The sequence below is a fragment of the Haemorhous mexicanus genome, chromosome 10, assembly GCF_027477595.1.
Source record: "Haemorhous mexicanus isolate bHaeMex1 chromosome 10, bHaeMex1.pri, whole genome shotgun sequence".
Classification (NCBI taxonomy): domain Eukaryota; kingdom Metazoa; phylum Chordata; class Aves; order Passeriformes; family Fringillidae; genus Haemorhous; species Haemorhous mexicanus.
This window is the reverse complement of record NC_082350.1, coordinates 12,339,271-12,627,628: the sequence shown is the minus strand read 5'-3', so window position 1 is coordinate 12,627,628 and position 288,358 is coordinate 12,339,271. Positions and strand designations below refer to the sequence as shown.

Genomic DNA, 288,358 nt, shown 5'->3' with positions numbered 1-288,358 from the left:
AATATGGACAATTCAGTTGATAAGAATCATTTTAGTGATTGTATATTAAAAATTAACTATATTTAAGTTCTAATAAAAAGTTGCTGTAATTTAAATACCTACATACTCAGTGGTACAGTCCCATGAGGATCCTGCACACAGTACTACACACAGTGCAGCTCTGTGAGACAGGAAAATTATTTAACACAATGCTGATTTGGATTTGGCTACACAAACAGGACTATTTAGGTTCTGGATACATAGCTATCACTGAAAACAAAGCATGTTTATCAAACACCAGGACAGTATTTTTAGCCACCAGAGAGGGAAAAAGAAAGTGAAAATAACTTTTTCCTCCTTTTCTGCACAAATTGTATCACATCCTAACAATAAGATCCAGACTAGTCAAAAAGGTAAGCAGCCCCATAAATTCTCTATATGTCTAAGCTTTTTATTTTATTTCATCTAATAGGATAGGGTGCTATTTATGCTTCCTAATTTGGAAGGAGCAGCATGGCAGTATTAACAAGGTCCAACTTTAATCCAAGCATGTTAACAGACATATGTTTATAACATACTCAGTGGATAAAGAGACAGGATCCTCCTGTTAGGATTCAGATTATACTTTCCTGAAGCAGCATCTGCCATCATCATCCTCATCCACAGAAGAGTGTAAGGAAACTGGATTCCCTGTGAAACTCACTCACATAAAATCCCTCTCCTTCCCTGCACCACTCCCTTCCAACTCACCCTACATATGTTTGTATCAGCCAACAGAAAAAATAGCTTAGTTAGTTTGTCTCATGGGTGTGGGGGGTATTGTGCATGCTCCTATCAGCTCTTTGCATACATAGCAAAGTGTAAATACAACATGGTTACCCAGGCTAATCAGCTGCAGGGAGTTATTGACATAGCCAGTCATGGACAGGGCTTGGAGAGATGTATTCCACCAAGTTCTTCAAAATTAGAGTGAAAAAACAGCCACACAGTAAAGGGGAATAATTCTCTTTTTGGATGTACTTATCTCTTTGCAACTTCTGAGAAAATACTTCAGCCCTTTTCAGATCAACTGCAATTTTTCCCAGGTCAGAAAAGAGGCCAAGCAAAATTCAGAAGAAACTAAAGTTCTGAAAGCTAAATTACCTCCACTCTCAAAGAAAATCATGCAAAATTATGCCTTTAAATTCAGAGAGCAGCAAATATAGAGCTCTAGGTAACCTTAAACACCAGCAGGTATTTATTTGTACTTGAGAAGTTCTACACCCTTCTGGAATAAAAGAACTTCCATGCTGGGTCAAGCTGACATGCTAATTTTGCCTCCAATTATCCTGTACATTGCAGCGAATGGATAAATACCCCGTGCTGTAACGGCCATGTCAGGCACTCCAGAGGAGCAGAGCTATTCCAGATGGTGCAGAGCACTATTCCATGATACCTGTAGTGGGGTGTGCTACCAACAGATCCTCAAATGGCCTTCAGTACTTCCCATGTCAAGCCTACCTCAGCTGCAGTTACAGTGTGCTGCTATTTGAGGAACACACCAAACCAAGGTACCACTTAAATAAATCTGTTCTGCAGGTACAGAACTACCACAGCAAAGCAACTAGATATTGTTCAGTTGTGTTAAGGTTTGTGCCACCAGTTAGAGTAAATTAGTAGACAGACAAAACTAACCATGCTTTAACAGAAGAGCAGTGACAAGAGAGCTGTATTTTTTATGCATTATTTCAAAATTTTCCAGTTTATACAAGTGCTGGCCCCTTTGTCACTTTTTTCCATCACATGAACAAAACTAATACATTTTTAAAATGTGGTTTATAGGAAATTTGTAGCCAAGAGAGAAAACAATTCACAAAGTAAAAATTTTCTAGATTCCCAAAACATTATCTTTTAATAGAATGAAAATTTGTAAATTACGTACACTTCTAAAAAATGTCTGCTTAATCCCATAACCATTAAACAACTAGACCCCCCAGAACAAGAGAGGTCTAAATTATAGATACATGAATACATGTATTTTAAAGTGAAAAAATATAAAAGGTCAGTGTGCTATAGAGCAAGAAAGAACCCTAAATCTTAAGAAACTAACTGAAGTTAAGGTCTCATTTTTGATGAAAAGGTCAATTTTGATTGACTTCTCCAAAATGGTTTCATTTACTTTTGGAAAAGCATCTTTTAAAAAAAATATTTTTCCTACAGCTGCTCTTAGTGTGTCCTCTCCCCTTGCACAATTTCTGAAAGCATTTTCAAGAGAAAAGTGAGTAATTTTACATTGGCCTCCAGAGAGTAAAAGGGGTTGTGCTAGTTTTCACTAGCATGGAGCAAGGAGGAGATGTTCTCTAAGTAACTGGAAAAGCTGCTGAGTAGGATGATTATCTTTTTATACTGCATAATGTTCTGGGCATGGGCCAGCTTTTCCAGAGACAGATATCCATCTGCTTAACTGGAGTGCACTAAAACTCCCTGCTCCCCTCTCATCAATTTCCTCACTCTCACACCTCCATTCTGACCAGAGAGTATCACAAAATCAGGTCAAGAAGTAATTGCTTCAAGTGCTTCTTGGTGGTTTGGAAGAGACCTATACTTTTTCCAAGCAGCAACAAATCAGCCAGGTAATAGTATGCCAATAACTAAAAGCAAGCATAATAGAAAATTTCAGAATTAAAAGTGGTTGAGTGCATTTTAAAAGCACAGGAAACACTCCCTTCCCTTCTGAGCTGCTCAGGGAAGCATGTACCATGCCCTTTTTGAAAGCCTCAGAAAAGGAATCTAGCAGTAAACTGAACCCTCTCCAGAAGCCTCCTCCTCTCCCAGAATTAAGCAGAATCAACAGAAGCACAGAGATTCTTTCTGTGCAAAAGCCTCTGTACATCATTTCTTCATTTAGGGCTTGGTCACTTCTTTGTTCCTCATTCTTGTTCATACAGCTGCAGGACCTTAGGAAAGTGCAGACTGACTTAACCAAGATACTTTGGAGCTGGTTCTCAGTGCCAGCAGAGGTACCAGGGGACGTAGGTGTGAGCACAGAGTCATTGCCCAGTCACACCCTGAGCTTTTGCTGAGCCCTGCACTGCTGCCCATCTCCTCCAGACGTGCCAGTGCAAATTGCAGGTGTCCCTTGTGCAGCAGGGCAGTGGCACTCAGGCTAGGTATTAATACATCTCCCATTCATGCTCAAAATAACCTCCCTGAAGGTCCTGAGATTGATAGAAAAAAGTGTTTTCCTGTATTGCTTCTTTCTTTTTCCAGCTGATCATTCTTCTCTCCAGCTATTCCTTCTCCAATTATAAAGTCAGCACTCTTGTACAGCTCTACACTCTTACCAAGCACTTAGGGCATCCTGACCTTTTCCATATCTGCTCTGAGATGCAGATCTTAAACAACATCAATCCAAAAGATGTTATTGCAGCTGTGCCACTTCTTAAGAACCACTCCTTGAACCTCAGTTTCTAAATGAAATTTTATTGAAGTGATCAGCTTTAGCTGTCAAAGTTTCTGATCTTCTATCCTACATAAACAGATCATGGTAGCATGATTTTCAGAAGAAATGGAGATGAATTATCATGGAATATTTTTCTGAGATCTTTTCAAACAGACATTGTATTGTCCTTGGAAATAATGGATGGGACCCACTTGACCAGCTTTGCAAACTGGGATATTTCAGGTACAGGACATACAGGAGGCTGCTGCACATGAGCACTCAAATGGCTCCTAGTAATTTCCAGAAAAAGCAGATCTGTGGTTCTGGGAAGTATTACCATTTCCCAGACACAAATAACACATGAGCTTTCCATTAGGAATTATGTGGAAAAAAAAAAAAATGAAGCCACTTATGTCAATTATTACACATGAAAAGAAAACCTCAGACCACTGGTTAGAAAGTGGGATCAACAGGCTGTCTTGTACAAGATAGAAAAAAAAATACATTATATAACTTGTGAATAATCTGAATTGAAGTCATTGCATCTGCAAGCAAAAAACCAAACTTTTTCTTCACATTACAAATAAATAAATAAATAAAGCAGCTCAGTAAATTTTCCTTAAGTCAATCCTGAAATTCTATTGTTTAAAAATCTCTGTGCTCCCAAGGCATTCTGAAAACCCTTGTACATCCTCAAGGGAAAAAATATCTAACACAAATGTGGTTTAGGGACATGCCTCGGTTCCAATTGTTGGTACAGATGATCCTATAATAACCACCAAAGTTTTATCTTATAGATTTCTTTTTTTATTGACACATTTCCCAGAATATTCAAGTTGCTTTTCCTGATTTGGAGAAATCAGAGTACAAGGCCACATATGTTTTTCTTTTTCCTCTGACACATCTAGGTGTAGGAGAACTCCTGTGGACAGTGACCTTATTATAAATAACTGTGCAGTGATGATAACAGATATCATCTGTTACTAAGATTTGGTAAAATTCACTGAGCACGAATCTTCCAAGGTGGCTGCAGGAGATGCCTGCTGAATACAGGGTTCTTTGTACACTTAAACAGATGTTCATCCTGCTTATTCATTTTAATCTGCTAAAAGTATCTTAGCTAGAAACATCTTAAGAACAATTTCATCAGCTTAACTGTACAGTAAGGAATAGAACCTGGGACATGATTAGAGCACAAAGAATTATAAAAGGCTTGAATATGTGCCACATATAAGTTGGCATAAAGCCGACCCAAAAAATAACCATTTTTCTTTTCAGAAGGATGCATCTTGATAGCATTGCAACATGTAAGTTAATGGCTCTTATAAATCTTCAGTAAGAACATAAAAAACATAATGAAACTTAATGAGACTTAACTATGATGTAAACCTTAATTCATCTAAGTCCAACCAGTGATTTTCAGGGATTTTTATGGCAGTATTTTTAAAGCTGTTTTCTAATGAACAAGAGATTTTTTCTCACAGTGTCTCTTTAGGTTGCCTTATAAAATAAGTTGCCCAGCAGTGAAACACCCCTTGTAGTCTAGAATTCCATATATCCCAAATGGAAGCAGACGGCTGCTTTGATTTACCTTCTTATATTCAGCTATTTTGCCCCCATTTAATGCAGAAACTATTAAGAAGATTAAGTAAATAGATGCAATTTGCTATGTGCCAATCAATATTACAGAGTCAGTGTGTTTTTTGTGTTCATAAACAGAAAACAGCACAAGTTAATTACAAAACCACATATCACAAATGGCTACAAATTTACTTTATCTCCATTCTTCTTTATTTCACAATGGCTTTAGTAACCTTCACCATAAACCCTGATGAGGGGCACTAAATGACTGAAATGTTCCTGGGAGCTGATTACATGCAGTTTGCTTATGGCTTATCAAGTCTTATCTACTGATAAGGTCTTCCCCATCTCCCTTCTTCAGAGTACCAGCAGTGGGATTCAGGAAATATTCCACTGGCTTTATCAAAGACATAAATGAACTGAATCCTCACTGCTATAATTCTCTGTGGTCTAAGGAAACAACAGCTCTTTGCCGGTTTATCCACCCTGATACTGTGTTCACAAAGCAGACACTGTAGATTCCACTGATGCATTCTTATTTGGGTTTAAACATGACAGGACATATTTGTTTCAAGGTCTTTTTTAAAAATATTTGTTATGGTTTAAAATAAGTAGTTTTGAACTGGACTTTTCCACAGAGGTATCATCACCAAATAAAACAAACAACCTCCAAACAAAACAAAACAAAAGCCCAACAAAGACATGCCTGCCTCTCCAAGACCCTCCCCCCAAAATAATACTAAAATTAAACCAAGCCAAAAAAGCACTTGAGTCTTTAAGCTAAACAATTCAACTCTATGCAGCACAAAGACACAGAAATTAAATAGCTGGCAAGAAAGATTGATCCTCCCAGCTGTACAGTTTTCCATGGAAAAGCTGTCATATATCAACAGCTTTTTCCCACAAAGGCAGAGGGAACAGAAGGGGTACAACAGGTGTCCTTTATAGCTGTAAATTTCTTGCACAGCTGATGGAACTGACTCTCCACTGCATCAGTATTTGAGCAGGAATTCAAAGTCGATCAGGTCAGAATGAAAACTGGCAAGCCCTTATTAATTGTTCTTTGTTTTGGGGATTTCTTACATGAATTCAGTGAGAAATGGAAGCAAACCAAGGGTTTCTCATTTCTGTATCACAGTACACTAGGAAAGAGCCTTAAGCTAAGGGTGGGAAAAGATTCTTTACAATGAAATCTGGCCATGCCCAGCTCCAAAACACAGTTACAGAACTAACTTGCAAAAATGTATGGATGTCTCAGGTATGACATGTGCCTTTCCAGATCCTCTATCTAAATCACTTTTGGAAATAGCAATATACAGAAATAAAATACTTTTTTTCATATATTTATTTGTAAATAAGATTTCTATGTATAAATTTATTGAGAATTTTTAAAAGAGTTTCTATTAATCACAATGCCTCTCAACACATGAAAACCCAATTTAAATCATCTGGCTTCATTTTGCCCCTGCTAACATAAATCTTAAGCAGATGCTTATTCATATATGATTTAAGTAATGGTACTAACAACCACAGGAGACCTGGCTCTGCTCATACTATAGGCCAAAGATTTCCTGCATTATATTGGCTACTCCCATTACTTGGAGATAAACATTTTAAAGCCTGTGTGATTAGAGGTTCAAGGCCTCTTTTGAAAACTATAATCCCATGGATGCTATATTTTCCTGAATTAGTTGTATAAACACTGAAAACTGACAAACCAAACCGAACCAGAGAATGAATGATTTTGTTAGTGCTTGCATAGTGATTATCCAGTGTCTTGTAGCCAGATAATTAAGTCCTTTTTTGCTACATGTTATCTATTGCTCCTTCATCTCATTTGTCCTGAAATATAAATATTTTGTGTATTCTAATGTAATAAGCCTAATACAGATAGCAAAGCAGTTTAGGATTATAGGTACTTAATACTTAATCATTCCTTATTAGTTCATTCTTCATTACAGTTCTAATTTTAGAGGCATAACCAAATTAAAAGAAAAATAATACAAAAATAAGTACATTTTTAATCTGCACCATACCTTTAAAACTACAAACCTTTTCTTTGATATTTTCATATAGCTAATTTTTTACCAAGACAAGTCACTGGAACAGCATGGCAATGCCAGGAGAGAGCAGATGGATCACTATTAGTGTGAAACCCTTGGATATCACAATAACACTTACAGAAAATAGGTGGGTATTGAAAGGAACTGTGCTTACAAGCTGGCCAAGCACAAAACAAAGCCACTCAGCCACACCAACTCCAGTGAGATGGGTGACTTTGAAGGCTTTTAACAATATTTTCCAGTAGTCTTCAGTCACAAATGCTCAGGCACTGAACTAACCTTGAACCATCATTTCATTAATATGATCTTCCTCTCATCTTTCAATACAGACTGTCCAAATACCACAATCAGAACAATTCCTCTCAGGATGAAGGGAGTCTTACTACATTTTCCTGTGAAATAGAGCAATATTCCTGTTCTGCTGCTTACTGCAGGGCACTCCCTGGCAGGGATAATAGATCTGTCCTGAAAGCACCAAACCCAGCAAGTCAGAATGGCAGTAAGGGAACCAACAAACTGGTGTTAGCTCTCCTGGGGAAGATATTCCAGTACTGCTTGTTCTAATAGGAGGAAAGGAGAGATAAAATCATCAGTTCTATGAGCTTTAATTAAATCTATTTTAGATTCATTTTTTAGACCTTAAAGAATGAGTCCTTAAGTTATTCTTGGTAGGGCAGTGGCTACAGTCTGGAAAGCAATACAGTCAAGTCCTTGCCTTACAAGCAGAGAAAGACGTCTAGCAGAGAGAAAATTTATCTTCAATTGCCAACTGCTATGAATGTTTACTGTAATTACAAAGATGATTTCCGACCATCTCTTTCAACAGCCACAGAAGATTCCTAAGTTTCTGTGGTTCCCCATGATAATACAGTCATGCTTCCTTTCACCACTGCCTCCAGAGGCAGCTCAAGCCAGGCTTTTGTGGGTAGGAACTCAGAAAAATGCAGATACAGTAAGTCAAGATGACAGGAAGATGAAGGGGTGAGAAGAACATAGGATTGAGGGAAATTTAAAAAAAAAAAAAAAAAAAAAAAGGAAGTCGAAGCTGAAATTTTTAAAACATGCACCAAGGAAAGCATAGTAGAAGTGATTTTTTTTTTTACAGTTATATTGTTTGAATGCTTATGACTTACAGGCCTTCAACAGTGCAGGAGCTCATAAGGCACAAGATTTTCAAGACTTGGATGGGATAAAAATCTTTCCAGGATTCTCATAATAATATGAAGAATTTAAGTTATTGCATCATATGCTACTATAGACTTAAGGTGATTTAAAGTCTGTATATTTTTTTAACTGTTTATTGCAGTGTTCATTACCATCTCGGCTAAAAATTCTGCTACTAAGCATTCATGGAACCAGTCTGCATTAAGCAAAATCTGATGAATAAAAATAATATTATTAATGTTTAGCAATCCTTCCTTTTTCAGCAATTAATTTACAAGCACCTGCTTGCTTTGGTATCTAATTAAATTTCCCAAAATACCTTTCCTACTGATGTAATTTAGATGTTTCCTAGAACATTCAAAAGCTGCTGGAATTGTTTAAGTGAACATGCTATTCAACAATGAATGACACATGAGTCAGGGAAAGCACTCTGCTTACTTGACACAGATTCCAACATTACTAACTTATTTTAGTGACAATGAATAGCTTATATGATTTGTAGCATGTAAAAATTACACAAATGTATGATTTTCTGAGCACATTGCAATAAGCAGCGTATTCTTGTAGTACATAAGGGAAAGCTTTATCTGAGGTCCCTGTACCTACCAGCAGATTTACTGAAATTCTTTTGCATTTATTTGTCCTGGTTTCTGTGGCCACAAGTGTAATATTGATATACTCCCACACAAGCATACTCATTGAGAAACCTGGCTTTGTAAGTGCGTTTACATTATTAAGATGGGCACCTACTGCTTTTTTTCTCACTCCACTCCCACCCATTCCACATCATCCCCACTGGTTAAAGCTGAACTACTTCAATCCTGCCTACCCAACACATATCATTAGGGACAGCAGCCACACAACCCTCAAGCAGGTCTTGACACATCCTTTAATGTCTTGCAAACTCCTAAACCACAACTCTGTGGGACAGGGACAGATATTCACCACGTTTTCCTCAGACCTAGCTGAGGCTTTTTGACACCATGGCAATCTTTGACCACAAACTGCATCAATCAGCAGCACAGTTCTCTTGACTCCTCAGTCAAAGCTGGGGATTCCAAGCCTGCAATTAATATGCTTCCAAAAGCAAAAAATGGCACATTTTACACTCCCTCATCTGTTTCCCACCTCATCAACAGCAGTAATGTAGGGCTTATCTTCTGCCTGCTTCTTTTTATTTCCCTTTCCTCAATCCCTTGTAGAATAACAGAAATTAAAATCTAGAGTTTCACTTGCTCATGAGATTCTTTATTCTTTTATTTGTCTTGTCAGATTTACTGCATCTACACAATTCCCCTAGTAGATTAAGAAGCCTCAGAGGCTATTGCTCAGATTAAGCACTAGTTCTTACTGTAATCTTCTTATTCTCAATGTTTCCATCTTCTGCTCTATCCACATGATTAAACAATAAGTATATTATATCTTTCAGTACATCTGTCAGTTCAGGTCCCATCACTCAGCCTATTTCTGACATAGTCCATTGCAATCAGACTTGCTATCTGTCCTTCATAGACAGTGCATTTAGTCCAATTTTCAAGCATTCTAGAAAATTGTCTTATTCAGCTATGCCTAGGTTATTTCATATGCTGCCATTTTCTGCAATCTTTCAGTACAAAAGGTCTTTAATGAGGCACCAGGCAGGCCCATTACTTAAATTATAAGTGATACTATGTGGGTCTAAACAAAATATCCTAACTTAAAAAAAAAAAATGTATCAATCTTCTTCTGAAGTATAATGTGCTCATTAATTTTAACACAATTTGCTGCCTTGGGAAATAGGCACGATCCCACTCACAAGCTTTCAATAACTTCCATAAAAAGGCTGGACTGATCAAACTTTATTACAAATTCTACTGAAACAAAGTTCAGCACCTTAGATAATCAAGAAAACATAATACTCTAAATGTGATGCATTTCTGTTTTCCCCCTTTCTGTCTGGATTCTCAGCAGATCAGACAGTTAAATACAGACTAAAGAAAAGAGACATACTGAGGAAACATTTTATTATCAAATGTCTCAGTAGGCTAGGAAGAATATTTGTGTTTCTCTTGGAACATATTTATCTAACAATAAAGATTTCTTTCCTTTTACTAGCTATTAGTTGAGAGTATTTTATATTGTTGGGGTTGATTAAAATATTAAAACAAACATGAGATATTAAGATGGGCCACAATCTTAAAACTTGAAGCAACTTAAGTAACATTCTTCTGGTCAAAATGTACCAAGTTCAGTCTCAGTCCTCCAGAATGTGGAGAGTTCTTTTGGCCTAGTGAGTGGGAATAGGTTGCCAATAAATAAAAGCCTGACCTTTTGATGAGGGCACCCAAATATCTCTGTTACAGCAAATAAAGCTCCAGTAAGAAGTATTTGCCTACTGGCTCTGGAAAGGCTGCACCATTCCACTGCTGCCGGTGACTGAGTACAGCCAGGAGCTGGGCAGCACTTCCCCAGAGAGGGAATGGAAGGGAGCAGGACGGTGGGAGAAAAACCCAAAACAGGACAAAACCCACAAAACCAGACCTTAATGCTTGGGTTTGATCTGTTGGACACTATTGTGAAGCACTTAGGTAAATCAGCTGAATATTACCCAAGGCAGAAACAGAACTTCCGTTATCAAGCGTGATGCCAGGACAGTCTATAAACATTCCTGTGCAGAACAGAGCCAGAGCAATGAACCCTAACCAGAAAATACTAGAGCTACTACCAGAGTTCCTGTTTTGGGAAGAGGGGAAGGAAGGTATTATTTACATGTGAAACATTTGGAGGTGAGTAGGAGGGGATGTAGCATCTGTGCTTTTGCTTCATGGTTATTAATACTTATGAAGTAGAATCCTAGGTCATGTTCAGAGCTCCTAAACAAATTGTAACAATGAAGCTTCACCTCTTGTCAACTCTACAGGGACTAAAAGATCTAAAAAACAATCTCATTAGAAAAGCCAAGAAAATAAGCCTTAAGCAGCTGTTCATTATCTCACAGAAAACATTAACATTCCAGATTTCCTTGACACAATATACAAAAATAAATAGACAAACAAAAAAATTTAAAACACTCTTCTGCAGCACACTAGCCAAACAATACAAGTATTCATGTCAGTCATTCCTTTTATTTTGCATATCAATTTTTTGAGTCTCACATTTCTTCCTGTGTCAGATAAGGTATGAAGAAACATCCTTTATTTTCATCTAAACCTATAATTTAAACCAAAGGCCTGAATGTGCTTTTCCTTTCCAAGTCCTCTTCCTGCTTACTTTTCTAGAAGCAGGGTAGAAGCCTCTGCCTGGCTTTTTATCCCAGGCATTTTGAAGCAGTATAAAAATGCAATAAAATTCTGGAATTAATCAAGATAAAAAATGTCTGGAATACTGGAATAGCATTAACTCTGCACATATTCTTTTCTGAGTCTTGCAGTTTGTGGTACATTCATCTTCCATGCAGCATCTCTTAAACCTACTGGAGCAAAAGCTGGGCTTCACTTTCGAAGAAAAACCCAGACTAAAGACTGCAGCCAAACACCAACAGTTGGGAAGAACTAACAGTAGGAGCCCTGGGAAACCAGTACCTGTGGAGACTAGACCAAAGCAGGGCTGAATATCTTTAGTTAGAATGGATTGTGAAAAGTGAGGAAATTCTACTGTGACAAATAAAAGCAAGGACAGTGTTTTGGGAAAGGACATAATGCAAAAATAAAGAGAGGCACAGCCACTTCTTCAGTATTCCCAAACCACGAATCCCACACAGAAGTCTACAAGCCTACTGTGGGACTGTGTCTCCCAGTTGCTCCAGACACAGGGCTCCTCACAGCACACAGTCCCCCTGTTCCCAGGGTCCCTCATCCCATCCCATCCTGTCCCTGGCAGCCCCTGATTGCTGCTCTCAGCCCTGCTCCTGCCACCCCCAGCACAGCCTGTGCACACAGACCTCTCAAGGCTTGTGGAACTGGGGATGGATAGGCCAGGGGAATTGTCACCAGGAAGCACCCTGACAGGACAGCTCTTGGCAGTGAACCATCCTGTCCCAAAGGCACAGAGCCTTTCTAGAAATCTGCTGAACAAAGTCATTGGTCTGATTTGCTCCAGCATTTGAGCTACAGAGAAGGCAAAAGGACACCCAGCTACAAAAGAGCATTGACCTAAGATATGTAGGAGTGCTAACCTTCTATATTACCTCCAAATATTACTTCTGTGGGAAGGGAGTCATTCCAAGGAATTACAAACAGCTTTTACAGAACCCTGAAAGGTTCAGGGTCGCTTTCTTGCGGTTACTCACAGTCCAGAGATTTTATCTAATTCTAGTGCATTGGCTTCCAGCATTTGTAAGATTAAAGCACAGTCATTTGGCTTCTCACTGAGGAAATATGTTGTTAGGCTAAGACCTCATGTTAGAGATCATGTCATGTATGCAAATGATGGTGCATAATAATTAATATGCAAATTAGAACACAACATCAGATTAATCCCAATGCCTAAAATCTCCAGCTCTCATGACCTACAGGCTTAAATTGTGCATGTACAACTGCTTGTTCATCAGTGTGACCTTGGCTTGCTTCATGATTCAATACAAATCAGCCATATACACGTAATTTTTCCTTGTAACTAGATGCTATCTAGGTTAAAATTGAAATATTTATTGTAAAGACTTGAGCTTCCAAATACCTTTCAATGACTGCTCAAACATCTTCTGGTTCACATGCTTATTCCAGCTACTTCAGGCTGGTGTTCAGAGCACCAGCTTTCCTCTTTAACCCCTCATTAAATGGAATGAGCTGCCAATTCCATAAGCCCATTTATTTAGGTTTTGATTGATTTTCTAAGAGTTACAGAGCAAAAAAACTCCACTGAGGTCTGGTCCGCTGACTGGGAACAGCAAGTATACAAAAACCTTTGGCAACCAATTATAAATCAAAAACTGTCTGAAAATCTTCACCACACTGCACTGGATACTCTTATACAGCTACTGGATAACTGAGTTATGACAGTCTGCATTAATTAAACAACTTCAAACTTGTGAACTTTTATAGTTAATTCCAGAAACTGCCTTCTACACTGATGGATCCTTTGAAAAAAGGGACACAGAGATAAAGTCATTCTCACCAAAAGCAATCAGTTACACTTTCCTCCAAACTATATCAAACTATCATCTTCATAATTTTAGGGTTAGGAATAATTAACTTTGTTTTGACCAGATTGACAAAATCTAAATTCTTATATGATAACTGAATACTGCAGAGCACAAATAGTCAAAATTATTTGGATTTACCATACATGTTTTCAGCAGCTACATAAGGCTTGATTGTGTGTGATTGAAAGATTCTAATTTAATCATGGATTTATTAGTCCTTTCATAGATGTTGATTTAAGTATGAAACAGTCACCATGCCATTTCTTTTAGTAAGGAGCTTTCTGTGTTCTAGGGTGCCATATATTGCTGACATGTCTGCAAGTAAGGCAACTAACATTTATACCCTCTTCAGATCTGTCTTAAATGAACAGCCAGTCATGGAGTAATACTTTACATTCCTTAGATTAAACACCTTAAGAAAATTATCATCAGAGGTTTGAAAGACAACATCGCATTCAGAAATTTGTAAATATAAGCCTAGGAAAAAACATAAGCCTGACATTTTTCATCTCTGAAGAATTATTGGCTTGTTTGAGCTCTGAAATTCAGTTTTTTGCTGTATTTTAGACACAAACATCTGCTGTAGCTAGATATTGGTCACTGGTCATAGTTCGCCCCAACAGGGGCATCACTGGAAAAATTGTAATGGCAAACTAGATATTATTCATTCACAACCTATGATAATTTAGGAACGAGTTTGATTAAAAATATTGATACTTAACTTTTCACACTTATACATGCTTCTTAGCAACTTCTGACAACACATTCACAGTTACAGACAGATACTCTGAAATCTGAGGTAACTACTGAAAACCAGAAATTGGGAGAAAGCTAACTCAATATAAAAGTATTATCTTCCCATTCCTATGTTAGCTCAGAGTAAAGGTCTGAAGAGAAAATACATTCAAGTAAGTATTCCTCCAGAAAGTAACATTCAATTTAGGTTTTCTCCCTGAATATTTTACATTCCAGAATGAAATATGTTATAGGGGTCTGAAAGGGGGGTGGTGGCACAACAGAGACAGACAGGCAAGACTGACACAGGCATAATTATAATGAAGCCAAGGGGCCCATCCTTTCCAATACCACAGAGAATAATCAATAGCCAACACAAGTTACCTTCAAGCATTCTAACAATCCTATTTGTTTGGATGTTTTGCTTGAGGGACTTGGTAAAATTCAATAAGAGAGGATCTGGGCTAAATCCTTCCCTAACATTAATTTATAGAGCTGGATTTTATCTGAATGGATGCAGAATGCATTAGAAAGCTCTAGACCCAGATGATTGCATCATAACCCTCTTGCCATAGGGCTGGCTGTCAGATAAGAGACAATTACAGGCTCCTAGTCTAAAAACTGGAGAGTCCAAGTCAACTATTAGACACCCCCAGAACTTTAGAGGCTGTTTGAGAACTATTTTGATTGTATCCTTCTCAATGCCGTTTTCCTTTTTTCAAGAACTATCACATCACACTGTCCAATTTCTGCTCCCTCCCTAGATTTCTCCCTACTTAAAAGGGTAAAGCTCTTGACCTCAGCTACAGCAGAACTCCTCTCCTTGCAATAAAACTCCCTGATCTCTGAATATGCCAATACAAGCAGATAAACATGTCAAAACAGCCACAATCTTACCCACAAAAAGGATGGACAAAAGCCTGCTGGATGGGTGTACACCACAATAATCATCCAGATTTGTCTAGGAACAATACAGGATTGACTTCCTGTAACCTATGGTTTCAGCAGGGGCTTATTAAACATGTTTATCCCACACCAGTGAATATTTGAAACTGATGCAAGTTGCTGCAGCCCCAACAAAAGAACAGATGGCTGTGAAAGCTGTGTTCATACACCAGAGATCTCATATGTATGCAAATTTGCATTGCAGTATATACTGAGTCTGTTCCCTCCCTCTTTTCCTCCACCTTCTCACTTCAGTGTACAATTAAAATATCAAAAAGTCCTGCTTTGTTCCTCTTGCCAGCAGCAGGAATGAGCACCCAACATGTGACCCTTCCAGTCACCACATCCCTAACATCCTCTCCAAAAATGAAATCTAGACCCTAAGCTAGAATCCAAATATGCCTCAAGAGTTTTCCTTTTGTTGTGCCCCAGCAGGTATTTTTAATTGGGCTTTTAATGCAAAAATAAAGAGAAAGAAAATTCAAAAGAGGAATCCAAAAAGTAAAAAATTCTGGCTGTATTTATTAAACTAGAAAAGTAAGTTTAGTTGTTGAATTAACACACAGACATATTTGAATTATTTCTTTTTTTTTTACTCTTTAAACCCTTGAGACTTCACTTGCATTAACTGTTAAAGTGAAAATAATGTAAGTTCACCTTTAGTTCAGTTCATGTTACAGAAGAAAGTGAGTAAGGAATGTATTTCTTGTGCACCATTACAACCCAGGGAACGCTGCCTTAGTTACTATTGTGTTCCACACAGAGATGGCTTCACAGCATTGACTGAGATGGTTTAAGCTCCCACACAAACATAACCACAACTTGAAGCACAAGCAAATATTGACCTCATCTGCAGCCCAATGGCTGTTCTGGTGATTACTCATGCATTCTGGCAAGGCTTCCAACCACCAATAAAGGCAACAGAAACTTTTACAAGCATGACATAAGTCAAATATTCATCACATTAGCAACACTAAATATGTTATCATACTTCAGAAATGTTAAAAGATTCAAAAAAAAATGTGATGCAGAGCCTTAACTTGTTTGGGCTTTCCAAATAATAAAGAAAAATGTTGTTCTTATTTCTGTGAGAGAGGGAGGAGAACAGAGAAGACAGAGGAGGCATTTCTGTTATTCTTGGCTCTGGGTCAGACGGGTCTGGTTTATTCTGCTGAGTGAATAGAAGAGTGGAAAACTACTTAAAGCTGAACAAAATAACATTAACATAGATTTGACTACTTTTTATCTGGTTCTCTGGCAAAAAAATAAAAAGGCACACATTCACATGCCACTATTTTGGTCTCAGGGAAAATATGATGAAAAACAATTGTTTGCATGAAACTGCGCAGCCATTTCCTTTTGAAATGAGCCTGGTTGAAAAGAAGTAGCAACTAAAAGGTTAAATTCTTCATTAAAATAAGAAAAGAATGCTAAGATCAGTACAGCCAAAAGCAGATGCTTAAAACTAGACTGCTGAATCCATACTCAGCCACATAAATTAGATCCTGGGGATTTATGTGATTAGCCATATGAAGAAACATCTCAGAGTCACAAGCAAAAGAAACAATGATATATCAAATAATATTCACATACATTTGTCCGTAATGATTTGAAATGAAGTATTTATGTTTAGTGTAATATATTATTTAGTGTAATATATATTACTACACAAAATGGCAAAATCTGAAATTAAAATGTACTGGAAGACTTTGCCCTCTGTTAGCCATATGTATAAGTCATCACCTTTTCAAACAAATTTAATTAAGTTCTTAAAACCTCTGGTGAAAATACATTGATCTAATAAAGGTGTATCATGACAAAGACATTATTTCAGACAAAAATCATATACATGATGGCCACAGATAAAGTAAACAAGGGCTAAAGAATTTGAAAGCAAGCAGAGGAAATATTTAGGTTTCTAAATTTCCCTCCAGAACAAAACGTTTGGTTTTCTGCTTAACTAGAGTTCACATCAGAGAAGTAAAAGGGGGTGGGCTCAGTGCTCTCTCACTCCCATCATAGAACAGAAAATGCAAATAAAGATTTGTAGCTTTGCATCTTCAGACAAGCAGATGATGTATTCAATCACTGCTTATCCAGAAAGTCAGAATGAAGAGCTACCATTAAAAGCTTCTAAGAAACAGCTCCTTTTAATGGCTTCCAAGTGCTCTGCCACAATGTAATTAGTCTCAGTGCAGTATAATCAAACACACTGATGACTTGGTGACCCAGTCATATTGACAGGGCCCAGGTAATGAGGGTAAATACCAATGTAATCTTGTTAAGCAATATGGTTTTTAACTTCAATCCCACCCATATTGTGGGGATTTAAAGAGATTGGAATAAACTTGTTGAAGCCAGCACTTGGAATGAGAAATGTAGACATAAGGTTTTTTCACCTCTTTCATACCAAAACTCTATTTGCTCTCTCTTGTCTCATTTTAATTGACATCATTGCAGTGCTTTACAGGAAGACACAGCATCATGGCTGCCTATGTTACCTGTGCCTTTCTTGTAGGTGACAATTCCCATTGATTTCCTTCAAATTCCCCACAGCTACTCTCAAGGAGGAGTGCTTTTTATCAGCCCTCATCAGGACAGCCCTTACAAGCCTCTAAACAAAGCAAAGACTCAAAAACCCGTTGCTGTTCTTAGGCACACACCAGAGCATTGCCTGGAGCAGCCCAAGCCAGGGTGATTATTCAGGAGAGGAACAGCAGAGACTCAACCTCATAACACGGACTTAGCCCTACTCCCAAACAGTGTGTTTAGAACAGTAAAACTCAAAGGGAGATCATCTGAAATGGAAAGCAAAACTTCCAAACTTCACCAGTCAAAAGCAATCAGATTTGTTATTTTATCTTAAGCATTCTCAACACTCATGTTGAGCTATTTACTGAAAACAACTGAAAAAACTGCTGCTGAGGAGGCCAAGTATGCCAAGCAAGAAACACCTACAAGTGTAGTTCTAAGGACTCCTCTTCCAGGGGCAGTGCCAATTTGAGTAGTGCCTTTCTGCCTTCTCATTATCCCCTTAACTGTGCCGTGCACTAAAGAAATGAACCTGCACATGTTCACTGTGCTGCCACATGAACAAGGCACCATCAAGGGCCATGATGACGACTCGGTGCCATTAGCACAGAGAAGAGATGCTTAAATCTGCAGTGGCACTGATGGAAAGTCAGGTGAGTCTATGGCATAACTGCCATCAAGTCAAAGTACAATTCCATGGGAATATTTAAGGCACTTCCACTCAGACTAGAATGTGATAGAAGAAAGTGAAGAAACTTCTGAAAGCTCTGTAAAGTAAGATTTGGTTCTTCTGGTTTGATTTTGGGGGGGAAGGGGAATTGCATTTTTGAAGGTTAGTTGATGGAGAGGAGCAGAGTGTTTAGCATTAAACCATCTGAAAAAATGTGAAAAAGCACCAAGCTCTGGGATACCTCCCTTCAGAAGTTTTGGAGAAAATAGGGCTTCAGGACTTCTCTCCTTTAGCAGCAGCAGTGGCTCAGGTCTTTCCTCTCCCCCTTCCACTAGCCTTGAGCTCCTGCCCACCCACCCCCTTGCTGCTGCCTTCCAGTTGTGCCAAATTAACCATTTCTAGAGCTGATCTGTGAAGCAGAACAGTGAATTAATTGCTTGGTGTTTTAAAGAAGACAGCAGAGATTCTGACTTGCATGAATCTGATTACAATGTGCTACATCGGGGAACAAAAGTGGTAGGAAGCAGGAAGAACAAGCACAGGAACTGCTCAAGAGAAAAAGAACTGCCAAGAAAAGGTTCCTCAATATCACTGCCTCTGAGACCATGATTTAACCTAATTAAGTTAATTAACTGGAAAATTTGAGAGAAAGAGTAGTTGGCATTTGAGAAAGGGAAGACAAAACCATAGAACAGAGAAGGCTGTTAGCAGGAATGTGGATAACAGATCACTGGCATCTGCAGAACAGAGAATGGCACTGTAAACAGTGAGATCTGAAAATTATTCAGGGACTGATTGACAAGAAAATATGTTCACCCAACAGAATTAGAAATTAAATATGCAGAAAGCCATGTCTTCTAACTTGTGGTTTCAAGTCACTTCAAATCTGCTGAGCTCTAGAGCGCACAGTCCAAACCTGAGCTTTAAATTCACACATCAACCTCTGCACCAGTCATGTGAAATTTGAGTATCAAAATAAATCTAGTATATAGATGTACAATTTTAACTGTTATAAGGGTGATGATCTTAGGGAAGGATAGAGTTCTTTCGAATAATTTCCTCAATGCACAAGTTTTCAGTCATGATATCCCAAATGGCATAAAGACTGAAAAAAAATTGTTATCAATCTCATTTTTTGAAACACAAGTAATACAAGTTTTAGGACAAATAAGTAATTCTTAAAATCAGGATAATCTCAGAAAAAGACTTTGAAACTTTATCACCCCAATTACAGCAGAATAACAATTCAATCATCTCCACACCCATAGGCAATTGCAATGCTATAATCACAAACCTAGAATCAAAACACATCCAATTAGTCAGAAAGTTCCTCAGAGACAGCACATAACACAAAAATAAAGCAGGATTAATGCCTTAGGAGCAATGGCAAGCAGTATCAAAAATATCTACCCAATGATGACCTGTTCCCCTAGGTTTCATTGCTTGTCACTAGATAAGGCAAGATATTTTAGTAAGCTTTTTCTCACCTCTCTCTCCACCAATGGAGTGGTTTTATATTTTAGGAAAAAATAAGTTGGATCATAAGACCTTATAGAGAAAGGCAAAATGGCAAATATAGACATCACCAAGTCCAGTTACAAAGATTAGGAAAGATGCATCATCCTGAAGCAGGAAAAGGGAACTAGTATGTTTGGGCATGAGCCCAGCTTTGCCTATAAATAGACCCAAATCCACTACCTTGGGAATGCCAGAAGATGAAAACGTTGAGATCTGTAGATACCTAGGCATTATAGGATGGTGTGTTGCTCCCACCAACCTCAGCAGAGTTATACACACCTGCACTCTGATAGCTGCAATGCAGACAAAACACATTAAATACTGAACATGCCATTCCTTCAGAATCATTTATGAATATCTTAAGAGAGCAAACTTGGACTCAATATAAAGCAGCCAAAATTAACAGGCCCATTCAAGAGATTTTCACAACTTAAAATAGCAGCATTTTTCTTGGATTATTATAAATATTGCAGGAAAGGGTCTATTGTCACTACTGTTTAACAGTGTTTAGAGCTTCCCTTTGGTCTGAGTTGAGCACATAGAATCTGACTCCTGGCAAAACAAAAAAAATCCTTGATTTACTCTTATTTCCTTTCAGCCATAGTTTTAAGTCACAACAAATATAGAGACAGGAAAAAAAGGTGGCCAAGTAAAATATGGCCTCAAATATCACTCCATTTAATTTCTCTTTTCTCTACACAAGCAGTGCTCAGAGGTAGAGTCAAACTGCCTCTGGCTGGGGACAGAAGATGAAAATTGCTCCTCTACTGGGCTTCCAAAACAGCAAGACATATTCTAAGGGCCATTCCAGTTTGAGCTGTATAAAGCTGGGATTCACACTCACTGAAGATCATTAAAAACACTTTTGATTGCTTTTATAATGTATGGTGACAAGCCTAACTCCATTAACCTACTGAGGCTTAAAATTATTATTGTGCTCACTGTCCTCACCACTAAAGGATAATAAAGATGTCACAGCATATTATTTAAAGAAAGTTACCATTAAATAGACAAAGAAAGAAGTAATTGATACAGGTACAAGGTTTCAAATGTACTCTGCCTACACTTATGAAAGCTTTCAAGGAAAGCTTGTATTTTAAAGCAGAAAACATCACAGATTTGTGCTACACATTTACAAAGATTAAATAAGTGCGGCCTTAAGCTTTTCTACAGAGAAACATCAGCCACCTGGGGCAGAGCCTGAACACCAGGCAAGCAGAACAGAGAAGATGCTTGAAGAAAAAGAAAAAAAAACCCAAAACATGTAAGGAGTGGATGGGAACAAATTTGCCAGCAGTGGGGAGGGAAACCCCACTGTCACCCAGCTCCTCCCTACGGCAAAGGCAAGGCAGGACTCTGAGCCCCTCAGATCCCCACACCATTCTTACAGGTGAGCATTAACTCCAGTTATACAGCAGGATTTGTGTTGCTGTTGTTATACAGCAGCTCCTGTTATACAACTGCTTCATTTTGGTAATTCCCTCTTTTATACTAACACTGAAATCCTTTCGGCATTATTTTCTAATTTCAGCATTGTGCCCGGCTGTCCACTCACACGAAGGAAAACTAAAACAGCTCCAGTACAGCGTTTTCCTTTCTCTCTACTACTTATGACCTTAATAGACATCTAAAGACTCAGAAAAACATGCAGCACTCAAATCAGATTACAAACAACATATGCACCAGCAAGTACTTCATTTCTACAGAGCTGTTGTTTTGTTGTTCGCTTTTTAGAGCTTTTTTCATTATTTTTCTTCTGCAGAGAGCGTGCACAGTAAAAAGGAAAGCCTGAGAGAAATTAGAGCTAGAAACCATTGACAGGTCTTCCTAAGCCTGTAAGTTTTCAAACCCAAGACATCCAATTAAAAAATAAAAGACAAAATCACCTGTCTTCATAGAAAAAGAAATTAAAACCAAAACCAAATAAAAGGGGGGGGGGGGGGGGGAAGGAACCAACCAAAGCCCAAATAAACCAAACAAAAATCAAAATTACAGTGTTCTTCACGTATTTCTAGATCCCCCAAGAGACAAGAGGGGCCCACCTCACTGCCTACCGCAACACAAAAAAAAACCACTTGTGGACAGGGTGGAAAATAGGCGAACATATCTCCCTAATAAAAATAAATAAGCAGCATATTTAAACAGGGAGGGCAGTAGGACTGTTAAACTAGCAATAGTTTCGAGCAGTTTAATAAGCAGCATTTTAAATAGCATCTAGACATGCCATATCTGTATGAGCAATTTTAGCTGAGTGAGTCACTTCTATATGCTTGGATGGGATGAACTTGAATTTGGCCATGCCAATTAAAGCTCAGCAGTCTAAGCTACTGAACTAAAAATGTACTTTGAAATCTTGCCTTCTAAATATTCTTCATTTCCAGGAGGTGGGGGAAGTATGAGCGCCAAATGCAGTCTTTGGAAATCAGCTGAGTCATGAACTAGAATAAGAAAAAGGCTATCTCCAAAAGAATACAGCTACTTGTAAAACTCAATTCAACCAAAAGCCAGGAGAAATTAAGAAAATAATGCAGAAAAAAAAAATCCATTCTTTTATCATTCATTTGCATAGAAAGCAGCAAGGCTACAGATAACTTACTAAGAATAAAAAGAAATTTAAATAAATGTGGAACTTAATTGTGTTATGATGTCCAAGTAAAACTTAGTATCTCTAGTTATTAAATCTAAATAATAAGCATGGAATTCTGATGGACTTTAAACAGAAAGGTCAAACAAATGCCTCCAACAGCAAATCCATGCCAATAATAGAAACCACAGAATTGTATAAAGATATTGCAAAACTGGAGTAATTTGACCAGATCTAGACAGAAAAGCCAAACTTCTGCCCTTTTTCTTTTTTTTTCTTTTTAATGGCTAATCTTCTGCTGAAGCTAGATATAAACAGGAACCAGAAGATTTGCTTTAAAGTGAATCACTGTATTATTGCTGAACCATTTCTCTAAATTTTGCCATACATACATTTGTAACAAACACAAAAGCAAAAGAAAGGAACACTTATACAAATCATGCCATGTGTCCATCATGAATCCTATGATTTCAAGACCAGAGTAGAAGAATAAACATTTTCTTTACAGAAGGAACAGGAGCCAGTGCCTGGTGGCCCAGCACAGCTGCAGTGCAGCACAGAACAGCTGGTTTCACAAGCCACAGCCCTGGCCTGTCACACGTGTTCAGCTGAAATTAGAAACAGCAGAGTTCAGGGGTTAAGGGAGAAGTTTACATGACACACCAACCACCCAGAGCATCACTGGAATTTGCTGGTGAACTCTCACTCAGGGGAAGAATTTGTCAGGGAGGTTTTCAGCAGAGGAACAGTGAATGGGAGCTCTCAACCCCTCAATTTTTAACACACTGTCCTGGCAGTAAGCAGGCTGGAGAACAAGAGACAATGTTTAATCAAGCAGAAGTTTCACAGTACATTTCTATGGTTTCTGGTTTTAATTTGATCAGTGCAGCCCACACTAACATACTCTAAATTGAAATGCAGTGTTGTGTGCTAACCACCATGAGAGCAGTGAGACATCCACTATTTCCTTCCTCTACATTTCATGTTCAAGCTGCTCTCAAACTGCTCATCCCACATGGAAAAACAATTTCTACTCTTGATTTCTTTTCCGAATCCTCTACCACTTTCTGCAGTCAGGGGCTTTATACTTCCCTCTCAGCAGGCAGGAGACTACAAAAAAAAATCTCTAATCTCATATGGAACACAGGTTATGTTTTTAGTTTAAAGTCACTATTATAATGCAATGGAGCTTCACCAGTTTCCACTGCCGAAACTTCAGTACCATTTAGCAGAGCTTTTCTACACATAAGGAGTCTCAACATTGTCACAGCACATGTCACAGCTGAGACAGCCATGATATGCTGTGTCACCACACAATCTCACAAAGCTTCAACCCATACACAGCAACACCTTACCACTTCAGAAGGCTTCAGGTATCTGCCCATGCAGAATAACATCATATCACTCCAGAAGGCTGCAAGCATCTGCCCTTCTGGTTCTTTGGCCCAACCTTTTATACCCTCCTGTTGATGCATTGCACCTGTGTGCCCCTCATTGTTGATGCTTTGCACCTGTGGGCCCTCTGCTCCCTTTGGTGATTGGTCAGTGCTCCATGGCTCATTGCTGTCAATGCTGCTCACCTGCTGCTCACAGCTGTAACCAATTGGGTTGGTTACAGCTCCCACAGCCCCACTCCCATTTACCACAACATCTCTACTACACAAGATCTGCTAATTATTTATTGTTGTAATAATTATTATTAGAATAATTTATTCTTGGAAAGACATTGCAGTCTCTTATTTAGTGTTTTATCTATCTGCTCTACCAAAAGGCAATTGCAGGAAGTTAAGAATTTACTCACTTCAGAGGCTTTACCAGCAATACTAACACTGCAGCCTTTGAGGAGCTCATGCCAAAACAATTCCTCCAGTCTAGACCCTCTTGGTCACCTGGGGGAGAACAAGCACCTCCCCACTGCTGGGAACTTCCAGCACTGTCCTGCTGCAAAGTGTCACTGCCAACATCACAGACCAGTGCTTATTCCTGAGAACACCCTCACTGCCAGTACTCTCTCATGCCACTTGTCACAGCAGTGAAGAGAATACTCATCATTGATGGATTCCCTTTCCTCACAATGGATACGCTATCTGACCTTCTAATGCTGTCATTTCAAGGATAGAATAAAGGGAATTGAGAGGCATTGTTTAAAAATCAGCCCTATAATGTGGATCTTACTGAAAGTTATTGGAACATCATTCATGCAGTCACATCATCCTCAGAAAAAGAGCCCTGCATTCCAGCCTTCCTCATTCATTGTCATAAATGGGTAATTGGCATCATTAACATTCTTCCCAGCTGGAAAGAATGCCCTTCTACATTGCAGCTAAAATAATAGGTTGTTCAGAGATACCTGTTCTTCCACAGACATTCAATGGCAACTTCAATTTTCTATTTATTCCTTTTATGTACTAGTATTTCATTTCATAAGGTATTCCTTGTATTCTTAAGGAAGGCAAAATATATCATTCAAAGAACAAATCCTGAAGCAACTATAAACCAACAATGACTATTTTGGCATTTCAGCTTTACTATATCATATCCATTCCTATGCCTGGGAAAAACAGAACTATAACTGCTAAAAGAATCTCACTGTGTGAAACCAAAACCACAAATCCCTTTTATACAGAGAGCATACAGTGGAAATTAACACCAAGCGACAGAAACTTAGTTTTTTGTTATGGAAGTTTATGCAAGCTGTGATATGTATGTCTATTTATATGAAAAGCCAGTTCTCTTTACATAATTAGAACAGCTCTTGAGGCAGGAAGAATATAATAGGCAGTAATGACTTCGGAGGGAGAAAGCCTCTCTGGAGTCAGCACTACATCACAGCCAAAGCACGTTGCATAAGGAGAGTTCTCAAAACAAGAGACAAAAGCAATCTGGGGGAGGAGCAGCATTTAGCTGCAGACATTTTTCCTACTCCTTGGCTGTGAACATGAATGGCTGGAAAACTGACAAGTTTTCACAGGCATGACTGAGCCCAGTCTTGACAAAGAATTAACTGGGACATAAGGCTTTGGCTGCCCAAAATTACTAGCATGGACAAAAATTAAAACTAAAATTACCTTCACTATCTGTATCAGTGTAAGAAAAGAATGTCCAAAATGTCCAAAAGCAATTGGGAATGGCACTGTTTATTGCTTGGCAGGAATCCATCATTACTATGGGCTAATGAGAACTGAAAAGAAGAAAATTAACCTGAGTGTTGTTTCCAACCTGGACAATAAAAAGTAGTAAATTCTTTTTTGCCCAAATTGAAAAATAATTTTGTTTACACCTATGATTGCCATAGATTATGGCTTCATTTTTGTTAGCTAATTTGATCACACTTTGGGCATTTCATACTTCATCTGCACTTTTATTTCCAACTCTTGCAAGTGCCCTTCTGGAGTGCACAGAGACTCTACAAATCTTCACTGGGCTGCTGATTCAATCAGCAGGAAGGGTCCATGGTAAAGCTAAACCAAGTTTCCCTGTTAATGACACTGCCCCACAGCAATATTGATGTGAGCTCTACCTTCAAGACAGTGAAGGCCAGCATCACCAGAGTCCCCATGGCAGTTTGGCAGCTCCCACCCACAGCCCCTGCAGGCAAGCACTCAGAGCAGGGTGGCAGAGCTAACTGAGCACTACCTGCATGTCCCATCTAGAACAGTGCAGTCAGAGCTGTGCCTTCACACTGAATGACTTCATATAGCTATGGGTTACAGACTAAACTGAACTTTTCCATTTGCTCATGACAGAAAAAAAAAAGCTCTGCAGTACTTTGTACTTCTTAGAAATGAGACTGAGCTGACAGGCTTACTGGCACTCATGACACTTGAAACCATGCTGACTGGACAAAAAAACCTGATGAGCAAGTTCCATGGCAGAGTCTGGCAAGCAGCTTCCAAACATGGTTATCTCTTCACAATCAAACAGGAAAACTGCACTGTAGGCACACTTTAAAAACACTAGCAGGAAGAAAAATAAAAAATCATGAATGAAGTTCTCAATTTCTCTTAAAAAAAACTCTAAAAAATCTGTGTCCATTTATATAATTTGGATTACAAAATTATCCCTTACCATCCCTATTCCAGCCAATATAAGTGAGTTAATTATACACCTTAAAAATAACTTCAGCCCACTCAACATTAACTGACACAAAACCAAAAGCTTAAAATAATTGCTGCTGTCTTATCTCAAGGTTTCAATCTTACAAAAAATTAAGTGGATGAATAATTCTGCATCCAAGATTATCCCCATTGACTTCAATATATGTAGAGTCAGCTTTAATATCAAATTCCACCTATTTGTAAATTCCATACATCTGAGAAGATTCTACAAACACTGAGTAACAAACATTGGTTTAGAGGAATATGAACTGCACAAAAAACAGACACAGGAAAAAAATACTATCTAAATGTGCAGTTCTAAAAGTTAAAATGTCTACACAGAACCATAGTCCTGGAACCAGTATGAGGAAAGCATGGTTAGGAAATGGGGAATCATAATTCATTGAAAATCACCTACTAGTAAAACTGCAGAATTATGAGCAACTTCTTGGTTACATTCGGACCAATGATGAAAGATGGGAAAGGTTGTGGAAACCTGCAAGTTTAAAACCAAATTGCAGATAAAAACAGGGTTGAATAACAGGGAAATCATGGTGGAGAGCAAACACGTAAAACCTGACAGTAATACTGATTAGCTTTCATCAAATATTAGTATTCTTTTTCTGAAGGCTGCTCATAAGATATATAACTTCTTTTCCCTGTTTGTTGGCTTCATACTCTCCACTATACATATGCTGCTGTGCATCAAAAACAACTCACAAAACATTCAAAAAGAAGATTCAGTACCACTTTGATCTTAGCATCTTTGACAGCAGCAGGTTTTTGTAAAGCTGTTTAAAAGTTTTAGGTTTATAGAAACAGAAGTGTTACTACCAGAGCTGCTGTCCTATGAGATCATGGCAGTCATGGCAGGCAGTGGCAAGGCCACTGGAAATGCTTGTTGTTGTATAAAAAGTACAGCAAATCACAATGATGTCCCAGTACCCCGTGTGGCTACGGTTTGGAGAGGTGATCAGAAGAGTGTTCAAGATGACAGGAATGTTTCAGCCGTTGCTGGTCCCTGCTTGCACAGCATCAAGGCCTCTTCCATTTACCAGGCTCCCTGCAAGTGAGGAGCCTGGGCGTGCAGGAAAAGCTGGGAGGGGCACAGCCAGGACAGCTGACCACAGGGATGTTCCATACCATTCTGCATCATGCTCAGCATATGAAAGAAGAGGGTGAAATTTGGCAGTACAGTCCTAGGATTCCCAAACAACCATTACCTATGGTGAAGCTCAGCTTCACTGAAAATGGCTAAATATCTGCCTTTCCACAGGAGGCAGAGAATGAATTCCTTATTTTACTTGGCTTGTGCATTCAGCTTTTACTTTACCTAATGAACTGCTTTTTTCCAACCCCTGGAGTGTTCTCATGTGTATAACACAGTTCAGACAGTTCTACAGTCATTGTAGAGCTTCTAGCTCAGGTATCCAATCAGGGAAATCAGAGGTGGATAATGCCAGTGAACTGCTATCACATAGCTCACTTCTGTTCTCACTGCCAATGTAGGGCATCTTTTTTGATGTAGATGACAGTATCCCTTCCCATCCCATTTATACTCATTCCCCTCAGGAGTCCCTTGTGCAACAGTCTAATCTCACTGAGCTAAACTGAAATGTAGACTATCCTCCCTTCCTAGGGAATAAGAACAAGGTACAATTTCCCTTTCATTTGGTGCTGTACTCAGACCTCAAGTTGTAACACACAAAATTCAGCAGGATACCTTTGAAAGTACTGAAAGAGCCAGGTGAGCACTGGAGAGAGCTTTGGCTCCAGTCTTGCTTCTCAAGAAGGGCAGCTGAACCAGCACAGAAGTTAAATACCACTGGCATGTAAATCACTATAGCCTTAAACAAGCATAGAAATGACACTCAGGACTGTTTCTGAGCTAGTGCTTCCTGAAGTCTCCCTGAAGTACTTGAAACTTGTTCAGTGTTTTGCTCCAGCAGAAGCAAAAATGAAAAATATCCATCAAAGCAAAAAAATAATTTCTTTGCACTACTGAAAAATCAGTTATTAGAAACACAAAATAAATTAGCTGTAGTATATAGACACTCAATCATTTTAGTTCCTTGTATAACAAGGCTGTTAGTCTTAACATTTTAAGCTGCCAAAATTTCCATCCACCTCCACAGGCTCTTAACCTGAACCCAAGTCTGTAAGATCCTATTAGCTCTGCAGCTTCTACATGTCCCTTTTCTTTATTCTAACCACAAGAAAAATGAAACCATGAAAAATTTTCAGAGACCTTTTCCAGAGGCAATTAAGCATTTCTTAGGACATTTTGGCAAGCTAGCAAATCCATCAGCCTCTATTCACAGGTGAGTCTTTGCATCTGAGTAACTGGTAAATGCTCTTCACTTCTGAGCCAGCATATCCAGACTGACACCCTGTGTTCCCTTGCTCTGAGAACAGCTGGGTTCATGACAGGGAGGTCAGGGCATGGGGTAAATCCTAATAAATAATAGAGGATAGTTAAATCTCACTGCTTCAACATTATTCTTTTCATTTCAGCTCAACACTCTGAATCCAAGAGGGAATCCCAATCTTGGATAATAGCTAATGTTAGGATATTTTTGTTTAAGCTTTTTGATTCATAAGAGAAATTTCACTTCCTTCTCCCTCCCTATTAAGAAAACTGAGTTTACATAGATCCAAATGTTTAACCAATAAGTTACCACCTTTCCCAATATTTTCAACAGTATTTTTTACCCAATCAGAGCCAAGGCAAATATCCGGACATACAATCCATTCTCCAATACAACAAAAGGCCAAAATGACATTTCACAAACAGCAAGATTTTTAAGTAGGCATCCATCAAAAATGCATTTCTCCTCAGTACCTTGGCTTTGAAAAAACTGCATTTTCCAATTTCCTACATGCTGCTTAATGTATGCAGTGTCAGTCACACCACATTGTGTCATTTTATATAGCAGGTCAGCAGGAGCCACCACGTTCAGAGGTACCTGATATTTTGCCAAATCATTTGGCACATCTCACATTCTCATCAGTTTGAATTACTTGTAGATCATTTCAAAAGAGGGACATAATTATTGGCAATCATTCAGAAAATGGCAGACAGTCTGAGTGCTTCGCTGGAGTGTTCCTCTATCTAGAAACTGCAAAATAGACAGATTTCCCTGAAACAATGTAACTGAAAGTCAGATTAATACCTGTGCAATTCTTGCTTACGTTTACTGTTTTGGGGAAATGTTTTACAATTCTTCCTTACAGTGAATAGTGCTTCACTCTACAGCTTCCCTAAAGGCAGCTCATAACCAGTGTTATTAGGAATACTAAATTCTGACCCTGAGGCAGAGATTAAATAATACTGGATTGAAGTATTAATTCACTACCATACACTTTCTAAACTAAGCATGTGTCTTTCATTCTTTAAAACATTTCATTTTTACAGGAAAGCCACACCAACTAGGATAATTAAAGCATTCTTTGCACCAAACTCGAGGTGATAAACCCCCTTGTTATTATTATGCACATCTGGTTTTGTGTCACTTAGCACATTGCATGTAGGAGCACAAGAGGTAAACAGTGCCACATTGGTAGTTAAATTCTGCTTACACAAACAGGAGCATTCTTGAAAAGGCCACAGGTAGTGAGAGGAAAACAAATCCCAGATTATATGTATCATAACAGTGAGATATTTTTCCACAGATGGCTGCAAAACAGAGCTTCTTTCTGTGTAGAAGAACCTTGCTGTTGGAAACTACAGGAAACAATACAAGCTCTTCACCCAGTTGTAAAAGAGGCTCCCATAAATAGAGAAAAGACTGAAGAGCAGCAAATAAATCAAAGGCTAAAGATCTGTAGTGAGTTTGCACTGATGCAAACATGGGCCAAGAAGACTGACCAGCAACACAAGTCTGATGGATCTGACAGATGATGTGTTTGGGGATGTGCCAAGAGCCTGCAGCCTCACCCAAGGGCAGTCAGTGAGATCCTAGACTGAAATGTCAACACACTAGAGCCCATTTATGAAATACAAACCCCCAAGAAGAGAGGACTTGACATTTCCATAGGTTCTTTAGCATCCCCACTTTCTCAAGTATAGCTTTCTAATTTAAAAGCTTTGATTTTAGTAAACAGTAAGTTAAAACGGGCATAAAAGTTGATTTATATAGCTAGCAAACCAAATGTACAGAATATACCCCAAATCAAAGCCAAATCCAAGGCTCCCTGAATTGAATTATTAGAGTATCTGCAACCTACCAGCAGATAAAAAGAAAAATTTGTGGTGTTTGATCATGACAACAAAAGCTGGTCATTGAGTGCATGTTTGTAGAGATAACAAGGAAGATGGAGACTGTAAAACTCATTCCACCTTGAAAAAGGCGTGGCAAGCATCTCCTCACAGCCAGAGAATGAGAGCAGCTCAAAACTAAACAAGCAGCTTTCACTGTGATCTGCCAAATAGTGACAATTATTTCAAGTGAGAATATTTTATCTTGTGCGGGGGATAAAATAATTTTTAAGCATTGCAAGGCAGCTAAAGGTTACTTAAAACTATAACTAATTTTCACCTACAGTTTCACTAAACACAGGGATTCCAACATAAGGAGTTTGAAAGCAAGCCTGAAAGCTCTGTGACCTCAGGGACGCCTGAGAAGGGGTTTTGCTGTCATATACAGCCATCACCTGTTAAAGATGAAGGAGTCATCCACAAAGTGGAAGGAAAAGGGAAGAGGAGATCTGAGGGTCGGGAGAGAAAAGGAACAGTTGTGTCTAGCAGAGGTGACACTGTATAATACAAACCTTACATGAAACTGGTTTAATTTTTATAGTTAAATGAAATCTACTGTCCAAAGAATTTAATTTTGCAAATTCTCAGTACAAAAGGCTTGCTTTAGATGTGGTGAAAGTGAGGAGAAATTTTGTTTTTATATTCTATTCTATATTGAACAATAGCACTTGCCTAAAAATGGGCTTGGACTCATATTACTTGTAATTGCCTTTTCCTTTCAATCACCTTCTTTTCCCCAGTGAAGTTCCCTCTAAGTGAATGGTCTCTTTTCTCCACTGTCTATAAAAGCAGCTGTGCAGCAAATCTAAATAAGGGTAGATACAGGAATACACCACCAACATTTCTTTACTAATTTCTCCTGTTCTATAGGCACTTCACCTAGGCTACTATCATAATATTAGTAATTTGAAGCCTATCCCAAAAAACCCAGTACAATAAGTTTTCTGATCAGAGATGACACAAAACAGAAGTTTCATCACCGAAGAACATGTGTGCTTTCAAATTTTGCTTCCAGAAATGAATTCATTCTTTTAAAAATCAAGTGATTGTTTTCAGACAAGAAAAATACTTCCTTTTCTCCCAAAAAGTAACTTTTTTCTCCTTTCCTAGCATTTAAAGAACAGTAGCAAAATATTTGGACATAAGTAGTCAGCACGAGATACAACCACATACGGTGCTCGTGTCCAGATGTTCATTTGTTCACAAGATTGAGCATTAAAAGTTCCACAGAGCAGCAACGTGAAAAGCAGAAGTACACAGTGAGAAAGATAAATCCTTTCAGAGCCCATCTAGTACCTACAAATTACATTGGATAGATAAGGAAATATCACTACATGTTCTTCTAATTCCCCCAAAATTACTGCAATTTCTGGTTTCATTTAAAAGAAGGTACATATTTCTCTTTATCAAAAAGGAATTTCATTACAGACATAAGTTAAAAAGCCAGGGTAGGACAGGGCATACAGTCTTCCAAAAGACTGTAGGTATTTACTTCAGGTAAACAAACAGCTATTTACTTCATTTCAAATTGATGTCTTCTTTCAACATTATGGTTCAGCTTTAAAAGCCTTTGAATCTGACTTCGACTTATATCTTTCATTATTTATAACAACTCCCACAAACAAATTCATCTGTTTCCTTGTTTTCTACCCAGATTTAGAAAAGTTTTGGAACACAGAGCTCCAGTCAGTTATGAGCAGTGTCAGAGCCCATAAGAACACAGCCAAGGTCTGCTCTGGAACAACAGGGCACTTTAGAAGGGGCCTTTGGCCCAAGGAGCTTAAACTTTTGAACTAACACTAAAAGGTCTTGTGCATACCTTGAGCCAGGGTTAACTGCACTGCAAACATAAGTGTCAGGCTTCACAAGTGTAGGATTTTAACAGATAATTATGGAAAAATAAAGGATCAAGCTGAAAATAAGATCACTTAATTATACAGCTGGGTATTATATAAGTACAGTACAGGCTGATGGCACCTGAAGGTACTAATTATCATTACTATTTCAAGAAATATCTTCCAAGCAGATGTAAGCCATCACTTGTTCATGCATTTTGTCAGTTACAGGCATCTCAGGGGAATTTTTTTTTTTATTTATTTTGAAATAACAAAAAAAGTTTAATTTAGTGATCATTTTTGTTCTATCCTAGTACTTATTTCACTAGGAAAACTTTTTGTGCTTGAAATTGAAAGCATATTTTAGCACTTTTCAGAACTAAGCAAGAACATATAATCCATAGGCAATCCTATGAGACAGGGTCCCACAGACACAGGCAGCATCCCTGCAGTTCATTGAAAGGGGCTCAGTAAGAATCTCTAGGGAATCTCCAACAATAAAGCTCTTCTCAAATAATGGCCACAGCGAGGACTTGGCAGCACTGTGGATAAAGAAGCCCAGACAAAAAGGTTGTTTCCAAGGTGCTGTGAACAGATCCCATGTTCTGTCAAATGAGCTGCTTGCACAGGACTGATATCAGGGTTCTGAACAGGATGCTGTGCTGGGGAGCTAATAAGACAACACTGCAATGCCCCCTGCATGGGGAGAGGCAGATGGACTCAGCATGTTTTCATGCTTGGTCAGCTGTTATTAATCTATGACCAAGAGAGCAGGTGGCTGTCAGAAATTGCAAGAATTTTTCAAAAATCATTCAGCTCTGCAAAGCCTGAATATGCTTTTTAAAAAAGAGAAATAAGGAAAACAAAAAAAGAGGAAGAGATTGGAACCAAGTGTTTTTCAGTAATTGCTAAGTTTAGACAATGGTGCATAGTGAATGTAGCATGGCAATTTTTCCCCCCTAAAACTTAGCCTACAAAAGGGCTTACTCAGCAAAAACAAACATTTCCAAATATTTCCTTTGTTTCAAAAACCTTAAACAACATAGCCTCTTGATAGTAGGCTCCTTTGAAGGATTACTGTGGTAAACTGTAACCCAAACCCCAATTGCAATGTTCCCTGAAAGAACATATAAAAAAATCTCATGTAGAGACAACACACAGAGGTCAAGTTTTTGTCTCTTAAAGAGTACCTGATACACAGTAAGCAGGACAACTTTTTACTGGGATAGTATAGGAGACAACTTATCCAGAGGGGATTCTATGGACTCGTGTATTTAAAAGTCACCAGGTTTTACCTTCATAAAAAAGCAAAATTGTAAAACATTTTTCCCCTTTTCATAAGTTAATGCATCTGGTTACACTTTTACTTTGCTCAGCCTCAACAATAAAAATAATTTTGAATGAGCAGAGAAAGTCAGTTTCAATGTTTCATGAGCAAAACAGTCTCCGAAACCCTCATATCAATACTGACTACAGTATCCCCATTCAATATAAGCATTTACATTTAAAAAAAACCCTTCACATTATGTATAGAGTACATAATGAAAAGTTTAGAAAAGGCAGTTTCATTCAAGCACAATGAAAAACAGATGTTTCCTCAAAAACTTCTAATACTCCCACTCTTCTATTTAACTTGGATCCCATGAACCAAACACAACACTGCAATACTGACATTTTAAATAATTCTGTAATTATTTTTCTATAATCCACACCATTAATATTTCATGGAGTACTGTTTCTCACTTCCACTGTGTTTGGGGGCTTGGATGGTTCAATTAAAAGAACAAATAAAAAAGGAGCTAAATCTATCTTGTGCTTCAATCTAGGCAATGTCATTGGACATGACGACTCCATTTCCCATCTCTAGGAAGATAATGCAAAATTATCTACTGCAATATCCACATATTTAAGCAAAATTATCCTTTCATTGTAGAACCTTTGGACTAACACAACTCCTAGCAAGGAAGTGGCTGTTTTTAGCTCAAATGAGTTCTTCACCCTTGTGACCAAGCTGACTGCTGAAAAAATGGGAACTGAGAAGGCAGGCAGAGAATAGAACTGACTAAGCCTGTACCACAATTGTAAAATAACTCCTGGATATGTATCTTCAGTGTCATTGCCCCCAAGACAGAATGTGTTAGAAAATGGACTCTAGATTTGCTGGCTAAGTACTGGCTAAAAATCCTTTTCAGAACAGCAGCAAATGCATATTGTCTGCTAATAAACACACACCAGCAGTGCTGTTTGAAAGTAAAGAGATGCACTATTTCATTTACAATTCAGTTACAATCTGATTATTATTTCCTTCCTAAAACCAAAGGCACTTTTCTTTGAAGAAGGAAGGGTTTAAAAAAACAAACAGAAGAACAACCCTGCTATGTTTAATTGCAATGATTGTTTCTGCCAGCAGGGTCATTCATTAACTGCAGCACTGTGATAATTGCCTCTCTTTATTGCAAAGGTTGCCCAAGACTTGATATTCTGTTACAGCATTGTTGAATAGTAGAAATTGAACACAGGTTCAGGAAAACAACGTGGTCATTTATACACCACAAATACAAATTGCTGTTTCTTCCCTACTTGCAATAACTGATTATCTCAGTAGGCATTTTCTATATGGAGACTAGAGGCTTTAATTTTACACATAATCATTAAAATCTAATTGGTGTGATCCTTCCTTAGAGCAGACAAGGTATCTAATGCAGTAGTAATTACTGCTTAAAACTTACATTATCCCAGGCTATTTTAAATGCAAAGGAAGGAGTACTGTTATGACAGTCACAATCTTAAAAGACAAAGTTACAAAATATGACCATTGGAGAGGAGCAGAATTTCCCTGAAATATATACTGAATAGGCAGTGCTGAGGCACTGGACATGGTTCTTTCTGCAATGCACAGGTCTTGAGAATATTAACTATCAATATTAACACGTGAGGCAGTCATGTAACAATGGTATAGTGCTGCCTGCAAGCAAACACCCCTGACAGACCCTATCCAACACCATCCATGACACAGTCAATCTGTAAATAAGTGCAAGCTGCCTGCCTTCCTTCCCAAACAAGCCAGTTTGGAATACTGCTTGCCAAAATATTTGAGAAGTCATGCTGATGTATCGAGGCAGATGTTTCAAAAAATATGAGTTTTTTCAACTGTTCAACTAAAGAAATTCAGTTACACTTTCCAAAAACATACATGTCTTTGGATTTGCAGAATTTAACATAAAAAAGCCTACTTAAATATTAAAAGTATTTAAGTTTTTACATTACTATCTAGAGTGGTGAAGAGTTTATATAAATTCTTCACATAAATGTCTTTAGCAGATGTGAGCCAGAAGACAACCACCATCAACAGAACACATCAGAAATAGTTTGAAGGAATATACATAAATTGGAGAATAATGCCCCTTTACTGAAAGGCACCATTCTCAGACAGATCACTTTTGCTGGGAATAGCTTAAGTGAGACTCCAGGTGGATGCAAGGATCTGAAATTGCAAGATATGAGTTTCGTATTTCCAAGCATTTAATTATAAAGAAAAATGAAGAGTCTTTCTATAAAAACAGAGGTTGGGAATTTATTTTTCTCTAGCTTTCATCTCTCATTGCTGCTGTAGGCCTAGATTAGTATTTGCAGCAATCAAAATCTGTATGCAAAAATATCACACTATTTCTCTTTGCAAATTACTTTGGGTGCCTTGTTCTCTGAACAGTGTCATTTTTAGCATGCTTTTAACACATACTTTTCCTCCTAAAGCTGTTAAAAGGCCTCAGCTCTGTTAATGCAGGCATCCCTTTATCTGACACCAAGGATTTTTACCAGGTCACTGGTTTAATGCCTTTAAGCCCTTTATAAATTAATCATCAGTGCGGCCAAATGATTTTGTCAACCTCCTAACAGTATCTGCAGTTCTGAAACACTGGCTTCCAGGGGAAGATCTGCAATGAAAACCCCTTAGCAATTTTTTAAAACCTCCTTCTGTCCACAAGAGCTAAGGACTGCAAGGAGCACACTGCCATCATTCCAATGCCACATCCTGCCCTTGTGGATGGCAAGGTTTGTCAAAGGTGGGAGAGGATGGAATTACACCAGGGCAACCAAGGCATTTTATTTCTTAGGAATTAAACACCCACTCCTGTCTGGCCCCCCGGACCAAATCCAGGAAACCATTTCAGCTGGAGATAGTCCTTGCTGATCATAATTGGCCATGTCCATTTTTAACATTAGGCATTGTTGCAATGCTTGGATCAAGCTACAGCACTGGTTCCTGGATGAAAATAGAGAAGCACAGTACAGAAATCTTGTACCCATGTAAATGCACTTATAACTCAACATTATACATCTTTGAAATTCTGTTACCTTATGACAACTCCTTTTTTTTTGTTGTTTTTTTTGAAGGGGTGTTAAATAGACCATCTCCCAAAAATCACATTCCTTCCTAAAAAAATTAGAACTCTTAATCCTGTACAAAAGCCATTCACGTGGGCCTAAAATCAATGATAAAACAGTGCTTAAATGAAGAAAATTTATATTACTGATGGTTCTCGTGACCTGTGAAGAACTTCTGGAGAGAAGGACAATTCCAATTACTAAACCATTCAGCACTCTAATAGGATCTGCTTTCCTCCTTAGAGTATTATAGGATTTTGGGAGTCAGCCTTAAACGATGTCTGCAAGATGTATCTGTGTGGGAGACGTAGAGAATGTTCTGATCTGAAAGCACATCTGTTTGGGTCAGGAATCACCAGAGAGAGCGGCAGATTTCCAGTCCCTGGCAGTGCTGCCTCTCCCAAGGAGGACAGAGCGTGGGCAGGGCAGCTGAGTGACCTTGACTCACCGAGCAGGTCACAGCACAGCAACACCACGCTCCAGGGAAGCTGTGATGTTATCAAAGCAAGACCACTGGAGAAATATTGCCAGAGGCACTGCTACTACAATAAGAATTTGTGAGAAGGAGGAAATGAAAGAAACAGAAGTTGTTTGGAATAAGGATCATGACCAGGGATGAGTAACAAGCAGTCGAAAGAGAAAGAACTATGTGATTTGTGTATAAATCTACTTCATAAAAATAGCAACCTGCTCTGTATTTTCACAACATTCTTGAATGTCAGGCATGATGCATCAAGGAGCTGTGCACAGATAAAAATGTGTCCTGTGTCTTACAGTTGTGCTGAATAAATAATGAATTTACAGCAACTAGAAATCACCAGAGGTAGAACTGTTTGTAAAAGAAATTTTGACCAGGGACCCTGTATTTATTTCTCAAGATGAAATGTAATGTCTGAAGTTATAGACAAGTATCCAAAGCAATTTTTATGATACACATTCTTTTCTCCATGCTCCCTCACTCATTGCTAGTTTTCTACTAGTTTGAAAAGGTGGTAGAGTTACAGCATGAACTCTCATTTAAAACACCTGAGCATATTTAAAATTGCCACTGCCCATTCCTGTACCAACACAACTCCAAATTAAACAGGAAACTAAAGGCATTCAAAATCAGCATCAGCAAGTAAATAAGTTTCTATTCTGGACACTTATGCTGAAACCTCAAAATAGGACAGGAGAAAAGGAGAGAGGAAGAGGTAGGGTCAAGTCTCATTGCTTTGACTTGCTTTAAGAGTAGTTGTCATCCTCATTCTTTGCTGGAAACACGAACCCCACGGTACTTAGCAGCAGGCTAAACAGAAAATGTTTGGTTCACAGCATTGTGACTTCAGCATTAAAATTGCTTGCTGGCAATTTCTAGCAATTTGTAGCTGTTGCTGCCAGCAAGTGCTAACAATCACCAGGAGCCAGATTCCAGCTAACCCTGTCAGCACTTCGGTTTTTGGCAAACATTTCACAGATAATGTTTTGACGCCTCTGTGCGCACTTGCAGTCCAGTAAGATTAGAGATCACAGGTTGAAGTACACTGCACTATTGTGCTCTTTACAACAATTACCCTCTGTTAATCTTTGCAATGAAGTTAACCAGCACTGGCTCCTTAATAGAAGTTTCAAGAGTGACATGCACTCTGTCTAACCTCGTAGGTGAATTTCACCCACCTCCATGACAGCTTCCACCAAACACCCACACACAGGGGTTGAACTAGATGACCTTTGAGCTCCCTTCCAACTCAAATTGTATTATGATATGCAGGAACATGGGAAAATTTTAATACACCACCTTAAGATTCAGAAAACTTCCACATCAAAAATGCAATGGCACAAGTGAAACCTTTGCATTGCCAGGGCACCTTGCATTTGTATGCCTGTACTTAGCTGAAAGTTCAAAATGCCATGAACCTCAGCAGCCATCCAGTGAGGCATCTGCAGGTATACACAGTAGAACTCCAAATCAAATAAAAATGGAGATATATCCTAAAAAAGGCTCATCCTAAATTTAGCATCTTACTCTCCCTCCTTACCTCTAATCTTGATCTCTCAGCTTCTTGTGGCCTTCCATGTCAGATACACGTTACCTATTGCAGATCTTTCTCATATTTCTTGCCTGACTTCACCTTAAAGGAAAGGCTTTAATATATCAAACTCCAGCCCCATAAGTGCTCCCACTGGAACACATTTTGTCCAAGAATATGCCCCATTGTGACAGCAACTGGAAATTTCAGACCAGAAAATGAAACAGATTTTCAAGAAAGTAAAATAATGTGTAATTAACCTTTATAACAGCTTTTCAAGGTATGTGGCAGGCTTCCAACACTCACCATGTCTCAAATCAAAAACTGAAGATTAAAGATCAGCAATCATTTTAGCTAGTGGGCATGATACTAGAGCTATCTGTGAAATATTCACACATATTATCTAAGGTCAGGCAGTAGGATTCCTCTTAAACATACAGACAAGAATATCAGCCTGTAATAACAAAGAAAGCTTTGATTATGGCAGCATGGCTTTATAGATTTCCACAAGAGAAGACTACCATGTGTGTTTTGGCTGCTCAGACCTCTATGATCATTTTCAATAAAAGGACAGAGTTTTGTTGCTTCATCGATATTCTTTGGCCAATTTCTGTCCACAACTGCTTTAGGAAAAAGCAAAAATCTAAGACTAGAGTCTAGATAGATTACTAACAAGACACTCACAGGATATGAAGTATGAAAGGCATCTTGTTTGCAAACCAGCAACCAGAGTCAGAATAGAAGGACAATAAGGCAGATGGAGTTAATACAAAGCAATAAAATTCGTTGTCTCTTTAGTGATCCCAGGAGTATCATTCAGGTAGAAAATAATTATCTCTCATTTTACCTAGTTATACTCAATAGTAGTCCTAACATTTTAGGCCATGCAGTTACATCCAAATAAAATGTCCTAAAGATTTACCTGGTACAAATAGTAATTTCATATAACCTCATTCAACATATTATATGTTCTGATATTAAAAAAAAACAGACAGACAAGGTTGCAAATAAAACTCACACTAGAAACATTACAGGGAATAAAACAGCTACATATACTGACATATTGACACAATATCAGAACAAACTACTGCTGTCACTTGAAACTAATAACAAAAGTCATCTTGCCTTTGGCATCACTCCAAAAGGTTCATTTGTATTGTGAGAGTATGCAAAACACTGAATCTTATTAAAGCATTGAAGGGTTAATCTTAAATTAAAGCATTGAAGAGTTAATCTTAAATTATCTACATAATCTAAAATGATGCCTGAAGAGTGTATTACTCTCCAGAGTACTGTTGTTCCACAGCTGCTTAGGCAGCCGAGCTGTGCACTGATGATGAAGCATTTATGAGCTTACACTGAAGCACCACTTCACTGTATACTTGTGGATCACTTTCACTGTGTGCTTTTGGGATGATTTTTTTTTTTTTTTTTTTTTTAGAAAGGTCTTAGACAAAAAAAATGAAAAATTGGAAGGTTTTTGGTTGAAAAGAACAGCCCACCCAGCGAGGTACTTGGGTGGTTTGTGCCTCTCCCCAGCACTCCCATGGCTGGGCCTCGGGCCAGCGCGGAGGGGTTTGGATGTCAGCACTGCTGTCACCTACGGTGTCTGTGTGCACACTTAGAAACAAACCCAAAGCACAACCAGACAGCTCCAGAGGAGAGCAGGATAAAGCCACTCCAGCAGCACTCCCAGAGGAGTCAGCTTGTCGCCCTCCTTGGCCCTGGCTGTCACAGGGTGACAAGGAGGCCCTGGAGCAGGAGACATGCCCTCCATCAAAGCTGCCAGCACCTGTCCCCCTGTGGCTGTGCTGCCAGATCGGGCTCTGCTCACCCTCACCAATGTCACAGGCACCACGGAGTACACAGACTCCACAGCAACAGCTCCGCACACAGCCCCTCAGGGGAGGGCAGAGCATGGCCCCTCCTGGGGCACAGGCTCTCCCCATCAGACCAGTGTGAAAGGGCTGCCAAGCGCCAGCAGGACTCTCATGGTCATCCTCCTTCATCCTCCTCTCCCCTCCTACCTTCTCCCAGCCATGCCACCCCCGGACTGCTGCGTTTGTGTCACTGTGCTCTCCTGTGATGCCCTCACCACGCTGTCCCTGTGTGCCCAGAACCGGGCCCTGCTGGGCCAAGGGAAACACAAACACGGCACCACCACAGCCCAGGGCCTGGCCCAGCGCGCCAGGTGGCACAGCAGGATTCCCAGGAGGAACACACAACAAAAAAAACAAAACAAACCCAGAAACACAAATTGGAAGAGGAGAAGGATGTGAAAAGCAAGGCTTTAACAGCCAGAATGGTCAGTAAGTGCTGACCATCCAGCACAGTGCAAGTGATGGTATAGAGAAAACCAGAGGTTCCCTTTAGGGACAGGCCAAGCTCTGTAAACAGCCACCTTGCCTTAAAAAAACCTGCTCCTACAGGGGACTGACAACCAAATGGATGCACGAACCAAAAGCTTTTACACAAACATATGCTTAACCAAGAATTTACTGCAATATTCATTTCTCCCACTCAGCCAGTGAGTTATCAAATTCTGAGAAGTCAAAATTAGTACTGGAAAACTCATCAGCTATCTCTAGAATCTCACTTTCTTTCTTTTTTTAATTGGAATGATGTCAAGGAGCATCCCTTGCTGGTCCAGAGCTATACCAGGGCAACACAGACATGGAGCTGGCACACAATGCCTGGCTCCACAACACATCTATACTAAGAGGTGTGACAGAGGAAAAAGCAAGGCCAAAGGGGCTAATTGATTTGGACAAATAAATAATTCTGAGAAAATCACGATGTTTCTTCAAAGTTTGTTTATGTTGATGAAAATATGCTGAATTGTTGACTCTTCTTTTCAAGCAAGACAGCTGCTGACTCAACTCTTACTGCAAATTTTAAGTGATGTGTCTTCAGGCTATTTTGCCAAACTAGAAACTAGTGAAGTCATTGCACAAATAGCTTGTGAGATTAAGCTGTTGCAGGTTATAAAGAGGGTCAATCATCAAAGCATTTAAATACAGATTTACTCTGTCATACTTCAAGTTAGTTTGATATGCAGGAGGGCCATTTCCTTATTCCCTCCTTCACTTCTGTGTTACCTGAAATAAACCAGAAATGGTACCTGATACAAAACAAACTGAAGTCTGAAAAAAAAATGCAGTATTGTGTTCTCCAATAACACATCTCATGGGATTCCTGTAAGCTTTATTAGGCATAGTTTTGAAGAGGAAACTGTGAAATAGGAAACTGTGAAATATTCTGTAAGATCAATAGGCAAGGCAAAACAGTTATCTCTTTTTTCACGTTAATAATAAAAATATTTCAGTTAAATTGTCATTCCAAATTTGTTTCTTTTTCTTTTAAAATTTCTATACTCATATGGTACTATGGTTTGATCTCAGTCTCAGACAGTAGTACACAATCCCAGCAATAGCAAGGAAGAAAATATTTTTACATGGGCTAATTTTTCTTTATATTTCATAATTTAACTTATAAGTAGTTCCACACCCAATGTGTCCATCAGTTGAACAATCAACATACAGGCAGCACAGTAACCAGCTGAGATCAGATCTCAGGAAGGAGAATTAGACAGGAAAAGCAAAAGGGAACATTGCCTTTTGGAGTTACTGATCCATGTTCTTCTGCACAGCCCATAAAATATGCTCGCTGGTAGACCTTTTAAACTGGTGGAATGAGATCAATCTTCTTTAATGTAAAACAGGACTGCATTTATTGTGTATTTTAAATAGTAATTAACTTTGAGATCATTTGAAGAAATAAGCTAAATTTCATTAAAGATGATAGTATCTTTAACCAAGAGGCCCCAGAAATGATGGGCTGACGTGGGCAGTAAGTATGCACACCAGAGATAACAACCACCCTTGCAGGAGGCAAATTGATTTTCTGCTTCTGTGAAGCCTAACAAATGCTACCAAATGCTTTGTTCCCAAATCACTCTCAAACCAACTACCATGTTTATCAGATTTACTCATTCCCTTAAAAAAAACAAAAAACTTCAAATATATCTTTTTAAGTTCGCTATTTATCTTTCAGATCTAGTATCATCTTAGACCTCTAAAAGCACAGAAGCTGGTAACTGTGCTAGGAAGTTTCCCTTCATCCCCATCATAATAGAAGCAGTTTCTAAAGATATTGTCAAGCATAATGAGATTATTAGAAATTACTGACTTGCTTTCAGCCTTCATACAATTCACTCGCTCCTAATTTATTATTTGCACAACCTTACACATAGAATAATGGCAGACAGATCCAGTACAGGATTGACAAAAGATCATTGCTTTCCTATTTGCTGAGCTAGCTTTTTGTTTAGAACTATCCCACTAATATATAGCTGAAGCATGCTGGCATAAGTTCCTGCTTGTGTTTTCATGTGCTGTGTGGGTACTTGCTATATTTAAAGCAGATTACCGTCCATAGGAAAAATAATTCATTTGGATCCAGTGGAAATGCACTGAGGTGTACAGCACACTTGTCAGAGAGATTAATGTAGACCTCAGTAATAAGATTCACCTCAGCTCTAGGGTTAAGCTCTATCTCAGCCTCCCTGCAGACAGACCAAGAAAGCCAGAGCAGCAGAACACACCCACAGCGCTTCCCCACAGCGAGGCCAGCAAATGCCAAAAGCCACACACAGCCCCAAGAAAACCAGTCAGTGCCTTGGGTGACCCCAGCAGCTGTTACTGCCAGGGTTTAGGCAACATCTCTGAGTTGCTATCAGGACTGTTCAGCCAGGTAATACCCAGAAGGAGCCAGCGTCCAACATTCTTTCCTATCTTGGGCTGAACCTCAGATGAATGGCAGTGGGGCCCAGGCAGACACCAGCTGGGAGCTGGGGAGGCCCAGACCAACCTGCTTCCAGTGCTTTCTGCCAGTTGGTCATAGCTCCAGGGATTCCACCCCAAAACGTGAAATGTGCACACATACAAATCATCTCCCATGATAGCAAAGGAAAAAAAACCATTCTTGGTCTTACCTGCAGCTCCATGTTCCAATTTATCTGATGTACTGTTCTTAAACTAAAAAAAAGAAGTAGAGGTAGGAGATGCCTAAATGGACTCCTTCCAGGCAGCCACCTAAAAGACCTCCTCAGTTGAGCAGGCACAACTTAAACCTTCTTGATGACAACAAAAAAACCCAACTAACAGGAATCAGCTACACAGCTGCCACAGTCACAAAGGTGTTAACCCCTCCTCCAGCACAGCTGATTCTGCAAGCACAAATTACCAGCATCTTCGTCTCCCATCAAAACCTGCAGCCCTCAAATAGTTACTGTATTTGAAACAGTTTTTATTTCCCAGGTGTGAATTCAGTTTCCTACAGCATAATTGCATCACTTGGGGTAACTCTGAAATGCCCCAAGATGTCTGATTAGGCAGTCCCAAAAGCCACTCTTGGATCAAAAGCCAGTTTCTAGCCAGATGTGCTATAAGTGAATAAGCTAAATGGGGTTATAGCAAATTAAACACAAATATATTTTGTAGGTGTTCCATACCTCCTAAAGACGTTTGATTCCTGTGAGCACCCAGGAACTGCTGTGCTTTAACAGCAACTGGAGATGAGAACAGAGAATGAACTTTCTTTAGTTCATTACTCCCTGTGACAAGAACAGGTTTTGCTAATGTAAAGTTAAAAAATAGGGAAGCTGCAAATTTCCCCTAATAGAAGCTAATAAAATGAAATAGTCTTTAAAAAGCATCAGTGGATCTCCTGTTGCTTGGAGAATTTAAAACTGCTCCAGCCAAAACAGCAAAGCTGGTACATAGCAATTTTCTTCAGACAGAAAACTAGTCTAGATGAGGAAGAGAATCTCTTTGGTTACAGTGAATTGATATTTATTCCACTTGGGTTAAAACAATGCAATTGTACTGAAGCAGTAACAAGTGTTTCATTTTGCAAGACTCAAAAGGCACAGTAAAAGACAGAGATGTTCAGGTCATGTGTTGGTTATGTGTGTTGTCATGTTCTGTCACCTGCAGAACACAAACTGCTGCAGGCCAGACTGTCCTCAGTTACACCTCTGCACATCCTACTGAAAGCTAATAGGTTTGGACAAGTTTATTCAAAGTTGTCTCTTAAGAGAGAAATAAATGGGGGCCAAAAAAACTTTAGTGATGGCCTCATTTAGCCTGTGGTGCTCCTGCAAACAGCAGAGGAGTTGGAAAGTATCCACCCTGGCTTTCAGATTTAGGTGAGGATTATAGAGCCAACAGGGATCGTAGAAAATCTTTTATGCATAAGGAGAGGACAGCTGACAACATTTCACAACAAAAGAAAAAGTCTCCTTGAGTCATTGACAGACCTAGAATAACCAGGTTTGATTTTGGCTTGAAAGATTTTTTTTTTTTCAAGAGACATATCTCTAGAAGGCAAAAGTTTACTCTTACCCTATCAACCCCAGTCCACAATGGCACACCACACTCTCTTTCTAGGAACTACATTTACTGAGATAATGAATATTTAAAAACTGGCAATTTTTCTTTCCACAGAAGTAATAACTACAGGTATCTACATTAAAAGTTCTACAAATAAATTAACTAACCTTAATAATGATGCTACCAAATCTATAATAAAGCAATAAGGATAAGACATGACTTGCATGGAGAAACAGCTCAAAATGAACAATGAAAAGAATGTAATGAATATTATTATGTCATCTATCATCAAGTAAGCCATGGCATTCCTGAGGGATTACTGTTACTAGGGAGGAACATGACTCTTAGATTAAGGTCAATCAATATAGAGCTAATCAGAAAACCATTGGCTCCTATTGATCTCATGCAGCAGAGCTGAGGTTAAGAACACCCCAGAGTTTGATCTATTGGCACTTGAAGATGAACTGAGTAACATTAACATTTCCATAAGAATAAATTCTTTATAGCAAACCAGTAGTAAACTGACCTCTGCACCACAGTATAGTATCTATGCCATTGTCCTTCCAGAAAAAGAACAAACTTTCTACAGCTTTTTGCCTTCATAATTTCTTTTTGCCTTCATATTTGACGTTAAGAGTGAGCCCTCTCATCTAACCAAGGACTTTTACTGCAACTGGCAAATCAACAAAGACTGTGAACGCCAAGGGGGGTGGTGATGACCAGCTGGAGACAGTAATCTCTGGGATCTGTAAGAAGGATACAAACCACAGTCTCACCCTAACATTTTTGCTTATTGCTCTGAGAGAAAGGGGCTACAGAGCCAGTTTTTCAATCCTGTCCTGGCTTGTGGAGCAGCATTTACTCCACTTTCTGTTTGGAAACATGCCCAGAAACAGTGTATGTGAACTGCCTCAGGAGATGAGCAGGTCTTTGGCAAAGTACCTCTAAAGAAAGCCAGGATCTCTGTTCTGTCTCTTACATGTGGAGCTGACAGTACCTCTTACAGTCAGCACATTCAGAGCTTTCCATGATAAGACCTATTTTTAGTTGTTTATAACTTTGCCAGTGTTGACCATTCTGAGGAATTTCCTGCACTGCTGGGTGCTTGCCGCAAGCTGAAAGATTTTGGAAAGCATCAGCTTAAACAAATGAGCCAATTTCAAGAAAGATGCAAGTGAATAATGATCTACAATTCAAAACAAAAAAAGAAAAAACAATTTCATTTTTTGATACCTTCAAGCTAGAGAGTAAGAAATTGAAATGTGGCAGAAGGAAAATATCACTGCAGTATCATGGTGTGAAAATCCTCCCAAATTTGTTTAAAATATAAGCTTCCAAAATTCCAGTTCCCACATGAACAGTTGAGACTTTTGGTACAGCCTGGCAGTAAAATGCTTTGAATATGCAATTTCTGGCCTGAATTAAAGAAAGGTTTTTTTCTGCAATTGCACAATTGCCACAGTTAATTTAACACCACACTTGAGAAACAAGAAAAGAGAAACTCCTGCTATGTTTTTGTCATTTTGGCTTTGAAGACAAGAGTGAGATGTATAATTCAGCAGAAGAAAAGCTGGGACAATTTGAAAAGACAAGTTAGAAAGATGCGACTGTGGCAGGGAGAGAAAAAAAAACAGTAAGAATGACTGAAGAAAATAAAAAGAATACAATTTAGAATAGAAGGCACGAAAACAAGTGGGAAATGGTGTAGAGATAGGATAGGTACAAACACAGTAGCAGGAGAGGGCAGGGAAGTGCTGCCACAGTCCCTGTGGACACCCCAGGCAGTTGTCTCAGAACAGGTGACATCCCACACAGATGCTAACACAGGCAAACTTTTGGACCTCTGTTACTTATGGGAGCATCTGTGATGCTTCACATCCTTTCTCCTCTGGCACAGCTGTCAGGATTTGGGTCCAGTCTGGTTTGTCTAAAATTGTTCACTGTGCTGTCTCACCTGAAATCTGCTGAAAAGAAGAGATCAATAGTTCATCAGCATCTCCTTTTACCTAACTCACAGTCATAAAAAGGTGGAGTATTTTGTGGGGTTTTTAAGGATTATAAAAGCAAGCAATGCCTTGGCAGGTACTTAGTCCCAGTAAGGGCATTAAATTGCATAATAGCACTCTTCTGTTCTCTTTTTCTCAGCAGGGTACAGTTTCTCCCTTCTCATGCCAATGAAACCCTTTGTTGGGGAATATGGCCATGATCTGCTAGACTTGAGCACAGCTTTTAGTTATTAAATAAAACAACAATACAGTCTCTAGTTTGCAGGTTTCAGAAATTTGAAGTGGTTGACCCAGGCACACACCACCTCGGAAGGGCTGTTTTCCTCTCCTGTTTTCTGCTAAAAATGTGTGGGACTGAAGGCTCTCCAACAATATTCTGAAAACCTTGATCTTCTAATCAGAAATTAGAGGCATTCAATGAAGGAGATAATTTATTACCTCATGAGTTTTATGTGGAGTGATTATTTTGTATAGGATGATGGAGGAACAGAAGGGTAAAACTTACCAGCTGCAGCTATCAAGGCAATGCAGACTTCACTAGAACCATAATAAAATTAAGGAGATGTCTCTGATCAAAGAAAGTTTTGCTCTTGCTTTTGAACTCATTCTGAGGAAAGGCTCAGTCAGCACTTTGCTACTATAAAACTGAAGCCCTCAACCTTTGAAGTTATTAAAGATTTTAGAACATTCTTTACAATGAAAAAGCAAAGTTTAGCTAAATCTCTAAGTACATTATATTTGAAGTAAGCATTTCTTCTAAAATCTTAGCTAAGTGTTTCACTTGCTGTTCTGAAGCATTTTTGTGATGTTACTTCACACAGCTAAGAAATAACTGCATCACATTTTAGCTTTTAGTGGTTTAGTCAACATTGTTCAATTTAAATAGAGAAGAACATTTTGGAAGGTACAAATTTACTCCCTCCAGCTGCCTGCAGAATTAGATAATAGACATGATTATTTTATTTCAGAGACACCCAGTTCTACCCTACCCCTAAGGAAAGGATGTCTGGGATATTAGGTAGGTCATTCCTGCAACAAAGTCTAGAGATAACTGCAGTGCAGGCACAAACTGCGATGCTGCCAGCCACAGCTAAAGACAAATATTGTGTTTGTTCTTGTGCCCTAGATAGGAAAGTGGTGCATTAGAAGAGCTGTATCCTCCAGCCTGTGCTGAATAAGTGACAGTGGAGATCACCATGCTTTAATTACAAGTCCATCTCCATAGTCAGATTGGCCCTCCTCAGTTTTCTCATGGATAATGGATACAGAAAGGCAAAGGACAGATGTATTTCTACTGTTTGATTATGGATGGAAATCAGATACATGTCAGATTAAATTACAGATTTGGTGTTTAGATTCTGTGTCAGTAAAACCTTTCCATTTTCACAGGCAAAATGCTCTCAGACTATGGGTTACTTTGCACCACTTTGCCATTCCTCAAGCAGAAAATCCCACAGAGGTTACTGGTACCTTCATGAGGCTCTGGCAACCTCCACAGCTATCTGTGGGCACTCTGAACTGTTTCCTTTGATGTTAATAAAGACTTGGATGTTTGTATTTCCCCACGCCCTGTAATATTTTAGCCAGTTCTTAACCCAAGCCATTTTTCTGTTCACCACAGAGCTTCCAGCCACTACTCGATGGCTATTCAGCTGCTTAGAAATAAATGATCAAATTTTCAGCAGTATCATTCAAGATTAATTTAAGATTCTGCATGGGAGAAACAGAAGGTTTATGTGAGGCTTTAAACCTGTTTTTAATGAACATGGCCAGATAGTTTTTTCTACTAGTTTTTTCTAGTTTATTCAACAATAAAATATCGTACACACAGTCAGTGTAAGACCAGAATTGATTGAGTTTTGCAGCCAGTCACTGCTTATTTAGTTGCACATTTACTGAATGTGATCTTCTTTCATTTTCCTTTCCCCAAAGGAAAGAAAAAAGATAAAAGAGAAATGAACATAAATTAGTTCCATTCCTTACCTCTGAGCATAAAAGACAGGTTTTCTTTAGCAGTGGTGATTTGTCCTCCCTTTCCCAGGCACCCTGCTGTGCTTAGACACAGGTTTTGCTGAGGAATGCTACCAGGTAACATCAGGACCCTGTACAGAACCTGACCTTTTAACCAGCCTTTCAAGCAGACAAGCTGCCACTTTTTGGGCAGCTGGGGGTTGCAGTGCTTCCCTAGTGCTGGCTCCTTTTCAGATTATATATTTGGGATAGCAGCAAGAGGGCCTCTGCTTTTTTGATCAGCTTTTTCAGTGAACTGCTGTACTCAGACATCTCAGAATAATATAATGAGTGTATAACTTCACACCTTCACCATAGGCCTGACATTTTATTAGTGCATCAAGTTTGTGAGCTACAATGCATTAATTATGCTAAATTACTAAATAGACACAGCTAAACCCAGATACTGGAAAATGAGGCTTCTGCTGTAAAGCAGTTTCTCTTGAGAATAAAGTCATTTCACAAAGTTTAAATACATACCTTTGCTTACTAATAATAGTGTTCTTGATATAGAGAATATTTTAAATCTACAGAGTCTTTCATGTTCCCTGAGTTGTTAATTTGACTAGCAAATTCCACACACTGCCTGGAAGCAAAGATCTTTTTGTTGCATAAGTCCACAATGAAATATAAAGACAATAGACAATTAGACTGCATCTCAAATTATGGGTTTAAGACAGCATCCAAAAGCCTTACAATATGCCAAAAAATGCCTATGAAAAGGAACCTGCATTTTTCTTGGGTATTTGACAGCTTTTGTTCCTTATTCCACAGTTTTAAACATAAAATTGCTTTTACATTGACTCTCTATTTAACTTGGAATTTTATAGCCAGGAGCCTTTTGGGACTATCTGATAACACGCAGAGTTCCCACAAATGGTAGCATTGAATTACACCCTCTGACTTCACAGATTCCAAATTTTCAGCTCTTGGCTAACGAAGCATTTATGAAAACCTTCAAATACCACCCCAAAAATATTATCATTTTTGCTTGCTTCTTAACTTAGAATTTCATGATTTAGACTTTTCCCAGGACATTTTCCAAGACAAGTTAAAATTTGAATTTACATAATTTCTAAGTTGCACTTTTTAGATATATTTCCATTACCATCAGCATCATGAGTCAAAACTATTGTAAGGAAAAATAATTTATCCTGCTTCAAGTAGCAAGTTTTCAATTTTCTCATGGCACTAGCATCCTGTTAATATTTTCTGCAGTCTTTTTCCAAGACCATTTAAAATATTTTTTCTTTTCCTTAAAGCATAATTCATTTTGAATAATAATTATATTTAACAAAATAGAAGAAATAATTTCTGCTTGGCATGATTTATAAGTCATATTACTTTATATTCATATATTCCAGAATGATTGCTGACCACTCATAACTGAGACAGGGTCCTGGTCTGACTGAAATTTGCATATTGCAGTTACTGATAATCTAAAAATATTCTAGTATGAGAAGTTGCATTCCTTGGTAGCATCTGCAATGGCACCTCAGTGATTTTAAGGCCTAGATATCCTTTTTATAATTAAATTGGCATTTATGTAGGAGCCCAGTTGTGAATGTACCCCCAGCATTCAATGCACAGACCTGCTGCCCATTGGATCACACAGGAAAGCATTTGCATGATTTGGGAAAGCCCAGTGTGTTCTTCAGCTGGTCTTTAGGGAGCTAAATATACCCAAAATCTGGCTTTGAGACATAACTGACAGTGAGACTTGGTTTATAAATGTCTTTGATTCTTGCTCTGACTCAGAAATATTCACCTCCTCCTTGACATGGTAGAGAGAAGCAATCCAGCAGCACACTCATGGTTCTCTGGGGGATAGGAGAGACAGCTTAAATCACTGAAAGGACTTTCATTGACTTCAACAGGTTTTGCATCTGCCCACAAATGACAAAAATCTCTTTTGGTTATTTTCAACAATGCCACTTTTCATCTCTTTAATTATTCCTCACAAAATCCCTTAAAAGGTTTTATTTTCTATATAACACATAGCTAAATTATACTGATAAAGCATAACGTGACACCATTGTTTCCCAGAAAAAAATGGTCATGGCTTTGTTTTATTTTCTAGATCTTTAATGTTTAATTCTTCTGCTTCTTTGAACAGAGAAACCTGTGTATATGGTGGTTTCCAGCAAAGATCAAAGAAGAGCTTATTTTCATGGCTTATCGATAAGAAAATCTTTCATTTTCCCAACTAATGTTTTTATTCATGGGTTGGAAACTGAGATAAACTCTCACAGAAGAAAAAAAAGGCATTTACTCTCCTGTGAAGGCTGCACAGTTAGAGGGAAAGCAGTTCCTGCCAGACTGGTAAACCTCTGACTGAATGGAGAGCAGAAAGCAAGGACAGTGTTAGTGCTGCTTCTTTTGCAGCACTGCCCAATCAGCACAGGGAATTCATGCACCAAGTAAAGGGGGAAACAAGGACTAAGTGTGACTTTCTGGCTTGAGACAGCCAAAAAGGTCCTGCTTTTTTTGCAAATGGCATTGCTGCTGTTCTTCTGTTTGTTCTCCCGAAAGATGAGGAGAAGAATATTTAACTTATGCAATATGTGAGGATAAAAACACAGAAAGCATTGATATCATAAGCTGCTGAGCAGTTCTCTCAGATAATATGCCATTAGGCCAGGAGCTGACAAGAATTCTAACCTTAAATCTTCAAAGAATTCTGCCATGAATAGCAGAACACTAGAGACAATCAGGTATGTTTGCTTAGGGTATAGGAACAATGTGTGGTATAATATAAGAATATATATTACCATGTTCTAAACCTGAATTCAGTAAAAAATTCAGAGCATAATTAATTACTAGCCAAGGTTATGTCTCCAACCATAAGTAAGTTTGACTGGCAGGACTGCTCTGATTAAACCAATGTCCATCCTAAAATTGAAGGAGCTGTGAGAAATAAGGAACACACAGAATCCCAGGGAGAATGAAGCATATTCATCTTGTCTGTACTTGCAGAACCACCAGCCTTGAGTAAGAAAATACGTATGACTACAGTTTTCTAATAAAAGCCTGCTTTATATGAGAATGAGATTCATTATATTGATAAGGATTTTAAAGTATTCATTTTGGTTACTGGGGAAAAGTCAGAAGCAGAATTGTTTAGTAGTAATTTTATAGCATAAGAGGAAAGTATTGGGATCCTTGACTGGCAACACTGTCAAGTGAGCAAACACTGTTCAATGAAAGTGTGTGCTCTACCCCAAACCTCTCAGTGGAACACAGGGGCTGTGCTCACAACTGCACTGCAACTCACAGCTCATCACCCAGACAGCACAGAGCCTCCTGCTGCAAGGACACAAACTTCCAAGAATGTCGTTTTGGCTTCAAATCCACTTCCATCCTGGATAAAAAGCCTGAACTGAAAGTACATTTCCTGGGCCTACAGGAGGTGAAAAAGCTGTGTTGAGGTCTCCTGGCCTGCAGCCCTGTGCCATTCCACTACAAGGTTTAGAAGTTTTCCAATGAGGAGCATTAATTCCAAGTTCTCCAAGTGACCATGATGAAGTTAGGGAAAAATGAAATAGGGAAAAATGAAATATAGAAATATATATATTTGAACCCACCACAGAGCTTTTTATTGGAAGAAGATGGTTTGACTGCAGTAGAATCCTGTGCTTAAAATGTAGAAAAGGATTGTGGGTTTTCTCCCCTCTGGGATTTTGTTTTGTTTATTTTACAGGGCTTACATCTCAAAAAGGTGACTTATGTTCCAAAGCCATGTGTAAGTAATTTATATAATTTGGTATAATTTAGGAAAAACACCAGATCACTGAAACTCTGACCCAGTAAGTGTGCTTGAATGCCACTATGAATTGTTGGCTTTTCCTAAAACTAAGCTGAGCACTTGAGCAGACAATGGCATGAAGAAGTAACTTGCATGAAATCCACTCATCCATTCAGCAGCCCCACAGCGTGACCCCTATGCATCCCCTGTGTGCCCCCTGCTGCATCAGCACATCAGAGGCAGACAAGGGCAGGACACTTCAGGACAACCCTTTGAGGCTGCACTGCTGATTTTTCTTTCATGGAAGTGTCCAAGTGTGAAAGAGAAGTCAGGAAATGAGAAAAGGAACAGCTACAGAAAACTGGTGCAGTGACCCAGCGGGTAAACTCACAGATTAAATTATTAGGTAAGAGATAGACAAAAGTTTCCAGTATGTAATATTTTAACTAAAAGTCTAGAAAAACACCAGAAAAGTTTTGCTGACAACCATTTTCATACAACGCTTTCCTACATTTCTTATTCTATCCTAATGTGTCAATGTAACAATATTGCCTATCTTGTCAAGACTTACATGGAAAGGCACAAAAAAGGAAAAGCTGAAGAGACAACAGTGAAAGAGTAAACATAAGTAAGAGAAATGTGACTTGACAGGAATGTTTCAGGCTTTTTCTCCTTTCTCCTAAATATAACTGCATTTTCCTAGGGTACAGTAGTGTTTAGATTTTGATCCACATCATAGTGTTTATCAGTGTTTATCATACAGGAGTCAGTGTCATTCAGCCTTCATTCTGATTACATTAGTCATTACAGCAAGTCCGTGTTACAGACTTTTCACCCTTCACTTCAGGTTTCTGGTTATTTCTATCAAATCTGGCAGCCTCTCACCACCAGCCAATTCTGATGAACATAAGGGAATTTAGCAATTAGGAGGAGCTGAAGGCAGGAAGAGCTGAACTTCCCCTGCCCTGCAGAGGCCTCTCACATCACTGTAGCCAAACATAAAGTCTAACAACTTGCTGTGTCTTGTTTTCCAAGATCTTACTTTACAAAGTCTACTTTGTTTGCCCAGACTACTTCTTCCTCCGAATGGATGTAACCTGGCCTCTCCTCTATTCTGCAAGGGAGTCACTACAGTAGGACATTCACACTTTTACATGAAATAGGAAAAAAAAACCCAGAAGCCCCAGTACTGCAGCTAGGCTACACAGCAAAATTATATCAGGGAAGAAAATGTGACTATAGCAACTAGAGCAGGGCCAGTTCTGCCAAGTGTGAGGTTTATACAAGTCCATTAGGAGTGAGGAAAATACACCTCTAGAAATTACTGTCTGCCATAAGCATCAGTATTTCACAGTGGTCTAAAGATTTGTGTTGGTATCTATCGTTTAAAAACACATGGACACACAAAGCAAGCCAACTTCCAGCCAGATGCAGCAGTACAATTTTCAGAGGTAAACCATGACCTTATGGAAACACTCCTCCCAACTCCACTTCTTGTGCTCAGAAAGAGCAACTTTTAAACCAAAGTGCACTGGGCATCTTTGCTTCTCCAGCCATTCCTAAATGTCTTTTTTTTGCCCCTCTCAATAGAAACACTATTTTTGTGTTTCTGCTTAAAAACACTTTAAACTTAGTTCTGTAATTTCCAATATTACTTGAGCGGAAAACAACAGGGGCTTCTAAAATGATGTCAAAATTTCATTACAATGATTTTTACATAAAAATATGTCAGAAGTTATTGTCATTTCAGCTTCCAATTTGTCCACTGTTCACAGCATTGTTTACAGTCCTTGTCATACATGGTGCTGGAACTGTTCTCTCACAGTCACTGTCATCGTTCCAAAGCCTTTGGACCTGAACCTGGATCCATCCAGACACATTTTCCAAGTTAGCCAAAGCAGCAATTCTGAAATTCAGGCTGCCTTACACATTTATGGAACATTACTCTGTCCAGATTACTCTGGCTGCAAAAGAAAAATAATACCTGTTCAGCATAAATGAACTGGTACAATGTTAACTTGTCAATAATTTAAAAACTTATCAGAACATGCCCAGGTTTTACACAGAGTCAGCATTTTTGCCGTGTGCCCATAGCAATTTTTTCAGTGCTAAGAGGGAGTGCTGAATTGGGATTTATTATATCATTAAAACACAGCCCAACTCTGCAAGCTGAGTATCTGGACAGAGGTACAGTCTCCTGAGTGGGAAGGCCTTAAAATCCATTGACAAATTTAGGAATTATCATAAAGGGAATGTATAATGGAGACACTGGAATGGAACAGATTGAAGTTTAGCACTGTATCTGTCAAGGTTTAATATGACAAGATTATAAAAGGCCCAAAATCTCCAATGTATCAAGTGCTCCAAGTTCCATGCTAGGCACTGCAGGGAATTGCAGCAGGCACTGAATCCAAGTTGCAACAGAGGGACATTCACAGCTGCACCTTGGTCAGGCACTGTCCTCAGATGCACAAACATCCACATTTCCCTGCACAGCTGGGGCTGTGTACCTCACCTGCTCACATCCCCAGGCTCACACCCCCAGGCAGGCACCAGCACATTCTGCCTTCCTTCTGCGCATCAAAACCACCTCTGAATCCATGGGAATCCACTGAAGTTACCCACATTTAACACCTCCAGCCTAAAGCCTGCTGCTCCCTTTTAAGATTCAACAAGACTTGGCAGCATTGCCAAGAGGCATCGACCTCTCTGAGCAGCTTTAAATTTAGAGCCTCTAAACTTCATTACATGTGGTACCCTGGAAGGCTCAGCCGAATGAAGAGTGTGCAATAATAGCTCAGCACAATAATTACACCAGTTCCAGATCTGTTGGTTTGAAGCTCATCTATAACCTTCAATTTGGGCTTCACACTCACAGTGTCCATTGTAGAATTGTCATTTTAGTTCTGGTTTGCATAGATTTTTGTTTAACAGTCTCAGTTTCAGATACCACTTGTGCTACATCACTTCTTTGTGACAAACCTCTCCCAAGACCTCAGTTCTTGACAATGCACAGCAGATTAAAATAATTGTTATTAATCTTTTACCATACTGGTTCTTTTCCAGTACAGCTTTGTCATTTCATCTGTTTCTCAGCACTGGTGTGTTTTTCTGAGTTCAAAATCAACCTAAACTGATTATTTTTAAAATTATGTAAATTTTATTGTAGAAATTTCTATTTTGCAGTATTCTAGTAAAGGGTGTAATGATCAAAGTACTGTAGTTCCTAGAGCGTGCTCTTCTCACATAAAGTTCTTTTTTTCCTATTCCAACTAAAAGAGGAACTTTTGTTACTTTGAAAAGCCCCCATTTCTGATACAAGATATATACTTAATATTTTAATGCAACACCTTTTTAGCTGTTAGAGTTGTTAGTCTAGCATTTCAGTATGATCTGCCCTACTGATTTTACGCTCTAAGTACTTCAGTCATTTTCTTAAAAATTTTTTAAAAATCCAGATATATGAGAAATTATTAATCATTTATGGTTTATAATACCTTTCATGAAGAAAAATTAATAGTTTTGTGGATCATACAGTTAGTTGCTTGCAAAGTAATGTTGGGACCATTTAATGATAGCAACCTCTGACAGAAAGTAAATAGTTATTTATCCAGCTGAAGCTGGGAATTCGATAATTTAATGTCAGTTTAGTACCCTAAATCCACACTGGGGCATTGGCTGATACTGGAGTGGAGAATGCCCTGCACATAACCCTTGGGAAGCTCTCCCCTTTAGGCATCCACAATGGAGCCTGTGCAGTCTCTGCTCCGTGACAGGTTTGTGCTGCTCTTTGGGGCTGGCTGTCATGGTGATGATGGCTCTGCCACGGTGATGCTGAAAAACAAACTCAGAATCTCAAATGTCATTTTTGTTCCAAAAGCCACAAGCATGGATGAGGGCCTTGGCTGTCACAATGCTGGAATGGGTTTCAGCTGCAGCCTAAATGATTTTGTGATGCCAGTGGCACCTCTATACATTTAAGGCAGGACAGAGGCATTTCCTCTGTTGGGGACCCATATGCTTAGAATGTCATGCATGATTTTGGTGCACAAAATGACACCTTTTTTCATATGAGTTATTAACTGCTATTGACATTATCTTCTACAGTGTCTGGTCAGCTTCTACAAGCCTCAAGACAGGGCATATATCCATCTTCAGATCCAAATAGGACAAGACAGCCACTCAGAGGGAATTTCTGTAGCGTGCCAGCGAGCGAGTGACATGAACACATCCAGTGGGGGTTTCATAGCAAGCAGGAGGGACCTGCAATTTTCCAAGGTGCAGTTTCTGACCTAAGCCCTGTCAGATCTGCCACCTGCCTTGCTGAGAGGCTCCCTCCCCAAAAACCCTGAGGCAGCTGAAAACAGCCAATGCCCCAAGGCCAGCCCTGCTCTGTGAAAATAAGAAGCTACTTCAGCACCCCTACCTTGCCTCTGCCTTACTGATTTGAAATAGCCCATTGTCTGACCAAAGGATGTGCTGTGAGGGATTTGGGTATTGTGCTTTAAAAGTGCTGAAGGACAGCTCTGCCACAGGGACAGGTCATTAGTGTTAATTATTGACTCTGCACAGTTACTCGGTGAGATATTGGGTGATTGCTACTCTACTTGTTTTCTTTCTACACTGGTTGTAGTGTTTATTCATCAGGTTTCTGTGCTTTAATTTTGCTGATTGACATGCCCAGAGAACGGAGTTCTGGTCCTTTTATAAATTCAGAAGAAAAACTAACACAAAGTACATTTGCTCTGGTGTTAACCTACATTCAAAAAAAGTGAACTACTCAGCTGATGTGCAGTTTTAATTGTGCTTTTCCTCATGCAGGGTAAAATCTTATCCTCGGTGTAAAATCTGACCCTCAGTGGAAGAAGCCATTCTGGGGACAGGGACAAGTGCCACCCACATGTTTTCAGACCCCCCTACCACAGCAGCTCAGCAGCCAGCCGCTCTGGGCACAGAGCACACGCTGCTGGCTTTAGGAATCACAAACCTATTCTCTATCAGAGATAACATTAAGCTCCCAGCTGACCATCCATGGTCAGGAGTGTCCTGTGTCCTACCCCAGCCCCACCCAGCCCCTCCTAGTGTTTTCCCAGCAATGGACAAAAACCTAGAGTGTAACTGCCAAGTGAACTGTTCATGGAGCTGATTCAGAAATCCTGGAGCTTGGTTTTCCTCACGAGCTTTCAGTTCAGCTGCATGGAGTGGCTGCCCAAACAACTGCAGGCTTGCCAGTGCCTGAGCGAGGACAATGGCAGGACTGCAGAGCTGAGGGTGCCACAGGGGAGAGTTGAACCTGCAAGCTCAGCTGCTTTCTGGAAACTTTCTTCTGTGCTTGGTTGGCTTTTCACAGCTACAAAGGCAGGGAAGGAGCGCAAGGTTCTTCTCCCAGTAGCATATGTGCAGATCAAAGAGGATTCTTTTCCTTACACTTATTTCCTGAACCAGTATTTTAAATCTTTTCTAAAACATAAACCTGAATTTAATATCAGTAGTATCAGAAGTATTTGGACAGGAATTAAGATCTTCCTCTCTAAAATCTCATCTCTATCCTACTCATCAATAAATACTGCAGCTAGGTTCTGTTTTTCTGTCCCATCTAGTCTAGGCTAACAGCACGTGAATATTTAGTTATTCTAGATTCATATCAGTATAATTGAAAGCACAATTTTTCTCTCTCTTAACTAACAAAGCAGAGACAAAAAACCCCAACCTAAACAAATGCTCTCTCCCAGAAAAACAAAATAAAAAAAAACTCCACAGCTTCAACCTAACGCCATTTACAAAGAACAAGACAAAGCAAAACCTGAAAACTGCAAAACCTAAACTCTCACCTCCCATAACATTGGCAAAGGTTGTGCCCCAAAGGTTTTGCCCCACCCTCTTACTGCTATCAACTTTCTTCTGCAACCTCTTAAAAATATTTTCCACATTGGTTGTGCATTGTATAAAATCAAATGAAAAAGTAACACACATATTTTAAGCCATCTAATAAGCTTTGATTGTAAAACTTAAGTTGCTCAATAAACTTTCCTGTGCAGTAAAGTCTGCCAACTTCATAGCATTACAAAGCCCTGAGATCCTGAATGTTTTAACAAGAAAGTAAAAAGTGAAGAAGTTGTTAGTATTTTAGATAACTTGGAAAGGTTTCTGAAAGTTAGATACAGTGCCCAAGGCCACTCCACTTGAAATCTTAATCATCAGTGTCTCCAACACTTTGGATATGAAGGCTTTATTAAAGCAGAGATAATAGATATTTTTAAGAGTCTCTAGCCTTTAAAAGTGGTAGGTGCACACATAATGTGCTATCCCCTGAAGAATTATTGGCACAGATTTGATATGACCTACAAAATTAAGCCATGGCTTCACTACTTCAGACTTGAACTCATGAAACCTCTGAATTCATACATTATTACTCTGTTCTACAGATACAGGACTGAACTTCAAATCAATATATAATCCAATTACTAACCTTGTGAGCAACAGAGAGATCTTTCTCAATATTCTTTCCCCGTACTGTAAATGCATACATGGGCTGACAGGCTTTTCAATGTTTCATTGTTTATAATTTGTTTCATGATTGAAAAAGGAATGCAGTTTTGACAGTTCTCAAACCAGAAATCTCTCTGATTAGAAAACATTCACCAACCAAAAATGAGTAACATCTAAACAAAACCTCCTCAAAAATCTGAAATGGGGCATCCACAGCACCACCATTGAAAATAAAGCTCTGTGTGCATCCTGGAAAGACACATTGCATCAGTTAGAGCCGAGATGGTGAGCACTGCACAGGAGCTCTTGGTGGGGAATGATCTTCTGATTCTCTTTGGTTTGCACAGCATCGAGATTGCCAGGCTGGATTCACCATCCTGGCTTTCACTGCTGTGCTGTGGATCTCACTTGGGAATTAAGGGCACTTTTTCCTCATTTCTCTTGACTTATGCAATCTCCACGGCAGGGATAGCTGACAGTGTGGCTCTGGGCAAAAGCCTCCTGCAGAGGCTCTGCTGGAAGTGCCTTCAGCACAGCTGATACCAAGGTCATCCTCAAAGCCTCTCAAGAGCAGCTGCACAAGTTCCCACCTTTCTGCTCATGCTTCAGCTCTAAGATTGATTACATTACCAGATGCACATAATATCTGATTTTACCGAATGAGGTGCAACATTTGTTGCCAAATTGTTTAATTGCTCGGGAAGCAGAAGCTCCAGACATAAATGTATCTCCAGCAGAACCATTAACATACAGCCCCACTTTAAAGTTTGCACAGACACTGTATCTTGGTACCCTGACCTATATAATATTTTGGGCACTTTAGTGAGTTGAAACTGTGACCTTTGTATATTCTCTTTCATACTGATAAACTAAAAACTTAAAACAACTCATTACTTCAATTGCTTGCAAGTTTTAGGCAGTTGGCAGTAAATTTCCTTTTATATAAATAAATGTTATCTCATTACCAACAATCTCCATTAGGATCTAGCAGACCATGAAATAGACTTTGCAAGATCAAGCAGTGTGCTAAGGCCCAGAAAACCATTACTTTAGCTCCTAGCTCCAGAAATTATGAGGGAAATGAAGCACTATATTACAGAGTGAAGCACACACACTAAACAAGCCTTTTTAGTCAAGGCATTAGGAAAAGAAGCACAGATTACTCATTACTGTGAAAAGTACAGTTGGGTTATTTGGCACCTGCCTCTTAGCCTAATTTCCTACTGTTATTAACTTCTTACTGAATGTGCTTTTTGCAGAGGAGAGGCTGTAACACTTCTAATACAGGATCATGAAGAACTCATTTTAGACACTAGGGGAGGCAAATCTATTCTAACATACCACTAAAAACTACTAGCCTGTTCAGAGAAAAAAATATTTACAGATCTATGGGGGGGGGAGGGAATCAATGTACCACAACAAAAGGCAAAAATATTGCTCTGAATGCTAAGTAAAATATCTGAGCTTCCCTACTGTTTGAATAGAAATAATGTCCAGTTTATAAAACACAATGAGCGTTAATCTCCCCAGGAGGCTGAAAGGATATATTTTAAGTCAGTTCACTAAAATAACAGAGGATGACATTTGGTTCCCTAGATGCCATGAGACACCTAAAGCTCAGGCAAAATGCAAACTGTCAACCAGATACAGCACTGAGCCATCCTATCCACACAGGGTGGGAGAACAGTGATTTTCATTTTGTAATGGAGCTGTGGCTTCAACCTTAACTGCACCTCTCAAGGTTTCTTGTCAAGTTGGGTTTCTAGAAAAGAGAGACCCAAATTAGTAAATTCTAAGAGGGAAGATTAGCAGAATCAAAACTAAAGATAAAATAGTGCCCATCAGCACTCTTTGAGAATCTGCAGCCTTCCCTCCAAACCCCAGCACTGCTGTTGTCCTGTGGTGAGATGGAAAATGGGGGAAACCAACTTTAGGATACAACACAGTCCACAGCAAACATGTTTAATTCACTTAGGACCTTAAGAAACAACTTTTTGTTCTTAGCTAAAAAATATCTTTTTCAGTCCATTAATATTTAAAAAAAAAAAGGAAAACTAATGTGGCAGGTTGACCGCTGGCCAAACATCAGTGCATTCATGAGAATCACCAACTCACTCATCTAAGATAAGATGCTGTGATACACAATATGAATGCTTTTGAAATTCTGTATTTAGCACTCCTTCCAGCCTTACTCTTCCTGAATCCATATTTGAAATTTTCAGAATCAATTTTAAGTTGCCATTTAATTTAATATGGTCTTACATGGGCGACAATTGAAACGAAAGTTTTGTGACACAGAAATCAAGCCATCACAATAATATTATAGTAATCATAATGGCAATATAGTAGCTTCTACAAATGTATTCCAATACAGGTCTACAGAAGTTTAAAATGTCCATAATTAATAAATTAAATACACTTTTGTGAGAATTTACAGTGCAGTTATCCAGAAATTCCAGCTTTTACTTTTCAAAATATTAACAGTGATCAAAATTCTTTTCAGAATCTGCAGTTATTCTGTGCAATTGGTTTTGTTACAGCTATATCATTATTATAAAATCAGAACAAAAAGAAAAAATGTATTTGTTTGCCATGATAGTGACACTTACAGTAATAGCAATTCTACAGGTTAAAAGTCGAGGTAGTATGAACACTGTATTCTTAAAAAAAATAAAGGAGGGAGACATTTGCAACCAATTTCTCTGTATTCTCTCCTTTGAATGTCTCCAGAATTACAGTCTCCTGTGTATTATATTGTTTCTCGCAGTCACACTCTCATCAGTTGAAAAGCTTCTAAAGTGAGAGATCCTGAGAGCTTAAGACTAAGACTGTAATTCCCTTGGGCGATTATGGGTTTTTCAGCTTTAGCTGATAAACAGTAGGGGCCAGAAGAACCAAGCCACACTTTTACTGAGGGTCCCTCATGCTCCATTCCTGCAGCTCCTCAGCCGTGTTACACCCTCAGACCTGGCAGCAAAGGAACCCCAGGGCAGCCACTGCTTTTCACTCCTCCCTTGGTCCAGCTTCCAGCTTTGGGGCCATTTGCCACCATTTTTACCATCATGAGGCCAGTAGGAAATGTGAATCATGTGTGGGTCTCAGTGGAAGATCACATCCTCCACCACTGATTACTGGCATATTTCAGGGGGTTTGAAATAAGTGCTGAACTGTGCAGCCCGTGGGACCTCATGCTGGAAAACAGGACAGTCCTTTGGGGTTGCTGAGGTAGTGGGTAATTGTTCATTTCTGGGGAGGGAATTGCAACTGCTACAAACTCAAATCCAGTTGAGAAAAATACTGCAGGCACTAATTTATCTGTCTGTTTTTGAGAGATATAAACTCATTCACTGCAGGGAACTCCAAAGAAACTCAAAATCATGCTGCTGCCCTGAAGGGGATTTAATCCTTCAATGAGTTCAAACACAGCTGAACTGTTCTGTCTGGGTTCCTGTGTAGCACCCATCACCCAAACACCCAAGTGCCTGACCCAGTCTCTCAGGAGTTAATTTCCATTCATCCCCTGCCACACCAAGACAGCCTTGGGGAGCTCTTTCCCACAGAGCTTTTCTGAACCTGTCAGAAAATATTTCTCATTTCCCTCAGTATAATTAGTTCAATAAACCACTCATCATCTGAGCTCATTCATCAACCCTCCTAACAGGGCAATATCAGCCCCAAAATCCAAGAGAATTAAACTAAGCATAAATTGTTGAAATAAACACATTTTCCCTTGTATCAGCCACCTCTGTGAGTCTCCCCTCCACGGTTCCAGCTGGATTAATTTAGCATTGCCTGTGGCCAGGCCTGGGTTAACGTTTTACAGCAACCCAGACCGTGGTGGGGTTTGGGACTGGGACTAAACCAGGCTGATAATGCACCAGTGTTCCAGCTGCTGCTGAGCACTGCTGGCATCCTGGCAAGGCCTTCTGCAGTCCCCACTGTGCCCCAGGAACAGGGGAGGGCAGGAGGCCGGGAGGGGACAAGTGGGGACACCCCACAGCCCCAGCACCACTGTGGCCCAGCAAGGAGCTGGGGTTGTCCTGCCGAGGCAGCTGCTGCTCCAGGACTGCCTGGTGGCACGTGCTGGGGGACTCCTGTTGTGTCACTGAGGTTTTAACCCCACCTATTAAAATGTCTTTGTGTCAGCCCAGGAGTTTTCTTGCTTTTGCTCTCCCTGTTGTCTCCACCAGCCAGAGCCTATTCCTATGACAAGACTTCACTGCTCAGCTGCCAAAGCCCCTGGACATTTAGCACAGATGTTTCTGCATTCACCTTCCTTCCTCCCTCAGAAATGATTATCACAATTTATAGAATAAGAGTCATAGGAGCAGAGGAATCCAACTGCTGCTAAATTTCCTCCTCAGAACAATTTGTCTTTGTTCTTTTAAAAATATTTTTGGAAATGCTTCCGTCCCCCCAAAGCAATACAGCTTCAGTGCCATGTCATGCAATGACCTACATATGCACAGAGGACACTTGGCAAATAATAAACTCAACAGAAAAGCCACTCTTCCAAAACACTGAAAAAGGTTGGGGATATGCAGGCTAGCACATTTTATGCAGGCATTTTCAAACCAACAGAGAAAATAGATGTTCTCACTGAGTCTCCTCTTTTTTAAACAGTCAGGTTGAAAGATGGACAGCTCCAGATGGCACTTGGGTGAAAACATGCAGCTTCACTGACAATGTTTGCCAAAAATGTTTAAGAAAACCACAAACAAATAAAGACAAAGTTTTACAGCAGCATTGTAAGAAATGGTTTCTTAGCACTTGGAAATTTAACAGAAACAAGGGGAGATTGTATGGAGCTACTTTTTTTTGAGAACAGATTTTTCTCAGTTTCCTTGGGGAAAAAAAAAAAAATCTGTGTTTACCTGCTAAAAGGCAGAGTTTCCCTGTGGAACAGGCCAGTGGAAACCCCAGTGACCATATATGAATGCTTGGAAAAAATGACAGCTCTGCACATCTCTCATCAAGGATTAGTGTGTTGAATCTGAAATACATTTTGGTTTACTGTAACCACACTTAAAGGTTATGAGCCATATGTAATGGAACTGTGACATTTCAGGAAATATTCATCTTCCAAGTTCAAAACACTGAAGAAGCTTTTTCAATTTTAGCCAGCTCTCCTATGCACACACTACCAGAACAATCCCTTTTAACTTTTACCTTTTCAATTGCATTTGGGAAATATTAAATGACATTCACGTCCCACATTCATGTGTATCTCTTATGTCAGAGAATCCGTGGCATTAAATTTGATATCCATACAGCAGCATTTTGGCTTTGTCTATTCCTTTAGCAGAATTTCCTGAATATTATTGTTTCATTTTTTAATTTATTTCTTTTTTTAGTTGATATTGAATAATTCATATTTCTAGAAGTAGTTTTTAAATTACTGTCTGAAAGAGCCTCTCCATTATGTATGGAAGGACCAGAGTATAAGAATTTAGTTAAGGGGTGGTATTGAGATGCACCCTCAATGAAGCCAATATTTTTAAAAATTAATGTTGTTGTGCCAAGCTAAAACAAGCTTTATTTTCACTAAGGTTAAAGTTTTACAATAACTACTCAAAAGACAGTTTCAAAAAATTGAATCAATAAAATGATGTCTCCTTTGTAAACCAAGGAAGAACTGTGCTATACCACCTACTAAGGAGACCTCCTCCCCCTCTGCAAGTTTATTTCATAGATACAGGAGCTCTTTGCTGAGAAGGTGCTACAAATATAAAAAGGATTATGCATTCTACTTTAAATCAGTCTACTCAATTTGCTGCCCCCCTTCAGTCAAATATTACTCCAACTGTAAGAAGTTGGAGATCAATCTTTCTTTAAATGGTTCTTTGACTATAGACTTAAGTTAGCAGAGAAGTCAATCTAAATGGTACTACCAGCTTCTGGATATTCAACAGCTGAAAATGTAACATACAGACTCTACTATTTACAGAAGATAATCTTCTCTCTATTATTAAAGCCTTGTATCTGCATGGTTAGCTTGATGTAGTCATAATAATAGTGTCCTAAATATTTTGCTTCTTTTTCATTTTCTATTCTGATCATTAAACCCAAAACCTAATGGACAGCAGTCGCAGTGCATGTTAAGGTTACATAAAAACTAGAGGCAATCAATTTTCTCTGGTGTCTAACACAGCCTTCCAGAAAGGATGAATATGCTAATGGTCCTCAAATGCATTTTAAACAAACACAAATGTAAACTGCATTCTGTGCAACTTCATTTAAACCTCAAGTGTCTGTTTAAGTGCTTTGCTGAATCCATTGTGGTACAGGGAAGATCACAGTGTTCAAATCTTTATCTTTCAAAACCAGTTCTAATAGCAGAGAACTCCTCTGAACCTTTCAAGCTGACAGGAAAGCACTGGAGTAAATGGAATTGGAAGCACAAATGTTTATCTTTTTCCCAACACAGAACAAGGAAAAGTTCCTGCTGGAGCTCTTGAGTTACCTTTTTTCACAGAGGTTTGCATTGTGAAAGTCTACAATACAGGAAAATATCAACTTTTTATGGCACAGCACATAAATGCATTTATTTCACAGCGTTGTACATCTGGATTTAAATGCTGAAGAAAAACTAAAAAGAAAACTGTGTACACATAACCTGGCAGAAAGGTGAGGAAGGAGCATAACATTTTCTGAAAATCAGAATCGTAGTCCAGATTTTTCATGTGCTTTACATTTCAGGATTAACCAATTCTTTGCACCCCTCAGCCTCTCTATTGTAGCAGGTAAGTTGAAGTGCCAGAAACCACAAGCTATTTTCAAGCCCTGTTCTCAGAGGACTCCTGGACTGCTCTGAGCCCACACACCTGTATTTTCTTTCTGTGAAACCCAGAATGTGCAAAGGAAACCAGATGGGAGATTATTATCCCTATCCTACCAGGCTTGGAAACACTTCCTGCTTCATTCTTCAAAAATAAAGAAGTACATAAATGTTGTAGCACAAACCTTGAACATTCAGTCCTCTGTGAGAGATTTTCACAGCTGAGCCACACTTTAAAGCCCCGAATGTGGCACTTCACTCACCCCAAAGGATTGCTTAGCACCCTTCCACAGCTTCAGCAACGCCCAAGAGTTCCCTTGGGGAAAGACTTGGCCTAGAACAGTCTGCTTAAAATCTCCAAGTTGTACAACAACTGCAGTGGCTTCTTTGGCCTTCCCTGCTGGGAGCTCACCCTTTCCTTGCTGAGTAGTGTGTGCTGAGAGATTCCCTCGCTGCCCACAGCCAGGGTGCCTGTGGCCAGGACAACACAGCAGAGTTCACCCAGGGAACCTCAGCAGCAGCTTCCAGAGCTCACCAGGTTTGTTTGCTGTCACCTCCTCCCACACCATTTGCTGATCCATCCATGGCCACATCAATACTCAGCTTGAGCAGATTCTTTTTTATCTTTTTTCCTTTTTCATTTCTCCAGGCACTGTTTTGTTCCACCAAAAACCAAGGTGGTATCAAAGTCTTTTTTTTTTACAGAAATCTTACTGCTGTGCATGGGTTAACTGCAATGATAAGATTGTCTATCACACAGAACTGTACAGAGTAGCATAGAGACATTATGCCCAGCAAACACAAGTGAGAGGTTTACCACAGCCTTTTGTACAATTTAACAAGCAGTTAATGCACATGTTCTTGTATTCTAACTTTTTTCACTAGGAAAACAAGCTGGCAGTTAAGAGGCTGTGGTCTAGAATTTACTCTATCAAAGCAGTTAAATATTACTGGATTTTAGCATATTCAGCAAGAAGGGTAAATGCTACCTGATTCCATTCAGCTTTGAAATGTGATCTGCAAGTATTGAAACATTCCCAAACACACCCGGAAAGATACCTGCAGATGTAAACCAGGATGAATATAAGGGGGATCTGTGAACATTTTGACCCCAAAACTGTACTCAACATATAAAAGAAATAAATTTTAGAAACACTGCTTGGCTTTGTAGCTCCTGAATGCATGAAATGCTTTTCTTAAGAGACCAAATTACTTCAAAGCACTTCTGACACCTCAGACATCTATCCAAATTACAAAAGGCATTGGTGAGCTGTTGTTCTTGCTTTGCCCTGTGGCTTGCTACAGACATCAAGGGCTACTTAGCTGTCTGTAAGCAGGACAACTAGCAAGAATCTAGAGGCCTCCTAGAGAAGAATAGCCTCCAATCAATATACCATTAAATAACAGATATTTGAATTACAAACATATGCTCTGCATACTCTTGAGTGGTTTGCCTTTAGGGGAGTCTGACCATACCTTTCAGCCACTGTGAATTACCTCCCCAATAGACATTGGTGGAGAAAAGGTTCCCTGCAAACTGGGCTCTGTCCAGCTACAGGAATTGCAGCTCAAGACACGTGGCTATCCCACAGTCAAACACCGCTTTCTTTTGATCTGGTACCTGTCAAGGTGCACTGACAAGCTGCCCCAAAGCTTCCTTTGGCAAGCCACTACTTCTCATCAGCCTGAATTAGGAAATCATTTCCCCCAAGGCCTTTGCAGGTGGGAGGGCTGTGCAGGTGAAGCCCCTGGCCCTTCCTGCAGGATGCTGCCCCAAGAGCCACCACCAGCACCCACCAACGCTTGGCCTGAGGCTCCTTTGTCACCAGGAAGGAAGAGCAGAAGTCAAATTTACTCTGGCTCTTGAATGCAAAGCAGAAAACAGCTACCAAAATTAAATAAACAGAACAAAAAATCAACATCTACGTGGAACACAGGATGATCATGGGCTGCTGAGCAGATTTCCTTCTGCAGGCGTGACAGCTGCCTGGACTGAGGGGCTATTTCAGCAAACATCCTCCCTTCATTGTTTCTGCTTGGGAAGAAAACACTCTTATCCTGGTTAATGGTCTTCTAATTATATTTCTTTTCTTTTTGCTCAGTATCAAGCACAAATAAATCTTAAAAACAGACCCTGACCCCCCAATACCTGCTTTTCCTGCAATTCATATGCTGATAACCATTGTATACCACATGCAAATTACCACGTGTAGCTCATGGGAACAAAAGCTCATCTCTCTGGATGACTTTCCAATGTGTGGGTTATTTAAACATGGTTCACTCTGCCTGTGATGCACATGAAGTGAGAGCTTAACTTCAAACCCATTGCTTCACCAGCTCCTTTCAGCTCACACCAACACACCTCAGACTCATGGATGGGTGTTTGGGTACAATGCATGTGGCTCATCTATTGGTACCCAAACACCCATAAATAATACACAAATGCAGCACATGGCTTATTTGTTTGAAGAATACAGAAGTTCTGGTAATCTACCACTGAAGAGCTGTGCTACAGGCCAGAAACATACACACTCCATGTGTAACTGCAATTGTGTCCTTACTACACATCAGTGTTAGTGGGCAGCCAACATTCAGTCTACAGCATAAACTGCTAGCCCACATACAGAAAAGAGCACACAGAAATCATAACATAAAAGTTTTGGTTACACTTCACAAAAATGTTTGTAATTACTGCTTATTTATGGAAATAAATCACAGTAAAATTTAAAAATTCTATTTAAAAAGCACTAAAAAATGCTAAAAAGTGACTTTTGCAAGATTTTAACATCCTAAAGGCAGCACAATTAGATTCATCTCACAAAACGTAATCAGTTAAACTCCAGGGAAGTATCGAATACTGGGGAAAAAAAAAAACATCTGTAAGAATATATCTTCTTTTCAAAATACTTTTGCCTCAAGGGAGATGGGTTACAGTTTCTCATGTCTCAAAAATCCAGGCATCAAAGGAAACAGTCTGCCTCAATTCTACTTCTAGGGAATTACAGGAGATGTGGTCCTTTGGGAGCATTTCACAATTCCTACGATGGCCTCAGCTGAGGAATTCTGGACATCTAAAAGCCAGAGCTGCAATCCTTCTCTTACAGTACTAACAAAACATCTGCAAGTCTCAAAGAGCAGTATTCCAAATCAAAATACCTTTGCAACTACCACAACAATCAGAACCCACAGATCCCTTTCTATAAAGCACCAAAATGTAAATACAACAGTGCCATGTAAACTCAGTTATTACATTGCAAATCAAAAATTTAAACTTGAAAATAAGAACAGGAAGATCCTTAGTTTGCTCCAAATAGCTGGTTACAGATCAGTTTTTAGGTCCTTAAGACACCAGATCTGATGAACAAAGTCGCTTAGATAAAGTCAAGGCATGGAAATTGGGCTATCAGACTTTCCACAAGTAAAGGATTAAAGCATCACTTTAGGCACTTGTGAGCCTAAAATCCAATCTGAATTCTGCAATAGCAGCTTATGCTGAATACATCCATATATGTACATTTATATGTACAGATAAAATTTGAATATGACATTAGCAAAAACATAGATAAATATTTCACAAACTTAACTGTAAGGAAGCTCAGTCAAAATGCAGGGTCCTCCTTCTGCCTAGTGAAGAAAACATTCAGCTCTCAGAGTCTGGGTTTACATTAACCCTGTTCAGGAGGAGTAAAGCACATCAATATGATTTCCTATAATTTGATTTTTTTATTTGATCAGACAAAATACAAATGCACTACATTTTGAAAATCCCATTCCTTTAAAATTATTCAGGGTATCTATTTGGGAATGTGTTGTTAAACCAAGGGCACATTAAATGGATGCACCAAGCCTCCATTAATACCAAAAGACAGAATTTGTAACAAAAGTCAAACTTATACATAAGCATCATGTTTAGAATAGGAAGATGTGTATTACATTGTTTGACTAATACTCCCCCCACCCAAAAAAGCTCTTCCTCTCTGAACAGCAGCTGTTTATGAAACAGCCTGTTTTGCTTTGAAGTGTATTCTTCTTTCACTGTGCTGTTCTCAGAATTGGAGAACTCAAATATAAAATCCAGCCTTAGATAGTTTTCCTGTAAAAGTCAGACCTTTCCTGCTGACCTGAACAGGCAATGTCACTTACTAATGCCCTTAGGATTTGCCTTGGTTTCCAGCCACACAAAACAGGTACTTTCTCTTACCTGCAGCAGCACAGGCAGACTCACCTGCTGCCGAAACAGCCCCTGCCCTGTCCCTCTGCAGAGACACCCCACAGCCACAGGGCCCTTCTGCATCCAGCCAAAGCTCCTCGGGGCAGGGACAGAAGGAGCCAGGCCACCAAAGGCTCTGCCTGCAAGGACAGTGACACCAAGAGTCCTGACAGACCCTTCATACTTGGGATCAAACTAGAAAGGAGGATGGGAAAACAAAGTTCCTATCTGTCACTTCTGATGATGGTTCATTCTGGAACACTACCAAAACTAGTTCCATGTGTATTTTAAAGCATCCTAGACTAAAACAATCCTGAAAGTCTTACTGATCTGAAAATGAATAGCTGAGATGAGGTTCTTAAAGTATTCTTTATTAATACCATTAGAAGTTGCAGAAACAACTTTCTTGTAATATAAAGGCACAGGGAGACAGTTTTGATAAAGTATTCCAAACAAACAGTAACTTACAGTACAAAAGGACAATTTTAATGCACATACAAACCCCAAACATTTCATTCAAAAATATTTCACCATGTTCATCAATAATAATGGGCAATGACTAAAAATATAAATTGTTATTGTACAATAAATATCTGACAGGTGCAAATGGAACAAGATTTATTGCTCTCCACAATGTTTTCCCTGTAGTGTTTTTGTTGTAGTAGGGGGTTTTGGGGTTTATTTTCCTTTCACTTCCAAATTCCTTTTACAAGTGGCTTTAGTAACTTGTTTCTGGAGGGACTAAACCCCAAACAAAATCTAAGAGAACATTCTGACAGTCACAGAACTGACTCAAGTAGTAACCAAAACTGGCAGTGTTTGTTTCTTTCACAACTTTAACAATCACAGTCCACTCTCTCTTTGGGAAATGTAGATGTTTAAAAATCAACTGTAGTGGTAAGTCAAGGCTTTTATGGCAGGGTGGTAGTGATGCCTTGAGAGGCTACCTAGAACAGAGGCCAGACAGTGTTAAAGGAATAAAGCAGGCATTTATTACAAGGCCTTCAAAGGATACACCCTGGGCAGTACAAGTGGCTCCACCCAACATGGACAGCAGACCAAGAGTTTTCACACTTTTATAAGTTTTGATCTATTTCCATGTTGGGGTTAATTGTCCCATTACAACTTCAGGTTATGCAGTCCCCTGGTCCCAGATTGCTCTCCTCAGCCCCCTGCTGTTTATACTTTTTGGGCCCAAAGCTGCAATGGTGCCCTTGGTTCTCAGGCTGGAAAAGGATTGTTTTGTCTGACTAAACTGTGAAGAGAACTTGCTAACACTTTATATGAAGTTCAGAGTTATACACTAATGCAGTACAGAATCTGGAAAATGTGAAAGCTAAAACTTAAGGCATCAGTAGTACCTAGTCTGAGGGTTAGTCTATTTTCTTCAAATACTAGGATTTTATGAAGAAAAGTAACGTGATTGTTCTCCTACAGCTTGTGCCAGAACAAGCACATAAAACTGTTCAAATGAGGGGAGAAATTAAAATTAAAAGCAGCACTGGGCATTCTAGCTTCAAAAAACTAGACAAGGGACTGGGAACAAATTAAGACTACAAAGGCAACGATGACATAAGTGTGAGAATTTCCAATTCCAAAATATCCTTAATCATAAAATCTTTTAAAGTTGGAAAAGACCTTTAAGATCAACAAGTCCAACCAGCAACCCAGCACCACCACCATGTTCACCATTAAACCACGTCCTCAAAATACAGTGACCAAAGAAATCAAAGAGCACTCTGCATCTCTGTGTGGCTTCACTCTAGCTTTGAGAAAGGAGGGCAAGAGAGTGAGTTTGCCATTTTCCTCACCTGCAGAACAATTTCCATCAGGCTCCAGGCAGTACAGGAGGCAGAGCAGCTCTGCTCTTGGAAGTAGCACACGTTACCTTGCTCAGAATTAAGTTTAGCTTGTACAAAATAGTGTTTTATACAGGCATTTAAGAAATATTAGTGTCCTTCATTACTGTTACCAGAAGTAATATGCACACATTTCCTAAGAGCATCTTTGCATGAACAAGATTTCAGGAAAATTAAGCATAGTAGTTGTAAAAAAAACTGAGGAACAAGCTTTCAAGTGAGTTCTTGAAGAAGTAACTGAGGCTTTTATAAAAACTGTGATTTATGAGAACAACTCCATATTTACACAAACCTCAACAAGTCAATTTCAACTGTACTGGGAACAGTCAAACTTAGTTTGACAAAAGGTACCTAGAGTGAGTACAGCTTACTGGTAAACCAAAAGATGAAGATTCAGAAAATTCCAATCAACACACTTAGGAAGGATGTAAAACAAACTGCTAACATGCTTGACATTCTTCAAATCAGGGTTTTCTCTAGCCTAAGTACACAGTTTTGGAAGTTCTTCAGAAAGTAACCAAGGACCATCAAAATCTGAATTTTGAAAATTATTAGTTTCACTGCAGTATAGCATTCTTTGTGTAGTGTATGTTCAAAAAACTAGCAAACAAAACCATTTTCTTTGGCTTATACCTAAACTACACCAGATTACTGATTTTTTACTTTTAGTCAATCTTCTATCCCCAATTTAAATTAACACAGATCTTTTTATTGTAATGTCTTTCCAATTTTCAAATTATCTCTGTTAAAAGTAAGAGTTTGCTCATCCCATGATTTCCTGTTAAACAGCCATGTGTATATACTGGCATGAAGGGTAAGTTTTGTACAATAGTTACATTAAGAGAGATTTCCAACGGCAGAACCACAGAAGACATTAAATGAATGTTAGTTCAAGTGAGATTTCAGCTTATGATGATCTTAAAAAACAAACCACAATGTCTAAGCAGAGTAAAATACAGTGTAAAACCCCCTAAAATCAGACAGTAAACTCAGGAATTCTGCACTCACAGTAGGAATGTTCTGCACAGCATTAACATGAAAGCCTGTTCAGTTTGAAACAATGCAGACAGCTAGGTTTACCTGGATGTAAATGCCACTTCAAGGTGTTTAAATAAACACAAAAATGAGACAAGGATGTCAGGAAAAAGGCCTTTAAAACAGGCCACCAGTCTAACTTGACTTTCCAAGTAAGAACATCAGTTTCACAAAACTGTGACACTAATGCAGTTTTAGGTAAAGTACCCTTTGACACACAAGCTGTCAATTTAGCTATCACAGTCTTTTGTGACCTACTCCCTTTTAAACAGTTAGGGAGGACAGTCAATAGTAGCTCAAGTTTTAATTCAGTAAGTACCTTGTTTGTTTGCAAAGGAACATTATAACACCATAAAATTCTATTTTTACAGTATTTAGAAAACTGATAAACTAGGGTTTTTTATTCTCTCTTTTGAACAGAGGAGTCCAAAACTTCTGTTTTCTGTGTGTCTTTGCAATAGTGTTTTAGCCAGCGTTGCCCAAGAACTTTGCTGAGGACTACCTGACGTTGTTACTGAGCTGTGCAAGGTACTCCCGCAGCTCCTTGGCGGCCTGGAATCGGCCGTACCTCTTCTTTGGGTTGGCACACTCATCCAGCAGGGCCTCCAGGCGCCCCTCTTTGGCAATCTCAGCTGGGGGGTGGTGCAGGAGCCCCCCCGAGGTGCCCCGCCACGTGGCATGTCTGGACAAAAGGTTCTGACAAATGGCATAGTAGTTGTGGTCCACAGTGACACGAGCACAAAGGATCTCCTTGGAGAAGGACAGACAAGCTTCTTTATCACAGTCGTCAAACTTGCTCTCGTACCACACGTCCCAGTTCTCAGGTTTATCTGTGCAATGCAAGGAGACAGCAAAACCAGTGAGGGAGGGGAGCAAAGAGCACGTATGTGTCTGAATACAATCAGAAGCTCCATGCACAGCAAACTGGTAATATTTAAACCAAAAACCAGTTTTGTTTAGATAAACTCAGAAATGCTGGAGCCTAAGACTGCGTCTGACAGTCTGATACATCCTTCTGCTGAAATGGTCCTGGCAAAACAAAAAATAAGGGAAAGAAAGAAAGAGGACAAAATAGATAGCAAAGAGAGGGCAGGAAAAAAAGCAGCACAATAAACACATGAAATCTACATTCACACATACCCAGAGGAAAAAACGCAGCATGAGTAAGTACAAGAGAACCATCCAGAGCCAAAGCTCAGAGAAAAACAAACAAGCAACATGATTTATTTTAGCAACATAGATCTGGGTTCTCCAGTTGCCCTGGAAACTACTGCTAGCAAGTGGTCTACCAAAGACTAAAACAACATTGCAAAGTAATTGCTATAAACTTTTGAAACTTTATCTTCCATCTTACTTTCAACAAAGCAGTAACCAGAAAGAATATAAAAAAGCAGATACACTACTTATAATCTCTGAGAAAAGTAAAATTGAACAAGGCAAATGGCGTTTATGTGCATGTACAAACCCTTCTCCTCCTCACAGCTTTAACTTAAAACCTGATTTACCTAAAATACCTCATGCAGTAATAATACTGAAAAGGTTACTAAGTGCGAGCTCTCCTGAGTTCTTACTACTTTTTGTTAGAAAACTTTCATCTTAAGTTTCCAGACTACTGCCAGCTCTGAGAAGATGTCCTAATCATGGAGTCCCAGAGTTTTGCAGATGTCTCTTAGCAGTATGAGGTACAAAGAAAAATTAATCTGTGCTTGGCAGTCTCTGAGCTGACTATTGGTCTGCTCATTCACAGCACACTGAGAGACAGATTAGGAAAAGAAAGAGTACTAAAGGATGACAGCTAAAACTATAAAAACATGTTGTAAGATCTGCAGAATGAACAGCAAAGTCAATGTGGAAAAAAAAGCCAGCCAAGGAGAATGGGAAAAAAGGGCTTCAGCAACCTCAAATATGACATCCCACACAGAGTACAATTAGGTGTTACTGTACAGTGCAACTGGACAGAAGGTACATACTGAAATATCTGAACAGGCATACTGATCACTCTGGACAGAGACTGTCTCATGGAACCTTCCCAAAGATCCACGAAAACAGCAGTAAATGTCAACCACAGCAAGTTTATAAAAGACTAAGAATTTTTTCATGTCCTCTTTTGTTGTCTGTGGTTTTGATTGATAGATCATAAATCACACCAAAAGCCTGGTTGGGACAACAGATGTGACACTTGCAGCATTCAGGTTCTGCAAGGAGCTACTTGCTCCTATTCCACGTACACATCAACATTTTCAGAGCTCATCTGGACATCCTTCTGCCTGAGCAATTCAGACAGGCTTCAAAAATGAAAGCCCTCCATAATATTATTACAAGAGGGAGGGAAAGGAACAGAAAGAAAGGAAAGGGTTCTACAGTAAATGTACTGGATATTCAATATATTAAAAGGTTTCCTTGGTAGGCTCACACAGTTTCAATCTAAGCTACTTGAGAGCACATAATAAATCTAATAAAAAAACCAACCAAACAACCCCAAAACACACTTCCTTGCAGGAAAGTGTGTGGATAGAAAAACCTAGTCTAAAAGTTAATTCCACAGCACAACATATGAAGCCTATTTGCAAAGCCCAAAATAATCCATTTACCCAAAGCAAACTGGAATCACTTGGCCTGTTGCCATGAAGTTCTGCAGAATCCAGAGTTTCATGTTCAATGTCTCCAGCCCTTAGGTCTGTAAGTTTTCCTTATAAGCTCAAAAAGAATATAAACCTATGTGACGCCACTTTGTCAAACACCTCTCCTGCTGCCACTGCTTTGAGCTTTAACAGGTGACAGAAAGGAAGTTAATTTGAAAAGAGCACTTGAATTACCCATTCCTTCGGTTCCATTATTACAGAAAACCAACAGGAAGCAAAGTCAGGCAATGGGCCTGAGGCAGAGCAGGCACTAATGCTGCTTGTCATTCACAGAGAGTTCCAAGACTTCCACTGTTACATAGGTGCTTGGAAAAGACAAAAAAATCCTCTCTCTCTTAGCTAAGGTGGACAAGACAGCCAGACTGCTTATCTATCTGTCCATTCACCTGTCCAAACACACTCAGCACCAACACCCTCTCTTCCCACCCCCATCTCTTCCTTTATGCACGTTTACAGCACTTAGAAGTGTCCAGGTATGCTCAACAGCTCATGAAATTGACAAATTGGTCCAGCTAATTAGTAGTCTAATAGCAGAGGAAAGCTAATTCATTTGTTAATTAGCAGTCTAGCTGTAAAGCAAACAAAATATGTATTTAGCAACCACTCATACTTTAAATATTGCAGAGAAATGAGTGAGACACACGGGGTGAGGGGAGTGAAAGAAGACACTTACTCTGTCTGATCAACCTTTTGTCTGCCACCAGAACATTTTCTGCATCTACAATGATAACTTTCCCATCTCTTGGTCCCACTGCAAAGTTGTCAAAGCTGACATCAAGGAGGTAGAGTGCAAATTCAAAGTCATTATTTGTCAGCTGCTCAGCTATTTCCATTAATTGCCAGGCCAGATCCACTCGTTTCTCCCACGGTGCATTGAAGTAACTCCACAGCTCTTCTCCCACGTAGTTGACAGCCACCATCCTTCCACATGCTCCCAAGTACTTTGCAAATGGCCAACCCTCATCAGATGGAAAGCTCTGTATATTAAAAAAAATTAAATTTTTAATTAATACAAAACAGCTTAGATTTTAAAAGGCTTTTCAATAAAACTTAGAAGAGAAAGCTGCAAATATGCATCAACACAATAATCCATATGTTTCTAAGTTTTGAAGGGAAAAGAAAAACAATACAAAATAAATTTCTGTGACCAAGAGGCCTTGCTGGACTAATGCAGGGAAAACCTGGATGGCCTGAAACAATAAATAGCCCATATCTAGCTTTCCATCTATACACACACACACTCACATATTTACACACAAAATTTCACCAACTATCTTTTTCTCTTGGTGTTTTATTACACATCTGTTGTAGTAATGTAAGTATATTTCCCATCACAATATTTTTGCATTTGATCTTTTAATTAAAACTGGTTCTTTAAATAACCTAAAGAAAACAAACTCTACAAAGTGGCACCTCCTTCTCTCCACCATCACCCCTTCCATTTTCCCAGTTGATGGGATTCCTTTGAGGTTTCTTAATTTTCTAGTATACCTTAACAGTTTATCTCTTGATTAACTGCTACATATACACTGTGTGTTTATTACACACAGCCACATAACACTTTTATCAACAGTAAAATCTGTCTCCAACAGTACCTTTCTAGGAAGTTAACATAAGAGACTGAATAGAAATGACATACTACAAGAAATTACAAAAAAAGCCACAACGCACCAGCATGGTTTTCCTAATTCAGTTGTGCTGAACATGCCCTAGGACTTCAGTGTGAACACAAGCTCTTAAAAGGTACCCTCCAAACTCCAGAGGAATGCTGGATAGGAATGCAACAGGAAAAAACCACAAAAGCACTGATTTAAGAAACCCCAAATTTAGAGAAGTTAGCACTCTAAGAATATGATGTACACCACTTTTAACTGTTAGGAGATACCACCAGGTGCCCGTGCTCCTTCCTCCTGCTCTGCCTTGCTATGGTGTCAGCAGACACCAGCCCTGATCCATTCTGCAGTAATGACACAGCAAAGGTTTTACCACAGCTGGGGGGACCAGCATGGTGAGTTTCAGGATGAATAAAAGCCTTGTACCTTCTGAAACCTACAATGGCAGAAAACATTTACTGTCACCTGGGGAAAGAGACTGGAAGGAAACACACCATGTAGAACAGGTCTGGACTACAAGACCATGCAGAGAAGAGGTGCCTAACATAACCAACTTTGTCTCTGTAGTACACCTGAAGAAGCTAAAATCTAGCTAATATGCATAATTGACAATGTTTGCTATTTTTATGGCAAAAGCCATGAAGCTGCTCTCTAAGGTGGCAAACCTTAGAAGACAATTTCTGGGTAAGTAACCATGTTTACCCCTACAGAGAACCCCCTTTCTTGGCTGGGCAAAAGGACACCAGAGCCATATTGATACAAGAATAGGTTCAAAGTTTTTGACATGTCTGCATGTCTGAACTTCAACTCTATTTTTATCACATAATCTACTCACATAATCTAATCACATAATCTACTCATAGCAAAACAGATTGTGATCAATCCTGAGAACAATAGGAACTAATTTGACAGGTTTGAGAGCAGTATGGTATGTTCAAGCTGTAACTCAGCAGAACTAAATCTCTCTCTTTAACCAAATCTACCATGCAATAGGGAATAAATTATCCAGCCTCCAGGCTCATTTGCCTGCAGGATTCAGGGCAATTAACAAAGGTAGAAGTATAGCCAAATAGCCAGCAGTTCAGGCCAATTGTCACATTCCACAGTTCAGAGAGTTTTGGGATATTTTTTTCACTTGTTTTGTGGTTAACAAAATAACCTTTCAAAAACTGAAGTGTGTGGTAATTCAGTCTTCCTTACTTATTCTGAGCTGACTATATAATAGAAACACGGCTGTGGCATCAGTAAATGTCACCAAAGAGGTATTTCATGTGCATTTATCGTGACTGTATTCAGTCCTGGACCAAAACAAAACAAGAAGCAAATAGCTGATGCCCACCAAATGAAATTATTTATTTAACCTACATCATACAAACTTCAATTTAAATTGGGGAAAAATTACCTCATTGCATTTCCAGAAAAATACTAATTTCACCAACTGTGCACGACATTTTCATATTGCTGCATTTTATCAGCACTCAATTCAATGATGCTTAAATATTTTTTTTTAAAAATTACTTTGAACCATCCCGCACCTTTTATTTTCCACAGTTGTTCTTTCTATGTTCCAATCCTGCCCTGCTTATGACTTTACCTCCCTTTTCAAACACAAATGCAACCACAAACAGTTGAACCTGGCAAGGAATGTGCTACCACTGGAAGCAAAGGTGTCCCTCCCTCCCAACCTACCAAGCATACTCATTTCCATCCCCTGCACATCACTAGGAAAGCAAGGCTCGTACTTGCTGGGCTGGTGCTCCCTTGGATCAGAGCCTGATCCATACCACATCACCTCCTCGTGCCAGGATGCACTGCTGAGAGGAAAAGAGAAGGCCTCCCCAGCAGGGTGCAGAAGAGGGAAGGAGCTAAGAGGATGTTTCCTTTCCAGCAGCAGCAGGGATTTATGTAATGGATTAAACTGATTTTCAAAGTACAGCGTTTTTCACTGATCTTCCAAACACATCTATTATGCTTCCTGCACTGTGTACGCTGAATTTCATTGCAGACAAGAAATTCTAGGAGCAGTCAGGTTTATTCAGAAGTGCACACCTTCGTGTTACCAGCAGAATATCTCCATGCCATGCTGTAACAGATATATTTATAAGGCTGAGCAATAAAAACATCTTTTGACAACAGGAGTGTGGGGAATCCTGCCAAGGTCTGCACATGTACAAACAACATCTCTGCTTTGGCTCCCTTCCAACTGGCATGTAACAGCCACATCTACACTTCATTACCCAAGTCAGCAGCGGAAGAAGGGGATAAAAATATGTACAAGTGCCTCATTCAGTAGTTTTTATATTCACTTGGTGAATTTGACAAGAATATTAATTGAAGTGCAGATCTCTTGTCTTTGCAAGCAGCAGTTTGTAACTTTTTGTACTATTCTATTTTGAAAGCTGTTATCTAAGAGGAAACTGCAGCTAACTTGACAAGGACTTTTGGTTCATGTATTAAAATTTTGAAAGCCAGCAAGAAATAAAAACAAATTTATATGATTAATGAACATGTATTCCATGAACAAGTTGCATTTAGAAGCAAAAAGCTTCTTATATCACTGTCAAAAATCTGATTTCTGGGGAATAATATATAACTTTATGTTTTATTTTAGTGGTCTGCATATTTAATTAGATAATTTGCTACTTGAATATACTATTTTCAGACTTTAAAACCTGCATTTGACAACCAAATTAAAAACTAAGCTCTTGTTCAAATCCAGAAACACGTTTGACAAAAGAATCTGATTCTGATGCACCCCCTCACATTTTATCTGTGAACATCAACACAAATGCCAGAGAAACCATAGACAATTAAACTTTACGTGTTTTAAAATAAAGTAATGCATACGAAAATCTAAAAACAGGTGGCTTTAGTAAAATTCCCCTCATTAACACTGTTATCTTTCTGTATTCAGAGAAATATGTGTATCTTCTAACAGAAAGATGGAAAACAGCAAAGATGCCAAAAACTTCTGCTACCTCCATTGCCAGTGACACAGCCCCAAAACATATTTTGCTTGCTCTAATTAGTGTAGCTCCAAGATATCTCTGTAATGAAGGCTTAGAAACCTAAATAATCTGCCAAAGGGACAATGGATATGCTGTTCCTGAAAGAATAATACTGCATTTATACCTTTAAAATATACACAGTAGTCTCAGAGTAAATATTAAGAATTAACAGAGTGAATTTATCACTTCACTGAAGCACAAAACACACTATCAGTGCATTTGTCTTCCTCACTTCCATCTGTCTAAACCTGAGATTATACACAAACGTGCCAGTGCTTTTTGTTCAGAGCTGTGAATTAGATCAGGCAGTGAAGACTCACCAGCTTGCAGCTGATAAGGCCTATTGTATTCTGCAGTAACACAAATCCCCCTTGAATTAAACACTTAAAAGAATATTAGCTTATCATAATGAAGCATATAATTCATCCTCATAATCAAGACCAAAAAGCCAAACCAGTTTAAGTAACAACTGACATTTCTGTTGTTAAAAAACATGCTTTTCATTTTCAAAACTATTCCAGAAGATGCTCTATTTGTCACCTCCAGTGTTTGCACACAGTGAGTTCCAGCTCAGAAAAAACACCTCCAACAAAACCTGCCCAAACAAAGAGCTGCATCTTTTATGTGATAAAAATTTTCAAAAACACACAGAGTGAGAGCTTGTCTCCAAGAGACACTGAGGAACTTCATGGCAAAATGACACCTTCACTGAATCATCCTGCTGAACTGCAGGCACCAACAGGCAGGGCAAGGAGAATTCAAATAACATGCTCTTCCTCAAAAGGAAAATGAGTTCTCTCTCAGAGAACTGCTGATTCCACAGTGTAAACAAAAGTAGCACTTGCACTAATCACCAAGGCAAATGAGCAAAGCTCTGGAACCATGAGGAGCTAGAGAGGAGATTTACCATGATGTTTTTTGGATCAAAGGAGTTACAAAGCACAGCCTAAACACAGATGCCTCCTTTTGTCAGGAACTGATGTGCATTCTGGAAGATACGTATTCAGATGTTTATTTGAATGCTAGTGAGTACAATGGAAACCATGTAATTCCAACTACATGCCACTGCATTTGATATTTACCTAGAACTCCCACAGGAGATACACACATATAGCCTACACACACAGCGTGAACATTCAGTGCTCCAGATACTGGTGTTCCCATTGAAACCATGTTTTTTTAATTTATTTGACTCTTGGTCAAGTTTGACTACATTTCAACCAGTTACTATAAACAATTCATGCCAACGAGAGGCTCACACCAGGCTTGACACACTACAGGACAAAAAATACACAAAATTCTAAATACTCAGTTGTTAAGATGAACACTTCAGCTATAAAAGTTGTATTTCAAAACATCAGCAGAGACATGCCTCTTTTCCAAATAAATTAATGAACAATGATTAAACTCGAGAGCCATAATAAAGCAAATTTAATATCATTATTGGTTGTCACCTGTTCAAATTCATAGATGTTTTTTTCAGATAAAATTTGCAACCCATGCAAATAATCACTGTGTATTTACTTCTCATCAGTAATGAGCCTGGAATATGTCACTATCAAGGAGTCCTAGCAGAGATGGCCTAATTTTTAAAGTAACTTTGCAAAATTGGAGTCTAAAACAAAGCTTCATTTAATTCAGAGAAGTAAAACACAACCCCCCTTATACATCTGACATACCAGAACAACATTGCAAGGTTTCTAATGTGGGGTAACAAATTTTTTCTGCTACTGAAAACTGCAAGAGTGAGAATTTCTCAAGAGAATTTCTATTTAAGTCTATATAGTGACTTCCCAGCAGCCTTTAAATTCAGACAGCCATTCATCATAATATACACCCCACAACAGCTTCAAGAATTTCTAGAAAATTTTAAAATATCCCTTATAATTCACCCTACATGTTTTCTACTCTAGGGAACTTTCACTATAAAAGAAGGATGAAATAGTTTTGATAACTTAGGGAACATAATTAAATATGACAGTTAACATGACAAGTACAAGCCAGTTCTGGTCTACTATGTACAGTCATATGTCACTGCAAAAAAATGACTCTTCAGTTTTCAATAGAACCACATTAGAGGAATATTCTTGTAACATGAGGCCACTCAATTTTAATTCAACAAAGAACCAATTTTTCGTTCCTTTTAGAAAGGTTCACAATGGAAATTCAGTCTATTAAAATCCTACTATCTGTATGAGCCAGGACTTAAATAACACAAGTCCAGCCAAGGACATGTCAGGTAGTGCAGATACCACCTTATATCCACTGCTTGGTTTATGGCATCAGAATCATGAAACAGAAACACCAAATTCTGTAATGAAGACATTTTAAAGGGTACCAAGTATTAAAACTGACTTGCCATTCTACATTCTATCAATTTATTTAGAAAAGAACTACAGAAAATAACTTATTAGAAGAGTGTGTATGGAAAAATATAGAAAAGAGCAATTTGCCCATTTACTTATGTATGGATCAGCAAAAAGATTCTGTGGAACATTTGGCTAAATTGCTACTTTGAGTGAATCCTGTGCAAGAAATTGTTTCAAATTGATCAGTTAAAGTTTTCATATATGTTTACCAGATGTCAACTATTGCTCTTCCCGTAACAAAACCAAACAGAAAGCCCAACAATGACACATAGAGAAACCAGAAGAATTTTAGGTTATGTGGCAACAGACTGTTCATGGAGAGTAATTATACCAGGAATAGAGATACAGCTGTTGGGTTTGTTTTGTTTTGCTTTTTCCCCACACGGAATAAGAATGATCAGAAGTTGTGAGAAAAATAAAGTCATTAAGCTTAAGCATTTAGAAAGCTAAAACCATATCTGAGGGAGGGGCAATGATTTGCAGTCTATTAAAAATGCAGAAATGCCACTATTTCACACACAGAGATTGCCATTTCTCTTAGAGAAATAAAAGTCCTTGTGACTTGTAATTTACATACAAGACACAAATGTTCACCATCATTCTTTGAAGAATATTCATTTAAAGAGGTTGTTAAAAGCTACAGCTTGAGACAAAGCTGCATTAATGCACTCTGGATTTAATTGACAGATACCTTCTACAGTTTGAAAAAAACTTCATTATGTGCAAGCATTTTATTTTAATTGCACAGTATATGTGCAAATTCCAAGTTTTCTTTGTGTGCCCGTCTAATATCTTCCACAGTAGCTGGTGGGGCTGTGTTTTGGATTTGTGCTGGAAGTGGCATTGGTAACTCAGGGATGTTTCAGTCACTGCTGAGCAGTGATTACACAGAGCCAAGGCCTTTTCTGCTCCACACCCCAGCAGCCAGGGGAATGGGGGAGCACAAGAAGCTGGGAGGGGACACAGCCAGGACAGCTGACCCCAGCTGATCCAAGGGACATTCCATTCCATATGGCATCATGACCAGCACGTGAGGCTGGGGGAAGGAGAAGAAAGGAGGGGGACACACATCCAGAGTGACAGCATTTGTCTTCTCAAGTCACCATTCCATGTGATGGAACCCTGCACTGGCTGAGCACCTGCCTGCCCATGAGGATTGCTGAATGAATCCCTTGTTTGGCTTTGTTCTCCTTATTAAACTGTCTTGGTCTCAACCCACAAGTTCTCACTTCTACTCTCCCCCATCCCAGTGTGAGGGGAGGGAGCTCAATGGGGGCTGAGTTCCCAGCTGGGGTTAAACCACAACACTGAAAACAAAGTAAAGGCAACTGACATTTCCATATGGTATCTGGTAATACTGTAAACCAACAGCACAGCCAGCACAAAGGCAAGACTGAGAGCTGCAAGACCAGCTCTAGATTCCCTTTTGCCAAAAGAATTAATAAATCCTGTATTTCAGTTTTGCCAGTACAGATGTAAACTGTCTTTTCAGGTAGGCATAAGATCTTAGGAAAAATACAACCACCTTACTGAAAAACAACTTCCTTATCAAGAAACTATTTCTTATTTCAGCAGTCAAGTCCCACTGTACTTCCCCCAACTCCAAGAACAGGATTTGGGGCATGTTGTTTTTTCGTGTTTAAGCAGAGAATGTAACACCTCGCCACTGGCAGACTGTGTCAGACACGGCGTGGCTGCACACCAGGAATCACAGCACAGCCACAGGGGCACCACAGCAGCAGCTCAGGAACTGTCATCCAAAGTGCCAGGACACTGCCACAGCACCTCTAAAGACGAAATCTGGAGGCTGACAGGGATCAGTGCAGGAGCTCTATGAAAAATGAGGTATCACACCTGTCAGTTCTATTAACAGTAAGTTTATGTTCTAACTTGCTAGTGAAGATAAAAATTAACCAAGTTACTTGATAAAGTTGAATAATATCCACTATTTAAAATGTTGAAAATATTTCAAAACCTTTCTCCACTACATCTACTTTACAAGGCAAACTAGATGCTGGTGGCTTATAGAAAGTCACAGGACAAGGATACATCTGCTTACATCCAGAATGGTTCTCTGAACAGTCACACTGCACTCAGTCTCTAATACAAGTTATTTTTTCAATTTTTCTGTTTCTTCCTAAGGCAATTTCAGCTGACCTGTCTTTGCAAGTGTTTGATGCACACCATCATCACATTCAGTTAGAAATAGGATGCCATGCATAGATCCTATCCTCCAGGTGATTCCCATTTTAAACACTCTATCATTGAATGAGTTGAAACAGCAGCAAGTTTTGTTGTTTTGTCCAAATAAGCTGTTCATGCCTGTATGAAACACTGGTTTAGATGTAGCATTTTGATTACAAATCTGACCTTATTTAACTAAAAAGTATTCATCTCTATCACAGAAAACAACTATTAGGAGGGGAGATGAAAAAAACCCCAAACCTCTCAGGAATTAAATCTTTAGCAGAGAAGTTCTTTGGTTCAAATGTGAATTCAGATGAAAATTGTGAGAGGATTTAATTAGTGAGGAGTCTAGCAAGATTCTACAGAAGAAAAATGAGTATTTTAATATCAAAAAAAATATTTTAAGTGTACTTGAACAATACTGCAGCTGTCATTCCATTTGCTTAACAAAGTCAAATGGCAAAAGGGGCTGAATTCTTTCCTGAGTACACCTACACAATAAATAAGTGCAAACAAAGAAGGTTAACAAGAAAGTTATGAAAAAATACAAATAGCGACTTAGGATTACAACATGTAATCTGTACTAAACTGTGCAGTGTTATACTTTTGATAAAAACCCCAGAACAATAACATCGTGCTATGGGTTAAAGCCCCACCTGAAAAATTGCCACAGCAGCAGCTGTAAGTCACTTGTGATGGTGCAGTTCACGAGCAACACTAGGAATAATCCATACTCCTCACAGGCTTCAAGCTAAAATCCCAGTCTCTGATGAAAAGCCTCACAATCCACAAATTGCTGGCTCTTGTAGACAACTACAGTGAATTTTCTATTATAAATGAAAGACCACGCTTTGAATTCCTACTAAATTGCCTATTTACATTTGTCTGTAACACAATTAAGCAACACAGAACTTGCATGCAGTGTACACCAAGAGTTTAGACATCATCTCCACTGTTATGAATAACAGTGCTCAGTCACTGTAGTGTTCCATGAAAGGCTCGAGGCAAAAACAAGCAGTGTTTTCCCTTGTGCCCTCTTGGTGACAGACAGCATGAGTTAAATGCATCAATTTATTGATTGCTTTACTTTAAATTAAAATCTGACTCTTCATACAACATCATGAAGGTTTCTTTTCTTGGAAGCAGCTCATTTTTAAAACAAGCCAACAAGTTTCATTCCAACAGCACTACTTGCCCTCATCAATACTGCAGAAACTACACCATAAAATGTTTTACAAATGTTCTGTACAAACACAAACCTTCTCAGTAGTCAATTATCAATTCTAGAAAGTAACCGCCTCTCAGAGTGTCTGGCATGTTGCTGTTGCAAGAGCTGCAGAACACAGAATTACCCATCCCATAAATGTTTCTCAGATGGAGACTAAACCTGGAGTACTATGGAATGGGAAGAGATCATACAGATTCACGTACTTTGCATATTTCATTCCTAATTGAGGGAAGGTCTTCAAACCTCGAGTACCCAGCACCAAAGTCAATTAACATTCTTCTGGAGAAACCATTAGGAGTGTTTAGGCACACAGAGCTGGCCTGAACCTCCCCAGAAATATTGTCCAAAATATGCCAAAAGATCAAAATTTACAAGACTCCATGAAACACTTTTGATCTGTTAAAAGGCAACAGACTTGCTTTACTTCTCTCTGAACAGCTAAAGGCTGCCTCACTTCCCACAAATTTGACCTGCTCTGCTCTCAGCTGCACCCTTGTTAAGATAAATGTTGAAAAGAGTGCCCAAGTCCACCCAAGATTTTCTTCTCTTCAACAGATTTGCTCGACAGTCTCAGGACACATCTACAGTTCATCAAGAAGCTGAGAGGAAGCAAGGCTCCTGTTCAACCCACTGCCCACCATCCATGATCCAGCCCATTACAGTACATGCCACAAGTGTGCCATGCCCTTTGCCTGTAAAGGATTATGAAGCAACACAGCTGTTCTATGGCCATTGAGGTCTACACTCAGCATATTGGAACCAAAAAGTAAGTTGTATGAAATGCAGCCAAAACAAATCACTTCTCAAAGAATTTCTAAACATGCTCAGCAGAGCAAAGAAGTTTTGATTTTCTTATTTAAGTGGAGTTTCCTCACTCGCTGTGCTCAGGAGGAACTTCACAGCAAAATGGGAGACTTACTGTACCCTCAAATCTACTGAGAAGCAAACTGGAAACACACTTAGAAAACAAAACTAAAGAGCTGTACATGGAGAGACTGAAGGGCAGAAGGCGTGCTACTGAAAACATATTTGTAATTAAGTTCATAAACTGATTTTCTAGAAATTAGTCAGCAGGCAAACTTTCTGGAGGGTAAAGCCTGCAGCACTGCTTTTTGAGCATCTCTTGGCCTCTCACTAGAGAAACAGCAGATGTTAATAGTAATCATGAGGTAATGTTGTCAAAACATATTTGCAAATATTATTTTAATCATACATTGGATAAAGGCAAGGACAGTTCAGTAGTAAGACAAAACAGTTCTGATTCCAAATGTACATGCTAAAGGCACACTTGGGAGTTCCCTTGATAGTGTTAAAAACCAAAATGCAAAGCTCCTCATCTAAACAGATATGGAATAGAAACAACAGAGTGGTGCCACAGAATAGAAGTTTCCTAAGCATTTTTCACCTAAAAATTTATTTAACATATTAAAGCACAAATTTCAGGTGTGTGCACTTAACCAGCCCCCCTAATTAAAGACTACAGAACGTGTAATCGCTGAAAAAAGAACAGTGCCCATTTATCTGTCGGTCTATTTTCAGGCTACAAATACCTATCTCTAATTTCTACCAGCACTAACTATATTTAGTGCACATTAAGAACATGACATAGCACATGAGTCAGTTTCTGACAAGGAAAGCACAACAGCATCGCAGCACAGTCTCTACGCACTCCCTCCTAAACTAGACCCTAAGAAATGAATCACGGGCACGCACTGCTGCCCGGGAATGTGTGAATTGCGGAACACGCTGACACCGAACTGTGCCAAAGGCACAAGGCAGCAGAGAGCATCAGCCTCCAGCACTGACCCGGACGCTCCTGGGGGACCGCGGCTGCCGCTCGGTACGCGGCGGCACAGCGGGATGGGGATGGAGTTAAAACCCTGAGGAGGACGGCAAATCGGGAAAACAGGCACTCTTGGAGGGAGAAAGGAAGGAGGCAGGGACCGCGGACCCTCTGCTCAGCTCGCCCTGCCGGCACCTCCGCAGGAGAGTCAGTCACAGCACAGAGCCAGAGGCAGCCCCCGCGTTCCGGCGGGGTTTGGGGCCGGCTGCCCGGGAGCCCTCGGTCCCGCTCGCAGACACGGGGAGGCAGGAAGGGCCATCGCGGCGAGGGTCCCGCCAGGACGGGCAACGCCGGGAGCACCGGCGGGGTCCCGCCCGGGCACTGCCGGCCGCGCTTACCTGCAGCACCAGCGGCTCGGGGTTGAAGGCGAGGGTGATGAGCAGCTGCATGCGCTCCGAGTCCTTCAGGTTGCGCAGCAGGAAGCTGCCCGAGTCCTTGGTCTCGGCGTAGCGGCGCACCAGGCGGTCGAGCAGGCGCTGCGAGGGGCAGTGCACCAGGTCGGACCAGCCCTCCACGGCGCCGGGGGTGAGCAGCCGCACGTCGCCGTTCAGGCTGGCGAACTCGGTGGCGGGCAGCGCCTGCAGCAGGTCGCAGCGGCCCCTGCCGGTGGCGCGGCGGCAGATCTTGGTGTCGATGTCGGCGAGCTCCTGCGCCGAGCCCAGGCGCTTCAGCACGACGCGGCGGGAGCCCTCGCGGGGCTCCCCGTACCGCGCGAAGTACACGTTCTTCACGTTGAAGAAGTCCAGCAGGCGCAGGCGGCCCCAGCTCTCCAGCCGCAGCTGCCCGTTGAGGAACTTGCGGCACCAGCTGGTGCCCCAGCAGGCCGGGCACTTATTGAGCTGCAGAAAGCGCCGCTCCGACAGCTCGTTGCGCTGCAGCGAGGCCAGCAGCGAGTGCGTGTTCAGCACCAGCGCCGCCGCCAGGCTGCCCAGCACCGCCAGCTTCACGTAGCGGTACAGCCGCCCCAACTTCAGCGACACCAGCCGCAGCATCGTCCCGGGCCGCGCCGGGCCCCCCGCCCTCCGCCGAGCTCGCTGCCCGCCCCGGCCGCGCCGCGGCTCCGGCTCCAATAAACTCCCCGCCTCGCCGCCCGCCCGATAAAAGGCGGCCAAGTTACTGAGGGGCCGGCGGGGAGGGGGAGGGCAGGGGAGGGGGGGCGGTGCCTGCAGCGCGCGGGCCCGGGCGGACCCGCCCCCGGGGTGGGGCTCGGGCTCCGCCGCCGCCGCCGCTCCCGCCGCCGCCGAGCCCCCCCCGCCCCGGGGGGCTCCTCCCCCGCCCGCCGCTGGACACGCCCCCGGGGGCGGGGCCTAGCGCTAGCGCCGCCGGCCGCCAGCGGTTGGCTGCGCGTGACGCGCTGCGGTCGCGTGCGGCCACGCCCTCTCCCCGCCCCATCTCGGGGGCGGGTCCGCCACGCGCGTGGGGGGCGGGGCGCGGCGCCCTTCCCGCCCCTCAGCCCCCGGCCCCGCCGGACTCTCGAGCCGCCGAGGAAAGGGGCGCGGGGCTGGCGCTAGCTGCCGCCATGTTGTCTGTGCTGTTTCTGTGTCCGTGTCTGTCCGCCGTGTCCGCCCCCGGCCCGTCCGGGGCAGCAGCGCTCTCCCGGTGTCCGCGGAAAGCGCCCTGCCCGAAGCCGGCCCGGGACGGCCGCGCTGCCCAGCAGTGTCCACCCTCCGCCGTGTCCCTGCCCGCCCCTCGCGCCCGCCGCAGCCGCGCAGCGGGCGCGCGCCGCCCGCCCTCAGGGGTCCCGCCGCGTCCCCGCTTGGCTCGGCGGTGCCGCGGGGCGGGATCTCTCCTCCCCAGAGCTCGCAAGGGGCAGTTCGTGCGTCTCGTTTGATCGCTGGAACGCTACACCTGATCCTCAAGTGTGTTCAGCCCATCCCCACTCCGGAGGGAAGAACCAGTGCTGAGGTGCAGTCCCCGTGTGAGGAATGTTCTGTGTGTGAGGCTGCCTCCACAGCGTCCCTGCGAGTGCTGTCACCGGCACTGCCTCGGGCTAAGAGCCGTTCTGTAACAACAGAGTAACAAAGATAAAGAGTGAAAGTCTTAATCTCGTCTGAAACTCCGCTCTCACAAGTTAAAAGACAACCTTCATACTGTGAAAAGTAGCTCACTTTATTACCTGTTCAGTCCCAAAAGTGTTGCAGACTGCATAATTTCCAGTTATTTTGTATGCACTATATAAAACTTTGGGTGCAAGTATCTAGAATATTGGACACACATTTGTCTTCTCATATTGGCATGTACTGATATCTCTATGTCCTGTGTTTTGACACTTCTATGTCTAATCTAAAGTATTTCTCTTACTGAGATTTTGTCACTGACTAAATCTGTTTCAATATTCCTTGTTAAATGCTTCTGGTAGGGTCAAAACATTCCATCAGCAAATTCTGGTCTACAAACCAGTGGGTTTCTGACAAATTGAGTATATAGATAAATATATATAATTTCCCTTAATTCAAGTCTTCATTAGGGGATGCACTGCTTGATGCCATATTTCAAACAATCACAATTGATCCTGAAAGATGAACTGATTTTTTTTCTGCATGGAAACTCCAAACTCTAGCTAAACATGTTTGGTCTTTACATGTTGATAGTGGTTTTTTTCATCTAACAATATCTAGTCTGTATGTTATTAAATCACTAACAAATCCAAATATAAACAAATATACTGAATTAATGTTTGTTTTCTGCATTGCCTATTTCTTAAGCTTTCTCATTTATAGGGAAACAGCTTGATCCTTCTGAACACAAACAGAATATTTTAGTCTTTACTAGATAAAAACATTTTAAAGTACAAAGAATCATTTAAATAGTTAAATACGCTCTTTCAAAACAATGTCGTGTTCTTAAAGCATTTGACATTGTAAATTCATAAAGAAAAAAGTCTGCTTTTTCTAAGCAGATCAGAAAACTTGTTCTGTAGCTATTTCTGGTTTTACTGGCACTCACTGGAGACCGTGGGGATTGTTTGTGAGGGATAAGGGAAGGTGGAGCCTGCCTTTCAATGTGTCTTTAACTTGGTTTCACAGATTTACAAATTTTGGGTAATGAAAGAAAGGAGAATGAAGAGAAAATGCAACCATTTGGAAGACTAAAATGTGTAGAAAGAAAAGATTGAGGCAGAGTTGGAAAGAAAAAGCAAAGGAGGAGGACCAGCTGAGTAAAAAATGGGTAATTCTGAAAGAATGACAGGTATATCTTGTAGTGTTAAAAAGCCTGATTTGTGAATGATCCATTTCAAAGAGCAGGGGAATGCAAAATAAACTAGATAATGCATTATAATGCATGCATTTCCTGTCTTTCTAGAGTTGCCACCTTCTGACTAGCCTTCAAAATCAACCACAGTAGTTTTCCTGTGAAGACTTCATTATATATGACTGTAAATTATCAAAGCTTGCAGTGACTGGGATGCAAACACAGGCCAGCAGTGGAGTGCCAGTGCTCGAGGTTCTCTGAGGTGCAGCAGGTTCTCACAGAGGGCTGGCCCGCAGCACAGCAACAGGCTCTCAGTTTGCTGTGTGGTAGGAAGGGCCATTCCAACAATTACCTAATATTGCTGCCTCCATCCGGGGATTTTTTACACGTCCCATAACAGTGGTGAGTTGGAGTTATGCATAGACCTTTTATACAAGTGGACAAAATATATTCCCACTGTTTTCAGAGACATCAAGAGGCCTCGTGGTGATCACAGACTCCACAGCTGCAGAAACCTCCTACACAACGTTAAATTATCCAGTATATTGATTTGAAAGAAGACTTGAATAGCTCCAGGCCTCCATAATGAGAAAGCAAACAACCTCTCAGAATTTAAACAGTTTAGAAAGAAAAGATAATCCAGCAGCTCTATTGAAAGTTCTGATAACAGACTCTCTCTCACTAGAGCACTTCAGTCTGAGCTCTTGTTTCAAACTATGGAATAAGCAGCTGTTTGAAATGGCAGCTATCTCAAAATCCTTGCAGATACTGCAAAAGAGTTTGGAGTATCTCTTTTTCATAATTGTCTAGACACTCATTCCCACACTCCATCACCAAATCCACCTTGCCACTTTCAAAATAGGGATCTTTAGCCAGGCAGGTCTGAAAGACGTGCTAGAAGAACAGTTCCAAGTTCTGCACCTGTATAACCCAGACTTTACATGTTTATGTTCACACACATCACACTGACACATAGTTCAGAAGCCTGTGTCCCAGCAAGGGCTGCAGTGGGCATGCCTGAGATTTCTGAATATTTTCCCTTTTTATGTTTGGGGGACAGCCACAGGTTGGGACAAACATTCAATATCCTCAGACATCTTTCAGATTTGATCCCTGAGCAGAAAGCAGAACATAGCTGAAGGAATCTGGATATATGGCTGGGCTGTGTAAAGGATCCATCCAACCAACCATCCATCCACACTCAGAAGGACACTGTTTGCACTTCTCTGAGGATGTGTAGCACAATTTCTGTTCTGCACTCTACCTTGGCAGTTTGAAAATCTCATCTGTTATGTCGTGCAACTTACTGATGGCAAAATGAAATTAGTATTGTGCTTCTGGAAAAATAACACCTAAAAGGTGGATTAGGTTAGTCTGTTAATCTTACTAGTGGGAGGGAGTGTCTTTCTTTAACCAAAAAAGTTGCAGTAAATTGGGGTTTTAATTTTTCATGTACAATACTAATTCTTGCTTAGAGTGAAAGCAAAAATGAAAAAAAAAGCAAGATGAAAATTTTGTAAATAATCATTAAATTTTTAATTGCATTGAATTTTATGCACATAACATACTGTATTTGGTGCAGTGTTACAGAAATACTAGTTCTGTAGAATTTTTGCTTTTAGTAATCTGGCATTTTTCCTCAATTTCTACTTCCTTTTAATTGCTGCCTCTTACAGCCTTTGAGCAGCTGAACAATATTACAGATTATTTAGCTGAATAAACATCCTAGCAAACATGCTTTATCATCATGAATTGGACAGTGCCTGGTTACTGCACTGAAATTGAATATCAAAAGCTGCAAAAGTATTTTCAAGTTCTCCTTTCTCTTTCCTCACATCTTCAAGAACAGATCAAGGATGGTCTTTGTCCTTTAAAGTCAACATCTATTTTTATCCTGATTTCATGCAGTATGTTCCTTATATTGGTGTAAGAACAGGGTGACAGTGCTTATGTCGTTGGGTGAAGTCTAATTATTTTGTTTCTGATGGAAATTTTGAAATTCTCAATAAAATAATTTGTTTTCATTTTTGAACTTTACACAGTAATGTGATCATAAACACATAGTATCTTTACTTTCAATGGAGAATTCTGCTGCTTTTATGTGCAATTCTTTTTGTTCAATTAGCTCTACATGTATTATGTAGCATCTGACATCTGTTCATTTAGAAGTAGCATTGCTTAACATGGATTTTCAGGTTTGTCAGCTGGGAAGGTTTAGGTTGGATTATTTCTTTCTTCCTGTATACCACTCTATGATCAGACTGTTTTATACTATACTAATCAGAATTTTCATGGCATGGAAACTGTGGGCCTGTGAACTTTCTTCTTTTTCTATTATTTTGTCTAAGTATGAACCTGGTAAAACTGCACCAAAAGTAATATATCATTGTTTAGATATTGGCTTGGACTTCTATGGAGGCATCCTGTGTCTGAAGTAACTGATTCAATTAATAATTTACTTCATCAAGTTCCTTCAGTGGGGACTGTCCATCAATAATAAAGTTATTTTATTGTAAACATCTAAAAATCCATAATACAGGAAACCACATAAATGCCACATGCAGCAACTTTGCATTTTTGTTTACTAAAGGCACTGTTATTATAAATGAGTTTGAAAATGTCTATGGGAATGCATTGCTATGGTAACTGGGATCCACAACAGCAGCTGCTTGCTCTTCATTGCTGTTGCATATATACATTAAAGCTGACAATGCCTCTTCATTCAATTTTAACATGTGTAGCCTGAAAAAGAGATATCAGCATTTCAAAAGCTACACGTCTGATGTCAAATGCAGCCAATCTGTGACTTAGGTTTATTTCAGTTTTTTGTTTCAGTCTTGGAGTTGTTGAAAAATACATAGAACTTTAGCTTTAACATGGTTTTGTGCCATGAGAAGTTACTCATCCATACTGTTTTGTCAAATTCAAAACATTAGAAGATTTTCCAGTAATTCAGTTTCAGAAAATGCCTTTGCTATCCTTATTTATTGACTGTTGTAGCAATTATAGTCAATAGTTATGAAGAAGTTTTTGTCCCTTGCCAGCCTTTCTGGGAGGAATCTATAACTGGAGCTTCTGTTCCATTTTTTAATGTCCCATACTCTAAGAACTAAAATCCAGTTGGCCTCCAGCTCTGTGCTCTATTTGGTTTTACATTTCAGAGATGTCTTTAGATCTAAGCTATGTCATTGTGCTGTGCCATTGAGACAATTCCTAAACAGAGTGTCTTTAGGTCCAGTGGGCAGGGGAAATAGGAAATGTGTTCCTCATGTCAGTAAGAGTAAAATAATCACATCTATCTTCTTAAAAATCTTGTCAGAGAATGTTATCCTTTCCTTAAAGATGAGGAAAATGTAACACAGAGATGACAAGTCAGATTGAAATCTCTAGTATTACTTGTAGAAGTAGAGTATTATGTGGCACAGGAAAGGGTTGAAAGAATTAAAACCTGAACTTACTGTTTGTTGTGCCGGTCCTGTTAAAAAAAACAAACCATAAACTAGGACTGGAAAAGATTCAGAGAAGAACTGAAGGTTGACCAAAAATACAACTTCCTTCCTAGAAGCCATGAAGTAAACTAGGACTATTGGGTTTGAGAAAAAGATATCACAGAAGGGTATGACAAAGTACAAGATGGAGAGTGTGATGGAAAGGCTGGGTATGTCTCAGAACTTCTTCAGCTTTTCTACCACCAGAACTACAAGAACCAATTAACCCTGCCCCCCCCCCCCCCAAATTAAGCTTGTAGGATCCTGTTTCAGAGCAATGAGTGACACACTGGGTGACAGAGCTGTGGAACTCCAGGCATTGCAGATGGCCAGAGTTTCTGTTGGTTCCAAGGAAGAAGGGAGAGTTCACAAAAGAGAAGCACACTGCTGCTAACCAAGTACATGGAAACTGACTTTGGAAGTCCCTGAGCTGAAAAGGATTGCTCAGGTGCAAAAAGTCTGCAGAAGTATTGGGCAACAGTACATGTACACCCTATTCCTGCTGCTTCCTAGACATCCATTTCCTGGATATGCTTCATGACAGGCTACTGGTCTACAGGGACATTTGCTTTGGCCAGTAGCTTGTCCCTAAGGGTCCATACCCTGCAAGCAGTATTGCCTTTCAAAGTATAAAAAACCCATAAGATATTTAGTTTTACTATATTTGGTTTTCACACATTAAACAAATGCAAATATTTGAGCATTGTCAGCAGATCAACTGTTTGACAGTAGGTCCATTATTATTCTGTTTATAAAACATTGCATCTTCAAATGCTTCAACTTCTGTGTAAACTGAAAGCCTAAAATACTTGCTTTCATGTCCATTTATTGATACATTTTTTTCAAACCTAATTGAAAGTTTGCTGCCACTGGGATGAATCTTCTAAAGGATGTAGAAGTTCTCCTAACTGCATTTTGATAACTTCCAGGAGTACGGAACATAATGTGAAATCACAGAGCTCATTAAAATTAAGTCATACTGGAAGAAACAAAGAAACAGTTGGTGACTCTGAAAGTACTTACCACAGTCATGAAACACAGAACTTGACTTAGAAATAGCTGCCACAAAGGATGCTACTTTTTTAATAGAGGTTTTTTTCTATTCCTTTATCACTATCACTTAAGGTACATTCATACCACCCCTACAGCGCACACACACCACATAAAGCCAATACAGAAATTGTTGAGAAAAATAAGTATTTCAATATGCTATACTTGCCAAACAATCTTAAAGCTTCACCTAGAAGATAAATAAATTACCTAAAGTAAAAGAGAAATTAACTCACTTTTACTGTGGTACTAAGTATGTGCTAGAACAAGTTATGACAGCTAATGAGAATAATGAGTAATGAGAAATGTAAAGCTAAATTTAAACTATGATAATAAGAATTAAGTTTCTTTAAGGAGGGTTAAATACAAAGAATGAAAACAGAACATACTACATGGTGATAAACACATTTAAAAATTAAGATGTGATGTAGAAAAGATAGAACACAGGAGTTGGTAGATAAATTCAGGCTTTAGCATAGGGCTGCCAATATAACAGTGTCTTTAAGCTGAGCTTCTGAAAACACTGCAAACTATTGATAAGAATCATAATCAAGGGACTGTACCATTTTAAGAATATTTGCCTAGGAAAGGAAGATCTGAAATTAGCTTCTAATTAGAAAATGTTGCAGTCAAGATCAAATTTCCAAAGTAAAGGTTTAAACTGTGAAAGTGTTACCAAGATCCACCAATGGCTTACATGTCCTTCCTTAACTAAGGCTACTTTTTTTTCCTGTGAGGACTCTTCCCAAGTTGTTTTCTCCTGTGTAGGTCATACCTGCAGTCACAGACATCTCAGCTGTCAATACTGCTTCAGTGCTCTGGAGGTACCAGTGCTCATTCCTTACAGGTTCAAGTGTCACTGATAAATGAACCACTCATTTTAAACACAATTGTATCTGCTAAGTGAGAGCATCAAGGAAGTATGCGTTAAAGCAACAAACAGCAGAGAGTTTTTGAAAAGGCATGGAAGACTGAGTCACTGAAAACAGCACTGCTAAAGGGAATTAAGGTATTTCTGCCTTGATGCTAAAGTGTTGGATAAAGTTCTGATTTCTATGGAATGGAGTCAATCCACAGAAGGTGAAATGAGGCTTTTACATCTTACAGTAGTGGATAAAACCAAACTAGTTCTGTCACTCTTATATGATAGAGATCACATAGAAAAGCAACCTGGAAAATAATAAATCACACCAGGAGAGACAGATCTTAAAAAATTGTAAGGGCTATGCTTTCAAAGTCTGACCACATAAGAAATTAGCGCATGTCTTCCCTAAAAATACAATTCAAAAAGAATTTAATTTTTTTTTCTTAACTGATAAAAATGTTATTTAGTGCAAAATCGGCACTATTACTATATAGGAGCTATGAAAAGTTCCACATTGTCTCATGAGATGAATTAGTTTAGTCTAGGAAAAAAATTTTTCCAAAGTGTTTGTCTAATAAAAGAGAAATTTATCTGCAGCAAGGAAATAATTATCTAGAACAATTTTACCTTGGCTTATTCAGGCAGATTTTCCCTTCTTCTTAGTCAAGCACCCACTGAGGATTCTTAAAAATTCAATAAAACCAAGGTGTATTAGAAGCAGAATGTTCTTTTAATGTTGCAAGCTGGTTTACAAGTTTGGAAAATAAATTTTTGCTGAGTGGTGGAATCCACTGTGTCAGTCAGCAGCTACTGCAGCCAGTGCCTGTTGGGTCAGAGCTGACACCAGCTCTCGCCATGGAGGCACAGTTCATTTCCATCTACCTGCAAAGTCCCACAGGCTCATAACAAGTTGATAACAAGCCTAGAAAGGTTGAAGTTTCATGGAATCAGCTGAAATCAACCCACACTGGGCACACATTCATCAGGGAAATGGACTACACAATCTTCTGACTTCCTTTGCATTCTAAATTAATCTGTGATTCTGTGATTTTTCCAATTCACACTTGCAGAATAAACTGTTGGTCAGTTAAGCAATGGATTTAGTTTAATCAAGAGGTAGCTTTCTTAAATTTAACTGTATGCAGTATGTGAGGCATACTGTCTGTGTCCTTTCTGGTCTAGGAAATATGGAGCTCATGAAAACCCATCTTTATATGTTACAATAGTAGATATACTAGATATACTGGAAGGAGAAAAATGAATCTGATATAAGTAGTCATCTGCTTAACACTCTGCTGAGGCTTTGCTGAGAAATAAATAACAAATTGCTGTCAAGTTGTGTAACTTGAGAGCCAGTTCTAGCTAGTTTTGGCTTCAGCCAACAGTTTCACATATGGAAAAACATATACTGCTTACCCAGCTTTGCAGACGGACATGGTAACAAGGCCTACATGTTTGCAGACCTTGTGACAAGGATGACTAGAATAAAGAGATCCTGGTTACTCATGCCTCAGGCTTTCCTGAAAGGGGGTTACATCCACACGAGTGGGTTTAGGTAGATCACAACCACAGCAAATCCAGCTCAAAGGTTGGTACCTGCTGGCTACCCTGTGTTACATCACAAGGTATCTTCACACTGAAATGGTTTATCCAGGGAAGTTGCAGGTGAATTACAAAGCAGCCTGATTTTGTGTCTGAAGTTTGACTCAAAGGATCACAAGGTGAAATTACACAATTTCCAGCATGTACTCATGAAAATGAATGGAGCTGTACTTTGTAATTTGCAGTCCAAAGAAACTTACTTTTAGGGATCTGAGGTCATAGGATTGAGCAGGAGTATTAAAGAGTGCCATTTTATTAAAATGGCATGTCTTTCAAGTTCAAAAATACACATTTCAGAGCAAGTTCTGCAGCAGTCCTTATCTACTACTGATACATGTCATACAAGGGAGAGAAGAAAAAATGAAACAGCCTCACCAAGGAAAAACATCAAGAGTTGCATCCTCTGATCTGTAAATTCCTACAGAGACAAGGTCAGTTAAATCACATACTTTCTGTACTTTACTCCAGCTGACAATCTGCTGGTTATAATGCAAGAACACAAGGGCTCAAATAGATTTTTCTGCCATGGTGTGCCATCTGGCACAGGGCAGCCTCACAAATGCTGCTTCCCTGCTCTGCTTCTGCAATCCAGTGATGGCATAATTGTAAACCCTGTCAGTTTTCAGCAGCAAAGTCAGCTTAATGCAATCTATCTGTGGGTATCAAAGTCACTCATGCCAGATGCAAATGTTTCATTGCCCAAACTTAAAGACTTAATTCTATTTCCATGCAGAAAAAAATCTCCAGCCCTGGAAGTACATTTGAAAGTACAGTAGGATAAACAAAAAGTAGGGGATTAAATCTGGGACTGGTTGGTGTATTGGTGCTTAACAGAATAATGCACTAGGCAGCAGAGGAGTTATTTCACTGCTATGGTGCCAAATTGTTATCTTGTTTTCCTCTGATATGAGAGAGATGTGGATCTGCTTTTAATAAGTGAAGCAGTAACACAATGAACCATCATGCAGTGGCTGCTTAAGTGTTCCCAAGCAGCATTGTCAGTGCCTCTCACTGCTGAGGCAAGGATGTGTGTCCTTGTGACTTGGGTTTCAGAGCATGCAGAACGATGCTGGGATGTGTGGCAGTGCTGGGATGCTGCACAGATGGTGACTGGCATAAAATTACTCTTTCATTTGTGACTCAGCTCGGAATCCAACCTTGTGTCTCCAGCAGGGACAGGACAGAAAACCAACACACTGCAATAGCTTTTTCTCTTTCAATTAAATTTTTTAAGTATCTTTCCAAATGCTGCTGTTGAAGATGAAAATCTTTCTTCCTAGACATTAATGGTACAAGGAAAAAAACATTACAGAGTTTATAGTAAAAGCATCATGTATGAAGACATGCTAAACATCGACGTCTGCTGTTCTGAAAAACACCTTTTAATACATGGATTCCATGCTAGTTTTCCCCCACACTTATTTATGTATGGCTTACATGACTGGTGTTGATTTCATCTTCCTCAGTATATTATTCAGTATTCAAGTGAACAGAAGGTTGCTCCTTCAACCCATTTATGATACAATATTGTTCAGTGGAGTTAATATAAGTCTCACACAGGTACACAAAGAAATTGGGCACGCTTACATTTGAAAACCATAATTTTGTACTCCTGCAGGCAAGGTTCCAGCTTTCTGTGATTCTGCAGTTTTAGAAATGCCATTCTTCCAGGCAAACCTTTGTACACTGTGGAAGTAACTTAAAAATTGAGGTTTCTGAATTACACTCCATAGTTAAGTGCTTAGAGAGAAAAAACATCTTAGATTACTGCAAATGGGACTGAAGCGGAGTTGGAGGGAAAGTCCTCTGTACAGATATTGGCAGCATTTCTTCAAAATAAGGGTTAGGCATGGTGACATCAAAAGATGAAGCCCCTCTATAGCTGGATATGTTACTTTAGAAAAATGTTGAATTGCTTGGCAATTTCTTTACACTTCTGAACACTTGGCCTGTAACTACCCAGGAAACCCAAAATCATTTGCAAAGAGAAATAAATTATATCCTACAAGTCATAAATGATAACTACCCTATAGAAAAAAAAAGTGGAAACATCAGGAAAGTCATTCACATGTCTCAGCTCTCTCATATCTGGACTTTGGAAGAAGATTACTTCATTAGTTCTACATTTATTATTAGAAATTTTCACTCTGAGTTTGTCTTACCAAAAGCATCAATTTCTGAAAGAGAAGTGCCATAGCTCCCAAATAATCATGCTGCGTTCAAAGTAAAAACAAAACCATTTAGTTATTGGGAAGTGGCTTCTTAACACCTGTGTGCTTCTGAGACAGTTTTTCTCCTGGTTTGCAGGATCTGTATTTTGAGTGATGCTGCCTGCTTCCAGTTCCATCTCAACACTAGTCTCAGTGTTGAGGGCTCACAGTTTTTCCTTGACTCTGCATATTAGCTGAATTTGCCTGTCCTTGCTGTATGAGTTTTCTTACAAGATGATGTGACTGTCCCACAGGAAATTGTTTCTGCCTCTTCATGAAAGAGAGATAGGACCAATTCCCACTTTCTTTGTAGATGTACTTCCATGAGCTGTAACATTTGTCCAATGTCTCAAGAAAAGCAAGGTGGAAAAATATGTGGTGATTTCTTATGAAGGATAGTTCAATTCCAAAAGCCCTTTCATAATTTCCTTCAAGATTTCATAATCACTGTCTGGTTTTTCTTGTTTGTTGTTTGGTTGGGGTTTTGTAAGAAAATCCATCATGTGAAAAGGAGTAGGAGGAAAAGATCCTATTTATAAAGCCCCAAGTTTTTACTGTTATTTAAGAAATATCTTTTCCCCCACTAACTCACGCTGTATTGACTCCTATTTGCTTTGCAATAGAAGCTCAAAAAGCAACTTTTGCTTACCGATAGGAATGCTGGAAACAAAATCCATTATTTACAGTACTTTTGAAAATATCACCTCACTTACCAGAAGATGTTTGGACTATTTAAAATCATTTTACTGCTTCCTTAGGACAAAGAACATATTCTATATAACAACAGTATGTGGTTTTAAAAAAAAAGGCGGCCTAAAGTGCCTAAATTCAGATGTAAAAATATCAAATGGGAATTATTTTTATAATGAATTCAGATAGAATGACAGAACACAAGTAACAAGTAGTGATTGTTTGTTTTCGTGGCAATATCACCTCTGTGAACTGCAAAAAAAAATGTGTCTGGTTTAGATTTAGATTGCACAGAAAGAAAAAGCCAAGCTGAAAACAACAGTAATTTGTGGCCGAGCAGATGGCAAATCAAGCTAAATCTGGATAGTTTTAGATAGCAAAAGTTCTGTTTAAAATACATTGCTTACCTGGCTAGCTGTTCTTATGCTCCTTTGCCATCCACTGCAAACGAGTGATAAATTTGATGATTGCCACAGGGGGTTCTTGCAATATCAAAAATTGTCCTATTTTCCTTTACAAAATTATAATTTTAATATAAATTCTAAAATTGTTAAGGAAGGACATAAAAACTTGCCAATTACCATTTGGTATCCAAATATTCCTCTGTTTGTTTACCATGACTGCAATTCAATTTAAAAATTACATCTTAACCTACCTTTTAAAATGCTGGATATCTGTTGAAATATTACATGAAAACTTATATGATACACTTTATTTTTAAAAAGCAATATAGTAAGAGGTTTGTCTCAGCATATAATATTTCATTTTGAGGATATGCCGAATGATGGTTTAGTAACTTTAAATAATATATTAAAATATTTTTGCTAACTTTTTTTCCTGAGAAGTCTAGCTCTTTTGAGAGAGGGTAATTATTAAATTCCATGGAATTGTTTTCTATGGAGAATTCAGAAGGCAATTTTGAAATCTGAACTTTCATTGGGAAAATGCAATCCATTGTATTATCAGAATACCAACAAACTGGTTTTTCTACTATTGTAACACATGAAAAATGTTTTATTGTCATAAAACATTATTACAGCCACATTGTTAGTAATAATATTATATTTTTTAATTCATAATTCCTAGATAGAGGAACAACTCCCATAGCCAGATAATGGTATTTTCAGTTTTGCTTTTTTTAAAGCCTCTAAAATTAAATCAGTATGCGAGATGTAAATGGAACTCAAGGAATTGCTTTCATTCAAAGGCAGTAAGTGACCATTTGCTCACCCATGTTGAAATGGATCTTTCAACAAAAGGCCATATTCAAAACCAGAGAACAGATAAACATAATAGCCTGTGTTTTGCTGGCAGAGTCTTCCAGAGTGACAAAGAGAACCTTTAAGCTTGCACAGGAATGTGGCAAGCTTGTTTTATGATGTAATATACCCCATTTAAAACCCCAGAAGTACCCTGGGTTTTGTTTTGTTTTTTCCTTGGGGAATATTGTGAAATATAGGAAGAACTACATTTAAAGGCTGTTTCTCTATACATTTAGAAGGCGGGAAGAAAATCCAAGCAGTTAGAGGAATGCTCAGTCTTTATGACTGTTCTGCCTTCGTATCCAGTAAAAGGTAGCTGATCAGTAAGTTCCAATTTCTCCTCTTTTCCAAGACCAGTTCAGCTGATTCCTCTTTGGAGTGCCAGAATATGTGGATGCTCAAAAGCTCTGGGGTTTGCTGCAACCAAAACAAATTTTAAAACAACTGCTGTGAGACATTAATCTAATAATCCCTTAGTTATGGCTCTTTCCATTTTAGAGAATTTCGTTTCTGGAGGGTGAGGCCTTACCCTGCAGTCCTCTGCACACCTGCAGGGCTGTGTTCAGCAGGCAGAGCATTGCCAGGTTTGGACTGTCAGCCATGGTGGAGAGAACAATAATGCAAGAGTTGAAGCTGTGCTCCAGAGAAGCCATGTCAAGCACCAACAGATGTAAATCTAAGTCCAAACCCCTTTTTCCTTTTTTTCTTGCTAGAGCTGCTCTTCCTGACCTGCAGTGGAGGCAGGAGACTGGCAAGGGAAAGGACAAGGGGGATAAAGTGCACTGTTAACAGCAGGAAAGCCACAAGTGCTGGCTCAGCTTAAATAACTTCCTACCACTTTCTGTCTGGGATACTTAGCTGATTTATCCTAAAACTGTTTTCTTGTACTCCCAAGGATGTTGAGCAGATATGCTGTTTCCTCCTAAACAGTGTCTAACCTGTGAGAGACAAGAGCATCCACAGCAGTCTCAGTGTCCTGGCAGTGCATTGTTTAATCAGCTGAGCATTTATTAGGGAGCACTTATCAGAAAACAGCTGTGATTTGAAGACTCACAAATCTGGCTTGGTCTAAGCCTTTAGTACCTTGGGATGGTGAGCCAGCCCCAGCAGTTCCTCTCCCTACCAGGGCCAGAGAACTGCTGCAAGCTTTAATGTGGGGCATGGATGGAAAGAACAGCCTCAAACAGGGAATAAATACCTGTTTTCCCTCTGACAGCAACAAACACAGCCTTGGGTTTGTTTGTTGCTCATGTCAGATAATGTTCTTTTACTAGAAGGGCATAGAAAATAATATCTTTCTTTCAAATACCAGAACACAGTTTGTCTGTAAATCATACAAGAATTCACTAGATATCCAAGCAGACTATGTGAATAATCTAAAATACATTGCGTATGCATGTTAGAAGACAGGAAAAAATTCCTCATATGGCTCAGAAATAGAACAGATTACACAGAACACAATTCATAAATCTTTTTCTAGCAAAGCAGAAAATCTCACAAAAATTAATGATCCCCAAGAATTTTTAGTATTTCAGTCTCCTGTGTCTTCCATAAGACTGGAGGAAGATGCTCATGTAAAGCCTAAGAAAGTGAAACTTAAGCAAGAAAAGCAGCAGTTCTAATGTTATTCCATGTCCAAACTGACAGAGGAAGGGAAATGCTGGAGTCACCATAAGATGCTTTGAGTACAATGGAGTTTATGTATGACTTTTGAATTTCATCTCTACATTGTAAATATTTTTTGTGTATACAACTCTAAATTCTAACAGTACTAAATGCAGTACTTTTTTGCTTTCTCTCTTATACCTGCAAATTAAATACCCAGAAAAATAAAACACAGCAAGATACTGAGCATCTTGGAACCTAATCTTAGCTGGCTCAGACTTTGGATGAGATGACCCTTAAAGTCCTTTCAAATCTAAGTTATTCTTTCATTCTGATTTTTTGGTGTTAAATTAACCAGAAATTCAAGAAGATAATTGCACAGGATTCACAATAGTTCATTGTTTACAATTCATGAGCCTCTACTCACAGAAAGCCTGGCATTCATAAACAGTAAGAACAACCACTTTGCCCAACAGGCTTGTGTACAAACAAAGGAGTGCCTAAATGGTCTTTGACCAGCAGATGAAACTGATCACCAGAGGAGAGCAGAATTCATAAGAAAGGATTTTTTTTCATTATTCATCGTAGGAGTCTTGCACAGCTCACCTTTGGAGAGCAGAAGAAAGAGAAAATCAAAATGACTCCTGCAGCAAGAAAAAAAAATGCCAGGTTTTGAGGGAATTATATGAAGGGAAAGGAGAGATAGGTGAGCCTGGATTCCTTCTGTATCTTGGTCTGGGTACAAAAAAATGCTACAGAGCAGTGAGCACACCAAAAGCATGGGAGTACCAGAGGGTCCTGATGTTCTGCAGGCATCTGACAGTACCTGGGGAGTGACTCTTGTAGAAATGTACACACAACATGTGCTGATACAAGGTGTCACTTGAGTTTTTCAGCTGTAATGGCAATGTTGCTCCATTTCTTGCCTTTCCCTTAGCAAATGAAAATCTCTACTCTGTTCATTCTGACCTAGCTCTTCCTAAGGAGACCAATGGCACTTATTTCAGGTACTTTCCTTTCATCTAGTCATGACTGCTTAAAATGAGCAGATTGTCACACAAAATATGCACTGTACAAGTCTGTAAGAGGACTTTTTAGGTTTTTAACTTTGCAGCAGCTGTTGAAGTGGGCATGTCAGAGTTGTTATTCTGGGCATGCTGAAAATTATTTGTTTTGTAATCTTGCCTGTAACTTAACCCTTACAGACAGGATCGAGGGTAAGAACTGTTCTGACACAAACTCATAGCAACTTTCCCCTTAACTTCACAGAAACAGTGAAGGAGAGAGGAAAACGAAGAGAAAAATAATGAGTTCCTGAAGAGGCTGCCAGATAAAAGCACAAATGACTACAACAGTGATAATAGGTGATAATTCAGGTATAATGGAACAAAACAAACATCTGTGGATGGACACAGCAAATACAGGGCTTTCCAACCTCAGCTTCTACTTGAATGGCATTCCTGTGACTTTGAAAGTATCTCCAGGATACCTTAAATAGAACAAAAATAGCTCAAAGAGAAAGTTGACTTTAAGACATTCTTCAGAGGTCATTCCCATAGTGTCAAAAAAAATTCAGGGATACTGCCAAGAAATAACATCCTCTGGAAGAGCAGCATTATATCTACCTTTTCAGTAGGGATACCTCTTCTGTGAAGTGATGATATCTCCTTGAAAATGTTTACTTTGTTGTCATTATTCCCACAAAGCAACAAGATTACATTTTTGTTTCACAATTCTTCTGTTTAAAAGAATACACATAGGTCCTCACAAGGACTATAATATGTTTGATCTGAGAATTGACTATTTAGTGACTGAGTTTCTATAATAGTCAAAAGAAAAAGATTATCATTTAAGTCAGACTTTACTGAAATAAATAAAGTCACAGACATCAAAGCTTTGTTCCCAGGTTCAGCTGTTACTGACTGAATGAAGCCGTACCCTGTTGGCCACAGTGCTGAGAGTGGATTCCTTTTGTTATTTATGGACAGAGGAGTTTAGGATCAAACTGTGGTCGAAGTTAATGGCAAAACTCCCACTGACTTCAATTAGAACAGAATTTGGCTCACAGTCTCATTACTGAGCATAACAATTAAAAGAAGCTTTTACAAGCTGTATTGCTGTGTAAAAGGGCATGAACCATGTAGCAGATTTCATTGAACCCACAGCCAACAGTCATTGCTATAGCAACTGAGGTTCTAACAAAGGTAGTCACTGTCTCTGTAATCATCAGGTGTCTCTATAGCAACTAGAGTTTCCAGAGAACAAGAGAAAAATATTTGAAAACTGTCAGTGTCAAGAAAAGAGGTTTGTGAATTGGGAGGTTGGAAGCAAGAGCAACGTAAGGGTAAAACAGGGCTCAGAGTAAAGAGAAATGATTGTCCCAAACATACACAGGGAATGGCAAAGGAAGATAGAGCACAGGCCAGGGGCTCAACTGGACATGAGAGAGGGCCTTCCCTTGGGTAAGGAAAGCAATGTGGCACTCCAAAGAGATATTCATCAGGTCTAAATTAGATATGTTTCAGACACAATTCTTTTAAAGAAAAACTGGTTACTACAAAAGAGTGCAGGACCAGACTTTGTCTGCCATAGGAGTTACAGTCCACCAGGATTTTCAAAAGCTCCTGCCTGCTTTTCTTGTGCCCACATTCCTTTACAAACACAGCCCTGTTTGCCTTCAAAATGGAAGAACACAATCTGTTCTCTTGAAACGTGGCTGCAGATAGCACAACACAATTATATAGAAATGATGATAACTGTTCTTAATGTTACTTATTTACAAGTTTTTAAACAGTGTTGAAAAGAAAAAAGGAACAGCTGCTGTTTGGATACTGATAGGGATGAAAACAGCAGTGTTAATTACAGGGCTATTTCTGTACAATACGCTTTTAGGCTCTGAGGTAGGCAGCAGGGTTATCTGCACATAAGAAAGGCCAGCATATGTAAACCTAAGTCCCCACAAAAAATAGTTTAGTGATATTGGCAGAACCTATAAAAGAATAGCTTTAGACTAATCTGATTCCTAGTGCTCTAATGGAAATAAGAACCAAGGCGAGATGTTTAATTTAATTAGGAATTATTCAAAATATTCATGTTCACAAACTAAAAGCAATTCAGTGGGATCAGCACGCTTCCTCTGAAAATAAGGTCACAAAAGTAATTAGGAATTCCAAATGGGATCCAATCCAGTACACTGATTCACTGCAATGCTTTGTTTAAATAACCAAAACCTATCTTTAACCTGGAAAATTGATAAAAGACGGAGTAGTGCTTGAGTCAGATTTCCATTTCACGTGTATCGAGAGCCCTCTAGTGGGATGTGCTTTCAGATTCGACTCGTGCAAAAGAGCAGCCCTTGTCATGCAAGGCAGTTCAATCAGGTGTGTGTTCCTGCACTCCTTGCTAGCATTTTGTTACAACGCAATGCAATACAATTTCTATCTGAAACAGAAGTCACCAAATGACACACTGCTGAACAATGAACTGAGTAAAACAAAAAGCACTGTACCAAAATATTTTTTCAGGCAGCCTTTGGGGGTTTGGGGGGAGGGGGGGGTTGAGTTTGGTGGGGGTTTTGTTGGGGGTTTTTTTAAGCCTTAAATGACAATGACAGTCAGGATGTTTACTGCTGTGGTGTGGCCATCCTGAATTCAGCAGCTTTTCAGTAGTTGCTGTTTACTCAACACAATTGAATCGGTGATGTGGGATCACCATCCATATGGAAGTGTGGGGTATTAATATCAACAGCCCAGGAGAGCTTGATCTCCATCAGAGCTGCTTCAAACCACAAGGACCTCCCAACATGCAGAAAGTCAAGCAAACCTGGCAGAAGTTCCTGGATGAAGGAACACCTGGCTGAGCTCAAACAGGAAAAGGAACTAGAGAGATGGAAGCAGAAACAGGTAACCTAGGAGGAATACAGAGAGCCTGCCTGAGCACACAGAGCTGTGAGGCAGCAGGGATAGAAGGAAAAGGCCAGCAAAAGTGGCTCCTGCAAGTGTACACCCAGGCTCAGAGGGGCAGAGAAACTGCTGACAAAGGACACGGAAAAGACAAAGGAATTCAATGACCTTTTGCCCCAGTTTTTGGCACACACATTCCAGCTTGTAGCATAGTCTGTGACTGATGGATTGCCTGCTTTTATAGGAAACTACACTTAAACCAGCATATATGCACAGGGCCACAGTTCTAAGAGTTGAACATGAGTCAGCTCCCCAAAGTAGTCTACCATATGGAAACTGTAATTTAGACAATCGATAAAATGATACAAATTATCTAGATAGATTTTTAGTTTATTTAAAAAAATAATAATACCACAGGGCAGCAGGTCAAGCTGAAAATGAGCATTAAATTCACAGAAGTAAACTTGGAAATACTTCCTTCATAATCCTGACATTCAATTGTGTGGATTAATTTAAACTGCATAAACAGGTAATATCAGTTTTCCTCAGTTTTGTAAGTCATTTAGTTCTGAACCTGTTGGCTAAAACTGTATAAACTGGAACAGATTAGCTCTCTTGTAACAACTCATAGAACCAAAGTGCTTCCTGTCTTTTGAAGCTTTTATTTCTTCAGACATGCTGGCATTTCTGTCTTAGTGAGAAAAGCACACATGAGCATTTCAGGTCTGTCTGAACTGAATTTGGTCTCTGAAGGCAGATTCCAGCATGATGAGCTGATTGTTACATCACAGAGTGCATCAAATTTACTCGTGCTCTAAGGGGAGAAAAGATTTTCCTGTGTTCATACAATGCCTCTGGACAGTAACATATGAGCAGAAGGATCACAATTCTTTGGAGATTAAAAGTCCAGTTCCACTCAATTCAATGCATATTCATCATAATTACTACAGTATTTTAATAAGTCAGTAAAACAGACTCTGAACCAAGGAGGGGGAAAAAAAACAAAAAAGACTTTACCTTCTGGATAGAAAGCTGTATTCCAGTAAGAAGAAATTATTCTTAAAGCTATTTTTCAGCTAAGTGTAATAGCTGTAACATAAAGGTACATAGATAATGTGGATTTATTTCTGTCTCTAGAGGCTCTGTGACCCATGTAGATCAAATACCACCAATATCAAATAAGAAAAACCAAAGTCTGACCTCAGAAAAAAAAAGAGAGAACAAGATCAAGAGCAACCAGCAAATAAACTGGTTTCATAGGAGGACTATTCTAGGCAGTAGAAGAAGAGATTTAAAAATGCACAGAGGCCTGGCAGTTATAAATGATGCTTAGCCCACTGCTGTGGGCTTAGTGGCCTTAAGTGGCCTTAGCCCACAGCATTTCCTGGGCAGTTGTGCATCAGAGCAGGAGCCAGCAAGGCAGATCTTCTTGGCTGGAATGGATTAGAGAAGGATAACCACTTGTGATCCCACTAATCCTGTTCCAGTCTGTCTGGGGATTTCAGGCAAGCAAGCTGTGACAGAACACTTTTTATCTGTGTACTCACAAAGTGATTGATTTCTCAGTTTCAGAGTTGGTTTGGCTTGGTCTTTTAATTATATATACAGGTGCACTTGTTTTCAATGTTTGCTTTTACTCTTGTCTATATTTTTCCTATGCTGGCAGAACTCCCAGTGGTGCTAAAGCGAGTTATCTTTGCTTGGAATTCCCACTAACTATAATTTATTACCATTTTTACATTATGCTCTTTTTCTGACTTTTTATCTTCCAAGGTGAGAACCCCTCTACTGATTTACAAGAATCCTCTTGCTTTCTATTCCATCTAGATAGTTTCTATTACAGCAGACTTCTGCATTTGCCAAGCTAAAGATTACTGTTCTGTGAAATCCATAAAGTTGATAAGGTGGACACAGAAAATTAGACTACAACCTCTTGTTCATTAAAATTACATGCCAGAGGAGATGAAGCAAATACTATTTGTAGTAAGAACACAGTATTATGATAATTACTTGACATACTGATTTCCACAAAATCTTGTTTTCCTCTTTCACCTGTTAAGTAATATTGAAAATATCTTCCCCATGAAAACTTTCTTTATTCACCCAGTAGCCTATTTCAAAGCCAAAATGTACCTTTCTATTTTATGAAATTCCCTTCCTTCTTAATTTATCATCTGTTATCAATATTGGAAATATGATGCAGCTGTTGCAACAGACTGTTTTCCTAATTAACCTGCAAACCAATCAGAACTTGGAGAGAAAATCCCTAAAAGTAGGTTTATCTGAAATAACATGGAAAGACCTGAGCACAAAAAAAAACAAAAAAAAAACCAAAAAACATTAACTGGTCACATTGCCAACAGTTTTTCAAGTGAGACCTTACTGGAAACTCAGATAAAGGTTTTCTGAATCCATACTAGTTTTCTGTGTATTTTCCATGGGTAGCTCTCTTTTCTCAAGAGAGCTGCTCCTAATCTGCTCAGACTCATCATTCTTTACAAAACTGTACATAACAAAAATTTGCTAAAGAAACACTGGAGAGGTGATTTGGCTTAATTGAGCTCAAGAGGTTTCTGGCTCTGTGTACCTCGGATAAAATCACATGGCATACAGAGACCAGTACAGCCCTACCAGTCAGGACAGGGTGTAACAAAACTAACAGGACTGAAACATTTCCTACAGGCTCTTCTATGACCCACAGCTTCCACATTAGCTCTTCTCCAGGTACAACTCTGAACATTTGAGGCATCCCTCTAAAGAGCCTATAGGTACCAAATGACACCAGATTATTAAAAGCAAAAAGCATTCTTAAGGTCCTGCACTACTTCATGCCAATGTATTTGCCCCAACAATGCATGTATCAAATTATCACTTACAAACATCTTGCAACAGTTATTCTGCCTTAATCATCACATCCTGGGCATATTTCAGATAGTGCATAGTAATGATAAATACCATGGTTGAGACTGCAAAGAAGAATAACAGTTTTAAGATGCCAATTCTGGATTCCTCAGAAGCTGCAACTATGATGAGTGGCTGGGTCTGGAAAGCTGGTTTGAAACTGTCCCACACCTTTGAGAGGAAAGCAGCACCCAAAACCCAGTCCTATTACATGGTGAGTGCTGGTTCAAACCAGACCTTCCCAAAATTATAGAAGGAGCTTTGGCAGAATTTAAGCCCCAGGTCCAACACCTGCAAGCCTGATAGAAAACTTGAAATTCTGTTTTCATTTAAGCTCTGATCTGGTACAAATTGCTGTAACGTGTGATTGCTTCACAAACACCTATCACATTATCTTGTGAGATAGGGCAGAATCACAATCCTATTTTGCAAAAGAGAAAAGGCAGCTTTGGAAATTGACACTTAAGTATTTCATATATTTCATACCACACTTGCTCTAGCAGTAAGACTAAGGAACTCCTTTTTATTTAGTGAAAAATATGAGTTTGGGTAAATTAATATAAAAACCTGAGCCTAGTCTCCCAATCTGAAGTGAATAGTCCAATCAATGAGATTTTCAGAATAAAATTATCTTCTTTCACTGTTTTGGGCTGCTTCTCCATTGATTTTATTATAAGAGCCTGCAAATTACTTATTTCTCAGGGTGGAAAAGAACTGGCTTTCATAATAAACAAATCTTGGGGGTTTATTGCAAAAAAATCTGAATGTGATTCTTTTAAATTGATTTTTTTTTTTTTGCTTGCTTGCTTTTGATACTTCCACATTGGAGATGGATGATCAGACCCACAAAATTGAGGTCACTGTCATTTCCAAATTGTGACTATGAAAACCATATCAAGCCTTTATTTTTTTCTCCTCTATGAAAGTTATAAGCCTTGGCTATTGACTAACATTTTATTAGTTGTATATGAAATTGCTACACCCAATTCCCTTACCTTATTTTTTAATTCAAAATACAGTATTGAATAATTCTCAAAAAATACCAGTCAGCATGGTTACCCTTGCTTAAAATTGAGTAGCAGTTCATTAGTTTGGGAGGTGTCATCTGGTTTCTGCCAGCTTTGCATCTCACAGAGGGTCCCTTGAAAATTAGTTGAGAAATACAGTTTTGACTTAACCCTGATCAAGTTTGCAAGTTCTAAGGTAAACGTACAAAAAAAAAAAGAGAGAAAAGGAGGGAAACACAAAGGAGAAAAAATAGTGAAACATGTAGAGAACAAAGTGAAACCACTGACAGAGACTGAAAAAGTATCTGGTAAGCAAAGAAAAAGCATTGATTAAAAAAATTAGGAGGAAAATAATTTTCAACAAAATGAAAGAAAAAAGGGGAAACCTGTAGAGGGGGTGAAATTTGCTTATGCAGAGGACAGAACTGATTGATTATTGAGAACAAAATATTTAGATTGATTGAAGAAACAGTGCCTCCCTGGGAACTCCATTATGAGCTACAGCCCCAGTACTACTGAGAGTATGGCCAGCTGGGTATTCCTGGGTTATTCACCTTTGACACCTACCTGACCTAGAATGGATTTTGTACAGATTAGTAAGCTCCAAATATGTTTAAAAAAATTATGAGAATTTAATATCAAATAATGAGAAAATTATCTTTTATAATGAGCAGTAGAATTGCTGTTTTTTCTGATGAAGATTAGAGCTGGTTTAAAATTCTCTGTATGTAAATGCATTGCAGACTTGACCATAGACAGAAAAGTCCAGGAGTATTTGCTATACATAGAGGTTTTTTACTGTTTTTCTGCCTTAATGGAATAATGAATTTAATAAATCAAAACGTGCAAACAGCAGAGATGATGACAAGTGTATTCCACTGCATTTCATTCCGTTCAGTTGGGGGGTTTAAGTACTTCTAATTCCAGGTAATTGGTTGGACCCTTGCTTTTAGAGAGATCTGTCTCCTGGCAGGATCAATACAAATGCCTAAATCTTGAAATCCTTATTCATTGATTTGTTTTCTTCTTCTGTCTTTGCACCATAGAAGTGGCACCTTTATTCTGTGTCACTTACATTTAAACGTGAGGTAGTGGGAAAGAGGAAAGGTGCTTAAACATCCAAAATGTAGTGAAAGTTTTTATGCCATTTTTTTAACATAATTTTTTCCATCTTAAACTGTGAAGACAAAATAGGACTCCTGGGATTTAGATTGGGCTGCAAACTGCAGGAAGAAAACATGATGAACACACACTGAGTTTCACAACAGAATTTTAGAAATGGAGAGTCTGAGCCTTGGAGGCAATTTGTGCATCCCCAGCCAGAGCAAGCGCAGTCCAGCCACACAATCGTACCATTAAAAACGAGACAGGGCAGCTTTAAGAGAGAAACAGGAAGCTGTAACTAGAATCCAGCTGAATTCTGAGCTGGGGCACTTTACCATGAGGCTGCAAATGAAACAGATGTGCTTGCTGTGAATTTCTGTAGTGTCCGGAGTTTTTGCACTAAAGGCGACAACACTTTTGTTCCTGGGATTTTTTTTTTCTTCTTTTATTTTTCACAAACTTTCTATAAAGGGAAGGAAATGGAGAAGTTGAAGGAATATGTATCAGTGAAAGATGAAGATCACTTTTCTCATCAGGGAGCTGTGGAGCTGCTAATCTTTAACTTTCTACTCATTCTTACAATATTAACAATTTGGTTGTTTAAAAACCATCGATTTCGTTTTCTGCATGAAACTGGAGGAGCTATGCTTTATGGTGAGTATAAATTCAAGTGCCAGCATAACACTGGACTAGTTGGATATTTATGATGAGGCACTTGAGATCAAGTGCTGACAAAGCTCAGAAATGTGCTGAATTAAATGTCATCAGCTCCATAAGTGTGGGGTAAAATAATGATGTGACAGCATCTCTCCTGAAGTAGCCAGAGGCTGCCTTGGTAGGGGAGCAGCTGTGATGAGCTGGTTATCCCCAGCATGTGCATGCTGCTCCTTGTGCTCAGGCAGCAGAGAGCTGGGGAGTTCACTGTTTACAGAAACAGCCTGCTTGGGTTTGTCCAAAATTCAAAGCTGTTAGTCTAAGGAGCCTTGTGGATACAGACTTGTTGTCTGATAAAGTGTAAATGATCTCGAGAGCTTTCTTTTGGCTTTGCTCTGTGCCTTTGAAAAGCACACTGAAGAATGTGCCTCAAGTTTGCTCTCAATGCTGTCATTGTAGGGTAACTCTAGCTTGCCTGCCTAGTTCTAATCTGTGATGAACTTTTGCCATGTTGCATTTCTCTCTCACACAGAACTTTCTCCATTGCTCCCCAAGTACTCTCTGGTTTAATGGCTCACACTTACATGTGCAATGACTTCTCTTGGCACTCTCTTAGTGCTGTTTCACTGAGAAACTACTGCCATGTCTGCTGCCATAAGATACATACAGGAGAGCAAGCTGTCAAAATGGAAGATAGAAATCAACAGCTCAGTCACTACCTGAGTGCCAGCCTGCTCTGACACATTCTGTGCACACCACATCCTCTAGCAGTGCAATACCCAAAACTGCTTTTGTGAAGATGGGTGCCTCTACTGCAGTAGCTTCCTTCTCACAATTGTGCTGTTTGCCATGTACACATGATGGCATTTTCTCAAGATTTAGACAAATGCCAAAACAGAAATGAAATATGGGAGAATACAACAAAACTAAAATTAATAAGTATGGAATTAGAGTTTTATTCATCATTTGCTTCTGTTTTGCTGCCTGCCCAGAACATACTCTGCACATCATGAGGATAACCTGCTCATATTCTTTGGATTGGTTAAGAGATGAGTTCTCCAGCAGGACAGAGCTTTTGAATTATTAAAACATTCCTCCTGATTGTAAATAAACTATCTCTTTAGTCTTGCATTATTTATGGCAGTCTTCAAACAGGAAAAAAGCTTATCTGTAGGATCTAAAAAGCTAATGATGCCCTTCTTATCCTTCAAAGTGTTGGATATGGGTGTAGTTATCTTTAACACCATGGAATGGAAATATTGAAAAGAAAGTGAAATTTCACAGGTCATAAGAGAGGCTGTCAGATCAGCTGGCAGCAACATTGGGAGAAAATTTTCATGACACCAAGCACTGACAGTGGGACAAGTCCTGACCTCACTTAATTTCACCTTCCCTTTCCAAACAATTCTAATTTCTACCTTTTCTGCACAAAAAGAGGTCCCAGTCCTCATAGTTTGCTTTGCTCCAGCCCATTGAACTATTTATTAGCTATGTGAATAGCAATACAACAAACTGATAAACTGGCTTCAGGTGATAGGACATGGGCACTCATTGCAGAGTGTGTCCCACGGGATGACAGGTGGGCCCACATCCCTCAACTGTGCCCTCAGGGGAGCAGCAGTGGAGAGGACAGGGAAGGCAAAGTGTGAGGAACACCAGGGGAAAAAAACAAACATAGAAAGACAAAACCAGGAAGTTTTACAGTTACTGCAAAATGCTGAACAGCCACAAGCGGAACACAGCCTGATAGAAAGTGCTATTTAAAGTAGAGAACAAATGAAAGGGGGGGGGGGGGGGTTGCCTTTTTTTTTTTTTTTTAAATAGGCTTGGTAGCAGAATTCAGTTCTAGGCTGGATAGTTCCAGCAAGAAAAAAAACCCAACCATACTATCTATTTAGAAACTTAAATAACCAAGGTGTATTAATAATTTTTTTACCAAAGCAATGGATCAACAATAACTATAGCTATATTTAATTAAAATCTTTCTACAAAGTAAAAAAAAAAAATTTCTTTGAATAATGCAGAATTCATTCACAAGAATGAATTCAACAGTATTTCACAAAGTGTGTGTATGTATGTGTGCGTATATATACATATATAGCAAGGCATTTAGCTTGAAAGTATTTAAAGACTCAAATTGTCTTGTTTGTTTTGAGACCAAACTGAAAAATCACTCACAAACAACAACAAGAATTCAGACTTACCTGTTCATTCATTCATTCTTGGTTTTCCTAAGTCTCAGAGAGCAAGTTTCTCTTCACATCCCCCATGTAAGATGTAAGTAAGTCAGAGCCCTTCACGTTAGTGCAGCAATAACCCAGAGCTGTGCAGTGCCAGAGTGCAGGTACCCAAACTGCTCGTTCTCCCCAGGGCTCAGGTGTCAGGCTCACACACAGGTACCAGCACAGCTCTGAGTAAGAGGCTAAAACACTCTGGCAAGGAGGCAGCCAGAATTGAACTTCAACAACAGAAAGCCCAAACCAGCAGCAAGCCAAGCTGTGCCTTTTATATAGGAGGTTAATTGCCAAATTTAAATGGAAATTGTTCTCAGCTTGAGTAATTGTCACCCCTAGGGAGTGGGTGGTACCCCCTAGGTGAAGGCTGGGCTGGTTGCAGTGGACCAGCCTTCAATGCTGTGCTCCATGGTGTTAGCTGATGAGACTGGAAGGAAAACAAAAAGGCTGAAGGACAGAAGAGCCATTGTGGTGCTCAAATGAAATGGTTTTGGGTTGCTGTGGTTAGAGGTGTTTCACCAGGTTTGGAGGGGATAGGTGTGCAGAGGGAAAGCTGACTCACAGAAACACTCTGCAGCCCCTTCTGAGCATCCCATTCAGTTTGGAAGTGAGGCACAATCAGTCCTGGATCCAGCTTTGGTGGAGGTGTCTAATGATGAACACTCTCATTCTTATACCTTCTAAATCCAGTAAGCCTCTTGGGTGAAATAATTCCATTTGCCTTCTGATGGTGTGTTCTGAATATCCCTGTAACTCACAGGCAGAAGTGGATGGAACAGGTGCCAGAAAGGGAAATCTCTGAACCTCCATAAAACAGAGTATTTCATTGTCTTCCTGATTACAACATTCACAATGAAGAAAGGTTGTTGGGACTCAGAAGAGACATGGGAAAATCACAATTAAGGCAGAAAATGAAATTTTGTAGTTGTGATGTGAAGAGAGGAACATCATTCTTGAGACAAAGAAATTTGAAAGAAAACCTTAAATATTTGGAAAAACCAAGTAATGACTAAAACTGCCTCCCTGAGTGTTTTTAAAACAGAAAGCATCTAACAGCTGACTAGATTAAGTCCTGGGGAAAGAATAGTCCTGTTTAGCTCAGGAGTTTGACACAGTGACTAAAAAATCCCTCCAATGGTCAGATCTGTACTTAATTATTTTATCCTGCTTCCACTGAAGAACCTGGAGAACCTGCATTGCCTTCAGTTGAAACATGACTGAGCTGTAGTTAGAGTGAGATTTTGCTGCAAGATCCCACTTCAAAGGACAGCTGAGACTTTTATAAAGAAATCTGTAACATTAGCGACAGCCTTTTCTGTTTCAATGCTGCATTGAAATAAATGTGCTTAAAACACTTTTTGAATGGTCTTTTTCTGCCAGTGTCCTTGCACAGGCCTTGGTGAATGTCTACAAAACATTTCTGTTACCTGAGCAGGTTAAGTAATACCTGGTAATGGAAGTAGTAGTTTAAAACATTGAGTCATAAGGACAAAAATGGTAAAGGAAAACCTACACGTTTTCTGCTCCAGAGAATGAAAAATATCAAGTCTATCAAATTAAGCTGAATTTTTAACATATTTGAAATTGAATTTAAAAATTAATTATGTGATTCTTCTGGAGGAAATCTAATAAAAATAAGCTGAAAACCCTGACAGTTTGAACTAATGAATGGTTTCCTGGTTTCTGACTCATGATTTTGGACATCTGGGCTGAGCACTGTGGAAGTCATATTTCATAGTGGCACAAGCAGAGCTTGCTTCCCTCTACATACACATATTTTCCCCTAACATTTTCAGGAATTCTGTTTTTTACTGCAGCTAGATTTATTATCTGATTTATTGCATGAATGCTGTGTAACTTAAGAGAGAGGTCTTGGGATTTTCTACAGCTTATTGAAATCCTCTATCACTTACAGAAAGCAACCACACTAAACAACAGATTCTAAACAAACACAAATGCCTGCACACACTAAAACAGACAGCACAGCTGTTACTCAGCATCCCTCCAAGAAGCTACAAACCTGATTTACAGCTATGGCAGGAATCTGCAGTTCCAAGAGTCTCTGTTAGGAGGAGATGTGACAATAACAAGGATTCTCAAGGTCCTTGTGATCACTTGTGTCCCCTTCTGATGATGGGATCAAACTGTAACTGTAACATCATATTTTGCAGATGTTTCTCTGATATTTCATTTAATTTCTTTCTTGTCTTTTAATAGTAAGTATATCTTTCTAGATGTTTAGGCGTCTTCCATCAGTATTTCATCTGAGCATTCTTCACATTTTATGATTGCATTAATAATTAGTAACTGTAAAGCTGTCCATTCTACACATGGGACTGAAAGCATATATGATATAAAAGTATGGAAATTAAATTTGAAACCAAATCGAAGTCTCTGAGGGTGGAAATAATCTCAGTAATGTTATCTAGCTAAATATTACCTCTCCTAAAGTAAACATGCAGCCTCCCAGTAGAGCCAACAGAAAGAGCCACACTGTCCAGAGGATGGCTGCAGAAATATATTTTCCTTTCTGTTAAATGTAAAGGGAAACAAAATATCTGTAAGAGCCCTAAATTGTAGATAGTCTTATTATTCCTTCCCTTCTTCCTGACTTTATTTTCTTTGTTTATGCAGATTCAAAAATGCAATCTTCTACAAAAAGCAGGATGTGCCTGAGGATGTGTCAGAGTTTTGTCCCCACAAATGAAGTGTGTAAAATACCCAAGAGCACAGCTGATGTTTATATGCTCAGTTCAGCACATGAGTTGTGCAGACATCTCCCTGCTCTAAATAACTATTGAAAATGCAGTGGATGAGAAACTCAGTTAATTATTATGCCAGCAACTGGATCACAAAAATAGGAGTATGACTGTGTGTATGTCAAACCAACATCTGCACTCTAATGAAATGACCATTTTGGAAGAATATTTTGTGGTCATCCATGAGGTGTTGAGAGGTTCTATAAATGTAAAACACTGAGAAGGTATCCTAGTTTTGGCAGAGCTAGTTTTTTTCTAAATGTGTGGCATCAAATACCTAAAAGTACTTGAATATCTTTCATTTTTCTTTTTTTCTTTACTCTCCAGGCCTTGTAATGGGATTAATCATACGATATGTGACAAAATCACCAGATGCTGAAAGTGGCACTGTTTATGAATGTGAAAAACTGAAATCTGGGCCATCCACTCTGCTCATTAATATAACTAACCAGGTCTATGAATATCAATACAAAAGAGAGATCAGCCATCACAACGTCAATGGTCACCAGGGCAATACAATGCTTCAAAAGGTAAAAGCTATCTTATTTTATCTTATTTTTGCTCTAAACTCTGAAAGATATTTATTTTATTTTCATGCTTGGGAGAGGGAAAAAAGCTTCAAGTTAAAATGAGACAGAGAGAGAGAGTCTGTTCTGAATTTAGGGTGGGGAAGAAGAACAGTGAAGGAAAGGAAGTGTGGTAGAGCCCTGACCATCATTTAGCTCCAAGCTGACTGTGCACTCACAGAATGGTTGCCTGAGCTGTTTCAAATGACAGTCCCAGCTCCTGTAGACACTGAGTTCATTGCAGACACAGCTGTTAACTTGGATTCATTGCCACTAAACCTTTGCAAACCCCACTGATGTCTTTATTTTTCCTCTGTCTTCAAAGTGACTTGCTCTGGCAGGATAAAGTAAGAGGAGGTTACCTCCTGTGGATAGCACAGGAAACTGCAGACTCTAAACATTTTTCAAAATACAAACTTGTAAATTTGTACTCAATGGACACTTAAATTCATCACAGCATTCTCATACATTCTTCCACTCCTGCAGTGGTCCTCAGCAGGGAGACAGCACTGGGGCAATTCAGGCTGGATGCAAAAAGGGAAGTGTAGGAGAAAATTTGCAGTCTTTCACAATGCCATGGCCTTTTCTTTTTACCTGTATATAAAAAAATATTTTACTTTTTAGTATAGTCTTTCCCTGGCCACATAATATTTGCTTCTTATAACGTTCACATTTTTTTAAATGGCAGCCATTTGAAGAACACTGGAGTGCAGAAGCACTTTTTAAAACCTGGATTTTGTGCTCAAAAACATTGTATATTCACAGGAAGCTCCTAAGCTCCTACCAGTGGCTTTTTACAATAGTGCAATGTATTGTTTTGCTTTTTTCCAAGTATTATTGTTTGTCCAGCACAGTAATGCATGATCCTGTGTATTATACAGTTATCACTGGGAAAACTTTTAAGTTATGCTTAGCATGCACCCTGCAGAGCTCAGCAGAATTAGCATTTAACCATCTGCTCAAATTTCTTGCTGATGCAGCACCATTGTGTGCCTGTCTGCTGTTACTGCCAGACTTGCCCTTCTCAGAAAGAACCAGACTGTCAAGGACCATTAGAGTTGTGGTGGGTGGAGACAGGAAAAATACTGTGGCAGTCAGACTAATCAAGTTTTGCTGAATCTCCATTCTTTTTCCTGCTAGTTGGTTGCAGTTGCAGCTTTGTCTTAGCCAAAGTGTGTGTTTCACTTCCAGGGCACGTGTACTAATCCATTACATTTGATCCTCTTCATCAGACCTGGCTCTGGAGCTCACTCAGGAGAGGAGGAGCAATGACTTGATCAGAAATTCCTCTTGCCCTTACAGGGAACTGCCCAATCTTGTTTCTATAGTCTCACTTTGCTGGAAGGCTCTTGCAGGTCTCAACTGCGAATTGTAGTTCCTCTAAATTATTGCAGAGACCTCAGCCTGCCTGGATTTTCACTTGTTTTTCCTTTGAAATTACCTGGCAGATGCCCTCTTGAAAAGAAAATAAATAAAAAGGAAAGGGGGATGAATTCAGCTGTATTTAGGAGACAATAACAATGCCTGGCAGCCTTCCTGACTGGCAAAAGCACTAATGTAGAAAACAGAAAGCATGATCACACCATGCTCTGGGTTTTGTACAACTGTAATTCCCTTTTGACTGCACTAAAAGTGTTTACTTAGTGCCTTTTATCAGAGAGAATAGATTGTGCCATGACTTACAAACATGTATTCTTCAGAACATGATTTTGAATAATAAAACATGCAGTCAGGATTTCTGATGCCCACAGAAAAGATATTTTAACATATCTGCTGAATTAATTCCAAAATTACCATTTAAGAGTGCTAGTTCATAAATGAAGAAAATCCTTTTTTCATCAGGTTTGCAATGATGGTGCCAGCACAGCTAATGTTGCTGGCAGGTTATTTAGCTAGATTTTTTAGCTTTATAATTCAAAGTGAGCAGGATGGAAAAAAGTCTCAACTCTCACTTCCTGTTATTGAATCAAGCTGTCTGTTAGTAAGAAGGCAGAAGTCATTTTGTAGGCAGGTCTTACTCTTTTGAAGGAAAATAATTTATAATACCATAGCCTTAAAATATCACTTCATCTGAACAAGGGAGCTGCAAGCCTTTGCACTAATTACCTCCTGTCTCTTAAAAGTACTGGTATAATATAGCCCACTGACAGAACACTAAGCAGTACACAGGCTTATTTCAGTTGTTTTTTTTTTTTTTTCTCCAGCAATGCTGTAATTTTAAAGAGAATTCTGTTCTATTGTATTGCATTGCAATGGCTGAGCAATGTCCTTGGTCTTTCTCTTTGCCAGAAGTTGAAGGCCAATATGATCAGTGCACTTCCTCATTCTAGCATTACTTTACAACTTTTAATGGCTATTTTATAAATCATTTCCTTCAAAGGAAATGTTACATTGGTTTTGGTGATATAGATCTTTTATCACCCTTCTGTACCTGGGGAATTGAGGCACCACACTGCTGATGTGTCTTTCCTGAAAGTGAGCAGGAGATCATGTCTGAACCAGGAGTTATGTCATGGGACTGTCAAGTTGGATGTCTGGTAGGGCAGCTGCTGTCACAAGTAAAGCTGCTTTTATGTGTTCCCTGTAATGTTGCACATGACTGATTTCCTTTTTGAAAGAATACTTTTCAAGTAGTATTCTGCATCTGTAAGCTGTAAGGAACTACACATTTATACTTGCTAAAAACCAACTCAGAATAATCCCACAAACAGTGGAGGTGAGCCTGAGATCAGTCCTGATAAGAAGATACAATTATAAAACTATCATATCAAATTAAATGCTACTTTATTTGTCCTTACCCTCTCTTTTGTCCTTCCTAGCAGATGACCTTTGATCCTTCCATCTTCTTCAACATTTTGCTGCCACCCATAATATTTCATGCTGGATATAGTTTGAAGAAGGTATGTGTCTTTTCTTTTTGAGACAGAAGGGTCTGAGTGTGGCTGCTGCTCTGTAGACCCAACAGGCCAGTGACAGAGGACAGTCAGCTAACAATTTCATTGCCAATTTAATCCACTGCCTGGCAGGAATGGATTAAAATGAATGATTCCTGGCCCTCATTCTGCTCTCTTTCTGTCCCTGTGCAAAGATCTGGCTGTGCAGTTTACAGCACTCAGATCTCCCTGTTTTGAGAAGAGACCACTTTGAGTGCTGTGAACTGCAGGCAGGAACAGCCTGTGTTTCATATCCTGCCTGATCAGGACTTTGTTCAAGAGATGGGGTCATGATACCATTGGCCATCAGGTACTTCCAATCTGCCATGATCCTGAAACATTTGGCCAGATACATAAAAAAGAGGGAATTTTCATGGTGTTCCACCAGGGGGAAAAAATTAAACGCCTCTAAGTTGTAATTTCCACATAACTAAGGTAGCCAATATTGCTCCATTTTCTACATGAGAAATGTGTTGTAACAAATGGCTCTTCTAGATGTGTTTCTACTTGGTCTGAATGCTTTTTTTATTTACTATATAACAAAGGACTTCCCTTCAAACTTTCCTCCCCAGAGACATTTTTTCCGTAACTTAGGATCAATTTTAACCTACGCCTTTTTGGGAACTGCCATCTCCTGCATTGTCATAGGGTAAGTGAGCCTTCTGCTGTTATCACATGCTTGGTATTTCTTTCAATTAAAAACTAAACTGTAAAAAGAATTGCAGAGCCTGCATGGTCCATATACTTAGCAACTGGTGTAGCAGATAAATTAATTCCTTCTCAAGGAGTGCTGAGATGGAAAAGGTATAAAGCCCTTACTGGCATTATTATGTGATGGAAGTTTCTCCTTTAATGTCATTTTAATAATAGTAAAATACGTGAATGACCTATGATTTTGAGTTCAATGATTTTAAAACCATTCTTTTATGGGTATGCCATCATATCTATCTTGATATCCTAGATTTCTAATCATCAAGCTTAGTAAGCATAAAGCACCAGAGGCATTGTGGTATTAAATGTGCTGTAAGCCATGGTTGCTCCAAGTGCCAGGAAAATTTAGACTCTGCAATCAAAGTATGATCATCTTCTGTGCTGTAATACAGAGGAGTGTAAACTCTCAATGTGGCTATCTCCCCTTGATGTAAAGAAAAACCACTGAACATCTTTGGGCTCAGGAAAAAGGATGCCTTCCGTTTCAGACCCAGAGGCATTGTGCCATGTGTCCCGTTTATTGGGGAGGAAAAGCTTAATCTCACTTTTTTTTCTGAAATTTTGCCTTCCTCAAGAAATGGCACCTCATCACTTTTTGAAGTTCACAGCTTGGACAGCTACAACACTCATATTTTCCCCCTGCCTTTGTTTGCATTATACCTGTGACCCTTGCTCTTTTTTCTTTTCATACCCATCTATGGAAGAGAGCACCCCTAAGACTGAAATTATAAATTCAGTAAAAAATCTACATCCAAACAACACTTTGAGCCAAATGGTAGCACATTTCTGAGGTAACAATGGTTCTGGATCTCAGCAGGACTCTTCCTGTGCTTCCACTCTCTTGTCTCAGCTACTGAACATAAACCAAAGCCAGCGGATCTGTGAGACTGCAGGAAAGCATTAGGGTTGCCTTTAAATATGCCTTTGGTTTATGACTCTGACATTGCCCCTTGTAAATGGAAAATGCCAGAGCAGCTTTGATAAGTTTGTTAAAATAAACATAATATATTAAATTTAGCCTTTATTCCCAATACTTTAATTCCTGTATTCACACTATTTTATCTAAAACAGAATAAATGCAGATAGAATCTATGACAAAAAGTTCCTACTAGGAAAAATTCCTACTAACAATTCAAAGTTCAAGCCCAAAGTCAGGGATAAAGATCCAAAGGAAACCTTAGAGTAGAGAGGGGTAGGCAATGGGCCTTGCACTGTGTTCTTGTGCAAACCCACAGCCCCCACTGGAACCACTGCAGAGAAGGCAGTAAAATATTCAGAGCAGGGCTTGTGTGAATGTGAGGCATGTTTGCATAATGTCAGGATAAGGAGGAGATAATGACTGCAGGAAGAAGATGACATGAAAACTGTACTGAAGGGAATGAAAAGTAAGCCCTAAAAGAAAAGAATATGCCCTAAGAGAGAAAGGGTGAAGAATTAGTTGCTGTTACAAAAAAAAAGGACAGAGCCCTGAGGTACTTCTAGGTTTCATTGCTTTAGACAAATATTTTGTGCACAGGTATGATTAAACTATTAAACTTGTGCTTTCTTCCCATTATATGAGCACAGCACACACATAGGCAGTACCTCAATATCCCCAGGCTCAAGCTCTGCATGTCTGCAGCCTCTCACTGGAGCTGTGCTCCTGCTGCCTGAATTACAGAGCTCTGTGCAAACCCCTCTGGGGCTCCCTGAAGTGGCAGGGCACAGCCTGTAACAAAGAAGGACCAGACCTCTCTTTGTCAACCAGAAACAGCTGGGAAATATCATTAATAAAGAACAGAAACATCATTTGGATTTGCTGCAAACTCTTGGAGTGCTAAAACGTTGCCATGGAACACAGGGATACAATGGTGCCTGTCTGTTCTTTGTGAGTCTTTGCTTTTGTGTGAAAGGCCTCAAGAAAGAGGAGCTGTGTGGAATTGGAGTGAAAAGGCTATAATCAGATATTCCCACTGAGGGTGGGGGAAGGAGGAGTAAGAGAGATTGATTTTTTTTTTTAGTGAAGATTGTGCCAAAACCTACTTGCTTTCAGCTAAGTACTGCTCTAAGGAATGCCTGCCCATACTCGCTGTAAGACTGTCCCCAGCCACTTGATACACTTTAAACATATAAAGCTTTCCCAGCAAAGTGCACAAATTACCTGCACACCAAATCTGACTAGCAAGGATCCATGCAGAATGATCCCATGAGGGAAAGGGGAACTTCCCCCTCTCCAAGCCCTATTTTAGCTGCAGAATTGCTGAAGTGGTCCCCTTCATGGTGAACAGAGTCTGTTGTCTCTGGGTCTGCATGACATAAGATCATAGAAGATCCAATCTTTCAATAGATCTTTTCTCTGTCAGTGGTTCCAGCTTCCTATCTTCTGAAGAGCAGTGTGGAATAACCACTGAGAAAGCTCCTTCTTCCTGAGAAAAGCCATCCAGGCCAAGTCTCTCTGAGGTTCAGCCTGACACAGGGCAGGCAGACTTTTGCTGTAGGAGACTTCTTGAGTTTCATGGACTCTGAGAATAACTTTGGTTGGAAGCAATGTCTAGATGTCTGCGGTCATCCAGAACTCTGAGATATCAGTTCCAGTCTTAACCACCCTCACTACAAAGTGTCTTTCAAAGTGTTTCTCCAGTTGCAATTTCCCTTGCTTCATCTTGTAACTTTTGCCTCCCATCCTTTCCCTCTGCAGCCTTCAGAAGGGGGCTTCATGTACTCTGTACCCACCTGAAGACAGCACTTAGCTCCACTCCCACCTACATGAGGGAGCTCAGCTTCTGTCTCTTCTCATATGCCACAGCCCTCAAATTATCTCGGTGGTTCTGTCCCATCTCTGTCTTCCCTGTACTGGAGTGCAAACTGACTCTACTCCACATGTCACCTCCAGGTGCCAACAAAAGACTTAATGGCTCCTCTTGGCTTGCTCACTGTGCTTCCATGAACACAATGTGGTTTGCAGTCATAGCTGCTCTTGTGAAGTCCCACTGTGATTTGTGCTCCATTTGATATCCCCCAGTACTTCAGGGGTTTCTGCACATACTTGTGTAGCCAGCCCTGCTCTGCTGCATAGGGTTGCTCTGCTTTTCCATAGGTACCTCACTATTAGCTGTGTATTATAACCATGGTAAGCTGAAGCACCACTGAGCTGATGCTACCCAGTCAGTGCATGAAGACTGGGCTGCTGGAGGATTAAGTGAACATCTGCCCCCCTCTTGCCTTTTATTTACCTTTTACATCTTTGGAAGAAGCAGGGAGAAGGACCTAATGCTAACTTCTGCAAGGAATAGTGTTCTCTTCCCTTAGATTCTATTTTTAATAAACTGTGCTGGGGTGCATTTTCCAGAATTGATGTCTGTCATAGATATTTTCTATTTTGATAATGGAAGAGTGCTTAAGTATTTGGAAAAATCTTGACACTGTGATAACAACCAATCAGAGCGACATATTGAGTGGCAGAGGATGTAGAACCATTTGCATTTTTTCCTCTCTTGAAATCCTTTTGACTTCTTTGCTCAGCATTCTCAGTGGCAGCCAGGGCCAAGATGCCTATGCATGTGAGCACTGAGATCATCAAGTTGGTCTTATCTGTGATTTTTTTACTCGGTTTCACTTGGCTTCTCTCGAATTGCAATGCCAAAACCCCATTTTGGATATTCAGAATGCAGCATGTTTACAGTCACTCACTCATATTTTTCCAGCCCGTCTACTACGTTTGGCAAGGCCTGATTTTTCTGGAATTTAAAGCTCTCCGAGTGTGCAACTCAAATAACAAATGTATTTACAGAAAGCGTAGGCCAAGTTTGATCTATCTTTGTGGCTGCAGTGAGAATTTTGCTTGAATAAAGCAAAGAGAGCTAAGATAAAATTGGGGTTTGGATCAGAAAAAGTAGAGTAATTGTTGTTTTGAGTGAAGTTATTAAATGAAAATAACTGATAAGAGTGGTGTTAGGAAAAATCATTCCAGGATGATCCCTATTTTAGGAGGAAGGGTGCTGGTGTTTTTATTAGCTGCTCAGTTTGCACGGCCTTCTCTGGCTGGGGAGAAAGGACTTCTTATTTCAGCAGGTGCCACAGGTGGTTAGCTTGGCATTATTCATTCCAGTACGTCTGTGAACACATGGATGCTGGATTTACAGTAACCATGTCAGATCATTTCATGGCAACCAGTGCTCAAAATTCAAGTTCTAATTAAAAAACCCTCATAGGATCAAAGTATTTCTTTTGTATATCTGTGTTTAACTGCAGTGACTAACAGTTTGGACAAAGTTTCTCCTGACATTTAAATTCAAATGTGAGGAATAAGTCATCATACTTGGTTCTCGCAGGCAATCAAGAATCCTTTCCTTTGCCATTCCTCACCATTCTACAAATGAATATTCGAATGCTGTCCACATATGGTTACTAAATGCTGAGACTATAATAATACAACATAACAAATATCATTAACATAATAAATATAATACAATATAATTAACATATACTTTCTAAATTCTTTCTTTTAAAATCTCAATCTTAGATGGTTTTTACTTGAAAACCACAGCAATTTTTTTGTCTCTGTACATAGACATATACATATATAAGTAAAACTTTTTCAAAGAGAGAAAGAAAGGAGTATCAAGAATATCAAATATCAATACAGATATTTTTGTTGATCATTATTAGATTTTCCATCATAACTTTCTATGAAAGTAGACATTTTTCATTGAAATGTCTGTGATATAAAGATTCTACCATCACATGAAGTTTTTTTTCAACACTCTTAACTGTACTGTTACAGCAGACCCTCTTTTGCCTTCTAAAGAAGGATGGCTTAGGCTGAATTAATAACATTGTTGCTCAAATGCAGCACTAAAAAGAAATGCTGAACTTTTCTTTCCACAGTTTAGCTGGGTGAGATGCATCCTGGCATAACTGTCCAGTCAGAGATTCCCTTCTGTCGCTGTTATACCTGCCCAAACCTTATTTTAAAGGTGAGGAGACACGTACCCAAAAGCTTCAGCAGGCTGTAGTTGTGGTTACTGAGCTCTGCAAGACTGGGGATATTTTTTTATTTCCATAAGTACTTTGGGCTAGAGGGGAGTTTAGGGAGGTTATGGGTGTGTTTATTGCTTTCTGCCGGAAGCTTAATGGAATATACAAATGGGGTCTGCTGATAGGGAGCAGTGCTGGCCCTATGATCTGGCTGTTCTTTCTCACTGGAGGGCTATGGATAGACTTTACAGCTTGGAAATGAAACACTTGTACCTATGTGCTCCAGCAGAGCAAAGCCAAATGCTGTTTGGCTTGAATTTACTGTGCGGCGCTGTGGGATTCTTCTGGATTTTGGAACTGTTTCTGCAAGGGAAAATGGGGCCAGGTTAAGGGTAACAAAAAACAAAATCTCTGTTACAGAGCTCTACATGAACTAAGCAAATACCCGTACAAGGATTATCTGCTGCTGCACCAGCTAAGCTCCTGCCTCCCAGGTGATAACTTTTGTATTAATCTAGGCTTAATTCATGTAGAAGTAATATTTTCTACTAATTAAAATACTATTTTGTACTGCATGTCATCAAATGATACATAAAAAAACCCCAGGTCCATCTTTCCTCCACACACCACTTGTAAATAGCAAATGCTTAACCTCCCCACAAGCAAGAATAAAAGCTTTCTTTTGGGTACAAACAGAAACTGCTGAGGGGAGGTGTTAAAGGATCTTAATGCTGTAGAAATTAACTGAGGGAGAAAGAGGGAAAAATTATATATAGACCACTTTCCCTCCTCATTGCTAAAAGCCCCTAAACATCAGATGTCTGATTTCAATAATGCCTAACAATATTCTGAGGCCAGATATTCAGCCTATGAGTGGAAATAAAGAAAAAACTAGTAAGAAAACATTAATTGAATGTAGTGTAACTGTTGTGAGCGTGCAGTGCCTGTGCTGTACCCCTTTTGGAGGTTATGGCTGCTTCCATGCCCCATCTTGGAGTGAATGCAGGCATTTCCTTTCACTCATGAGACAGTATGGCCCCAGTTTTACATTGACTTGAGGAAACTCAACAGAGATTATTCAGCTGAAAAATCAAGCTAAGTCTCTCCAGATTTCTCCAAAGGCAGATGAACATGTTGCATGCATGCTGCACATGTTGATGTGCAGCTCAGTTGCCCACAGCAGTAGCTTTGATTCTTTGGTCAGTCCAAATCTGAGGTAATTCCATTGCAGTCTGTGGAGTTGCCACCTGCAACTCAGAGCTGCAGTTACAAGGGGTAGTTGCTGCTTCTCACTTTTGTTCAAAGGTGTGTGGTAAATCCAAAATGGGTTTGTAAAGTGTAAATTTAGAGAAGCTTGAAAACACAGACCCACTGTGGTACTTGGGTTGGGGAATTCTGCCCAGGGAGTAGAGAGGGAAGAGGCTTCCTCATAGCCATAACCCAGAGAGTTCTAAAAGTTATAAACTATTTTACAAAGTACCTCCTATTTGCATGACATGTGAAATTATGGATAAGAAGCTGGATTAAATCAAGACACTGATATAAAATAGTGTTTCCCAGACCACTGACACCCACACAGTGGAAAGTTCTTCCAAGAGTACTTTGATACCTTCAAGCACGTGTTGCTGCAAGTTCAGCCAGAATTTGTCGCTATTTTGCAATAAGCATCTGACATTGTTTACTGCAGCAGAGCTGATCATGCAAAAAACAGTTTTTCTTCTCATAGACAGATGTGCCAAGCAGCAGGATGTAATTATTTGTATCACCCAGAAGAACCCCTCAGCATACAAAGGAAATAAATGTATGATAGGGAACACCAAAGGTGTGGGGCTGCAGAGACAAACAGAACCTGGAATAGCAGGAGATTAATCTAAAATTAAAAGTATGCTTAATTTGGTATTTGATAGCCAGCAGGTTCTCCAGGAATCCATCAAAGAATTTAAATCATGTGCTCTTCTAAAAAACATGCAAATTACATTTGTTGCAAAACAGGCTAAACACTCAAGTCCAGATATTTCCCAAGAAACCCTATCCTAGAAGGAAAAGTTTGTTTGTGTGGCTTTTGTTTGGTGTTCTGGAGTTTTTTTACAAAGTGTCTTCCCAATTGCCTTGAATGTTTTAACTGCAGGAATGAATACTCTTGAACAGAGCTTCTCATGTCTTCTTCCCTGATGTTCATGCATCCTTTAAGGATTAACATGCAGTGTGGTTCCCAAAGATTGCCAATCTCCTTTTTCTCTTGCCGTAGATCATCTATACACCTGTGCAAAAAAAGCTTCCTTGGCTGAGGCATCATTTGCAGTCTCCACAATGACTTTCAGGGAAAACATCTCTACAGAGCTGGTGAAATGGAAAATATGCATCCCTTATGGCCCCTTATCCTGAAATCCACTGCCTTTCTCAGTACATCCTTTCTTTCCAGGCCAATTCCAGGCCACAGAGGAGATGAAAGCAGAGGGAGCTGCAATGACTCTGATGTGTTAGTTCATTTTCACCTCCTACAGATATTTTCCCATACTGCATGAGAAAGCTGCACACCAAGCCTATAACTGGGGAAGGCACCTCCAGCCCAGGCTGTGCACTGCTCCAGGCCACAAACACCTGTATGGCTTTGCTAGGCAGTGAGCCAGGCCACGTTTCCTTCTGAGTCAAAACAGGCATCTGTGTGCCCTCTGTCAGGAGCACATGGACTTGTGAGTTGGTTGCAAAGTGCTTTGAGGTCCCTTGTGGTGAAAGATGCAACAGAAATTTAAAACAGAGGAGGAAAACCCTATTCTACTGCAGTAGCATGGAGCTACCTGCAACCTGCAGTCTCTTCAAACTCAGAGGTTTGCTTTTAGATCAAATGCTGAGCAACACTGGGAAGTGTAAGGCAGCAAGTAGCTCATTGGAGCAGGCAGAGAGGGGGTGACTGAGATCTCCTGCCTGTTACCTTGAAAAATTCCTAATACACCAGCTCAAAGGATGCTTTGTTCTCCCACCCACCACCATTTTACATACCCCACTTCTGATCAAATGGTGCTTTTGTATCTGACAAGTCTTTTACTGAGCACAACTGGTTCTGGTCTGAAATGTTCTGCAAACACAGCAGTTTTCATGATGCCCCTGGGACAGATGCTGCATTCACTGGAGACAGAACCTACAGAAGCTGTCTGGTCAGGTAGCCAGATCCTACACAGTGAGAGGCAGATGACATTTAAATAGTACACAGAGCTTTTCTTCTGATTATAAATCATATAAGGTGTGTCCCTAGCCTTGGCTCTCCTTAAAATATTGATTGTCTAAGTGTCACAGTGAGGGAAGCTCGGGTCATCTCAATGTGAGAATCAGCAAGCTTTGTTTATTGATTAGAGCATCAGACATTTAAGCACAACATGTAATAAGCTCATGCATATTCTGTAAGCTAAGCAGTCTATTGGTTATTCTTACTTCTTCATTCTTTACAGCTTACATCTCCCTTTTCTCATGCTCTGTTCTCGGCTACATCATCTTGTTATCAGACTACAGCTATACCCAAGGCCACTGTGGCCTTGCAGGTGCAGGGCCCAGATTAGCTGGGCCAGTACTTTTCCAATTCTCAGCTATCCAGAGCATGTCTATGTGACCTTTGTCATGTAACCAATTCCCAGCATCTAAGAACTCCATTACATTTGACTCCGTGTTTCATACATTTGACAATGATGATAGCTTGCAGCAAGTTCATTGGATGGCCACCAAGATGGACAGGGGCAGGGACATGTGCCCCATAAAGAAGAAACTGAACTTATTTAGCCTAAGTAAGAGGGGCTTTGAGGGGAGATTACCAAAAAAGAAAAGCCAGGCTCTTCACAGGAGCACATGATGAGAAGGCCAAACTGACAGACATAAACTGTATTTTAAAAAGGTTTGACTTTATATAAGCAAAAGCTCTTTCTTCATGAGGACACTCAAGCATTGGAACAGGTTGTCCAGAGATGCTGTATGTGTAATCCCCATCCTTGGAGTTGTTCACAACCTAAGTGGCTAAAGCCCCAACTACTCTGGTTTGAGCTCATAGCTGAACCTTGCTTTGAGTAGGAATTTTAACTAGAGACATCCTCTGGTCCTTTCTAACATAAGTTAATCTAAATTCTATGCTGCTGTAAATAACAAACCTTACAGCAGAACATTTGCTGCCTCTAGCCCATCTCTTTCAGACTTTTTCTACTTTCAATTTTCTGCCAGTTTTTCTGATTTAATTATCTTGGTCTCCATCCCCCCATACTCAACACGTAGCTTGCAGGATATTTTTCTTTCTCCTCACCTTTTGTTGAAATATGGAATCTGCAATAAAAAGGTCTTTCTGAAGAAAAGTTAGGATTATTTCACTTCCTTCTGAAGCAAGTACTTTATGCATGAAGATGGCTCTTAAAATGCTAATTAACCTTAATCCTTAATCAGCTCCATAACTTTAAAAGCAAAAAAATCACTTTCCTTTTTGTAATACACTGATTGGGCACTTCCTTGCTCTTTGCAACACTGCCTCTCCCCAGCTAACCACTCTCCAGCTGAAGCTTAGCAGCAACCAAAACTGAAATGTGAAAGGACCACAATTGCCTTTTTGACCTCTCCATTATTGAAAGCATGGGTGCTTTTATTTCTGATATGGCTTTTATGTGCACGCTGAAAATTTTGAGCAGGATGATGTCACTGGTGAAAAAAAAGAAACAAATTAACACTTGATCTGCAAAAAGACAATGAGTAACAGCAAAACCTCTGCAACAAGAATTTAAGGTCACATACAGGCACAGAGACTGCACCAGCAATGCCTTTTCATTGCCTAGTTGATATATGAAAGGGTTGTTATTCTTCAGACTTCAAATGAAAAAAACATTTTTTTTAATTGTTCCCGTTCCTTTCTTCCATCCTTACTACCCACTCATTGAAGAAAACAAGGAAAGAGTTGATTTTCCAATGAATGGGAATAATTTTTGGAGTTCTGTTTGCCTATTTTATTTAACCCAAGTGGGACTGCACATGAAAACATTAGGTGTGTTCCCTGTGAATGATCTCTTTTTATTTGATTTTGGGAGGGTTTATGCACCTCAATGAAAAATAAGCATCATAAAATGAAAGCAAGAAAGAAGGGAAGGTATCTGAAGTTGTTCTCTCTAGCAGATCATGTCATGTGGTTTATGCAGCTGCCCTCTGTTGCTCATCAGGGTGTGAATACAGCCGGTTTCAGTTTCTTGCCCTGTGAATAACATTCAGAGTGAGATTGCTCTTCAACACTATTTTGTCACACTCAACAAACAATTTAGGATGGAATTTACCTTAGGTCCAATCCCCTGACAAAAACAAGGCTTACTTCAAAAGCTGGAGCAGGCTATGTGGAGGCTGCTGGTCACATTTTGAATGCACCTCGGTGTCCATCTCCGAGGAGCAGCATTAGCACCCAGGTGCAGCTGGCTTTCCAACCAGTGGTCATTACCTTCAGAGCCCAGCAGGAGGGAGGCTGTGCCACCTTCCAAGTCCTTCCGAGATGGGTGACTTAATCAGCTTTCAGTAATCTTCCTATGAAAGTGGTCTGGCCCGTACAGAAATCCATGGTTTGTGCTAAAGCATACACAGTAGCTGTCTAACCCGCCTGCTACTCATTCAAAGACGTTAAAATATCTTTTAAGCTGGGCTTGATTTCTAGGAAGCAGAACACTGATCTCACTCTAGATGTGGAACAACACAGGCTGACAGGTTACAGGGTGCGACTGTTCAGCTGGGAAACTCAGCCCCCTGCCCTGCCCTGCCCTGCCCGGGCTGTGCTGCGGCGTTTGCAGCTCAGCCGCGGCTATCTGAAAAGCGCCTTTTGCCGTCACATTCAGATGGCTGAGAAATTCGGGTATCACGAAGGGAGAGCATCCTCAGAGAGGCTGGCACCGGCCAGCAGCACCAGAGCCAGAAGCCTTGTCGCTGTAGGGTAAGGCTACAGGCTACTCAGGATCCGCCTTCCTGTCCTAATCGCACTTCGGCACCTTTCCCAAACACCCGCAGTTGTGGCCGGAGGCCCGTTCGTGTCTGGTCCCCCAGCAGAGCGGTGCGAGAGCCTCACTTCTGCTGTCGCTCAGACCCGGAGCGCTCCCGCTCCGCCGCTGATCGCAGTTTAACGCGCAGCACGCGTGCCTGGGGCCGCACACTTTTAACTCCTTCCGCCGTCAGACCCGAGCCGTCGGCTTTGCTTCCCACGCGCCAGAGAGGGGAGAAAAAGCTCATCCCGACTACTTTTAAAACACAAACAAACGGCGAGAGAAGGAGCCGGCCGAGCCCCGTGCCGCAGTGCTCGCAGTGAACAGCGCGGCCGGGGCCCGCAGTGCCCGCAGCAGCCACCGGGCGGCGCCCGCGCTCCGCCCTCGTGCGGCCGGGCCCGCAGCCAGGGGAGCAGCCGGGCCGGGCCGGGATCGGCTGGGCCGGGCCGGGGGCACTGCCGAACCGCGCTGGGGGAGCGCCCCGAGCTCATCGCCAGCAAACTGCATTCATTTGTTCTGAATGCAGTTCGAAACTGCCCGGGGCTGCTGTTCACGGCTTCTCTAGGCTGGTCCTGGGGACACCAGGCCACACGGGGGCCTAGTCTGGGACAGGCAGATCCAGCATGCGCTCCTGCTCCAGATCAGGAGGAGCCAGCGCCGGCTCTCTTGTTTATCTTGTGACAGAGCACCTTCCAGAAGTCTGCGGCAGCATCACTTGCAGCTCTCACTTCACTTTTCTGGGACTTTGAGCACGGGTTGTATTGGGTGTACTACAAGTTACTAAACAAGCGTCATCCTTTACTTGTCAGTTTTCCAACACTGATCTGCGCAGGGGTTCAGAATAATTCAATAAATGAAACAATTCTGATGAACAATTATTAGAAAACTAGAGATGTCTTGGGCATACAACAGAGTTTCTTAGCTAAAATTGTTGTCCAGTCTTTCAGAATTATCAGAATGTTAATAATCTGATTTTCAAAAGTTTTCATGTAGTTTTCTAAGTAGGGGCTTAGTTACTGGAGCTGTGACACAACGATTTAAGGACATCACTAACAAAGTTACACAACTTATGGGAACACTTGGAAGACTGGAAGTGACTCAGAAGCCTGCAGGAGTTGTTACAATGCCTTCCCAGCAAAAGGAATAGACTGCAAAAGCCATTACAGTCGCAACCTCTCACTGGCAAATTGCAGCCTCATTAGTAATGTTGGCAGGATGACGGGTTTTACATTACTGATCCTCTTGTTAGCCCCTCAAGTGTGCCACTGAAGCGCTCTTTCGGGAGCAGTTTGGGGAAGGGAATGTTGTAAATATATTGCCTTTCTAGGCAAACAGACACTCTCTGTCTTCGGGGCCATCAAACTGGCACATTCACGAACTCACAACTCACTTAAAAATAAATGGGAAGAGAAGGTAGTAGTTAAACCTGCCAAAAATTAGGATCTAATGATAATTGTAAGCACATAAATTTTGTAGTATTTTCCCAGTGAGCCAAGACACATGCAGTAATATAAAGTAGCTTCCTTTCCCACAAAACTCTCTCATTAGTGGTATGGATGTTCTAGATAACTTAGAACTCTTCTATATGCAAGGATATACATGTATGTATGTGTGTGTGTGTATATATATATATATATACACACACATATATATACATATATATGGATTTTTTAATTGAAAAACAGAATTATCTATCAGAATTATCTATCAGAATTATCTGATTTAAATGCACTAACATTACTGTAGGGCAATAGCAGTTGTTCTCAGGCAGGCAGTAGGGGGTCCTGTTCAGGTACTCCACTAAGACAGAAGTTTATATAATTAGGAATCCATCTGTCACTGCAGTCCCCAAGCACTCCCTCGGTGTCCCTCACAGCACATTCTGGCTGACAGCGTGTGGTGATTCAAGTAGTCAAGGAACATCATTATCTCTCCACTGTGCCTCAGTTTTTCTTGTAGATTCTTTAAACCTGGCTCTTTTCCCATTAAACTGACCTGGGAGCTGCAGAGCATCCAGGCTCCTTCCACTTCAATAGAGCACTGGTAGCAGTTCAACACATTTCCCAAAAATTGCCCACAAATGCTCCATGAAGGACAAACAGTTCCACAAAGCTTCTCAGATAATATTCTCCCTGATTACAGAGTCTCAGGAATAGCTTTTATGCCAAGGAGAAGAAAATGCCACACCTTGAGTTTAGCTCCTTGTGAGCTGTAAACAAAGGTGTCTGTAGCTGCAGTTCAAAACTTTTTCTCCTCTGTGTTCTTCCTCTTCTCATTACTGGTCCTTGTGTGGCTTCTGTTTTGAAAGAATTAATTATTCACGCTGCCTACATGTCTTTTTTCAACAACTAGCCCCATTGTGTTACAAGGACAAAAACCTTCGGGAACAGCCAGGATAGACGGCTGAAGCCGGGCAACACATTTCAGAGGAGTGCCACACCTCTGTGTTATCAAACCTGGCTATATTTGCAAACCTCCTTATCTTTGATATTTTAATTATAGTGCTACTCTTGAGGATATTCTTGTTGCACAAAAACACCATTTTGAGTTATTTTTTAGTGCCTCATTAAGACAAAAAACTGAGAAACATGATCCAGATGCAAACTAAAAGCTGAACAATCCAAAGAATAAAAGCTATGTAATTTAATAAAAATCTTGTCTAAGGACTTAATATTTATCTTTTGCCAGATTTTTAACATGTCGGGGGTGGAAACACTGCAGTATTATTCAGCAAATATCCCTGCTGGAATACTTTTTTCTTGCCATAGTGATACTATGTAAGCTGTGCTGTCTCAAGGGAATGTGTAACAGTGCAGTGCCAAGATGCTGTGCTGAGGTATCTGTGCCTTCATACTTCTTTTCCTGCAGGGTTTTCTGCCTCTAAAAAGATGTCTGAGTTGCTTTCTCACACTTCTTTGATCTGTTTGAACATTATATTCTAACCCATTATTAATTTCCTCTTGCTGACCCGTTTTGAAAGCCTCATGTATGATTTCCAGTTGATAAAATTGCCATTGGGATGCCCTTGCTCTCCCTTTAGCATTGACCGTCATCACTCATGAACAGGTGCTGGGGAGGCAGATGATCTTTCAAATGTATCCAGGAAGACTGGGAGGAGAACGCCTGGAGGCAGATTCAAGCACTTAGAGGGGTGTAGTCACACACAGCGGTGTTAGCTTGCTTCAGGGAGGGAGGGCAGCAAGAGCTGAACATCAAAGTGCAATGGAAATGTAAAATCCTTAGTTCTGTGATTCCTCCTTTCATCTGTGCTTTTTCTCCTGGCAAGGTGTTGCAGGCAGTTCTGCTTTCTGTGCCACCAAATAGACTCAAGCTTCAGTGAATGTAAATGGAGCCCCTGGACCATTTTTTTTATCCTTCAGAAGTTCTAACATGCTCTGAAATTTAATTTCAGATTGGATATTTTCAATCAGCAAAAGCAGGCACAAACAGTCTTTCTAGGACAAACAAGGCACAGGTATTCTTCAGACTCAAGTTGCAACAAGACGGGGAAGAGCAGGAAAATTGGGAATAATCCATCCTAGGGGACGCTTTAGGCCAGTTCAATAATCTGCATGGTGGTGCCAGACTGGCATCTGGGACCAGCTTTGGTGCAGGATCCTGCCTTCCATGGACACTGTGTCTCACCCCAGGCAAATCCAGGCTCGGTGTGCTGGGGCTCCCCAGCCTGGCTTCCATGGCCAGCCCAGGATCCCACAGGCACTGCCCACCCGCGGCTCCTCAGCCTGCCAGTGGGATCCAGATGTGTCCCCTGACCTCTGGTGCTGGTGCTACTGCCTGCCTGCAGCCAGCTCTGCTGTGCTCACTCAGGAACAGAGCAAACATTGCCATCATTGTCCCCTTGCTCAGCCCAAGGGAGTGGTGCCTCCAGTTTGGGGGTGTGAGTAAATCTGTAACATCTCTGTCAGCTCCCATAGACCAGTGATCTTGTACACAAGAGACCGCCATGAAAAAAAAATGCTGCATGTATAAAAACACCTGAAACCTAATATGAAACATATCATATACAGTTAACAAAGCAAGAACTCCAAACTGAAGGAAGTGGAGATCTTAAGACCAGTTTTCAAAGTTTTGTCAAGAAAATCCAGAAATAATTACTAACTTAATTACCTGGAACTATACCAACAGGCAGAATAAAGCAATGCTTACTGATTCTGAAGCACTCCTAAGTTTTGTGAGTAGTCCCAAATTCTTTTCCATGTGTGAAGGCCTGGCCTGATTTAAGAAGGACATCTCTAATGTGACATGAGCAGTATCTGATGAACTGAGGTTCAACCTACAGAAAAGCTGCTACTGGCAAGCATTTTGAGTAATCAGTTGTCCATATGAGATTAAAGGAGAAAAAATATTTCTGCAACTTACAGCTTACAGTGAGGTCTAAACAGACCCTCTGTTAAACTGTTCTTGGGCTGGGCTGACCCTGCTGACCCACCAAGGCTGCTCTGTCCCTGCCCTCCTCAGCTGGACAGGGCAGAGAAAATACAATGACAAGCTCTTGGGTCAGGATAAGGGCAGGGAGAGATCACTCACCAGTTACTTTCACAGCAGAAGACACACAACTTGAGGAAATTCATTTAACTTTTTGCCAATCAAATCAGAGTAGGATAATGAGAAAAAAATACAAATATTTAAAAAACTCTTCTCTTTTTCCCCAGCTTAATGAGTCCCACATTCACTCCCTTCTCCCCATGGCTGCACAGGGGGACAGGGAATGGGGGTGGTGGTCACTTCATCGCACTGTTCCACCTTGTCTCTGCTGCTCCTTCCTCCTCATGGGTAGGATTCCTCACATTCTTGCCCTGCTTCAGCTTCCCACAGGCTCACAGCCTCCTTCAGGCACATCTACCTGCTCTGCCATGGGGTCCTACAGGGGCTACAGGTGGATCTCTGCTCCTCCATGGACCTCCAGGGGCTGCAGGGTCACAGCTGCCTCTCCATGAGCTTCAGGAGGAAACTCAGCTCCAGTGCCTGAAGAACCTCCTGCCCCTCTTCCCTTGACCCTGGTGTCTGCAGAGCTGTTTCTCTCCATACCCTCACTTGTGTCTCCATCTGTGCAGGTTTTGTGCCCCTTCTGAAACACCTCATCACAGAGGTGCTGCCACCATTGCCAGTGGGCTCAGCCTTGGGCAGGTCTGTCCTGGAGCCTGCAGCCATTGGCTCCATCAGACTCAGGAGAAGCTTCCAGCAGCTTCTCACAGCAACCACCCCTTTAAGCCACCCCTTTAGTCCCCCTCACCACCAAAATCCCATCACACAACACCAACACAGTGTTAAACCAATTTGGCTGCAGCTGCTGTTTGAAATCAGTCCCAGAAGTTACTGTAGCTCATGGTAAGCCATGCTCAGTGATGTAGTATCAGTTAATTTGTCTCGGTGTCCTCCCAATGAGGGAATGTACTTCAGTCTTGTTCATTTAAGAATATAATCTTTCTCTGATCTTTGAAGTGATGAAATGAAGGAGTAGATCACGGAGGCATAGAAATTAGAGCAGTAAAAGAGCTATTAGACTGTAGAGCTCATTATTCCACCCCTAAAAGGCTACTTTGCAGTTCATTCTTGGCCGCTTTGTCCAGTATACCTAAAACCCTGGGAGCACAGGAAGAATGAAGGAGCAATTCTAGTGTGCAAAAATGTCAGTCCTTTTCTCTCTGCTTTGATCCAGCTATAGGATGAAGCAAAGCAGTAATTGCTGCCATTATAGAGAACAAATCTATTTGCATTTCTACAGTGCTTCAGCTCTAGTTGTGAATGCCTAATCAGTCCTATTGCTGGAAAAATATTTTCCAGCCTCTTGTCAAGTCTATGTCTGATTGCAGTGCATTACTGCAAAGCCACTTCACCCATGCCCTGGCCCATATCACCAGAGGGCTGGGGGAGAGGTTTTGGAGGCAGTGCTGGTGTGTAGGAAACAATACAGCAGTGTTTGTCAGTGCTTCAGCAACTGGAGCTCTCACAAAATCCTGCCCCGTGTAACATGCAAAGGTGTTTGTGTTTCTGGAACTGTACAACCCTAAATAATGGGTGTGGAAAGATCCCCTTACACACCTTTGCAGGAACAGTGATATTTCCCCCAGCGTCCATGCTAGCCTTGGCCTTAATAATCACACTGCATTTTCCTCACCCAGACTTGCCCAGCAGTTTTGGCTGTAGGCTGTTTCTCATGTCCTGTTCTGCATGCTTTTATCAGAGTGATAAGCACTATCGAGCCACTGCTACATCCTGATGCTGCACAGTGTGACACATATTTGTAGATTTACCCTGAATCCCAATGAGCTGCACCTGCTTTTCTACTGATCAGTAGTTTTGTTCTGCCTTCACAAACCCTGGAAATTTAAGGACAGTGTAAGCTTAGTTCTTAGTCCTGCAGTTCTTAGGACTGATATAGCTGCTTGGTTCCAATCACCCAGCACAGAAGTGTGCTGTGTAATCTGGCCAAATCCTATATGTTTGTCTTGTTTACACTTCCATTTAATTTGATATGTAATGTATGTCAGTCAGACAAAAATAATTTGTCCCATGATGTTTTTACATACATATTTAAGAATTTTATCTCCTGTAATCCACTGTCACTCTTAGCCCTGTTCCAAAGTCAAAATCCTTTAAACAAATATCTCTATCTTTTCTCATCAAAACAGTCCATTTTTCATGTATTTACAAAGTAAATTTTTCCATGAGAAAGCAGCCAGTGCATCACAACTGCATTTCCATTTAATGAATTTAATTATCATTCTTTCGCCTCACCCAGGAAGCATTTAAGGCAATTTTCCATTTAATCATTTCCACTAAAAGCTACAGCAGTAGCTTGGGATTTTAAAGATTATCAAACCTCATCCTGCATAATGGGAAACTTTGTTTGTTAAACAGGACACAACAATCATGACAGATCCTGTAATGGGAACAGCGTGTCCTGTAACTGGGCACGGGCTTTCCTTAGAGGAGTGACCTCCATGAGATGCACCAAATCAGTCTGTCCTTCAGATGTTACTGCCACAAACTGTTCAGGAATGCTGTGGTAAAACTCTCTTTTATACATCCAGCTTGTGCCTGTGTAAGTCTCCTTATCACATCCCAGTGCTAGAAAACTAAAATACAGTTATTTAGAAGGTTTTTCTGCCTTCAGGGAAAAGGAAATGAAAACCTGGACAGGGAGTGAAGTAGATCTTGACACTTCTGTAGAGTTATGCTGGAGGTTCAATCATATATCCTACAGGATCCTATAGTTTATATCCTAAATCTCAGAAGGAATAAGAAATAACTTCCACCTACTGCCTTCTGCTAGCAATAACTAACCAAATGTTTTGGCAATTCCTAAGCTTAAATGGGGTCTGTCCTTGGCTGTTGTCAGTGAGGAGCATGGATACAGGACAGAGCCACAGAGCATACACGTACTGCTGTGTGGGTGGGCTTTGTGCAGTGTCAGCTATAGTAAAAGATGGGAAAAAAGAACTCTACAAAGAGCTTTTTATGTGGTTAGAGCCTGTGAGGATCCCCCTGGTATGTCTAGGTCTGACAGAAAGCACCTTGCACTCTGAATATCTAGAACCTTCTTGGTAGTGGGGACAGGATGTTTTCATTGGCATTTTCATTCACTACCTGGAGCTTGTCCACTTGCTCACAACACCCTTAAAACAGAGGATTAGGGAATGGCTTCTCTCATCCCACCCCTCACACTCTCCACAAACAGCAATGCCTGACGTTCCACGTGTTTGGCTATTGTGAGTCTTTGCCCCAAGGGATTTACCATGAATCTGCTGCTCCTCTTGAGGCTGAAGTAACCAATGTGGCAGAGATTTTTCAGACCTTTTAGGCCAGTCACTGGCATAAACCCTGAGGCTGCCTGAGGAGCAGGCACTAGAATGGACAGGGAACTTAGAAAATAACTTGTCTTACTTCCTTCTTGTTACCCAAATTCACTCTTCCCCCATTCCCAGAGCTGCCCAGGTCTTTGCCATACACATTTTGAGGCATCAGATGAAAATGTCAGATAATCTGCACATCTTTCTCATTATCATAATTAGCCATAATTAAAGAACAGATACATATTTGATACACTTTGATATAAAAATAACAAAACTATAATGAAGAAACACTGTGTGCTATGGAGAGAAACCAACACCACTGTGTGAATGAGCTGACTGAAATATTTGTGTTCTACTGGAACTGAATCCATGTGATCCAAGAGCACAGTCTGGTGGGGAAGAGGCAGCTCCCACAAGCCAGCAGACTCCTCCTCTGCAGGGCACTGATACTTGTCAAACTCATTATGACAGCTTCAGAAGCCAAAACCCATTAGTAAGAGTGTTTAAAATGAAAATACAATAGCACAGTAGCAGGCTTCCTTGGGACCCTGCTGCCACACTTACTAGAGTAGAAACCATTTCTATCTGGCACACCAGTTAAGGATAACTGTATAAGCATGAGATAACCTGCTTGCCACAGGGTAAATGTTTTGAAGCTCATGTGCTGCTGATTCATTCTGAATCATATCACCACAAATACTTCCACCCTGAGAAGTTATTTATTGGCTTGGAAGGTTTCTGTTCCTGAAAGTTCATCACAGTAGTTTCATGTCCCTTTAGGCCTACCTGCAAGCTTGCCCATCAGTTAATTTTTCTTTCCCAAACAAAAAAACCCATTTTCACTTGAGCAATGACCATCATTGCACATCAATCCTCTTATATCCCTAGAAACAGGAGCTAGCCTGGGTACAAGAAATTTTATCATTCACCTCCATCTTTGTTCATCAGAGCAAGGATTCTGTTTAAAAATAAACCCAAACTTGAAATGTTTGTTAAAAGTTGGATGTGTTTCTTTTCCTGTCTATACAGTTACAGAAATTCTCACACTTTCAGAGGTCTCAGTTTTAGATTTCAATTACTAAGGCACAAGATCCAAATCCCAAGATGTAACCACACCTTAATTTAGAAATGTAGAACTTCAGTGTTTTAAAGTTGGTTGATATTCCAAAGTGTCCCCTATTTCTAAGGGAGACAGAACCAAGCCCAGGGAGGCACCTGGAAACTCTCAAGCCTTGGTAATATCCCTTTCTGTCCTAAATACATTTAATTTTTTCATCAAACAATAAATTTTACATTTGAAAACTGCACTAACTTAAATGCCTGTCAAGGGTACCTGGCAATCTTCATTTATAATGCAGGTATGAATTCTCTTTTCTTTGTTCTTGAGCTACTTGTACTACTATTTGACTGAGCTAATCCAATAAAAATAATAAAACTGTTTCAAACATTTTTCTTTATAGTTCATTTCATGCCCTATTTTACAGTAGGCTATTCTCTAATCCAATTTACATTATTCTGAAATCACAAACTGATCCTAATTACCTTTTAATGATAACTCCAGCTAATTTACAGGAAACATCAGGTGCTGCAGTGAAAACCTATTGTAAAGTTCCTTGCAAATGAGATCATGGGGTTTATCTATTTTGATATGAAATATTACATGAAAATATTTTCTTGTTTTATGTGTAAAATTCAATACTTTCACTGTAGTTTCAAATGTGGGGCAAAAGTGTTGCTGTTTCAGAATCTTTGGAAGAGTTAATTCTGAAATTTAGAGAATAGCTGAATTAATTCATTAATTAGTTCAGCATGAATAATAACCAGAAGCATGAGTCTGCCTTTAACATAGACTGATAGCAGGTTAGGATGCAGCAATGTTTATATTCTTGGAGAGGGAGTTCAAAACACTATTGGCTCTCACTTTCTTGACTCAAAATAGTTTTCTTGTGAATTTCTGCTGGATCAGACTTGTTTTTTTCCTTTAGTCACTCAGATCTGAAAGGTTTGAGGACTTTCCATAGACAGGTCTTTATTTTGACATTCTTGACTGTCCTGAAAACTATTTCTGAAAGTAGGATTTTTCTGTCATGAGGAGTGCTGAAGAAAACTCATGGAGTTTTCTTCACACATACAATATTCCTGAGGTTGAAAAGACAAAATTATCCTTATATATCCCTGTGTCAATATAGTAATAAGGTGATACACAGTGATGTGATATATGTTGGCACATTTGAAGTTTCAAAGGTGAAGAAAACAGATACAAAGTTTTGTTCTGGGTCCACAGCTAATCTGAGACACTTAGTGCTATCAGATGTGGTTAAAGCCATGGATTTAGCAGTCTTTAATATTAAAGTCAGACATTTATATTGATAATGGGATGGGATTAGGGGCCTTAACATTTCAGAATGCAAAGCACCCACTCAGCTGAGAATTAGAGAGAAACTTCTCATATTGGAGGCAATTTTATGAGCTGCAACAGGTTTTCTTGAACTTAGAAAACCCCTAAATATTTAGACCAGACTAAATTCTTCAGAATGTTGACTTCTTGTAGGTAAAGAAAAACCTTGCATGTTCTGATTGCTAGAATTATGGTAATCACTGGAGTATGTCACTGGTGAAGGGAATTCATTGCTGACTGACTGAATGAGCCAATTAACCAGTGAACCCAATTTACCCAGCCCTGACTGACTTTGTGTGTTAGCTCAGGATGTGACAACAGCTGTGTGATCTGAGAACTCTGAGTTATTGACATTTAATTACATTTAACTCCTGTAGATAATACAATCACTGCCTTTTTTTCTCTCTGTAAACTGGGTATTTTCAGTCCTTCAGTCCTTCCCTAATGAAAGTATCTTTGTGTCACTAATATTTTTTTAAAACGTCACCACCTTCTGTAAAATGGTGAATCAGGAATTTCTAAAATAATTTACATTATTTGTATCTGGAAAATCTTATGTCTGCTTTTTCTAGATTTAATTTTTACTGTCATGAGGATATCTGTCTCAAAGTATGTAAGACTGTCAGCAATTCATCCCCTTTTCAAAGGTTCTCTCAGTTTATAACACTGAGTAAAGTAAATCTTGAGGTAATGTTTAAATTTGTGTAGTGCAATAAAATATTAAGTGGCACTATGATTGGGACACAGTACAGCTGACAGTGTTTCATGGCTCATTTACCCAAGTAATTATTACATTTTACTCAGCACTCTGAGATCAAGTGCAGGTTTTCCATTGCAGGGGTTCAGGTTGTTCTGCATATAATGCATAATGGCTCTAATTTAAGTGGAGCTCAGGAACACGGGATCCTGAAGCTGTGGTATACTCATTAGAGAAATATTAAAAATACAATAAATTATAGTGTGCAGACGTGAGTGGTGGTGAATTGGTTTCTGTGTCTGTGATGCACATTGCTGTAAACCTCTGAGAGAGTAAGGGCTATTTGAAAGTCAGCTGAAAAAAGAGATAAGAAATTAAAAAAAAAAAAAAAAAAACCAACCATGAAATACCACTTATTGACAGTTTCCAGTGAAGATTGGTGACCTCAGCTAACTTTCATCTCATGCGTGTTCACACCTTATCCCCTTTTTTTCACTCCTTACTTTTGCTACACTGTTAGCATTTACCAGCAAAATCTACAATTATATCTTGAAATTTTGAACCCAGGCAAAATGGTTTTTTCCATTTTAAAGGAAAACAACTCTATATTTCAATAATTCAACCCATGGTTGAATGTACTACAGAAGACTAACCAAAATAAAATTCATACTGACATGTAGCCATTCTTTACTTCCATGAGGACAAATCCATAGGAAGACATTTTTAGTTAAGCAAAGGCTCAGACACTGAGGCTTTCTGAGCACTCAGGCCTTCTGCATAATCTTGTTCAAGCCAGTCCTAAAGCCTTGAACACAAACATGGTTGGTCGTCCTTTAAATGAAAAAACAGGGCATGACAGCTCTGCCATTTTGAAGCCTCTTTCAGATCTCTTCACTTTTTCTATTACCAGTGGCCCCCAAATTGACTGATATAGAAACATTGGCTGGATTTTTTATTTACATTCAATACCTGTTTGCTTGAGTGAATAACTCTGAACAGCCTCACTTTCCCAAAGCTCCAGTAGCATAGGACTGTCTGAGGAGCTACCTGTGGAGCCAAGGTAACAGGAACACAGCCTTTCTTTCCCTATCTCTGAGGTGCAAAGTGTGTTTCTCTCCATTTAGCCTTCCCATCCCAACCTCTGATGTAAGAAGCACACAGAAGATGATCTGTGACTGCCTCCAAAATCTCTGTGATAGATCTTTGGCAGTGCCCGTTGGGAAAAGCCAAGCCAAGGCTGCCGAGCCCAGCAGGGCTCCCTGGAGCTGTGTCAGACCTGCTGGTGCTGAAGCTCTGGGAGAGCTGCAGCTCTGTAGTTCTAATGCTCAGCTGTTGGACAGCCACTGTGCCCCAGGTCACTGGGGATGCAGTGATTTGTAAGCCGGGCTCTCTTCTGATCTCTGTTATTTCCATTGCCAGAGGGGTTTTCTTCTTGTGTGATTTACACAGAATAACTTCAGGTAATGTTACTATTGCTTTATTGTTACCTGACACACTTCAGTGAGGTTTTCTCCTGCTTTGATTAGGGAGAAAATGATTTTTTGGAGAAAAGCTCATGATACTACCCTTTCTAGTGACAAAACTGATTTAAAAGAGAACTAAAAGAAGGAAGTAGCAGCACACAGAGCAATTTGAAATAACGGACCGCTGCAGCCAGAGCATTTGATGTGAAGAATTCTATTGTGTGGAAAAAGCTATAGAAATATATTGGTATGTTAGAAACAGAAAGAGCAAAATAAATAAATAAGTTTTTAATTTTCATCTTTACTATTTGTGGTTTTCAGCATATATTTTAAATTCTGAAAAATGACTTTTTATTTCTACTATGGTATCAGTCAATCACTATGTTAATTCAGATACAAGTGCGAATAAAATCATCCCCTTTTCCTATTGTTGGTTTATTAATATCACTACTCCTTGTGAAGAAGAAGAAATGTGAAGGAAGAAATATTTTTTCATCTTTTACTTGCATGATTACAATCTGTAGCTACGTTCAGCTGGCTTCAAGCTACAAGATAATCATGCCTAGATAGGGCAAGATTCTTTAGGGAGTTAGACTATGAGATAAAAAATTCTCTGCAGGCTAGAAAACATATTTGGCAAGAAAGATGTAAATTACAAGTCTCTTCCATGCTACACAGCATAACTGCACAAACACTTTAAATCTGGAATTATGTTTTTAAAACCTTTAACACAATAAAGACCCATGGTGAGATTCAGCAGCGATAATGCAATGAATAACAAAGCTGAAGAAAATACAACTGCTGATAAAATCATCAGGCAGATGGGGCTATCTGTATTGAGGATACAGGGCATGTGTGTGTGCTGTATATCTTCACTTAGCAGGCGCTGTTACATTCTATTTATGTCCCTTAGAGCTTTAAATTAGGAGTAGATTCTTTTAGAACTGGTAGGTTTCCCCATTTTAGTTTGCATGAGAGGATGCAGTTCGTTTTCAAAGAAACAGTAGCCTATAAACTAACCTGCCTATATGTATTTATTGCCACAATTTTTTCAGTTTGTTCTGTTGCAGAGGAATAGGTGCTGTGATGCCAGGTCCTGCAAGCTGAAGGTGTGGCTGGGATTTTTAGGAGGCAGATTTCTTGCCTGACTATACCAGTGAGGCATATTTTTACCACAAGGGATTTAAAGGATTTTTTCTCAATTTGCATCTGTCACATCTCACATGTACCTAAGGTACCTTATGCACTGTCATCTTGTCCCCTTTGTGCACTGTTCATAGCTGCTCTCAGCAGTTCTTTTGGACCCCCCTGCAGTCTCAGATTGCCAGGAGTGCTGCTCCCAGGCTGGTTTCCCCGGCTGCCTTGGGAGCAGCACAGCCTCTGCTGTCTGACTGCCTTTGGGTGTGCTGTGCTCACTGCCTGTTGCTCTCATGGCCTTTCTTAGCCACCCAGAGGACCAAAACTCTTGCCAGGCTTTCTGCCTCCCTGTCTTGAAGACTGTGGTATCTTTTCTCTTCCCAGTGTGCTCTGATCCTGTTTGTGACTACTTGCAATGCTTCTGTCCTTTGCATCTTTCCTGCAGCCTCCCCATTCTGCATCAGACATACCCCACTTCCCCTGCTCCAAAACTACCAATTATCTCTCTTCCACTGGCAGTTTGCTGAAGAGTGGTTTTGCTATAGAGAGCTTTCTGACAAGACCTTCCCAAAAACCCCCAAAGCAATTTTGCTCTCTCTTTTCAGATCCCTTAAAACCAGACGCTACTAAAGGAAAGACTTGCAAAAAAAAAAAAAAAAAAAAAAAAAAAAAAAAAAAAAAAAGTTCTCTTGAGCTGCATCTAAAGCTCTTCCTGAACATTTAGAAAGTTTTGTGTGTAGTAATTACTCTTTAAAGGCCTTTGGAGATGGCTCTCTTTTTTCCCCTCTACATGTAAACTGCAGCTAGTCCAGGGACGTCCCAGTCCCAGAGAAGCCTTCCTGGAGAGCAGATTTATAAACAAACTCACTGGAACCTTCCAGCAGTACACAGACAGCCAGTGTGCTTTCCAAACTCCTTTCCTCAGTGCATAGCAGAACTGTGCTAGTAAAAAAAAATGGACCCTGCACAAATGGAGATTCTGCACCCCCACTTTTTTACACTAACAAGCTTCAAAATTCAGTCTGGCTTCAAAAATCTAAGGACAACCTAATGCTCAGAATAATTAAAGCTTTAAAGAGCTTTTGTCCTAGTTCTTCAGTGTCTGTTGTTGACTTTTATTTTTGTTAGTTTTTTCAGTTTAAAGGGGGGTTTTGTGTTGTTGGGCTGAGATTTTGTGTGGTTTGTGTGGTTCACTTGCTGGTTCATACTGGAAATTGTGGTAGTTAAAGTTCAGTTTCCCAGAAGATTCTTCAGCAAGTCAAATATTTATATGGTGTCTCCTCTACTGTGTAATGACAGCATTCTATGGAGCATTTTTTAGTGATGAGGCACTTTCTAAGTGCCAGACTTGTGTAATCTGGAGAGTTCTGAATTCTCATGTGTTTCATTTCATTACATTACATTACTGTTTTTCTCTTTTCCTGCTGAAGTGGTAAAATACTTGCTCTAACTTGATGGGCTCCTCCCCAGACTTTAAAAATATGTTTGGGTGGAGAAAATGTCAGAGCCCCTGCTGCAAAGCTAATCTGCATTTTATTCTTCTGTTTTCTTACTTTATGACAGTTCCAAGTCTATGACAAATCAGTTATTCACAAACATTTTCTGAAGAACCAAACCATCACTAAGTCCAACTGAGAAGTTTTCAGCAACTTTCAATTACTGATCAATTTAGCTGCAATTTGTTTCTTAAGTATAATGTTTCTGATAATCTACTTTCTGCTCACAAAAGTACATTGCTGAATTTGAAGATTTATCCATGACAGAAAGAAGTGATAAGGAGGCAGGACAATTCCAAATCAACTCCCTGCTCTGTACTGAGTCTATGTAGCTTCTAGAACAGACATACATACCTAAATGCAAAAAAAATTTGCATTGTTTGGCATAGTTTGTCACCTAGGAGAATTCAAGACACTTGCACAGAGCTAGAGGGGCAGAGGGGAAAGAATTTGACTTCAAAGTGTAGGTTTAAGGTCAGACTTCCATCACCCAGGAGAGGACCCATGGCACCTGGTACCACATCACACTGTCACATCCATGCACATTCCAGCTGCCTGATTTAATGAATAATGGCTCATTGTGAGCAAGGTGGAGCAGCTTGTAGGAGCTGGGACCCTGCTTGGTATCTCAGTGTAGGAAAAATAAAGGACAACGGGGTGAAGCAAGGTTTAGCTCTGAGGCTCACATGTCCTGCTCTATCAGAGTGGAATGAAAAGGACTGCACAGTGGAGCCACCTCTTTTTCCTGCAGCTCTGGGCTTTGTGAGAGTCAGGGTGTCCCTGCAGTTCCCACTGGCAGACAGGTCATTCTTCAGTTTGTGAATCCCAGAGGATCTCTAGACAAGCAGGACATGCTGGACACACACAGTGCTGGACAAACCCCCCAAAAACCTCCTGGGAGTTAAGAGGCTTTGTGGATCAAAGTGCAGCAGCTCTGAGGACTCAGATTTTCAACTGATTTGCCACTCAAGTTCTGTTTCCTTTACACTGCCCTGAAGATCTCAGTTCTGAAATTCTAAAACAATGAAAAATAAAATGTAGCATTCTCTATCAGTAAAAAAGATAATTTCACAGACAGGAATTGGAAACAGAAGTGCTATCCTACTCAACAGATTCAGAGCTTCTTATGTTAACTCCATTGGTGTCAATAGCTTGCTCTGTGTCAGCAGTGAGCACTGGGTGGGAACATGTTCCCATGGGACAGGAACATCCCACAGGAAATTCCAAGTCACTGATGCTTTGATTTATTTACAGCTTACTAATAGACATTTCACAATTTTTTTAACACATATTAAATGGATACTTGATTATTAAAGCAATCTGATTTACTGAAATTTGGTGTAAACTTGCTAAAAATATACAAAATGTATCAAATTAAATGACAGCAGCTCTGAAAATCAAGACTTTTTTTTCCCCTATTCTACTTTATAATAGCAGTAGTAGCATCACAGCAGAACATTTCCTTGGGATTCATGTCCTGCTGTCTTTGGGGTGTGCTTTCCTTCTTGGGTTTCCAGCAAGAACAGCTGTGTTGGGTTCTACTGGATGATGTGCAGTATCACTGCCCATTGGGAGCTCAGGTATCCACTGGGATCCATCTTTTCAATATGTAGAATTATCAGTACTAAATTTGCCAAATAGTTAGAGCTTATTTTTATTTACTATTTTAAAATATTTTTAAATGAGGGAGAAGAGTGTTTCTGGTCAAACCTGCAAGTAGCTTTAGACAATAATTTCTAAAAGACCTGGCTGTGCTCACTTCCATTACTGTGGCTCTGGATACAATTGAAAACTGGGAGAGCAGCACCACAGTCAGGTTTTGAAGCACTCATTCCTCAGAGCTGACAAATTTTTCTGGGGATAAAGAGACAAAGTTCACTGCAAGGTCTTGAGTCGTTATTCTTTGGGAAGGGAGAGAAAGTGAGCTCATCAATCAAGGAGACCCAGAGCTGCATGCAGTGGTGTAGGGTGATTGCTGGTGAGCTGTTTGCTAGAGAACTTCTGTAAATATCTACACAAATACTCAGGGCCACTGGGGAAGGCTGTGGTGACCTCTCTGCTTCTCTCCTTGTGCGGCACAGCGAGCTTGCTGCAGTGTCTGAAAGCCATTTGTAATTAACTCTCAGGCTGTTTGTTAATTGCACTTCATCTGTCCCTCGGGTCCGTGTTCCTGCGACTTCAGGAGCTCCTCAGGAGGAAAGCTGAGGGCAAAACCCAGCTCAGGATGAGCATGCATGGAATTTGTTTAAATGACTGGTTTAGAGCCTGAAGTTAGAAGAGCACAATTGTCAATTTCTGTGTTTATGGAACAGGCATTGAATGCAATGGGGTTTATTATTAACTAGACTGAACATGAATAATATTGTAAAAATCTGCAACAGGTTCTAACAACAAGTGAATCTCTTTTTTTCCAAGTTATTTCAAGATTCTAATTGGAATGCACATCTCAGAGAGCACTGTCTAGTTACATAAACCAGAGATAACATTTCCTGTGAAACTAGTGAGGCTGTAGCAGTGCATTTTGAAATGTGACTTTTGGTGGCTCACTGTCACTGTGAGTTGTTAAATATGCCCACTTAGAGACCTTATGTGGAACTTTGAGTGCTGCTAACATTTAAAAGCTGACAGAATAACACAATTCATTTAGAAATACAGAGCAAGCCACAGAGCTGATAGTAGAACTGCCTTTGTTTAAATGTTCTACATTAGACAAATTTGTCTTAATAATGTCTTCTTAAGCTTACCTTATCTTTCCTTTTGAAAAATAAACAGCCCAAACCATTGTTCTCTGCTAACAGCAGATGAAAATTACCCAGAAAACCTTTGATTTGGAATTGTCTCTGACATTTCAATACAATATTTAACAGTTGAACAGGAAATAGAATTTTTATATGGTACCAGTATATGTTCAGTATTCATGTGATATACATTCAATGAAAAGAAGCTGAAGAGAATAAGAACCTGTTTAAAACTGTAAATTAAACATAAATATTACCTACTCTGTCTGAATACCAGTCTTATCCTTGCCCTGACAGGTTGATAATGTATGGCTTTGTGAAAGCCATGGTACACATTGGCCAGTTAAAGCAATGGGAATTCCACTTCACTGACTGTTTATTTTTTGGATCGCTGATGTCTGCCACAGATCCAGGTAACCATTTCAAATAAATTACTTTTTCAGAGTCAGAAGAGAAAATAAGAACTGTATATGCCATAGAAATGTTCTAAGTCTCTGTTCTTGGGGTTTTTTTTTTTTTCCTTCCCTTAGCTGTTAAATACCTGATATTCTGATAATCACAAGTCAATCAAAGTCCAAGTCAGCCCCTGAGATCCCTTGTAGCTTTTTAGTAGCTGGTTTTCCTAGGTTGAGATCACAAACTTTATAATTAAGGTTACTGAAAAGACTGGGAAAATGCTCTCTGATCTTCAGGGCACCACCTGTTGCTTGCTGATATGAGAGCTGCTGGAGCCTCCCAGATAATAATCACAACCTCCCTTCCATGTGTGACCTAGCCCCCTTTAAAGATATGGGGAATGGAGTGTTCCAGTTTGGCCATATAAATACTGTTTATGTGATACCAATGAAGTGCTCACGATAAATACAACTCCAAAAAACCAGATACCAAAAAATTGACTTGAATTTGCAGAGGTGAGATTTAAAGCCCAGAGTTAGAGCAAATAGCAAAGTCTGGGAAGCAGGCTCAGTCAATTTTGGAATCAAAGAATTACAGAATCATTTTGATTTGGAGGGATGGCTGGAGGTCTTCTAGTCCTACCTTCTAATTAAAACAGTCTAATCTCAAAGCTAGCCTACCTTCCATAGATTTGTCCAGGTTTTGTTATGTTGAAAGTGTCAATAAGAGTACTCAGATATTAAAAGTATTGCTGTTTGCAGCTGTGGGAACACAGTAAAGGAGAAACTGAACAGATTTTTTAGAGATTATCTGCTAAGACAAAATACAAAATCTGCAAATGTGCAATGGATTTTTGCAAAATTTTCAGCTGAGCTGATACAGGAGACAGAACAGAAAACATTTTGTGATGTATGAGAAATTCTGCATTAGTGTTAAAAAGCTACCCTTGAGAAGCTTCTCTAAGAGACTTAGGAATAAAGGTTTCAAATGCCTGGCTTTTAAAAGAAATGAGAAAAAGCAATATTGTTCTACACATTTTTTCCAGCCTTTAAATGAAGTCTCAATATTTAACAAAATATTTTGGGCTTGCTATTTATCATTCTGACAGCTTAAAAGTACAGTATAAAACAATTTGCTTCCACAAAACCAGTTGTTGCAAGGTTACTGGAAAAGCTGCATGAAATTGTTGTTCAACCACCCAGCCATATTAATAAGATTCAGCACATGATTGAAGCCTATCCTCAGAGCAAGAGAAAAACACAGAAGTTGGAAGCACAAGGAAAACCTAGGAAAATAAACTGCTTATGGAATAAGAGCATCCTTACAATTTCCAAGTATATTTCTTGATAGTGCTATGAATAGGGTTTTGCAGCTGGCTTAGTTTCTTTTCCCATTTCCCAGTCCAAGACTATTTAGTTTCACAAATGTTGACTTATGATGAGTAATGTTTAAGACAAATGCACTGATTTTGATTATAAGAGTATTAAATCACCACTGATTAATCTAGAACAATCAAGAGGGAAAAAAATCAAAACAGAAGCTCCTCTTGCACTGTAAGGAATAAGTTACAAGGATTACTTTTCCCAGAGTTTTAAACAGGCTTAAAAAACTAAAGCTGCAGTTGAGAGAACTATTTTTAGTGTGACAAACTAAAATGTGTCATTGATTAATATTGTTTCTAATTACTTCTCTGCTTATATAGTCTGTGCACATCCAAGAGTTTTTTAATGTTCAGTCTTGCTCCCTCTGCTATCAATTCACAATATTCTAAGTTGCTTCATGAGTTCACTAATCTTATCCATAAATTTCAACCCCTCAAAGACTTAAGAGAATTTTGAATTAAGTTTTTCATTAATTAAATGGTTGACACTGCTAAAACTATTTCATTGTGTTTTAGGATTTGCTAGTGAATTATAATCTCAAGTGTGTAAAGAGCTCACTGGCCTTCCAAAACCAGTTCAAATATGGTTCCCTGGAGGACTGATACGTATCAGGGCATAAAATAATCAGTATAAAGATTTTATCTCTGATAACTAGGGTTTATTTTGGGTTTTTTAAAGAAAACTTTAGTACAATGTTGTTAGTGTTATCAACAATAAATTTGTCTTGAGATGAATCAGTAAATTCCTGTCAGATTTGCTACACGATTTTTCATTTTAATCTTCACTGTGTAGGATTATGAACTCATTTCAAAAAGAGATTTAATTTCCCTTGGCTATGGAAAACAATTAAGTCTCAAAAGATGCTAAACCTGACTTGTTGACTTGAGAGAAGTTGGTTTGATTGAGTTCCTTATTTGTGATATTGAAGATGACAGGTAGGTGTTTACATGTTAAACAAAGATTTTTAATCTCAAGGTAGTAAACAAACATATGCCAGGTAAAATTTTCTACTGTTGTTAAGAAGAAGGAAATAATGTCACAGCACTCTGCAGGTTTTAGTTCTGAAGTTTATCTGAAGATTTTTAATCTAGATATTTTGGCATAAAAATAATTCATGAGAATTGCTCTTATGTGCTGTGTGTTCTCTTACATAGGAAACTAGCACTTGAACTAAGATAAAGAAATTAATTTAGGACTAGATATACTTGGAACTGTGTTTTCCATTACAGACTGTGATCCTTAAATATCAACAGTACTTTGTGATGCCTCAAAAAACTTTCATGTCTCTAGAAAGGACAGTTAGAAACTTCAGGGACAAAACAAGGTCACTCTCGACCAAATAATTCATCTTACAGAGAACATCTCCTTCCAGTAATTTATCACTTTCAGTAGAGAAAGTTTCTCATTTTAAGACTTCAGGTGAGAGGTTAAATTTTAAGAAATAGAATTTCTAAATTCCTAAATTATCCCTTCATTATTCTTGATTTAAAACATGACACCAGTATTTACATTTTTCTTTATTCTGATCAATAGGCACGATTCATCACATTGTCAAGGAAATCATGTCTTATTGTTGCATCTGCATAAAACAGCACAGATTTCCCTGTTTCACTGTGGAAAGGGTTTCCCTGTGTTAGCCCTGGGATTTGGTTTCTGGTGTGCCCTGACTCTGGGAGTGTTTTGGGGCTCCCCTCAGAGGTGGCAGGGCAGCTCCTGTCTGTGTTCTGTGCTCACACAGGGGCTCACAGGGAGCAGCACAGGGAGCAGGGAAGGTGCTGCTGTGGAGCCCCAGCCCTGGGTGCCTGCCCATCACAGACCTGCCCAGGGACACTGCCCACAGGGCTTGGTGGCCCTGCTGTCCCCGTGGCTGCCAGTGGCTCTAAAGGAATCATGAACAGCACAGACCTGGCACAGGGGTGTAAGGCTGGGACCCCTGCCCCAGCCACCAAAATACACACAGCACAACTCTGACAGCCTCCAGGGCTGCTGCTAGCAACACTTTCTGGGCAACCACCTTCCCATCCAAAGACATTCCACATACCTTTAGCCTTTCCTTTTGTTTTCTTTTCCAATTTTTGACATTTCAAGTATAGAAAACTGATTTACCTTCACAGGTTTTCCTGAAGCACAGCTGTTTCTGAGCTGTATGAACTCCCTTACCTTTGGTCACATTGACAATCACAAGGCTCTTCCCTTTTTGAAGTTACTATGGTTACAGCTGAACTGGAGATGTGGGTTGCACTGCTCTTGTTATTGATAAAATCGGATATTTATCAGAAAGAGCAGTTTCTGTTTCTCATAAAATCGAAGGATTTTGCATTAAGAAGCATAATGTATTAATACAACAAAGTAATGCATTTCAGACACTCTTTATGTAAGCGTTTATAAATGTGTTTTAAATTAAAATACATTTCTTCTTTCTTCTTATTCACCACTGAACCAATCTGTGAGTGCTGTGACTTATTAATAGGGAAAGGAGTCTATAATTCAAATTGGAATCTTTATTTTTAGATGAAGTCAATAGGAAATAAAAGTTAGATTTGTTTAATCTTATTTTCTTCTCATTTGATACTGCACTCCTAAAAGAATTTAGGCCCATGAGCTATGAAAGATATTAATAGCTCTAGTCAGAAGACTGAGGTACAGTAATACCAGTACTTTATATAATGGTGTAATTTATTTTTTGTTTCCTTATTCTTTTAAAAGTAACAGCAAAGTAGAACTGGATACAGTTAGCATAGGGATTGTTGTTGTTTGGTGATATTTCAGTTATATATGCTTTTTACAGGCAGCTATAACAAGCCAATTTGTTTCTACATGTGTCCAAAGGTACCTTTCACAAAGCAGCTTCACAGACACTTCTTATGACTGGGTACAAGTGAAATCATGTTGGGCTTAGCATGTGACAGATGTTACCTCAGCCCATGAAGTCAGGGAAGAAGTGAATCAGACTTTTGTTGGCATAAATAAAATCTGTGAAAATCTTAGATGCTTCACTATTTCCTGCTTCCTATCGCTGAATTTTTAACTGAAGTTCACAACCCTTTCTTAGTCAGCAGCTCTGGCACGTGTTATTTCTGCTGGTGTCAGTTTTCTACTGCCACAGAAGGTGTCAGTGCTCCCCCAATGACCTGTCCTTCCAGCCAGTTCTTTACCCACCTCTTTTTCCGTCCTCATTTGCTTACACTGAAACAAGAGATGCTGAGTACTTGAATTAGGTGAGTCTTTAAGTAGTTGCCACACAAAAACCAAGCCCTACTCGCTGTTGCTCAGCAGTGCCTTCAGAAAGCCAGGGGCCAAGCTGACTGCAGTGCAGCACCTACAAACTTGACTAAGATATCAACGTTCTCACAGACTGGACATGTTACTGTGGAATAAGATTATTTTTAAATTATTTCCTTGAGTTTTAAAATCATCTGTTTGACAAAACATGATGTGACTTGATGTGACATGGTGACTACTCCTAGAGCATTATTTTGTCCAGAGGTAACTTAAATTACCTTTCTCCATAGCAGAGTAGCACATCCCCTTTGATGTGGCCATTCTGACCTATGCCCAGAGATTCTCATAATTAATGAAGGTAAATGTGGTCATGGGGAAGTGCCCAGACAGTGGTGGTCAAAACAAGGTGAAAATGTTTCCTGGAGCTCTTAAAAGGGTGGATGTGCTAAAGATCCTGCAGATCTCTGTTCTTGTGCAGACACTATTTATAGTTTCCATTAATGAGTTGGCTAATGCAACAGAGGGTGTTTCTTCATGGTACAATATTCTGCTGAAAGGAGATTGCAAACACTTTGAGAGGCATGGTTAGAATTCAGTATGATTCCTGTAATGATTTTAAATAGACAAGGATAAATGCTACACTTGAAAAAAAGCATCTTCATAGACAGCAGATAAGAAGTGAGCATTCACTTCTGAAAGCGATTTTGAGTTTACAACCTATGAAAATGAGTCATGAGTACCAATACACAGGGAAAAAAAAAGGAAAACAGGATTTATTAACATGTTCTACAGCATTTTTTCATTCTATTTCTTGACAGCAAGTGTCAACTACATTACTGGGATGTGGTTTTAGGTATTTCAGGAAAGATATGAGCTGATTAGAGGGCAAGAAAACATTACTAAAGGAGGAGATTGAATGAAGTGAGTCATTTTAGGGAGGAGATGTCTGAAATGAGTCTGTGAATAGACAAATTCTGCTGAAAGAAAATCAGAATAAATATGACAAATTTTTGTCTCTCATTAGGCGAGGAATGGAAATTGCAGACTTGAAAAGCAGGAGGGGAGATTTGGGTTAGACATGATTCAGGAATAATTGCATTTATAAATTGTATGAATACTGAAGAGCAAGTTAGACTCCCTTGAGTTTCATGGAACCAGCATCATTTCAGTTCTTTGAAAACAAATCAGATAAATATCTGTCAGCAGAGGTGGGGCTGAAGTTTGCTCTGCCTTGGGCCAGACAAGCAGAGGGACAGAGCAGAGCCCAGGACCCTTCAGTCAGGGACAGGTAAAGAAGATCCAATAACCTCCCCTGGAAATGGGAAAACATTTGAAAGGGAAGATACTTTCTGGGAACTGGGTGAACTGGGGAGTTCTCCCAGAAGCTGCAGTTGATGTATTTCTGTGTTGCTTGATTTATTATTTTGCTTTCATTTGAAAATATTAAAGTAGCATTTTTGGGGTAGGGTTGGGAGTACAAGCAAGAAGAGAAAGTTGTTTATTTAGGAGGAAGGAGAGGAATGTGTAGGCATCTGTCTAATTGGCTTGGCCTGCTCCACACACGCCCCAGCAGAACACTGACTTTGATTACTGTTTTCTTTTCCTTCTATCATTATCACAGGGACTATTAACAAGAGCCCAAACTAATTAGCTAATAAGCAAAAGCTGAAAGTGGCAAATAGTTTTAGAAAACAAGTTTGTTTTTATGCCAGTGACATTAGAGAGCAGGAGACTAAACTGAGTCCACATTTAGCACATTAAGTCAGCATTGCTAATCAGGCAAAAACCTGAATATAGATGTTGGTGAACCAAGAAAATATCTTTTGTCAATAAAGCTTCTGCCCACACCTTTGAGCTATTCTGGGGAAAGAACTCTTTTCCTAGTTTAAATTATAACTGCAGTGGGAGTAGATGGGTGAGGTTACCAGGATGGTAAATATAACTAGCTAATTTAAATATAGCTATATCAGCAAATGTTCAGCTACACACATCTCCTAAATTGTCTTCTGTAGAATAACACTTCCAAAATTCTTCAGAGATAACACATCAACAGGGATCACTTCAACATGAAATCTCACAGGAACTCTGAGAATCTATTTTGGGTTTATAAACTGATTTTGAGATTACATAGATATTTAAGTGCCATTTAGAAAATCTTAGCAGCAATGCTTTCAAAGTTCCAAGAAATGTCATTAAGATAAAGCTGGTCATGCTCTTGTATGAATTATCAGCAGTCATGTGAATGTAAAAGTATATTATTTTTATTTCTAAAATGTCAGATGTGAACATGGCATCCCAGAGGCACTCCAAATCTTTAGGATTCCTGGGCTATAAGGACTGAGTCAATTGCACAATTATGTACTAGAGTGAGCACCAGTGAAGCAGAGAGTTACCATGCAATTTATAACCAGACAACTAATTGGGGGTCTTTACATTAAATTCTGTTTGAAATGAGAAAGTCCTGCTTTGTCCATGCAAAGAGAAAATAGTAAAAATAATAAGAATTCAAATGAGCCATACACAGAACACAGAGAGCCTTCTTCAGCTGGAGGTTATGAAGTGCAAAATAGACCATAGGAGGGACTGTGCTCCCCTGTCTGCAGGGAAGAGGGAAAACCAGAGAAGGCCTAAGTTAATATCTACAGGATTGAATTACCTGAACAGGAACCAAATGTCTAAATACTCCTGATGATGTGTGTCCAAATCATTTGCTCACCTTCAATTTAAATTCACCACACTCTATTTTTTCTATTGCACTGGTGAACTGCAAATCAAATAGAGGATATAACTCAGGGAGAAGGAAGGAAGTGAAATTACTGCTATGCTGAAGGAGCCTTAGAAGGGGTTGTAGGTGTCAAATATTCTGGTCTGGGTCAGAGGCTTCCTGGCTGCCATGAGCCACATCCTTGCTGAGTGTGGGGCAGGACAGGGTGGGCATGCTGCACATCCCTTAGTGACCACGTGTAACAGATGGATAAGTGGTATTATATCCTTCTTAAAACAGGCAGAGCCCACTCATCACACACCAAATCCACAGCAAACCCAACTCTTTTCAGCACCCTGATTCCTCTGTGGCCACAAGATCGCCGTGCTTCATGCACAGTGAAACATGCTGTGACATTTTCATTTCTGTAAGATTCTCTGTGTGAGAGGGAAAGCTTCTTCCTAACTCAGCTGCAGCAGTAAAATTCATAGACTTAATGAATAAAGGCTCTTATATTTTCCAGTTGATCCTTCTTAACTCATTGTTATCCACTTAGGCAATATATAGGACTGGGCTTCTCAAACCTGTATTCTAACATGGCTTTATTTCTTGAACTGCCAGAGGAAGATGAAAATACCAACTCACTTTGCTTTCTTTCCATACAGTGACAGTCCTTGCTATTTTCCATGAGCTGAATGTGGATACAGATTTGTACACACTCCTGTTTGGAGAGAGTGTCCTAAATGATGCTGTGGCTATCGTGCTGACACAGTAAGTTACACCCACCTCGTGCTTTACTTGGTGAGATCATGAAAGCTTTTCTCACTGATGCCATTCTCACTGATACAGTTTGTTCAAGTACAGCTATACCACTTGAAGGTTTTGTTACAAAGATGTAGTTTTAGAATTTTTCTTGGTTTGTTAACACTAGAATTCCAATACTGTTTATGGCAACTGTATATCCAGAATACAATTTTAGTTCATGTTCTTTAACCCAGAAAGCAGTATATTCTGTAAAATGGTGGACTTAATTTATTATGATTTCTTTCCTCATCTAAATAAGGTACCTTGAAAAAAAAAAAAAGCTAAATGAGCATCTAGAACATAGAGCAACTATAAAATTCAAGACAGGTTCTTTTTATTTTTTGCAATTATTATTTTCCAAGATTAGAACTACAAAGTAGTACATAGTATTTGTTTATCTACATCTGTCTATGGAAGCTGGCAGAGCTTCAGCTGATAACATTATCTGAAATTTATATATAGCTTTTTTATTCTCAGGAATCCTCAAACAGATCGCAAATGATGGGCCAAAATCACACAAGTATGTGCTGTCCTAAAAACATAGATGCTAAGTACATGATTAACAGGATCTCAAGTTTACTCCACTCTACATGTATTATATGCTACCCAGAGCTTTGCCAGAAATACAAATAATCCTCTCAGATAATCTTAAAAGTAACAGAATTGCAAAGTCAAATTCATTTCTCCACAACGTTTGAAGGTGCTTCACAGTAAGCCTCAATTCAGTGCCAACTTTCTCCTTAAAACATGGTTCCTTGAGCAAGGATTTATCCTATCTCTCAGAATTAAAGACTTTACAGTAGTTAAAAGATGAACTTAATATTTTGTCTGAGACCCCATGGAGTTTCAACTTATAATAATTGCTTCAAAAAGACCTGGACTTGTTTCACAATACAAAAAAGAAATAGCATTCCTATTTAATTTATCACTCTTCAATTATCAGCCTAGTAACCTTCACCTACACTGAACTCCTCCCAGAGTTTTCAGAGCAAGAGCAATGTTTTCAAACGCTGTCAAGGGTCTGAGCACAGCAGCCCAGGGTTAGACACAGCATGGCTGTCACGTCCCGGGACTGGGGCTGGAATGTGTCACCTGGGAGAGCTCTGGTACCTCAGATAATAAAAGGCACAAAAGGAAAAGTAAGCAAAGACCAGACAGCTCGGTCGAGAGAGCCACAGAAAAGGATTGAAGCAGCTATTAGAATTGGGAAGAAGCAACATGTAGGTGGCAATGTCTGAGATTTTTATCTCCCTCCCTTGGCGTGGTTTAATAACAGCCAGGACATCTTAAGCTCATTTAGACTCCTCATCTGTTAGTGCAAGGTTCCCACTCCAAGCAGCTCAAGGGAGCCCAGAGTGTTTTAAATCTCTCTAGTTTTCAGTCACCCTGATGCCAAAGCACACAGATCTCCCAAAGGAGCAACTCAACTGCAGAACAAATCTAGAAGGAAAAGTCCCTACAGATTCCAGTTCCATCAGTATTCCAGTACATGGTTCATGAGTTTCTAAACTCTGCTCTTCCCAGTACTAGTCTAGGTTATGCACCTCAGCCTATCTACTTCTCATGTTCTCTTTGCTGTTACATGGGAGATTACAAATCTTTAGTATAGAATCTCTTGTCACTGGAAAATTGTTGTGATCTTTTTTATATATTCACTCTGACCAATTCTTTGATTTCTAGAATCATTTGTAGAGACTGAAGAGAATACATGGCATCATCACTTTCACATTTCATTGCTCTCTGACTTGAATAATCAGCTCCTGCACAAATACAATACTTCTGCAACCCAATATAATCTTCCTGTAGCATTTTAAGTAAAGATATACTGTTAATATTGCCAGCTTCAGGTCATTAACACCCTACTAAGGCAACGTGAGTTTAAATGAAGAAAATTGTTTTTCTGTCACTGCAAAAGAACAGCTATTTTTTTCCTGTAACCCATACTGCTCTTGTGTGCAAACACAACATGTTCTTAATTACAGCAATAGATGTCTATTTAAAAAGGTGTGAGAATAATGTTTGCAAATCTGGAAAAGCAAGAGTAAGTAATTTAGTACATAATGATAACCAGAAAAATAGAATATGAAAATGCACATTGTCTTCATTATCTAACAGAATAAGATAATGTCTGCAGGAGTGACTCACTGCAGGAGAGGCAGGAAGAGAAAAGAGAGGAGGCCCTTATGGCAGGAGGTGGCCCTTTGGCAAGGTGAAGGCTGCATGGCTGTCTGCCAACAAGGGCTTAGATTGATCTCTCTCCTTTCTTTCAGCTTCTCCCTCCAGTCTCTATTTTTCCAATCCTGTTTATCATTTAGTCTAAGAAGGACAGCAGCAGGACCAGCCCCCCCTGCATTTTTCTAGGGATTTAGCAAGTCACACAAGCTGTGTTGGTGCAAGAGTGTGTGCAGACAGGGACAATACCAACCAGGGACACCAGCTCTCTGGGCCAGTTTAACTCTCCTCTGGGGATCCTGCCCCACCAAACACCTGGGTGTTTGTGGTAACTGCAAGGTTTCATTTATAGTGTGCTATTTTAAGATAATCCATGCAGGAGGGATCACTGTGACTCAAACTGACAGCAGGGGCTGCAGGAAGGCTGACAAGCTGTTGTGCATCTGGGAGAGCTCACACACACAAGGGCCTCTCTAAACAAGGGCATGGGAGATGCATTGAGGATTTCCTCATATCAAAATCACTTCCAGAGTTTCTAACAATTTTTTGTTATTAAGATAAAATTCTCCTTTTAATAAAAACTTGTGAGAATTCTCGCAGAAAATAAACAGCAAGAATTCCAAGTATTTAAGAAAACTGACAGCAGACCTTTACAAGACAGTACTAATTAGATTATTAAACATGCCTGCTTTTACCCAGAAAAACCCAAATGACTAATTATGCCACAAATATTCCTACATGCTTTGTTTTCCACAATACTGGCTGAGGAAAATCCTGATAAAAGTAGTTTCATGGTTCCTCTTAAATATTTCCAGAATGAACATATACCAACTCAGGTCATTGTACATCTTCACTCAAAAGATGCTTTCATTCTGGTCTAGACCTACCTTCTACAAGTTAACATCATGCTCAAACTCTTCTTTCTTGGCAGAAGCTTGTACAGGGCTTTCTAAAATAACATGGCAAAGGTAACTGATTAATTGAAAGGGTAACAAATTATTGAAAAACAGTATCAGATTCCAAAGGAAATAACTCAGAAGCCAGAGTTCAGCTCAGTTTGGGCCAAGCACCCTCTAAGTCTGACTTTTCTCAGACAGTGATTCCTATCATTATCTTAGGCAGACCAGAGAATTCCTTTTGACTTACTGGCAGACACAGCTATTGTATTACTAGTTTAGTACAGTTTAGATATTTTCAAAATATAAGAAACTCTTGTGATATAATGGACCTCAAATAGAAGATTAATAAGAATCTTTAAACCTTTCTTTCTAGGTACTTGTTAACCTGTATTGTTATTATATCAGTAGGTTTAAATCTGTTATTATGTCACTGAACTTGAATGTAGAATACACAAGAGAGAAATGTAATCAGAGACTGAGAAACAGACATTGGGCAAACATCAAATTCAGTTACAAGAATTCAGTCTGTATTTCATGTGGTCATTGGCCCAGTGATGTAACTGTCCATTACCTGCAAGTGTTACTACCCTACTTTTCACAATTTCTAATTGTTATTCCATGAGTAATATATATTAAATCAGCTGTTCTTCAAAGGACAAGAACAGATATTGTAACCATGCTGCTAATTGTAACCATTAATATTTGTGGCAACATTAACTAAGTTGGGAGCTGGGAGTTGCAGGAATAATATTGGCTTTGAAAGTTATGATGGGTGTCTGCTTGATGCATATCTCAGTAGATGTGAAGCTCCCTTTATGATTATATTTTTCTTTTTTTCTTCTGTCATGGACTGTCTCTAATTTGGATCCTTTGCCCTTCTATTTTTGAGGCATTATTCTGTATAGTTTTTTTCACACTTTGATCCCTGAGCACATTGAATAACAAATTTTACAGAGGAAAGACATCTGAATGTTCTCACATCACATTTTTCCCACAAAGTGCAGTTATATTCAGAAAGTGTCCTTTGAAAGTGACGTTGTGGGTTTCCATTTGTACTGTGTCAAAATCTTTTGTTTCATGTGTATCAATTAAGAAACAGAGACTTTTCTCTTAGCTAATCCTTTGTTTCAGCTTCCTCCCCACCTGAAGGTAAGTGGGAGTTTGTTCAGTCTAAGAACACAGGGAATTCCATCAGCCTGAATCCCCTTCCTCATGCTGACATTTGTTCGGCTCTATTAGCAAATGGCAAATAGTATTGAGTCATCACAGAAGAAAAGGAAAAGGATGCTGCTTTCTCTATAGCCCGTATATTTTTAGCCACTTTTTAAACCCTGTATGTATTCATGCAATTCCTTAGTGTCTCTTACAATACTATCTCAGCCACTGGAGTGAAAATGAAACTAATTTAAGTTCTATTTATTCTCAACATGTATCTGAGTGCTAAGATGTTATTCACACATCCTAGACATATCAGTACAGAGAAAGAGCGTAAAAAACCACTTCTATCCTCAAGTGGGCCCTTATGTACACAGAGGTAATAGCTTTAGTGTACCTACACAAAGAACTCTTCAGCCTAGGAATTCCTTTTCAAAAGGATAAAAGCCTCACTCCTTGCCAACTAATGGACAAAGTGTGCACAGAACCTTTCCAGGAAGGAAAGAGGGAAATAAAAGCACCCGTGCCATCAGACGGTGACAGGTAAAAAGTATCAACACATGCAACATTTTCCTGTTTAAAGCAAATAGATTTATAAGGTGAGAAGAGATGGTGAAATGAAGATGTAAGAAAATTAGATGGTGAAAGCAACAAATGGACATTGTGAAGGCATGGCTAGGAAAAAGAAGCAAGAAACAAAGATAAGGCTCATTGTGTAACTACAGATCATGACAGTGATACATAAACCTGTAGCTAGAAATCTTTAGAGGGAACAAAAGCTTGTTTACTCATAAAGATGCAGAGGAAAACCTGATTATCTTTCTCTGATGCAATTTTGCAGTTTTATATTGTTTTGTTATGAATATCTATGTTGAAATCCTTAAGTAGTACATCAAAATCTACTCCTGAACTGTAGGGAACTGGCAACAGAATAGGAATTAGGACAGCCAGTTCTAAAGAGTGATATGCTGCAATCAGGCAGTGAACCTGAATTCAGAAAAGGAATGAGATTCTGCCAGAAATACAGGGGTTGCTCCCAGACCCTTTCTTTGTAGCTGTCTTTGCATGGACTGGTTGGGCAGCCCTGGAGGGACTGAGGCCTGTATGAGCTCAGTTTGAGCAGTGGCAGGTTTAGATGAGGGGCTGCCTTTGCAAAGCCTGACCTAGAAATCACAGCTCAAAGTGAGACCAGTGCTGGAACCCAACAGGCATAGGGAGAGCTGCTCCATGGCACTGACCTGCATGACTTGGAATCCTTGACCAATATTTAGGGATTTCAATGTCTGGGAGCCACAATTCTGGACAAATGACTAACTGAATCTCTGGATAGAGGCCTTGCCTCAATCCAGATAAATGCTATTTGTGATTTTATTCCCACAAAGATTCCTGAGGAGAGATGTCTGTAACATTGTGGAGGAGAATAAAATAGAATCCCCTGAAAACCTGAAAGCAAACAAAATGCTGGTTGGAAGCTCAGCCCAATCATTTCACTTATGGTTCCCCTTAGACAAGAAGGATTTGGCTGCTATTCCAAATATTGTTGGAAAGGTTTATATAACAAGCATCCATTTAAACAGTCAAATAACAGTAATTTATATATTAATAGAGCAAGGAGTTAATTGTGCATCACATTAGCGAGTGATTTTGAAAGGTAGATGAGGAGTCCTTTTCTCTATTATTTCTCTAATAATGAAATTTGGGTTGTCCATCTGCTCTTTTTACCTTTGAGGAAGGGTTTAGTCCCAGCTTATTTTGTTGATGATAATTAGAGTTTCACGTCACTGACCATCTGGAACAGGAGATGTGAGCACTGGGAAGCTAACCAAACTTGCTATTAGCAGGAACTTTAAAAGAGCTTCTCTCCCAGAATAGAGGAAATCCCACATAAAATGTTTGTGTCTTTGCTTAACAAAACTTCCTTTCTTTTCTCCTCCATGAGCTTTACTGTACAGTCCAGTGTTATACTTAAATCAGAGGAAAAAAGGCTGTTGAATTTCTGTAATGCTTCTTAAAGCCAGAATTTCAGTATGAAAATGGGCACTCAGAAGAGAATATTTTCAGGAAGTAGCTCTCACTCCTCAGTTTTTTTCACATTTCAGTTTTTCATAACCCTTTTTCCAATATTAGTGCCACATTAAAATTTTACTTAGGATCAAGTTAATATATGCTAAAGGTCTTACTCTCTGTGCTGCTGGGTGTGTGTGAGCTGGGGCTCATTTCCCCCAGCAGCCCTCACAGAGCTGTGCTGTGCCCTGCTGAGAGCCCAGCAGTGTTTTGGTGCAGTGCTGGCCCAGCAGCAGCTCTGTCTCTCCAGCATCCCACTGGTAGGAGGTGGACAATGACTTGGAGAGGACACAGGCAGCTCAGCTGACCCAAACTGACCAAAGGGATATTCTGTACCATATGATGTACTCAGCAATAAAAGCTAAGAGAAAGGAGGAATGGGCAGATAAAGGTTACTGCATTTCTATTCCAGAGCAACAGCTCCACATACATGGCTGGGCATCACCCACCAATGGGAAGCAGAGAATGAAACTTTTGCTTTCCATTGCTTTCACACACAGCTTTTGCTTTAGTAATGTGCCTTTATCTTCACTCCTGAGCTTTTTTCCATCTTATTTTCTTCCTCCCACCCTATCCTGCAGAGGAGGGGGCAATGGAGTGGCTGGGTGGGCACCTGTCACCCAGCCAGGGTCAGCCCCCCACAGGTCTCTAACTGGCCCTGCTTTGTCTGTGCAGTTCATTTGAACAGGCAGCCTCAGGTGCAGAGTGCTAAGCTGGAGTAGATTTCAGTGAGCAACGTTATGGAGATTGCCCTGAGGGATGTGTGAAGATAGAGCTTAGCTCAAATCAGCTGGGAATGTCTGTGCTTGTCAGACCCAATCAAACCAGAGGAGCTGCAGGTATCTCCATCCACTTATACACAAACAGACAGAGAAGTTTTAAGTTCAGAATTAAGAGTGCTGCTTGCAGTCCTTGCAAATCACACCCAAGTTGCAAATATTTAGCTACACTTTCCCTGCAAATGACCAAACTGGCATCCAAGCTTCTTCATTTCAAAGATTTCTGTTGGGAACTCTTCAGAACTGAAGTACATTGTGGTACCAGCCAGCCTGGGTTTTGAGCTCTTCAGATGTTTTTTCTTGTCCAAATAACCTTTTTCTAGTGAATAAGACAGATTTTTCCTGAGAGCAAGATAATTACATACAGAGTCTAATTCTACTTACAGAGACAACTCCCTTTTATTTTAAAATGATAGTATTGATATTCTTTCCCTTGAAGTGTTCCAAAAGAAAGCTGATTTCATCTTCTCTGGATGAAATACTGTATGTAAGAGTGTGTCTGGCTCTTGCAATAAATTATCATGTCTCCTGGCAGAGAAGACAGAGGAGGAGTGAGTGTCAGAAAGGTGAGGGAGTCCTTTCTGCCATTTCATTTGCAAGGTAGCCACCAGTTCCTATTCACTGCCCAAATCCCTCCCAGAAATACAGTGCTGGAGAGCACAGCTATCTCAGAGAGACAGAGAGTTTGTCACAACAGGATACTCCATAAAGTGCTGTTGTTCCTTGGAGATCAGGCTATGATTACATGAACAAAGAACCCATTCCTGTTGTGGGAGAATGGACTATTTCCAGTGGCTACCCAGGCACACTGGGAAAGCCTGATGTCTCTTGTGATCCCTCTCTGAACCACTGCAGAACCTCTGTGCTACAGTTCCATTTGAAATTAAGCATTCTGACCTGCTCTAAGCACCTATATTTTTTACCAACAATATCAGGTAAATTGCTTTCTCCTGCAAGCCTTGATCTTTTAAGGCTCAAATCCTTAAACTACTGAGGCTGTTAGAACTGACACAAGTCTTCATGAAATTCTTTTGCATGTGAATACACACACACACATATATATATATATATATATATGCATGAGGAACTGTCCACAAAGCACATCAAAATAATGCAAATGTTATCAGACACTCACTAGTTACATAATGCCCCAAAATTTTCATATCTTACAAAGGAGGAATTGAGAGGTACCTTTTGTAAACATTTTAATTAAATGTAATTTTTAAGGTTTTTTTTTTTTTATCTACACAGCAACCCCCCTCTCCCCATACCCAAGACATGATTTCAGTGTGCATGTTTCACCTTTTGGAGTAGAAACTTTAATGGTTTCAGGATATACTTCTGTCACTTGAGCAAAGAGAATAATTGATAACAGTAGCATCAGCTGCCTTCCTTCAGTGCCAGGCACAGCAGGAGTGACTGCAAACCTCCAGTTACTGCACTTCACAGCTGCCTCAATGCTGAGACTCAGCAAATTTCTGTTCTTGGGATTTATTCCAATGGTAACAAAACTCCGCTCTCTCCTTGTTTCCACTTGCTTTTTAATACTGGTATCAGTCTTCCTCTCCCTTGTCTTTCCAAAAGACAATGGTCACCATCTCCATGTCCCTCTACCCATTGCCCTGACCTGCATGACCAGCTCCACCATTTCTGTGGCACTCTCCAGTCCCTAGGTCTCCCACCTAAGATAACAAGAAATTATTTCTAGAGATAATCTAGGACTGTAAACTCCAACCTCCTTCATACCCTAAAGGTGAGAGAGACCCTGACTTCATTCCTGGTGCAAGCACCTCTTCACTATCCTTCTTATTATTCACTGTCCTTCTTATTTGTTGTGACAAACAGAGGACATCATGAGGACAAGAGGGGTGATGTGACAGTCATGATGTGACAGTCACAGCACTGGGGACAGCAGCTGGCTGAGTCTGGGGACCAGCAGTTGCAAGGGGAAAAGGCACATATTTAAGTTTTAGATGGTATGTGCCTAAATAAATGAGATCTTGAAAGATTTTTAGTTGATGAAGTTTATCAGATCCTGCCTGAGATTTGTCAACTAAACATTTTGGAAATCTTTAAAAATTTGCATAACTTTGTTACATTTTCACAAGGGTGAAAGATATATAGGAAACAGATGGATCATTTCCTCTTTCCTCCCCTTGGAAATGACAAGTCTGAATTTCAAAGGGGTACAGTGAAAAGCTCTGTAATGATGTGGCTGTAAGGTTTCTGTCCAAGATAAGCACTGAGGTAGTCTCTCTATAATGGCTCTGCAGAATGCCAGTTCAAAGGGGGGGCGAGGGGAAAGAAGAGAGAGAGAGAAAAAAAAATCTTCATGGAAATTGCAAATACAGCATGGCAATGTAGTCTCAATGGGGACATTTTGGCAAAGTCACAAGCTGTGACAGGGACAGAGAACACTCAGGGCAGCAGTTGTGGAAGTGGCCCTGAGAGAGGTCAGTGTGACAGAGCTCGTTCATTTCTGCTGTGTTCAGGGCAATGGGACTTAGGAACATTCCCTGTGAAGACCATGGTACCAAGGAAAGACATCCACTCTTTTTATCAGTTTGCTCTTAATGCATTTGCAGCATTGATCTTCCCTAACTAATTCCTAATTATAAAGATCTACATATTCTGAATGTAATGTGCATATGTGTATGTTATTTGGATTCCTAATGAAATTTCAGCACGTTTCTGGGGAGACATAGTGATGCTAGAATTTGGATTTTGAAAAGGAAGGTTTAAATATGATTAAAACTTTGAACAAAGTAAGATCCCAACAATACATTGAATAAACTGACACTCACATTTTCCCCTTAGTAATTTCTCCATTGCAAAATCTCACAAAAGTAATACTCTTAAAAGCATTTTTTTAGACTTAAAAGCATTTTAATTTTGTATCCCTATTCACTGAAAGTTTACTTTATTTTCACTTAAAAGAAGTCAACCTGTTTTTCTTTCCACATTGTTCTACTGATCTGTAGCAAGCACAGCCAGAAGCAATAGTGAGAGAAATGAGAATAATGGAGTGCCTAGCAGGCTGCTGTTCCTGCCTCAGACACACTGGGAAAAGGTTACAGCTAGATGAAAATATTCCTGAAGAAATATATCAGCCTCCTGAACCATTTAACAGTGTACATCTTCTTTATTACAGTGCTTTTATTCCTAGAGAGCAAGGTGAAAGGTATTTCTAAACTCTCATTATAGGATGTTCACAGTTTTACATTTTATTTCTAGCATTAGCAGGACTTAGTCCATAGCTTGGAGAGTGTTTTCACTGAGCATTGTTAGAGTGAAGTGAATGCAAAAGTTTCTGAGGCAAGACTCCTACATCTAGTAATTATCAGGGTAATGAAGCTAGGCAGAATAATTTTCCTCTTATTAATAGCTGTGTTTAAGCCTCATAGAACTTCCTGTCTAGGGAAAGTATTTATTTTTAAACTAAGTGGTGGAAATGAATGTGCTATACTACATCTTTATCTGTAAATCAATGGAGTCTTTACAAAGCCAGAAAGAAAAATTATCTGTTTGGCTGCCTATAATTTCTGTGAGGTTTTTCCCAGTGCATTGGATAGGCCAATAGCATATACCTTCATTTCAACAAAGGAAGATGTTCCTTAACTCTTTCAGTCTTAGCACTGAGAAATGATTCACAATCAGCTGGCAGCTGCATGTCCAAAAGCCTTAGCATGTGTACTTACAAATAATTCCTTCTTATCAAAGCAAAACCTCTCATCCAATATGTTTGCTATTAGGTCACTTTGATCAAGTGATTTATATTGAGGAAATTGGGATGGGTAGGATTTTATTATCCAGATAATTTTCAAGATTCCCATTAACTTTTAGATTTCCTTCAAGTAGCATGTGTTTAAGTAGCAAGGCTTAAAGGTGACTTATCATTCAAAATTCCTGAACAAAGGATAAAGAAATACAGACTTCCAGTTATTTTGAGTAAAATATCCCCAAAGATGGAAGTCAGAGAAACAGAATGAGTGTCTGAGTGTATATTTTTGTGTGTTTTCTTGTTTTCTCTTCTTGCTGTAATCCTTAAGGATAAAAAGAAGGTTTTGCTGTTTTGATTGCCTTAGAATTTGAGACTGAAATTCTATCGCCATCAACTTCCCTGCCTAAGTGGTGATTCCCTCTCTTTGTTTAATTTTACCATGAGTGAAGTTCAGCAATCCTGCAGATTGCCAGGAGCTATTGGCAGGTGCCGTAATCAGCACTGACTTCACGCTTGAGCGAACCAATTTCCACAAGGTTCAGCAGCCCTGCCTCTGCTCTCAGCAGCCCCAAGCTGCTGAAACGAACCCCCAGGCTGTGGAGAGCCAGCTGCAGTTTCCAAGGGCTCCAGGCAGAGCAGCCTTTGCAGTTCCAAGGCAAGGAGAAAAGGTACAAGATGGATGTGAAGGCGCCTCTCGGCCCAGGTGCTGCTCCCTGTCACACTGCACAGGCTGCCCTCAACACCTCTCTGCTCCTGCTGAGAGCTACTGCTCCTCAGTCAGCACTTACCAGAGGGAAACTTCACTTTCAAATAAGTCTGGACCTATTCTTCTATCACCTTCTCAGAAATTCTGTCTTTAAATATTTTTTTTCCCAAAAGAGATTTCCATGGCCTATTTACCTGCCCAGCACAGTGGGTGTTTCCAGTGGATGACTATTAGTGCATGATTTGGGACTTGCTGGATTGTAGAGCACTGTCCAGTAATTTTGTTTGAATGTTCAAACATTAAAGGTATAACAGGTCAAAGAACTCCAGGCTAGAGAGTGATAAAGTATTAAACAATAGGTAATATTGCAATTTTAAGATTTCTACCGTGGCTGGGATCTTTCTTTTTATAAACTGTAAAAAATAAAATGTCAGCATATTAGCAGAAAGGTAGAGGAGAGCTTGAGGCCCAACTTTCTCCTACAGGAATATTGCTGCCATTCTCTATGCAAGGCTGACCAGCTTTTCTACAAGTGAAGTGCCTTTCCCTAAGGTGAAATTTCATTCCTTTTATTTGCTATATTTGGATCAGAAGCAGAGACTTACAATTCAGAATATCCCTAAATCCCCATCCTCAACTCCAGTATATCAAGAAAACAAAATATGTAACATGTTTTGTTTCTGACATTATTACTGCCAACACTAGATCATACAATTCACATCTGGATTTATTTCAGACTTTCTCATAACAACAGCTGCATTTCTTGTCTTCAGCTGGATACATTTTTAAAAATTAAAATTGCCATGGCAACAGCTGCAACCATTTATTATAAAGCAATAGAAGTGGAACTAATATTTGTGAGAGAAACTGTGCTATCATGCAGGACAGCATTTCATTCAGACAATGCCTGAGTCATTTTTCCCTAGCTATTCCATTTTTTAAAAGAAAAATATAGAAAATATTTTCAATAATGAAATGTAGGTGGGATTGAACAGCTCAGGAGATTAAAAAGATTTTCTTCTTTAGATTACTGGCTCATCTCAAATCCAGATTAGCAAGAGGCAAAAATTATCAGCTGTGTGGTGGGCACGTGGAAAAATCGATAGGGCTGTGGAGCTCTGAAAATCCCATTCCCACAGCAGCTATGTTCTCAACTGCAGCACAGAAACTGACAACTGAGAGCACAGGGTGTGTCTCCACTGGGGGAAAAAATTATGTGAGCCATCCTTGAGGAGTGCTACTGATGAGTGCAAAGGAAAACTCCACAGGCAGCTTGCAGGGCTAACACAGAGCAGTTCCAAGTGAGCTGTCCTGCCCTCCACATCCCCTGCACTGAGTCACCTGAGAGAAGGGAACTGTTTTCCTGAGGAAAATGTGGCTAAAGAGAGATGTTTGGCACAACCTCAGGGTTAGGTTGTTCCAAGTCAGGACAGGGAAGGGGTCATCTAATGCATGGTCTGGGCACATTAGAAATCACGTGGGCCATTTTGTTTGCATCTATTAACAATATTTCTTGGAGCATTAATTTGGCTTTTTAATCTCTCTAAGAATCTGGGTAGGAGATAGACAAATTGTACTCCAGATATTAAAAAGCTATATGAACTGCAGATTTTTCTCATTTCACCCCCTTCTGACTATGAAAGAATCTGTTTTGCATGCACTGGCTATACAAGGGTGATATACCACATAGCAAAGACCACATTTCTTCCTATTTATTACACATTAGAGAGTCTTAGGCAGAGTGAGGGAGAACACTGAAATAGAAAAAACTTTGGATATACTTTCCTTGTCCTTCCACCCTAATTTTGGTGGCATTCTGTGTACCTTATCTTTATCAACTACATTCAGCATCAGGCTGCACAGTGTCCTGCTCTGTTCAGAAGCTCCTAAAGATGCTGAAGTTCAGTGAAGACAGTAGACCAGGGGCTCCTTTCTAGACCTCTGACAAAAACATTCTGCAAGTGAAAAAGCCCAAGGCTGTTGATAGGCCAGAAATTTGGCACAGCCAGATACTGTGGCACACTACAGTTCTGGCAGTGGATTTTCCAGCTGCTCCAGGGACTACCTGCATCCTCTAGCAGCACACTGTGCTGTGTCTAGGATGTAATGATTTAAACACAAACAGTAGCATAAAACTCTCTTAAAAGACAAAGAGTACCCATACTTACTAAGCTCTAGGTTTGTTGCAAACATAATTATTATATAGTCTGCCTTCATGAGATTACTTTTGGGTCACAGTTTATTTTAGGGAAATAACATGAAAAACAGAAGAAAAAACAAAATTACACCTCGCGCCTGAGAAAAATCTATGAAAGCATATAATTAGTACATTATATTTTTATAATGAAATCTGGTAGAATATATGGCTGGTAGAATATAAAACTGACATCTGGTAGAAATCACAAAGATAGTTTTCTTTCTCCTGCTCTCTCACTTAACTTTTCAACTCTTTGTAGCATCTTCCCAGCAGTATGCTCCCAATTCTTTCCCTCCTCTTTAACATTCCTAGGTAAGCTTTACTCCCCTGTTACACTTCAAGCAGTGACATGGGACAGCTGAGGCTGGGCAGAGCAGTGGTGAGAATGGGGTCCTTTGCTGTCCCACTGACAAGAGGAGAAGCAGAGAGAGGACAGCCTGCTTTCCTCGAGGTGAGCAGGACTGGGCACCTAGAGCCTCCTCTCCCTGTCTCTGGGAGTATTGAGCTGAGCACAGACAGGAATCTGGAGTGTTCTCTGTGAAGAGACAGGAGGGTGCACCACCCTTGAACACATCAGATTTTCATCAGCAGAGGTCACAGAATAAAAAAGTCCTTTGAGTATTAAACAAGACCCTGCTGTATATGCTCTTCCATTGATCAGCTAAGCAATGTGCCATTGCCCCTCACTCCTTGGTCCACATTCATTCAAGGGGATTTCAGAGATTACAGTGCACTGTAGTACTGTTTAACCACTCAGTCTCAGGGACAAGTTGGTTTAAAGCCTGGAGGAGGGTGAGCTGGCTAGGACTATGCATTTGTGAAGGATAAGAAGCAGCTGTTACTACAAAGGAAATGCTGCTTTCATCCCTGGGTATCTCACAGTGCTCACAGGTCTAGTGGGTTCTCCTGCGGTGTTATGAGGATGAGTCAAAGCCTAAATGAAGGCAATACTGTCTGGTATAAACTATACATCATTTTCAATTGTTTCAGACTTAAACTGCTTCTGAACAAAATCATGGGCTGTTTGATTATAAGAAAATTACTATTTAATAAAGATTTAGTGGAAACTCTTTCCATTCAATCTCTGCTAGTTGCCCATAAGAGGAAGGATTTTTCATGGCTAACCAAGCTGCTTAAAGCCTTCCTTGAAGTGTTTGGGTCATATCCTGCTTTTTCTGTAAGACCAATGCACACCTATACCAACTGCACTGAATCAGTGGAGTTACCTCAGACACTGCTCACTGTTGGTGTAATTGGAGGCAGTTTCTCCTCTAGAGCAGGGTGACAGTAAATCCCAGTGATTTCTGGTCATCTGCTGCAGCGTTCCATCGCTCTGCTCTGTGCAGGCAGCCAGCAGCCCACAGCATTTTGTCACCAGGCAGGTGGGGTTCAATTGACATAGGTAAATGTAACATTTGTTTGCAGGAACAAAGTCACTGTGAAAGACTAGTGTAGTTGGAAGGCTTTGTTACCTCATCCTTGGGTCATCCCAAAAATTTTAGTGGAAAAAAGGTGGGGGGGAGGTTAATTACCCATTCTTCCAATAATCACCTTCCCTACCCCTCATGGACACATCAGTCAGTGTCTTGTGAACATGATCTGCTATTTATTCTTTGCACTCTGCTTGTAGAGTAAATGAAGTCCCATAGTATCACATTCTGCCACTTTTGTACAAATAAACCTGAGGTGTGGATCGAATGAGGCCTCCAGGAGCACATTAAACTCTTGCTTATGCTCACAGAACACTTGCAATTGCACATTAATTCAATTTTTGGTTTTCAAGAATGATACATCATTTTCACAGAAAATCCTTATTCCAGGGTCTCATCATCCTGCACTAATGGGAAAAACTGTCACATAGGGAGAAGGTTGTGTAAATGTTTCTGATAAATATTTTTCAGCTCTTTAAGTAACTTTGGAGATGAGTGGCTCAAGTAAAAAATTTAAAGATAACACAAAGGTGAATAATGAAGAAGAATGTAAATTTAGTACTGCAAGAGCTGGGAGGGGACAAGAGCTCCTAAGTCAGATGTCAGAGGTAGGGAGGCAAAAAGATTGCTCGGGCTCATGAAACAACATTAGCAGCAGTCTTAACACCTACAGCACATCTAACTCCCTTATGGCACAATTAGCATCATGCAGCAGATTTGGTTCAAATAACACAGAAAACTATTTCATTTTTCCTTCTAAATACTGACTGAAGAATTTTTAACTTGTTCATTATTTCTTGTTTACTCAGAGGGTTGATGGGTTGTAACTTTTACAGTCATGTTTTCTTTGCAGAAAAAATGCATATTTTTTACAGTACTGTTCTACCTTGTTCTATTTGCATAAACATAAGTGATTACAGAGAGATGCCAGGCAGGGAGAAATCCAGCTCTTTGTATTAGTACAATAAATATATTTATCTCTTTCTTGGTTGTTGATTCTTTGTTTCTACTTTCTTAGCACTATGTGCATCTTCCCAGTTGCTGAAGCCACTGAAAGCTCCCTAACTGGGGGGACAGACTTCAAGCTGCTCTAGACAGACACAGGCCTTTCCTCTTCATGCAAGGTTTAAAAAGAATGGAAATTAAACAGTGAGCTGGATTACAGTTCTGATATCCAAATGAGAAAGGATCATATTTGCAGGCACAGAAATGTGTAAATGATGTGCCTTTGGATATGATCAGCTCATAAATAAGGGCAGTCAGAGGGATAACACAGAATGCAGCACATGCTGTCACAGACAGCCCACTATCAGCCATCTGTTTTCTGCTGATGTGCTTCATTCCTCTTAAAGATATGGGACAGGAAAGAGTTGTCACTGTGACTGTGATATTTCCAAATAGATTTATGAAAATTAGGCATTTAGAAGCAATAGCAGTCATTTGAGAATGAAATATTCCTATGCCAAGCCTCAGAGATATGGGAACAAATTTTACTGTTAAACCCTTAATTTTCTTTTACAGAGATTTTAAGCCCATGTTGCTGTTCATCAGGATTTCTTTCTGTCAAAGATACAACCAGGTTAGAACAAGGTAATGAGAAGCTAAGATACTTGTACAGATGACAGTGCACACCATTTCTCAGGTGCACTGGGGCAGAGAAGCTCCACACCAGATCAGAGATGATGTTAGACTTGAAATTGCTCTGCCTGCAGGCCCATTAGGTCCTTAATCATTGTCAAAACTCTCATCTCACATCTCCTTTCTGCAAGCCAAAGTGACTGCAGCCCTGTAGTGAGCAAGCTCTGAGCAGGCTCAGAAGGATGCAGGGTGTCCAGCACCTCTGGCAGCAGGGACTGGCAGAGTTGTCCCTGGGCACCAGGGAAGCTGAGCTCAGCCCCATGCAGGTGGGTGAGATACCAGGACCTTTTGTGGCCCAGGTGTGGAATTTGAGGGCAAGAATGGGATCACCAGGAGAGATGGCTTCCAAGGCTCCCATGGGAGGTAGAGCAGACTTCCTAAGGATGATGGGTTGGGAGACAGAGAAGGAGGGAGGATGACAGATTTTCTGCAGTCCCTGGTGTTTGGGGGTGGATGACAACTAAGATCTGCATTAGGGAAAGTTTACCTGGAACAACACAAACTATTTGTTGTTTTCTCTGACAAGCTGCTGCTGCTGCTGTGTGTCAGCTCAGGCTTGGACACAGAAGAAGACTGAAAATAGTTCCCAGTGTAAAAGCAATAAAAGCTCATATACAACAACAGTAAGTGTTATCTTGGTTTAAAGTAAAACAGAGGAAGAAAATAAGCCATGGCACAGAGAAAAAGAAACAGAGTATAAGTCCAGAGAGAAAATAGTTTCTATAAACCACTGCCAGACCTTTTTCTAGAATTAAAAACAATAATAGTAGTACTAATACTAGCAGTGAAGAAACCAGGCTATGAGTGGAATAAAAACCATGACCTGCTGTATTGCCAAGGAGAATAAAATTTTGGGTATCCATAATGAAGGTTCAAACACTGGCCACTTGGGCAGTAATTCAGCTACCAGTACCTTTCTTTTTTCATTCCTTTTATTTTTTTTATCTGTTATATAAAGCTCTATATAAATAAAGCTCTATATAAATAGAAAGCTTAATATCTATATTTCAGCAAAGTCTCAGCTTCAGGAACCTTAAATGTCCAAAACTTTGCAAATATTGGCTGGAATAAATTCCATGGAGACAGATTCATTTATACAGAGAGATGTACAAAAGACTCCTCCATGTTCTTTCAATGTACTGATCACTTTTTTAACACATCTGAAAAATGCATTTGTTTGTTGTTTGAAATTTTTATCTAGAAGACCTCTGCATATTTGTTTCAAAACTGTTAAAATTTGCTGCCTCTGCTAGTCCTTAAGCCCTCCTGCCCTGGTGTGTCTTTGCTTTGCCTTAGCTGCCTGCAAACCTCTGCTTCATACATGCTTTCATTGGCTTGGCACAGTCACATCCCAAACTTCCCCAGTTGTTTTTACCTTTATAGTTCATCTGCTTGTTCCTCCTGTGGGAGGAGATCTTTTGTGAGGAGCCTGAGCAGGCTCTACCAGCTTGCAAGAGAAGGTGTGGGTGGCTGGTGCCACGCATGGACTTTCACATCTGGCTCTTAGTTCAAACACATTTTGGGGGTAAATTACAGCTCTGATGCTTTGGCTTCCTTCCAACACTTTTAGGAAAAGTATATAGCCAAAAACTTGTGTGGGAGCAGAAACTGTTTGATTCCATCCACTTCTCTGAAAGATCCAAGTTTTCCAACATGCTGTAGTGACCTTGCTTTTTCTGCATAATTGTAATTTCAGGAAAAATAACCTTCTTTCCCTCTTAAAAATAACCTTGAACTCTAGAATACTTTTTTGCTGGCCTGCTTTATTTTTCCTAATTAGCAGCTGATGAAATCACCATGTAGTTCTATAATTGTTTATCACCTGAGGGAGATCCCACTTTATTCAATGAAGGCATTTTAGGGAACATCTGACCTTCCCATATTTTCAGGTATTTTTTTCTTTTCTCACATTGTTCCTGATTCTCTCCTCTGCAGTGTGACATGGCACGTGATGAAGGCCAAGGAGGAAGAAGGGCACCTGGCTAAAGGAAGCCCTGTGGCTTGACAAGGGGAAAGAAATGTTCCTCTTCAATTATTATTTTCATGTTGGTCAAAAAACCAGGAATAAACCAGTCTGTTTGCTGGTTATTTCTAATAACTGACTCTACATAATTCTATTAGAAATTTTCTGCTATTCACACGCATTTTCCTTCTGATGCTTGAGTGTATTTTCTCCAGCATAATGCATTTTTCTAAAATTCATCTGATACAGGTGTTGCTTCACTTTGGCTTATATCAAAACAAAGAATCTTTATGCTGTTCTGCTAGTTAAGGCTGATTAGCATCTCTTTATTTGATGCTGCCACATTAGCCCTCTGCACATCAGGTTTGGACAGAAACAAAAGTAGGATACAAGATTTAACCTCAACAACAGATTTTTCCTCAAAAAACTTGCATGAATTACTGGAAAATCTTTGCTGCAATGCTAAGTGCTTTCTATTTTATTTCTTTTTTCCAAGGAAAGTACATTGTGCTGTACTCACAGGCTGGAGGAACTAAAACTAACAGGAAGAAAAAGATCTTTTGAATAAATGAAGATGTAAAAAGTAATCACTTAAAATGTAACAGGAAATGTGAGTGGACTGGATGCTTTCTATTGCAAAAGCCCATCTGTAATGCAGACTTTTAGAATTAAATCCCTATAAATTGTGTAGAATGAAAGTGTTTGTCATGCTGAGCTTTCATCCTAAAGTGATCTCAGCAGATGAGGGGAGGGAAGTGGAAAGCTTAGCGTGGTACAACTGACACAAACTGTTAATCCTTCTGTCTGCTCCAAGAAAAAACTACCACCCCAACTTGCAATATATTGCATAAATAAATATTGCCTGTATTTCCTTTTTTGAAAGCTGTGAAAGCACTTGAGCCTGTCCAGTGTTGTTGGCTCAAGGAAACACAGAAAAACTGGAAATACAAACAGATCTCTTAAATAGCTGTCTAATATAGAAAGTGCTGGCTAATCCTTATGAACCCAGCCAGGAGGTGAAGTATTATTCCAGCCAGAAGGAGAGGCAGAGGTTACCACGCTCACACACACACAGGTAGTAGGGACAGGGACAGGAGTCTGTGAGATCCATATATTGAGTATTCAGTGAGGAGCCAACAAAAATCTCTCATTCCTATCCCTGCACTCTGTCTCATTCTGGCTGGCACATAAAGCAGGCCTTTGCCATGAAGTCTGATCCTTTATCAGTCTCTGAAAACATTTTTCTGCTGCATTTGCTTTGAGGACTCCCTTAATCCACCTCTGATACAAATTTACAGAAATAAACTGGTTTGTTTTTTTTTTTTTCTTAAACTCGTTCAGCCTCTAAAACCTAAAAACAGTTTGAAATTTAGTATCAAACCCACACTGCTTATTAATGAAATGCAATCATCCCCTTTGTACAGAGAGCAGATAGAGGGCAAGTCATGCCAGCAGGCCTCTTGAATTGCTCTCCAAGGAAAAGGAAGAAGACTAGAGGCACTATAATTTTAATTATGGTTCTCTCCAGTGTTAAACTTTGCAATTTTGTTTTTAGGTCAAATAATTGGTTTGGCAGGAAGTAGTGGAATAAACAGATTAAGATCCTATTCTGTTAAATTGCACCTTATATAGAAAACCTCAGGTAAATTACTGTGTATTTTGGATGCTTGAAAGGATTAAAAGTTAGTGCTAAAAAGAAACATATCCAGAAAAATAAATAGCTCTAGTAGAGAATAATGTGAAATGAAAAATAGAAGTAGATATTCTTTGAACTGCAGGGAGACAGGAGTTCTGGAAAGATTCAGATCAGAAACCCCAGTAGTATAATGAGCATATGTCATGTTATGGTGCTTTTAAAGAATCATGGGGGGCACACTGAGTAGAAAAACTTTTCAGTGAGAATGAGTCACTTCATACTTGTTCCTGAAATAACTACATTAAGAATAGGATGCTTTCTTCTAGTTTTCTTCATCCCTGAAATCTGCTGGTAGATTGAAGGGCAAATGGTAACCCTACCAAGTCTGAATAAAGCCAACTTTTCTTGCCCTAGGATTAACATACTTTAAAAAAAAAAAAAAAAAAACATTTACTGACTATGGCTTACATTTGACTAATAAATTCTCACTCCTTGTCAAGACCTGTTTTGTTACTGAGCATCCCTGTGATGGTCAGAGCTCATCATTCTAACAGAACCATTTTCCTTGATTTTAGGACCTCTCTGAACTCACCACTCATTGCAGGCCAGAACACCAGTGGCACAAAAGATCATTTCCTGATTTATAATTCACCAAGCAAAACAGAGCAGCAGCTGCAGTCTTTGTACTTGGCTGGGACAAACATCAAAGAACCAAGTGGCTGCTTTGCTGTCAAGACACACCTATGAGTTTCTAGGCAAGAGAAACAAAGAATTATAACTGATCCCCTGGTCTAAGAAAGCCACAGTTGGAAAAGGACAGAAAATTTAGACAGCAACATGCTACTGATCACCAGTTCCTCTGCTGCCAGAGTTCTGTGTCCTTGTATCAACAGCACCTTCCACTAGAAACCATCTCACCATTTGGTGGTGGTGTTATTCAGCATTACTGGAGATAACAGATTGTAGTGCTTAGTTACTTCTGTTGCAGTACATGAGCATTCCCCCCTCATATTTGTGGTGCTCCACCAGATGCCCTGAGAATCCTTGTGCCTTTCTGCAGACTGAAAGCATGAGATCTGTTTTCACATCTTCATGTTATTTCACTGAATCTGTTTAGAAAATCCTTTATACAGAACTTCAAGCCTAAGCCTTATTTCCAAATGAAAATCATCAGACTGCAAGGATTGCATTCTTAATATCCAAAAGCTTAAAGTATTCACAACTTTTAAAAAATTCTAAAATTTTAATTCTTAAAATACCAAGCATTTTCCAGCAATCCAAGGCACATTCTGGAATCCAAAGCCAAGCTCAGCACACTTTCTTTGACAAGGATCATAAAAGTACTCAAAACAGTACTCAAAGCAATAGAACACAAAGATGTAAAATGTTTCTTAATTAGTTGGTGAGGCTTAGAGCTATTTTGTATCTGTTCAACATAACATTTCAACAAGAAAAAAGACATACATGCATGGAGTTACTGGTGTTTTGGGTAATAACTGACTGCTGGCTAGTAACAACTCTGAGACACTCAAATTATTTAGTGCACAGCTCCTTTGCTTTGGTGGCATCCTCTCCCATCCCAAAATACTTGTGGTGGCTGCACTCAGGGGTGGGAAACAGGAGATGACCTTGGACAAGTGCAGCAGTTCCTTTCTGTGGGACAAGTTTCATTCTGTCCACAAGCTTCCTACTGCTGAACTCCTGCCACGGCTCCAGCCCTGGTTTTGAAGGGTTACACCAAGAAGGAAAGTGCTCAGTGGCTTGTGACAAAATTGCTGCTGCATGTGTGGTACCTGCTGTGATTTGTGTCACCCATTTGAACCTCAGCCACAAAGCTGCACTTTTTATCAAGGATATTTGTGAATATGTAACTGCTCTGAGGACATATGGCCAATAAATAATTCAAAGTTATCTATCTTCCCTGCAGTTTTCTTTTCCACCGACCACCTTTTAAGGTTTTGTTGGCCTGGAAACAATATTGTTTATGGCACTTCTAGTATAAAAGTGTTGCTGACTGGCAGTAGACTATTTCCAGTGTGATACCTTGAAAACAAATTGGTTCTCCCCAGTCTCCATCTGCTTTGCTCTCATCTGCTATTAGCCCAGAGAAGTCTTGTTTTGCATTTTGAGTGCCTAAAACATCATTTGCAATTATTGATTCCAAAATTGTTACAATGTGATTGAATTTGTTATTCCTTTTTCCCTCCCTCTCCCCCATCCCTTTGTTTTCTTTTCAGCTCTATTTCCATTTACAGTCCTAAGGAGAATCCTAATGCTTTTGATGCTGCAGCTTTCTTCCAGTCAGTGGGAATTTTTCTGGGGATCTTTGCTGGATCATTTGCCATGGGATCTTCTTATGCTGTTGTCACAGCTTTAATATCCTTTATGGTTTGTTTTCAGAGAGCAAATCTACATATGTTGGAAAAAATATGTGATATCTGAGAGTGACCATCTTTAGTTTGAGCCTGAAGCTTTTCACTCTAGGCTCAAGTGTTTGTAAACAAACAGATAAATCATAAATTAACAGGAAATGTCATTTGTCAGAATCTACAAATTTCTTTTTTTTTCATTTATCATTAGGCAGGACTTTATCACCCTATTTGCAAATAATCGTATTTTAAGGAAAGTGTTTTGAAGTGTATTGAGACTCAAACATTAATTTATTAAGAACAGAACTTATTTCTGAACTCTGGGCTAGCAGCAATTATACAAAACTACAAGGGAAACAGTACACTGTGTCAGTGTGACCAACAAGCCCATCAGTTTAACTAAGCTGGAAATTAAAGGTCTTTCTGTTGCCCTGCATTTTTTCTAGTGTTTTGCAGTTCATATAAAATGCTACTGTAGAATGATCAGTAATTTTGATCTTTATTGCATTCACACAAATGTAAACAAATGCCAGTTTGTTTATAAAACTGGACAAAATTACTTTCTTTTCTTTTTTCCTAAGAAAAAGAATTTCAAATGCAACCAACTAGGTATTAATTCAAACTCCACAAAAGTACTTAAAATAGCTGACTTTAAAATCTGTTCTGGATTTTGCTCCTTGAGATAAGTCAGAAGCTGTGCAGTTCTTCCCAAATTCAATATGTTTAGATGAGTATGGTGGGGGAGCTTGCTTGCTTTCTTTCATCCTTTCTCAGATTGGGGGTAATTTTAGCTTACAAAACAGTTGGGTTTTTATTTTTCCTTAGTAATCTTTTAGCACTTGACAAAATTCACAAAGCTGTGTGAGTTTCCTATGTTGGAGACAGGTCTGTTTTTCCTCCTATCCTGGAGTGCTTTCTTATCAGCAGAAGCTGCTGGGCTTACAGGTAAGTATTGCATTTAATGAAATAAAAGCAATTTATAATATGCCTCTAGAGTGGGTAAAATGCAAGGCTTATTTTAGGCATGACATCATACATAAAGCTCCTAAAAGCCTGTTGCTATATTGGAGATTGTTTCATCTTTAAGAACAATTCTGTAGTGACAGTGAATAATTCTTCCAGACAAAGACATAACAGATCAGGCTCAAGTCCTCATTCTTTCTTCCCTGCATTATCCCATCCCTATTAATATCTCTCTATTAATCCCCCTATTTTCTGGCCAGCTATGGGACCAAAGATAACAGTAAGTGCAAGGAAGGAAGGAGGCAGTGCCTTGTGATTACCAGCCTCTGCTCCTCTGCACACACTCCATATCCTGGGCCCTTCTCCTTTTTCTCAATTATCTATAATTGAGACCAATTATCAATAGTAAACCAAGAACAGGGCCAGTAGGTTGCATCCACCTTTATACTTACAAAAAAAAATAAGTCATCTTGTTTAGTGCACCCACATGTACACTTTGGCACAGCCATATCCCAGTGCCAGGTAGAAAGATGTGTGATCCAACTGCTTTTTTGTTAATGCCAGGAAAGAAATTATACAATCACAGCCAATTATGTACCCAGGGCCTCCATTAAAGTCCACACAGAAGTTTAGGCAAAATTTATAAATGGATATAGTTTACCTCCACAGCAATCTATTGTATAGTGTGATTCAAAAGAACAAAGTTTCTGTGACCTTGATTGTTTTAATGTTCTTGAGGTTGTCACCTCTGAAATCCAGCACTCTAATTAATGTCAGGGAAAATCAGGAGAAGAAAAATGCTTAATGGAGTGGTAAAGCAGCCCATGCTGCTTTGTTTGCAAAATTGTTCAAAGCCTTTTGAAGGCAAGAGTTATATTTTTACTGAGTTCTCTGGAGCCAGCATGTTACTTTTTAATATCAGCCACACAATCAAACCATTTCTGTGTATTAATATCTGCATCTTTGTCTTACTAATTATACAACTTTGCATCCTGTCTACTGCCAAATTCTTCAGGCCAGTGAATAAAAACAGTGGTACATGAACTGAACAAAAGGGTGGCATTCCTTTTCATCAGTGAAATCAGATGTCAGGTGGAATGAAAGTCCATTTTGTCCCTTAACAGCTCTGTACTGGTTTGGGCAAGGGTAGCATTAATTTTCTTCACAGTAGCTGATGTGGTGCTGGAAAGAGCCCTGGGAATTCAGGGATATTTCAGGTATCCCTGAGAAGCACTTACACAGAGCCAAGGGATTTTCTGCTCCTCAGCCCACCAGCAAAGGGGCTGAGGGTGCCAGGACAGCTGACCCCAGGGCTGTCAGAGAAGCAGGAGGAAGAAGGTTTCTCACTCTTACCCTTGCCTCATTCTCTCCCCCATCCCACCAAGGAGGAAGGAGAGAGGGAGGGAGCAGACTGAGAGTCTGAGCTGCTGCCTGGGGTTAGACTCAACAAGCTCTTAAAGATGTGGCATGAATACTGCAGAAAAATGCAAGCAGAGGAGGAGGATTGCTGATCACTTGCCTGCTACTGGAGGTACAGATTTCCTAATCCAGTTACTTCCAAGTAAGGGCTGTTTTAAAATGCACTCCTCACAGACCACAAGGATGCTATGTTTCAGCAACTGAACAATTGATTATACATTACACACAAAAAGTAGATTTGTAAAGGAAACACTCATATCTTTCAGAGCCTCAGGTGCTGCACCAAAGGTAATTTCCATTTCTCAGGCATAGGAACAGACTGTATGTCCAGACAAAAATAATTGGCATGTGTCTTTTTTGCATGCTGCAAATGTGATGATGGACAGCAGAGTCTCTCCTGGTAGTTACCCTGAAGAGTGTTTCATTGCTCTTTTCTGCTGTAATATATAAAATATCTGAAATAAAAGACTTAATTATTGAACACCACAGATGGTGGTGTTAGCCATGGTAAGGAATTTTAAATGGACAGAGGCAGAGAAGGAGGAAGAGAGTGGAACCACAGTAAAGTTTCAATTTAAGGGAAAAATAGAAAATTGTTGGGAAATGTAACTAATTCTTAACAAAATAGGAACTGATGGAGGAAAGATAATTAATTCACCAACATATATATTCCAATAAAAATCATCAAGCATTTTTAGTTCTGTCACTAGCATTTTTTCATGGATATTTTTTCATGGGTTCTGAGTTTCACATGGAAATTGTTTAATTGCACTGTTGTGAGAAGGCGAAGTTTAATCTTGAAACTTTTATTAGTTAAATCTTTGTCACTTAATTTCTGTAAAAGGCTTTTGTGGAAGCTGTTATTATGGAAAAAAATCATGGAGCCTTTCTTGTGGCTTCAAAAGTTCAAAGCTGTGTTTTATAACTGCATTTACTTTATTAGCACTGTGCTGACATTGCCCTTTAGTTGCCTGGCTTAACCAGTTTCGATGTTGCCTTTGTCTTTCAGTTTCCTCTGAAATAGCTCTAACTCTCCTCCTTTCAAAATACTATTTTAAACTCCAAGTCCAGCAGCAGAAATATTCTGTTGGTTAAGAAATTTTCTCCAGGCTTTGGTTCAGCACTGATTTCTGATGCCCATGCTAAGGAAATGTGTGCAAAATGCAGTTGTGTGCAGTGCCCACACAGGTGGGTACACACAGCCCCTGCTGCAGGAGGCAGGGGGAGCCCAGCAGAGAGGCACTCGTGCTTCAGGATGCACTCAGCTCTTAACCCACACTCTAATTTCCACTCTTTCCCAGCTTTCTTGCTTTGCCCTTGGTCTCAGTGTGTGCAGGTTCTGGTTTTACAGACCTGTGCCTGTCCTTACAAGCAGCTGTGAGACTGCAGAGAGCCCCAGCCCAGCAATGGCACAGCTGCACCACTGCATTCAAGGCACCACACTGCCAGTGTCAACGTGCTTCCAAAATTAACTGGTTCCATTAGACATTTATGCCTGAATTCATCTTCATTTTCCTTGGCCGTTGTGTTTTCTCTGTTCATTCCTTCTAAATGAACTTCAAAGGATTAACACTAGACTAGTACTTCCCTGTAGCTATTAAGTAATGTAATTGCAAAATAATTTTATTCTTATAATGCTTTCCACAGCAGTCCTTCGATCATTCTGAACTTTTTGAAGTGTAATATTGAAGTATTTAATAATTTAGAAATAATGGGCTATACTGGTTTTTTAGTGGGTAAAGTAGGTGGTAGGGCTCACTTGTTTAGCTTGCAGATTTCTAAAATAAAATTTAAATGGAATGTAGTACAGGTCAATATTTTAGAGAATATTTCATTCCTCTGCCTCAAGATATCCCATGATATATAACACACAATATATGGGCCTGACCCTGGCTGAAAAATGGATGTGATCAAACCAGCAAATCAAAATAAAAATCTGGGATGACTACACAATTATTGTTATACTGGGAACTGGAAATTATAAATTAATGTTATGGTTATTAATCTTATAGCTATATCATCAAGCTGTGACGCTTGCATGATAAATTGATTCTCATGCAGTAGAATCTAATTTGTGCATTTTCTCATTTGCCCTGGAGTATATCATTCCTGACTGCTGAGCCAAGCTGTAATAGCAGAATACTAGAGTGAGGTCAGTGTTAATAGAGATGTTTTCATTTGCAAAGTTCATTACATCGTATTTACTAGTAGGCTATGAAAAAAAATCATAAATAATTTAAATTAAGCACTTGTTGAAGTAAATTAAGAAAGTACATCTTGCATTTATTAATTGCTTGTTATCTTGTTTTATAATTAACATTTTCTAAATTTTGAATGATCACTCGGTCTGAGAAAGGCTCCATGATGTACATGGGCATTTCATGGTCATCTCACTTGGACCTTCTCTATCTACGGCTCTTTGAAGTGACCAGCTGCTCAAATAAAAAGAGATTCATTTACCTGCAGAAATACACTCAAGAATATGTATGGGAATTGACTTGTGTGTATGTGTTCATTTGATGCATGCTTCAAAGTCACACAGTGACTCAGTGTAAAGGCATCAAAGTTGCAGCCAAGCTCCTCTGATTTTTACTCAGTAAAGACCTGCATTATGAAGACAAAAAAGACAATAGACCTTGAAGGGAAAAATTGTTGGAGAGCGTGATTTTTGTTCCTTTGCTGGTTTTCAGAGCTCTTTGATTTCTGATTATTATAAAGCAAAAAAGCTTGTGATAATAAATTACTGCTGCTTCCTCACCTTCAGCAATTCCTGTCTGGACATTTTGTGATGTTTCTGTCTTTGTGACACCTGCCTTCTTTTTCAGGGGCTCACAGGAGAGCAGAGGCTATATCAGGAAAGCTTTTCCTCCTTTTCCTCCAAAAATAAATAAGCAGCAAATTATGAATGAGGTACCCAGGATGAGTCCAAAGATCTGGTCTCACTGGGGCAATTTGTGCTACTTTTCTATTTAGGACATAGCAAGCATGAATGTCACCAACTTCATTTTCTTTAATACTGCTGACAAAGTGCATTTATCCTCATGCTGTTCACTCCTCCAGTCTGTTTGCTGTGATTTGTCTAGAATCTGTCACCTACCTCATTGCTTTTTTAAAATGCTGTGAGCAGGTCTTGTGGACACTCTCAGAAGGGATCTACCAAAACATTTCTGGCTGCAGTTCTGAGCACTGTGAGCCCAAGGCAGTTTGGTGCCTGATGGGCCTTGGTTCACTGAGCTGACATTATTCCATACAAGGAAGATATTCTGGGCTTTCAATTCTAAACTGTGTGGCTTTCTGTTCTTTATTCATTAGAAATGTGCCATGCTGTGTCATGCAGAGTAGGCAGACTCCTGCCAGTGAGAGGGAGAAGGGATACTTTGGCTTCCAGGTCAAAAGGAAAGAGAATACAACTCTTGTAAGCTCTAGTTCTGCCCCTCCCAGGAGCACAGGATGAAATCTAAGCCTAATTAGGAAAACAATAGGTAAGAAAATGGCACTTGCTCTGCTGTGCAGAGACAGATGACAACTGAGCTGGTCTGCTGCCAATCCCTTACTGGAGTCAGGGCTTGGGTCTGCCTAATTTAGGGGCTGCTGTAGGCACAGTCTTCTAAGGCAGTAAGAAAAAAAGAGCAATGTGTATGTTTTCGAGAAAAGCACATATTCTAGCAAGGCATTAAGCTGAGACCAAAGATCAGCTGCATAAAATGTGGATAGTGGAGTCTTACTGCTAGTGCAGAGGTTCAGGATAAACAGGGTAAGCACTCTTAGCATGGCCAGAGTAAAAGCTGTTATATGTCACCATAGGAGTTCCAGTCTAAATTGAATTCAGCAATTCATTTGGGGTTACAAAAGTACAACACTGAAGCCCAGGTCTTACTTGAAGCAGCCAGGTACAATACCAATGACCAGTCCTCAGATAAGGGCCTAAAAAATCCCCTCAGCTCCATCTTTTGTTGCTTTCTGTCACTTCAAAATAAAATAAGCCTTAGACAACTCCAGAGATAAAAGCCTCATGAACAAAGCATGGGCTTTGGTTCTGCATTGGTGCAGGTCTGGTGTAAGAAGCCTTAAATCTTTTCTTTGGTATCAAGAAAATTATTAGTCACACTTGATACCCTCAAACAGCCTGGACAGGGAGATTGTTGCCACTGGGTGTATGGCCCTGTTACTGCAGCAATTGGAGGCAGACAGTCTCATTTCCTGCCACTCACACATTCAGCTGCATCCCAAGAGATGCTGTGGAGATTCTGACATAAATATGACTCCAAAGTAAATGTTATCTGATTTAAATAATTTCTCTTTTACCCAATCCTCATTGTTCCTTTTTCCACTCATTTCCCCACCTCTGATGAAAGACCAGTTCCTGCTGCTTTACTGAGAGATTTCAGGATGTAGTGCATCTTTAGAGAGGCATCCCAGAAGTTCTGGAAAGCTTTTAAGTTGGTATGAAAACTGGTTTGCTTACAGATCTTTTGAAATGGAGACACACTTTTTACCTATTCTTTTGCTCCCCCAGAAGGTAGCAGTTTGGGGATTTTCTCTTTCTAAATTCTCTTTTTTACCACCAAAAGATCTGACAGCTGGAGAAAAATGTCTGTTTTAATCTCTCAAATTAGCAAATTCTCAGGTTTTGATTGTGGCCACTCACTTCCAGGTTTGTATTAAAAGAACATTGCCCATGCTGGTCTTCTCTGACATTCCTTTTTGCATGTTTGTGAAATGATGTAAAAGAAGATTTTGTCTATTAGTGAGAGATAATATAGGAGCTATTTTCAGATTAGAACTTGTAAATTAATTCCCACACTATAATTTTAAGGTTCAGACTATCAGGAAAATACTATTAAATGTACAATTTCCTGTATAGTTGCTATATTTTTTATATTACTAGCTTTTGACTCAACAACAATTTCAAATACATATATTTGTAGAAACTAATTTACATTCTCTAGCTGTATTAACAGCTAACAAGCTGTCTCAATTTCTCTCTTACAAAAAAATAAAAAAAAATGGTAAGGCTTTTATTTCTAAAGAAAAGGAGGTTGATCTGAAGCTGAAAGTTTACTAGTGATATAAGCATTTTTCTGTGAAGTGTCTCATCTTTTATATTAAGAGAAAAATGTCAGTAATCTGTTAATAAACATGAGCTGTATTGTACTTAACAACTTACCACCTGTTTCAACTCAAAACGTTCCCTGCTTACTTTAAGTTAGCATTTTGTTCTGCAGTTTTAGTGCTGTGTCAGTAATTGCTGATTTTTCCACTTAAGCAAGTAACAAGTGACTGAGCTGTCTCCAGCAGCCTGAAACTGAGGACAAGTAAAAGGTCCACCTTGCTTTATCTGCCTCCTGCCTCTAATGGATATTTTCTATTTTCAGCTCCAGTATTGCCATATCTGCTCTTACCTGCTTCTCTGTGAAAGCAAGCCCCAAAACAAAAACAACTTCATTCTGTGCCTCACTCTGTTCATACAGTATTTTGCTACCCAGCTAACTTCAATTCCAGCTTTAATAGTGCTGCAAAGAAACCCAGATTGCCTTTTCCTTGTAACTAAAGGGTTCTGTGTTTGCCTCTTTAGGTACTTCTCTTTCCTTTTCAGTTAACATGCAATTGATCATTACTCTTAAGTAATCATTTTTATGGATATTCATTACAAACTATTTTCTCCAAGCCTTCTAATGAACTATTCATTGTGAGAGTCATGGCTGGTACATATTAAGCTTTCAATTGTAGCAATTGAAATATTTCACTGCATTCCCCCAGTCTTCCCTGGAAACAGAGTATATCTGGTTTCTACACTTGCATAATTGCATGGTTCAGTTCATTTATTCTTATTGCAAAATCAGATTTAAGCCATTTTATCCTTCATGACACTCTCTTGGTTTTCTCACTACCCATAATTAACAGTTTCTTAGCAGTCAAAGCCAGTTTATAATCACAGCTGAATTTAATAGTCAATTTTTAAAATGCAAGACTTGACATCCTGATGATTAATAGAGAAGAAGCTGCATCAGAATCTCTTATCTCCATTTCAGTTGCTGAGCCTGGAGCTAGTGATACTTAGCAACATTGCTGTATTTTTAACTGAAATGTCATTGTTTGAGCATCCCAGTGCATATTATTAATGCCTTGAGAATTTTTAAACTCCCCAGATCAGTTCTGCACAATCAAATACAGTTATGAGAAAAAAGAATTAGACACATTTATGAGAGCAATTAGACCTCACAAAAATATAAACTTCTTGGAATGTATTTCGGCAGTGACAATCTCACCACACCCCAAAATATTTACCATGAAGAAAAGTCATAGTCTAGCTAGAAAAAAAGAATCAAAACAGACTTAAAATAAATATAAGAAACAAAGACACACTAAAAGCTCAGTAGAATTTCTCTTGGCTAAAGAGTCAGTGTTCTGTAGAAGCAGTACAGGTAAATTTAAAATATAAAGAGAACCCAGAAGCAAACAAAATGTCTGCAGTGGTTTGTGGGGGAAAACATGTATTTGTTTCCTTGTTTTCTTTCTGATGACAGTTGTTCCTTGTGCCAAACCAAATCAGAAGGATTTACTCCATACTTTTTTCTTCCATCAAAAGCATATTGATGCCAGGCCTCAGTTCTTCCCAGAAAAAAAAGAGGGGCTTGCAAGAAAATTGGATCTTTTTTACCAATATTTGCTTGGTTAGCAATATGAGGAGAGTCTAAAGAAAAACATGGCGAGGTAATGATTAATTTAACTGGTACATGAAAATCACAGATCCCACGCACACAGCCTCCCTCAAATCAAATCCTTTCAGCATTGTCTAAATTATTACTTTGATTTGTTTCCTTTTCTGTGCTGTGGCTCAGGGCAGGAGGATATTTTATCTACCTCAAGGGCCCTCTTGCTGCTAGAATTCAAACATTTAGAGATTTGGATGAGCCTGTTAAAGAACCTGTCGAGGTACCAGTGCTTGAGGCAACTGACACTTGTTCAGTCTGTTCCCACCCACTTTTCCTGGGACTCTGGAGCCTGCCTGCTCCAGTTGATTCTTTTGAAGCAGCAGGTTGTTTCTACTGGGTTTGCTGTGCTTAAGGTGCAGGGCTGCAGACTCTGCCCCCTTACTGAGCCCCTGCTTGCTGGCCCTGTTAAGTCAGGAGTCACCATCCTGGAGAAGAGGGAGGGAGCTTTTATCCAGTTTCCAGCCCAGGACTGGGGGAACACACAGAGATTCTTTTCACCATTTCACTTCATGCTCTTGGCTTCCAGTGGAACTGGTTTATGTGTTTCAGTTCATGCTTGTTTAACCCCAGACATGCCTAGAAAGCTGTAGCACAATCACATCACAAGGATGAATAGTGCCTAAACCTGGACAGGCATCTTTCTGCTTGCTTTGCTGCCTCAGACCCATCAGTATGATGTCAGTAGATGTGAGCAGCCTGTGAGCTGAAAATGATCCAGCAGTGTGCAGAGCAGCCCGTGAGGAAGCAGAGCTAAAAGGCTGATTAGGACACACTGCAGCTCCTGCCCAGGAGGCAGTGAGGGGCAGGCTGAAGGGCACAGGCACTGTGGGGTGGAGGGTGACAATTGTATGGGAGCACACCCAGAGAGGGCACACAGTGATCCCACTGCTGGCTCTGTGCTCAGGCCACCCCACGGGCCTGGGGCAGTGTGTGTGCAGGGTTTCAGGGAACAATGATCAGAGTGGACATGAGAAAGCCCTGAGCTGATGTGTAAATAATTATCTATGTAGACATGCCCCAAGTTTAAGAAAAAGACAGAGCTTTCTTCCTCCATGGCCATTTACATACGGCTACTGGTGGGCACTATTTTTAGTTTTCTGTTTTCTCCCTATGTGTGATCCTCCTGCATTATCTGAGTCCAGACCTCACAATCTTATCAGCTTCTTTAATTACAACACTGCACCACAGTGATGTTACTCTGTGATTCCAGTAAGCTACAGCCAGGGCCAAGGCAGCATTGATAAAAACCCCTATAAAACAAATGTGTTATTATTCCTGACAATCCTGCTCCCCTGCCCCTCCAGACCTTCCCCAAGCTGGGACTATAGCTGTGTCCACAGTCACTGACCTGCTTGTTCTGGGCAGCCCAGCTTGCACCTGCCAGAGCACCCCTTTTAAGCAATGTGTTGTTGCTCACCTGGACATTGCCACACACTGCTTGTGATAAGATACAATCAGGCACAGACTGAAATGATTTTACCCTGTTGTGGTCATTCCCTACCAAGTGATCTCAAACCATTTAAATGTAACAACTTTTTTTTTTTCTTTTCCTATTCAGTCCCTGCCAAATTCTTTCAAATAGCCCAAATTCCTACATGTTACAATTATGTTAGTCCTACACTTACAATTACTGTCAGATTATAGTTGGATCATACCATGTATGATTTGAAAAAAAATTTCTACAGCCCTTGAATTTCCAAATACACTACAGTGGAAATTCTATGAAAGCATGATTGTCCTTAGAACATATATCTCACATTTCTTTTGCTATAAAAAGCTATTAACAGACTAATTTGGTTTTTTATGTAGCCTTTTGCAAGCCTAAGAAAACAGAAGCAGTTAACTCTTCTTTTTTTTTTTTTTTTTTTTTTTTTTTTAATTCCAGGTATTGTTGCTGTCCTTTTCTGTGGAGTCACACAGGCCCATTACACCTACAACAATCTGTCAGCAGATTCCAAAATGAGAACTAAACAGGTAGGACATGGAAATAACTGACCTCGTGTCTTAGACTGGTGTAAGGAGTGACAGTCACTGCAATTCAGCTGCATGGCATTTCATCAAGGCACAGCTAGAGGCTTGTGTCTTCATCAGGGGAGACTGGAGATTTTGCCAGTAAAACACTAACAATTGTCAGGATTAGAAAAAAAAATATAATAATATAAGAATCTGTTCTTCCCAAGAGACCTGAAATGCCAGACAGGTATGGAGATAGCAGCTTACACCAACTTCCATACAAAAATGCTTCAAAATTAGGAAATCAAAGAGCTCCAGTAAGGTTGGATCCCTGAGGATTTTTGCAAAGAGATTGTATAAACTGCAGTCTGGCCCACAGATTTAAGCAATGACATTGTTTAATTTGTCTCATTAAAAATTGCCATTATTAGAAAGATAGAGATTTCTTCTTTCCATGTGTTATTTAGAGTTTAGAAATGTGAAATTCAATCATCTGGGTTTTGTTTGAAGGAGTGACTAGTACAATTGTAATTCTTTTTAAAACACGAGGCTGTTCTCAGATCTGTGGCATTGCAGTGTTCAAAATACTTTCCAGCATGAGTAATTTTAGTCAATCCTGCCACTACCTAGAGCCTGGTAGAAGTCATTTAAATGCAGTTTTCTTCCCTTTTAACGTTGACTCATATGTCCCAAAAACCCCGGGTTGTAGGAAATCTATCTCCTGGAATAAAATGGAAACTTATGGCCCAATACTATAATTTTCATGATGCAATCTTGTACCTTTTTCAGCAATTCCTTTCTTTTAAGCATTGGAAATTTTACGTAGAAAAATTCATCACTTCTTGCACATCTCAATTTAATCAAAAATCCAATTTTCTATCAAAAACTGCTTGAGAGAAAAAAATACTGGCCACAGTATCAGTTCAACTGTTAGAGTCTCACAGACTTTAGATCACAAAAAAGTTTCTGGTCACTACTCCCATAATAAAGTGTTAGCTATTGAACAGTATAGTCTTTTCAATTGTATTTCTTCATAGCAGTAGAGTCTGATGCTTTCAGAAAGTATTCCAGCAGAGAACCAACCTTTCTCTGATAACTGCATTGAAAGGGAACAACACTGAACTCTACTATAGAATTGTTTCTGTTCTGCAGAAAGACTGCATTACATGTGCCATTACTCCCCTTGCATATAACTAACAATTTGAATAGAAGGTTTTTTTAAGGATTCTTCTGCATATTTTAATGATGCATAGCCTCAAAGAGAGAGAGAGAGAAAAAGCCAAAGCTGTGGTATTTTTAATTATCTATGAAGCTTTTCAGCAGCAGAATCAACTCATATTTTGTTTAAATGCATCCTGGTTTTTTTGATGTTTGCTCTGTTATTCCCTTCTATTCAACAAGTGCAAAACAAAATAGTGAAGATAAACCAAATTTACCCTTGAACACTCAGAAAAGAGATTATGTGTTTCACTATGGAGCTATGAGTTTTATGCACATTTTCCTATTCTGGTTTTCTCTTCCCCATAAGCCCTTAATCTTCAGTCTCCTTTATGATATGGTTCAAACATTGTTGTTGAATTCCTTTGAATTCTTCTAATTTATATTCTAATCCAAATATTGCCCTTTCATATGCAGCTGTTTCAGTGAGACCTGCACTGGCTCTTTCTTTCTCTCCTCCCAAGAATTCTCTTGAAGCAAATTTAATAAGCCACACTTGGCATTCTCATAATCATATATAACTTCAGTGCATCTTCAATGAATATTGTTACTCAAACAGTTGGCTTTGCTCCCAATCTAAGTAATTTTTATTACTCATTACTGGCCAAAATCAAGGGCTTTTCAGTTCTTTTGTAGAATTATTCCAAAGCAGTCTCTCTCTTTTGTTAGAATATGACAGACCTTTCAGAAAGGAGTGCTGAACTGTAATGCACACTGACAAAACAGTGAGTTAAGGCTGAAGTTGAAGCTAACAAAAACTGTGGAAATTAGATTTAAAACTGTAAATCAGATTGCAAAATTGTATGAGATGTTTTTAAACAAACACTTTTTTTACTGCTTTGCATAATTTTCTTTACATTTTTTACTTGCTTTTAAAATTTTATGGCTTGATGGTAAAATCTGCTATAGGGTGATAGAGAAGGTATTTCTGCCCCGGTGCCAAGTTCTGCATTTCCCATAATACATCATCCTTTGCTCTAAAAAGAGTAAAAAGTTTCTCTTCAGTCACTGATGTAAAATGAGAACTTATCTACAGTTCTTAAATGAGAATTTAAGAAGGTCTATTAAAAAGGCCAGTTAAAAGATGCCGTGTAATTATTAGTCCCCATGTATCCTTTATTATTCTGTCAATCACTGTTTAAGATTTCATGAAAGAGAAATATTAGATTTCAAGCATCTGAAACTTACAGAATCTGAAACTATAAAGCAACACTAATCTTTTCACAAATAAATGAATTATTTTAACACTCTCTTAAGAAAAGTAGATTAAAAAAAATTAGTGAAAATGGAGTCTTTAGATAGATTTCATTCCATTCAATTATCCCCATTTTCATTAGGTATTTATAAACATTCTGTGTGGTTTTACTGTCATTTTTTGAACATGGTTGAGTATTTATGGAAGTCATTTTAAGTCATCATCAGTGACCTGACAACAGCCATCATGATTTTAACAGTGAGATTGACCTTGCCCTCCACGGCAGCAAGGCTAGCTCCAACATGAGTGCTCCTGAATTTCAGGCACCTAAAGCTTAATTTATCCAATGTATCTTTAGTGAAGGAGAAGATGAAACTGCTGGGATCTGATTGAAAGCTATTTGATTCTGAGCAGCTTTCTCCAGAATTATTTCCAGCTGTTATCTCCCCTGATGTTATGCTGCAGCCAGACAGTTGCTTCTAAATCTTGGGACTCTACAGCTCCAATTTTACATTAGGCTTCAGATGTACAGCTGGGCTGGGCTGATTTGCTCTGCTACAAGTAAGTCAGAGGCTGGGCAGGGTGTTGTGAGATAAACAGAAATCCCTGGTTTGTTAAGAGTGGGCAGAGTGTAAATCCCTACAGGTCACCTCTAGAAAAGGACTCATGGATAAGATTGTGTTTTCTACAGGAAGATAAGACATTCCTTGCTCTGTGTTTCTCTCTGCCCTCTATCACTTTCACTCAAATGCCAAGCTAAGGCCAGCACATTTTCCTAGTGGTGGAGTACTGATTAATGGCCATAAGTATGAGTTGTATCTCTTCTGGTTATGTTCCTTTAACTCTGGGGAGCAACTGCAACAATGAGAATGGGGCAGGGCAATACCTCTCTTAGGTTAAGTGTGCAAGGATGTGAAGAATTCTCTTTGCAGACAAAATGTCAGCAAGTTACAAATTCGGGAAAGGGAATTGTGAAATGCATCACCTATGTAAGAAGAGCCAGAGAATTACAAGAAGACAGAGGAAAGCATGTCCAGCCACCAAGGGAGCAGGTCACACCCTGCCCTGCCTGTCCCCATTCATTCCCCAAGCTAAGCCTTGCTCTCATGGTCACCTCTGAAACAGCTGTGTCTAACTTTTGCTGAAGGTTGCTTTCTCAAATTAGTTGTAGCAGCCTTTCTAATCCCATGAGGAGTTAAACAGTTATCACCTGGGTTCTTGTTTCTGCTAGCAAGCCCATTAAGGGAACAAGCTGCCTGAGAGCCAGGAGCTCCTGGCCTGATTGTTCAGCAGCACTGGGCGTGCTGTGTGCACAAGATTCCAAGTTAAGATTTCAGTGGCCCTTCACCTCCAAGGTTTAACACAGGCAGGAGAATGAGACAAACATCACTGCTGCTTAACTTGGGAGTAACTTTACCAAGATCCAGTCTCACGCAGGGGCTTGAGCAGATCAGTTTGCACTGCAGGGCTCAAAGTTCAGACTGCTCTTGGGCTTTGCTCACTGATGGTCATAGTACTGATTGCTTCAAATTTTAATCTCTTTCTCACTATAAAGCAGACATGATTATCTCTGATTAATAAAAGTCATTACTTTAAAGGGGAGCAGCTAATATTTCCTGGAAATCCCTGAAAAATACATGAAGCTTTCAAAAGGTTCCTAGCTCATTGATGATGCAGCTTCCTTCCAACAAGGACACTGGCTAGGGATCAGTCAGCTGATTTCTGGATTAGAAAATAATCTGCATTCCAAAGACACTTTGGTGTAAAAGGATTGTGGTTTTAAGCATATTAATTTAATTCTAATTAATCACATTAATCAAAACATGCTGAAAAAACAGTCATAAAACTTTTTGTAGTTTCTCAAAAACTGCAAATCAGATCCTTATGGTCTCTTGACCCTAATATTTTATGGTATAGTCTAATACAGACTTTAGACTTAGAATAACAGAATCATTGAGGTAGGAAAAGATCTCCAAGACCATCAAGTCCAATCACCAACCAAATACCATCATGCCACATCTACTCATTTTTTGAAAAGTGCCAGGGATGGCATTTCCACCACTTCCCTGGGGAGCTGTTCCATCCATGATTATGGACTCACTTCAGAAGCAAAGTAAAACAGTAGAGCAAAAGTAAAGTATGGCAATAGAAGTATCCAAATCAACTGAAAAGGGAAAAAAAAAAATCAGTTGATCAAAGGAGTGTTACCTGAATGCCAACAGACAATGTTTACTAAAAAGAGCATTGCAGGACTAAAGGCAGAGAGGTGACTGAAGTCACTGTACCCCAATGAAGCACCATCACTGGGATCTTGACATTCTACTGCTTTCTGCTGGCCTATGGATCTTGTAAACTGGTCACAAGCAGAGCTACAGCCAACATCTCCTTTCTCCAGATACATAACTCTGTCTTATAGGATTCTCCCATCAGCTGTCTTTAGAGAAGAAAATAAATAATGCACTGCAAATTCTGCTTTAGTAGGCAGAATGATTTCTCCTGAGTTTGTTGTTAAAAGCACATGCCAGGAGCTGCAGCTGCTGTTGTTACCTTTCTGTGAGAGAAGGAGAGCAGCTGGGGAGAGATGACTGCACTACCAACACCCAAACTTCATCTGCTCTGTGAGGGTCCCACTCCAGATATCCAGCACTCATAGCTGGGAGAAGCAGCCCCTCTAATTTCATAGGGAGCTGCAGCACAAAATGAAATGGTTTGGTGCCTTTGTCTTAAACCCTCCACAGTCACACTGGACATGTGTGTGCCCTGCAGCTTGGTTCTGCTATTTGTGTGAGTGTTTAAGAGACCAAACAAAGAGAGCTGGGCTTGCTTCTATATTACACAACCTACATTAATTTATCTCTGGCTAATGCCTACTATTTTCTATTATCAAACATTGAACTGTTTATAGATAATGAGTTTATACTTCTAGGAAGAAAAGTACATGCACAAATGTCAGATTATAATGGCTCTTATAATTCAAATTCAATTTATAAAAAATTGAGAGTATTTCTAGGCAGAGGAAAACCCTGCTTAGAGTAAAATGCCCTAGATTATTAACAAGGCAGAGCTACCCCAACACAAAGATACACAAGGATAATTCTCATCCTTTTGAAATGAGCAGCCTAATTGACAGTTGTTGTGATTTGTTCCCTCTTCTTAGGGGCAAATGACCTTTAAGGCACTGCAAGAGGTCAGGTATTTCCACACAAATGATTGGCAGAGAGAAAGACTGAGAGAGAAGTTATCTCTCAGAAAGGTTAGCACCACTACCAGATTCTAATCTGTCTTTGCATCTGTGCTGTACAGGAGGAATCTGTTTTCCCAGCACGCCTCAATCACAGTGCCTACAGGAAAATTTCATACCAGAATGGGGGGTTTATCTTCCAAGGCATATAGCTGGCTCTCTGATAGTCCTCTGAGAGCAAACTGGAAGATCTTTTTGGCTAATGCATTCAGGTCTGGCACTCTTCAGTAATACACAAGAGGTCTTTGCCTTAAGAATCCAGTAAAGCCCAAATTCTTGGTGAGCATTAGATAGGTTGCATGCATGAAGCACATTTGTCCATTTCAGTGGGGACTGAGCATACAAGTTAGCTCTGATGGGCACTGTCTAATGGTTCCCTTTCTGCAGCTGAACAAAATAAAATTCTCTGTTTTCCAACCTCCTTGAACTCCTGCAAGTTCAGACTCAAAAGTGATAAAGACAGAGGCTTCAGGCAGGGCTGCCCAGGAAACAGCACAGGTGACCAACTAACAGGGTTCAGTAGAAAGGTCTGGAGAAGATACTCCTTTTGATAACAAGAGTCTGAAAATAAAATAGCATTTGGGAAGATTTTATTGTCCTGGAATAGCATTAGTTCGTTTTGCCAATGTTTTAGCCAGTTTTGCTTAAATATTTCAGAAATTAGTAATATTAAGGAAAAACCTTGATCTTGTCTTCTGGTATTTCACCCAGATTTTTTTTCATTTTTTAAGACAAGGCCTATAGCAAAAATCTTCATTTTGCAGCTGTTGAAAGCAATCAGGGAAAACACAGAAATGCCCTTAGATTTTTTTCTTTTTGAGAGAAGGAAATGACACATACATAAAAGGGTTGTAAGCACAGTTTGAAAAAGAATGGTTTATGCAGCATTTATCTTATGACTATTGGGATCAGATATCTGAAACTGTAGGTAAAAACTATTTCTAATTTTGAGGTAACTAACCTATATTGAAAAGAACACAAGCCAGAGTCTTCTACCCTTGTAAAAGTCCAAAAGCTGAGGTCTCTAGACATTAGCTATCATTACAGCTCCAGCCTACGTACCCTGAGGAGCAGCAGCCCCTCATTCTTGTCATGCTCTCCCTTCTAAGCTCCAGTTTTCCCTCCCTCCTGAGCTCCAGCAGTGTCAGATGTGCTGGCTGAACCCTGTGCTCCTGACTGCAGAGCCAGAGCATCTCTGCAGAGCCCCTGGCTCTGCCACAAACAGCCTGCCCTCGCTCAGCAATTGCCTTCTTCTCTCTAATTGAATATGCACCACATGCAGAGTGCTTGTAATAATTGTTACCTTTAAAATGGATTGCAATTGACAGGAAGTGTACAATGAATTCCAGTCCTCTGCACAGCTATTTTCTGTGTATAGCAGAAAAAGATGAATGTTGGAAACACGCCAGGTGCATTGTTTGACCAGATGTACCATAAGATCTTATGGAACCCTGTAGAACAGGGCAATGCTATAAAGAAATCTAAAGCTGCTTACTGTATGGGTTTAACAAGAAGAATCATAAAAACACAAGAAAATCTTGATTTCTGCAGAAGAAATTATACTACCATGTCTTTCAGTCTGAATTTCTTAACAAAATCCCTCATTATCTGACTGATGTTCCTGATTACTTCACCATGCTAAAAGAATGTTAATCTGCAGTCTCTTTACATGTGACTCCCCTTAAATTTATGTGAAAATGCTGTAATTGTTTCCTCTCTTTCAGCTGTGAGCTGCATGATGGATGGTAAACAGCTAGAAATCATTGCTATGAGTAACCAATAACAGCAGACTTCATAACTCTGGTGCATCAGTAATTACCTGCATCATTTATGGTTTATATAATAAATTATATGAATTTTCCTACCCATAATACTGAAAATATTGACTGTCCACATCCAGAAATTTTGTTAGAATATTCAGTTCCATAATTCATTCTGTAGTTTCTATTTTCCCTCTTTTTGTGCACCTGCATTAGTGATTCCTTAACTGAGAATGTGCAGTTGTGCTCTGGCCTCATTAGCTCCCATAAGGCATGTGCCCCTTTGTCACCAGCATTTTATGAAGAATATCATATCCTAGTGTCTAAACACATACACAGAGAATAAAGAAAAGTACTTTGAACCTATGAGGAAGATAAATTATCTTGAAAAAGAAAGAAATAAAAATTTTCCTTAAATTTCTTAAGCACAGAAACTGGAAAATGACACACTGAAATGTAATTCATACCCTGAAGTAACCCAGAACTGTAATGAAGCAGCATTTCTACAGAAAAGCTCATCTTGTTGAAAAATGATGTAATTTTTGATGCTGGTAGGCTAAGGAACATAATATCATATGCAAACTACTTTCCAAATGGTTTCATTAAAGTTTTTACAATCTGTTTAAACATTAAACATTTTATTTAAATATTAATAAAGATCATAGATTGTTAAGGTTGTAGTTTACTCTTCCAGCACAGTATCAGATGCCAGCAATTAGCTAACATATACCAATTGGAATTATAACAGATAGGCCAAAATCACATTGGCATGTGGAGAAATGTGTAAGGAACTTCCAAAGTGAGACTTGTGCCCTAGCTGCTCTGGAACTGCCCTGAATCACAAATGAGGCTCTCATGTGTGCTGCTCTGTGCAGTGGAGTCAGACTGCTTGGGGCTGTGAGAGCTGCTGCAGAGCCAACACAGCTTTATGGAACTCTGCAGAGGCTGCTGTGCTCCATCAACCTCACCAGAGCTTTGAAGAGTGACCTCTAAGACACTTCTCCCTACTTGGGATAGTTAGCCCTTATCCCTAGTTTTTAAGTCTGCAGATATACAAAAATCCAGCCTCGTGCCCCACTTGTATAAAGCACATCTAGTTTTGTGAAGAGAATCCTCTCTACGTATGTGGCCTGTGAAATCAAGCCCATCCTAATTATTGCCACCCTGATAACAGCAACTGTGGAATGCACAAAGAGAAAAAGCAAACCAGAATCAATCTAGTCCTGGGTTAGGAACATATTCTCACATCATCAATATGTACTGCTGAAACAGAGCAGGGTGCACTTTTACATCCCCCACTTAGAACAAATATGGTTAACTTCAGTTTGAGGTACAATTTATACAATCTCATGTTTTGTAAAAGTTGATAATTACAATTCCCTCAAATGCAGTCAGTCAGAACTCCCTCATCTGGGAATTTGTGATAAGGATAAAAAATAGAGGTAGGATTCTTCTTTTAAGTCTTCCTTAATTTTTCATACAGGAAAACTAATTTAGTAGAATTTTATATAATGAACCAAAGTCCTTTCATTTCAATGACATTTGGCTTATGCTATAAATGAGCAAGTTCTAAATATATCTAATGACAACAGAGATAAAAACACTCACTCTCTTACTTAAAATATAGTTATGCCCCAATGGTAATGATTTTCTCTAGCTTGGGAGCACTGACACTTCATGTTATTGTGTTAGATGATTTTAATACAGGATTTATCACTAAATTCTTCAGTTATGGAATAAATCTCTAGGAAAAAGCCCATCTGTTTTGTATTTCTGTGCATAGTACATAATACTGCTAAATTGGGATGCAGTAACATTGTTCAGCACATAGGTCAAAATAGGTTTTAATGTTGAGGGTATTCATAATAGGTACCTTAATTAGAGCCCTGTGTTGCCTTACACTTGCATGAGTATGTGTCACCAGGTTCATAATTGCTCTTCCTGTGAGGCCTGTGTTTGGAAACACAATTAGGATGCTATTTCTGGCCTGGCTGGGGAGGCTACACAGGGATCTCTGCAGAACATCCAGAATTCTGCTGCAGATGGGACTCACCTCTCCAAAAGCATCCTGCAGGCTTTGGGAGCTTTCCTGCTTTTTTACTTTATTTTAAGCAGCAATGCTTTTGCCTGCCCAGAGAGCCTTGGGGCAATGGGAGCCCTTAAGGAATCTGAGCTGTTGTGTGATTCCTAACACCAAACTGCTGCTGTAAAAGAGCCATTCTTGCAGCCTGATGTTTCTCCTTTTTAACTGACATGATTTTTGCATGAATGCTGATTCCTCCCAGTTCTCTTTCAAGGGTTGTTATCTGCAAAGTTCCCCATCAGCTGTAAGAACTTCACAAAGGCTTTGGTCAAAACTGTTAGAAGTATGTTGGTAACAATAGAATTCTCACACAATAAGCTGCAAGAAGAAAATAAATACATGTAAATATGGCATTATAATAGTCTAAAGCCCTTGCCAGCATCCTGTCTTTTTAGTGACTGCACAGCTGTGTTTCCATTGCACGATTAATGGGTTTCCTACCTTCCAAAGAGACGTTTGTACCAAATGGTAGCACAGTGCAAGACATACTAAACAGCTGACAATAGCTCATCTCTTCCTCATGGCACCAGCTGTGCACATAATTAAGGGCTAAAATGCCCTTTGTCAAAAGTTTTCAGACTAAATGCCTAAATCATGACTAGGATTCAAACAAGTGCCCTATCTTTGCACATATTTTGGCACCTATATACTTTCATTAACCTACAATAATCAACTGGGGTACAGCTTTGAGGATCTTTTTAAAGCTTTTGACCTTTAATTCAGCTTCAGTTACACAAATTAAAGGAGGTATTGACAACTCTATGCCTCCAGAGAACCTGAGAAGAGTTAGGAGTGTTTGAAAATTCCAAACAGACAATCAGCACCCTCAGAAGCACACACTCATGTAGTAATCAATATTTTTCATGTAAAAGCATTTTTCTGAGATGCCCAATGATATGACCCTAGTACACCCACCTTTTGCTTTCCCACAAAATCTTACAGAAGGCATTTTAATCATTTCACCACAGATTCTTAATTTTATGTAAAATAGTCACCTGAGCTCTCAGATTTAAGTACTGTTGAAGATGTATCTTAGTGTACCATTTTTAATTTCTGCTTTAGTCATTTTTTTCTCCCCTTTGCTGATGTCAGTAAAACATCACCAGTAAGACCATAAGTAATTTAGTAGACCTGAAAACACTGGAAATCTTTGCAATAATTTTTCCGACAGTTCAGCATCTTCTATTCTGTTTCAGCTGAAGTCAAATTATGTCCCATTTATCACATCTCCATGGAGCACTCTAGATTACAGCTTCAGGTGTAAAGGACTGTTAGATGAGAAAAGCCACGTACTCTAATACTTAGGGGAAAAGTGTGACACCCAGAGCATAGCTGCTATTCACATTTCTCAGACTACTTGTCCAAATGCATCTCAGTTCTTGAATAGCAGCCTACATCAGGAGGCAGAGAAGCTGTTCAAAGATGACTGCAGAAATGAAACAAAAGAATTCCCCAAATTCCCACATAAAGATCTATAAGAGCAGATCAGTGAACATACTAATTCACTATCCTGCTTCAGAAACTGATATTAGAATTGCAGAGTAATTGCATACAATTCTGCCCAGTGTAACTCCAGGGTGGCATTCTGCCAATGTAGTGAAAAGCTGACTCATCAATAATAGGTCTTAAATAAAAGTAAAAGGAGCTTAATATCATGAGGATCTCATACTGTTCAACACTGTTCAGATCAAGAGCAATTCTCAGCATGAGGAAGCTCTGCTTGGATTAGAAACTGGTAATGCCTTGTGTCCATTCCCCTCCAGCCTCTATAAACAAAGCAGTGTAAACATGGGAAACCCTGAACAAGCAAAGGTTGCACAGAAACTAGACAAGTTATTTAGGAAAAACTCTTTTATCTTAGATTAGGCCCCAAATAAAGAAAACAACAACATGGCCTCAGAAAAATGCATGTGAATACTGCTACTGCTGTCTGTTTTAGGTGAAAAGAGTAATTCCTATTTTATAGCTCTACAGCTTTATTTTTCCTCAGAATTAGTTTTACAAACTTTGAAGGGAAACGTTACTATTGGTCGGTAGAAGCTGCAATATCATGTCTATGGAACAGATGCAAAGAGGGCAAAAATTTGTTCTGTAGTGTCAGATTGGCAGTGAAATCTCATAGTCATGAAGAAAAGACCCCACAGACTTTAAAGAACCTTTTGGGTTTAGTCCTGATAGGCTAAAGGCCCCCATATAAAGCACTAATTCCTAATATGTCAAAGACTAACTGAATTTATTTCCAACATCTAAAACTTGGCAAGGAAGGAAACTGTTTTGAAGAACACACTTCAATAATTAGTATTAGAGTATATTTCCTCTCAGCAAACTGAAATAGAATAAATTGCATTTGCCCTTGTTAGAAATCGAATTGCTTGCAAGCGGTTAGGACTGTAGTGGCAGATCACAGAAAAAATAAAAATATACTTCAGAGGAATGAAAGGGAAAGATGAGATTGATTTTGTGTTTTAATTTTGAAATATCAGCAGCAGTTCCTCTAATTCTAATAAAAATGCAGAGATGCAAAGGATCTATTAGCTCATTGCCATTTTAAAGATAACTATATTACATTGACAACATTCCTATTTTTCTTTGATCAGAAGAAGAAGGGTCATGTCTTAAAGTTGCTAAGTCTCCTTTGTTACTGGAAGTTTGCTTTCTCAAAGCCACCACTTGTTTCTTTCTTTTGCTTATTTTTTTAACCATTATTCCACATAGCTCTTAACTCTCTGTTTATGTCCCCACTTCCACATGATCATTGATTTGCCATCCCAGAAAGAACATTCCAAGAAAGTGTCATTCAAATTGTTCAGAATACATCCTTAAGCTTCATTTTCACTGATGTTATTATTATCTGGCTTTTTTTTATTCCTTTTGTTCTACACAGAGTCTGATTTCAGCTTCATAAGAGTACTTGTTTAATCCTGGACAACACAGGCTGTTAACAGTCTCTTCATTTTCCATTACCATCATTGCCTCTATCAGGGAATGGAAGAGGCATCAACGTTCACAAAAATGTCCAAATTCAGCCTGAACACAGTTATTCCAGTACTACCACTATTTTCTGGCCAGTGAAAAGTTCTTTATATCCCTTCAAACAATTTTCCAGCTGCACTCTATTATGCCCCATCTGGAGCAGAACCCTTCCTTAATCCTTGCAGAAACCAGTCCTAAAATAAACTCAGCGAGTTTGAACGGCAGGAATCCCTGAGCACATAATGCTGAGACAACAGAGCACTGGGGTACTCCTTCCTTTGTGCCTGCAACATCTCAGTTCAGGAATTTAAGATAAATAAGCACTTTGGAAATGGTGGTTTCTAGTTTGTGAACCAAAGAAGAACTTGGCTGAGAAGCTGTAGGAACAATGGCACCATCGCCTCTCTTTTGGTGGCAGCCTCCATTCAGGGATCATTCTGGGGTTATTTTTAGGTACCATTTAAGGTGCTGGAGAGTAGCAAAAGTTGGTTATGCTGCATGAAAAGGAGATACTGATGTAAAAATGTTCCCTCTCTCACAAACTGAGCCACATTTGAAAAAAAAAAAAACTTAGCAGAAATCCCCTTTTCTAAGCAACTTAACAAGATCCAGAGCTAGATCCAAATTTGATTGAAGGCAACATATAATTTAAATGGCAAATTTTTATTGGCTGCCTAATTTTCAACATTTTTGCTCTAAACTTCTTTTTTTAAGCAAAGCCATTCAAGACCTATGACAATTTTAATAGTAGGATTTGCCTTTGTATCTGAGGCCAACAGTTTTGCTTTGCTGTCGGGGGTCAGAAGTGTATTCTGTGCCAGTAGTTTGCCCAGCTTCTCCCAAGCTGAATTTTGGTGATGGAGAGTAGATCATGCCAGAAAGAGTGAGCCATATCATGGAAATGCAAAATATTGCTGGCCTTTCTTTCCCCTTGGTGCTACTGTTTTCTTTTAGATCTTTTCCCTTTCCTAGTACTTCCTCAGGCCTTATGAATCCTTTGAACCTCTCAGATCTATAGGGAAATAGAAAGTTATTGTGTGTCTTCCATAAATCTGTTGGGGTGAAATTCATTTAATTCAGTAGCAAAGCCTACTGATAAGAATGACCAGAATTTTTCCCCAGGACATTAAAGATCCTGTAAGATTTTCTCTCTGCTAGTGTGTTTGCAAGTTGAGAGTCAGACACGCTTGCATATCAAAATTAACACCATAAACAAGTTTATATTCTTTCATGAATTTGAGTTACTTTCGCTGATTCTTTCATCTCAACATATTCAGAAATTAGCATTATATCATTATTCTGTGAACATTCATTATAGCTGTATAAGATTTCAAGAAAAAGGTTCAAATCCAAATCTTTTCCCAATTTTGAAACTTCTAATCAGAAGAGAAATAAAGCAATTAGGCTATAATAAAGGTTTCAATGATCTCAGGAAAATTATAGTAGCTTGAATTCTCACTGCATTTTAATCCAAAAGAGTTAAGGAAAAGTAATTTTCATCAATAATTAATTTATCAATATCCTTGACTTCACGGAGTATTTTGATATCTGTGATCTAATTAAATAGCATTATTCAAAGATAATAAATTTTATAACCATCACTAAACACTGAATTCTTGGGTTTTTAGTAGCTCTGCCACCTTTAGATCTCTCTTAAAACTATAATCAGTTTTACATCCTAGCTTCCTAGTGGCTGTTGGAGTGTGGAATCTCTCCCTGGTTTGATGCAGGAATATACCCCTGTAGGGTGCACCCCCAGAGAGGTGGCATTTCCCATGGGTTTAGCTAAATCAGTGCAAATACAGAAGGCCTGCAGGTATCTGCAAGAGGTGGATGACATTCCTTCAGCAGATATTAAATCAAGTGAACGAATGCAATATTGCCATCGATGATTAAAATTCAGTCAATTTTGCTGGAAGGAATTTGAGGATGTAATTCAGCTTCTACCCAATGCCTCTGTACTAATGTTTTCCCTCAAGAGGAAAGAATACTGTTTGCCATTCTGCTTTTACCCAGTCCTGTCATACTAACTTTATTCCCTTGAGATTAGAAGTGTTCCTTAAAATATCAGTATTTGAAAAATCTTACATTTTCCATCTCCCCAGCCACAAGGGGACTGTGGCATAGAATATGTTCATTTTCTCCTTTTGATGCTCCTTTAAGGAATTCTATTTTTATTGCAGGTAAGATTGGTACTTAGTGTGTTCCATCTTCCAGGTGCACTAATTACTTGCCTAGAAAATCTCTCTAACACTCAGTGAAAATAGAAGTAGTTCTAGAAAATAAATTGAGTACCAAAAGCCATTCTGGCATAGATTATTGCTCTAATTGGCTGGAACTTAACTGTGAGGGAGGAGGAAATGATGGAGAAGGAAAAAGATCATGCTTTCCTTATCTCACTGAAAAGATAAAACTAATGCAGTCTTTATATCATATAAGCTTTTTCACTTGAGTTAAAATAAAACATTGTTCTAAGATAAGCTCAGTGGCTACAGCAAGGCTTAACATACAGGTTCATTCCTTCCTCTGCCAGTGAGAACTGAACTGCAAGGGGCATTTTCCAGAACAATGTCCCAGCTTAAAAAAGAATTTTTTAATTTTTAATCTTTCTTAGTACTTGCAGCAACTGAGAGTAATAGAAAAGAGAAGCATATTTTATGAATGATGTGTTTTTAAATACATAAATATTATGTCAATTTTACTATAAATCTTCAGTAATAACCACTACTTACAGAGGAAATTACCAAAGCAAAGCAAATACCATCTTCAGTAATTCACTGAGCTAAACACCTAAACCAAGTGCCTGGATTAGTTCTGAACTGGTGTTCTTGTAATTAATACTCTACTCTGCTGACATTGATGATTTATTGCAGCTCTTACATTAGAAGTATAACCAGATTTATAGACTTCGTGGAGAGTTAGAAATGCCACATTACAAATGAGGGGGTTTAGTTTTATTAAAAAAAAGTCTTATTGCTACTTGTATATTAAAATGGTTTTCTGGTGGCCCTGGGAAAACTAATAGTGGTGTATAAGCACTTTATACCAATTTTAGAGTAGAAAGAGGTTGGTTGTCTGTGTGGGTGACAAGGGAAGGAAATTTATGGTTATAGGAAGAATACTTCCTAACACTCAGAAACCAGGACTTTAATCCTAACTTTTTCTTCCCACAAAAGTAATCCCACTTGCAAGTACATAAACTCAAAATATTAGGAATTTTTGAGTGGCATTTGAGCAGCCCATGGACCTCAGCATGGCCCTGGTTCATGGCCCCTCAGACAGGAGAGGATGTCACCCACAGCTCCTTGGGTCACCCAGGAATTTTTAAATTCCAGCTGAAAGCCTCCTATTTTTCTGCTTCTCATCAAAAGGTCTTGACATCTCCTCTTTAAAATAACTCCAGAAACATCTGACTGAAAGGCATGACAATTTGGGAAAAGGCTTCTATGGAAGCTGTTTCTTAATGTGGCTTTCAGATCTCTTTAGAACAAATTGTTTTGCTCTGAAGGGATTTGTGCTGCACAGCACTGACAGTAAAGTGCTAAATGGAATCTCTCCATGGGCTCTGCATTACTGTTGAACAAAACACAGAAGCTGAGCACTAAATAAAACACTACTCTTAAATACACAAATAAAAGTAAAGTCAAGAGAACAGTTGGTCAATTTTATGCTATATCAGCAAGTGTCATGTTCCAGGAAAAAGCATTCAGATATCACTCCTTTTATGACAATAACTAGTTCTAAAGCAGTTGTTTTATTTAATTTTTTCTAACTCATGGTGAGAAATTTGAATAATTTGCAGTCAGTGAATAAATGTGTCACATGAGTGAGTGATAAACTTTTAAAAAGGAGAGCAAACTATGTGGGGAACACAGGAGATTCTAAAGGAAGCTAACAAGCTACTTTTACCATTTTAAGGAGCTGGAGCTTTGATAATAGATGATATCATGGTTGTGCCTGGAATAGGAATGAGTGGAGCCTGCTCTAATTTAGCTATTGAAATAACACCTGGATTTTTGCTACACAAAGGAAGAAAAGTAGTCTGGATTTAATCTTCTAGCAAGCAAGCAGTGATAGTGAAAGATCAAAATACAGAGAAATGAGAGATAAGAGGAAAAAAAAATAGCACAGTTCAGCAAAGATACATATTAAAAAAAAAAAAAACCTCACAGAAACAAAAAAAATATTTGGGTTATATTTTCTCAGAGGGTAGAATAAAAATTGATGTCCAGCAATTCAATTCCAACACTGGAGGCATCTGACACAGATGCTGTGGCTGCAGATGTTACACCCACTGTGAACAGAGGCCAAGGAAACCAGCAGGGCTGTGCTGTGGGACACACACATTCACCCAGAGAGCAAAGGAAACCTGTGTTGCTCATGTTGAGTGCAAACACCCAGACAAGGATGAAGGACTTTTTTTCTCTTTAACAATCATTTACTGAAATCAGCCTGGAAGTTAGAAGTAGGAAGAAGCAGGAGGCATGTAGTGAGTAAAAGGAGGTAAAGTTGTGGGGAAATGAAAAAGCTGCACTAAACTGAATTTGCAAGAAATCCATAAGGATTGTATCTTGATGGGATTGCTGGGAGACAAGGGGGGAGAAGTTTAAAATCAGCTACACCAAGAAAGCACTTCAGGCAAGAGTAAAAGCTTGAATTTAGTGGGATTGCTGAGAAAAAGTATAGAGCAAAGGCAATGAGATAGAAAAAATCTCTTCTCCTCCAAAAAAATGTATATTAACAGAAGTCTTGAAAATTCAAGAAAGGATATTTAGTTTAAGACTTACTGTTTCTAAAATGTGCCAGTAGTACATCTACTTTAATTTTTTTTTTGACTCTTGAATGAGATTTTCTAAATGAAAAATGAAATATCATTCAGCTTGAAAACCTGTGGAGTACTGTATCTGATCCCAATAATTAAAATATGCACTTGTGGCTCCTCATAGCAGCATCCTTCCCTCAAAAGATTTTCATATCTACACAGATATCTATTTTACAGAGAAGTAGATCCTGTCATGGCACTCCTGATACATTTTTCTGTTGTTTCAAACAATGCATCAGTTGATGTTCCCACAAAGACATGGGATCCTGTTTGCTCCCAAGTGGAAATGCAAGAACTTATCAGAATTTCTATGAATCACAAGATCGCCTACTTAGAAGTTTTTGACAACTGGTTCCTCTCATCTAAATTTAATTCAAATAATTTAAGACTGCTAACCTGCAAATATTTTTTCTGGTTGTTTTAATGTTGTTCAGTATTGCAGCACAAACTGAGGGCTATGGAATGTGTGCTTGGGATAATTGATGGTGCTGCCATGGGGTCCAAAATATCCTTCCATATACTAATGGGTTTTATGCCATTTTGCCTCTGAAATTTGTTTTAATGATTTTGACAGCTCTCATTTTTCCTTTGTTAAATCTTAGTGACTGTTACTGGATATTTATTTTTAGAAGCACAAACATATTACAAAAAAATACATAAGCCCACTGAGGACAAATAAAAGATCTCCATAGTAACATTCTGGATAGTGATGTATGGCTGCTTGCAGACTGACAAACTTCAGTCCTAACTCTGCATCAGGATTTGTTAGCATAGGATCCTGAGCTCAAAAGTGACTTCAGAAATGAAATGCTCCTTTTTACTCTCTGATGTTATTTGGCAGCAATGATTGATTTTTTCCAGATGTGGTTAAATAGGAAAATTTATTTTATTAGTTTTAATGTAATCAGTTGCAAATATAATCAAAAACATCCCCTCTAGGCAAACGAATACTTTGGCTTTGCTTGATTTTTCCCACAAGAAATTCTACCCTACTCATGTATTTTAAGCTTATTTTATAATGCCTTTAAATAACATTTTCAATAGTTTGGTTTGAAATTAGTATTGATATTGATGTCCATACCGTGCAATACAAATTTCTATCTGCAAGATAATAGTCATAGTAATAATAAAGACTGTGCTATATTTTAAAGGGACAGGTTCTTAAAAGTCCATTTAGGATTATTTTTTCTCTCTAGGCCTTAGTGTACCCATAGCCAGACTGCATTATGCACAGCCACTTGGGTAACCAGGAGCCATTTCCCAGGCTCCCCCTGTAAACAGGAGTGAAGCTAATTTCCCTCAGCTTCCCTGCAGTTTGCATTGAAGCTCATATAACTTACTTGCTGTTTATGTTTTTTACCAGTTGTCTATGTCAAGCTTTCATATACAAATCAGAGAAAAACCTGCAGACAACTACGATTTTTAAAGCTAAAAGACACCTTATGTCTAATTTGTCTGCAAATTAGGTGGGTTTAAAATCCACCCTTGAAACAGCAGCAATTTCTGTTCCTTTCATCTAAACAGTTCTGTATTCCAAAGGAACCTGGGATAATCAGTAGTTTGCTGTAGACATGAGTCATAATTATGTTCTTTCTCTCTCATTTAAGTTGTTCGAGTTCATGAATTTTTTGGCTGAGAATGTCATCTTCTGTTACATGGGACTCGCACTATTTACATTTCAAAATCACATCTTCAATCCTCTTTTCATATTTGGTGCTCTCGTATCCTTTGCTTTAAAGAAGTACATCTCTCTGTATGTGTGTGTGTATGTATATATAAAAAGAATGCATGTTCCATGTGAAGAAAGAAGTCAACAAGCAAACCAATCAGTTCCTTGAATGCTAAAGATCAGTAGATTGTCAATGCCAAGTGCAATCATCTATTACCTACATCCTAATAACTCCCCCAAAGCATGTAAGCACATGTTCTTTGGACAGTTGCTGTTTTGCTCCTCTGCTACAGGCAAATAGCTTTAAACCAGCTGGGGAACTTCTGCCAGTGGTTTACAAGTGGGGTGGGAAATTGGGATAAGTATTGGGACACATCTGTGGGGACAGGTGCAACACAAAACCTTTTTCCCTGTCTGGAGCCAGTACAGATCCACAAACTGGAGAGCTGCCTCCAGACAGATGGGTGCTATAAGCAGGAATTCCCCAAAACTACTTGAATGATACAAAGTCCTTAAAAATCACACAGTTCTGCTTTGCTCAAATCTTTCTCTCTTTATACTTGATATCTCTAGCATACATGGAATTATTTACACCATCATGTGCCTAAGGGGTAAGAAAAGCTCTGTGTGGGCCACGGTTTCTCAATAAATCTTACTCATGCAGCAGTATAGATTCTTTACAGACTGACAATTTATCCAATGATTTTTTTTTTTTCCTTTGGCTCAGAGCAGCAGCCCTCTATCACTTTTAAACTAACTCTAATAGCTTTGAAAGTTGGGAGCATACTGTTGATATGCAGTAATTGTTAAATGTGATTTCTAAATGAATAATCAGGACTGCACCAGAGCTGCAGGCAGATTTGGGGCAGCTGCTGGGACTCAAGACATCACCTCTCAAACTCTTCACCTGCTCTCCAGTCAGGCTGCTCAGACTGGGAGTGCCAAAATTGAGCCACAAGACAAGGGGAGGGCAAAAAACGTGCAAAATGTGCAAAAAGCATATCTAAGGGGGCTCAGACTGCCTTTCTTTAAATGGCCTCATGGTTCTAATTAAGGAAACTTTTGGGATAGTTCCACAGAGGAGTAATAAAGAATTTAATCAGAAGAATCTCCGCAGAGAAGGGGAAGAAAAAGCAAAAAGTGCTTGATATAGACAATATGAATGGCCAGGAAATAAGGAAGTAATAATCAGGTCCAAAAGTACATTTATTCTCTGAAAATGGCTGCTCAAGGAGATAATGCTCTCTCTGCAATTGATGATGGGCATTTTCCTGAAGAGCTGAAGATGAAGTCACATGTGACACAAATGTGATGAGCAGAAGTAGAGTGATTGAAGTGAGATATATTATGATGACTATAAAACCGGGATGTCTGGGGAAGGCAGATCTTTGCCACTGCACAGGGAGCATTAGAACATGGCATGTAAAACATAAAAATATAATATAATACTTGTTTAGTAACATCTTTAAAATAATTTTAGAAAAATATTTGGGTTAATCCTGGTTTTGTCAGTAGTTTGTCCACTATTTTCCTCAACAGCTTACATTTTAGGTGGCAGTTTTTGTAGCAAGAGCTTCCAACATATACCCACTTTCTTTCCTTTTGAATTTGGGTCGAAAACAAAAGATTCCCAGGACCTTTCAGCACATGATGATGTTTTCAGGTAAGAGCTATTTTGGCTTTTTTGGTATTTTTCCTGTCCACGTTTAATGAGTGACAAAAATAGTCATCTAGGAAAAGCCACATCTATCACAAAGAATTTGTTATCTTAAAAATCAGGATCATTTCTCCAAAACTACTGAAGCAAATGGATGCCTTCTCATCAGCACACTGTGCTCTTGCCCTGTTTTAATTAACATTTTGGAAACTCACTGCCCGGGAAGCCATTGTCTTTCAATCCATTGTCCCCCATCTGTCTACACTTCCATGACAGTTTGGGAATACCATGTCTTTAAGTTGTGCTGTTTTTAGAGGCACCTGTAGTGTACCTGGGAGTAAATAAATAGACAACTTGGACAGTGTTAGTGCTGACACTCAGATCAAACATGGTCTTTGGCAATTCCTTAAACTTCTGTACAGTTTTACTTTTAAACCTGATTATTTCAATTCCACAGACCTTTTCATATGTATTCCAGCTGGATGTTTAATTTTGTTGATTTTGTTAACCTTGTAGAATAACTTTTAAAAAAATTAAAATCCAGAAGAGGGAGCCATGTTCTAGTATGATTTGTACATCATCCCCAGAACTGTTCAGGCTCATCTGGATTCCATATTTTTTTTTACTTGTACAAGCTAGAAATAATTCTGCTTGACTTTCTAATGCTAGTTAGGAAAAACTCACTTATAAGCCAAGAATATCTGTTCAGCAAGAGACAGAAATGCAGATACCCCTACGCTATTGATGATATAATTTTCTAAAATTAGAAACTCAGCATATTTTTTTTGCTTCATTTTCCTGCTTTTTATGCAAAAATTTATTCCACATTTGTATGGATGAAAGTTCTTGATTGACAGCCTTGATGTACAGAGATCCATTTAGCCAGATAACGAGTGAAATACAATGTGCTGCATTTCAAGCTCCCTCATCAGGAGTACTCCACATCAGGGGGCCTCATTTGTGCCTATGTAATTCCAACTCTCTAGAGAGCAACACAGCAGTTCATTTCTATACCCATTCAATCCTTCTGCTAAAAGCTGCCACTGAAAATGTCAGCTAATTCCAGCGGGAGCGGGGTGAGGGATGATGACACATCCAGCAGGAGCTGCCTTTCAGCCCAACTGCTCCCCTGCCATTGTTCCATGGGTAACTTGGAGCTGGAGATCCCTCTGGTAAGCCTAGCAGGTGGCCAGCTAGACAACAGCATGAAAAATAGCTTCATATCATTTGGTATCTAGTTCCTGGGCTCCATTTTGGGTTTTGGTTTGCATCAGCTAAAGTATAGGATGGAAAACCTTCTGAAATCCCTCTTATTCTTTAACTTTTCTGTCCTCGTTTTCTGCAGTCAAATTTCATTCTCCATGGAACAGGAGCAGCCAGCAGCTGAACGTGAGAACTCACACACATTAGCTTTCCAGGACAATCTGGCAGCTGAGAACTGAAACAGTAGTATTGCAGGCTTCTAAAATGTAAATGTTCAAATTCTCAGAAAAGTAATTTTTATCTATTTTCAAAGATAAAAACCCCTCTATTTTGTAGAGAAAAATGTGTTTACTTTATAATAAAGTAATGGCAGAATCTGCAACTATAGTAATAAAGACTGTGTCTCATGCTGCCAGCAGCTGCACACTTCACAGGATACACAGATTTTCTGTGTAATTCTATTTTTTAAGATGCACCAAGATTTGTGCTTAGTTACCAATAACATTCATAGTGCTATAAGCTGATGAAACTGCATATAGTGATAAACAGAGAGGACAGTGGCTGCCAGGAGAGAGACACATTTCTGAGGAGTAAACAAGATATTGAATTTGAGTTTGAAGAAAATTATCTACAAAGATCTGTAGCAAGAGTCATAGAACAATTTGGGCTGGAGGGGGCCTTTAAAGGTTATCTGGTCCAAGCCCCTGCAATGAGCAGAGGTATCTTTAACTAGATCAGGTTGCTCAGAGCCCCATCCAGCCTGACCTCGAGTGTTTCCAGGGATGGGGCATCCACCACTTCATTGTGGGTTTCACCATCTTCATTGTTCTGGCATGGCATCAGGTTCTTGATGATCACAGGGGAAAATGGCCTTCATTCACCACAGCATCACACATTCAGATGTGGAAAACAACAAATTTGGGGTTAGTTTTGTTTTCTATCTTATTACCAAATCCACCAAACATTTACTGCTTGTTTTACTGCCACAATCACCAAAGTGATTGCTGAGGAAAATTGCTGAGAAAAGCAATTAAGGTCAGGCAAGTACACTGTTGATTAGCCTTTGATTAGACCTTACTCTGCAAAGAACTCCCCTGAAGTCACTAAATTCTGCTTTTTGATGCATATCAATACAGTTGAGAAAAGGTGGAAGAGTTAGGCTTGGAGATGGATTATGGAGCATTTTGATTAATCACATTCTTTATCTACTTCTACCACTCCTCTAAAAATACATAACAGAGGTTGGATTCACTTCTACAACTGCTTTTAATCAGGAATTATATAAGGACTAATTAAGCCCAGGCTTCTCAAATTAAGTTGAACATCAGCTAAAGTGAGCAGTCCAGCAGTCTCTGCTCAGGTGAAAATCAAACATTCTAAACTCTTGGACTTTATAGCACTTTCCACTCTTCTCCCAACATCTTTATTTACTTTTTACTCTGTTTTCCTCTTCTCCACAACACATAAATAGGCAACAGAGAGGCTTGTGATGAATCTCTAATGGCTGGCACTTAACTTCAGACCATTGCAGTAGCTCAGCATTTTCTGAGGTTGTTAAAATTCCCTTCCTTCACTTGTATTTTGAGAGATATGTACATACATGTATATATACATATAGCAGTGTTCCTTGCTTCTCATTGAGTCTTTACAATTTTAGGTGTATTCATCTGCTTCCCACTGCTTTAGTTGTTTAGAGTATTTATTTTACTTTAGACATGTCTTTAGTTGAAACTGCATTATCTCTTATAGACCATGTTGCACCTTTTATAAATGAAAAATGCAGAGAAGTCACTCAGTATTTTTCTGAACTGAAGAAACAGCCAGTCCACTGCTCAAGAGGACATACTAATTAACTTTTATATGTATATAAAAGTGTGTGTGTATATATATTCCCTCTTACAAAAAGAGGTGTTCTAGATTTAAAATTGAAGGTGTGATGCAATTGTGGGAAGCAGCATTGTTTTTCACTGAAATGTAGCTGTGCTAATCATCCAGATTACCACTATAACCACTGAAATAAAGGCCATTTCAATAGTTGTTCATTCCCTCCTCAGCTTAAAATGAGATTATATTATTTCCCTATTAGAAAATAGTAAAGCACTGCATCCTCAGAGATGTCTTTTACACAAAAGCAAAGCCAAGGACAAGACCAGGGTCTGTCTACAGGGTTTTGAACCTGCTGCCATTGAGTATTTTCAGACAGTGCAACCCCAGTCTGCTTCTTCCTTGCAGAAATGGCTTTGTGCTGTTCCCTGGATAAACTTCTATACCAAACAGCTTCTAGGCCAAATAATTCACATTCTAGCTATGTAATCTTAAAGAGCTTTGGAGTTCTAGGCCAAAAATAGCTGCATTTAGCAGTTAATTAAATGATTCTGCATATGTCATCAGTGCCTTACAACAGATTTGATTACTAGATTTAATCTCTCAATACTTTGCAAGGTACTTTTTGGACTTAGCATGTATTGTATACACGTAATGACTTTGCTCTCTAGAATTATTTTGTGAAAGTTTTTTAGAAAATAATAAAGTACACTTAAATAGATAAATGAAAGGCATTGGAAAATATGGTGTATTATTTGTATTATGCATCCTGAGGGCTGCAGGCACTAGCAGGCTTTTTCCCCCTCAATTTTTAAACATGGCATTTTATCAAGACCTATTTAGTCCCCTTATTACTACCTATGGGGCTTTTTTTTAAAATTCATTTAGCTGTTTTCACCACCTTTGTAATTTCTTGTTTATTCAGTCTCTGTGGGTGTATAATTTTACAACTATTATAACGTTTCAAGTACATTAATTTATTCTGCAACCCCTTTTAGATATTTAAAACCAGCTTTGAAAAACTATTCATTGTTTTTAAGTCATGTTTTTCTGACTAGTCTTAGAATTTTATACAATTTTAAAGGAATATATTCTATATTTTCATGGAAGAAATGAGTAGCATATTTAGGTACAGATTTTAATGTCAATCCTCTTTTTCACTTGCTCCTGACTTCATGAGTAATCCCACTTAATGCAGAATACAGATTTCTTTTTCAACCTGCTTTAAGTTCAGATCACTATTTAATTTGCATTTATTCAAGACAAAGAATTCAGTGGACATAAAGCAAATGTGTGATTATTATGTGAATATGAGAGTACTTTCATTGGTCACTTCTGCAAATTTGCTGCATTAAATCCCACCCTTTCAGTTAGCATGATTCAGAACTTTATAAGCAGGATTATCATCTGAAAATTCCCTCTGCCCTTGGAACTGGGTTTGGAGCGAAAAGATAAAGTTCTGTTTCTCTGTCTCATTAAGCTGACCCCCCTGTCTCGTTTCAGGTTTGCGCGGCGCGATTGCCTTTGCGCTGGCCATCCGGGACACGGCCTCGCAGCCCAAGCAGATGATGTTCAGCACAGCCCTGCTGCTGGTGTTCTTCACCGTCTGGGTCTGTGGGGGGGGCACCATGCCCATGCTCACCTGGCTGCAGATCAGGTCAGTACTGTCTGTGCAGCCCCAGCACAATGGGATCCCTACGGATCCACTGCTACATCCTACAGCTTCCTAATGCTCATAGGTGTGCTTTGCATGAGCTTTAGCTCAAAGGGAGGGTTTCTGCACCTGCTAGAGGCTCCAGACCACAAGGTACGGGTTCTCCCTAAGTTTGTTATGGGCTGAGATGTAGGACACGTCCTTGTTTCCTGAGAGTTTGTTTCACTACTGCTCCTTTTAAACGCCATCAATACAGCTTAATAGTGTCCTCCTTGCTGACAAGGAAAGAACTTTACAGGCAGATTTTGCCCTCATCTTAAAATCTGTAGTTACTACACAAACATGTAATAAATCGTATATTTCTGATTATAATGAGAATATGCTGGAAAAATCTTCCTCCACTGCTGCCTCAGGCATTAATTCATTATGCATTCTTTTATATATCTTTCTTCACTATATTTTTTTTTTAATTACTTCATAGTCACTTGTATTCACAGAGAGCAATGAATGACAAGGGAGATTAAATTACAAGAGAGAGGGACATAGAAAACTGGAGTAAAAAGGATCTAATTTAAATGCAGTGTCCTTCCAAGTGTGCTTTTTTGAAACCCAACTTTTAATAATGAGTGTACTCATGCTGGTTATTGATTCTGGTTACTTCACAATCCATTCAGAACTCCCTGCTGTGATTTGCAAGTTCACCACAGAAATCCTCAGTATTGAGATAGGCCTGCAATTCACAATTCCTTATCATTTATTCTATATATAGCATACGTTTTCCTTGTTTACAAAATGATGTCTGATAACAAGCCTTCATGTCAGACTCTTGCTATAAAATAGCAGCTGCAGATAGCCAAATTGGGGCTCTTACAAAGACCATAGATAAAATTGCAGACAAAATAAGGACTAGCGTACAAGTGTACTGGATAAACAGGGATGCAGGCATCCATGTACAGTGTGGAGGTTTTCTATTTCTGTGACAGTTTGATTCTTCTTCATGACATGTCTCATGTCCCATAATGTCAATCAAGGCCATTACAGTTTGGATACACTCTGGCATTATCAGTCTTCTTTCTGAGATTTGCCACTTTTTCACTGTCAGTCAGCAAGAGTTTTTCTGTGTGGGTGAGGAAGATCTTTCTTATTAGATCTTGGGGAGCAAGTCAGTCTGGGTTTCTATAACAGGAGATAAGGAATAATGCTGAGAATACAGTAAGGGGGAAAGGCTGTGAGCAGTAGCCAATGTGCAGTCTGAGAGCTTGGGGCACTAGATGCCCCTCGTGGTTTAGCTCTCTAGGGAAATTTTAAATTAAAATTGTGAAGTGCTTTCACTAGCAAGACAATTAATTGGATGCAAGGGCATTTCTTCTGCTCCTAAGTGTTACCCAGAGGTGCAAAGCCCCCCAAGAGCACAAGTGAGGGGCCGACTCTCATATTAACTGTTTATACTGTTCAATGCACATGCTTCTTTCTCTAGACTCTTGTACGATAGATTTTGACAAAGTCACTGAAAGCAGACAATCATTACTGATTTGAAATGCTCATCTCTGAGGATTTCCTCTGAATCCCATCAGATCTTCCAGACATTTTTATCAATATAATGAATTGAGTTTGTAATCAGGATATTGATTTTCTTACTATAAAGCTATTAGGATCATAATTTACCCTTAATTTCTTGACATTGGAACATACATCTTCATAAATTATGAGGAGGTCAAATTGAGATAAAATTTTAAATAGACATCTTTAATTACAAATTTATCTTGAGGCTCTGATTTTTCCTTCTAGTAAAGATATTTAATTGTATTTATAATTTATTACACCTCAGTGTGGACTTTTGTCCTTAGCTACCAGCATTTATCTTTTTAGTCTTAATTAATTTTCCTAAGTAATTGTATTCAAAGGTGGTGGTAATTCATGACAATTGACACTTGTATGGATTCTGGCAGATGAATTTGCTGAGAAAAGTTCTGGAGCTGTGGCAAATGACACCAGCTTGCTTGGTGTAATCCCCCAGCATGCTGGCACCTGTGCCTGAACAGCAGCTCTGAGCTGCATCTATCCCCATGGTTCTTTAGAAGAAAATGATGGTATTTTTCAAGCTAGTTTGGAGGGTTCAGCTCACAAAGCCAAGGAAACAGCATTACAAGTACAAAAATGATATGATTGTCTCTGAAGAGATTTATTGGAAGGGGTTTGTGTGCCATCAATTACAGAGAAAAGGGGCTGAAGCCAGGGAAATGCTGCAAGCATGGCTATGAGCACAGAAGAGGGGGACTGGTCTCACAGCAGCCCTTTGTGATCAGCTGATACAAACAGAGCTCAGGCACCTGCCCAGGGCACCTTGAAACTCCTCTCTGTGATTCCCCAGTGCTCCAGGGAACCACATCTACCACTGTCAGTCAAATCCAAAGCACAGTGCCAGCTCAGGTAATCAAAACAACTAAAGGAATTCATCTTATCAAAATAGTGCTTGGGGCAAATTAAAAATATGGTCACAGTGACTACACTGGCTTTCCCTACAGAAACTATGGGTTGCTGTATAGGTAAGCCTTCTCAGCAGAGAATGGTCAAAAACAGCACAGTCAAGCACACAACAGTGCCAAGCAGAGTGTGCTCTTTTTTGCCAATTTTTCATCATAAAATGATTATCCAGCAGATAATGTATTTAATTGAACTGGAGGCATTCAGAGACTAATAGAGAAGAGCCTGTGATTTCTGAATCTATTTGGATGGATTGAATCTCATTCACATGCACTGTTTTGTGGCCCCTCTCCCTCTGTGAAAAAGGGTTCAGTTCCTATCATTAGTTCAGGAGATGCAACTCTAAACTCCTCAAGGTCAATCAGCTCAGTCTTATCCTAGAGATAAATGCTTGAGTTTATATGGTACAGACCAACTTACCCACAGCTTGGATTTCAAACATAAATAAATCTCTCATCCATTCAGTTCAAGATACGTAAAAATAACATAAATCAGAAAGAGCTCACACCCATGTATTTACCATTTGCTCTGCCAATAATGCATTACAGTGTTAGGGCAGAAGACAGTACTCAGATCTCTACAGCCTTCTTGCTGTATATTATTGCCCACAACTTATACCATGTTTCAATTATTTATTGCTCTCTCCATAATTTGCATTGGGAAGTTCTCATAACAGTGACCAGGACACTTGGTGTGTAAGGGAATAACAATTCCCTTCCATCTTAATTCCCTTACAATGAAAATTTTAAAATAAGAGTAGGAATGAAACTTCTTCTGAAAAGATCAGTCTTTGTAATAACTACAAGTCCCATAATTTTCCCCCTCTCCTCAAAGCAATAGCATCAGATCTGCGCTTTTCTTTCTCAGTTAAAATTTAACATAATGTAAATATAATCTGTCACTCTATTTTTAGAGAAAAGATTAGGATGTGTCCTCAGAGATAACTACCAGCTGATTTATTCCAGGAATATGTATGGCTTATACAACACTTGCAAATTGTTGCTAAAACATATAGTAAGACACATTATCAAAATTAACCATGTGCTACCCAAAAAGGCTCAACCTCCCTCTCCCATGTAACGCAGCAACATCAATCAGCTGTGTCACAAGAAACCAGCTAAGAGCTTTTGTAAAAAAAAAAGCTCAAATGCATCCCAGGAATCAACTAAATTATTAATAATAATTCTTGTTCCCTTTATTTAACAAATTAATTCTATTAAAACATATATTCCTACTTAAACTCTGTCTTGAATCTAAGAAAAGTTCTTAAAGCCTTGGCAAAATGACCTGCTAATAACAGAATTGATGTGTAAATGTGTCTATATGTCTAAACACAGTTTTAAAATAAATCCAATACCAATAATTCACATTTTACTACTGCATTTACTCATACACAGCATCCTTCAAAATGAGTCTTAAAATTCTTGGCAAAGACTGAATATTTCTTCACTTTGTTCTAAAAGAATGAAACCTACACTTTTGGAAATGTCTTATTTATTTTAGCTGTCTCCTTTCTAAACACCTAAAACTCTGAGTTTCAGGGAGGCTTGGGTGTTCCCTTTCTGAAAATGAGGTTGTATTTGGACGTTTCCAGTTTCCTGGTGCAGTAACAGCACTTCCCAGTACAGAGGTGGTGCAGGTGTTTACAGCACTATCAGCTGCCACACTGAGAGCAGAACTGGCTGCACCACCTCCTGCAGTAATACATTGTCTTTTGACTTATCTTAAAGTTGGAACAGGAAAAAAGATTGCTTTTACTCCCCATGTGAAAGGACTACAATATTCAGTTCTTGGCAAACAAGGAATAAACCTAGATCAGCATGTGAGAATAATTCCATAATACATCAACACCAAAACAGAGAGAGCCATTTAAGTTCCCAGTCCAATTGAACTATTCAATAAATGTGCCTTCAGAGACATGGAGCATTACTTGCTAATGCTTTTGGATATATGATTCCCTTCATTCCCCATACTCTGATTAAAAATAGAGAGCTACATTTTACAGTAAATCTGCACTGAGAGGTTTGAGGATAAAGGATTCTCCTGACAGGCAGAGCAAAAATTCAAAGCTGTTAATAAAACATGTCCTATAAAAGCACTGTGCTAGGTATTAGGTCTTGTTTGTTTATCATCACCTTCTGTGTAAATGTTTGTCAAGAGATTTGCAGATTCTTTGTGCAACTCTTTGCAGCTATTCTTCAGTTAACAGGAAGAATTTTATTCCATAATCTAAATAAATACTGAGCAGCTTTGAATAGTAGCTTTTACTACTGTGCCTATCTGGCCATTGCTGGTGACAAATGTGTTTTAGAAAAGAGCTGTGTGCCTAGCTGCCCTTAAAATCACCATTTCTAGTTCACCTAAAACTTCAGTTCCAAACATCCAACTTTCTCTAAGTACTGAGGCCTGGCATACCCCATTTTGGGGGGATGACCAAGGCTGACCAAACTCACATTCTCAGCAAAAGCATCTTGCTCAGCAGAAGGAGCCAACATTTTGGATCCTTCAGTATCCAAGAGTTTGTTTCAACATCAAAGGCTAAGGCAGTGCATATGTTTAGCAGGATGGCTCATGAGGGATGTAGCTGGGCAGTGGGGTGAAATGCTGTGCCATGGCTGTGTATGACTATACAAAACAACAAAAAATCTGGTGAGTAGAATATGATTCTGTGTTTATCTCAGCCCTTTAACAGCTAGTTATAGACTGCTGAAAGGCAGAACTTTATGACAGAGCAACCACAGTAACAACATGATCTTGGCCAGGATTACAGCACTACTGCTTCAGTAACAGAAATATTTTCATTATTCCCAAAACTCTGTAGTAGCATTCCCTGTGTCCAGCTGTGCTCAAGGAGGTGCTGCAGAAAGGCACTGGACAGAATGGCCTCCTGACAGGTGATCTGGGCTGCAGTCAGCTGGGGCAAGGAAGAATGATCCTGCTGCCTGGTTAAGAGAAGCCTGATCAGAATATTGTGCTGCATCACTGAGTGCTGCTCTGCTCATGGAGAAGGGCATGAGACAGTACATCCCTTACAGCCATTCCTTATGAACTAGAGGCAAACTGGAGTTTGATCTCTAGTGCCTTTCATTTATTCTTAAATTAAGGACACACATCTTGGCTTTCTTTTCTCCCTCATATGGCCACACAAGGATTATCCTTCCTGAAACACGGCTGGTCCATGAGACACTCTGAATGTACCAGCCAAGAGTGTGTGTACACATCTTCAGATGATCCATAATTCAATACTTAGAAACTATTATGAACCTTGTTAATTGTTTTGCTTGTATTCCTTTGAACATTTTCCTGTCCTCATTTGCCAATCAGAAGGAAAGTCAGTTTAGAAAAGAAGGTTTAGCTAAATGTGTTCTGTCCTCTATAACCATATTCCTTTGGGTATATTTCCTCTAGAGTCCTGGAAAACAGTTTAGTTGAAGTGAAGCATCTGTTATTTACTGTTGGAAACAGAATCTTCAACTGTAATTTGTAAGTGACCACAGCATAGAGATGAACAGTTAAAGGCAGGATATTTTCAAGCACGGTTCTATTTCTGTGCACTTTGTACTGGTTATTATTTTGGTTTGTGTTTAGAACGGTCATAATAAGCCTAACTAGTGTTCCCTCTCAGTAACAAATATAGCTCCAATAAACAAAGTTTGATCTGGTTTGCAGGGTCATTTTGGTCTTTAGTTATGGTACAGTATGTATTTAAATCACACTGCATTAAACACTCCTGTTGAGAGGCCAATTTCAGCCAGGTCTCTTCAGCCCACTGAGAATTTTTTCACCCAGACACACTTTCAAGAGAGATCACACTGTCTTTGCCTGGAAAAGCATTTAATCCTAAAAAAACCCCTCTGAAATCCAGAAACAGCTGTTATTTAATGTAACAAGTCTAACCATAAATGCTGCAACTATTTTTAATATACTGTCCTTAGCTGGCCAACTATCTGCCCCTGTGAACATCTACAGGACAACCTTTGCCTGGCACCTTTTATACTGATGATAGTTTGAATATTCCTGCATTATCACTCATGGCATATACATGAGAAAACACATTGCTGACCCCAGGCTCTCCTCAGCCTTAGGATGTTACTGATCAACGTGCAGACTCTCAGGTCACAAAATCTACATTGCTGTTTAAAAAGTAATTTTCACAATTGTGAAGAACACCTTGAAAATTATTCAAGTAAAATTAAACTAACAAGGAAGCTTTCATGTGTTCATGGACAGCCCAAAAAAGGCTCAGAGGAAATGCTGCCCCAGAGTTTTTGAAGGAGCATTATCTTCAAGCCACACTGTTTTGCTGATGAGCTCCACCATTGTTTGAACACAATATTCTGGGTACAACAGAAAAATAGGAATTTGGGATTCACTTAGGAAACTTCATGGCTGCCAGTCACTCTCTGTGCACCCAGTAACTCACCTACCCAGCAGGGTGGGGGAGCAACTGGTCCAGGAAGACAGTGGAAAAGGCAGAAAGGTTTAGCCAAGAGATCATTGTCATCCAGCATTTGAATAATTTGCATGTTAATGTATTGATTACTTGTGACATGGGTCACAGAGAGCAGAAGATCAGATGCTGGTTTATCACTTTGTTCCCCTTGATCCCCTGTAGTAGCACAGGCTGAAAAACTGGGTTAGAACTGAGTCAAGGATTTTTTTTTAGTACAAAAATATTGCTGGATTTGCTGCTTTTTCTTTGGTTGGTGGTTTTTGCCACCAGTTCTGGATTTGTGGATATGTAAGCACTTCATGTGTAGGTAGTAATTACAAGAAATAACAAATGGTCTGGGGTTCCTGACTGAAGCCATATTAAAAAGGCACTCTGCTTCAAACACAGAGGAGCTCAACCTCACACATGAAACTACCTTTGAGCAAAGGAAAGATTTCTTGGGGGACAGCCACACTGAAAGGGTTAAGATGGTAACTGCTTTTGCAATGGTAGCTAGAGCATGATGAGCCTGGGAAATGCTATAAATCAAGAAGCACTATAAAATTGGACATTAAATGTATTGGATGTTATTATAAGAAAAAGAAATTGGATAATTTCCTTTCATTTCTATCTGAAAATGAGAAATCATCCAGGTAATGAATCTCAGTGATCTCCTGAAATGCCTGTCATTTATTTGCAAGGTACTTCTCTGCAAAGAGAAGGTGTGCATTTGATCTCTCACAGTTACTCACCACAGCATTTTGCCTGAATGGCACTAAACAAGATTTATAAACATTTGTGCTTGATAACAAAATAAAAGAGTAAAATGCAGAGGACTTGGCTTTCTGACTGCAACTGTGAAGGCAGTCCAGGGCAGATGTTGAAAAGGAGATTTTGGATTGCAATTGTGACTGGTGCATGACTTGTACACGACTCCAGCTATCAATTCTGTTGGTCTTTATTGGCCAGAGGGGTCTAATTTTGAGCACAGTCTCCTAACAGGGCAGACAGTTAAATCCCACCTCACACAGCCTGTATTTCTAGCTACACATGGCTATTGAAAACAGAGAAAGAAAGATATGAAAGATATACTTTTATTGCTAGACTATTTGGTACAGGAGAGAAGGAAAATTACACAATAAAAGATTCATGCCTTTCAGTTTACTAGCAGCAAATTATAAGATTAACTTTTCACAGGCCAAAACCCCTGAATAGTTCCAGAAAACTATAAATTAATCTATAATTTGGAATAGAAACCATCCAGCTGGTTTTGTGTCAATTAAACTATTTCGTTTATCCTGTTTTAAAGTACTGCTGCTTTGGTGTGTCTGAGTATGGTATGAAAGTTTTCTTCCATCTAATGCAGCAACTTTATTCTCCTATTAAAACTTTTTTCCTTGTCATACAAAAGATAACTGCTATGCAGCAGTCAATATAATGAAGTTATTCAAGTTACAAAGAACCAAATAAACCTATCTGGAAATAGTGCTGGGGAACAACTTAATTGTTTGGAACTTTGGAATGAGACTGATGATTTATTGCTTTCTACCAAAATATTCCAAATTAATTCTGGAGTTCTAACTACTCTGTCAGAATTAAATTGGAGCAAGCAAAAACCCAGGTTATTTCAAGCATATGTCAAAACTGTATCATTTGAAGGTAAGCAAAATGTACAGAAAAATAGTTTGAAATAAATATGTGGTATCAAACTGGACTCTAGAAAAAATAAGGATCATATTTACTAAGATGAATCTTTTATTCCTGGTCTGTAAGCATTGAACAAGATACTGCTTGATTCTATTACTGGTCAGAAAATTATGCGTTCTGCAAAATAGGTGGTCTCAAAACTCAGTGAACTTTGATAATTTAAGAATTGTGTCATGCTGTCAGCTGGACTAAAAAACAGAGCATGGAATTAATTGCTTTTACATTTGTTAGTCTGCATAATTTCCAAAGTGTGTATGTTTATCCTTCTCCTATTTTGCCCAACTAAGAATACTAGAATTTCTTCAGCAAGAAAATATGAAATGAATGCTTCATTTAGAAGGGATGAAAGTTTTCAGCATGACCTAAAATATCATTTAAATATGAAAAAAACCCAAAACTTTTCAAACTTCCTCAGGTTTTTTTTTAAGCTTTCCTGTGGTTTTCCTTTCTGTTATCAAATATTCCACAAAGTGCAAAAAAAATTTCATTCCAATATTAAACTCTACATCAAAAAGAAAAAAACTATTCTTGTTGGAAGACACAAGTTCTGTGGTACAGAACAACTGCGAAAATCTGGGGTCTTACAGTCCCTAAGGGTCTTATGCAACATATGGACTATGACATAAATATTCTAACAAAACAATAGTGAACCTAAAAAATAAAAACATTACTGGGTACATCTGGGTTTGCAGAGGAACTTTGTGGCAGAAGAGAACTGTGACTTCAACTTTCATAAAATATTCCTCTGGAAATTCTGAACTTTGTGTTCTTTTTCAAAACGTAGAGTGGAAGGACAGGTCTGGCATGCTTGATAACAAGCCTATCAAATTGTTCCAGAATTAGTTGAATGTGAAAAGTTAATTAAAGCAGATATTAAGTAATCAGGGCTCTGTATGGCAGTCTGGGCTTTTAGCTTTTAATAAACAGATAATGACAATGTAATAGAGACTTTTGTATAGTGAGTTATCAGAAACAGCCCAACAGTGACTGGCTGGTCAGTACATTGATGAGCTTAAAAGGAGAAAATCCCCTCCTATCTCAGCAAGAAGTACTTGGTTTCAATGCCCTTAAAATTATATTCTGCTTCTGCATTTTTTACTTCTTCAAATAGATACACCATTTTGTTTTAGAGACAAGTAATATAAAAAGGGATATTGAAAACATTCATAAAATTATGGTTTTATAAATCCAAAATGTTTTCTATGCAAATAAATATACAGAAAAGATGTTTGCACAAAAGTTTATGTCTAAGTGCTGCTTATGTAAAATACCCAAACAGGAATCCTAAAAAGTGATTTTTTGCTGCTCTTATTGTACAAGTAGACAAAGGGTCGTATAGGGTGACCTTGGAACTACTCTGTTACCTTTGCTATTCACTTATTCATGAGCACTAAGCCTGGTCAGGAATTACAGAGTGGGTTCAGGGAGCCTGCCTGCATCTTGATCTGAGTTTTAATCAGTCCCTGAGCTTTTCTAATCCTCACCCCAAAGAATCCCAGCAAATGCCATGGCAGCCTGTTTCCCACCTGGACACAGCAGCCACAGCCCTGCTCTCCCTCCCTGGCTTTGATGCTTCTGCCGCATTCCATTTCTTCCACCCTTCTGGAAGAATTCTAGCCCAAACCTCATCAGTTCTTCATCTGGCTGCATAAGCATCATGAGGTGAGGAAAACAGGGAAGTTAGAAAATAATTTTAATTCACCAGAAAATGAGATGAAATTATTGTGCAGACTGGTGGCTAATGTGTTCACTAAGGAGGTGTCAGCTTCTGGCTAAGCAAGTATTTCTATTCCATTTAAAATGAGTTATCAACTGAAATACATTCATCTTTGGCAGAGCAAAGTTCAAAATCCAGGTCTTCCAGTACCCTATTCATTAGTCTACAGAAGAATGACTGCTCACATGCTTTCTGATCTAGGAAGCCTTACATATACTTGAATTTGAATTTTATTTTCTCAACTTAATTCCAAAAGACAGTCTGCAGCCAATGTACTTTCTTATTTATGCTCAATGCAATACTGGGAAAAGAGACACTGAATTCTCCATCAGAGCCTTTCTTTGTACCACCTTGTGACTTTGAAATCTAAGTCATAATGAATGTGTGCCACTTTCCTATCACTTACATTGAAAAGCAGAATTATAAATAAGTGACAAGCTCCCCAAGCTAGATTAAGCAAATGTTGATACAATTTATTACAAACATCTCAACTTATATGTCCCAGAAAAGAGTAATGATGCACTTTAAAAAGTAAAATTGATTAATCTTTTCTTTGTTTCACAAAAGAAGGGAAGAAGGCTCTTGCCTTTCCAGATGTAGATGTGGCCCAGGCTTTAGTTGTGGACTTGGCCATACTGGGCTAATGGTTCAACTCTGCAATCTTAAAGGTTTTTTCCAGCCTAAATGATTCCATGAATCTCTGGGGAGTTTTAGGCATAAGACTTGTTTTAGGCATTAGACTTGCCCTTCAGTTCTGAAGTTTACTGCTTTGCTCAGTAAGGCAGGAACCTGAAGCCAACACCAAACCATCACACATTTATGAATACACTGACAGAAATATCACATTGCCTGAAGTCACTGGCCACAGAGAAGTACTTAGAGCCCCAGGGAAGCTGAGTGGTAGTGGAGAAATCAGGACAGATCCTTAGCTGGTGCAGGATGTCATAATGACGTTCATTTATTTTCTTGGCCTGTAGGCAGAAGTATACTATGCTTTCAGAATCCCTGATCAAGGCAATTTCTCACTCCACTTTCTCACTTTGTCTCTTCTTAATCTTATGCAAGCTATTGCTTTCCTTGTCATCACAGCTGGAATTCAGATAGCTCATAGTTGCTACATGCAGCAGTTTATTCTTATTTTTACAAGAAAGCAATGGGAATGTAGTCCTTTTCTTAACTATGATGCAGCAAACACCTCCAAACACACTACAGAGCAACACCAGAAGCTTAAAGAAAACTATGAAACTTTATAGCACACTCCCTATCTCATCCTTCCAGAACTCCTTTTTCCCCTGCACTCATTTTAAACTTCAACTGGGTGCTTCAGGACTATTGCTCAAGCTGTATACGGCTACAGAGAGAAGACAAAATAAAATGTAAATTAAAAAACCCAAACACTAGAAACTTTGAGGAGTGTCTTCAAATGCACTTGTGAGAAAAGAGACTTGATTTAATTAAAATGAAATTGTTTTACCAGTGTTTCCCAATTAATAAGTGCTGTTCAACAAAGGGGTGATTAACCCTCCTCCCGGCTGTTCATGACAAGTTTGCAAGGACTGCTGCAGGCAGTATAAATAAAATCTCAAAACACATGTTTACAAGCTAGCCCCCAGAAAATAAGGCCAAAATGCCAATTTGGTTCATTACCAAAAGAAAATTAGGAAATTCTTGACTTGAGATCAACAGAATGAGCAGAATCAAGAGGTTTGCAGCCACAGTTGAGTTGCTGACACAAAAGGGAAAAGCCAACATTGACATCTGGAACCTTTGCTTTGCCAGAATAAGAAAGCTCAAATGCAGAACAATTGACTGATAGTTCCTCCATTCTCCTGAATACAACATAACACAATACAAATGCATGTACATGAGTTTAATTTCATCTCTGTTAGGGCACCAGACCCAAGCTTCTGGATCATTTACATTCCATTTAAGCTCTTGTTCTCTCCAAATAAACAAATTTTTCCCAAGTCATGCATATTCAGAAATGTGAGTAAAAACAATTCAAGAAAAATGTGAGTAAAAACAATTCAGAACAACCCCAAGCCTAGCATTTGTATTTAGGGTACTTTCTGAACTCTCCAAAGGGCCTTTGCACACTGTGAAATAAGATTATTTCCTATAGTTCTTACAAGGGTCTATCTTCATTGGCGTTGCTGTACAAGTGAAGTCATGTGCAAAGTGAAAAGGAAACAACACCCCCTGAACAGCCCTGTCCCAAAGCCACACCTGCTGCTCCTCGAGCCCTGTGCCACTGGCAGGTCTCACAGTTTTGGATGACATCTGGTCCAAATTTGCCAACTTCACCAGAAAATATCTTTTCTCTCGGAAACCTCTGCAGCTCAAGGGGTTGGAGGGTGTCTGTGAGCATGCACACGCACACATTTCTGTCAGCAACAGCTTTGCATTGCCTCACATTGCAAACACATAGATCATAAATAGATCCATATCTATTTTAGATACACTAAGGTTTTGTATGAATGCCCTAAATATTATTTTAAACAGTCACAGATGATCTAAATGTATTGCTTGAAACTGGTATATGGCCAAGTTTCTTAAGGCAGGATTATATTGCAAAAACAAATTTAAATCAACAGAAATCTGCAGTCTAAACTAAACAGTGCAATTATCAAACAACTCATGAAATGAAAACAACATTGAACAACATAAACACTAGATAAAGGGAAGCACACTTTTCCAGCAATTCTATAGTCACTCTGTCAGAAAGACCATTATGCATTAATTGATATTTGCTATATCAGGAGGATATAATCTATGTAGGTCTGGGGTTTTAAATGTATAGTAAAAAATTAAATGGGTGTCTTTGAGTCATTATTTTATTCCATGTAGCTGAGAAGCAAAGTGGTAGAAAAGAAATGAAAAGTTAAATTTTCCATTAAGCAGTGTCTTAGAACATTGCCTTCAGAAAAGACACTACTGTTCATGCTGCTGTATTTAAAGTGGCTTTAAAGTGTGTTTTGACACAAACATGCACTGGTGTCATTCTGCCTTTTAAACAACAGAATAATAATTATTGGTGCTGTGTACATCAGACAATGAAAATTTAGGCAAAACTTTTCTGTGTAAGTACCTAACATTTTCCTGAGTCTGAGCCCTTTTTCCTACGTAAGGAAACATGGAAAGATCCTATCAGTGCTTACTCAGATTATGCTCTGCAGCATCTCTGCCTATGAGCAGTGACCTCAGCCCTACACACCCTTGTGCTACATGGTGTTGAGAATTCAGAAATGCCGTTTTGATTTAATTTTGATTTAAAAAAAATAATACAGCATCTCTTACATGGTATACAGGAGACTATACCTTCAACTTGCTTTGTACAGCCTTGGGTTAATCAATTCATACAAGTCCTTACTATGATTCCCTGCTGTCCTGAGCATTTCAGACAGATCTTAGGTGAACATATTTCAAAGCAGGAATTCAATATGATCCTAAACAGTGCAGCTGATATACAAAGTTCTTGTGAAAGGAGCAGCCTAAATGGGCAGAAGGGTGATGGCTTTCATGGCAGCAGATCCCAGCAGCAGAGGCAGAGGCATTTATTCAGCATGTTTTGGTTGTAACACGCATCAAGCTTGACCAGCATTACTCTGCCCTCACAATGGCTCTGTGCACAATTGCTCCCAGTACCAGCTCCATATGATAAATTTCAAATGTCTATGCAAGAGATGAAGTGCATGATATATTTTTCCCCATGCCGTGAGCCCAGGGAACTCAGAGCTGTCCATCTCATTATTTAGACTAATGCCTCAGGAGGATTTAATGTTTTACTTTGGGTTAATCACATTAGCAATAATATAATGCATCTACTATGGCCTGGGCTTCTTTCCAACACTGTGCTGTTTATGTTCAAGGAAAATAAAGGAACAGACACCTAAAGTAATTCAGAGAACAAACATTTTACTGCTCTAAAAATCATTGACATAATTCACTGGAGGGAAATTTTATTTCTGAGCCAGAAATTGACTAATCTCATCTATAGGATTTTGTCAAAATATATCTGTACACAGTTTCTTTTCCTCATACAGATCTTCTGTAAAACCAGTTCTCATTTTTCGTAGCTGACAAAGTTTATTAGTAACCTGAGTAAGACACCAACAAAACAGCCTATATTCCTTTTTTTTTTTTTTTGAAATCTCTAATCATCTCCATGGAGTTCATAAAAGTAGCAGTTAGGATCTTCACTATGTGCAAAAATGCTACTTTTTGTAATGCAGTGGTGTTTGTCTTTCTGCATTAACTGAAAATTTATTTTTAATAACATACCAGGGATTTTTTATTTCATACATCTCCCATATCATGTACAGACCATTTCTGTAGACTTCCTCATAGCAGGGGGAGAGGCATGGTAATAATAATGAAATTTTTAAAGCACATGGAGGCTGATCAATACTGTGTATTCTTTACTGCCTCTTATTGAAAAGATGATACACAGATCTAACTGTGTGTCTAAATCTCTCCATTTGCAATATCTTAAAGCAAAAAAGCACCTGCCATCACCAGCAGCTCCTTAAGACATGTACCTTGGTGTTATTGAAAATACATCTTTGACTTAAAGTAATGGAAATCAAAATGTATCTTTTTTTTATTCCCTCAAAACAATAAAGATTTTGGATGGGAGGAATCACAGTCACCTCGTGACAACCTTCCCACACTGTGCTGTGATTCAGTAGCTCAAAGGCTCACCTTTGTCAGGATTAACTGGGTTGGCACTCAAAAGAAGTAACATCATTACTGCCAAAAGAGGAACTCAATCCCATCCTTCCTTAAAAGTCAATACTGCATCAACACTATAATATGATATCTGGGGATTCTCTTATTCTCTGAGTCCCAGTTCTCATCTGAGATACAAAACTCAGGTGAAAACTGAATTGCAAAATGACACCTTGCTGAGAAAGGGATAATTGCCCTGTATACCTCAGCTACTACCATGCATACTCCTCCTATCTGAACTTCTCCTGCAGCTTTATAAAATTATTCAAGTCACATTATTTTTCATGTGTTATTATTTTTCAGTTTCTTTGATTGGAACACAGTATTCCTGACTGATGTGACCCTTGTAACCACATTCTTCTCCAGAGGCGTCTCCATCAAAACTGTCTGAACAGATTTTTTCCAATCTAAACAAAGACAATTTTTAATAATTTTATAACATCTTGATATCAAATAATCTACTGTTAGCATGAAAGTTTCATTTTAGAAGACTTCTGGTAGCAGTTATACTGAATTTTAGATTTACTGAGGGGTTTGGGGTCCGGCTTTTTTCTGTAGCTATGATTAAAAATAAAAATTCAGGAGGATCACAGTCCTTTCAAGCTTTCCCATGCTTTGCCCATAAATCTATGTCTGATTGCCTACAAGCAATCACCTCCCTGCTCAGTTAGTGCAGTGTTGCTGTGAGGGGCAGTGCCCATTAACTGACTGTGGCTGAGCCTCCTCATAACCCTGTTCTGGAATTCCTGCCCTTCCTGCCCTTCAAAACAAGAGGGAGATTATAGACAGAATCTAAATGCTTCAAAAGCAGGCAGCAAAGTGCTTAGCTTGTTCTACAGATCTCAGGTTTTACATAAATGAGCTGCATAAAACAATCTCTTTCTTTCAGTGAGTAAATGACAGCAATGGCAGTGAGTGCCAGCCTCCAGGTAATGTTAATGAAACCCAGGCTGATGAGTGATGCCAGTACAATCATAAGTGGAAAGTTAAAAGGACCACCACACCCCAGGATAACTCAGAAATGCTGAGAAGCTGGCAAAAGTATCAGGGAAACTGTCTTAGGAAAGACACAGCACTGGTGTAACTGTGCTCCCTGTGGAGTCAATGACACCAGTGACACTGCTTGACTGGGAGCTGTGAGAGCTGTGCCTGGCCCTGGGGAAACCTCCTCTCACACACTGCAACCCAGAGCCTGCTCAAAAACCAGTGGGAGCATGTTAGGATGAGAACAGATTTTATAAAAACCTGCTCTTTTGGGGCAGGGAGAGTGGAATGGCTCACATCCAAGCACATGGCACACATTCCAGTCCTTACTGAGGGGGGGAACAGAGCAAGGATTTGCCAAACTGTCAGAGGGATCTGGACATTGCCAGGTTCCTAGAAAAACAATTGCATCTGAGAAACATTTTCCAAATAAGGATATTAAAAAAAGAGGGGGAAATGGCGGTGTTTTCCACATACTTAATAACAGAAAGTTTATTAATCTTAATGTGAATTAAGATTAATAAACTGTCATTTTATGACAGATCTTTTTTCTCCCTAAGGGTGAATTAAAAAACTAAAATATACAAGTTGTTACTCAGCAAAGCAAGCTACACACACCAAAGTAGAAGGATCACCTACCACAGTGCAATGAAATGTTCAGGAACAACATATAAGCACATCTAAATAGCAAAACCAAAATCAAAAGGGGGGGCAGGAGGAAGGCAGGGGCAAGCAAAACAAGCAAAATAGCTCTGATCAGCTGATGTCCCAAGGGGATATTTAACATTGCTGCCAAGGGCCTATGGGTTTCATTAGCTGTCTGTGAACCACACACTGAATATATTTAATTGTACAATTCTTGTGAAATCCAACAGTTCTAGAGAAAGCACAGAAATCAAATTTCCCACGCATTCACTTTGTATTGGAGGCAGGAAACAACTGTGAGTTTGGGTCCCTAAAGACACATGGACATATGGACACAAGGATGTAAAACTTGTAAAGCCCTGCATTTTTCAGCATCACACTTGAAAACAGGAACCCCCTGCAGCCACTGCCTGAAGATGAAGTGCTGAGCTGACCTGCAGCCTTGTGCTGTGAGTTAAACCTCCTCAGCTCACTGTGAATAGCATGGTGCTGGAGCAGACTGGTTTGGTACAGTCAGTAGCTGCTATTTTCCCAATTTCACATGGAATTTGGTGCAATCTCTATAATTATTGTGTCTTAGGAAAGACACAATAATGTACAACTTGCACTTCCCATCCACCTAGATTTGATGATCTTTGATGTAACAAGCCTGAGTGTCATAATAAACAATAAAACCTTTTATTCTATCATAGAACCTATTACAATAATTTTTCCTTAAATCTCAAAACTCATCCTAGTTCTGACATTGTCACCAGAAGTTTATGTTATTTTGGTTGCTGCCAATTTTCATGCTGATTTTTTTCCAATTCTTTTCAGTGCATTGATACTACTACAAATGATGATTTCTAAAAACTCTACAGAAGTTAAATTACGTTAATTTGACTCAACTTAGTTTCATATTTTTTAGCAAGAGGCCTGATTCCTCTACAGGGATGTTCACACAGCACAGCAACATTGATAACTACCATGTGTGCCAGAAGCACTGTAGGGATGTCAATCACTGCTGCTCAGGATGCTGCACTGGAGTGCCCTGCTCCCATGACTGCAAGACATCTGACCTTGCATTCTGCCATGCAGATGTACCCTGTGACTCCAGAGTGCCCATACCATTTTAGTGCCCCTGCCCCAATATTAGGATAAAATAGGATTGTCAGAAGGGAGAATCAGGTACCAGATATCTAAAGATGCAGTTCATCATTCTGGCTGCTCTGCAATAGGTTCATAATGTAAATGCAAGCCATCATCTGTTTTTAAACTTTAGCATTTTCTTCACGCAGCTGCACAGCTAGGAGAAAGTGGTAAAATTTTATGCAGTGACATTGCTCTCAATTTCACAATCTTTTTGATTAAGGTCACATCTAGAAACTATAACTTGTGGATCTCTTATAGAGCACTACAATTCTTTCTTCAGCCTTTTCCTCTATTTGCATTTATCCATTATCTTCATGCATTTCACCCCACTTTTATTTGGACACCATTTATACAGGTGTATTAATTTAATTGTCAATTCTGCAACCAAGTAGCTCTCCATATGTCCACCAAAAATGGTGCATAGACTTTGACCACAGAACAAATGTTTAGCATTTTTAAAAAATTATCTTACCAGTTTTATGAAATTCCAAGTTCAAAAGTCAAATTATATCACTTTTACCTCTTACATGATTCAACAAGTTTAAAATTAAACTTTTCATTCCATTTCAACATGCTGCATACAGAAAGCATTAGCTGCATGACAACCAGCTGTCATAACCATTTAGGAAGCATCATTTACCTGCTAATTTCTTTTAACCCTCCTCAGCATGGAATTAAACTGATTTGTTCTTTCTGCTGTGAGATACAAGTGATTACTCTTGCCTTAAACTTAAACTGAAGTGTTTTCATTTATTAAGAAAATCAGCTAACTTTGAAGATCTAGACTCATGCCATAATTCCTCATGGGTTTGTCTATGAAATACCGTGCTGTAAAAAAAGCAGATTTTTTTTGACAGCATCAGTCCAGAAAAAGCAGCATGTAGCAGCAATACAGCCATCTAGAAGCAAAAGCAGATTTTAGGTATCAGTTTGTTAGGAATACACATCACACTTACTGCCACATGGACAAGAATAATGTCCTGAGAAATCATTATTTATCCTGAAGGTTTTTTAATTTCAATTACAATGATTTATTAGAGATCATGAAACCACCTTTTTTTGGATTTTGCTCATGTTTCTATTCTTTATAGTTAATAATTCTGTACTGAATGCAAACTGCTGATGAAGGATAACTACAAGCTTGAGATTTATTCATGCAAAAATATTCAAGACTCCTGTTGCAAATGCTGTTTAACGGCCATCTTAAAAAATTGGGTTCTAAATCACTTACTCAAAAACCCTGTCTGGGATGTGTAGCTTTTGAGATGTAAGCTGAGGCTTAAGGACTGGTTTAGTTACAGTGAGACAGCCAGTGGGAGGCTGAGGCCATTGCACTGACAAAGTGATTTCTTCCAGTGAAACCTTTGACAAGCAAAGAAGCCAATACTGTTATTAATTTACAGCAGCACTCTTGGAGCTCTAAACAAAAACATAGCTGTGCTAGATTTTGTACAATCATAGTAAAGGCTGTGCACTTACAGACAAGCAATAGGGTGAAGGAAGTGTTGTTACCCCCATTTCATAGTATGAGGCCAGAAATGGATAGAAATGCCAGATTTTTCACACCTCTTGCAGTGCCTTTGTTTCCCCACTGATGTAGAAAAGGATACAGAGGACACTTGGCTGATCCTGACCCTCATGTGACAGCTCAGTGATGTCCTGTTCCACCAGGTACACATTTACCATCATACACTTTGAGCAGGGGAAGATTGCTACTTGCATTAGGAGAGATTTCTCTTTCCCAGGCTTTTTCTTTTGTTGATTAAATCATTAGCTGCATTAAATAATACACATAGAAACAACTTTTCTAGGGCCTTCAGCTAGATAGAATTAATTACATGCGCTCAGGACAAGGTTTTAAATAAAAGCAGTCCTGGCTGCCTCAGCTGGGGCACACCTAACCCATGTGAGTCCATGGCAGTTGCAAACCAGACTGGGTAGCACTGCAACCAAGATTTAACTTGCATGAACCAGGCCCTGCTGTGCCAGTACAGAAAGCCCATGCAGGCCCAGAAGGACAATTTCAGTAATTAAAATTCAGATTTCAGAGAATTGCCTCTATTTGCAGGTTGCCAAGCACTTAAAGTGAGGGAGGGCTGAGAATCACACTCATAAGTATAGATACCAACAGTTCTGCTCTGAGTGCCTAGATCCTCATGAACATGTGAGTCTATAGAGGGTTTTATGTGACTCCACTGTAGAAAGCAGAGATTTTATCCTACACTGTTGTTTTTGTGGTGATGTGAGGAAATTAAAAATTTACAATGCCAGAATAGTGCTTTACTACTCAGTATTCCTAGGGATTGGGTGTGTATTTCTCACTGCTGATTCCCCTGGCAATTTGGGATTTATCTTTTGATCTATTTTCTTTTCAAACCACATAAGGAAAGATGTTATCAACTGCTTTGTATTCAGTGACAAATTCCTTCTCTTATTACCAAGCACGTTCTGACTCTTGCTAAAAAAGATGATGCACTTGATAGCACACAGGGATTTAAATCCCATCCACTGCAAGGGGTACTTGTGCAGATTAATGCAGTTCCCAGCAATCCTTAGGCCTAATTGCTAGAGGCTGGCTGAAGTCAAAAGCTTCCTTTCCACACTTTGAGCAGAGCACCTGGAAGCATTCTCTGAACCCAGGTTTTGATCCAGTCCTTATTTAAAAACAAAAAACCACCACACCACATGCCCTACCACACCCCAATCCCCCACCCAAAAATCCTGAAAAGGACAATACAGAGAAGCTGTCAGGGGTTTAATTTCCTCCCTATCTAGAGCATTTGGACCTGAGGTATTACTAAAGCCTATCTAAATACATTAAGTAAACTTCACTGCAGTGTAGAACTGATTAAGAAATCTTTGAATATGTCTTCATGGAAGAGAAATCATTCTAATGTTTAATGTATAGAACAAGATGCAGAAGTAGGCAGAAATAAAAACATACAATATTTAGCAGACAAACAAGGAACAGAAAGCAGCCAGGGAAAGTGGGACAGAAAGGCAGCAGGAAGTAAAAGACAACAGGACAAGAGCAACAAAAGTTGATAGCAAGAAAAGAGAAAAAAATACTAATAAAATATTTTTCTGAGCATCCATAATATTTTCTCACAGTAATGGAAACCTGAGACTGTTAAAAAGGGAAAGATGTTTGTACAAATATTACCAGGATATTTCTTAGAGACAGTTACAGTAATTCATACATATTTTAAGCTTGCAAATTCTACTGGCAATAACATTGGGTCTAGCAGGCCTTTTGAAGAATTCAAGGTTGTAAACTCAAAGTGCATATCTATGATTAATTTCAGTCATCTTGACTGTCTCATATAATTTGGTATAATTTGTTTTTTCAATATTTAATATTTAGAAATATTAAATTCTACTTCATGTCAAGTGTATCAGAGCTAATTCTAGAAGACCATGACTTTAAAACCTAGGGGCATGATATTAAGCTCCCAAGCCTATGGTTGGATATGAAATAATTAGCCACAATTTCAGAACTGATTAGACTGAGTTTATGTAGTTCATACTTCATTAAATTACAGAAACATATTGCTATTTTAATGCACTAAAGAAATCTGCCATATAATGCAAAGAATAACTTGTTTCTTTTCCCACAGGACTTTAAATCACCTAGCAATGTTGTGGTATCCAGACTAACTCCCAGCAGTGAGATACTATTCCATGAGAAAAACAGCAATTACATCTGACCGTGCATTTTAAATGAGGGCAAAGAACAGACTAAAAAAAGTGTCAGCTTAGGCTCTGTGAATTCATGTGGCATAGAAGCCTTCTTTTCATTTTCATACGTGAAAAACCTAAGGTTGAATTCCACATTTATTGTTGCATTTTTCTAGTTTTAAATTTAATACTCCTCTTAGGATGTCATGTGAGACTCTTCATTTGTGCTGTATTACAATAATCTGTTGTCTGCAAGATAAACAAAGCAAAATGTCCAGCTGTCTCTGTAGTTATAAGGATGAGAAATTATAGATGCAGAGTAGCTTCAGCACACCACAAATTCTGCAGAACTCAGGGAAAAAATTGGATTTAAAATACCAGTTAATTCCTGCTGTCAGTGGAATTAGCTATTAGTTATACCCCTGCTACTGAATCAATATCACAGCCAGAAACTCTGGTCCTACCATCCCCACAGCCTCCCTCTTTTTCCATTTGCTATTACAGTCCTTTGAGTCCTGGGTGAAATGTTTTCTGTTGTCTAAGCTCAGTCTCTAATAACACATCACAACTCCAACACACAGAGCCAGCCAGGAGTGGTGGTTTCTCAGCTCCAGTGAGGTGAGAACTGCATGAAGGCTAAATTACTTCTGTCCCAGAAGTGACCTTTTCTGAGATCAAGTCAAGCTCATTAAGAAGAGTGTTGGGAAGTTAGGTGCAGCTGAAAGGCAGGGCTGCAGCACAATCAAATGTAAATATGTTGGATTTTTTTACTTCCAGAGCTCTGCAGTCTCCAGCTGATGTGCTGCTGGTGAGTTTATCTTGGCCAGGTGCTGGTGCACACATCCAAAGAATCAGCACAGTCTAAGAAACAGTGCCTGTGCTCTGGAAACAGACTGGCTTTCTGATTCTGACCTGGGTTATGAGTTTGGGACCACAGCCCCCACATTTGTGCCACTCCTGCAGCTTTCACTGCAGGCACTGTCCTTACCCTGCAGCCTCTGCAGGGCCGGGCTGTCTCACACTGCTCTGTTTTACAGGGCTGAGCACAGATAAGGCCCTGGACACTTCTGTTCTGCACATGGCAATGACAAACCCACTGTCAGATAGACGGTTAAACCTCTGGGTAATGATTCTTTTCCTTTTCATATGTAAATGTTTCCATTTTAATGAAATGGAAATACCTTACTTGCTCTATTCCAAACTAATGAATAGGGTTAGTGTCATCAGAAGCTTTTCCTTGCAATTTAAGGGCCAAGAGGACCTTAAATTAAAAAAAAAAAGAAAATAAAAGAATGAGAATCTGCTATTCATACTGTCTCTTTGCTGAGTCACCACCAGGATGGTTATTTTTAATAAAAAGATAGAAATATTTATGCCTGAAGGACTCAGGTTTGTTGGAGCTCTAGAGCTATGACAGAAAGAAATGTCTTTATTTTTTGCGTCCATTCAGTATTTACACATGAAAAGCATCTACTTTGCATATAGTTCCTGTCATTGTCTCCAGTTCAATTAGAGTGCATGCATAACATTCACAGGAAAGAATGTTGAGGCATGCAATTATTAATATTGCATATTATTTTAAAATATAATGTGATGTGTTATTACCAAAAGCAAAACTATACTCAAAAATTAAGACTATCAGAAAACCAGTATAGTGGCCTTAAATTAATATCTAGTGAAAGACCACATTTTCTTTGCATCAGTAAATTCTGGTTTATCTTGGTGGACCTGCTACTTATGTGGGAGATTGCAAGGTGTATGGGGGATGTTGGTCACCTTAGCTGTAGAGTGCAGATTTGGGTGATAATAAGGTGTATAATTTATCATCCCTTACTGCTTTCCATACTTTCTTTTTTCTTTCATCAGCACAAGCCTCTGTTGTTCAACTTAAAATACTTTTCAAATCCATTTCTCCTCAGCTCTGAATATCAGCCATAATAAAAATATGCAATTCTTCCTTTAAACCATACCCCTTTAAAGGGCCAATTTTATTTTTTTCCCATCCATATGGGATGGGAAAGTGTCACCCAGGGTATCACCATCTTGTGCATCACTCTCTGCAGTCTCCTCTCCCTTCTGGGTTGCTTCCCAGTACCTGGTGTGCCAAGTAAAGCCTTCTCCAAGTGCCTCAAGTGATCCATAATGCAGCACAGTCAAGACACACTGGAGTTCTGCAATCCCATCCTCCACTTCCAACTGCAGTATCTCAGCCCTGCTCTTCTGACAGCAATTAAGCATTTCCCAGCACAGGGTAACAGCTTGATTGTCTCTCCCCAGAGATGGATCAGAGCCAGGCTAAAGATCTATTCTCAGGTGTTAGGAGTGGCAGTTACATGGAAACTTAAGTTTTCTAAAAACTTCAGAACTTCCTCAATTTAAAAAGTGATCCTAATGCTTTCCCAGCTCTTCTCATTTCTCACCTAGTAGGAAATGAGTGACACAAGAAGCATTTTTACACTCAAAGCTGTCTAATATACACCAGATCATTACCATATGTCCTAAGATTTGGTTTTCTGGGTTTTTTACAGAGTTGGCGTAGATCCAGATGAAGATCTGAAAGCCAGAGCTGCGAGCCAGGTATGTCAGGCTTTTGGACATACATGCTGAATTTAAAAGTGTTCCATGTTTGGCAGATCACAGCTGCACCTGTGGAAAGGAGACATCCTAGAACAACCTTTAATCCCTCAGAATTAAAAAGGAGAATGTGTAATGCTCAACTCCAGTAGGTCAGGTGTATGAAAATATTTTTCAGTTATTTTTCACATGGAAGCCTGAGTACATTGTGAACTTGAAACCTCAAAAAGGGGCTCCTGAACAAGCTGCAGCTGTGCCCTTCCATTTTTTGTCATATATATATATATATATATATATATATATATATATATATGGTGGAGTTTCAAGTGCAGCACTGCCTGCAGCAGCAGGAGGAATCTGTAGAGTCAAGGCACAGAGACATGACCTGTGGCTCAGCACAGTGGGCGGAACAGCAGGGGCACTGAGGAGAAGCCACAGCACAGCTGACAAGGTGCCAAAGCAAAAAGGCAACAAGTGCCTGATGCTGGTGATACCATCCCATGCACCCTTTCAGACAACACAACTGGAACTGAAATTTAAATCATCTGACAATAACGAAAATGTAGAAAACAAGCTAAGGAAGATATAGGATACTTTATTCATTTCAAATACATTAGAGATACCATTAGTCAAAACTTTAATATTTCTTATGTACTGAGTACTCCTAACATTTACACATTTGCCTGTTTCTGAAGGCACATAAGGTGAATCTCAATTTTCATTGTAACAAGTAGAATTCAGGTGCCTAACTATCCTAATGTTTCTTTTTAAAGAAGGAAAACCAGTATTATTCACACTGACCACATCTTTCATTCTACAGCCCAGTCTCTATTCATCAAGGTTCAGCATAACCCTTCATTGCACCACAGCAAGGCACTGTTTTATTCTGAGTCTGAGGGGTCTCATGCTAATTTCACCTTCCTAAGCATCTCAGTAAGAATTCCTGCAATGCCTCTGCCCTAATTCTGAACAAGAGCAGGAGGACACAGAACCATAGTCTATTCTTGATTGGAGTACAGAAATACAGAATTGCAGAAATTTTCTGCTTTTCAGTACTCATGAATTATCAAAGATCAGGGAATGCAGAATGCAGCATAAAATTGACTGACTGCATGTTTTACAAAAACCTGATTTCTTCAGAGGCTGCTATGCATCTAATTTTCTCATTCTTTTACTGAAAATGAAAATAATAATGTTTATTTACAACAGTAACACATCCAGTGTCCCAGCTGTGCTCTGTGAATTAACACCTATCCCTTCTGACAAAACTGAGCAATACAACACAGAAGGTGTAAATAAATATAACACTTTTCATGCCCTATCATGTCCAGTTCAGCATTCCTTATAGTAGTATATTATACCTTGGAAAATAGTTTTGCTGTTCTGATTATTCTTCCTTCCTCCCATGGTATTTTAATTTCATTTGTCTGACTTTTTTTTTTTTTTTTAAATATATTTGACATCTCAATGTTTTCGTAATTCAGATCTTGCTGCATTCTCTTTTAGCACTGTTTTAACTCAGTACCTACCATAGTTATTCAAGTCAGGTTGTTTCCTCTAATTTTCTCTTTCATCTTGTATCTCTCTCTCTCATTCCTCTTCCTCCCCTGTGTTTCTCTTTTCTGTCCCTTTATTTCCAAAACAATGTTTTTATTTAGTTTATCTCTCATAACTTGTTCCTTTTTTACTCTGTTTTCACAGTGGAAGCAGTTGATTTTCCTACACATCTATCCCTGCACAAATACTGGGTCAGGTGCCAGCACCTCCCAGTGCCAGTTAAAGCTCTTGCCCAGATGAGCTTTAAACCATGTGCCCACTCTCAGTGCTGTTAACTGAAGCTTCAGGGGAGATTTTAGCAGAAATAAGAACAAAATATCTTCAAGATGTTTAAAAGAGATCAAAACTTAATGGAAAAGAAACTTCTAGGCCTCTCCCTGCTTAGTCAGAGTACTCAGCCAGAATGGGAAAGCTCCAAGGTCTGCTACCGAGATTTGAATTGAGCTCCTCTGTGACCAGGCTAACTACCAGGACACGGGTACCTTGCTGTGGGAGCCTCTCAATCCATGTCTGTAACCATACCTAGATTTTTTTTAGGGGCAGAAGAAGCCTTAAAGACCTCATGGATACTATGTCAGACACAATACCAGTTATATGAGGGCAAAACCCTTTTCCTTCTTTACCTCCTAATCTTTTTCTCCCTTTTTTCCTGCCTTTGCCCCCCAAAAATTCAATTTTCTTTGAAGAGATTTGATTTCTTCAATAAGTACAGAGTTATTTCTAAACTTCTGATTATGTTCTATCTTGGATTACCTGAACCAATAATTTTGGCAGCAAATTCCAGTTCAAATTGCAAGACCTGGAACCCAGAGCTCCTTCCCTAGGAAAGGTGAAGAGGCTCTTCATGTATAACTAACATCTGCACTACACATACCATGATCCATCAGAAGCATATCTCAGTTTCAATTCTGTCTTGCCACCCTTAAATTTATCATTAAATCCTTATCACAGCATGAGCATAAACAAAAGAAAGTAACCTCATATTCATGCCCATTTACTTACTGATGGACTGTCATGACTTGGTTCTGAAAGAAGTTACAAAATACATACTAAAATAATATATATTACTGTACAGAAAATAGTATGTAAAAACAAACCACTTTGCTGGATATCATGTAGATCCAGTGCATAAATACCAAAAGCTAACTCTGAAAAGCACAATGCAGGGACACAATCACTAAACATAGTTACAAAGTTGGTCTATTTAAAAAAGGCAAAAGCTTGGTGGAAGTGAGCTATTTAACTAAATTCCCATTAAAAAAGACAGTCGATAGGATATTTCATTCAGATGGCTTATGTGTCTCAAATTCTGCCATGTTAACTTCAGTGGAGAGAGGGTAACAATATATTTTCTACAAGCACTTGAGAAAAAATGTTGTAGATATGTTATTATCTCAGGAAAAAACTAAACAGCGTACAAAATGCTTATCAATATCATCTCTGTCAAACTAATCTGCACAGTTTATTTAACTGTTCCTACATCTTTGTAAGTATAATAAGGAATTTAGTTGCACTGTTCTCATCAGTTTCATCTGCCAGCTGGTTGGTGAATTTATTGCAAGGACTAATGAGAATAATCTCCATATGGGCAATTCCCATATGGAAGGAGAGATGTGAAAAACTTTGGCATTTTCCCTTCCCAGAGAGAACTACTTTTACCTCTCTGAACTGTAGGCAAAGTGAAAAGTTACTCTTTAAAAACATAAGATCCAAAATAGGATCCAAGGATCTGCAAGAGCCCTCAAACATTCACACCAACCTCTCCTGTCATCCCTTGCACTGTTTCTGCAGGAACTGCACTCCAGATAACCACCCAGACCCCCACTACTGCAAGAGCTGATAACACAACAGACTTCATAGACAAAAGGAGGGAGGTGCAATACTGTCAAACTAGAAATAAAAGAAGGCCCAGGTCAGGACCAGAAAACCCCTGGGGGGTTATACTCGTGTAGATTTCCTTGTCCACTGCTTTCAACAATTCATTTTCCTGAATGAGGAAACCTTCTTCCTTAAGAGGAAGCTAGAGGTACAAAGAGTTTGGAAAGAGGAATTAACCAACAGCAACATTGCAAGTCAAACAATGGACACAGGCCTTTTACAGAGCTCACTATGCTTTTAACAAGCTGTCCTCTGCACCACACATGAGTAGCCCACTCCACATGTTTATTTCCATGTCTGTCCTTCTCTTCCTCATCTCTACCCCTGTGAGCTCAAGTCCTTCCCTCTCCTTTATTCAGTGTTCTTGTTTTTCTGGCCTAAGACAGATTTTGCCTACAATCACTTACATCAATTCCTGGGTAAATGTTTCAACCCTTTTCCCAATTTTTATCTGGCCAAAATGCACTTTAAGATAATTAGAGCTTAGAAGAGTGTTCTGCTGCTTGGTTAGGGATTAGTATCCTCTTCTTCCCCCTCCCGTCCATCTTCCCCAGTTACTGGGAAGGGTTGCTAAAATACTCAACTCAGTTAACAAGGAAACAGATCCCAAGAATAATATTTGCTCTATTTGGTGCATTTGCATGTTTAGTGTGACCACATTACCAAAATCATAACACAGCATGGAACCTATCTAACCTTAGTCAAAACTCAATTACATCAATGTTCCCACTGTTCCAAAGTTCCCACAAACAGGTTGCCTGACTTTTGAGGGTCAGACCACTGACATTATCATCACTAATTTACATGTATATTAGTCTATTATAAGGTATTCTAATATATTAGATTAAAACATGAAAATTAACAGATTCATTGGTCTAAAACTGCATAAAGAAAAATATTCTCATTTAAACTAACCTAACATGCCACAAAACAAAACCAAGACAACAGTTGTGTATCCTTAGAGAACTGGCCATCCCATTCCTAATTTCATACTTAAAGTAATTCTTCCTCTAGTACTGATGTGATACCTAGAGTATGACCAAATTGCCTGTCTTTGTGCAGGTAACTGTTCCTAATTTATTATTCCAAATTAAGACCATGAGAAAAAGGATAGTCCACCTCTCTACCTGTGCAGCATGTTACAGAATTAGCTTGTTAGAATGGAAAGTGTACTTTGAGCCTTTTCAATACAACTCATGTTCCCCTCCCCTTGGAAAGAAGTAGAAAGGACTTTCCTAGTTATTAGAACATCTCAATCCCTTTGGGAAGGACATTTTGTTAGACATACACAAACAGCCTCTGATCTTGTAGGAGTAAACTGAAGTAATCCCACAACAGCAATTAAATCAAAATATCATTTTATTGATCTCAGAGTATAGCACTTCTCAGCTGCTTAAAAAAAAATGGAATCATTCATAAGAATAAATGCTACATTCTTGCAATGAGTGCAGCAATGAGAAATGTGCTGTATGAGCCAATTTTCTCCTGAACTGATTCGCAGGGATGACATTTGTGCAACAACAAAGCTTTTTTAAAATAAAAAAAAAAGTATATGGTATATGTAATTGTAATTTTGTCTGACATGTATTCTTAATATTGGGTACTCCGTGTTTTATTTATTTGATAAAAACACTTCTCACTTCATTCATTTGTTTATTTTGCAGGGTGCACATAACTTGGATAAAAATACAACCAAAGCTGAGAGTGCATGGCTGTTCAGAATATGGTATGGCTTTGACCACAAGTATCCTTTTCTGTTATAAACCATGAATGAGAGTTGCACTACAATTCACCTTCAAAATGTTTAAGAACCAAAAATTATTAGACTTTTATGAACAAAAAAAAAAAAGTGTAATCTATTTTAATGTGTTACTAAGGAGAAGAAATCTTGCAAGTCCAAGGTAGGAGAAGGTCCAGCCATGACTGAGGCTATGGGGAGAGGGAACAAGTTAAGGAGCTACAGTAGCATATAGACAATACATTTAAATTAATTAATCTTCTCCAATTCCTGGATAAAACCAATCCTATCATTATTTAGACAGGGTGTAGATCCTGTGTTTGGGGAACCAGGAGGCTGGAGCCAGAAGCAGCCAAATGCCTGCTGCCTGACCATATACTCAGAAAGCAGTAGCTACCTAAGAAAAAAGACAACACTGGTTTACCTACACCTCTTATAAAACAGAGAAAGAGGCATCCATTATGAAAAGCTCCCAGGACTTTCCTGAAGCTCAATCTACTTCCTAATCCCTGGATTCCTGAGCCTTTGTGCTTTTATTCACATTCCTTCTGAGACATGTGTAGTACAGACCTCTATGGGTGTCTGACACTTTACTCCACAAAGTCTGGTTCGATGTCCTTTGCATTTCAAGAAAATATTTTTTAAGTGGTAAAAGAACATCCTCCCTAAGCCAAGGCAGAGCATACAGTCTGACAATAATGCCTGTGCAAAACCTGTAAACGCTGCCATTCTGATTTATTGTCATTTTAAACTGAGTCTGCACAGGCTTTGCACAGCTGCCAGTGAGATGCCACAGTAGCAATTCCCTCCCTAAGCCTTTAGCAGACACACAGTCAATATAAGAGAAGCCCACCTGGTGATTTCTGTGCATCCTGGCTCAGGAGCTGAGCAGGCAAAGCCCTGCCAATGCTGTCTCCATTATCCAGCAGCACATCTATTGGTCAGTCACCCTGCACCACTGAGCAGAAATTAATGTTCAGGCTGCATATGTGTTTTTTCTGATACCAGCTGCAGCAAACTAGAATGAAATATTTCAGCTGATAAAATGTAATTCTTTGGGAACACAGCTTCCTTGGAGAGTTCAACTGAAGTTATCCTTCAAAGAGACTTTTGATGGAAAAACATCTTTTTGGTTAGAAATGAATGGTTTTTCCTTAATTCATCTACTTGAGCAGTTTTAAAGGCCAAAAAGCATTTAGCATTAAAATTTTTCCCTTGGATAATTCTTCAAGAATACATAGAAATAGTAGGTAAATGTTATATGAAGTGAGAAAATATGTTTAAATGTTAATGTTGAGTACCAACATGACTGGCTTTAACCACCCCTTTTTCAGAAGAAATAGCCTGCGGTGGTGGTATATCCTAGAAACTATAAGTCAGAAGGAACAGATGAACAGGGTGAGGGGAAGGGGGAATTTTTCCTCTGAAGATTAAAAAAAATAAAAAAGAGCAAGCAAAAAATGTGGAAGGCAGGAGCAGGACAGAAGCATGAATTAAAGACATGAAAGAGCACAAGGGCAGAGATAGAAAACAAGGGACAGAGGCAGAAGAGGGAAAGAGAAATCAATGTGAAAAATTCAGACAGCAGTACATGCAAAATGAAAAGCCTTTAGAAGGCACCAGAAGCACCACTTCTCAGAGATGATCTGTATGGTAGAGGTCTTGAATATGGGTGCCTAATGCTTTATTCTATAAATTCTGGTTTCTATGTCGTTTGCATTTCAAGAAAATATTTTAAGTGATTTTAAAAAATAGAATTTTTTAAAGAACACATTTATTCATGTGTCTCGCTACCAGTCAAGCCATAATCTTTCTTTAGAATTCAGATGTTCAGAGATTATAGCTGTGCCATTACCCTAAAATATATATTTATTACAAATAATACATCTACATTTCACTAATCCTGAAAGTGCATGCCCATATTCCTGCATGGAATGATAGTTCAACCCACTAATGCTGTGACTCACAGCATTCTTTGGTAAGACTATTTCTGAATGACATTCTTTTCAAGAAAAGAAAAATCATCCACCCAAACATTCTTTTGCCTTTCCCTGCCCAATATTATAAAGCCATGTTGCTAGATTTAGAAGAAATTGCCATGTAGCATAGTACTTGTCCCCAGTACAAGACTGAAGAGAGGATTATGATAAAGTTTTCAAAGAAAAGATACAGCAAACTAATAACCTGTGTCACAGCTGAGACAGCCACGATACACAGAGTATATCATACAATTCCAGAAGGCTTCAAGCATTCTCCCATACTCAGCAAGACCTTACCTCATCAGAAGGCTTCAGGCATCAGCCCATACAGAGCAACACCCTATCACTTCAGAAAGCTCCAAGCATCTGTCCTTCTTGTTCTTCAGCCCAGCCTTTTATCCCCTCCTGTTGCTGCACTGCCCCTGTGTGCCCTCTGCTCCCTTTGGTGGTTGGTCAGTGCCCCTGGGCACTCCACAGCTCGTTGCTGGCAGTGCTGCTCACCAGCTGCTCACAGCTGTGCCCACTGGGGATGAGGATCCCACAGCCCTATCCCAATCACCACAAACTGTGTACTTACATATCTTTTCATATACTTTGAAAGCATACAAGACTGTGACATTTCTATAGTTTGACATTTGCTCTTAGGCATTAACACAAATCTACCCACTCTTCTGGCCATGACATCTCTTATACATTTATTTATTTCACAGAAAGAAAGCAAGAAGGAGGAAATATCACTAAGGAAATCAAAAAGTTGTGCTGTTCTTTGCTGTCATTATGAATGATTTCCAATTAGTTCAGTGATCTTAGGCAATGGCAACACGCCATGCTAGAATAGAACTATGCAAAAAATCCCTGCAATTCTGTTTGGGAATCACATTTTATTTTTATTCTGAAAGAAACATCAGGAGCCTGATCCAGAGCAAAACAGGTTCAATGAAGATTGTATTCTTTCAGCAAAAGTTTCTTTGAATCAAGTATTGACATCTGGGAATAATATATTGTTCTCTAAAATCTAGGCTAAGAAATTATAATATTAAAACAATAAAAATGAAGACTAGATCATTTTAGTAGGTAGAGTTATCCTCTTGGATTTCCATCTCAATAATTTAAACAAGAAAAATGCAAAATAAAATAGTTTCATCTGACAGGGGGTAACTTCCAGTGAGTCAAGTTTTGTTTTTACAGCCTACAGTGCATTACACCATCTGAAGCCATAATATCCTACTGAAGGCTAGTGGGAAAGCAGGGGAATCATCAAAGGTTTTTCAAAAATTTATCAGGAAAAAGAGACACCACAGATTTATAATCCAGCGTTATATTTACATCTTTAAAATGTTGTGTTCTTTCAAAGCAGATGTAGGCTGGTTTAGCTAACAAGTGAGTAGGTGAGAATTTCATCCTGCAAGGGCAAGAGTCTGTGTGCATATGGGCAGAGCTCAGAAAAAAAGGTGAGCAAAACTTTCCCATTCCACAGCATCCCCAAAAAAGTTCAACTTTGCTCCCAGCTAAGAGCAATTTGTTTTCAATTCTGCTCTGTCCCAGCCTCTCTACTTGCTTACTCTAGGCAAATATCCTCCTTCTGCCTGCAAAGTCCTAAGACATTGTGTATCTGACTAGAGCAGGAATTCCTCCTCTACATAGGCCTAGAATTCCAGTTACAATTCCAAAAATTAAGGGAAATTAGTGCAAAAAAAAGCATCTTGCAAGCAACCTTCACCTGGTTTTCCAGCTGCCCTAGACTAAACTCTGCAATCATTTCTGGCTTCATATCATTTTATACAAGGCTCTTCATCCGCTAAGGATTCATTCTCTCCCAGAATCCATCTAATTCTTGCTTCCTCATGTGGGGGCATTCTTGCTCTTGCTGGCATCCATCAGGAAGATAACTACAATTTTCACCCAGCTTGTCATGCTCCATAGTGAGAAGAGAAGGAAGGAACTTGGGATTGCTACACAAAACCACAAAAATAATGCAAAAATAATGGAAACTGAAGAAGAGAAAAAGAGAGTGCAATGAATGCACTAAGATATTTCTGGATAGAAATGTTTACCATCTTCATAAGAAGCAGCCCACATTGTGTTGTGGGACAGGTACTGTGATAGTACCTGAGACTTGCATCGGGAACCAAATAGTTACTACATAACTATTATTATATAACATAAAGAAAACTTATGCAAGATTAAATAGAAGAAAGCCAGAAGGGAAGGAAGAGGGACAAAGACATCAAATGCACACTAAGTTTCTTTAAATACTTTATATTAAATTGCAAGACAGGTTTTGGTCCCACTGGCAGCAAAGTGTAATCCTGTTTGTGTGGCAAAGGGATGAGGATGGCACTGCACATGGTGTGGCTTTCCAAGAATAACAGGAGCAGAGCACCAAGGCTGCCTGCCTTTGGCATAAGTGAGGGGCCAGGGGAGGCAGGAGGGGGACCATGACTGTTGTCAGCTGGCTGGGGTGGGGTGGCTTCCAGGAGCTTTGCAATGACAGGCCTACTGCACCCCTGGTACTGCTCCAAGCTACCAAAGAGCAATGCAGCTCTCTAACTTTGCACAAACCTCAGCTTTTTGAGTGCTTCACACACACTCATACCTGGAAAGCAGAGGGAGGAGAGCTTTCTCCTTCTGTACAGATTTATTTTCAATCTGAGGAAGTAACACTAAGTTGCACTGAATAGAAGCAGGTGTCTGAGACAGAGTGAGGCAATTCTCCATAAAGTAACTCCTTAAAGTGTTTCTGCTTAAACTGCAGTTGTCCACCATTGAAATTCATGCCTTTCAGTCTGGTTAAAAAAAAAAAAAAAAAAAAAAAAAAAAAAGTTGAAAAAGTTGTTTATGTCCTTTGCACCTGCCTGAAATCCATCAGCCAAAAGGAATTGCATTCTTTGTAGACTTCAAAAGTTTATCCTCCTTATCAGGGCACCCATCATTTTATTTCTCCTGTGCTTTGTACATGGATAAAACAGACATAATGTCTGACTATTGAGCAAGATAAGTACTATTCTGTGCCTAGGAGAAAATGGAAAACCTACTAAAAGCAAAAGTGCTTTCTGAGGTGAACTGACAATCAAAGACAAGCTCAGCATTTTGTGGTCCTTTCAGCTGAATTTTCCTTCTGGGCCGGCTTGTCACTCTCATATCAGACATCTTTGGAAGGAAAAGGCAAGGAAGAGCCTGAAAGCATGCACACGCATGCTGTTTTCTTTTACCTGCTGGAGAACTAAGAGTTTCTTAATTACCAATATTCTGATTTATTCTTCTTTTAGCACTTCAGTGAAAACAGCAAAATTGCACATAGGTACCTAGTTTTGGCCCAGAAACTCATTCTGCTACACAGTTTTCAAACAGAAAAGAATCTTATCTGAGAGACAATTCAGTCCAATCATGAACCAAAGCAGCATTAGATAACATAGCTCAAGCCAAGCCAGGTACCACAGAAGCACTGCTGCAGAAAGGGCTGGCAGGAGAGGTAGCCAGCATAGCACAGAAATGCCAAGAGAGCCCAAGAATCAGATTTGCAGCTGTTAAAAGCAGATCATAAAAGCTGAGAGGAAAGCACAAACCACAGTAGATGAGTTAGAGTGGATCTCAGAACATGAGCTCAACAAAAGCAGCTGCTGTATCATAAGGCTTCCTCAAACAGTGCAAACTTAAACAGCACTGGGAGGGTCCCCAGAGGGGATTTTATCATTAGAAACAATTGCCTGGACTTGGTTCAAAGCTCATTCCCAAAATACATTTTCAAGAACATGATCTAGAAAAGCTCATTGTTCTTTCTGCAGCACAGATAATCAGTATAGCTGAGTTGGTGCTATTTCCTGACCCTTTCAAGGACATGGGATTGTTGAAACTCTGCAAATTAACCTAATAAATAAACATGGCTAATAATTAACCAGAATAATAAGTGACCTCAGTTTGTCCTCCATTCACAGAAAGAAACCTAGATAAATAATTCTGAAACGATTCCACACTGAATAAGCAAGTAAAATCCTTTTCATTTGTAAAGTTTCACTCATGTCAATTCTTTGAAAGTCTCATTCATGTCCAGATATTTTTTTACAGTGAAAAATTACTAAGCATGACTTAAATAACAAGTATGAATGCAAAATTAAATGCAAAGTATTAAATGAAAAATCTTTGGATTTTACAATATTTGACATATGATCCTTTTCACAGTTACATTGCATGGAGACACACATAATTATCCATTATCATTTCTTCATATTTTTATCAAAAAATGCAAATTTTTAAGCCCACCCTTTCCTCGCTACAACCCCAGAATAAGGAAGCATTGGGTATTTTGTTTCCACAAAATATAATCAAAAGGAAATAAAGCTTGAATTTTTACTATTTATATCTTTCATCCTGACACTAAGATCCAGTATATTGCAGAAAGGCCTGTTTACATGTTTAAAACAAAAACAAAAAATTAAATTAGGGAGAAAAGGAACAGACAAGGGGAAACTATCGAAAAACCAGATCCTTTTTCATAGTCTAATCTTAACTCTAAATTACATAAGATAATACAAACACTAAGTCATTCTGGAATAGGACTTTTTCTTGCCAAAGGTGTTACTTTACTGGTAACAAAGCCGTTATATCAAACTTCTTGATTTCTTTAAAGCCTTCAAAATACTATGCATTGCTTTTGCCTTTAAAGGAAGAAGTAGTCACATGGGAGAAACTTTAGGGGATTAAAAAAAAAATCAATGTTCAAAGTAATGGTTAAGCAATGCAGGGATGGGACAAGTGGAGGAGAACATGTCATTATTGTTGCAGTCTGAGGAGCAGGGAATGCTTTTCTGGAAGCTGTTACCAAATCCTTGTTGTCATCTATCAGAGGTGCTGGGCCAGGCTTTCTGTTCCTTGCATCAAATGCTCATTGATTTTTATAAAGTTTTGCACAGCATTAAAGGCAGAACCTGACCTAGAGCTTATTGTGGACAATTACTTAGAATTAGCAGCTTTTCTATTTAACATCCTGGCTCACACGTCATCTTATACCTTTTGTGTGTGCTGTTCTCTGAATTTCTGATAAGGACCTCAGCTGAATACAGAGACTTCTCACAGATTCTAGGTGACCCAATATAAGTATACGGCTCTTTACGCAACTATATAACTTTCCTTCATGTAATATATTTAAATTATTAGAACCTGCCAAAGATAGAAATCACAAACATCAATCCTATATGGGGTTTTATAATTTAAAAATAAAATAGTTCATAGAGGAAATACTCTTTAGTCTTTCCAGTACAAAACCACTCCAAAAACCAACCAAAAAAAAAAACCAAAAACAGAAAATCCCAAACCAAACAAAAACCACCTTCCAGTTCTGCAGCTTACTTCTACCTCCATAGCTGCCTGTTACAGCACCTGTCAAATGAAAATACAGAACTCGAAGGAGTTGATCTAAAGCTTAGTGAAGTAAATGGACTCACAGTTTATTGACCTGAACAAATTATAGCTTAAACCATCAGAGTATCTGATTTCACTGATAAGTATTATCATTCTATGTGACAATTCTTTATTTCCCTCCCCTTCTCACTTTATTATTAGAGCAAACTGAAGGCTGACTGTACAAAGAAGCAGAAGCCTAGGCTTGTACTAGTCCATTCAAGCATGAAATTATAGTTTGTTGACTGACAATACTTAATAGCACCCAAGAGACCCAAGTATGATATCAGAGTACCAGAAGCTTATAGCAGAGATTTAATCAAGCATAACTTAAAATTCTCTTTCAAGTCTCTTATTATTCCATTTACAACTCTGTATATGCAAAAAGTGACTTGGCAGCATATCTAAAGTGGTTTTAAGTGTTCTTCTGCACGTTTGTCTTCCACTGTTGTGTTTCCAGACATTTAATGTATATTGGAATGCCTGGATGTGCACACTGCACATCTGCATCTGTAATACCATCTATAAATGGCACTTCTTTCACAGCAGCAATTGTCACAGCAAGATACTGCTAATTATAACCTCACCTAGGCAAGAAATTGGTAACACTTCCTAGTAAGGGGCTGTTATTAATGTTAAATTGCAGTGGGATTCCGGTAAGAGCTAGGAGACTAAAGGAATCAGGATAATTAATTTTATCAAGCAGGAATGGCAAAGAGCACATTCATGATCTTCCATCAGAAAATGGTGTTGAATTGAACTCTTTTACAGAAAGTTGATATCTGGATACAAATTCCTTATAAAATCAATGATATGTTCCAGTGCCTTCAAGTAGGTGTGAACAAGACCCTCCACACAATTCTTACTTGGAAGATTGGTCTGTAATATTGGCATCCTCCCCATTTTAGGTGGTGCTCTAGAAAAAGCACCATAGATCCCCTTAGTTTGTGTTGGCTATGAAAGTTTCAAGTTTAACTAAACTACTTTAGCACCCTAACACAGCAGCACCAATAAGGCTGAGGCAAATGTGCAAATGTGAGAGGAAGAAACTTTTTTTGCCTCTAATTTTAAGAACACTCTGGCAATCAGCAATTCAAAATGAAGCAATTTCTGGCAGCAGAGAAACTCAAGAGCCATTTTCTATTTCTGATATTGAAATAGGCACATGATTCACTGGAACATGAACATCATCCTATATTCAGACAGACTGTGAATCAACCAATCTTAGTACCAGTTCTTAATTCAGCTCTTCTCAAGGGGATGCCAAGGAAAGGTGGAAAGGACAGATCAGAGGAATGAATAAACTGGTACAGGGCTGACTACAAGCTTGCATGAGGCATTGCAGCACATCTTCACATCTGCCTAGCTCACTAACTTTTCTCAGAGGATGCCAATGTCCCAAGACAAAGGCTGTCTTACATCTTACACTATCATACAATCTTCTTGAAATGCATGCTTAAATGCATGAAGGAATGGAATAAGTATTTTGATCTGATTATTTTCTTCAAAATTTTTAACTTGTGCTAATATTTCCAAAGAAAAAAGTTTTAATCTCTTACTTATTTTAAAATATTGCAAAGGATGACTTATTTAGGCAGGCAGCTCTACAGATTTTTTTATTTTGTTCTTCCATGTAATTATGTACTGAACACAGTTGTGCTATGAATAGTAAAATCTCATTCAAATTTTAAAAAATTAAAAGTGCTGATGGACTTGGAGTGCTCTGCTATTTGTTCATTAGGAGCTTATAAGAAATGTTTTATTCAATTTGCTAAAAGCAAGCTGGTGCTTTTCTGAGCTGATTCTGTAAATTGTTATTTATTATATCCTTAGTAGGCAAATTTCTGCTCAGTGCTATCTATTTTAAACAGTAGAAAACCCCAGCTTTGCAACATCTCTTAAACAGTTCGAGAGGAAGTTCCCCCCTTGTTTCATTTTGCTGCTTGTTCCACCAAGGACCTGTGGTCTCACCTCGGCTGCCATCCCACCACCAGAGCATCAGTGGCACAGCCCTGCAGCCTGGGCTCACACAGAGCAGCAGAGCTGGCAGTGCACACTGCAGCCCTTCACTGCTCACCTTGGGCTTCAGTGTCCTCAGCCTTAGATACTCCAGGTAAAAAAACCATCCCTACTCACATCCCCCATTTCCCCACACTGTGGGAAATTCCCTTCGTTCTACCTTGGTTTAAGTTGGGTTCCTTGAGGTGAAGTGTGAGGAAAGTGGACTTTTCCTGAGCTATTGCACTGTCCTGCAGAGCCTTGGCCATGCTGGGGCTGTTCCCTTCTCTGGTGATCAGCTCTCAGCTGGGAAGGGAGCACAGCCCTCAAGTGCAGAAACCTGATTTACTCTTCTGCTGTTGATAGAACATCTAAAACCAGTTGGAGGAATTTTGAGCAGTAACAATAACCCCTAATATTCCTGATATCATTAAGATAAGAAGTGATATACTGTTCTTTAACAGGGAAGCACAGAAATGGTTTTTACTCATAAAAAGGCCAGTATAATTTGTTCAAAGGTTGAGTCCTCATTAAAGATACAGAATAGTGCATGTCACAAATGGTTAAGGCTTTGAAATTCTTTGTGGATTATTCACCAAAATTTGCATTGCTACACAGCATGAACTATTTTTGGATTCTGTATAAATAGACTATCTAATACAGAGTTACATTATAATGAAATATGCAATAATGCAAGGACCCATAGAGTGCTTTTCATGTACTGCAGGCATCCAAAGGTTTCAAATGCATAAAAGATGGTTACACTTGCTGCACTAATGACTGCATATGAGGTTCATTCCCATTTAGTTAAAACTCAGTAGTAAAAAATACATTCAGGCTGCTATGACACAGTTAAATTGCCATTGATATTTTGTATCATGGCAAGTGTCAGCTGGAACAGGAGTGAATTAAGATTATGATTGGTCACTAGGGCCTGGTCCTCCCAGCTAAACTGGAGACTTACACTTGGCGTGATGCAGAAAATTCTGTTTGTAAATGATCCATGAAAATGCAGATAAAGCCACTCTGGAACAGATTGTTCCATAGGTTGCCACACAAATTTAAAGAAGCATAATAAAAACAGTATTATGCTTAGTAATCTTTGATTGTCAATTCAATAATGTCCTAGATTTTAAAATATTAAGAAAGAATAGTATTAAAATATAACACATTTACATCCATATTCAGTCCACATTGAATATAGTATTTTTCTGCTGTAATTTCCCCAGCTTTCATTCTCACTCACACGACAGTACAACCTCAGCAGCAGGATTGAAGAGAGAAAGCATAGCCTCAACACAGGCTGATCTCTATTCATGCCTGCTAGGATATTTTTAGGAAACAGAAACAGTGGTTTCAAACCCTCTTGGGCTTAGAGGAAGCAAAAATCCTGATCTTTCCCTTCACAGATCAGTGCTTTAACACCTAGGCTATTCTGTAAAAAAAAACAGCCAGTAACTCACCTGGCAGCATGAGGGGTTTTTTGGTCGAATTCACTGCTGTCTCAATGAGTTAGGGATGGGACAAGGACAACTAACTTAGCATGTCACTTTAGGAAATAAGGCAGGAATTAAATATCTTCAGAACCCTTTCCAAGTTACAGGGACACTAATGCATCCACCACTTTGGTACATCTCTTCCCAGCCCAGGGATTTGATTAGGAACCTAAGGAGATTAGTGGCCAATAATGCAGGTGACTTGTGGTTTATTCTCAACAGGGTAAAATGCCACCTGTGCTTCTTTTATGCATGTTCACCAATTTTTCCAAGCACACAAAGTACAGCTGAAAATTACATTTTTACTTTCACTTCTTACATAGCAATAAGTACACCTACTTCTGTGGTTTTGCTTTAGGCTCTGTTGCTACAGTTTTACCAAACCAGCCATGTATTTATGGTGATAGTTTTACTTTTGCACATAGAAAAGCCAGATCTATGTTTTAAGCATAAGTACATGGATGCTTCCATTATGGTACAACTGCAAAATGAACGTTATGTCTTGGATTGCATTTTCTCAGTCTTCCTCTATTAACATATATATCATCTGTACAGCACAGAATTGTAATCTGCTACCTATTTCAGTAAAGACACACTTTAAATATTTTCCTAATGTTAGACAGATCTGATGACAATAGACACCTCCTGGACCAAAGCTCACCACACTGAGCCAGGGCACACAGCAGTTGTGAGAGTGCCCACAGTGGGTGGCCAGGGACATCCCTACAGAGCTGCTCAGATAAACCTGACACTTGGCATGAAGTTTGGGGTATGATTTCATGCACACAGGGGCAGGCCCACTCCCCCCAAATGAGCCCAGACATTCCCAAGCCAGCTCTGCTTCCCTGTGCCAGGGAATTGGCACCTGAACTGCCCTGAGAGCTATGCCAGGCTGGAGCTGCTGCCTCCTGCATGCGTGTTCAGGAGCAGGTCAGGGAGTTCAGCTATGAAACACTGAGCAAAGTAACAGGATGAGTTCAGCTATGAAACAGTAAGCAAAAAGCTGGGGATCTGATCAACCTGGAAGCTCAAGGCAAATGCATCGCAAGGGCTCTCTCAGGAGTTCCTCAGAAGATACACTGGGGACCCTCTCCCATCCCCTTCCCTGAAAGGTGTGCTGCTCTCTGGGGAGGGAGCTCCTGCAGCAGAAGCTTCAGCAAGACCTTGCCTCCCTCTCCACAGCTTGTCACTACAGATAGATATTTTCTACTCAAAATTTCTGCAGAGCAGCTGATCAGCTGCAAAGCAAATAGCTATGACTCAGTTTATCACAACAACAGAATGGGAATTAATGTTAACAAGCTAATGCTTCATCTGATTGTGAGGAGCTTTTCAAATCTTGTTTCTAATTAATTTTGACAGATTGAATTAAAATGCTTATTTGCTTTGCATTCGATGCATGAGGATCTTCCTGACTTCCTCTCCTAAGTCATGCTGTCAGCACCAACCTTTGTGAGCCCAGTTTTTTCTAGGCACTGGACAAGAGGATGAAGCCCTTACTTCCACTTGTTAAGAGTTCTCTTTTTCAGCAAGATTTTCCTTCTTTTTATTTTGTTTTTAATTTTTTAGATGTAGAAGTTTTATTTTAACTTGGATAAGAATGCGTAAGCTCCCATTTTGATTATGGAGCCCCCTCACTAGCCTCTTTTTTAAAAGCCTTCCTGTGTTAGTTACAGCTGAAGTATCAGAGGAATAGATCTCTTATCCTTCTCTGTACTTTCTGTCAAAACACTTGGAAGAGACCTTTTTGAGCCATTTCAGCTGGAATTAACAAGAGAAGACTGATTTCCTAAGGTATGCGTTCCTTCTCCTGACAGTCAAGGAGACAGGCTGCTTCAGGAGAGAAATGACTTTTCTTGCATTCTTTTCCCCTTCTGATGCATGAACAATTCTCATTACCATTCATTTGAATTCTTGTTGCTTGCAGGGGTGGGTGTAAGTTCCTCAGCAATGAGCATTTTTTAGAGCTGCTGTGTGCAAAACTGTAACAATCCAACAATGCTCAAGACTAATTCTCATGAGCTACAATCTATCACAGTCAGATTATTGGATTCCTGTGATTCTGTACCCTGTGCCTTAATACCTGCAGTTTTGATGACTGCTGCTAGAGTGCACAAATTTCAGGGAAGAGGAAACAAAAGAGGTGAGTAAAGTCTTCCAGAAAAAAAAAAAAAAATCACAGTTAATGATAAAGAGCTTGGAAGGTCAGGAGGTATAATGATTTTGCAAAGAATTTCAACTAGTCCCCCTAGACTGTACATCAACCACACTTGTAAAAGGCATGGCATTAGAGCACACAGGTGACTTTTTTGATCTGTTTAAAAAAAAAAATTACAGTTACACAAATTGTTCTAAAAACAGCATAAAGGAAAAGTATATAGCTGAATTACATGTAAAAATAGCACACATTCATTGCCATCTTGTATTAGCATCAATCAAATAACAAATGGCCCAATAAAAAAGTAAATCCAAAATAAGCCCTTTGGAATGAATGGAATTGATGTGACTCCTGACATAACTTAGCTCTTGCTCCAAGTGCTGAACCCAGCACAGATGGAGTCAGTTACTCTGCCTTAGAATTGCTGTAACTGAGGGCGGAACTTTCCTTGGTGACCCCTTCCAGTTGTTTCATTGGGGTGCTAAGAGTGATGTAAAATCTTCACCAAAAAAAAAAAAAAAAAAAAAATCAGTGAGATCCTGTTCTTTTGATCAGTCTACATGGTTTTATTGGAAGAATCTAAACTATGGCATGTCATCTATTATTTAATAACACCATCTGCATAGAAGAAACAAGACTTTGATCAGCCCCACTCTGTAAGTTAAAAGATTTCCATAAATCAACAGGTATTCTTTTCATAGATCCATTACCTTTATTGCAGGCATTCATTTTCTCAGTATTATCACAGCATTTTCAGATTTTAATGTTGCCTCAAACACCGGTTTGAAGTGCTACATGCAGATTTTATTGTACATATGCACATAGTACATTTTTTTTCAGTTTCATGGATGTAAAATGGCATGAATTAGATATATGTGAAAACTTAGAACAACCCTTTTCATAAATAATAGTTAAGCCACATACAATACAGTACAATTCCAAAATCAGCCATTCAAAACCTCTCTATTTACTGTGGAAGGCAACTTCCATAATTACACACAAAGCCTCCCACCAGTGTCATTATCTCCACTCTTCCTCACTAGGACAATTCGCAGTACTTTGAACTGATCTATAAGGGAAGAAATACAGGATCACATATTTAAACATGGCTCTCCTCCTCCAGCCTGAAAATTACAAGCCAGCAAACTTGCAATTCAGAAAAGCTCACTGAGGTATTTTCTCTAGTACCTGGAAAAGTTCCCTAGGCAGAGAATTCTCTGCAAAGGATGCAGGAAGAAAAGGTTCTGCCCACTACTCCATTAAGAAAATTGTGTCTTGGTAATCTATGAAACTGAAGTAGCTCAATTTCTTCCCTACCCCAACCCCCAAGAGCACTGAGTTGTCCTCCATTTGAAAATCAGCCCTTTGTTCCTACAACACATCTTAGCTTATATCTCACTTAGAGACTTTTTTTAAATGTTGTTCCTTACAATTCAAGTGCACATCTCTCAATGTTTCTCATTCTTCAGTTAAATATACCCCAGCATGGCCACTGCTTAGCAAACTGTAAGCTCTAACACCAACAGGCTGTGACTAACAGCCAGTGGAGAAGGCAAACTGTTCACCTCGTGTGAATGGAAGCTTATTTTATGATGCTCACAAGCACTTGATAATGCCCCATTAATGAAACTTCAGTGGCTCTTTATCCCTGACAGAGGAGAGCAAGTTCTGTATCCTCATGGGTGTAATGGCTATGACAAGCCTTGCCTGTCTGCTCCCAGCAGAGCAGTGCTGTCCTGACAGCTGGGTCAGCTCCCAAGGATGATCCCCTGGGAGCCCTGCTGCTCCCACTGTGGCAGCAGGAGCAGCCTGGGGAGGCTGCACCCAGGACATCACTGCAGCTGGAGGATAAGGGACAAACCAGAAGAATGAACTTTGGCATAACAGAAACCAAACAATGTCCTGCCTCATGGAGCTGAGAGGTCCTCAGACACTGAGGTAAGCTTTGTCTCCAGACTTGGGAGGTAAGGATAGGCAAAAGATTACGTGATTTTGGTTTTTTTTTTTGTTTTTTTTTTTTTGGCACTAACACCACACCACTCCCATGGAGACTGTCTGTGGTGATTCTTCAACACCACTGTATGACCCTAGAGTGGGCAAGTGGCATCATTTTTCCTTTTTAAGAAAATATGGATACATCGATTTTTTTTCTTCCTTTCAGCAATTTCTTGTTGTTCTTTACACCAATGTTCCCCTAAAAAACAACTCTCCCTTTTCTGTGCTTTTTATTTCTATGGAGGTCCTATTTTGAATGCTGAAATCTCTCCCAAATACTTCAAATATTGGTCATGACTGGTTCCCACAGCATTGATTCTATGCCATGTGGCACCAGTAGATATCATCCACCCCTGAGCATGAATCACTTTCTGTAATGATTGGCATTTTCACCAATTAGCAATCCTTCCATGAGATGCACATGTCAAAACACTATGCAAGTTTGTTTTCATGCTGCTGCTATATGTCTTAATTTGTTAATACTGCTTGGACATAAAAAGCAAGAATATTGCCCAACTTCTATGATTTTTTTTCTCCCCTTTAAAAATGGCTCAAATTTCAAAAAATACACTAAATATTTGAGAACTGCTTGAGAACTGCTGAATTAGAAATACCCTGAACTTCTGAGAAGAATGTTAAGGAAATTTCTACTTATCACAAATTTTAGCATATGACAGAGATTTACAAGGCAAAGTTTGGACTTCTGTGCCCAGAGTCTAAGCAGTTTCACTGTGTAACTTGCCAAAGTTGCATGGAACATGATCAGCACCAGTGAAGTCAAGGGAAGCTTTTTATCTCTCAATACACAGATTTGGGCCTCTTTCGACCAAATTTTCAAACCAAAGGCCTTTAATGCATGTGTAAGAAGAGTCTGTCAGCACAAGTCTCAACTCACCCTACAATATTTATTCTTTCAAAAGCATGTATGAGATAAATATAGCTGTTGCCTTTTTGCAGCTGAATAAACCACAGCACAGAGCCTTTAAGTACCAGATATTCATTTCTACAGACGCAGTAACAGTAAATTGCACCTGCAACTTTGCTTTCAAAGATGATTCACACTTTTTGTAAGGATTTTTTCCTCTCCACAAGTAATAGTTATAAAAGTACTTGCCAATAGAAAGGAAAAGTGTTCATGGTATGGAAGACAGTCTGGAGGAAAAAAAATACCTAGAATGTTTTAAACTGTTGGAAAGAAAGAAAACATTAACTTCATAGGTCTCTATTTTGCTATTGTTCCATCTCTTATCAAAACTTTCTCATCAGATTTCCTGTCATGAGAGAAGCAAGACACAAAACTGGCCAGTGAGCATTTCTTATGCTATCAAGTGTGCTGCTTGCAGGCAGCAAAAATAAATAGGTTGATATTTAGAAGAAATAACAGAATGAGAAGCAAGTTTGTGAATTCTGCTTTTGTGCACATCTTAAACAATTAAAGAGAAGCAAAAGTAATCCCATTTCTTTCATAAAGAGGGGAGTGATGAAGAATGCCAGTTAGACAATCTGCCACTCCATAAATGCAGAACTGAATGTTTCTATATCTACAAACACATATACTGCTCCATTGAAAAAAATGGGGTTTTTGTAATCCAGAGGAAAAAAACAGAAGGGAAAAAAAATGTAAGTAAAGCATTTGGCATCATAAAGTAGGTGGAAGAAAATATTAGTGGTATCAGAATAGGCGGAAACATTTCCACTGACATCACTGAAGTCAGGATTCCACTGCAGCTCTGTACTGGACTGAAAGCTTTTCTCTTTGAATACTGACTCATTGTGACAGTGAAGTATATTTTTAGTGACAACAAAAGGCAATTTTCTAGCAGAAGGGATTCTAAAAAAAGGTCAAGTAAAACTGTAAATAAGCTTGAGGTCAGGTTTAGTATGGCCTTTTGGACATAAAAATGAAGAATAGTTTCCTGTTTGCAGCTAAAAAGTAAAAATTTTGGAAGAAGTCTTTCTTGACCTACTTATGTGTGGAAGCCTGATGACTTCAGAGTCCTTCCTACTGGGAAAAAAAATTTATTTCAGCTGTCCTTTCCAAACTGCACACGCTTGCCAACATTAAAAGATGTGTATTCCTATTTCCCTGCTCACTACAAACACAAAGTACAATTTCATATTCTACAAACACCTTACAATAACTAAAAATATATCATTTCCCAAAAGTTAATATGATTACATCTGCTGTTTGAAAATTCATGTTAGACTTTTCCCCTTTCCATGGATTACTGTACATTTTTCTTCTCACTCTTCTTTCCAAGTAAGGGAGGAAAAATGATGTATATGTTTTTTAAGGGAACAATTCACTGGTTTCTGCAGCTGGAATGTCAGCCTTGGTCAGTCCTGGAAAAGCCAGGTGAGCACTCGTTGTTACTTGAGAGGTGCTGTGCGTTTCTTTCACTTCAGCTCTCACCAGGTTATTATTTTCTTTGCACTAATATAACTTGGGCAAATTCCTTTAAAGTGCCACAGGTAGTAAGAAAGGGAGTAAAATGCACCTTCTTTCACTATTCAGATAAATAAAATATTAACTACTAACTGGCAACTTTTTGAACTAAGTGAAGCTTGTGTAAAATGCTGGTCTTTGAGAACCTGATTTATCTCACCACATAGAGTCTTCACAGATTAACTAAATAGATCCAAGCTCTGGTTCTTAACTAGCTTCCCTAGATTTAGAAGAAATTTTAAAAGTTGGCACAGCCTTATATTCTGCTCCTATTAATCTGCATTTTATGACATTTTCTCTGGTTTGCTATCTTTGAATCTCATCTCAAAAGCTCTCTCTTTACAGTAGGCTGACATACTTACGTGACCTTCAGGTATCCTTATTGTATTCTAGATTTATTTTCCTTATCTTGAACTTCATGGAGGAGCTCTGAATTTTATCTAATATCATTATGAGAATCCCAGAGCAATGTCTTCCCCATCTGCCCTTTCATTTGTCATATTTCTGTGAAGAAGCCAGTACTGTCTGCCAATCTAAAACAGACCAGCCATATGTAGCCATATGAGGAGCAGCTGAGGTCACTTTTTTATGTTCAGCCTGGAGAAGAGGAGATTGAGGGAACACCTCAGTGCAGTTACAGCTTCCTCATGAGGGGAAGAGGAAAGGCAGGCTCTGATCTCTGCCCTGTGCTGACCAGTGACAGGATTGAGGGAATGGCCTGAAGTTGTGTCAGGGGAGGTTCAGGCTGGGCATTAGAACAAAGGTTCTTGACCCAGAGGGTGGTTGGGCACTGGAACAGGCTCTCCATGATGCTCTCTCACAGCATCAGCCTGGCAGAGCTCAGAAGTGTTTGGGCAAGGTTCTCAGGCACAGGGTGTGATTCCTGGGCTGTCCTGTGCAGGGCTAGGAGCTGCACTCAGCGATCCTGATGGGTCCCTTCCAACACAATATTGTGTGATTTGTTATGCTGCCATCATCAGTGTTGATCTAGTAGCATTTATCTACCAGATCAAGAAGACCTTCTTGAAGACAGACTATTTCTTCTTTTTCTTTTAAGTTTCTCAAGGACACTGTGCCCTCACACCACAGCACGATGGCATGTCTATACCTGCAGTGACATCTGCCATATGAAGAAGAATTAGGTCCTGTTGCTTTGACAGGTGGGGAAGACATCTCATGAACTTCAGAACAGAGTACAGATACGTAGTATCTTCACATATGAGGTATCAAGCAATTATTTTCCATTTTAAGCGCTTTTTAAAATTAAGATGTAAAATTACTGAACTAATTTCTGTCCTGAGTAGAAGTATCTGAGGGTTCCTCCTAGGAGAGACAGAATGTGTCTCAACTATCATTGAATTATAGGATAAATGCATAATGCTAGATAAAATTTTTATACTGCCTAACAAGATGTTAAGTCCCTACTATTAAATCTGATGCCTGGCAGTAAATCCAAGCTAGAAGGAAAAATAAAATAGATCTTTGTGCTTACTCATACTGCAATAACTGTCAAACAACACTAAGGATTTTTTTCTCAATGAAGAATATGCTTTCAGCAAAGCAGGAGATTAGTAAACATATTTCAGGTCTCAACTAAAAAATATGTTTTGATTCAAGAGTAGAAACTTGAATTTTTCCTGGTGTTCCTTGGACAGATATCAAGCTGGGGCATCAGTTCTTGTGTTTCTAAAAGCTAGAGTAAGTTTTAACTAATCCACAAAGCCAACATGTATTCAAAACAATACAAGACATTTGAAACGCACCACACAAACCTAATTCAATCATAACAATGTTCAGTTAACAGAGAAAAGCAGAATGTAAAAACATCCAAAACAAATTTCAGGTTTTATAATCACAAAGGTCAAATATATTTTTGAAGTATTTGTGCATTTAGATGCAAAGAAAAAAAAACAGTAAAACACATTACTCGTCAGTTACAGTGTAGTATATTAAATGCAGAAATTTTGAATGTAATTCTGAATGTCAAAAAAAAAAAAAAAAAGGTATTACCTCTGCATTAAAAAAGTGAGTTATAGGGAAAGAGAAAAGTGCCTGGAACAGAAGCCAGGAAAAGGCAAAAAACTAGCAGGGAAAAGCTACATACAGGATGTTTGTTTTTTCTGTGACTGACCAAAATGCTGACCTGATCAGAGGGAGCAGGGAAGGAAATTAGGCAGTCCTCCCCTTCTCTGTGTGTTCCCACTGAAAGTCTCCAGGGCTACCAGCTGTCTCTGCTTTCCTGCTTTTCTCAGTAGCTTGATCCATTTAGGATATTGCCTTTCCACAGTCCTGGCTGCTGGGGAGCAGGCTCTGGACTGAGCAGGCTGGTTGGTGAAGGAATGCTTCAAGACTTGTAAAGACAGAACATGTTGAGAGGACAGGTCCATCTATTTCTGATTAATTAGCAGAGCTAATTACTCCACTTGCCTAATGTTTTAAAGTGATACTAGGAGAATAAAATATATTCCTACAGCAGAACTACCTCACGTGGCAAAATGGAGTTGTTAGGCTACTTTTTTCCCCCCCAAAATACTCATTTAGCTATGGGGTTTTTTCTGTATGTATTTGCTATGAACACCTTTCCTTCTGACTACAGCAGCCTCTTTTCTTAGTATCCAGCTTCAAACACACAAAGGATAGGTCTATCTGGATACTAAGAAGAAAAAAGCAGTTAACCCCTTGGGAAAGGGGGACCACTTTATTACAAAATGCCATGCCCCACACACCTGGCTTTTTCAGTACAGGAAATCCTTAGCGTGACTTGACAATAACTTCTGGATAAGCATCTAAGCCTGCAGAAATCAGTGCACTCAGCACTGGACCATGCTGAATTTGAAAGCAGAGAAGACCAAACCAAAGTTAAAGAATAACTGCCATTTTTGCACAGTAAATAGTCTTCTTGGCTATCTAATGTAAATAAAATTTCATAAAATAGTCTTCCATTTTTGCAGGCAGATATCCTAAACAGATTTCCTAATTCTAATGATACTTAGATTTATTATGCTATTTCTCACTTTTCTATTTCCTCTTTAGTCTGTCACCCAAGGGCATCAATTATTTCTTGGGTTTTAGTATATACTGACTTGATTTGCATAGACATCTCACATGATGTATTTCTTATATTATTGTGCTTCTCTGTGTAAATAATTCTCTAAAATGGTTGCAGTGCTGAGCTAAAATAAAATTTATATACATTATGCTCCTGATATATTTAGGGCTGTAAGCTTGTTTCATAGAGCTATAGCATGATTCATAGGATAAACCCAAAAGAACAAAACTTGGATTCAAGAACAAACTTTCAGTGTACCCAAGTATAATTATACAAGGGCATGAGAAGCAGTATACCAGGGTTCTAAAATTTCCAGGAAAAGCATCCAAAAGAAGTTAGAAGCTTCCCAGCCTTTACAAATGGTGATGGTTACTAACCTAAATGGCAGACATGCTACTCTTTATTTGTGAACAGTTTCCAGAAGCACCTACATTCTGTGGTGGTAAATTCCTGGCCCAGATATCTGTATTGCCACCAGCAGGCAAAGCCTTCAACCCAGCTGCTGTCCTGGAGCATGCCTGAAGGCTGGCATCCCCTGCCTATGCTGCCACTCTGCTGCTATTCTGTAGGTGTGCTCACAAGAGGACAAGACCCTTTGAGGGTAGCTTTTCCCCATCCCAGCAGAGCTCACTGGCTATTTAAGCCATAAAGAGCCACATGTTTGCATCAGAGAATGAATCCCAATTTTTGGAAAGCCCTTTCAGGTACAGAGTTCTCTTGGTTTCTCACAATAGAACAACTATACCCTGTCTAAATGATTAAATAGTCCCTGAGGCAGAGAGATGAATGCACTGAAGCCTGTCTTTGCCTCATATGAGGAAAATTGAGGCTTACATCTAAATAGGTAAATAGTACCACTACTACCACTGCTATCACAGATGGGACCCTCAGAGGCTATCACAGAATGCCATGGAGGCCTCACTGTGGTTCACCTTGCAACTCTGGATGAGACAGAGTAAATGTGAAACAAGGCTTTGGAATGGGCTCAGTTCCCCTGGGCCATGAGGTGTCTGGGGTTCTGGGAGGCAGCAGTGCTTTCCACAGAGAATATCTAACACAAGATTCTAGTTCGAAACCCAAGGCAGATCCACTGATGTCAGTGCCCCCCAGAGCAGAGAGCTAAACAGGGAGAGGAACTTTTGCATCCCACCCTCTCTCAGCATCTCATTTTGATGTAGCTTCAGGGAATTTTCACTCATCAGGACTCTAAACTCTCTTTATGACTAAGCCTTGTTACAATAGAACACAAAGCTCACCAGTCCCACAGGCACTTTGGGGTCTGGCACTTAGGTGATGCAGTGCTGACTGTGACAACACCCAAATATCCCAAAGAATCTGTTTCACAAACATATTTCATAAAGACTTTAGAGAACCTCAGCAGATGGAGCTCCATAACTTCTCTGCACACTACATAGCACCTACACAAATGAGAAGGTCAGGGGCTTGCTGAGAAAATGGTTTCTCAACAAGGACCATACAACTGCACCCCCTGACCTATTATAACAACATCATAACTACATCTAAGTGTTCATTACCTTTTCTACATTATTGTGTAATTACCACCACCCTTGGTTCACTGCTGATTGCAAAAATTAGGTACTTCCTTCTCTGTTTTTAAAAGAGGTGTCTGCAGCCCAGGCAGTGGCAGAGGGTATTCCTGTTTCAGAACTAAGTCTGGCCCAGTCACACTGGCTAGACAGGATAAGGGGAAAGGGAAGCAATCCATCTTTGCAGGACTGTGTTGCATAGGCTTGCTATTTTCATCTGGCAGTTTGGTTTATGTGACTGCTGGTCTGTAATGTTACTTGTGAAATGTCTCTCTTCCCCTGTTCCCAGCATTACCCCATTAAGCAGGTGGAGAACTTCCACCCAATCTTTATTCAAAGTAACACTGGCTCCATAGAGATATTTTAAAACTGACTTAAAGTCAAGCAAAACCTTCAGTGGACACCTTTAGTGCACTAGACACTCAGTGTACCTAATTTATGATTGAATTACCTGATTTAAGTTTCAGTGGTACAGCCCTGAATATGAATGTGTTTAAAGCTAACAAATTAAATAGCAAAACACAGCAAAAAGTCTGAGCATCCTAGCAGTTCTTTGGACAGATGCCAAAGTTTAATAGTACAAACAGAATAAATAAACTCTATGAACAAATCAATTTTTCAAAGGTAACATCTGTTCTGCACTGGCTCCTGGTGTGAATAGATTCATCTGTGCACACATACAAGTGGGCTAATGGGATTCAGTGTGCTCCAGTACCCATCAGCATGCTTTGTCTTCATCAAAATAACTCTAATGTGGATGGGACTCCAAGAGTTTTTCTGAAACAAGCCAAACAACTTATACCTACTTTGCAAACTGTTTCATATGAATCATTACATTAATCCCATAGAATCAAAACCTGAGGATATTTACTCAGAACTGTAAACAGATAAAGGAGTCTGAAAATCTGTCTGAGAGAAACCGTTTCCCCCTAGTTCCAATTTTTGAATCTTGTGCATTTGATAGATTCCCAAGACTTCCTAAACACCAAAACTGTGCTGTGCTAGGAGTCATGTGTCTGCTTTGGCTTATGCTATGCTTCACCAATTTAAACCAAATTTTCCATAGAGAATGTGACACAACCTCGTTATATCAAATACAAAAGAGAAGGTGCATGAAATAAGCTGCAAAAAGGCTCTTTTATCTTTGTTTTAGGACTTCTCTGAAGGAGCAGAAATCAATGTTTTAGCTGGGTAGAAATTAGACTTAATACTATACTATGCATAAACACTGTTTAAATCTTAAAACTATTAAAATTAATCATGTCTTTGCACAGCACCATCATAAAGATTATAAAGAAAATGGTGGGTTTAGTGTGTTGAGTTCTTCCTCACTAATTCACAATTGCATGCTGGTTTAGTTTCTTTTCTATAACTTTATTTCCCACTACAACTTTATAAACACCCTTTAAAGCTTTCGTTTTTTCCCCAGCACAACTTTCATCAAATTTTGCTCACAATGTAAAGTTATAGTGTCCTTGTAAACACAATCCTTGCTAGCAAATTAATTATTAATTACTGAGTTGTTCGTTTGAGGACAGATATCTGGACATTATGTTATTCTAACATCTCCTGGGAGCTGTGCAGTAGAGGGGAAGGAAGCTGCATCCTGCAAAACCTAGGAAAAGAGGCTGGGTAGACTGGGTCAGAATCTTCATGTGTGATAGAGCAGCTTCACCTTCCAGCAGCTGCTGCACCAACAGCATTGCTGCAGTGCAAGAGGAAAGCTGAAGAACTTGGCTGGTTCCTGCTCTCACCTAACACCTCCTTCCTGCCACTGCATCCCTCACTTCTCACAGGTGAAATGCACAGGTTCAACCCAAGGCTTGGCAGAGGCTGCACCCACTGCAGCTGTCACAGAATAGGGCATGCAGAGGGCAAGGAGGGAGGGAACAACACCTTTTGGCCATGGTGAGAAAATACCTAAGCTCTGACACCACACTATTAAGGAATTTTCAATTTCAGCCCCAGTAAGACTCAGATAAGCAGCTGTGATTGACAGCAACATTAATTCAACTGTAGCCAGCTTCAGAATCAGATAATATTCAGCAGCAGAAAGAAAATTGGCACATTAATGCCCAAAAGTCAAAGAGAAACTCATTTTGAGGAAATCATTCCTGCACTGGGTAAAAGGGTACTGAAAGAAAAGAAAATGAAAACAAAGTGAAAAAAAACCCCAAATTGTTAGTTATTTCTCAGGGTATGGGATTGTACTTTTTCTAGTTTTAATTTTGATCTTTACTGGTGAGTACATTTTAATTGTAAATCTCTTTTTATACTTAACATTTGGGGTGAGGTATGACAGTGACTGTGTATAAACATGACAAAAAAATCCTGCACGATATTAATGAAAAATCTTCAGCTTATTTGTTTATTATTACTACTATACTCTTTGTTCTCAGAACAATCAGTAACAAACTGTAGGCTCTGCTGTGCTCAACATTGCACAAAAACCAAAGTTTTCCCACACCCTACAGGATGCAACTTGCAAGATGTAATACCATACAGAGATACAGATAATTTCTTTCTATATCTCTCTCTATCATATAGCATATTTTTAATATAATATTATAATACTTTAAGGAACTCAAACTAGTTAAAGCTTTTCTTAAGTATTTGTTTAAGAAAACTTAGTGGAAGTCGGAGGGACAACACAAAGAACATGCTGTCTGGAAAATGTAAGAGGTAGATAACATCTGCTAAAATGATGACAAACAGAGGTAGAAGGACAATGCTTAATCCTGAGTAAGAGAGGAATAATGGGGTGGGATCATCTGTGAAAATTATGTCAAGTAGAAAACCCAGGGAAAAAGACAAGAAAGACTGAAAAGGAAGAAGAAACAAAAAAGGGAGGACGTATTGTGTACGTGAACCCCCTGAGATTAAGAATAATATATCATCACCAAGTCTCCAATCTAGGGCATAAGTCAACACCCCCTTAGCAGGATCTAGTAACTCTTAGTAACAGCAGCACACCTAAAGGCTTTGCTCTTTTTCTAGAGCTGCAATGTTTCACCTCCAAAAGTTAGAAAATATCTCTACTATTTTCATTCAGCATACAATGTACAGTATGGTACAAACCAATGTTTAGCCACAAATGCTATTTTTTCCTTTAAAAATTTTTTGCTCGGGTTTGAGTGATCAGTGCACATGCTACTACTTTTTCTATCCACCTGCCCACTGAGGGCTTTGCTCAGCTGCCAACTCTCCAGCCAAACATCAGGAGTCAGTACAAAATGACAAGCTGATGAGCCTCCTCTCCTTCATCTAGCTTGCTTGACAGAGGGTCAGAATCTTCCAGTTGCAAAATTTATCCAATGATGCTGTTCCTTGTCATCACCTCCCAACTCCTCCAAGTTCACACTAATTTTCAAGGTATAAGCACAAATGAACATGTGCAACAGTTTATCTTGGCATCTAAAAGACAAAGATCATTAGGACAGGTTTGGAACTGGAGGAGGGAGGAAAGTGAATCACAAGTGTATTTGAAAACAATCATCCCTTAAAAACCTTACCAAAAAAAATTCAAAATGGAAATTTTTATATGAGTTCAAACAGCTAAAAGCAATTTGAACTCATAAAAGGCATTACACTGCCAATAAGAAAATCAAACTAATATTAGTACTGGTATTGTGTATTTGAATTTTCTGCCCTTTGCTAGGCTGCCCTATAATGTTATCACACACACAGAGGGATCAACCACGCCTTAACTGAAAGTCAAACCCTGCAGGTACAGACCATGCAATATTGAGTAAACCAGAATGAGTTGATACAGCAGAGGCACAGATGCTCCCTGGGAGCTGGGACCTGCCAGTCTGAATTCCTGAAGGAAACTGCAGAGTATTTTCTGTACATTGCTGAAGTGAGGAACAGAATGTGACATGGATGTAGCTCAGCAGGTTATGGCCAAAGATTGAAAGAGTTCTCTCAGGTTCCTCAGTGACAGAACTGAGATGCAGGCCAATAAAACAACCTGACACACAGAATCTCAAAACGATGATAGGTCTGTTATGAGTTCCATCCCATCTTTACACCAGCACAGAAGGCTGATTTAACCATTCAGACAATGTTACTGCAGCCATAAAAGATAATCTGCTGTCATCTTTTCTTTCAGGTTAAAAAGTCTTCTGCTTGCCTCTCGATATGATGTTTTAAGAGGTTCTTTGTCAAAACTGTGAGGTCAAAAGAGTGCTCTGCTATCAACCTTTCTGCATCTTAAACTCCTTCCACTTCATGTGTCACAGGCTCCTTTCAGTTTGTTCACCTGAGAAGGTTCACAGGACAATGCCTCAGTGCCCCAGAGTGACAGGAGAGGAAACCTGCACGTCTCAGGCACTTCTCATGTGTCAGAGTGCTTTACTGTAAGTGACAATCAGTGTGATACTGAGAAAAACAACTAGAAATAAGAAAAGCAAGGAGGGAATGATACTGAGAGGGCATAACATATTTTATAGTAACTGATATTCACAAACACAGCAAAGGACAGCCATGCAACACCACGAGATTCAAAGCCCTCTATTGCCAGGACTGGGGCCTGAGGCACACCCCTCAGGCTCTCTCTTCTCCTTCTAAATGCCCTAAGAGGACCCAAGCTGGCTAAACAGGAAATTAATTTCTTATCTGTCTTCAAATGCATACTATTCCCTTTTGTCTCTCTCAAATAATAATATCCCGTGAGGCAGCGTACTTTATGTGCCTTACTTAAAACTACACATATAGATTTGATTTGCTACTTCAACCTTGTCCAGGCAAACAGTTCTTATCAAAGACAGATACTGGTCTAATCTGACACAATTGGCTTTTGTTAAAAACACATTGCATTTTATCCAATTTTCCATGTAACTCCATGTCCTTGAACTACCCTTTTCCTTCAAAAGTGGTTCAAAGACTTTGTTTAGTACAGAGGTCAGACATACATAGCCATCCTCAATCCAAAATATTTACAAATCTCTGTCCTTGACTACTATCATAAGTCAGACAAAGCTGTATTAAATGTGTTGGTCAAATTTTTTTCAACTGAAAAATCAGCTTTCAACTGAATGAAAAAGCCCTTGGAAAAATTTTGGCTTTCCATTGAACTGTCTGGCATCTAAACCCAGAATTATTTCCTACTAAGCAATCAACGAGATTTCTATTATAAATTATAATTTAATGTCTTGCAGAAATTTAGTTCAAATCCTTCACTAATCAGCTTACCTGAGAGTGGACCAAGAACTACTATGAAAGAATCTGGAACCGAAAAAAGTTACTAGAGTGAAATCTGAGTGGCAAACTCAAAGTTTTGGTATCCACTCTAGATTAGGAGTTAGCACAAGACTTGTCAAAGATGGGAAACAAAAACAGTGATCTCAATAAATGTGTTTCTTAACCAAATCATGTTCACAGAATAGCTATACCTGCTCATGCATGATATTTCTGGCTTTTGTACTATGAGCAGCTCATGACAGAAACCCTAACAAGCGACCTCTCCCTCTGAAATAAAACACAGAATGAGAAAACATCATGCTCATTCATGCTGTACTGTACTTTTCCCCACCTCTATCACAGCCAGTCTTTGTGTGAGGGGCAGCACCAGTGTGTGTGTGTGCAGTGTACTGGCAATCAACACAAGGGACTGATGCCAAACACAGAAGTCACTTTTCACACTTGCAAAAATCTGTCTCGTTCCTACCCACGTCCTGCCCCACGTTTCTCCAGCTTTGCCCACCACATCTCACTGTCCCCCCCCACAGTGTGCCAGCATTCATGGGCTCACAGGAAAGCCCCAGGCCCTCTCAAGACCATTGTCCTGCTCCAGACTAGTGCAGGGACAGGAGCAGGGAGATGAGCCATCCTGGCTGGAGATCTGGCTTTTCCTATTTCTGATTTACATTTATTCACTGCTGATCAAAAGGCAGTTTGACCTCTTAATATGTATCCTCTATTCTGTTATTTTAATCTGGCACTTTTCATAAAGTATTCTGGCTTAAGTATTCAGAATTTTAAACTAATATTAGAATAAGTACCTCGTATTTCTTTCCATGATCACTAACCTATTTTATTCTTAGATATGCACCATAATTAATTATCCTCATTTTTTCTTTGCGCTAGAATTTCCACACCTCTTAGGGAACGTTATTTTGTGAGGGCTTTCTAGCAGGTCTTTCTCTGCATTAAAATATCCTTACAACAGCAAAGATCTGGCTTGCCAGAAGGCTGCTTTCTTTGGATCACAGCAAAACCTATTCCTGGGCAATGTGTCTTCACATCTTCAACACTGAGCCCTCCCCTTCTTAATGTGTTTTCTTTACAAACCTATTAGAGAATTCCAACTTCATCCAACTAGCTAATTGTGCCTATAACATGGGTTACACACTGGAAAAAGCTGCTGGAGAGTCTGAGCGCAGTCCTTGGACCAATCTGCTCACAGGAGTAGAGATATTCAGAGGATGCATTAAACTAAACAGACTTTCTATTAGCAGGACTTCACAAAGGTTGCTCTGCTCTCAGCAGCTCAGTTCAGCACAGGGAGATGTAAGGACTGCTTATTTTAAGCCAGTCCCAGTGCTTCTTACTCATTACCAATCTGCCCTGAGGTACAGCATGCTACTGGGTAAAACACACTTCTGCAAAATGCTAAACCGTGTCCTGATCTTGCCACACAGCTTCTGAATCTACTTCCATATCTGGAATGAGCATGGTTTCTCACAATCACACAACAAGCAATGCTACATTTCCATGACTACACTGTAAGTTATGCAGGTGCTGTCAGCTCGCTGAAGGGCTTCACCCCGCACAGCTCATGTTGGGATCCTGCTTTTACATTCCACAGGGACACACACAGCCCTGATTACAAGTTCTGTTTGTACACTCATGCTGGGCTAAGAGAGCAGCACTCCAGTCTGTCCTCACCACTGTACCAAACAGTCTCCAAACAGCTTTCTCAGAATTTTCATTTTCCTTGGATCTACTGTTCCCCTTAGATGTGACACCAACCTTGTGTTTTATTCTTTATACCAGTCTTCTGACAAAGAAAGAAATTCTATTAACTTTATACAGATTTTCTTTCCTAAAATATATAGTGAACGATCACTTTTGTTTCTATTTTTTTTTAAGAATCTTTACTAAAACAAGCAAGCATCTGAATAAAAGAGATATTGCTCCTCCAAGCCTTCTTCCACATTCGTTGCTTGTCCTTCTACTAAATCCTGCAAGAAAAGAAGTTCTTTACAGGATTTTTCTCATAAGGGATTGCATTTTCCTTTCAAGTTGTACCTTTAAAACTCTGAGAGCATTTGACTCATGGAAATGCAGAAGCAGAAGATTTCTCAAAAACCCTCTCCACAGATCTGTGAACTATTTTAACTATTATAATGCTGCTATATCTCACGTATTGGATTAAATATCTCATCTGACTTCCTGAAAAATGCCAAATAATTCTTTTTCTATTTGAGCATAATTTTGGTGCTTTGGCTTTAGCTCTCCATCACCAGAGGCCCGTAGCAAGACTATTAGCAGCTGTTACTCACAAAGTTCTAGCAGCCATTTCCTTGCCTTGCTTTCTCACTGCAGTATTTTAGTTTGTGCAGAATGCTGCTCATTGGTTTGGAAACTCTTGCTCACATTATTCTCTTGTTACCCTCTACTTCCATCATCCTCCTTCTCCTTTTACAGGGTAGAGACACTACAACCACTGCTATCCTCAGGAGTTGTCTTGTTGCAGATTCATTTTACCTGACATAATTTATTGATGAAAGGTTTCTGAAAGCTTTCACTTTATTTGAATCAGACCTTCTCTTTTATCCTCTGTGATATTGAAGCAATTTACCTGATCAAAAACAATTTGTACGTATACTTCACTGCATTTAATTTTTAAGGTTTATTCTCCCTGCATTTAATTTTTAAGGTTTATTCTCCCTGCACTGTGCAAATGATCAGATTTGTGGTGCCACTGGTATTAAACTGTCATTAGCACGGGGTGTAACCACTGCCAGTCCACATTCTTCACACATCTGCTTTCTGGAATACTTCTCTGCCTGGTGGTGACACCAAGGACAATCTCATGAAACAATCTTCCACAGAGAGGGCAGAAACCCGTGCTAACTTGCCTGCGCTTCTAAATTAGTTCCCTCTGCCAGCACCAGGGTTCAAGTGTTTGATACAAAAGCTGCACTTGAAGTGAAGAGCTTCAAAGTGATCTCACCTGGGGCAGCTGGCACCAGAGACTAAGGCTTTAAGGGCCTGTGCACAGCCAGGTCACAACAGAGCTCATCCTTTCTAATGCAATAATTTATCTTACTCATACCAATGGTATCTCCAGTTCTGTAATCATGTTGCATGTACCATATGCAGAAGTTCCTCTTCTGCAGGAAAATAAACCCTATTGCCAAGCTACAGACAGAGCAGTCTTGGAATGTCCTGAGAAATTTCTATGCCTTAAAACATGCCAGGAAATCCTTTTAAGTTTTCCGAGGTCAAATTTCTTTTTATGAATCCCATGTTCACTCAGGTCCTCGCTAGCTAAACATTTATGTTTGCTGGGTTTGGTGCCATACTTCTTACACAGAAATTTATATGCTTTTTTATCTTTTTCTTCTAGATGTATTTCATGTAGTGCTTTCTAATTATGAAAATGGATGCCTTTTATACACTCCTAGTTTCTTTGGTATGGAGGACATTGTGGTTGATTTCTTATATTTTCCCTTAGGAAATCTATATTCTCATGTTCTGAAGCGAGATTCATTTCACCGAGTTTTACATAATTATTAGGCATCTACATCTAATTGAATTGTTTAGACTGTTTTACAGTCAAGAAAGGGAAAGAAACTCATCCTAATCTCAAGTCATTCCAATTATGACTGACTCCTTCAGTGCCGGAGTTAATGGGCTTGGATTGGGCCATTTCTCTTTGCTGATGAAAAGTAAGACTGGCAGGTTAGATGGCTGCCTGATATCCTGCTGAAAGTTGTCTGAAAATAGGGGATACTAATGATGCCAACTTAAAATCACACACATTATTCAGCAAAGTCCCATGCATGTCCTGAACATTGATGTGATTCATGCAGCAGCCTTACCTATCCACTGTGTGTATCTGACTCCAATGCATCTCTGGTGGTGCTGTGTAGTCAGTTCAAAGTCTTTTGGTACTTTTCATTTGTTTGGGGTTTTGTTTTGGTGATGGGGGTGGTAGCACTTGTTTTGTTTGGGAGAGTTGGGAGGCTATTTTGAGGGGCAGTTGCTAGTTTTTTGTCAGAAGAAGACAAAAAAAGACAAGTAACATTTTCTTGTTACTCTACAACTGATGGCAGGGAAAGTTTTTCTTCTGTTCTTTATCTGCCTCGTGTAGCCTGCATTTTCCAAACTTCTTTCTAATGTTAATTTGTCTCTTCATATATTCTTTTTTAATCCTATATGACTATTCTTCCATCCTTTGCATGCTCTATCTTTCCACTTTCAAGAGTAGCTGCATTACCACTCATCAGTTATATAAGCAGGTTTCCATTTAGGTCGCTGATTTTTACTTACATGGAGGCGTTAAATTCAGGATATAATAGACTTCAAATAACTTGAGTAAGTTGTCTGGGTTTTCTGCTCTGCCTCAGGGAGCTATCAGCTAAGACTGTGGTCTGCAAATACCCCAGACATTTTACTCAGCACACACAAGAGAACAAGCCACTTCTCAGTCTGCAGCTACTTACAGATAAAAAGATGTGACTAAGATCAATTCCACTAACTTCCTCCATTTTGCCCACATCTCTACAATGCTTCCAGTTTCAAAGTTGAAAGCAGCAAATTTTTAGCCCTATTCTGCAAAAAATGCAGAGTTAATTCTTAGGGTCTGACATTACATCTGGATCTGGAATTTAAGTCAGACAGACTTTCCCATAAATACACATTGAACCAGATCTTATGAATACGGATTTTCATTTCTCTCCCTTTTTTCAGACATGAGTAAGACAAAGACAGAAAGAACGAATCTTTTAAAAAAAGAGACCTGTTGATTTGACTTTGCAGAGCTACAGTATTATTCCTTTTATCTTCAATTGTTTAACATTTTAAGTTACAATAGTAGAAGACTCTAATTTTTTTAAAACCACTCCTTGAAAAGATTTTAAAAAGTCACAAAAAACTAGAACAGAATTTGCAAATAACAGCTATAAGTTAAAATTAAAATATAATTTATACCAGATTTAGTGATTCCTCCTCAGCTTCCTCCACAGTGCAGATTAACTTATCTTTACATATTAAATCACCATAGATCTCACGGGTTTTTCAAATACACATCTGTTATTCTATCAATTACATCTAACATAACTATTACCCAATTTTTCAACCAGTCTATGGTGACAACTCCCCATTCTCTACAAATTCCACGGTACACAAGAGCAGGTAGAGCATCCTCTCTTGCAAGAGCCAGGAGGAGAGCTCCCTCAAAACCCCTCTCCTCCTCTGGAGCATTTTAATCTGCTGTACATGCCCTGCAGAGCTGGTGATGTCTCCGTGCCTCCCCAGCCCACTCTTGCACACAGGCTGTGCTCTACTGCACCCCAAGAATCTCAGCCAGCTGTTAGCAGGAGCCAGCCACCTGCACAGCTCAGCCAGAGAAAAGTTTCATGGTTTGCCTGCTCCCTGTCAAACACCACCAAAATGGGAATGTTTGCTCTCTAGGCTAACATGTAATTTATACCAAATCATCCATTAAAAAAAAACACACACAAACTGAACTCAAACAAAGAGAAAAATGTGAGTTCTCTTTATCACAGAAAACAGATTGAAAAACTAGAAGTGACATCTTTACTTTCATATCTTTCATAATTATATTTCTTCATAAAGACAACAAAAAGTAGTATTAAAAACTCTTAAGTAATCTACAAATTGAGACTCCAAAATATTCACCTAAAGGACTCTAAAACAAAAAGCTGCAAAGCTCAAGAAATCTTAAATGCATTGTACAAAGGTGTGGTGACATTAACTTCTAGAGATTCATGCCTGCAGCAGAAACATAGCACCTAGCAGCAGAATACCAAACAACATATGCAATAATTGTGCACTTATAGCAGTCTGATATAAGAAAACAGCCACTGAAAAATTGTTCTATGTGATTTTGATTAGTAGCACAAGAATTCCTATACTTTGAGGGTTTTTAATAGTAAATGAAGTGTGAGCATATTTTCTTTTGAGGAGGATGGGTTTGCCTTCAGTTACAGAGCCCCCTTTATGTGATGAGGCAAAAGGCAAACCACCTTTGGGGACAAATGCAGGCCTCTCCAGAGCTGCCACATGTATTTCCACCTGGGACCATGGCAGCTGCTTTGTTGAGGGGTGGGTGAGGTGCTTGGGTTTGAATTCCTTTGTTGTTATGTTTGGTTTATTGGGGGGCAGGTGTCCCCCCCAGAAAATTCTCTCTCTCTTACTATGATATTTTTCATAGCAGAGCTAGGATTAGGACTGGGCTAGGATTTTGCTCCTCCAACAAAAGGAAAATGAGCTCTGAAGTCCAAGTCTAAACAGCAACATTTTTGGCAGAATATCTTTCTCAATTTGAACATGCTAATCCTATATTATCAAAAAGATAGTGATTTTCACCAACATCCTCAAAATTTGATAGAACATGTCAATTAAACAAAGTGTGGTCACAGAAATTTTTAGGTTCTGATTGTTCATCCTAATATTAAGTCAGAACTTTTCTTTACATCTTCAGTTTTTCCTCATGATGGAAAAGCTAAACATTTTGCAATATGGCTGATGGTAGTAGCATTTCTCCTCAGATTTACCAGTGACTTCTCACTTAAAAATGTCCTTTCAGGTTACCTGTATCTTTGTGAAGCAGGAGCTACACAGGAGGAAGATTTCAATAATAGATACTTGTTTCAGACAATGTTAAAAAAAATCGTAATTTCATGGTTTGATTCCTGATAAATCTTCATGAGATTATTATTTAATACATTGCACTTAGAGCAAAGAGGACATCAGATCAGTCAAACTCAGAATAGACAGAAGGTGAACCAGGACTGAGGAAACAGATTTAGATATTGAGCCTGGTTTCAGTGAGACAAGGAGAACTGTGCCTGACAAGACTGAAACTGCCTGGGCAGTTTCAAACAGCAATGAGGCAAACCAGGGTAAACATTTCTGGGTATGTGAACTGAGAGTGGAAGCCGGGAGATCAATGGGAAAATGGGTATTTGATTATAAAAGCAGGGCATGGTAACATCCCTGCATTACATATGGATTAAAATCCTCTGCATGTGCCTACACTGGTACCCTTAATCCAGTTTCACACCCCAGCAGTCGCCACCTTTCCAATATTAATGTCATTCTTTAAGACAGGCAGCTGTGTGCCCAGGGAGGGCAGGAGTGCAAAGCAGCTCTGCCCTGCTCTCTTCTCCCCATCCCTGAACAGGGCAGGCACCAGTTTGGTCTTACTGTAATTTCCCAGCTATGCCAAGAGGTTTGCACTTTGTTTTTCCAAATTTTTAAAGCAGCCCTAGTGCAACATCTACCTTTTTCTATTACACTATTTAAATTACATCTCCCTGGAAATGCAACCAGAGCAGCTGGAGTGTGATAAGGCTTCTTGCCAGCCTTAAAATGCTGTAGGACCCACATCTGATATGCTTTTGAAATGCCAGCACTGCACACAGATTTTTCTTCCTCTTTTATGCTGCCCTAAACGACGTGATTATGTCTGTAATACTATAAAGCAACTGTGTCAACTATAAAGAGGAAACATTTATGGCATAGGTTATTAAAACAATGAAAAATAGGCCAGGGCAATTTAGGTTCCTTGAGTGGGCTGAATTATAACTAGTTAAATAAGGAACAAAGATAAATAATTTATTACAGAATCAACACAACAAGCACAAGAAAATTGCATTCACTTTAAACTGCATCTCAAGAGGCTTCAGAGCAAAGCACGGACAGCACACAATGAATGTGTCAGAGCAAATGCAAAATGAAGGGGATTTAGAGAACCTGTTGCAAAATGGAGGAATCACTCAACTTCAGAATATCCACATACATAAATGCCAGCCAGTGAAACACGCCAGACAAAAGTTTATGCTAAAAGTAGTAGTGGCTCAAGGGACTGAAGATTCCTGTGGTGGCTGGGTAGATTGTCTGCTTCAGCACACAGCCCCTCCTACTCTGTGTGGTCAGGCTCAGGGCTAGCATGGGCAAAAGAGGACTCATTTTTACAGAGTGGGATAAATGCTCATTAGGAAATTATAAGGCTGCTTACAAGTAAGGCCTAGCTCAGACAACATCAGATTAAGAAAGGTAGAGTAATACTCATCTTCAATTACCTATTCTGGAAAAGAATGAAAGGACAGAGCAGACAGAACTCAGGATAATCAAATGCAACTTCCTTTACAAGCCTGTACTTTTTATGCTCAGTCTGACAACTCAGTTCAAACAATTCAAGTTGTTTGTAGTAACAAAGCAAATATTTCCAAAGATTAAAAACCTAGAATGAAGCTTGGTTTTCCATTTTTGGTCTTTTAATTAGGTTTTTCTGAAGTGCTGAAAACAGAGCAACTCTAATTAATGGCTTTCATACTTTGCTTTTTAATAATAGCTCTTAACAACCTGGCAGTTTGGAGATTTCAGATAAAATTTGGAATGGATCAGAAAAGATTCTTTGGCTTGATTTTACTCTAATAGAAGTGAAACAAATCTAAACTTTCCCTAGAAAATTAGATCTCATGAGATTCGCACCTTGATCATGGTTCTGATAAGAATTTATACTAGGATCTCACCATTTTTTCTGAAGTAGACTCAATTAGTTTTTCACACAAACTTGGTATATGACCTTGGGTGAAGAAATCACCCAATCTTCTGACTTAACTTTTAAAAATAAATAGAAAGCAGCTTAACTTTTAAAAATAAATAGAAAGCAGCTTAACTTTTAAAAATAAATACAAAACGTGCACATAAAAACACCGCTATAAAGCAAATTCCATGTCTGTAGTATATAGGACACAGCAAATTATTAAGCTTTCCAATTTTTTACTGAGATCAGGAGCATATTTTACATCACTTCAGGATAAAGAATTTGTGCTTTGTGTGTTAAGCAGTGATACCATAAACAGCCAACAATGCAAGAAAAGGAGGCACTGGTGTGGACAGGCCCAAGACTCAGTCTTTCTACAATATTGCTGCAGAACCTGAATCACTATTATTATATTTGTTCCTTTCCTGTTTAAGGAGGCAGGGAGAAAGATTGGGGAAGATGGCACAAGCAAGAAAGCAAAAGGAGCAGGGGAGAGAAAGTGGGACGACGAATCAATAAAGTAAATTTTCCCTAGCAGCAAAAATAGCTGACAGATCTGCTTCCCAAAGAACACTGAAAATTACTTTGTGAGTAAAAGTGGCAGAGAAGATAAGGCAACTTGAAGGACTCATGGGAGAGCTGCTATTGACAGACATGCAGATGATGTAATTGCTCAAGATGAGCAGGTTTTTCTTTTATCTCAATAAAGCACTTCTGGAAAAAAGACTGGAAAGGCAGGTATGAGACAAAAGCATAAAGCCTGTTCCTAACTTACATAATTTTATGTAGAGAAGAGTTGATGTATGAAGAGGAAAAGAAATGCATTGAATGCTGAAGATTAGGTATTACAGAGAACAACTTACTTACACCCCAGTGATAAAGGAATTTAATATTTGATGAAATATGCTTTGTCTGTTGAAGAAATATATTGATTTTACAAAAGGCAAAAGATATGTGTTTAAGAAAACATTTGCTACTGTTCTTATATAAATTAGCTGATAGAATGGCATCTTAAATTGTCCTGTTTACTCTTGTGTCTTGCTCCAAGTGTGATTTTTTAATGCAATTTGATCAGGAGACAATCTAGTATACACTTCCTGTGTTTCAGCTCCTGCTGCATTATGTATGCCATGACATTCCCTTCAGCCATTCTGATACCCTTTCAAGACGGGGTTTGAGCATCAAATGGTTTGGGCTTTGGGGGAATTTTCAGGTTGTTTTTTTCCTGTTACTGAAAAATATTCAACAAAACTGATGACAGGTGAATGCATGTGGTAATGGGGGAGGTGGGGGGCATAAAGAGATAGTATTTTTATATATTTCTGTTTAGTTAGATTATTTTTTTGTGCTTTAAAATACATTTCTTAGTGTAATAGAGCAGCACGTTGCCACCAGTATGTCTATTGCAAATGTCCTTTAACAAACCTCACAGATATCTAAAGCCTCTCCTAACCCACGCTGGGCCACCCCTCACATCAACGTTGCCTGAATGGTGCAACCCTCTTGCCAGGCTTCTGACCAGCCCCAGGGCATACGGGGTAAGTACCCAGCTTGGTTCATTGTCCTCAAGGTGTTAGCCAAAAGCTGCCACTGCAGATTGAACACTTCAGTCCCTTTTCTAAAACTTTTTACTTTTAATGCTAAGCACTATACAATTTCTTCAGTTGTGAAGACAACAAGGTGCATTTTCATGAATGGCCACTAAATACTGTGAGCTTCAAATGTGAGTGATATATTCTAAATAATTTATCCAGATGCTGAAAGTATTGGCTACCCATCAGCAATATTTAAGCACTGAAATTATCTAAAACATCTGAAGGGTAGGTTATGTTTCTCAACACTGCTTGAGAGCAGAACATGGTAAGCAACTATTGGCTTTAATCAACAAGATGGTAAATGAACACCTGAGAAAATAAGCAAGTAATGAAACAAACTGAAAGTGAAATTGCAGAGTTCTTGTTCATTTAAGCTTCAACAAAAAATCTCCCTCAAGAGCCTCTCTTCCACAAATGTTTTTCTTTGTTTGAATACAGGACCAACTGAAGGATGGAGACACAGTTTATATCATCAATAATGATGAATTGACTGAAAACTATGACTCGTCTGCTCACACAGCAGTGCCAGCACAGGACAGCACAGCCTCCAGCCAGGCTACAGGCAAGGAAGATATTCAGGAAGGAGACCTAGGATTAGGAGGATACAAACTCCAGCTTCAACACACTGCAGGTCAACCCCAGAAGAATTCATTGGCATGAGCAGTGTAATGTTAATCACAAGAAAGAAGATGAAAACAATGAAACAAAGGATCCTGTTATGCAAACAAGAGGTCAGAAAAAAATGTACTAAGCACAAAAATCAAAGAAAATTTAGATTTCAGCAACTAAAAGCCTGCTCCTCCCAGGAAAGAAGTTTGCTATCATATTCATATAACTACAATCACATACAGCTTTTATGACTGTATCAGTTTTTTGGATGAAGGCAAAGGGCAGTACCAGCCTACTGTAAATCCATTGCAGTCATGTTTTGTCTCAGCACTTGGCTGTACTCTGCCACTCTCATGTACACAGGCCTTTGAGTATTGCTTAGAGTCTTCAGTAAGTTGAAATGGAGAGAAATAACTTCCTAACATTCATGCTCACATAATGACAGCTCTTTTCTACTGCTGATCGTGACAAGATCCACACATAATTACTCAGTAGCTATTGCATTTATAAGGAAAAAGCAGAAGATTGCTTGTCCAAGGAGCGTGTGATGTGAAAATGCTTAAAACATGCTTTGCAGCACCTCAGTCTTCATAGATAAAACCTCATGCCCACAGTATAGACTTGTCCTGACATCCAGCCAAATATTTTCTTTCTAAATGCACCTTATAGCCTGGTCCACAGAGGGCTTCTCTAGGCTGCCACAAACTGCACATTGATGGTAGGAGACATGGAGGTGTATGAAATCAGCAACATCCTTCATGGCAGCACTGAATGGGCACAACCACTGTTTAAAACCAGTAGTTCTTCCAAAAGGCATTTGTCCTTACAGCTTGGCAACACACAAAGCTTAAATGGGGGAAAAGGGTTTGTTGTTTTCAAAGATAATTCTAAACATATACTTTGATTCAAGAACTCAAATATTTCTTTTTCTTTTACTGTTTAAGAAGAGTTGTTTCTAATCACATATTTCTGCAAAACAATTATATCTTCAGACTGCCTGCTCCAAGGATAAATTTGTCTGTCTCTCTTCTTATGCTGGGCACTCGATGCTATGCTAGCAATGAGGACTGTGGTGGCTAGAAACAAAAGGGGGGGGGGGGGTGGGGAAAGACACACTCCACATAAGAGAGGTATCAAAGTGTTCATTGTTCTGCATAAAGACAGTAAATGGATAACTAACTGCTCAGCCATACAGCTGGCTGTCAAATACTGTGAGGCATTAGTACAGATAGCTTTGGCACACAGCAGAGCTAAGCAGTGCAAAACCAGGGACAGAGCCAGCCTGCTGTTGTTAGAGCATGTGCCTTTTGTCACAGCAGAAGCTTCAATGAAGTATGCACGATGATGTTTCTACTAAGAAAGTCAAAACATCAGGAGTTTTTAAGGAAGATCATCCTTAGTATACAAAGATAACAGGCAAGAAGAAATTGGTTATCTTGAAGAATAAAAAACAGTCTCTGTTGATAGTCCTAAAGATGAATAAATCTTAATTTTGCCACAAATAAAACCTAAAATACAAATATAATCAATTTTTAGTCATTCTTTTCCAGTGTAATTAGTTTCTGGCTATATGTGACTAGAACAACCATTTTAAGCATAAATTGGAACACAGTACATACAACTGTTACAAAAAATCAGAAGCTTAAACTGGCATTTCATTTTTTCCTAAACTCTAATCAAGGATCTTCAAAGGGTCTTAATCCCCATGTGATTTAAAACAAATAATATTCAGGCATTAACTTATTCAAGATAAGTTCTTAGAAGAACTATTGAATTT

The 288,358-nt window shown here is 39.3% G+C and overlaps 2 protein-coding genes across 3 annotated transcripts; one reads left to right on the top strand and one right to left on the bottom strand.

Moving 5' to 3' along the window:
• Nucleotides 1-70,881: 70,881 nt before the first annotated feature.
• On the bottom strand, nt 70,882-89,383 carry DIPK2A (divergent protein kinase domain 2A). Its single transcript, XM_059855400.1, has 3 exons — nt 88,649-89,383; nt 76,736-77,039; nt 70,882-74,250 (listed from the first exon to the last, which is right to left on the bottom strand). Exons 1-3 carry the CDS (start codon nt 89,300-89,302, stop codon nt 73,919-73,921), a joined length of 1,290 nt encoding a protein of 429 aa, XP_059711383.1. The 5' UTR covers nt 89,303-89,383; the 3' UTR covers nt 70,882-73,918.
• A 24,078-nt stretch (nt 89,384-113,461) lies between these two features.
• On the top strand, nt 113,462-287,594 carry SLC9A9 (solute carrier family 9 member A9). Of its 2 annotated transcripts, none has more exons than XM_059855398.1 (16): nt 113,462-113,842; nt 119,163-119,365; nt 122,221-122,301; nt 122,907-122,983; nt 152,023-152,138; nt 160,095-160,200; nt 182,831-182,969; nt 183,802-183,907; nt 193,946-194,034; nt 212,913-213,026; nt 214,526-214,637; nt 219,162-219,315; nt 243,347-243,395; nt 248,492-248,571; nt 285,810-285,915; nt 286,411-287,594. In XM_059855398.1, the coding sequence occupies exons 1-16, from the start codon at nt 113,668-113,670 to the stop codon at nt 286,630-286,632; spliced, it is 1,929 nt and encodes a 642-aa protein (XP_059711381.1). In that variant the 5' UTR covers nt 113,462-113,667; the 3' UTR covers nt 286,633-287,594. The 2 variants fall into 2 exon arrangements, with proteins under 2 accessions (XP_059711381.1, XP_059711382.1); XM_059855399.1 differs by having other exon boundaries at nt 113,463-113,842; nt 122,224-122,301.
• Nucleotides 287,595-288,358: the final 764 nt, after the last annotated feature.

Bases quoted from the DNA above. Each gene is read 5' to 3' on its own strand.
- DIPK2A (XM_059855400.1), bottom strand. From the start codon at position 89,302: ATGCTGCGGCTGGTGTCGCTGAAGTTGGGGCGGCTGTACCGCTACGTG. The intron at 77,040-88,648 runs GTAAGCGCGGCC...TTTAATATACAG, and splicing joins CCGAGCCGCTGGTGCTGCAG to AGCTTTCCATCTGATGAGGG. The intron at 74,251-76,735 runs GTAAGTGTCTTC...TGCATTGCACAG, and splicing joins CAAAAGGTTGATCAGACAGA to ATAAACCTGAGAACTGGGAC.
- SLC9A9 (XM_059855398.1), top strand. From the start codon at position 113,668: ATGGAGAAGTTGAAGGAATATGTATCAGTGAAAGATGAAGATCACTTT. The intron at 160,201-182,830 runs GTAAGTTACACC...TTTTCTTTTCAG, and splicing joins GTGGCTATCGTGCTGACACA to CTCTATTTCCATTTACAGTC. The intron at 219,316-243,346 runs GTCAGTACTGTC...GGTTTTTTACAG, and splicing joins CTCACCTGGCTGCAGATCAG to AGTTGGCGTAGATCCAGATG.